The 278,078-nt window shown below is 37.5% G+C and overlaps 1 protein-coding gene and 1 non-coding gene across 12 annotated transcripts; both read left to right on the top strand.

Moving 5' to 3' along the window:
• The first annotated feature begins 100,774 nt into the window (after positions 1 to 100,774).
• On the top strand, positions 100,775 to 248,631 carry Ikzf2 (IKAROS family zinc finger 2). Of its 11 annotated transcripts, none has more exons than XM_063237452.1 (8): positions 100,775 to 100,904; positions 104,556 to 104,604; positions 105,381 to 105,485; positions 193,307 to 193,495; positions 200,525 to 200,692; positions 227,483 to 227,620; positions 235,792 to 235,935; positions 240,289 to 248,631. In XM_063237452.1, the coding sequence occupies exons 2-8, from the start codon at positions 104,571 to 104,573 to the stop codon at positions 241,008 to 241,010; spliced, it is 1,500 nt and encodes a 499-aa protein (XP_063093522.1). In that variant the 5' UTR covers positions 100,775 to 100,904; positions 104,556 to 104,570; the 3' UTR covers positions 241,011 to 248,631. The 11 variants fall into 11 exon arrangements, with proteins under 11 accessions (XP_063093522.1, XP_023422761.1, XP_063093521.1 ...); XM_023566993.2 differs by having other exon boundaries at positions 193,307 to 193,573; XM_063237451.1 differs by having other exon boundaries at positions 105,378 to 105,485.
• On the top strand, positions 210,834 to 210,952 carry LOC111758184 (5S ribosomal RNA). The gene has a single exon (XR_002792408.1). It is a non-coding gene; the product is annotated as a 5S ribosomal RNA (ribosomal RNA).
• Positions 248,632 to 278,078: the final 29,447 nt, after the last annotated feature.

Here is a 278,078-nt window from a genome sequence, read left to right as displayed (position 1 = left end):
GAATCTTCATATGATATCTTTGTGACTTCATGGCAAATCTAAAACTATCCTAAAATTTATTAGTAAAAAATTACTTGACCCTTGACTCTACCATGCCTTAAGCAACCTCATCTTTTATTTGAAACAATAAATTCATTTTGCATGAGTCATTTTATGTTGGGCTTTCTGTCACCTGCAATTGAACAATACCTAGCTGATAAATGGACTCCATAGAGAATTTTTGTTCCTTCCATACTATTTGAAGAGACATTTTCCACTAAGAGGTTTTTTTTTCCTAAAAATATGTGATCTATAACAATACAGTCTGTTCACTTAAAATATGTTGAGAGGGTAGATCTCATGTTAAGTGCACTTACTGTACCAAAAAAAAAGGATAAAAGTCTGATATTTTCTTTTGTGCATTTAGACTTCTGAGTACTTTTTGCCTTGTACAGATGGAAGAAATTCTGTTTGCTTTCTTTTTCACACATAGGAGAAAACCATGTCCGCTCCTCCTTTAAAGTCCAGTGCACTTTCCTGCATCTTATCCACTAAGCACTCCTTCGTCTACAGCCTGAAACAAAAAAGATAAAGACAAATGATAAATCGATCGGCAACAGCAGTAGGTGAAAGAAGGGAAGCACTGGGCAGACAACAGAGACAGGTTGGAATAGCAGTTAGAAACCATGTCGTACTAAATGAAGTCTAACTTGGGAGAGCATCATGACAGTTCTGGCAGTGAACATCTGATGTCTAATAACCACTTCAAGCAATGGAACATTGCCTATTGATTTTCAATAGTTTAACATGCGGAAAACTGTCCTTTAATTTCCAAGACAGCCTTCTTAGATGGAGCCTTCTTCTAGTTGTCATAGGTATGTGTTTTCCCATATAGGAAGCAAGAGAGCAGAGCACCTGAAGTGCTTTATAATTTTTAAGTAACTGTAAAATTTCTTAGCATGTGCATCATTGTCCATGCCACCAGAAAGAATGGAGGTAAGGAGAACTCTTACTCTAAAACATATGAGGCAGTGTTCAATTCATTTGAGGTGATGAGAAACAGAGTTTGAATTTTTTTTCTTTTTAAAACATAAATCTTTTGTTGCATCCCTTCTCCCTGTTGGGAAAATATTTCTGGTAGTGGAAAGGCCAGTGCATACATTAAATCTAGGATGTTTAGTTCCTGGAACTGTTGGCCTAGAGTTGTATCTCAAAGGAGTTATAAAGGAAAAAACCCATAAATTGGAGTATCTAGTGACAAAGCACAGAACCACAGAAGTCACATATTCATGGAAAATGAAAGTAATGCATGAAATAGTAGGTAACAGGGAAGAATCTAAGACCCATCTGTGAAATACAAAAGGACTAGACTGTAACAACTATAATGAAAAAGGTTGCAATTTTTCCTTTAATCTATTTCCTTAGTTCAGGATCAGCACTTTCATTAAACCCTGCTTTAAATCTCAGTTACCACTCTGGTGCTAAGTATGCTTTCCTCTCATGTTTTAGATATCCCTGGATTTCTAGAATTTAGACTTTGGGTAAATCCGTACTGATTAGTGTTGTAAATTAATCAAGCACAAGCAGAAATTTCTACGCTTTGAGTAAAATCTCCAGGAGAAAAATAATATTCAGCAGATCTGGGGTGCCCTCACTGGCCTCTCTGCGTGTCTGGAGGACTCTGGATTTCTGCGCCCAGACTGCTGGAGTTCCCTCAGGCTTCCAGGTGCAGTGAAGGAGAGAGGTGGGTTTGAGGCTTCCACATCAGCCTCCCCACTCCCGGCTTCATTTGGAGACCTGCTGAGCTCCTGATAGGTGGGCTGGCCCACACTACCAGCCTAGCCCAGCCTGTTTAGCTGCCGTGCCTGGCCATAGGTCTGCAGAGGAGGAGCTGGGCAGATCTGGGGTGCCCTCACTGGCCTCTCTGCGTGTCTGGAGGACTCTGGATATCTGCGCCCAGACTGCTGGAGTTCCCTCAGGCTTCCAGGTGCAGTGAAAGGGAGAGGTGGGTTTGAGGCTTCCACATCAGCCTCCCCATTCCCGGCTTCATTTGGAGACCTGCTGAGCTCCCGATTGGTGGGCTGGCCCACACTACCAGCCTAGCCCAGCCTGTTTAGCTGCCGTGCCTGGCCATAGGTCTGCAGAGGAGGAGCTGGGCAGATCTGGGGTGCCCTCACTGGCCTCTCTGCGTGTCTGGAGGGCTGTGGATATCTCTGCAACCAGGGAGGGTCCACAGGTTCCTGAAGCACTGCGGCCTGTGGTGAGTACCCTAACCCGGCTGCGATTGAAGAACTGTGGAGCTTCCAAGGGGCAGGTGGGCGCACAGTGTCCCTGAGGCCCAGCTTGTCTGGAACTGCGGAGTTCTGAGCAGGCAGAGGAGGGCCACTGGTTCTGTAGGCCTAATGGCTTGGAGTAGCGCGGCGCCAGAGTCCCAGTAGCTCCAAACATAGAAGGGGATTTTCAACAGATCCTGAGGAAGCTTTCAAATAACACTTGAAACACAGAAATATAGGAAAATGACAAAACGAAAGACCAAATTACAACCTCAAACCTCCAGCCCATCTCAAGAAACCCTAGGAGCGATGTATATAGAAGAAAATATATCCCATCCACCTCATATATCGGACACAATAGCCACTGAAATTGACAAGCAACTCCAGGAAGCTTTAAAGAAATTCAAACTCGAAATAATCTCCCAGATAAAAGAAGAAATGTTAAAAGAAATGAAAGAGATTCTAAATATATCTAAAGAAAACACAGATAAAAAATTGGAGGAACTAAACAAAAAGATAGAATCCCTAGACGAGCAATATAAGAAACAAACAGAATACATAATGCAGATGCACAGAGATATACAGGAAATAAAAAACTCCACTGAAAGTTGTAAAAACCGCCTTAATGAAAGTGAAGATAGAATTTCAGACCTTGAAGACAGGATTGCAGCTAGTGAACAGGAAAGGAAAGATCTTTTGAAAATAACAAGGAACCAGGAAACAACAATTCAACAACTGCAAGACGATGCAAAGAAGAATAACATAAGAATGATAGGGATTAATGAAAGAGAGGGAGACAACATGAAGGATGTCAGGAGGATATTTAGAGAAGTAATAGCTGAAAATTTCCCAAGCATGAGATCAGAAACTGACATCATGATCAGTGAAGCATATAGAACTCCAAACAGTCATAACCAAAATAAAACTACACCCAGACATATAATAGTCACCATCCCAGAAATCCAACACAAGAATAGATTATTAAAAGCTGTCAGAGAGAAAAGACAAATCACTTATAAAGGAAAACCTATCAGAATCACAGCAGACTTCTCAGCACAAACGATAAAGTCAAGAAGAGCATGGAGTGAAGTATTCCAGATCCTAAAGCAAAATGATTTCCAACCAAGACTGATATATCCTGCAAAACTATCATTCAAAATAGATGGTGCAATACGATACTTCCATGACAAAGAACAGCTGAAGAACTTCATGAACACCAAACCAACCCTGCAAAAAATATTGAAAGACAGTTTAGATACACAAAGGAAAAAACCACTAAGCAAAGCAAATAATTAAACAGAACCGAAAGATAAAGATGCAACAGCAGAGAGATAACATTCCTACAATTAACCAGCATTTAACAGTAATAACCATTAATGTAAATGGTCTCAATGCACCAATCAAAAGAAACAGACTAGCAGAATGGATCAAGAAACAAAATCCAACCATATGCTGTTTACAGGAAACCCATCTAACCCAGAAAGATACTCACAGACTGAAAGTCAAAGGATGGAAAACAATTCTTCATGCAGCAGGAATCCAAAAAAAGGCAGGAGTAGCCATTCTGTTTGCAGACAACGTGAACTTTAAACCAACAATGACCATAAAGGACAAAGAAGGTCACTACATACTCGTAAGGGGAAAACTCCAAGAGGAAGAGATAACTATCTTAAATATATACGCACCAAACTCCAGAGCACCCAGTTATATAAAACAATTATTAACAGAAATGAAAACTCAAATTATCAGTAACACAATTGTAACAGGAGACCTTAATACACCACTGACACCAAGGGACAGATCAACCAGACAGAAACTGAGCAAAGAAATAACAGAACTGAATCACACCTGTGAACAAATGGGTTTGATAGACATATACAGAATGTTCCACCCAACAACATCAGAATACACATTCTTCTCAGCAGTACATGGATCATTTTCTAAAATAGACCATATATTAGCTCACAGAACATATTTAAGCAAATGCAAAAGAGTTGAAATCATCCCTTGCATATTATCGGATCATAGCGCTCTGAAATTAGAAATTAATGACAAAGGATACTGCAAAAATTCCGCAAACACATGGAAACTAAATAACACACTCTTGAGTAATCAGTGGGTCACAGAAGAAATTAAAGAAGAAATTAAACAATACCTAAAAGAAAATGAAAATGCAGATACAACTTACCAGAATCTGTGGGATGCAATGAAAGCCGTTCTGAGAGGAAAATTTATTGCACTGAGTTCCCACATCAGGAAAACAGAACGAATACAAATAAATAACTTGATGCTACACCTCAAACAGCTAGAAAAAGAAGAGCAAGTCAAGCCCAAAGCCAAAAGAAGAGAGGAAATTATAAAAATCAGAGCAGAAATCAATGCAATAGAGACTAAGAAAACAATCCAAAGAATCAACGAATCAAAGAGTTGGTTCTTTGAAAGAATAAATAAAATCGATAAGCCCCTAGCCAACCTTATTAAAAAAAGGAAAGAAAAAGCTCAAATTCATGCAATAAGAAATGAAAAAGGAGAAATCACTACAGACCCAATAGAAATACAGAGGATCATCAACACCTATTTCGAAAACCTCTACTCTCAAAAGTTTGATAACACAGAAGAAATAGACAGATTCTTAGAAGCATATGAAGTACCAAAGCTAGATCAAGAGGATATAAAACTGTTGAATAACCCAATCTCTGCTAATGAAATTGAGAATGTAATTGGGTCCTTGCCCACCAAGAAGAGCCCAGGCCCAGATGGATTCACTGCAGAATTCTACAAGAAATATAAAGAAGACCTAATGCCGACACTCCTCAAACTATTCAATGAAATTGAAAGGGAAGCAATCCTTCCTAAGTCATTCCTGGAATCAAATATTACTCTAGTACCAAAACCTGAGAAAGACCCAACTATAAAAGAGAACTATAGACCGATCTCCCTAATGAACACAGATGCAAAAATCCTCAATAAAATATTGGCAAATAGGATCCAGCAAATCATCAAGAAGATTATACACCATGACCAGGTGGGATTCATCCCAGGAATGCAAGGATGGTTCAACATACGCAAATCAATAAATGTAATCCACCATATCAATAAAGCCAAAAATAAGAATCACATGATCATCTCTATAGATGCAGAAAAAGCCTTCGATAAGGTCCAACACTTATTCATGATAAGAACTTTACAGAAAATTGGAATAAATGGTCTTTACCTCAATATAATAAAGGCCATTTATGACAAACCAACAGCCAGCATCATACTAAATGGCCAAAAATTGAAAGCCTTTACTTTAAAATCGGGTACAAGACAAGGATGTCCTTTATCACCACTCCTATTCAATATAGTACTGGAAGTACTAGCCAGAGCAATTAGGCAAGAAAGAGAAATAAAAGGGGTAAAGATAGGAAAAGAAGAAGTTAAATTATCACTGTTTGCAGATGACATGATACTCTACATAGAAGACCCCCTAAACTCCATTGAAATACTCTTAGATACAATAAATAAATTCAGTAATGTGGCTGGATACAAAATCAATACTCAGAAATCAATAGCATTCCTATACACGAACAACAAAATTACAGAGAGGGAAATAAGAGAAACTGGACTATTCACATTAGCAAGCAAAAAAATGAAATATTTAGGAATTACTCTTACGAAAGAAGTGAAAGACTTATACAGTGAAAATTATAATACACTGAAAAAGGAAATTGAAGATGATCTCAGAAAATGGAAAGACATCCCTTGCTCATGGAGAGGAAGAACAAACATTGTGAAAATGGCCATTCTCCCAAAACTGTTATACAGATTCAATGCAATCCCAATAGAAATACCATCAACATACCTTATAGATCTAGAGAAATCACTCCTAAATTTCATCTGGAACCAGAAGAGACCTAGAATCGCAAAGGCAATTCTAAGCAGCAAAGACAAAGCAGGAGGCATCACAATCCCTGACTTGAAGTTATACTACAAAGCAACAGTAGTAAAATCAACATGGTATTGGAATCAAAACAGAGCTGAAGATCAGTGGAATAGATTAGAAGATACAACCACAACTACGAACACACTCAACCACCTTATTTTTGATAAAGGAGCCAAGCAGGTTCACTGGAAGAATGACAGTCTCTTTAATAAATGGTGCTGGAAAAACTGGCTCTCCATTTGCCGAAAACTAAAGCTAGACCCATGTCTATCACCATGTACTAAATTAAAATCTAAATGGGTCAAAGATCTGAATATTAAAACAGAAACATTAAATCTATTGGAAGACAAAATAGGTAGAAACCTTGGAGACATAGGAGTAGGTAAAGAATTCATGAACAGGACTCAAACCGCACGGGAAATACTTCCCAGAATCAATAACTGGGACCACTTCTTATTAAAAAGTTTCTGCATGTCAAAAGAAATCTCCAGCATAGTGAAAAGAAAACCCACAAACTGGGAAAAGATTTTAGTGAACTCTCTCTCAGACAAGGGCCTCTTGTCTAAAACATACAAAGAATTAAAGAAACTTAGACCTCCGAAATTCAAAGATCCAATCCAAAAATGGGCATCTGAGATGAATATGCAATTCTCAGATGAAGAAATGCAAATGGCAAATAAATACATGAAAAAATGCTCATCATCATTGGTCATTAGAGAAATGCAAATTAAAACCACACTGAGATACCATCTCACTCCTGAAAGAATGGCCAGGATCAAGAAAACCGACAACAAATGCTGGAGAGGCTGTGGAGAAAAAGGAACTCTCCTGCACTGCTGGTGGGAGTGTAGACTGGTACAGCCTTTGTGGAGATCTGTCTGGAGATTTCTCAAAAAGTTGGGACTGGAAATCCCATTTATTCCAGCTATTCCACTTCTAGGCATATTCCCAGAAGAACTGAAAGCATCATACCACAGTGATATATGTGCACCTATGTTTATAGCAGCACAATTTGTAATTGCCAGATCTTGGAAACAACCCAAGTGCCCATCAACTGAGGAATGGATAAAAAAGTTGTGGTATTTCTATACAATGGAGTATTATTCAGCTATAAAGAAGGATCACATTGAGATATTTATCAATAAATGGGTGCAGCTTGAGACCATACTCATAAGTGAAATAAATCAATCTCGCATGTGTGAATACCGAATAGTTTCCCTAATGTAAGTAATGATTCAAATATATAAAAATATGTGGTAATCATGATTCCCCATTAGGTGGCCTTGAAGCCTTATAAAGTTTTCACTCATTAATTAGAAAGGCTTTATTCTGGGCTTCTTGATATGAAAATATTTGAAGCTAGAGTATATGAAGTTTTACCCAAATATTTCAAGGAAAAAGACACTATGGTAACTACTATTAAGTCAGGTTATAAGGTGGTGAAGTACTAGGTTATTGAAACAGTCATGCTGTAACCTCTATTGTTATATTGTTATGTCCTGTTTTATCTCAATCTCCCCCTTATTGTTTCAAAAAAAATTATTTAGTCATTTCTTATGTTTGTCTTAATTAAAGAAAAAATTCAAAAAATTAGGATATATAAATAGTAACTCTTTTCGATTTCCTATTAACTTGTTTTGAAGTCCTGTAGTACTCCCACGATCTTGTTTTGACTGATTAGACTCTGTTCCATTCTATATGATAGTATCAAGTTTGAAGACATAGGCAACTACTTTGAAGACAATAAGATTCACTAAGATACCCATTCTGGTTTGACTATTGTCTTCTTTGGAAGTCCTGTAATGTTTACAATGCCTAAGTTTTATTGGTCTTGTTCTCTACTGTTTTGTCCAACTTTATAATATCTAATAAGATAGACAATTCTTTTTAAGGAAACAAGGGACAACATTGATAACCATTGTTGATAAACTTGTACTCTGTTCTACACCATGTGCTACGTCTATCCTTGGTATTGACTGACAGCTTTGTTTTGCCATATTTGACTGTATTCTTCCCCCCCCCCAAAGAAAGTAATAAGCACTAAGGAGTAATAAAATCCAAGATGTGTAAATTTTGTTGTAAAAAAGAGAGGGAAAAAAAAAAAAGAAAAAGAGCTCTAACGGATATAACAGCAAGTGTGTTTGGGGGTGTTAAATAGCTGACTTTATCAATGTTTTTGGAACATTGAACACAGCTGTTTGCAGTCTCCCTGTTTGAATGTCCACCTTGTGTTCTTTGATACTGTGATTTGAGGAACTATTTTCAAGAAAATAGTGTGTAATCTACTAGCAGGTAATTTCTTACTGTTATGGTTTTTTGTTTTGTTTTGTTTTGTTTTGTTTTGTAGTTCTGTATTGTGTGTACCCTTATGCCGCTTTGGTTTGTTTTGTGTTTCTCTCTTTTTCCTCTTAAATAAAAAAAAAAAAAGAAAGAAAAATAATATTCAATTTACAAGAGCATCACAGGGATTTCAAAGTGAAGCATGCTGATGACAAATAAAGTAAAAGTTTCTGGGGATGAAGATGGTTCAACTATTCCAACCAGTATAGAGGCTCCAATTTCCCACTATTAACATTTTGAAAATTTTGAAAAATGACATTGTGTCAATATTCTCTAGCATTACTCTTGCATTTAGAACAGAATATTATCTTTAAATTCTTTAGTAATTCTAATATCCAGGCAAAGTTCACTTACATAAATCTCATTCATTCATATTTTTATATTTGCATATTTTAAGTGTTAATGCCTAAATCCTCTTCCTGTGGCTAAGTGTAGTATATTATTGGTTGTTATGATATGTCAATATATAGTTTATCTTAGATATTATTCTTATTGATTTGTTTGCTACTGACAGGGTGGCACAGTTATTGCTATTGATGGGTTTTCTCTGTAGGTCACTATCTGGATTATATTAGTATAATTAACAATACTGTGATGTATTCCCAGAGAAGTAGGGGCTGGGCCAATTACACAGTGCCCTCTCCTCCTGAATCAATGGACATGGTTGGATATTAGGACAATAGTTAGCCATGCCCAGAGTGCATCTCTGAAAAATAGACACTAAGGAAACCTCCATACTAGCAAACAAAGTCTTTCTACTATATGCACCAGAGAAGCATAGCATAAAGCAAAACAAAATAAAAACATTAATGTGAGAAAACAAGGCAGCAAAATGTCTCCCAAAATTCCCAGCTCCTCAAAGGAAATACAGAGGAAGGAAAGCAAATTATTCAAAAGGATAAGAGAGATTAAAAAACAGATCAACATACTTGTCAACAAACTCAGAAAGGATATAATGAAACAGATGGTGGGTATAACAAAATGATCAGGGAGTTTAATAAGCTAATTGTAAACTAATAAAAGTGCTAATAAAACGCTAGCTGAGCTAAACAAAATGATACAAACCACGAGTAACTCATTTAGTAAAAATTAGAGTCCATAAAAAGGTTCCAAAAAGAAATCCAGGAGACTAAAAATTCTACTGAAAGAATGAGCAGAAGAAATGACCATGTGAGGACAGAAGGCAGAACTAGAAGACAAGACTGCTATCAGACATTAATTATTCAGAGACACCTAAAAACAACAAGAAAAAAATTGACCCAACAGCTGCTACATGACACAAAACAAGACTAAGATTAATTGACGTTGGTGAAAAATCAGAAGACAGCACAAATAGAATTTTTTTAAAAACCAATTACAGAAATAATAGCAGAAAAAAACATACAGATAATTGAGGCAAATGGAACCTCAAATACACAATCAGTAAATAATCACTTAGTGACCAACCATATTCAAAATCCCGCAGTTACAACATAGGAACATAGTCTTAAACTCTTAAAGAAATGAATCACTTATGCAGGTAAATACATGAGAACTATAACAGAATTTTCAACACAAGCATCTAAATCTAGGAGAGCTTGAAGTGAAGTGTTTCAAGCTCCATAAAAAAAAAATCCAGGTTTATATATGCTGCAAAACTATCTTTCAAAACTGATGGAGAAATAGGGTATTTCCATGACATAAAGCACAAGAAACTCCAGCTCATCAAACTAGCATTGCAGAAATGTCTCAAGGATATCCTAGAAAGAGACAATGAAGCAAAAGTGCAAAAAAATTCTAATAGAATGAATACACCAGGGAAAGTGAGAGATTAAGCAGAAGGGAAATCAACAAGAAAAATTCCTGTGATAGGAATAAGTCAATACCTTTCAAGAAAAACTCAATGAGAATGGTTTCAGGACTTCAAATCAAGTTAACAGGAAATCAAAAAAGTTACTATAATATATCCTGCTAGCTTTTTTGATTTTTTCCCCTTAGTTTAAAAAAGTAATAAGAAAATAATTAAATAATTTTTTAATGAATAAGGGAGAGATTGAGATGAAAGAGTGCATAACAACATAACAATACAGGTTAAAGCATGACAGTTTCAGCAACCTAGTGCTTCACCACCAAATAACCCGACTTAATAGTAGTTACCATAGTGTCTTTTACCTTGAAATATTTGAATATAACTTCGTATACTATAGCATCAAACATATCAAGACAGTGTAAAACCATTCAAGTGGATGAAAGCATTGTATAGTATTTAGAACCAGCTAACATAAAAATGAACAATGGTTTCTATATTATCTCTTTGCCTATAACAATTTTTGTTTATACTATCACATATAATAAAATCCAGCAAGATACAACATGATAAAATCAATGGGGACAGAAGAGCCATAGTTTGGTGGGGCTTCAAAACAAGATGGTATTAAATCAGCACTAGAAATCTGCAGTGAATCCGTCTGGGCCTGGGCTCTTCTTTGTAGGTAAGGAATTTATTACATGTTCAATTTCATTGATAGAGATTGGGTTATTCAGCAGTTTTACATCCTCAGAAGTGCAAATGGTTAGTAAATACATGAAAAAGTATTCAACATTTCTCCTCATTAGAAAAATATTAAAACACTAAAAGTTCACCATTTTCCAGAAAGAATGTCTATCTCCAAAAAAACATGCAATGCATAAGATGCAGGGCAAAAGTAATCCTTTTACATTGTTGATTGAAATGTAAACTAGTACAACCATTATGGAAATCAGTATGGAGACTCATTTATTTCATTTGGATCATTCTGTTTGGCCATATCTTCTTTGAATTTGTCACGCACCTTATTGAACCTGGTTTGTTTGTTTGTTTGTTTGTTTTCCTACATTGATACCCTTTTAGACTTTTCTGCTGTGTGGCTCATGACTTCGTCCCCTGTGTCCCCTGGATTGGCTTTGGGGGATTGTGGGTTTCTGGAGGCATTTTGCTGCCCTGTTCTCGTGTTTCTATTGCTTGTTTTCTGTGCTGTGCAGTTTTTTTGGCTTATTGCTCAATTCTTCCAAAATGAGCCACAGTATTGTTTATGACCACCAGGCAGTCCAGATGTTGGCATACAGAGAAATCCAATGCCAGCACCATGTCACCGTGGCTATAATAGTAAAGTCAGTGACAACAGTGGCATCAAATATAAGTTTGATATTGAAAAATCTTAACCACTCATGAACCACACTTAACCAAGCAAAGGGGTCTACGATTTCATCATAAACACTTAGGGAACCCAGATCATGACCACCAGGTAAAACACACCATTACTTCTGCTGGATGTTGGCAGCAAAACAAAAGCTCAAGGAGCCCATTGGACTAAAGGCCATCTCCTTCAAATCCTTCACATCTATCTCCACTGACGGGCTGAAGATTATATCTACAAATCCAGTCCTCCTGCCATAGAATACAGGCCCTGTGATCCTTGGGACCTGTGTGTGAGCTTCCAGGGGAATCTCAGAAGATCTCTACCTCTCTCTCCCCATCTCTAAACCAGTCAGTCCCCTTAGGCCATCCCTCACCCAGACTCGAGGTAGGGTAACACTTCCTCCTAGGTGTTGGTCTTATCTTTACTCAGCTGAGGTTTTTGGCTGTAACATCTACCCCCCAGTGCCGAGGAGAGCCCAAGTGCAGAGCTGGCTGGCATCTGTTGGTTTGGTCACTCTTCTCCCCTCCCACACAGGGTGCACCAGGCAGCCAGTGTTGGAGAGGGAGGAGCTCATACTCCTCCTGATGCCTGCAGAGGGGTTGGGGGCTTCTGCACTGGGTGTGGCCTGGACCTCCTGCCTCTAGGAGGAGGCATGCACTGCACCCCGTATGGGTGACATGGGCTTTCTCTCTTTCTCTCACATGAAAAACCACAATATAGAGAAAGAACAAAGTAAAACATAGATAATAAGAAATAGGAAGATAGATTTTTCTCAAACGGGAAGGCGATCAAGAGATGGAGGGAGAGAGATGGAGGGGGAACAAAGGGGAGAGGAAGGTGATAGGAAAAAAGAATTAAGGTGTGTGATTTATGTGTGTCACTCTCCATGAGAAATGTGACCGTCATGTACTAAAATATTACTAATAAAGAAGGGAAATTAAGTGAGAAACCCTTCAGTTGTCTACCTTTAGCCAAGTCCTCCTTTTAGCCATTATTTTTCCTTGTGATTGGTGTGTATTAGGGTATTGAATGAAATATCAAAATACAGTTGTGTATGATAAAGCACTTGTAACTTGCACTTTAAAAAATAATTACAAATAAACGTATTGCATCAATATGTGTATATGGAATCAGCTGTATGTTTATTAATTGTAGTCTGACCCATTTCTCTCTCATCTGCCTCTCTTTTCCTCATCTTTGCACTCTTTGGCCCATAGCCACTTAATCCCCCAGGGTTATGGATGTTGAAAAGATGATAGGGGTTCTTTTGTGTTTCTGTCCAGGCTCCTCTTCAGCCCCGGAGGTCCCTGTGCATCATTTCATGGCTTGCAGAACGTGCCAAACTATAAGACTTTACCCTCCTGATACTGAGAAGTTTCTCTATTCACAAATGTAATTAAATAGACTGAGGAGACCCCAGCTTGACTACCTACAATAGATTGGCCTCATGCTGAGTAACTCTGCTTCCAGGAAGGGGACTCTGTTTTGCTGTATACTACACCACAGTGCTTTCTACCTGCTCAATATTGGGGCTTATATCCAGATGTCCCCCCGAAGCTTTCTGCAGTTATAAGTGGGGAGTTTCGAGGATGAGCGGATTAGGGTGTGACACAGGGTTTAAGGGTGTGGATAATGGTAGCACCACCCTGGTGTGGGTGACGCCAATCCGCAGATTTACAGTTTGTACGGAGTATAAGGGAGAAGAGGAAAGCAGGCTGCCTGCTTCTCACCGCTTTGGCTGTTTGCTGTCGGCCTGCCCTGCTGGGACGTATCCCCTTTACTCTGCCATGACAGCTTGCTTTGGAACTGAAGCTGACTATGAAGAGAAACCTCTGCAAGCCATGAGCTGAAATAAACCTTTCCTCCTTTAACTTTGTGTATCATGTATTTTGTCTCAGCAGTGTAAAAATTAACAGAAATACTCAAGAAGTGAAAAGCTCTTGGCTCTATCTAGGTTTAAATCCTACATTGTATTCAACTATAAATATAGACAGCTTGCGAATGTTTATATTTTACAAAAAAAAAGAACAGCATTTAACTTTCTTCTCCTGTTCTCTTTTTTCTCAAAAATACCATAAGGGAAATCATTTCATTCAATTTATACATTACTAAAGTTTATTTAGCTGGATTTTATTCTTTGATGCACATATAATGGAATGTATAAACCTTCCCTGTATAATGTTTCCATAAGCACTGTTGGGATAAAACTCATGTACAAAAACTTTAATTAACAGTGTTTGGTTTCTATGGTGTAGAATCTATGTACTTGTCAACTGAATCAAAAGATATACTGTATTTACTTTTGATTTTAATAGCTGCTATTGCTAGATGGATTTCCAAAAGTAACTATGAAATCTCACATTTATTCCTGCAAGGTATAGGAGTATAGCTTTAAGTATAATTTTTACATTCTTTTGAAAGCTTCTGACCTTTAATCTAACATCTCAGTATTACTTTAATTTTCATTTCTCAACAAATAATGGTGTCATTTTTATGGTTCTAACTGTTTCAAGTTAAAATGTGGTGAAAGGAGTTTTAACCTTTTTATTTCCTAGCCTTTTGTGTTAAATTGTAAGTGACTGCTGTTAGGCTCTGGCCTGTTCAGCTCTCTTATAAACGTTTGTTACATTTATCATCCTGCACTCGCTTCAGTAGCCCGTATACCCATTTATCATCTTGCTATCAACTTCATTGATAACATTTTGAAATGAAAAATTTTCCATTTTCCTGTGATCAATTTTGACTATCATTCTTTTATGCCTCCTGAGTTTACAGTCTTGATTAAGACTATTTTGCCAAATCTTAAATAATAAAAAATTTCTCTTTGATGAACAAATTTGTTTCTCACTTTTTATTTTACATATTTAAGTCTTTAGTTCATCTGTCTGTTTTTATATAAGAAATAAAACATTCTAAATTAATTTCTTCCCGGTGAATAGTCAATCATAGCAGAATTTTTAAAAATAATTTCTTCTCAAGCCTCTGCCATGGAGATTGGGAACAAAAAGACAAACCAGCCTTCCTGCAGGCCAGCTGATGCCAGGCTAGGAAACCAGAAGAACACACACACCACCACGACCCCCAGCAACTGGCTGAGTTGGAGGACTCCAGGTGAGGTGATAGCAACTGAGGTAAAAGAGTAACTTGATGCTTGTGTTGTTTGACTGACTTTGCAGGCCTGGGGCTGGTGGTCTGGGCATCTACCTAGAGGGTGGCAGTGTGTGCTGTGGCAACTGTGGGGCGTTTCCTTCTGTCCTGTTTTTGAAATCCAACGTTTTGTTCCGTTTTACTGTTTTGTTTTATTCCTGTAGCTGGTAACCTGAGCAACTATTTTGAAGATAACCATATGCAGTATCTCAACCACTGTTAAATTCCCACCACCTAGTTTTGAAATCCTGTGTATCTGTTCTTGTTTGGTTGTTGTTGTTGTATCCTTCTGCTTTTGTTGTTGGTTTTCAGGTTTGTTTACATATTGATTTTTCTGTTTTTTCTTTTTATCTTTAAAATTAAAAAGGTAAGTAGATATTGTGAATTGGGAAGAAATTGTTCAAAAGAAAAGAGAAACTGTGGTGAGAAAAGGAAGAGAAGGTAAAAGAAAAAAAATATGTACAAGATAGTTAAGGCTGGTATACAGCTAGCTTCTGCTTGTTCCTTGAAAAGAATGTTTTGTGCTAATATTGTTTAGACGTGATATCATGCCCCTGTCCTGCACCCTGAATAACTACTGTGAGACACCAATATACAAGGAATAAAGTATTGTAACTGTCCTGCTCTCTGTTCTGAAACTTGTTTTCACTGTTTGTTTACCTGTTTTTGTCTTTAAAATAAAATTCAAAAAAATAATTTCCTTTCTTATTTCATCATTATTTCATACACTAAATTATCATTTTAGCCAAGATTTACTCATGAAATATGTGTTCTATTCTTGTAATGTTTGTTTCTTTTAATGCCATATTGTTTTGTGTGTAATTTTTTTTTATTTGGATATTCTAGTATCTAGAAAGTCAAGTTTCTTTTCCTAACCCTTTTGCAAACTATCTTAGTGTTTTTCAAGGAATAAATTGCAATATTACTTCATAAATGCTCCTCCTGTACCAAACAATGCTACAGGATGCTGATGGGAACAGCATTAAATTTACATTCTACTTTTGTAATAATTAACTTTCTAATGATAGGAATCTTCCTGTTTATAGACATAAAAGGCCTTCTCATTCAGTGAGTCTTATTTCATGTCTTTCAATAGAATTTTACATTTTGATATTGTGAAATAGTTCTATTTCAGACATACGTAAAAATTATGAAAATCACTTACTATGGACTGTTTACAGAAGTTATACAAAGAATCTCTTAACTGAAAAAATATTTTGTACGTCACTTCCACAAGTTATAAAGATTTCTTTTATTTTAATCACTTTATATTAGCTTGTGAAGCATTCTCTACTAGTTCATTTATTTAATAGTGGTTGAATTTAGCTGGTGTTCTCTCAAAACTGTCTTCAGGTAGAAAAACATTCCACTTAGTTTTTTATTCTGTTCTAATTCACTTCTAATCAATACATTTGCATTGATTTCTTCTTGATATATTATACTATAAAACACCAAATTTAAAAAAAATAAAGAAACATGGAACATTCAAATAGAAGTTTTAATAAATTAAGATTTTAATTGATTCAGATTAATCGTTCCTTTTTTTTCCTACAGAAATTCTCTTCTTTCCTTCCTCCTTTTCCTTCCTTATATTTAAATTTCAGCCTAATCAAAACTCTCTATATGACTGGCCTTTGGGAGAAAAAAAAAAAACAGGTTAAAAATCTAATAGTATTTAATATAGTGCATATCTACTGATTTCTTCTGGGAATATTTTTCAGTGTTATGTCTTGGTGATAGGAGAATAGCAAAAACTCAAAGATAAACAGTATGTAGTTCCTTGTACCTGGGAGCTTAAAATTCTGTAGTTGACTCTAATGTGAAAAATTATACATGAAAGAATTACCCTTCCATAATGTAAACGTAAAAATCAGAACAAGTTACCAAAATAAAAGAGAAAAAAGCCACAGGTTCATTTAAGAATAAAATGAACTCTAATAAGAAAAAAAATTCAAAATATTCAGAGAGGAAAAGTAGGTTCTATAACATGATAGTATATAATTGCGCAAAATACATTTTGAAAACTCACAATTGTCCTTCTTTCAAGTAGCTCTCTAATTGCAGAGCTCAGACCTGCAGCAGCAGCAGCAATTGCAAACTTGTTAGAAATGCAAATTCTGGGGCCCACCTGAACTTACTGATTCAGAATCCCCACATGGAGCGCTGTAACCTGTGTTTTCACAAGTTTTCCAGGTGATTCTGATGGTTACTAAAGTTGGAGAACCCCCAACCTGTCACATTTTTTTCCTAGTACAGTTACCCTTAGAATGCGCATAGGTAAAGGATACCAAACAGTGCTTGTAAACAGGTGTCAGGATAATGTATTCTCCTAGCGGTTAACAGATATTTGAGTTTTGTCTGACCAATCCTGATGTAGTTTGATGGAATGTTCAAATTATGCGTAATAGCTAGTTAATGAATTTGGGTCTCAAAACAATCCTGTTCATTTCTTTCTTCTAATGGCAAAAGCTTGTCCCAAAACATAACCATGCCTATGTCACTCTACCACCCAAAGGAGGTGAGTGGAATTGTTGCAGTGACGTGGAGACGTTAATTCCACCTTCAAAATGGCCATTATATACTTCCCTGAAGAATATTTGCAGAACACAAGAATAGCAATGAGAGTCTTTAAAAACAAAAGAAGAGCATGAAATCTTGTCGCACGTTTCTAAATAACTGGGAACGTAAGACAACTAAACGATCAACCCTACTTTTCCTGCTGAAATGATATGCATAACTGAATTGGAAATATTTACACGAACTTTACCTTAAATGTATGTGCATTAGGCAAAAGGATACATCCATAAAGTTCACAAAATACGTACATATCAGGATGTCAGAAGCGCCAGTTTGATTGCTCCCTCTTAACTCATGCTGATATTTAATGGCAGAAATGAGGGCTTCAAGCAGTAACCAGGTCGGGAGGGTTGGACACTCGCAAATGGGTTAATGCTATACCTGAAGGAGACACGGCCCCATGCTCTTGGAATTCCTTGCCTCCATGAGCCAAATGATCTTCTGTTTACCCAGTATGCGTGTCCTACTATAGCAACAGAAAATGAACCAAGACCCAAGGTTTTATTTATGGATGCTACAGATTTTTAGATAAAAGTACCATAGGCAAACATGCTTTTTAAAGAAACCATCACTCCAGCATCATTGATGCCTGGCTGGTGTGGTCAGACAAAGTCAAATAAAGACCTAAAAATGACCTTTTGAACTGGTGTTTAATGCTTGTTGCAGTATCACATAGTCATCAGTAGAGTGAACTCCCTGCAATGATTTACATGCAGGCTGACCTTGGAAAACTTAATTGTAAGTCTTGAGGGCCTCAATTATTCATCTGTAAAATGGGATTATAAAACACTTTGTATGAGTTGTGACAAAGTTTCTGGAATGCAGTAAAGGCTCATAAATTCTTATGTTTTATTAATTATTTTTATAGACCCAGGATACTTTGCCAGACTTAGAAATCTGCCAAATGTTGGCAACTCACATAATAATAAAGCTGAACAGTTTCTTTCACATCACTCCCGATGGGTTTTTGTTGCCTCAGAGTCTCTCTAAACTTTTTAAGGAATCGAGCAAGCAAAAATATTAAGCCCGAGGCTGGTAATTTTCTAAATGTGCTCCAGTTATGGCAAATTTCACAAAAAGCATTCATCTATTACCTATCTATTTTAAAATGAAGATAATTATCCCCAATTGAGCTGAATCCTAGTGAAAAAAGAGTTCAGTGATGGTTCTCCAGAGAAATCTTACAAGCTCTCAAAGAAGCGTCTCCAAGTTGAGTGAAATTGACAGTGAACTGCCAAATTCACTGAGCTTAAACTGGATTTAATCACGCTCAGTGTTCAAGGTACTTGAGAGTGCTCTGTCATCTACTCATTAAATTGGAATTGCAAATTTCAGGTTGCTGCTAATCAACTCACAGTGTTGGATTTCTGAGACCTCAGAAAGCATCCATTTATTTTGCTGATAATCTCTTTCTAAAAACAGCATTTTTCTACATGATTTCAACTTGATGTTTACATAAATGTGTGAATCTAAATGATATTAGTTTTAAAAGAATAAGGGAGCAGAAAGGAAGCAAAAAGGAATGAAAAAGGAATTAAGATTTGTTAAATACATGTACCCACTTCTGACAAGGAGTGTGTGTAAACAATATGTACTCTACTCACGTACTGATAAACTACAATAAAAAATAATAAATAAAAAAGTAAACATGAAAAAAGTTTAAAATACGGAAAAAGTCATATGACACCATTGAAATAAGGGAAATAGTGCTTGATTTTGTCGGCATTAGTACGTGGTTTCACTTTAAGGTATATTTGCTGTCAAATTCATTCAACAATGCAGCTATAAAGCTGCTGTAAAGATGCTTATAAGGAAGTTTTATTATTCAGCCTGTTAGAAAATATTTAACAATCAGTAAGTCCCAAAAGTATATCAATTGTCCAAACCATTGTTAACTGGAAAAAAAATTCAAGGAATAAGTCAACTTTGTCAGAAATATGTCCAAAATCTCTCTGATAGATGCATTTTCCTGTTGAACACAATCATCATTACTGCAATAAGAAATTTCCTTATTACATTTTACTTGCAAATTTTTTTATTTAAAGGAAAAAAAACAGTATAAGGGTACAAGTAATACAGAATTTCAAAAAAACAGTAAGAAATCACTAGTTAATAGATTACATATTGTCATCTTAGAAATAGTTGTTCAAGTTACAGGATTAAAGCATACAAAGTGGACATTCAAACAGTGAGACTGCAAACAGTTGTGTTCAATGATCCAACAAAAACGTAGTAATATGGTCATCTATCTTACACACTTAAACACATTTGCACTTGTGTCCTTTAGAGCACTTTCTTTTCCTCTCTTTTTTACAATAACAATTACACATTTTGGGTTTTATTACTCCCACAGTTCCTATTACTTTTTTTTTGGAAGAGAATAAAACCAAATATCACAAAACAAAGCAGTCAGTCAAAACAAAGGATGGACATAGTACAAGATGTAAAAACAGAATGCAAGGTAGTCAACAATGGTTACCATAATGCCTCTTGCTATGTTAAAAAGAATTTCCTATATCATCCGATATAATAAAATTGAACAAAACAGTACAGAACAAAACCAATAAAACCTAAACATTGGAGACATTACAAGACTTCAAAAGAAGATAATAGTCAAACCAGAGTGGGTATCATAGTGAATCTTATTGCATTCAAGGCAGTTGCCTATACCCTCAAACTTGATACTATCAAACAGAACGGAATAGAGTCTAATCAGTCAAAACAAGATGACGGGAGCAATACAGGGCTTCAAATCAAGTTAATAGGAAATCAAAAAAGTTACTATAATATATCCTGCTAATTTAAAGTATAACTTCTTTCTTCATTCATGTAATCCACCATCTGTTTGTATGTATAGGTTTTTTCTTTACTTCATTTTTCCATCCACTTCTATATTTAACTTCACAATGCTAAGTTGAGCACCAAAAGGTTTGAATTTCATACTATGTGAAAGCTTTTTATAAGTGAACACCCTAGTTATTTCACATATGGAAGATTTTTCACTTACGCTGCCAAAAATACTAAAAGAAGGCAACACCTGACTTCAAAGTGACTTTCTAATGTGACCTTCTTCCAAAGAAACTAGATGTGTTTTCTCTCAGGCATTGGGGTCATTACAACGAGAGCCCAAGGTGTAATCAATCTATATCTTATTTACAAGAAATGAAAGTTTTCAACTTAGAAGGAAAAAAATCTCTCGAAATTGAATTTACTTCCACAGCAAAAATAGAATAAATCAAAACTGTAACATTTTCCTAGAGTTGACCTTTGCTAAGTAAATCACATACGCTCATTCAAGTACACAGGAAATAATGAGTTTTGAAAAGAAATAGGTAAGTAGACATAAAAGTATAACTGAAAATAAAAGTCAAAATTTAGTTCTTGCCATTGTGAAAATGTTGCTTATAAAATGTAAATGTGTGATAAAAACTAGAATAAAATAATTGGTATAAAACAAAAAGAAAGCACAATCAAGAAACAAAGACTATTTCTAAGCAATCATAAAACACTCACCAAACATTCTGAATAATGTCTTTTTTTGGTGCCAGGGATTAATTTCACAACCTCGTGCTTGCCAGGCAGGTTCTTACATCATCAAGCTAAGTCCCCAGCCCCCTTTTTTTTGTCTTTTTGAGACAGTGTCTCACTATGCAATTCAGGCTGGCCACGAGCTCACTTTGTAGCCCAGGCTGGTCTCGAACTCACAACAATCCTCCTGCCTCAGCCTGCTAAGTGCTGAGATTACAGGCATGTACCACCATGCCTGGTTTAGTAATGTATTATTTTGGATAGTCAGATTTTACAGCCATGTAGTATATTACCTATATATTAAAAAGAAACATAACATTGGCATATAAATGTTTCTAAAAAGTATTACATATTTCTCCACTATAAAGAATTCTGAAAAAAAGGAATTCTGCTGAGATTTTAAATGTTCACATCCTTATTATGAATATCTGCTATTGCACTGTCTGTATCAGGTATATAAGACACTCCAGCCTATTTTTACTTTTTCAAAATGATAACTACTCTCTCTTCTATGCTTATCAATGTGCCTGTGTACAGAATCACCTTTAGAATTTATTTTATTTTAATTTGTAGAGGATATGGTAGAATTATGTGCAAAATAATTAGCAATATCTTCTGGAAAATGATCAAATGAAACATTGTGTGATTAAGCTAAGCAGTATTTCTTTGGAGGAATTTTTTTTGCATTGTACAGTTGAGTCAAACTTCTACTTGTGATAGGCAATATTGCTTGCCGGTGGATTCTGAATAGGTGAAATGTTATCATTTCAAGAGAAAACAGCTAGCATTAAAAAAAAATATTTAGTCTTGGAATCTTAATATAAACCAAATTATAAATTAAAAACAAAAATTTTAAAGAGTAAGTTATGCCAACATTTTAAAAATTTCTTAGATTAATAATCAATAATAAAATAATCATATTTTAATAATTAAAATACCGTACTAAAATATCAAAACAAACAGCAATAAAATTATACCTGTTTCAGTCATTGATGTATTTGAAAACCTCAGAAACTTAGCTTCATAAGTGTTTAAGACACCTTGAAGGTGATTTTATGATCCTTTTCCTTTGTAGATGACAGCCTGATGAACAGATCAATGTGTAAAATCTTGTTAGAGCTTAGAGAACTGGAAGCCAATAAACTCCTACCTAGGCCTTTTGTATTGCTGTTCTTACTAATACATGTACTTAATGTTGAACAGAATAATTCTAATGTAAGTCACCTGTCAAATCTTACACAAAGACCATCAAAAAGCTGTTGATCAAGCAAAGCTGAATGCATTAATTGTACTTCAGCAAGAGATAATCTCACCTGGAGAGTCTTAGTAATATTTCAAAGGTAGATCTTAAGGAAGAGTATTTGAGAATTTTAGAGGCTGTGCTTAAAAGGGATTAACAGGGCTTTCCAAACTAGTTAAGAGTTAGCAAAGTTAACACCTTGAACCCAGAGTAATCTGGAACTAAACTTAAAAAAAAAAAAAAAAAAAAAAAAAACTAAATGCCATGAGACTGTAGCTCAGACTGAAGAATGGGACCCAGTCATCAATCCACCAAATCCTCTGAAAGAAATGCTTTTAAATATAACTTTCAAAGATATAAGAATATGGACTAATGCAATACTATATGACAAATTAGAAAGTTTCTATGTAGGCATGGAGAGGTTTTTAAATTAGACTCACTCACCTGGATAGTATCTACCCACGTCATCCATTGTAATTCCCACAAATCAGCTTATAGCTCAGTAGAGTTAGAATGTGGTTTTTAAAAATGGTATTGATTTAACCAAGTAAAACACAAAATACTGAAATTCTGATTTTTTATGAGGTTATTCTATGTTTAATCATTTAAATGCACCACCTTAAAATGCAAATATAACACCATCTTATCTATTAGACCACAGTACAACAAGCTGTGAGGCTGAAATCAACTTTTCTGAAATATCAGTAACAGCAAACAATTCCACTTCATCATCACAGAGAAAACCTAAATTACCCATTCCTTTTATAAAAGTAATGTTAAGGACGCATCATGAAATGAGGTCATTGAAGAATAGGCAGCCAGAAATGTGGGCCAAAATGAGGGTCATAACAGCTAACTAATGAAAATGTGGTGGAGGTTTTTCTAGGTGGTGTTATATTTGCATTTGTCTGCTTTTCAAAATTTGTGATTTATTATCACTCTTCTTTTATCATCCAAAACCATTCTTAACTGTTGCACTTAATTTTATTTTCATGGTTTTGTATTCTTTTCCTTAAAGGAGGAGCCCAAAATGGTAGAAATTTTAAGTGCTATAAAGCTCAACTTTCAAGTGAAAACTGAACTAATATGGAGAGAACTTAATTTCGGATGAGAAGGCTATGTGCTTGCTGTCACTGGGGGATGGATAGTTTTGTCCTGAGGGCCCATTTGGTGCTGTCTAGGGACATGTTAGGTGGGCAGGATCACAGGGAGTAATACTGGCCCCCAGGAAGAAGAGGTCAGCTCTGCAGCCAGACACCCAAGATGGTCCTGCATGATGAAGGATTACCTGGTTTGTTGCAGTGCCTGTAGAGAATGAACCCCCAAGGCCTCATATGCCCACAGGAGTTGCTTTTGGAGGAGGACTGAACGCCTCCCCCCCCCCCACACACACACACTCAGGCTGACTTGCTGTTAGGAGTGGGGCGTGGTCAGGAGAGGAAGGTGCCCAACAGTGGGACCCGGAATGGCGCTGCATGTCCCTCCCTGGCTCCCCCCTTCCTTGGCTCTTTGCTTCCTAGATGCTCTGATGTGAGCGCCTTCTCTCTGCTTCATATCTCCGTTCAGCTGTTGCCCAACAACAACTCAAACCCACCAACTATTTCCTGTAACTGTGAGACAAATAAATCTCTCCTCCTTTAAACTGTGGTTATCAGGTACTTTGGCTCAGCGATGAGAACCTGACTGACACCTGGCCTAACCATCAAAAGTACCAGGTCAAAAGTTCTGGCTTATGCTAAGAATGCCAGGCAGAAAAGGCCAATGCAATTCTCTCAGTGCTGGTACACAGAAACAGACATTGTATCGTGGACCAGTGTGAACCAAATGAGAGGCAGATCATCCCAGGCTGTAGAAGCTAATACCAAAGAACTAGAATGCTTAGCAGAGACAATAGACAAGAATTAGGAAACCTACTTCTCTGGCACGCATGCCTCATAAAACTTTCACCATCTTGATGAGGAAACACTGACAGATGACACTGAATTCACACTGCTATCAAGCCAGTCTGCAGCTGGTGATTGCCACACCTTTATCTTTCTCAATCTCGGGATTCTTAGCTGCAAAGAGGGACAGAAATATTCTTCGCAGCATTATGATACAGCTTCCTTATGGAGTTCCTTCTCTGGGTTAGAAATGGAGTAGCACCAGCAGCATGAGCCGCTGTATCACCGTCCCGTTTCCTGCTCTCTCCACCCAGAACTTCCCTGAGGCTCAGCCTTCCCAGAAAGAGAGAAGCCAATGGAAAAAGCAGAAAACACAGAGTAAACGCTTAGGTTCCACATTTCAAAAAACCCATCCAGGCATCCAGTATTTAGAAGAGTGCCTGGAGAAGAAGGCGTTTGCTTGGCTTTGCACTGATCTTCACCTTCCTTGCACATCAGATAAGAACTTCTGCACTGGGGGTAAGAAGAGAATCAAAAGGGATCAAAATGATACAGTGGCACCCTGGTCTAGAAAGTCCTAATTTTTGCTCTCCTTTAGATCAAGCATGTAGGGATGCAGTAAAGGAAGGTAGAAGACTGCTAAATAAACCTAGTGATTATAAAACGAAATAAAACAAGACCCACGGCCCATGTAGAATTCCTGTAGGCAGGAGCCTGTCGTGGTACCATGATGCCATAGATCAGAAGAGTACAGATGACAGCATGAGATGCAGGATACAGTTGGATAACCTGCGGCAGCCTCCACAACTCTTTCCTGGCCCAAGGATTTAAAATCAAATTTAGATAGAAGAAAGGAAGAGAGATGAGGTCCTAAATATAATGAGTTAGTATTATTCCTCATTCAGATACTATGATTAAACACTTGAGACTGGATACCTTATAAAGAAAGGAGGTTTATTTAGCACTTAATAAAAGAAATCTTAGGTCCAAGACTGGGAAGCCACATTGACTCAGTTTCTGGTAGAGGTTCCATGCCTAGGTCACACGACAGCAGGTGGGATTGTGGGGGAAGTACCTATAAAGGGGAGAGATCATCTGGTGAGACAGGAAGCTGGAGAGGGGCATGGAGGTCTCCTGATTTACCTTGCACCAGCCCCATCTCTTATATGTCTCACCGTCTCCCACGTTGCACCCAGGGGCACAAGCTGACAACACATGAGCCCTCTGGGGCCACACTTAAAGAATATCCAGACCATTGCACAGCCAAACCCACAAGTGTCTGAAAGAAATCTCAGAAATGACTAAACTTGCCTGCATGTAACTCGATCTAGCTTTAAAAGCTTAGTCGTGGAACTGTCCACGTGAATTTATAGCATGTGTGAGTTGCGTAGTACCTACACTTTAAGTACTTCCCAACTCACCTTATCACTTTATGAAGTCTCCAGTTAAAAAATAAATGCGACCCAGTAACAAGAGCCTGCAAGTGCTTTTTAAGTAAAGGCACGTGAACCAAGTAGGACACGCGGATGTTTTTAGAGTACTTCTTGGTTCCCAGAGAGAACAGAAGACACGATCAATTCACTGCTTAAAAGACAGGTGGGTTGGGTAGCCCTTGACAGATTAAACCCTAAAGAGAAAATCGGCAAACTTATCAGACAGCCAGCTGTCCTGTTTAAAGCTCCAACCAAAAATTTACTGAGCAGTATCCTAGCCTGTATCATGGGACGTAAAAAGGCCTAACAATATGCTTTGGCTTTAAGCAATACACATGGACTTTTCCTATCTAACTGACAGCACAGAACCTAAAACATCTACAGAGTTTAAAGATCATGTTTTACAGGAAATACATTGAAATCAAAGAGGTCAGGACTTGAACTTGATTGACTTGAACAAAATGAAATAGAAATTAGAGATAATTTTGTCTTGATAGCTCTAATTAGCAGTAAGGCTGAATCATTCAGTACCAGCTACAGGCTATTTGGTCTCTTTGTAAATAAAAAGAATAGTGGTTATTTGGTCCTAATTTACCAACATCAATAACAGAGTATAGTCAAATGGCAGGCATCTAAATGAAACACAAAGTTGGACCTCTTTGAATATTATTAAATATTTAACCTCTCTTCATATAATTTTTGTTTAAGTGTGAAATGATCAAATCAGACTTTTGACTTTAATGGTATTTTGACTTTAACGGTATATGAGATATATTAAGCAAAGAAAAGTTAAAATCCCATTACTTGGAATAAAAATAACAAATGAAAGCCAAGTATTTTGAAGAAAGTTGCATGCATCTTCTCAGGACCAAATGTAACAGATATTTGTAAATTTTCTGACCTGGAAGGAAGCAATTGGAAAATAGCAAACAAAACGAAAACAGATAATATCTCTTGTGTTGTTTCTAAATTGTTTTCCACATAGTAGGTCACACTCTCAGTTAACTCTAAGAACTCTACCTAGACAAACTAGGTCCCCAGGAAGGAAGCAAAATGAAAACCCTAGGATGGAAAACCCCATCTTGTTTGATTGGGCCGAAGCCAAAACCAGCAAGAAGGGACCCACATGCTTCACTGCCCTGTGAAAGGAGCATTAGAAAGAACCTTTGGACAAACGCTCAGAAATCCATTTGAGCTGTCGATAGCACCTACCTTTTCAAGCTACTAATCCATTGTGACTAATGGCTGACTCAGAATTAAGGTGGACAATAGAAACAGCACATTCATCGCAGGGAAAAAACACAGTGAAGTAAGTTTGTACCGCTGTTGCCAATAGTGTTTGGATTTGCAAGGAAGCGCAAAACACGTAATCTTTCCAATGAAACCCGAGAGGACCCTAACCTTCAGAATCACTGCCATGCTATCCATGCAGTGTATACATGCAGAAGAAGGATAATAAATTGCAAAGATGAGAAAAGAGATGGATTTTCCCGAGCATCATTCATGTTAGGCTTTGCTCTGTTGTGCCAGCAAAACCACAGAAATCGTTGAAAAGAAAATCATTACACATGAAAAGGTCTTAGGCTGCCCCAAGGGAACAAAATGTGTGACAGGGAAGAGAGGAGCAAAGGGATGAGACCATGACATCCTCTCAAACCCCTACCGAGGTTTAAAGATTGAGTCTTGGATTGCAGTCTTTCTCTGTCCTTAGCTGAAAAAGTCTGCATCATGTGAACTCAGCCCTGACTCAGCACATTAGTAGAAAATGACAACAGTGACATCTACAGTCCTAGTACGGTAGTACACATTTAAAACTGGCTTCTTAAATAGGGTTTTCCACACTACCACCAAAATCATAAAAATACGTAATGATCAATGTAACTCCTCTAAAATACCTAATAAAAGAAGAGATTCTTTAACCATACTGGAGTTCGCTCAATATTTTCTAACACCATTTATATATTATTAACCATTAGATGTTATTAAAATAAGTTTTTACCAACATTATGAAAAAACTGAAATATACCTCATATGGCAGCAGTAGACTTTATGGATAATCTTGAACTAATCCCTTTCTTAAATTTATTTTCCATTAGTCTCCAGATTGTTTTCTAAGTCTAATTAGCAGTGAAATTTTCTTAGTTAAATTTGGAGAATTTGTTTTTGGAGACAACTACACAAAGTATGATAATAAAAGAAAAAGATAGATGTGTTTATAACTTTACCATATTGCTACTAAGCATTGCCAATAAGACTTCAAATGGTAATTGTAAACTCCTTGATGTACTTTATATATTAACTATGCTATAGAAAAGATAAAGTTTATAGTTCCTGAGTAAACAAACCATGCACAGCATTCTAATTAAAAGGCATACAGATTAATTGCATTTGTTATGCAAGTGAGAAAGTCCTCACAGACTTAGACAAGGCAATAATTAAATATGCCCAGAAGAAAATAGGCTTTTGTCAAGTCATGCTTCTTTTAAAAATATACCATAAGACCTAAAGTAGTGCATATGCTGACTAAAGCAATTAATACCATAAGTTTTAAAATCACACAATTGTTAACAAAACTCATTGGTAAGCCTTAAACATATTTTAATGAATTTAGAGTCAATTATGCTGTGCCATATCTTTAAATATAGGAGTGTGTGTGTGTGTGTGTGTGTGTGTGTATGTGTGTGGTGTGTATAGGATCGAACTCACAACCTTACATTTACCAAGCAGGCACTTATACTGCTGAGCTAAATCCCCAGCCCCAGTATAGGATATTTTTTAAGGACCCCAAGCTATCAAGTGATGCTGTTGGGATTAGAACCTCAAGAATCAGCTGCAAACAACTGGCTTCTCCTCTGGGATTGGAGAAGTTGCAGAGTGTGGGCCCCAGTCTTCATCTGTCCCGCAGAACATCTTTGGCTAACAATGACTCTTGTGACCCCAGACACTGAACTAAACCCTTTGTGTGGACTTTGCTGCTCCTCACATCCTATAAATTAGATGCTGCTATCTCCATTTCATGGATTTGGAAATAAAACTATCAAAAATCCAAAGCAATTAGCATGGTATTCCCTTATGCTTGTCATACGATCCAACGGTACTGACCATAGTGAAATACGATCATATATTCAGGTGAGCTGGAATCCCCCCGCTGAGCTCCTAGTAACCTCAGTAATACGCCAATACAAACACTGTAAGAATCAATTATTATAAAAGTTAAGGACTTTCTTACTCCAGAACATCAAATGTGGAGGTAGAATCGTGGAGAGGTGCAACCACACAAGGATGATGACGGCATCAAACAGAAAGTCCCACTTTCGCTGCCTGAAGATATGTATTACTTGGCTACCTTAAAAGTTGTACCATCTCTCCCTCCACTTTCTCATGGGTTCTTAAAGGCCGTTCTCTTACGTTATTTCATTCTGCTGTCTCCAACCATAAGCAAATTATTACTCAGGATTGCTAGATTGTTGAAATTAAAATTGGTACACCCTCGCAATCCCAGAACTCTCAGAACATGAGGCAGGAGGATCACAAGTTCAGACTCAGCCTGTGCAGATTAGCAGCTTAGTGAGACCCCAGCTCAAAATACAAAATAAAGAAGGGCGGGATGTAGTTCATTGTGAAGCCCCGGGGCTCAGTCCTCCTCTCCACAAAGAAATTAAAATTGACTTTTGAGGCTCCTCTTAAAACTCTCCCCTGGCTCCCCTGTTGCACAGATCAATGAAAGAGACATGCTACATCTCATTTCTTCTTATCTCATTTTCTGCCCACATTTTTGCTCCTTTGGATTATCTCCTGTGGTCAGGTATATCTGTTCGGGACTAGAGTAAAAACTGCCATTGCCCTCCTAGATTTTGTGTCTTGTCCAGTGAGGTTTTGCACTAGAAAGTTAAGTGCAGTATCTTATTCTTGGAGCATTCTTTCATTTGGGAATATGAATGCAGCTGCTGACTTATTTAAAATGAGTACCAAGCCCATAAAATCAAAAGCAGGCAGCAGACTTAATTCTCAGAGCAAATCATAACTGGCACTCGTTCATAACCTCGACTGATATGAAGATGAGACTCTGCGCTCCAGAAAACAAACAAACAAACAAACAAAAAAAGATCTGCTTCAAAAACGGACAGTACAGTGGTGGGGTGTTTGCCGCGAGGCCCGGTTCAGTCCCCAGTACCAGGAAAAGACAAAACAAAGCACACTGGGCAACAAAGAAACAGCCAAGATACCAAGAGATAATAATGATTCATAAACAGGTCACTAGAAAATTCTACTTACAAAGAAAGATCCTAGAGAAAGTGGAAATGGAGATTCCTGTGTTAGGGTTTCCATAGCTAACATGGGGTACAGCACCATCAGGAATAAGAGCAGCCCACCGCACTGAACACAGAATGGCCTGGCTCAGCAGGCAGAGCGACCTCACAGGGGGCAAGCAGCGGCCAGGTGGTGAGTCCTGTGCACGGTGCACGTCCCCTTTCCCAGCAAGACTTAGTATCCAATGTCTGCTGGAGGAGAAGTGGCTGGGAAATGTCTGCAGCCCTGCGATGATTCGTGCAAAGTCATGTGAGTATCAGAACCCAGGACCTTTGAACAGGTAGTGAAACAGGTTAATGAAGTCCGAACAAGAGCATAGGACTCAGAGTGTGGGGAAATCCATCTGGAGATCCAGCCATCCCACTGATCCTGTAACACACCTGGCACACCTGGGAAGGGTGACAGCAGGTGAGACCAGGTGTCTCGGCTGCAGAGCAGAGCGACGGAGACCCGTGCACCTGTGCCTGCTGCTTTTAGACTTTTATGTTCATCGCAGGAAGTAGAGATCAATGTTGCTGTGTTCGAAGTAATGCTACAGCGAGTTCTGAAATCTGATGGAGAAGCTCTTCCAAGGTCTTTAGGGAAGCAGTGTGTGAGGGGCCCGGTCTCATACTCGCGTTACTAACACAGGAGCGCTGAAACGTCCCACCAGCACCAGCATAGACTGGCGGTGCATCACTAAAAATCGTGGCATCCTGGCTCAGCTCATAGCTGTCTTTTACAAAAGAGCCAGATATCCCTTAAGAAGGAATATGGGGAGATGCAGCTCTCGTTGGGTGCTCACAATGTCTGCAAATTTCAGGGCTCCAGAGGGAGGATGCTCTGATCCTTATCACTTGTAGAAACCTGTAACCCCGAGACCTAACTGTGCAGCCTGGGCACAGGGATGAGACGTAATAACAAACCAGGGATCAGCACCACGGCAACATCCTTACCTTTGTTAAACGGTACATTTCTTGAGCATGAAGAACATGACTTTACAAAATCTCTGCACTTTTCATCCAAAGAGGAAAGGCTCTCATGGTGTTTCCTGGATGACATTTCACAGATGGCTTCTCTGTTTTATATTAGAAGGCTTTTTCATTACAACGTTAAATTTTGGAAAATAATTATTTAAAAACAAAACGAAGCACTGTAAAATATTTTATCGCCTCAAATTCTGAAAACTGCTAGAAAATTATTTTTACATTTGTCACCTTTAAGCCCAGTCTGACTCATCAATTTATAAATTAAGGAAAAATTAGGAATTAAATCTGTTCAAAGTCATTAATGGTCATTAAATAAAATGCTATTTTTGTTCTGATAAAACTGTAATATTTTATGGAACATAATTAGACATTACAAATATATTAAATCAGACACTAGATACATTTATGCATCCATTTAAACTGTTTATGATTTGTACTGTAAGGATTGCCAGTTAAATTGGGAAATGTAAGCAATGTCTCTACAAGAAAATGTTTTCCAAATTGTGGGAATTTTGAAATTATTTACATGGCATAGAAAGAACTTTGTGAAATTGTCACTTTAAATCATAACATTTATTTCTGAGAAAAATTTGCTAATAGCAAATGATTTTAACGTGAATATATTAACTGAGGAGTTGCTGCTCCATTTACATTCACAGATCACTTGCGCCGCCTTGTGGTCATGTATGAAAATTTCTCTTTCAAGGGGCTTGCATACTTGAGAATACTTTTAAGGTTTGAAGTACCTTGTTATGAGCAGATAATTTAAAATTCAGTTCAAATATAGCATTTATTTATATGTAAATATGAGGTTTGTGTGTATTCACATGAACAAATATGTAAATATTATACCACATACATATGTAAATAGATCTCCAAAAGTCATGAGGCTCATAAATGTCCGTGGAATTTATGATAAGACTCATTCACATTTCTTCCCTTTTCCCAGTCTTGCAAAACTCTACAGGGGATTTTCAGCTCTCACCAACCTTGGTCTACAAGTAGTTCTCTATCCCAACTGCATATTAAGATTACCAGATTATTCCTAATAACAATAATATTAACATCCTATCTGAGTGTCACCATCGAGACTACATCAGAATTCCTTAGTGTAGGTCTGGTTTTATGGCCAGTGTTTTAAATCTCTGATCTCAAAGTTGTGTATATGGATTTGTCATTTGGAAGGAGGATATATACAATGGAGAGAAAAGGTGAGCCCACGTTACCTGAAAGTGTGAAAATGGGGAATCGTTGAATCATTCCACGTTACCTGGTTCTACACAGGGCCCAGCATGGTGGACTTGCCAGAATGAGGCAGGTGTTTTGTCTCTTAGAGACTTCCAAATTATTCTGCGAATGCATCAGGTCCATCAACACAAAAACGCTATCATGCAAAATAAACGGACCACACAGAAAGAGGACTGGAGGGGCTGCATTTTGTTGGGAAAAATCACTGCCTGATTTGGGCAAGATCTGTCCTGATGTTTTAAGGAGATCCTGAGCGTGTGAACGGGTTTATTTTTAAGGTAATCCATGTGCAGTTTGAAACATTTCAAAATAATCAGTATTTGTATCTTGAATCTTTAAAAGTGTTATATGAACTTTTAGACCATGCGTGAAAGCCAAGTTTTTCTAATGAACAGAATAGTTTTACTGCCAGGAGACACCTAAAAATACTCTGCAATTCGTATTAATAAGACTGACTGTAATTGAGTGTCAGCAGATATGGTGATTTATAAGGCACTTCGTACCCGTGTGTAATGAAAACTGTTGGCACCAACTCCCAGTATTTGATGAAACATGATAGTGGCTTTATTTCCAACAGCCAACTTGACCTAGAACCTTCTATCATTTTTACAGTGACTTAGTTCATCTTCTTTCTACCTGGACCTCGGGCTTTCATTTTAAATGCAGGGAAAGAGCGATAAAATTTGAATTTTAGCTGTCTTCTTTCCTTCCTTCAGTTCTTTGGTACATTTTCAAGGCAATTAAATATTGTAGCAAATGTCTTGGAATTGTATATCTCTAAATTAAGGGTGAACTTTCTCAGAGCAGCACCTAAGAAAAATCAAACATTCACCTCACTGACACTTCCCTTACCCAAAATATGTTTGGGACTCATATTTGGAAATGGCTTTCTGTGCATATATTTTTAATATCTATTTCTATGCCAACACTGCTCTTGGTGAGAGTTTTGAGTATAGGGACAATATTAAAAGGCATTTCCAGCCGAGACTAACTGGTAATTGTGTTAACACTAAGGGCTAAAGATTAGAATAAAACGGAATGTGGCAAAATTAAGTTAAAAAGTATGTGGGGCTGTCATGTACTAAGCATGACACAGAGAATGTGGGGGTAAATTAGCTCTACGTCAGTTAGAAATAATCCTTAAGCCACCAAAGAGATGTTTCCCAATGACTTCAGCTATTTCAGCTGTTAGGGGTTGTGCAGAAAGCATCACAAGAGCCCTGCTTCAAGGGCTCCACTGGTATAGGCTTTTTTCTGTAATTGCAATGTTTATTGAAGCATTTATTAAGTATTTATTAAACTGAAATGTTTATTGAATTGAAAAGCAATATAATTGAAACTTTTACACACACTGCAGAACTAAATATATGTCCTGAACATGTAACACAATTAATTTTCACAAACTGAACACACTCATGAAGCTGGTCCCCACGTGAAAGAAATGCAAACATATTAGTTGAGTTTTTAAAGATTTCAATGCCGTGCATTTTCATGTTCACCCAGAATAATGTGAAAGAAAATGCATCCCACAACAAAATCTGTAGCACAATTTAAAAGGCAAATTCAGAGTTCATTGCAAAACATCGGAAATTTAAGTGTGTTCATGTTATGATAAAACACTGAAGGGTATTTGATCTACAGTTCACGATCATGTTTTCTGAAAAATAAATACTTCATGAAGAAATATTTTATGATGCATACTTCACAAGAATGTTGACAAATATTTTATTAAAACAAATTTGAGAGGAAATGGGTGAGAAAACTTCATTTTGATGAGATCTTTAACATTTTCCACCTTTTAAAAGATAAGAATTGAGGTTGAAAGAAATTTCATGAGTAATTTTGATGACATTTGGATGCACGTTTTTAACCTTTCAGTGTCAAAAACAGACTCTGCAACATTAATAACAATCCTGGTTCAGTTTTTCTAGCCGAGAGGGCATTTCTAAGTGTCTGGTTGGCACTGATGTTGCCAGTTCTTGAAAATCTTCAAAATCAAGGGCACAGATGTCAACTTGAATATAGATATCCCTACATAATACTTTGTCTTTCTAGTTCATTAAATATTGTCACAACATCTGGATGTGTCATTCATTTTCACCTTTTATATTCCTTCCCTGGATGGCAAAAACTAAAAATGACCATCATTACCAATTGCCTGATCCTAAATTATCAGCAGCAGAAAATCTTTCAGAAACATCTTTGTTTCCTGCCCTGGCCCACTCTCCTTCCTCTCCCCTCCCCGCAGCTTCCCTAGACCCATTCATCCCTCCAGAGCCCGCCTGCATTCTTCAGGGCGGCCTGGGTGCAAAAAGCTGGGGTCCAGAGAGGTCAGAAAGCTCAATGATCCTTCAATTTTAGAAATCAGCTCTGCTTAAAAACAAGCAAAACCCAGATATATCCCAGGCAGTTATGCAGCAATTCTACAATTCGTGATTAAATATTGTTTTCTGATAAATTTTGTACAAGCTTGAAATGATTTTGTACAAGCTTGATTGTATGATTTGGTCAATTTAAAAAATCAGTTCTCTTTATATCAGCTGTGCAATGGAAACAAATTCATGAATGGAAAAAATCAAGAGAAGGGCCTATGATTTTTAGTGTAAAAAACGAAATGTTTTAACTTTTGAGGTTTTAAGGCAAAAACGGCACATACAATGATAAATACAATTCTGACGCGAGTATAAATAGGCTTGAATAAATGGCTGACTTTTCACATAGTATATACTTATTCTTAAAATAAAGCTACAATGCTCGCTACAGGCATCATTTTTGGTATTAAAAACAAGCCTTCAGCAGAGTATGGGAGAGCATATGTGTAATCTTAGTACTCAAGGAGGCTGAGGCAGGAAAATTCCAGTCCAGCCTGGGAGATCTAGCAATATAGCAAAAGCCCTGAATTCAATCCCCATAACAGGCAAGGTGAGAGGGGGCTTTATCTAAATCTTTCATACAGAGCCTTACAGGAGGCTTTGTACAAGAGTTTCCAACATACACAATAGGAAATCTACCTTGTTTTTGCAACTTTATGAAGAATTGGCATTTACAGCTATTTCTTTCATTTATTTGTCAACTAAAGCAACCACCTCTCCTATCATCAGGATAGTTCATTATAATTTGAGAAATAAAAATTACCATCACATTCCATAGCATTCCAGAATCCAGTATTATCAAGCAGTCCCTGGTTTTGTATGAGAATTGTGATTGTTCTTGTACCAGGAGAGCACAAGACCTCTTAGTTTTAGAAAAACTGAGATTTCCAATGTAAAGTTATCCCAGGAGAAGAAGCTGTATATTTTTGCAGTTTGTGGGCACTGACTCTGCATGAGTCTGATATTCTGGTTCTTTAATATTATGGCACTTACTGTTCAGCTCTCAAAACTGCTCTGGCAACTCTCCCAGCCTAGTGGAAAGCGTATCACACATTTATCTGGTCAATCCCAGGTTGAGCAACAGAACTACTTTTGTTCAAAGAATAACTAACAGATGAGTAATGAAGTCGCTTCCCCAAAGCCAAATTCCATTGTCAAGAAGGGGTGACTGAGATCCCACAGTTTCACTTAATAGCTATGTTGAAATTTAGCTTTTCTAGCAGAAGTCTGAAGGTAATTGTTCTTTCAATGAGACACATTTTTTTCTCAAGAACACACTAGAAACCCATGTCAAGAATACCCTGGCAACCCAAGTAATATTTTCACCTGTGCATTTTGTTTTAAAGGGCATCTTGGACTTCGGTTATATCACAAGCTTAAGCCCTGAAAGAAACTGGGGTTTCTCCTGTTTGTCACCATCCAAAAGCTCATGTCCTATTATTTCAGTAGACATTTTGCAAACCGCAAGAACTTCTCCGATTTTTGTTTTGTTTTTGTAGCTTTCTGGCGAGTTTCGATGCTTATTTAACAAGAGTCAGCGTGGAAGTAGGAAGGTAATTCTTTAAGAAAATTTATGCAAACTGAAAATTCCTGTGACTGCTTTGTTGTGTAATAATTTTGCTCATAAAGCATGATGCAAATTTAGTTAGAACACATGCTCAGAGCGTAGAAACTCAGCCTCTGTGAGAAATGAACTTCAGTGGAGGATTGCAGCTCAGGATCTAAACTTATTTATCAATTTGTTGGTTTGCTCTTGCGATACTGGGGATTGAATTTAAGGCTTTCATGCTAAGCTATATTGCCAGCACTGTGTGTGTGTGTGTGTGTGTGTGTGTGTGTGTGTGTGTGTTCTTTTTTTTCTTTTTCGAGACAAGGTCTCACTAAACCACTAAATTGCCCTGGTTGAGTCTGAACTTTCTACACTCCTGCCTTAGCTCCCCAGAATGCCAGCGTGTGCCGAAGTGCCCTCTCCTCTCCCCCACCCTCTCCTCTCCCTCCCTCTCCTCCCCTTTCTCAGTTTATCTTTACTCATGGAAATGCCTGCTGCTTAGAGGGGGCTACCTTAACATTGACTTCAGTGCAGCTCCCTTGACGAACTCCTCCCAGTTCCACAGATGTAATTTTTCTAGTCACAAGGATACATTTTCAAATAGATAATAATATATGCTTGCTGGTGATATAGCTCAGCGGCAGAGTGCCTCCCTGGCAAGCACAAGGTCCTGAGTTCGATTTCCAGTATCAAATGTATATATACATCTCTATATTGTGAGTGTTTCTATGATAGAAGGATGGATATATATCATAGAAACATACAATATTGCTCATAAAAAAGATAATTATACACATATTTTAGTAGATTTCTATTTGCCCATTATTAACTCAAAAAAAAAAAAAAAAAAAAAAAAACAGCATCCCAGCCTCAAACTTAATTCCTTATTTCCTTTGCCGGTTTCAAAACACTTTGTCACACATTTTCTATTATCGTTCTCATATTTTCCTTTTCTCCCAGCAACCGCTCTTACTGTTTTTTGGTTTGTTTTTTTTCTGTTTTTTGGTTTTTACGTATGTTTGTTTGTTTGTTTGTTTGTTTTGTACCAGGGATTGAACTCACAACTTCACACTTGCCAGGCAGACATTCATGCTACTGAGCTAAATCCCCGGCCCTCTACTGTTTTTTGACTTTCTCATAATTAGGTTAATTTTAAGCAACATGTTTCGGTAAGCGCCCTTTCTTTTTAAAAAAATTTTATAATATTTGTTTGTAATACATAATACGTATATTGCAGGGTATTGGTACATATATATGGAGTCCACCAAACAATGCAGTCATACTTCAAGGAAAGAAAAACTTACATAAATATTTTAATACTACATATATTAAGAAATCGTGAGGTTAATACAAGTTACCTTTGGCCTCTACAATTACAAGAGGTGTTCACAGTGGTGGCCATTAGCTCCTAGATATTTATTAGTACTGCGAACTGCAGCTTGGGTAACCTTGGCCATTGAGATCACTGTGGCCACTGCACACGCATTTTCAGTGTCTTCTCTAAGGACAGCAGTGTAGTGGGTTTTCTGTGATATGCGACATCCTCTAGGGTCCCCAATATGAAGGTAACACCACCTGTTGAAAAGACATTACACTATGTTGCTTTTGCTGAAGTGTGTATACCTTTTTTGATGGAGTCTGTATATACTGCATCTTGATCCTTTTTAATGCCACTTCTCCCTCCTTCCGGTCTGCCCTGTCCTCCTTCCCTTTCTAGCTCCACGAAATCTGAGGTTCTTTTCTTGTGACTGCCAACACCCAATAATATATTAATATTTCTTAATTTTGAACTTTTTCCCATAAAGGATTATTCCTAGTTTCTGGTAAAAGGAATGCTACTTGCTTCCATATTACACAAGACATTTTAACACCTGTGTGAAATATGAAAATAATCTTGTCTTAAACCTATAAACTTTTCCAAGACCATCACAAAAGAATAGTGACTAGTAAAATTTATATCGAGAGCCATAAAAGGTGGATCAATGTATGAGTAAAAACATCTGCCTTTCTTTTGTGCCCCATAACCACAGCAGTTAATCTAATAGTGTTTCACTGTGCTTTGAACCCTCAGGTGATGACTCTAGCTAAAGACAGGATATTAGGTCATCCAATTATCTGATTTACTGTTAGATATTCTACTTGTTTATATGTTCAGATTTTTCACTCTGATGACAGAAAATCTAGGCCCAGAGGAAGCTGTGCTATACCGTTTCTTAACATTCAGTAAATGTATGTGTAAGGACTCTAACAGGTACTTTCCATGTGGTCTCTCCTAAGTTTATTGAAATTCAAACCAATTAATTGAAGCGGAGCTGTGTGTGTGTGCATGCATTCTGAGTAATTAACTGAAGTGAAACACATGTACTGCTAATCTTGCATGCTGTGATTAAGACAGAAATGAAGGCATCCATCAAACTAGATTACTTCTTCATCAACCAGGCTCAGAAATATCTCTACAGCTGTTTGGCTCATTTTAATTGTATCAAAGCCTCTCATTTCAAGGGTTTAAGTTAGCCACTATTTCACCCTATTAAAAAAGAGAGTATTAAAAATGAGCTTGTGTTAGCATGGAAAAGGATCAAAATGCACTTAAAGGTTTCTTCAGTAGTAAAATTAATCTCACTTAAAAAAAAGAGGTATGTTTATGTTTCTGGATCTATTTTGACACGTAGCTGCACAGAGACTAGGGAGGGCCAGCTGTACCCTGGTCTCCATGATTAGAGATGCCCACATGATGCCTCTGCCCACACTTATCCTATATTTGAATAAAAAAGCAGAGCATGTTACCATTTTCCCTGCTCAAAAAATAAATAGAATGGATGGCCCACAAGACATGTTACCTGGTATTTTCCCCTTGAATTAGCATTCTTTGTTCCAGTAGGAAGATAGGGTTTTAAAGCAGTTAATTATTCTAAAAAGAAAACTCACTGTATGAATTTTGGGGGGTTCATTGTTCAGAATTGCCCCATAGTAATACAAACATAGAGTTTGGGTCACTCAAAAGGCCTAGAGCGTAGCAGAATTTGACCAGGAGTTGCTTCAGAGCATTGAATGATTTGACACAGTGATTTTTTAAAAGCCAGAGTTACCACTGTGGGGAATTCATTCAGTGAGCCTGAGGGAAGAGGCCTCACCCAAAGGAGAATAAATCGGGTTGGGACAGTTCGTGGACCTCGAGGCCTTTTCCTGGATACATCAAAACGCTGAGAAGCACCAATTCTTGCCTCCTTCCTGTGCTTTCTCTACTGCGTTTCATCTTAAAACTAAGTAAGTGAAAAACTGAACTTAGTGATTTAAAACTGAAGTTTTATATCTTCATAATCATAAAAGCTTCAACCAACCAAAATGCTTTCCAATTTAACTATAATCACTGTAGCAATTAGCTATACCAAAGAAAATTTAGTTTTAATCAACATTTATTTTTTTCCTACTTTGTTTTTTATTTAAGGATTCATATTTTATTTGAGGATTCAAATTGAACAGAAAACAAACATGACTCTAGACTTTCAGACTTTAGGAGTCAAAGTGGCTCAACTGAGAATTCAGAGACATTCGCAGATTCATGGTGACAAAATAGCTAAACCCCACACTTTGCTAAAACTGGTGACGCGAGTGCTTACACCTCTACCAACACTCGCAGCTGGACAACGCACTCATAGTGATACTGAAAATCACATGCACAGCTTGAATAGAACTTGTATACTGAAAAAAATATCTGTATGCACTACAACTTATTACAATTGCTGGATCACATTACAGTATTAATGACAAACAAATAGAAAAATACATGGTAAAGTGGGAAAAGCAAAACAGTGGCACATTGGAATATTCTATAATAACTAAAATTACAGGGGCCAGGGATTTAGTTCAGTGGCATAGGTGCCTGTGTGGTAAGCATGAAGTCATGAGTTCAATCCCTGGTACTGGAAAAAAAAACTAAAATTACTATTAGAAAGATTTTATAACTAAACTTGCAGTTATTAAAATGAATTGATTGCCATAGATGTTTATGGTATGTTAAATTTTAAAATCAGCAGTGTCTATATTATATATTATAGCATGTGATATATAAGTAATATATGATAATATCAATAGGTAAAGTTATCCAAAATCCTATAAAGTATATATTGTAAAAGAATATACATTAAAATTTTACATACAGCTATGTAAGACGGTAAGAGTGTATTCATGAAGCCTTTTAATGGCTTCTATGTCCTCTCATTTTGCTATACAAGCATGTACTATTTTGTATTAAAATGGTTTTCCTTCAATTCTAGAGCCTTGGGTTCATTCTGGCATTTAGTTATCCACATGTGACTGTCTATCCTGCCTTTCCAATGAAATGTTTCCCAATGAAATATCCATGGAAACAAGACAAATAAAGTGCTTCACAGCCAAGAATATAAAGAAGTTCTGCTACCTGGGGTTTCCTGGAGGGTCTGGGTGCCCAGGAGTCACTCCTAAGTGGAGGTTTAATGAAATAAACTGAGAAGTAGCAGCAGTACCATGATGACTTCTTCCCTTGTCTCCAAGACTACAATGACCCCGAGGGGCAGGGGCTGTGGGTGGACCAAAGACACCTAAATACAAAAATACTCATGAACGGCCTGCTAGGAGGGTCAGGGTCGCCTCCCATTCTTGGGTCAGGCCTCCCCTTGTACAGAATTTAGAAGTTTGTGGTCAGGATTCAGCAGTGCCCAAAGCACTTGGCAAACCACTGAGAGGAAGAAAGCAAGAAACAGGAAAGCGCCCCGGGAGCCTAAAAATAGGGAATCTCCACCCGGAGTTTAAGGAAGAGAAATCCAGACCAGTCTGTGTCTCCTCCTCCTTGGACAGAACCAGACTGGACCTGGAAGCTGTCACCCTTTCAGATGGGAAAGAAACACAAGAGCCCTCCTCCCCTACCCAAAAGTCTTTGTGGATGTTTGCTGTGTTGTTGTTTTAATTTTAGTTATTAGTCTATGTTTACATTTGTTGCATGAAGTTGGGACCTGTACACAGCACATCTTAATTCCTTTTCGTATTTTCTTTCCTTCTCCGCCCTCCCTTTTTCCCTTCACTTCTTTTTTCACACATATTCACAGTTCCTTATTCTTAAGCAAATCCAATGAGGTACAAATCACTTTTCCCTTTTAGAAGATTTACAAACCCCACATATATATTTGGCTCAAAATCATAAAAAAGCATGAAATTTTGAAACTTCAACTTTATTAGCACTGTAAATAATAAGGTCAGTGTGTTCCTGACAAATGCCAAAGATAAAACTCATCAAATGGAAAGCCATTGGTGACTGCTAAGTTGGGGGAAAAAACTATGCTTTGATACACTTTGTTCTTAAACCTATGGTTTGTTTTAATTTGTGGTAAAAGTGGTAAAATTATCATGATTAGTACTTTTCTAATTTCATTTTTTCATGGAGTATGGTTTATAATGCTACTATGATTTATTAATAGAAAGACAGCTAGACAAAGCCAACAGCCTATACTAGCAGTGGCTCACGGTCTTCATAATCTTTGATGGTGGAATTTTATTTGTCTCTATCAGTTTGTCAACTTCTTCACAAGAGAAAGGAAACCTATAAGTGTACAAATTTTTCAATATTGTGTTTTCCATACAACCACAATTTAAAGTATTTCTAGTAGAAAATTAATTAGTCCTAGTTTAGAGACAAGGGTTTCAGGATCACTGTTTCTTGTATGACTCTCGCAGTCCTCTTGACATTTTGACTGTAAATAAAAATTTTACCTAAACTCTACTTGATAGAAAAAGTAATGGTTTCAACCAAGAAAACATTCTTTTAATTCATACCAAATGGGATTTTAGTGCTTGCAATATCTAACTCATCTTAGAGCAAATATAGAAAAAAATACTCACTACTGAGTATTTTTATCTGAAACAGGATAATCTTTCACTGACAATCTAATATACAACTTCAGAAGACAATTTATGCAATTATATCATTTTATAATCGCTTGTGTCTTCTATAGATTAGTAAATAGGTATCCTTATACGGCAATCAGCAACCTGTAAAGAAGATATGTTTTTTCCGTAAGAGAGGTAGAAAAACTCATTGATTTCGTTTCTACACCAAATAACCTTTGATTATCTACTTGATATTAATTGTTTTTAACTGTGTGACTGTTATGTTATTTAGCGTGTCTAAACCACAAATGGCTCCTGCCAAGCCCTCATACCATTACAACGAGATTAGCAGAGGAAAATTCAAAAATACTCATGGGGATTGTTTGCACTGGTTTTTTTGGGGGGGCGGGTAGGGGTATGTTTTTGCTCTGTGGAATGGAAGACAGTTTAAAACAGCATTGGATGAAAAAAGAAGTGACTGACCGCAGGGTGTAAGCACGCTTCAGTGAAGCAGAGGTTTCAGCAGCTCCTTCTCAGCAAAGGGCAGGTTTCTAACGGTTCCCTGCTAACTTCAAATGCACTCACAGCCCGCACACAGCAGCCACAGTGGAAACTTACCGGTGTGATAATAATCACTTCGAGGAGACTGTGGTGCAGACCCTCTTCCCCCAACCAGAAATCCCCTGGGTGAAAGCTTCCCCGCCTGGGGAGACACAGAAGTGCAGAGACGTGAAAACAGGTGTACCTTGCCCTGGCACTCAGAGAGACTGGGTGTGAACAGCGTCCTACCCTTGACATTGTCAGACTCCAAAAATTAGTACAAGAACTGCTACCTGCTCTTTAGGCATCCCGTCTAAAGGGGCCTTGAGACATTTGCTGAGACTATTTTTAATATATAAAAAGGGCAAGTTTTGGTAAAACAAAATAAGTTTCAAGTGAGACAGAAACAGACTCTGTGTTCATATATATATATATCTATATATATATAATCTTGGAATAATACACTACTGTATGTTCATAGTTCATGCCTCTGAAACAGTGCAGGTTAGAGTAGAAATCAATCTTTTTTATGTTTCATATTTCCACATTGTTTGAATTCATTCCAATCACCATATAGTACTTTTGAAATTATTTTTAAAGTCTCTGTTTATATATTAATTTGGATAATATTCTCTGATGAAGGTGAACTATGTCCTCTTAGAAAGGTGCCTTAATTTTTCAGAAAAGATGTGCTAGAGGTAAATACATGTAAAAAGATATTTTTCAGGGGTCAACATCTTTTTTTTTTTTTTTAAACCGGTACCAGGGATCAAACTCACGTGCATTTGCAGGGCAGGGGCTTATGCCACTGAGCTAAATCCCCAGCCCCTAGGGCTCACCATCTTAAAGGTCACCAAATTCATTAAAGTAACTTTTCATTAAAATTGAGCATTTATTTGTGTTGCTTTCCAGATTACAAAGTTCTTTCCCCATGTTATGCAATGACAGCCCTGTAGGTAATGTCACTAGAGATTATGACACTAAACACTTACATTCAGATATTATAATAACACTTACATTGAAGGAGCAATATTATAAAAGCAAACCCCAGAATATCAGAGTCCAAGAAAATGCTCCACGCAATAAACATATTTTTGCTACCTCGACCTGAGATATTATGGAAAGCTAACAAGAACCTTCATTTCTTGCACTTCATAGTATTAAAAACTCAGAAGTTGGAAAGATCTCATAAGAAACAACAACAGAATAGCACAAAGTACTCTACTTCACACCTAGTTGAAGGTGGTGATGCCCCTCATGAATCTAGATGTTTTATTAATTCTCTCACACTTCTGTAATTTCCACTCTAACCGAGAGACAAAATATTGGAGAACAAAATTTATAAGGAATCAGTCGAATGTTCTCTCTGCAGCGCTGGGGGACAAATGCTCAGGAAAGCTAACCTTACCCTTAGATGGTAAAGGGCAAAGAGACAGCACAGTTAAAATCACCTGGGGACCATTTTACGAGGCTTCTCCCAGGGCAAGCTGAACCAAACAGAATCTCTCAGCTTTGGAGAAAATTTCACATCATGCACCTTTAAATGTATGCTCTTATTTAATCTTCCACAGCAATTAGAATGCCCTGATTATGGTGCATTTGCAAAGGAACACAGAATAATAAGATTTTTAAAAATCTAGTGGCAAAACAACTTAAGAATGCACACTGTTTAATTATAAATTTGAGAATTAAGATTATTTACCCACATTTAATAAATTGGAGGTAACAATATCATTTGTGCCCTTAAATAATGTTAACATGTGTCTGCCTTAGTATTAGACCACCACAGTGAAGTAAAGTGGATTTTTGCTAAATGCCTTTTACTAGTGTGCAATAATTTTGAGTATTATAAAAGTTAATTTTATTTTTTTAGAAAGCTTGAAAAACTCATCAAGAAAGTAAATTCTAATTTAATAAACACCGTTTCTTGATTTTATACATATAGAACCCACTCCTTTTCTATCACCAAAACATTGTCTAATCAAAGCAAACATCACCTACTATTATAAACTTAGGTTATACACATCGCTTACTTGCAAAGAACTCAGAGTTCAGGGGTTATGTGTGTTCATTCATCCCTGCAAAATTTTTGTAAGTAGAAGAGAGTTAATTCTCTCTCTGTGTCTCTTTGTCTCTCTCTGTCTCTCTCTCTCTCTGTCTCTGTCTCTCTCTCTGTCTCTCTCTCTCTCTCTCTCTCTCTCTCTCTCTCTCTCTCTTCATGTATGTATCTATTTATATTTGGAATTGAGGCATACACATATTAATAAGTTAACAGAAATCTGTAGCTAGGCCAGAAATAGAATCCAGGTTATATATTTTTAGACCAGTGCCTCTTTGATTTTCACACACAATATGATACTTACCCATATGCTTTAAAGGGACACAGCTTTCACCAAGGAGAGTAGCAAGAAAGAGAATATGAAAAACCCCAGAATTGAATTAAAATCTGCGAGTCTGAGTGTGTTTGAAGTCTTCCCTTTCAAACACGCCTACATTTCTGCAAATCTTTTTTCTCTCTCTCTTTCTTAAAATCTACTCTCTACTTTTCCTGACTCTAAAGCAACATAAAACTTTTAGAGATATAACAATGATAACTACTATCATACTTAAAGTGCCACATCAGGTACTTGACAAATAATATTTCACGACATGGTCACAATACCATCGCTGGACAAGCATCATTCCCAGTTTACAGATAAGGCTCCATAGTTTACCAAATGAAAACCTGATTTTTTAAAACATATTCTTGGGGATCCTGAAAATTCATTTCTCAGCCTTTTCTGTTTGAATTTGAGTTTACTTCATAAAGAGCAGAAGGCAATCTCAGGGGTGACCAACTATGATATTCAGTTGCAGTCCTGATGCACATGTCAAAGAAGAAAATGTTAAGGGCTTCATCATCCAGAAGGAAAAGAACATGAAAGAAGCTCCTCTGGGATTGATGGACAGGTGTAAAAACTAGCTACAATTTATTACCTCTCTTATCTTGGGCAAATTACTTAAGTCTCTGTTAACATTTACTTTTCTTTAAAAATGAAATCAATTTTTCCCATTGCAGAAGATTGTTGTGAGAATAAAGAGACTGCAATGCACAAAAATTTTGTTTTTCCCCTAGCACATCACCAGTGCCGAAGAAGGAGCAGTCACTACTGTGTCAGAGAGCCTGACACTGTTTGCAGTTCTGGGCCAATCACTTCCGTGATGAAAAATAATAAGCAGCCAATCACAGGGTCATCTCTCCTCCATCACACGCCCCCAACTAATAGCGTTTAGCATGACACAGGAAAGGTGGGCTGCGTATTTTATTTATGTCTAAACTAGCTTTACCTAATATCCATCAACACTATCATCCAGCCACTAAGTGCATTAGTTTGATTCTAAAATAACACTATGAAAAAATACTGTCATTAGATTAGAAACAGAAGCACAAGAAGGTTAAATCAGTCGACTATTCAATAGACGAAAGATAGTAAGCGATGAAGCCAGGACTCAAAAGGAGGCATTTAGGCCACACAGTGCACACGCTCACGCGTGTTACTGCCGTGCTCCCCCCCCCCGTGCTATGGTTTGATTTTCTTATTCCCAGCGGCATCTATAAACCTGTATTATTGCTCCCAGTTCCCAGTATTTTAAAGCCTTTATAATACCAGATAGGAATCACCCAGGCTGAGTCATGGAAGGAGATAAAAGGAGATCTGATTTCTTATTACCTGACATAACCTTTGCTTTCGGATTACAGCACTCCTGAATTCGGCCCCTGATCACACCATGGCTGGCTCTGTGTGTCTTACGTCAAGTCAGCACATTCCAATGTCCTCTGAGTAGTAAAAATTGAAAAATAGAGACTATAAAACTTGATATTGCTCATTAAATTAAATGTAAAATGAAAATCTTACATAAATAAAATTTAGCGCTAACTTTAACACAAAGGATCATATATTAACAATGGTGTGCTTAAATAGGTTGAAAGAGTTTCCACATTATAAGTTGGATTCTTTGGGGGGATTTATGTTGGTATCTTGGTAATATTATCATATAGATCCTTCATGGAGAGCTCTTTCCGTATTTCCAAAGTTAAGCCAAGTTTCCTGCCATTTGCACTATATGGAACAAGGTGTATTCAAATCTTGCAGTATTACCTGCTAATAATCAGAGTATGTGCTTTCTGTGAATAAGGATTCAGTATAGTGAACTTTCTTGTGAAGCATGTGCACATGCATGGGCGGAGAGAGATGGGGAGAGACAGAGAGAGAGAGACAGAGACAGAGACAGAGACAGAGAGAGACAGAGAACCTTTCTTTCAATATAGTCATTACATGACTGCATGGACTCAGTCTAATTTCTTGCCTCAAACTAAGAAGTAGGTGCATCTCAGTCCTGAGACAGCCACAAATTCAAGGTGGCCTAAGAAATCTCCTCTATTTCCTCCACAACACTGTGCATATTTTGTCATTCTCAATATCAAACATGTCCTGAGGCTGGAAAGCACCTTGTAATATACCATTCCGTGCTCTAGGTCAGCATGGAACTAGGATTCACACCAGTCACTTGAGCAACCTGGAAAATTTGTAGTTACAGATTATATGTGTGGGTGTGCGTGTGTGTGTGGGAGTCTGGATTTGTTGTTCTTTAATTGGATGATTTAAATAATTTATTCTTACTGTTTTGTGAAGTTATCTATCCATAGTGAACCATTCAGGGGTAATGGTCCTTCTACGTAGCTGGAGAAGGACGCACTCTAGACTGCACCTAATTTCTATTTGAAAGGAAATTGAGACTCTTCGCCCTCCTTCCCTGCTGGATTCCCCTGAAGTGTTTACTAAAGTTTGAAGGGTCCCATTTGATTTGACCCTCTCAACATTCAAGCACCTGCCCCAGAAAAGCTGGAGGAGTCATCACCACTTTTTGACACAGCTGCTGGAGAGCTTACTGCCGTGATCCTGAGAGGGTGACCAAACTCAAAGACCTGCTGTCCTGAGAACACCTTTAGAAGCTAGCATTTGGTGATAGAGCACTTTTCCTTTCTGCTCATTAGAGCTTTCTGAAATCTTGACTGTCCAAAGCCTTTTGTCAAAATCTTGACTGTCAAAGCCTTTTGTCAAAGCCATTCCTTGCCACCTAAAATGCCACTGCTGGAGCTTGTTGGAAGACTTAATGTAGGTCAATAGGGACTCCTTGTGTTCACAGTTCCTAATGGAGCCTGCCTGGTGCAGAATCTCCGCTATAACTCACTATCCTGACCGGGTATAGAGTTCAGCCCAACACCGCATTTCTCTGACAATGACTTTATCTAAACACAAACTGCCTTTAAGTGCTGCAAGAAATAGGATAAGGTTACTCTAGCTCCCCTCCTAAAACTTTAACAAGTTTGCACCTCGTTGTGGAAGGAGCTGTTTTCTATTAACAACCAGCCCTGACCCTCTTCTTCATTAGCAAGCTTCCAACTTTTCTTATTAGGAGCCCTGGCCCAAAAACGCACTATTCTGTTTCTCTAGAATCCTCTTTAGTGTTTTAAAATTTTTGTTAACCTTAACATTTTTCATACATCACAGTTCATTTTAGACTTCAGCACCGCTAACATTATCCTATTTTGAAAGCTATCATAATGTCAATCACTTCACTAGAAGTGTTTAGTGTCTTATTCAGGATAAGCCAGGTGCTACAGATGAAGAATTCGAAGTGAGAGAGACTAGCAGACTCTCCAGGGTCCCAAGCTTTAAGTAACAGATTTAGGATAGAAGCTCGGGCAATCTGACTAAACCATTGAGCTTGGTAAACGTAGCACAGACTGATTAATTTTATCTCTGGTTTCCTTTCAGTTTCACAGAGACACTGTCTATAACTCTGCAGATTTTCATGAAGGAATATATCATTTTAGCACCAACTTCACCCTACCTTAATAAATGAGCTTTCACAATGTCAGTGTTAGAGACCAGGTACATGGCAACTGTTGGGATCTTTTACACTGAGAAAGTATGTTTGTTATAACAGTACAAAGAAACTTACAGTAACATTGTCTTTTGCTGCTGGTAGGAGAAACAGGCGTGCTGCAAAGATCTTGAGTTTGTTCCTTAAGAACTCTCCTAGGTCAATTAACTTGTATTATTTTGTAATTAGACTGATGTCTTTTCCAAGCATGATTTCAGCCTGAATAAGACACTAAACACTTCTAGTGAAGTGATTGACATTATGATAGCTTTCAAAATTTTTTTTAAAAATTAGGAAAATTTTGCCACTATATTGTATAATGTCCTTTCTTACATATATGATAATTTTATTCCTCTAAGAAACTCTGCTGAGTTCATAAGGAAGACATTTTCCACTACAGGTATTAAAAAATCCGTCACCCTTTCAGTTCATAGAAAGAAAATCAAATTCTATTTTAGTGAAGTTTTCATAACAGCCTTTTGGTAATGATGTTCAAGAATCATGATATATTTAAGAGATATTAATTCTAGTAATAGTCATTTATCTTAAATGTTACAGAGAGACAAAGGCTTGGGAAATAGAAGATTTATGATGACATATTATAGACTCACTTGGTAGATGTTAGATTTTTTACTCTTCCTCCGAAATGACAGATAATGAAGCTTTATCAACTTCCTTTTATTAAGGCTAAAAATACATCCTCTAATAGGATCATAAACATTTAATGAAACTCACAGCTGTACTGAATTTTAAAATCAGGTGTGATGGGTAAGTAATTCATAGAAAAGTAAATCAGCATAACTCACACATTGTGAGTTTACAACCTGCTTGCCTGCTCTAACTCAGTATTCCTCTGGGTCTGATTGTCCCCATAAGTCTGGTATATATGGCCAACTTCCTAATTCAACCCGCATGTCTAATGTGGTTAACTTTTCCCCCAAGCACACCAGAGACATGTCAGTTGGGGAAAACTCAAATCCAAGAAGACAGAAGAGGCTAATCTCACCTTTCTTCCATGGACTATTTTCTGGGAAGAAGATGATCATACTTGCTATCTCTCTCTGTCTTAAGTTGGGTTCTCCAGAAATAGACTGAGATGATTATGCAGGTGAGCATGGCTAATAGGAAGTACTGCTCAGAACAAGGAGGGTAAGGAGACTAAACACAGGTATTTCACAAGTACTAGTTGTATCCCACAGTGGCCATCTGAAGACAGCTTTATCTAATCAAGTCAAGGTGGTGGAATATTTAAATCTCTGCACCTGTCAGTGACTTGTTAAAAGCTGACTCTGGAAAGCTAGAAGTACCCAGGTTCTTCTAATAGAACGGATCCAAAAAGGTTCAGGCAGGCAGAGGTCAAGCTTCCAACACAAGATACAGGCAGGTGACTTAAGAGAAAAAATTGTAGGAAGCCAGAAGGTCTCAGAATATAAAAAGCTGCAGGCAGTGTACTGAGTGTGTCTACGGCAGTCTTCACACAACCCAGTATTTAAATTTAAAGCCCATGCCCATCTTACTTCTCCTACATATTTACTCAGATATTTTTCTTCTCCTCTATCCTCTACATTTCCTAGGGGGAATCAGTTGCTGACAGTAGAGTGCTAATTTATGGGTCAGTGTTCCAGTTTTCTCCCATTTTGTTTTGTAGATCTGTGAGCCAGTGAAGGTATATATTTTTGGCCCACTCAGAATTTTTAGAACTCAAATATGTATCTTTCTTTAGTTCAGCACAATCTTCTGTCATCATCAGTTAGGATTTTATTTATCTACATATAACTATCTGATGTTTTCAAAGTACAGTTCTGCAAACCATTGATATCCACATTATCCAGCTGTCACCAGGTAATGCATTCCCCTGCCAACACATGGAGGACACAGCCTCCTCCCCACTCTACAGGATAAGAGGGGGGCTTGAGCAGCAGCACCTCCCCGCTAGTCAGCAGCAGGTCTAGAGGAAAAAGCAAAGGAGAAGATGATTTAGGCAAGGTGATCTTTTTTTTTTTTTTTTTTTTTTTTTTTTAAGGAAAGTCATGCAGCTTACTGCCAACTCCTTGTCAAGAACCCGTAATAAGCTAGGAAATGTTTGACCAACAGCGCTCCCATCTTCACGGTTCAGATAAGCCTGCTGTGGCTGACTTCAAGCTAGCAACTTGATCTCACTGGAAAGCCACAGAGAGAGATGCAGACACCTGGCTCTTCCAAGCCTCGCCAGCCAGCTCGAAGGAACTAGTGGCCGTAACTCCCTCCGCTGCCCCTAGCTAGACAGAGGCTGTAGCATGCAACCATTATCATGCCTTCTCGCTGTCATGTTCCTGTTTGCCCACACCCTGCTCACTTACATGCATTACCTTCATCCTTCATCCCTGCCCAAGTAAGTCTGCCTGAGACGTGCCGAATTCTAGCAGGTGGCTTGCAGCAAGCAGCGGTTCATGAAGAAAGTATAAGCAAATGTATTATACATGTCAACACAGCTCAACATGCACGAAGAACAGCACACATCTGTAACAGACAAAGCTCATTTAGTGACTAAAAAAATTTATTAAATTGTCCATTTTTGTGACACTACAAGGAGCCACGTGGTGACTGAGAGAAGCATGACTACTCACAGACCTGGCTTCAGACCACAACTCTTCTTCAGCTTTGTGAAGCTTTATTCATATTGCCTGAATTTTATTTTGCTTTTTTAGTACATGTTTGTAGCTCATAAGGATTATGTTCATTGTGGGGGGCTGGCGCATGTATGTAACATATCTTAACATTTCTCTCCCCTTTTCCTTTCTGCACTCCACCTGCCTCAATCTCTTGGTCTCCCTCCCTTTCACAAACGTTCAAACTGTATCGTCATCTGTAAGTGTGCATGCAGTGCAGGGGCGTTCTCACTTCAGTCCTGTCACGCGCAACTCGTGAAATGTTGGATGGTTTTGCAACTGTGCAAGTCACTCCATACTTTGTCATACTCCTCTTCACCTCCAGAGTACACAAAACAGTCGGCTATGGAGCCTGTCCGAACGAACAAACAGCCTTTTCAAGAGACAGCACTGTTTTCGTCATGTGAAATGTAAACAGAGAAGATAATCTTAAAACAATTTCTTGTCAGGAAATAGCAGTTGGTTTAATATATGCATCAATCCTCTGACATGAAGATAAAATGTTCTACAAGAGGTAGTTCCATCTTGCTTCTTGGAATGCTGAAACTTTGTTTGACCCTGAAACAAACCTAACTAAAAAACAATCAGTATTTAAAGAAAAAAAAAAAAAAAAAAAAAGATTAGTTCTGTGGCTTTCCATGACTCACTTAGCAGTTAAACTTGCCCAAACTGGTTCTGGTTATTCTATTCTCTGTACAGCCAGTCAAATCCAAGCAAGCTGGTCTTCACTTCCATTGCAGTCTAAAGTTGTTATATTTTTAGTTCTATTAATGCATTTGTATTCTTTCATCTACAGTTTCTCCCAAGAAATAACATATATATATGTTTGTGAGTCATATACCCTGACCTGGAAAAAAACATCCCATTAAAATTTTATTAAGCCATTTTGGAAGGCCAGCCTCAAAACAATTTCATGTTTTTGAGAAAATCCATTAAAAATCTTTCATTTACCTTGCTATGTTTAAAGCCTATAATTCTTTGTAAAACATAATTTATGTTAGTTAAGCAATTACCTTTCTTTGAAGCAAATAATTTGAAGTTACTGTATTAAACTGTGATAACGTATGAACAATTTAGCTGATTACATTTTCACCATTGTGTAATTTATTGATGTATGTGTTTGTCAGTGGAGACAATGTCTAAGTACAAACTGAAAATGAAAGGCAGTGGACTAGCCTTTCAATACTAGAAGAAAGGCATCATGTGTTGGGGTCTATGCCTAGGCCCCCAGCCCCCAAACAGGTGCAAGGTGAAGGCTTAAGGGAATGAGACATGCCGCATGGTCTTTGGGGCTGCAGGAGGAGTGACACCCTCGGCAGAGCTCCCAACTGCTAGCTGGCTGGCCAACTGATGCTGGAGAGCTCTGTTTAATCAGGACAAGCAAGGAGTTGAGTGGACAATGGAGGAAACCACAGCAGGAGCTGGGGAGGGGTTCAAAGACCCCTCAGAGCAACAGAAGATGCTAATTAAGGAAAACTACCCAGAAAGTCTCCAGGTGGCCTCAACTGTGGCCTATCTTGCCCCCTGAGGTGTCTCCTCGTTCTCAGTTCACGCCACAGCCATGCATGTGTATTCAGCTTCAGCACTCTCCAACAATCATGAAAGATTATGTAAATTGCAAAGGACTTAAAGAAGCTCGTGCACCAGAAGAGAAGGGGGAAACCCTTTAACAACTGTCTTAATCAGTTAGGGTTGCTATAACAATACCAGTGGTTGGGTGAGGTAGAAAATACACATTTATTTCTCATAGTTTAAAAGCTGGAAAAGATCATTTTACAGAGGGCAATTTTCTCCTTTACACTGACCTGAAAGGAAGTATGTCTCTTAGCTCTTTTGATAAAGGCACTAATCCCATTCATAAGGGCTTCACCCTGAAAACCCCACCTCCTAACATCATCTCATTGGAGGTTAGGATTTCAGTGTATGAATTTAGTGCAATGTGTACAAACATTTAGCCCATAGCAGCATTTGTTCCTGTGTCAGTATAGACCCTCAACTGTACAATACCATACTTTTGAAATACATACAGTTTTTGAAGGTATATCACAATACAGTGCTAATTTGTGTATTCAGAGGGCCTCTATGGTGTCTTATCAGGAACATTGATTCAGTTCTTTGTAGTTTCAAAACAAGCATTGATCCAGCAGAAATAGCATAGAAAAATCTAGTAAAAACATATTATTTTTAAATTCTATCTTCATATACCTCCTATATTTGTTCTAGTTATGTCCCTGTTCTCAACATTAACACTGGTTACTTGTACCTTCTGTTTTTGTTCATAACAAATTTTGCTAGCCTCAACTAGCTTCCAGATTTTTTGTGTGTGTGTTAATCATCACTTTTTGCTTAATTCATTAAATTGTATGTTTACTCTGTTTTCTACTTTAACTCATTTTCTTCAATCTTATTATCTCCTAATCATATACAGAATACTGTATATAAGGAGTTAACTATGCCTCACTAAAAACATAATATAACAGAGTCCTACAAATTTATCCTATAATACTTTTATTGAAATCCAGTTCTAATTTTCATATTTTACATTATTTCTTCCCACAAATGGTTTAGTATTTAGGATCTTGGGTTTTGTTTTTTTTGGGGGGGGGTGTTTTGTTTTAGTTTATTAAGACTGAGAACTTTTTCTACTTATAAATGAATTGCAATTTGGTCTAAAAATGGAATTCTATAAGCTTTCAGTTTCTCACTATATAAAGGGTTTTCTTGTAAGCATAATACATAGGTTAGTTCTATAAGTCATCTGTGTGCTGTTGAAAGAACATAGCTTCCAGTGTTTTTGAAGGCTACACTGACAAATAGGTCAGGATTTGAAATGTTTATTCAAATTCTCTTTACCATTACTTTTGCTTACGTTAGAGGATTGTGTTCAGTTGTCCAGTTCTGATTTATGTCCACTTTTACCTCATATATTTTGAGACAATATTGTTTCATGCTTACAAACTGAGAAATGTTTTAACTTTCTGTTGAGTTGAAAGTTATAATTGCATACAGTATTACTTACAATACTTTTTCTTAATATTGGGCTTCTCTGGTATTACTATACCTTTGCCAGATTTCTTTTGATAATTATTTTGTGATATCTTTTTTATTCCTATATACAATCATTTTTAAAGTAAAGCTTTATTTTTTTTTTTTGTCTTTTTCATTTTTATCGGTACCAGGGATCGAACTCATGACTGCCTGCTTACAAAGCAGGCGTTCATGCCGCTGAGCTAAATCCCCAGCCCCTTAAAGTAAAGCTTTAATAAGCACCATTTATAAGTATTTATATGTGTGTGCACGTCCAAAAACTATAATTTGAAAATATTAATCTTTTAGCTGGAAAATATTACCAAAATACCTTACTGAGATAATACTCAATATATTTGGATTTTTCTACCATATTATTTGAATTTCTTATTTACCATACATTTTCTTTGTCCCTTCTTCTACCATTTTGTCTTCTAATGATAGGCTGATGATTTATCTGTCTTCTTTTACTGGTTTAAAAGCGTTTTTCTATACTTGTAATTTACTTGGTTAATAATATTTAAAGGTAATCATTATACTATGTAAGCACGCTCTAATTAAATAATTCTTAATATTTCAAGCAACATGTTAGCAGGTAGTCCTATGTGAACGAAAATTAGGCAGTCTGTAAGGACTGATGCAGAACAATCTTCAGTTACGCAGTTTAGTACCCAAGGAACATTTATGAGTATGTGTAATATGTTGCTATTATTGCATATATATTGCATATACTTGCACATAATCATGTCTGCAAATAACAGAAATATGCAAAATATCTCTGAGAGTGAATGTATAAAACTAGTAACAATAGTTTCTCCTGAAGAAAACAAATAGGCACATGTAAAACAAGTACAAGACAAAATACTTCCCACTGAGTACCCTTTGTATGCTTGAAATTCTGTGCTATGTACATATATTACATTTACCAAAAAGGTAATAATTTTTAAAAAGTTAATACCTCTCCTCCAAAACAATCCACAGAACTTGCAATGTTTTAAACTCTATTTCCCTTTATTTATTATTTCCCTTAATTAATATCTACTATATCAGGTTTTGCTTCTTAACTGATACCAAAAAAATCCCCGGGGCATTCAGTAACAGACATTTCTCAGTTTTGTATTGTTGGATCAGCTGGATATGCATAGGGTAGGCTGGGTGTGGCTACACTAAACATTCAGTCCAAAATGTGCTTTGGGTTCAGATCTGCTTTTGCTATCTCCTCTTCCTTGAATAGTAGCTTCCTGACGAATACACTTCTCACTGGGAAAAAAAGAAAAGAAAAAAATCCAGGAGAACAAGAACAAACACAGCAAGTATGCACATTTCAAACATCTCTTATTACATCTGTTAAAACAACATTGGCCAAAAGCAGGTCTGACTCTAAGGTGTGGAGGAGAAGTACACTGCTTGACTGATGTGCAGAGTGTGAATGAGTACTTACTGAATAATTAGCATATCTACCATTTTAATTCTCCTTTTCCTTGAAATGTTCCCCAAATTAGGCTCTTTTAAACATTCAGTATATACATGGATTTGGTTAAGATCTCATGAGTTTCTTTGACAAACACTGCTACTTGCATTACAGCTCTATTTGGTTCAACTTTCCTCTTAGTAAAAGAAATATTTTAGTACATAGTTCTTGCTGAGAGTCCTCGGTATTAAACATTCACTCTTTGGCTATAAGTGTGGGGTGAATGATAACTTGGCCAGCTACACAGCAGAAATGGCTCAAACTGAAACAATAGGTCAGCGGGTAATTCGCAGTATTAAAACATAACTTGAATCACCTCTGCCAAGTCTTTTGTGCAACAATTAAAAATAGGAAATGAGTGGGCCCTACAACATGAGGACATCTAGGTGTCCTCAGACAAACCTGAGAACTGGAGCTGCAAAATCCTCAGCCTCCCTTAGGAGCAGAATCATTTACCTGCCTGACCCTATAATACCCTCAGAAAGGCAGGTACTTTGCAAGATAAATCCTGTTCTCAACCCTAACCCCCCAGTACTCTTTTTTGCCTCTGTACCTTAATACTTTATCTTACTTTATCTAATTAATAGTAATACTTTGCTAATTTGCACCACCAAATTTCTGAGGAATACAAATTCTAACAATTTCAAACAAGTGAAATGGAATACAACAATGAACCATGCCAAACTGAGCAGTGTAATATATTTATCAGAAACTCTGGGCTTTTGCTTAAGATCCAATAGCTGAATCTAAAATGTAGGGTTTTTGCTTCACTGAAATCTAAATTCAGTGGTGGATGATGCTTAATGAGGGGTGATATTCCAGAACATCACTTGCAAAATGCAGGGGAAAAAAAAAATCGTGAAGGTGAGGGAAATAGGAAAGTCAAGGCATGGTTACCCCCTTCCCCTCCACGGCTGATAGGAGGCCCCAAGTATTCTCCCTTTCTAAGACACTGAGAGGTGCAGGAGAGGAAAGCATAAGCATCTGTAAATTAAACTCCAACTCCTGATCTTTGTAGGTCAGGGGACATGGTGAGAAATACCATCACCAAAATGTACTTTCTCATTTCAGGGGATATGGTTTGGATCTCGAAGTGTCACTGATGAGATGTTTAACGTTCTAGTAACTGCCTTACCTAATAGCAAATGTATAAATTGGCTGGCCAGTAGTCGACCTTTGCATCTTATGTTCTAGGCCAGGACGCGTGAAAGATTTTCTTAGTCAAGACAGGGTCTCCCTAAGCCCTCAACCCACTGGTGTGCACAGTCTTCAGACACTCTTCAAATAACCCCTTGCTCCTATTGTGGATGTGGAAAATACGTTGCAAGAAATATCAAAACAATGTAGCAACTCTTAATAGGTTCTTACATGGGAACCTCTCTGCTAGTTACTGAGTGCCAGTAACTAAACCACAAAGTTCAGGAAAAAGAAGCCTTAAGTAACCTCATTTTCTAAATATGGTAGCAAGTAATTGAGTAAATCATAGAAACTAGATACCCATTTTGGAGATAAAGAGGCAGCTGGACTGGCAATCTTCTCCTCAGCTATCCCGCCAGCTGCACCCTGCCTCACTGTCTATAAAAACAGAAAAAACAGAAGTAAAGTACTGTGGTCAGTAGGCCAGGCTTGGTGCTTCCCTCCCCAAATACCAGGAAGAGAATAACTTCATTGTTGGGATCTGTGCCTAGATCCCCAATCCCCCAAATGAGTGCACGGCGAAGGCCCAAAGGCATGAGACATGTGGCGTGGTCTTTAGGGCTCCGGGCTGCCTCAAATCCTCTGCAGAGTTCATAAGTCTCATAGCTGGCCGACAGACTGTCCCTGGGAAGCCTATATTTATTCAAAACAAGGAAGGAGTTGAGTGGAAAATGCAGGAAACCTGAGCAGGATCTTGGGAGGACTTCAAGGACTCCTCTGAGCAACAGACGATGCTAATTAAGGGAAATGATCCAGAAAGTCTCCAGGTGGCCTCAGCTGTGGCCTGTGTTGCCCCTGAGGTGTCTGCTCATTCTCAGTTCATCCAGACCGGTGCACGCCACAGCCTTGTACATGGATTCAGCTTCAATGACTCCAACACTTCATCACTCATTAAAAATTGGAAATACCTGCCAGAAGTAGAGAGTGACAGAGAGCCAGTTTAACCAGTGGATTGTTTTTTGTGTCTAAACCTCCCAGAGCCAAGAAAAATGTAACTGAAAAATGATAACTAGACAAAGACAGAGACACAATGTGTCAGCCAGTGCTGTGGCCACTTATCATGGCAAGAATGTCCAAATGCTTTCTACCTCAAGGAACACCAGTAGAAAGTAGCCAGATTTTAGCATTCAGCTGGTCTGTAAGCTTGCCAGGTAAAGCAAAGAGGTCCAGAGAAGCAAACTTCTGCACATGCCTCTATGGAACAACAAAGTTTTGACTGTTAGCTGAAAGTTATGATTCAATGAAAAGAAAAGCATTTTTCTGTTTTATACTGAAAGTCTCAACAAATGGACTGTAATTCCATAGAAAGTAGGAAATAGGTGCCAAAGAAGAAATAAGGAAGATTCTGGAGTCAGCGTTGGATGGCTTGGAATGATGACTCCCTTGATCAAAAGAAAGGGAGGAAAAGGAAGGGGCTGGGAATAGTGGAAGCTTGGGCCTCCGACTTTTAAATTCCGTGGATTCTGGGATTTCCAAATGGAAATAAGCAGTCGGTAGTTAGAAATGCATGAAAGAAGGTACAAAGCGGGGGCAAAATGAACAGATATAATTGTCATGCAGAGAACGTTAGCCAAACACTGCGGAAGAAACATCCCCTATGGCAGGGTGCTCATTAAGGGCACTCAGACATCTCACTAAGTCCTCTTTAAGATGCAACAGCAAATTAAAATATTTATATATTGCATTAAAATAATCATGAGTATATCAGAGCAGACTGGCCAGTCTTTCAGCTCTTCTGATTACTTCATTAATGAAACACTAAACTCTTACTTTTGATGATAGCATTGTGTGTAAAATAAAATCTCTTCTACTTTTTTATGAAAAAGACATGCCTTTCATTTCAAGAAAGCCAAACTTTGTTGAAAGATCCTGTCACTTCCTAAGTCCAGCTTTGCTATTTAAACAGCCAGGATTTGTCCTTAATGACCAGACAAGCTTCTGTCATCGGAAAATTAGCCAAGTCAAACTTTTTTTAACTTTCGCAAAGTTCTAGTTAACTTTCTGAGGACCGTGCTTCATGGGTCTAAGGACACAAAAATCTGTCACACAAAAATAAATGTTATATTTATTTTCTTCTGGAAGCTTTATATCACTTGGTCTTCATTCACAAAAACTGAAAAAGATTAGACTGTTCATTTTGCATAGAACGAGTGTGTGTATCTAGATGCTCCTGCTGTTTAATAAAGCATACCCTAATACGAATAAAGAAGAAAAAAACACGTTTTGTCTGAAAGGCAAGGGAGTTTCCCTTCCGTGGCACTTTGTGACACTTGGCAGCTCATTATCACACTTCACAGAATCTCGTGTCAGCATGTCAGATTTCTCTAAATTTTGACAGAATTAAAGTAGTGCCATTTGATATAATTGATATTGTACAGTTAATCAGGCAGTGGCTCCATCACAGTGTAACATTCTCAAAAGGCTTAATTACTGAACCGTGAAGATCTACTGCCATCTGGAAGCTCCTTCCCAAAGTTCTGTCCCTGAATTTTATGTAGGGTTTCACAAAAATAACTTGGTCCATTTAGAAATCATGCCCTCGATTTGGAAATTAAAATCGTTATTTTTGGAATCTCATCAGGCCTGGAGATCACAGAAGCCTTATGAAAACTAAAGGAGCAATGGCAAATGAGGGGAAAAAGCCAACAGAAGTGAAAGGTTTCAAACTTATTTTCTTTCTCTAATGTCTAAGTATGCCCATTCTGGATCTAGAAGGCTAGGTGTCACACCCCAGTTCTGCCACTTGCTAATCGGGTCACTTGGAGCCAGTTGTGTGAATTCTTCAGGCCCAATTTCTTCTTTTGTAAAATGAAGATATGAAGATTCTCACCTGAGTGAGAATGAAAATTAAATGTGAGGATTAAAAATTGAAAAGTACTTAGAACCATGTCTGACACATTATCAGAGCAACATAAGTGCTTCTTATTATTGAGATTTTAAAATAATTCTGTCCTCGAGATTGGTCTCATTTAAAAAGACAAATACAGTGCGCCTCTTAAAAAGCTCCTTCCGGGTAGCCAAATCCTAATGCTAAACATTAATAACTAAAATATAAAGCAGCATCTACATTTTTCAAGATGTCTGTGACTGCGACCCCTTTAGAGTCAAAAAGTTTGAATTGGATTCCCTCTAAATTCTGTCCTATTCTACATCTGTATCAGGTTTCATGGGTGGTGTCACTGATAAGAAATTTCGGAAGTGGAGGCCTTGATCCAGAAGAAACAAATTCATCGCTTCTCTCCTGCTAATAAAATACTGAGGAAAAAGGAGGACAGGGGAAAAGGAAGAAGGAAAAAAAAGAAAGGGGAAGGAGAATGTGAGAGGAGCAGAAGCAATAATATAATGGGCGTTCTTTCCTGGAAAGGACTGAGAAATGATTCCTAGAGTAAGTAAAGGCTTTGATGGTTTGAGTGAAGCCCCTCAGGAGAATATAAGAACATGAGTAGGAAAATAAGAAAATACAAAATAAGTATATTCTCAAGAGTGAGAATATTATTGACAAATAAAAAATGATGGATCTTTATAAAGTCAGCTTATGTATTGCCAATATAACCAGATTTTCCTGTCTAAAATTTATTGTGAACAAGTGACCTCATTATATATTTTTACTATTGTATTTTTGTTACAGATACACAATGTTTCGCTAAACAAACAGCATCAATAACTTAACAATCCCGAATGAATGGAAATTTACATTGTTTTCTCTAGTTTCAGGATATGCTGTTCTTGTGACTATAATATTGGACACCTTTTAAGAAGTCCTTTAGATCCCCTTGTCATATATATAATATACATATTATTTATAAATATATGATATATAAACATTCAATATACATATTAGTAATTATGTGTTAAGTATGAAAATATAAGTATAAATTATATACACACATATCTTTATAAACAAATACATCTTTATTTCAGACAGACATGCCCTATGGCAGTCAGGACTGCACTAGCCCTAACCAGCTTCACATAGATGCAACCAGACGGCATGTTGGCTTGGGTACCTGTGATGAACCTCTCATCTTTCGTCCCAGGAATTCCTCATTGATTCCAAGAACCACTTGGCATTTACACCCTGGGTGGAATTTTAACCAATAAAATTGAAGTCTGTTGGCTTACCGCTTTTCACCTTTCTCTTCTTGGATGAATATGCTCTACATGTGTCTTAGTTTCTCAAGTTTTCACACAGGACTTAGTGACCAGGTGTCTACAGAGTTCTCTGTTTCTTTGTTTTGCTTCCAAATGGTCTAAATACTGAGGAATTATGATTTAGAAATCATATATATTAGCACGATCCAGGAGAACATGCAGTAATGGATCACAGGTGTAGATAAGCAAAGATGTTGAAATAAAAATCTGAACGGGGAGAGGTTTTTTGCTGGGGCAGGATTCAATGCCCTGTCAGGAAGATGTGGCTAATGCTTAATACTCTACCTGTATGGATTCCTTAAAACTTGATCTAGGAAAAGTGAGATTTCTGTGAGTCCCGGAACTTCATTGGACTAGAACGGTCATTCAGTTGAAGTACTATTTTCGTTTGGCGTGGGGACCAAGCATCGGACAAAGGTATGAGAAATCTTGAATTGGCAGTACACTAGGGAAATTAATAATAAATAATGATTACAAGCGCAGGACAAGCTTTATCAAGGGATATTGCAGGGTTTTTTATTTTGTTTTGCAGTCCATTTCTCACTCATACGGTCTTTTTAGAGACCATCTGTGGCTTCCACCTTGAAGAAGTTGCTGTCCTCTCCTTTGTACCTTTCTTTTTCAGGAAAGAGTCAGTGATTCTCATGAAAGAAAATGAAAAGAGAAGGAAGGTGCAGGGAAAGGGAAGGTCCCAGGAAGGGAAATGCATGTGAGTGAAGACAGGTAGACTGAAATGTTTTCAGAGGTAGACTTTATGGATATCTCCTAGGCGTTGCTTCAATTTTTCCCAGTTTCGTATTTCAGGCCCTTCAAGGGCACTGATGGGTTTCAGACAAGGCTAGACAGCACCTCATGTCAGACCAGACAGAATGGGGTGCCTCAAGGATCAGAGACAGGTAGGAGCTGCTCAGGGATAGCCTGGGGACATGGTAGACTTAACTCTTCGGGGCCAAATGTGGCTTGATCAGAGACTACACCACTTCCACCTCAGTGGAAAACCTGTGATGATTTCACAGGGCTTCCTAGACAGCCCACAAGAGTGGCTGCGCAAAGAATGTCCTTTTCCTGGCCTCCCCACTTCTCACCCCCCGTCCTCACCCTTGCTCTCTGCGATGGTGCTCCAATACCGGCCTCACGCAGAAGCCTTGGTTTCAGAGTCCGCTTTGGAGGGACCCAGTCTAAGATACACAATTCTTCATAGATGTATGTTTCCTTATAATAAATTCCTGGAGTTGAAATTGGGGTATTAAAAGCACATTTTTAAATCTTGGCAACATTTTCTCCAGCAAGATATCACAGTTCCTCACTGCTGAGGAATGTAGCCCCTTCCCTACTCTTTAACAAGTGGTGTTATCTTTTTTATCATTCTGTACTTCAAAATGTATTCTTTTCTATAAAGTTTATGCGTATTGCTCAATTATTTACATATAAGTTTATATGATTTATCATTCTTATAGCTACTTTTATGAAATTTCAAGTAACCATTAGTTATGGTTATCAATAAACATATCATCCTTCTTACATGTTAAACATACCAATCCAATTTGTCATTTGCATTTTAATTGTGTTTATGATGTTTTTTGAGCATTCAAAAGCTTATCATTATGTTTTAGAGCCAATTAAACTGGTTTTTCCTTGTTAGATTAAAATTGTTTACTATGATAGTTTTGAATGCAGTGCAAGCTTTTTTATTTTCTTCAACTTAAGGAAATATTCTTAATTATTGTTATACAGTCATTCATTCCAAAATCCTGTGGGTATGCTGAGTTCGAACAAATGATTCTGGATACCTGATGTAGTTATTCACGTGTCTTTTTACAAAGTCTTTCGTGACCCAATTTCTAATTTTTTTCTTTGATATATTTTCTCCACATATCCCCAAAATACTGCTCTTTTTATAATGCTCATATTGTATGGTGATTGTTAATGAATCTTTGGAGTTAAAAATAATTCCCACTTTTGTATTCCTATAACTTAATATACTGTTTGGCTTATAAAAATTGGTTAATACGTAGTGGTAGATAGAATGAACTGTCCTCCCCCCCCACCAAAAGAAAATAGTATTTCAAATGAATGACATTGTATAATGGCAGAGTTTAGTAAATACATGAGATTTGGCTACTGTGAATTGATATAAAAACATAAGGCAAGAATCAAAGATATAACATTATATCCTCAAATATTTAAGCTGAAAATATTAAATTTGGTTACTGTTTTCATTAGCTACATCCTACACTTTTATATACAATTTTGCTCCCCTATTGGACTATTTACTAAACAGTCTAAGAAAAGTACATTCTTTTAATATGTGACAAATAGGCACATTCCTTTGTGCAGAGTCCATGTTTATGTACTCTACTGTCCTTCCAACAGTGAGATTCATCAATTGTTTTAAAAAATAAATGACATTTTCATTATTTTATTTATTTGAATTCCTTTAATGCCCAGTGAAATTAATGACTTTTGTAGCTTTGAAATAATGCTTAGAAAATGTTTCCTAAGACTGAATTGTATTCTTATCTTGAAGACTTACTGCCAGTGAGGCTCGGTGCTAAGGCCCTGGATTCAACCCAACTTACTGAATAAAGTCAAAAGGCTGTGGAAAAGATTCATAAAATAAGGGAAAGCATTTCTTAGTACAATGCACTTCCTTTGCTTGTACACTGGAGGAATGATTAGGCAGTGGTTGTTCTAGGAAGCTTCTAAATATTGAATTTTCCTTGCACTTGTCCATTCTCACCCTTAAAACTTTTTATCTGTTGTTTTCATATCTGTTTCTTGCTTCCAAAGTTTGATGTGCACCTTTTGCAGGGCAGGTATCCCTTTTCAAACTTCATTTCTTCTTCAGATGCCCCCAGCTCTTATTTGCTGCACCCTTCCTAAGATGCTTCATTTAAGAAATCTGAAAGCAAACTTCGAGATGTGTCTGCATCTCTCACAGGCTTTCATGTGCGAGATCAAGGTGCTAACCAATTTTGAAGCCTGCGGTGTCTTCCTGTGGCCCATGCATGAGCATTCCTCCCTCAGAAGACATCAGTCATACCCCACTCACAACTCATTTAACATTAATCACCTCCTAAGCGTCTCTATCTCCAAATATAGCCACATTTTTTGGTAAAGAAAGTGAGGTAGGACAGTGAAGTATATAATAGCTAAGCAAAACCCCAAATTATTTCTTTCTTGTTGATACTCTTTTCAGCACTGAATGAAACCATAGGAGGCAAATGGATTCATGATAAATAAAAAAATATATTTTTCATCATTTGGCACAACCTTGTTGAAAATATTTCAGTACACTGCTTCATCTCCATTTGAAATGCAGCAAGGAAATTTCAGAATCCATGGGTAGGACGGACTGTGAATCCAGTGCTGCACACTGAGTAGAAAGAAAACTTTAAAGTGTACTTTTTACTTGTTGAAAGAAAAAAGGAAAAATTGTTAAAAATAATATTGGTAAAAGTTGTATAATATCAGTTATAGTGTAGATTGCACTATATAAGAACTTATGCCATATGTAGTATGAACATGTTTGATCTTTTAAAATGAAGCCATTAAAAAATACATCCATGTAAAAAGAGTAAGTCAAAAAAATTCTTTATGCTGTAAGCAACCAACGCTTCATGATTATGAAAGAGAAAAATTGCATTTTTCTTCATTAAGAGATGAGCTATCAGTATTGAAAATCTGATGCACCCTTTAGCATTTGAGGGGTGGATTTATACTTTGAGAGACACATTTGGGACACAAACTTTCAGCTGTTAGCAGGGTACCTCACTTCTACTACCAAACTCTGTTTCTGAATCATTATGTGTAGGGCCCTACCACATTTTCAGGCACCATAAAATTTTCATGGCAAAGGCGTAGTCTGTACATACCAAAACTTTAAATTCCTAGAGATTATAAGGCTTGTTCTCCCGCATCAAGCAAAAATATTTTACCTATTTTCATTTTTTGCTGTTTTAAAATATTGCTTCTCTGTATGTGGAATTTTTTTTTATTTCTGCAAATGCTTGTTTTTCAAAATGAAAACAGCTTGCTTTTCTAATTAGCAAAATATTGCATTTTCCATTAAATAACTCAGGCCACATATAACCACTATTTCAGCATATGTACTTCTATTTATATTTTGTATATAAATGGGAATTCACTATAACCTACTTTGCTCACTTAGCATTACATTGTAGAGATTCTATGTCCACACCCAATAAGTTTTGTATTTTTGTAATGACTAAAAAGTATTCCATTGTATGACTAGTATCTTAATGACTCATTCAATCTCCTATTTGTAAATATTAAAATCCGGTTACTGTTTTCATTATCTGGAATAATCCTATACTTTTACTTACAATCTTGCTACCTATTGGACTATTTATGATAAAGTCTAAGAAACGTACATTCTTTTAATATGTGACAAGCACAATACCCTGTGTACAATCTGTATTTATGTACTGCACTTTCTTACCAATGGTGGGATCTATCAATGTTTTAAAAAATAAAATTAATGGAAAAATGACATTTCCATTATTTTATCTATTTGAATTCCTTTAATTTCCACAAAACTAATGACTTTTGTGGCTTTGAAATAATGTTTAGGAAATATTTTGTAAAACTAATTGTATTCTCCATTATTCATATTTTGGGGCCTACTTGCCAATGAGACTATATTTGGAGACAGAGACACTTAAGAGGTGTTATTAATCTAAATATTCTGCTCTCATTTTACTTTGTTTGTTTGTTGAGATAGGGCCTACTATATATTCCAGGCTGTGTTTGAACTTGTAATGATCCTCCTGCCTCAGCCTCCAGGGTGCTAGGATTATAGGTGTATGCCACCATATGGAGCTCTCATATTTTATGATCTCATTTTTTCCTCTTACAGCTCTTATTTTAAATTTCAGAATATATTCAAATGAGAGGTAGTGTTCCAACAATATTTTTGTAAACACTACTCATTTCTTTTTCAATGTAAGTTTTGGAAAAATCCATCAATGCACTGATCTGAAATGTCACCTATAGTGTTTGCCGAATTCCCATGATGACTGTCTGTGGGTTTACTCCTGGATTCTTTCATCACATCCACTGTACTGTGTGTTTATCCTATGGCTGGAGTAACATCCTATCACAGTTTGTACTGTCACATTTTTAACACGATTTAATGTGTCACAGGTAAACTATCCTGACTCATGTTTCTCAAAATGTCTCTAGATATTCCTACATATTTAACTTTCCAAATAAAGATTGTGTTGCCACATCCAAAATCCAGGTATTCTGTGTTATATGGGCAGATGACTTTGTAGGTAGCGCACACCTCTGTAGCATCATCCTCCCAATGAGTCCGTCCATTCATTTTAAAATTCTTTTATGGCCTCCATGGGGTTGATTGGTTTGTGTTTTCCTTTATGCAAATTCTATATATTTCTTGGGAAATTTATTCTTAGCATGCTTTGTAGTGGACCTGGGCCTTCTTAGGAAAAAGATAAGATGCCCTGGTCTGGTGGTTTGGGCTTGAAATTTATCCCTCTTTCTCCAGTTTGGCTTATTTATAAAACACATCATCTTTATAGAACTTTGATGGGGTTCCTCTGTGTTTTGAATTACATAACCAGAAATCTTGGCATGAGAGGCATCAGCCTGCCTTGCTACATCCACCTTGTCACTGATGCTCAGTAGCAGCAAAGTGACCTGGGAAAGCTTTGGTTGCTTGGCAACAAATGGGACTGGCTCCTCCCCTCCTCATTCTTCTAGAAATAAAGGCTTAAGCTTCAGGACCTTGAAGGGAAGCATCAGTTTGAACTCACAGTAAAGAACCTTTTTTCCTTAATCTGCCTTTGCTTATTTCCAAAACTCCGGGCTGCATTCCAAGGTCTGGTCCCAGGCAGGATTTATAAAAGCAGGTCCTCACACAGGAGAAGAGGTTTGCTCTAGAAAGTACTTCGAGAGGCCAGGGTGCCAAGAATTCCCAGCTGCCCCATCCTCTAGGATAACCCCATTCCCTACTCCACCCTCACCATAGAAACACAGTGGAGAAGTCTGCAGCCCCTCTGGGTGCTCCCACAGGGGCCTGCAGCAGCGGGTGTTTCCAAGTATACAGTTCCCAGGGGCAGGGAAGAGAAGAGGGGGGACAGGAGAATCAAAAATTATATATATAAATTTTCCCACGCGAATGCAATTATTATGCACTGTTAGCGTACACAAAAACACATTTTTCAGATACAGTTCCTTGCCATATCCCTCTGTCCACCCCCATTCCCGGTCACCTAGGGCAGATGTGAACCTCTGTGTCCACGTTCCTGCTGTATTTCAGTTAAGACTGCAAGAAGTTAGTGGTTCAATTCATGACCACCCTGCCATTCAGCTCCTTTGTTTTGCTTCCCAAATATAAGAAATAAATTCATCCTCTTCCAAACCCCTCCAAAGCCAGACACAAAGCCGAGGCCTCTATGGTGTTCCGAGGCTATCCCTGAACAAGTCAGCGTGGTCAAGGGTGGACTGGAGTCAGCAACGTGAGATGTGGCCTTTATCCTGAGGTTGAGGAGTCTTACAGGCAGCAGATGTCATAGCGATCAGGTCTTCTTGTTTCTGCCCTTGGCCTTTAACTTGTGAGTCTTTTGCTCTGTCCATCCCACTTACACACCATGCAGGCCGCTTTTTGGTCAAATTTGAGGGCTTATCTATTAAATAAGTGAGTTATGTGGTCTCATTTCATTTAGATTTAATATTTAATATTTAAGTTAATAAAAACAATCAACATTAACGGAATACTTGACATATGCTGAGTACTGTGATAATCCCTTTGTGCATAAATGGCGTACTGTCATTTAATCCCCAAATAAGGTTGTTCATTATCCTGGTTTTACAAAGGAGGAAACTGAGGCACAAAGAAAGAAATTTGTCTTGTAGCACACAAGTAGCGATGGAGAACTGGAGCTCAGGCTGACACACTGCAGAAGGCAGGCTCTTTTCTTTCCTCATGGTTTCAAGTTTCCATGCTTTCCGGGGCTTTCTCAGTTGTAAAAGGCTTTCTTCCTGTGTGGCACTCTCCTCTGGCCTTCGAGTTCCTATTCCCCTCTGCTCCAGACCTTTGCTCTTCCTAGGAGGGGGAATTCCCGCCTTCCCCTGAGGAAACTGGTAACTATCCGAAAGGCACAGTGAACCGGGCTGGGCGCTCACTTTGCATTCCCGAGATGCCAGCGTGGCCTTGGAATGTGGAACTCGGGTGGGAAAGAGGCTCCCGGGTCCTCTGAGCTAGTCTGCAACTCAGGCAGCTTAGGACTGTATTCCTCCAACTAGCAGGCTTTACCAGAGTTTCTGCTATTTCTCTTAAGACCTCGCATTCTCCAAAAATTAGGCTTCTTTCTTTAATTTGGTTCTGACCCCGACTCTGTTTGGAAGGAATTCTTTCATGTTTGTGGTGTGCTTTTGGTATCATTCCCAAAATCAGCATTTCTGCAGTTTCCACTTTATCATACCTGGCCCAGGCTGTTTTACTTTGATCAAAGAGACATTTTCTTGGTTGGGGTAGATTTGTGCCGTAAAGTTGCCATCATTACAAAACTGTTGACTTCTTGTGATTCACTCCATTTTAGGTAATCTTTAATTCATTCCATCTACAAGAGAAAAAAAATGCAGTTATCCATCATCAGCATTAAAACTATGCCTAAGTATTTTAGAAATAAATAACCAGCAAAACTTTATTGTTTCTGTATCTAGACTTTATTTAACCAGCGTACCTAAAAAGTAAATTTGAAGAAAAATAATAAATGTCAATGATAATTTTTGATACAATAAAATCATTTCATATATGTACATAAGTTCATATTTATCTACCAGGAACCCGTCATTATAAATGTAAATGTTTATCCAAAAAAATCCCACTGAGACCTGAAAAAAACACTAACAAACATTACCGGACTCTGCTAGATGGCACAAAGTTTGCCGATTTCTCTTTCATAGTTTTGTATTCTGGGATGTAGCAAAAAATTTGATTCTGGGTGGCTGATGGGATTTCACCCACTCCAGTAAAAGTCAATGGAAGTTTTGCATAAGTCACATCATGTTCCTTAAGTTACTTAAACACAAAGTAGGAATTTGGATCGCTACAAAGAAGAGAAATTGATCAAAGTCAAGCAACTTACTATTAATATGTAGGTCAATTACCCTTGCAGAAAGTCTAATTCCAGAAGTTATGCCAAAGTAGAACAAAGTAATTTAAAAGTTAACTGAAATCTTCTTGAAGCTTACATTTCATTGGACAAAGTAAACATAGGAGTGCAATGATGTCTTCTTTTAAAAGATTTACTTGTTGTTGTTGTTGTTGTTGTTGTTGTTGTTGTTGGTACCGGAAATCAAACTCAGGACCTTGCACTTGCCAGGCAGGTGCTTGTGCTGCTGAGCTATTCTCAAAAGTATTTTAATTCTTAGCTGAAAAATGCTCATATTCCATGTGAAATCATCTGCCACATCCCTCTGGGAATTCTACTAGTAAAAGCAGAAATATATGTTTGGCTTATTAATGTTTCAAAAACTGGTGTAAAAAATCCTTTTTGTTTTACCTCTGTTCCAGAAATACAGCAATGAAAAAGACTGAATATATTATTTACTAAATCTCATAACTACAGAATCCTTTCTCACCACTACAGTCCCATAAAAAAGATGCAACGTGGTCAGATCTATTTCTGGTTTTGCAAACATCAATTATGAAAACCATTAGGGTTATGTTTTATTTTACCAGTAACTGGTTACCACATATTTGCGAACTTGGTAAAATTTTCATAAAGGAGTCAGGTAATGTAGTTTTGTGCAGTAACTTGATTCACAATAGTACTGAACCTTTGAGGGCGTTTCCCAGGTCCTGGGCATGCTGAGTGCCACCTAGAAAGTCGGATCTGTGCTCTAGGGGAAATAGGAAAACATCACTAGACTTGTACAGTGGTGGAAAGGAAAGGAAATAGAGTCAAAAGGAAGAACAAAGAGAATGGAGAAAGGGAAAATATTTTAAAGGAAAGTTATGACTCCTATGTAGGTGGAAGGCAGCTTTTTGGGTTTTAATGTAAAACAGTTTTCATCACTTTTAGATATCATCATGTATCTTTCAGAGGAAAAAAAATCACTAATTTTTATTATGACATATGGTTGAAAGCTTACCTATGCCCTCAGTGAGAAGACAATTAACTCTAGACAGGGTTTCAGACCCAAACAGATCCCGCAGTCCTTCTCTTAACCATCTAGTGTGTGGCTACTGACACATATAATTCACATATATAATTTTTATACACAAAATAATTTGCATAATAAATTATTTTTGTAGCTCTTCTTATTACATCTGAAATTACTGCTTTACTTTCAACATTAATGAGTTTTCTTTAATGTATTTTAAAAATGACTTTTAAAATCTCTTTTGACCAGTGACTCTCAACATAAGGCCTTTTCGAATCTAAAATGTTGATATTCCCTACATACCTATAATGCTTTTTATACAGAAGATAGCCAAAAGACGGCTTTTGTTATTCAAGGTAATCAGATAATTTCCCTTGAAAGCCCAGATCCTGAGACACTCATATCCCAGCAGCAGCATATGGATTTCTCAGTTCAACAAGAAGAAATTAAAAATTTCAAATGGATGAAGAATCTACATAAGCACTAAGAAAAAAAAATTTAGAAATAGAGTATTTTTAACTTGTCCTTTTGCTGCCATGACTGACACTGGCCTGGATCTAAAGAAACCAGGACTAGTAGTACATGATTTCCAGTACCAGTACCCAGTACCAGTACCAGTACCATTACCAGTAATGTGGCATTTGAATAAACAAATATCATGCGATACAGTGTGGAGTAAATAAGCTACATGGAAAGGAGTCAGATAAAAGGCTACTGCTGGTTAACAAACTCCAGCGTTAAAATGGCCAGGTATGTTGTAACACAGATAAGTGAATAGGGCTTTTGTAAGTGTAGATACAGCAGGACGGGTAGAGGGAAAATGTGGCAAATTAGAGACAGCATGTCTTGTCCAAAAAAAAGTAGACTAAGTGCTGGTCTATATATGTGCATATTTTTTAACAGAGAGTCATTCATTAGCATGTCTCCGATCTACACTTGTACTCGAGTATCTTCATTCAACCCTGTGGCTTAGGCTGGTGATATAGCTCAATGACATAAGTGCCTGCCTAGCAAGTGCAAGGTCTTGAGTTTGATTCCTGGTACAAAAAAGAAAAAACTATATACACAAATGATAGATAATGTTATTTCCCAGCCCAAACCATCCAATTAAACTCTATACTGTCATAGCCAGCTTCCCATTCAGCAATTCCCCTTGGGTATGTACTAGATTCTTGAGTCTTTCCTCTGAAATCTAAATACAGGTTTTTTTCAACCCTTTGAGAGTCAGAACCTTGAGGCAATTCCTTCTTCTTCTTCTTCTTCTTCTTCTTCTTCTTCTTCTTCTTCTTCTTCTTCTTCTTCTTCTTCTTCTTCTTCTTTTTCTTCTTCTTCTTCTCATCCTTCTCCTCTTCTTCCTCCTCTTCCTAGTCCTCCTTTTCTTTTTCCTTTCCTCCTTCTTTTCTTCCTCCTCCTCCTTTTCCTCCTCCTCTTCTTCCACCTTCTTCTCCTTCTTGTTTTTGATACAGGGTTTCACTCTGCAGTTCAGACTGCCCTTGAGATTCACTTCCTAACACAATAGCCCAGGCTGGCCTCAAACTCACAGCAATCCTTCTACCTCAGCTTCCTGAGTGCTGGAATTACAGGCGTGCACCACTATGGCAGTAATTCTTGACCCTTCTCATGCTCTTGTCCTTAAATCCATCGGGAAGATCTACAGGCTCTACTACACTCAAATATGCTCAGAGTGAGAACACTCCTCGCCATGCCCACCAGTGCCACTCTGGTTTTGTCTCTACCGGGGATATTGGCTAGTGACCTCTTAGCTGTCTCCATACTGACACCCTCGTCTCTTCATAGTATCTGCGTACCACCTAGAGATCCTTTGTGGTAATAAGATAAATAAAATTTGTGAAGATAAAACTCTCCCAGGAATTTTCAGTGCCAAGATGATCCTAGTAAAAAGAAAATGTTCTTTGATACTCTTGCACATTGGAAACTTATTGTCTTCTTTCCATTTCTTAAATACCACTAAATATGCATATTAATCTCATCACAGCCACTACTCTAAAGAACACAATTGTCATCTGACATATTATATACCTGCTCTCTTGCTGTTTATGTTGTCCTTGTAGAATGAAAGTTCCAACAGGACAAGTTTTATTATTCATTGATGTATCCACAGGCAAAAACTGCTGGGCACACAATTCAAAATGCATGTTTTGCATTGTGAGTATGCATGCGTGAGTGAATCATGGATAAATGGGTGCATGGCTAGATGGATAGTTAGGACTGAATTCTAAGTACATAGTTTCAAAAGTTGTCTTTTTGCCACGAAACAGGTTGATTTCTGGAATGATGCTATGTCAAGAAGACTCAGGAGTCACAGCCATGCGTCTCAATTCTATTTTCAGGGTAAGAGACTTTTGAAGGGTTCTTCAAAATCTTCTCATAAGGAAGATTGTTTTGACAGCATCCTTTGATAGAGGGGTACTACTTAAGATTGGCAATATCTAAGCAGTGCTGGTGGCTGAGAATAGACATGAAAAGAAAAGACAGATTCTTCAGGAATGGTAACTGATTAAGAGGGAAGGAAGAAGCAAATGGGGAGGAATTAAGGATGACTCACAGGTGTCATGCTTTGCAGTACGAGCAGGTTTGGAGGGATGATTACTTCAGTGTGGACAAAATGAGTTTAGATGTGAGTAGAACATGCATATGGAGATATCACCAGGCCAGTTAGACATATTCCATGTAGAGAGGTAGCCTGGGTTTTTAGACTTTGGAATAATTTAATAAATAGCTTATAATTGGAGCTACTGAAGAAGGCATTAAGCAAGCTACAGGGATTAGTGATCAAATAAAAACTAAGTTAGCATCATAAAGAAAAATGCAAGATACAGGCAAAGTAAGAAAAGTTTGCAAAGGAAAGTAAGAAGGAGTAGTTTAGGGTCATGTGCAAAATTTAGTATTGTTTACCCAGAAAGAAGCAAAGCAACTTACTGAAGTGCCTAATATATTCTTAGGAACCAGTGTGTACCAGGAGACTGAATCAAATTACTGCATCATTCAAAAGCGCTAATGTGTAAAGCCATCAGAACAGGAGAAAGACAAGCTGGAAAGACATAATGGGTTGATCGATACGATGTCATGCTTTGTATTAAAAATGGTATGTGATAAATAAACAATAACTGATGGCAAGGTGCTGGGAAATGTCAAATAGAGAAATGATGACAGAAGAAATAAAAGAAAAGGAAATGAAATATCATTCAAGCTAACAGCCTGCATAGGCATTTTGCCTCAATCTTGCCTATACTCTCAATGTACTTGTGAAGTTTTGCAGCATATTGAAACCTCTAGTGACTGTGTTTTCTCAATAGATATGAAAAGAAGATGCTCATTTTAGTCAGCAAACTTTTGTGTGTTTCACCATAATTGTACACAGTCAGTCATACTTCTGCTGTCTTGATAAAGAAGCAGTGTTCCTAAAGGCATAAAATTTGAGATTATATTGAAAATATATTGTTTGGGAGTAATTCACATTTATTGAACAGTTACTGTATCTTTGGCAATTTTTAAAACATATATGTATAAAGTAATTTAACCTCACAACAATTCTAGAAGCCTAGGTCCTAGATTCTGCTATTAATGCCTTTTTGCAAATGGCAAAGCTGAGGTCCAGAGAATTTCAACATTTTACTTGTCTAGTGCTAGAGCTAGAAGTTTCTGCAGTCTGATTCTAGCACCCACAATCATCTCCAATTCCATTATTTTGCCTCTAATATTTCATCATGTTGGCCGTTCACTTCCAACATTTACTTTTGTCATTGGGACTAACTCTGAATCAGAAAGTCATCTCCGTCATCTTCTATGGTACAGCATTCATTTTTCTCTATTTGTAGTAGAAGAAAATTCTATGCCAGCATTGTCTGACCTGCACAATCGTATAGAAATTAAACTCAGTAATGAAGCACTTACATATAGATTTTAATATGAAATAAATATAAAATTGTGATCAATATGTAATCTCTTACAAATGATGGGCTCATTTCCATTTCCTGGTGAGAAGATCTCCAGAGACCTGGGCAGCTGATAGAGCCAACGACCGGGAAGGGAACACAGCTAAGTCAACACCGCCAAAGCAATTCCTGAATGCCTATGCACTTGGCACCAAGCTTATTTAAAGGATATGCTGTGCACCTTCTGAGTTCATCTTGCTGTATTTCCCATTTGCTGTCACAAATTTTAACTCTTCTGTCATTACTCACATCTTAGTCAACATAGTGGCTGACAGCAGTGTTTCTGACCATAATTTTCCCTTTTGAGGGTAATAAGAATGCAGACACCATATTTATTTTAAACATTATTGTTTTATTTTTAAGCATTGTATATTTGAAACGACATTTAAGTCTTATATTTAAAACTAAAATAAAATCCAATGTGTATGACTATTTTAATATTTTTCACAAACAGATTTTAAAATCACATGTATCTGATAAGCCTGGGCTAAACGTTTTATATAAAAGGTGAAATTAGACCATGGTGTGCCTACGCCAGATGGCAAATGATTTTAATAATAATGAATAGATCCCTTGTAATTCAAATAAATGACAATTGAATGTGAAATAAATGCATGAATTGGACCTTATATTGTCACTTCTATATTAGACAGGTAAATACATGTAGAGGTGCCAGAAATGTATGTAAATCATAAATACAGCTCAATGTATCCGGGCTGCCCAGAAAACACCATGTCAGAGGTACATGGCCATTATTAGCAAGGACACCTGGTTCTTTATATATTCCTAGTGAAAATAGCATGTGGTTTGGGGGTGACTGATTCATGGGGTTCTTTATGTGGTTCTTTTTTAAACTAATTTTTAGTTGAGAAATTCAGTGTAGGCTGGAGATGCATGTGGTGTTGGAGCTGTTCAGTATCTTGACTACAGCGATAGACACAGGGATGAACACAATGATAAAATTGTAACGAACCTTACACGCATGCATGTACATCCCCCCATACATATGCCATGCTCTGATAAAGCCGAGATGCCTGAGCAAAATTATTGGGATTATGTCAATGTCAGTATCCTGGTTGGAATAGTATGTCATGGTGTTACATAATGTTACCTTTGGGAGAACTAAACAAGGTAAACAAAAGATCTTTCTATATCCCTTCCCCCAATGGCATGTGGTATACAATCATCTCCATGAAATTAATAAAAAGTAGCTATGTAAATGAAAGTAACTTTGCTAAAGAATGAATTAAAATAAAAATCAAATTGATTTTTTAAAGAAAACATTTACTTATTAAGTGCATTTTAAGGGCTGATGCGTCCACTTATTTTAAAAGCATTTTATATATACAATTAGTTTATTTACCCTAATTTTTTAACATAATCAGTTCTACAGCAGGTCACTTTTTAGCTTACTACATGTACATATATATATATATATATTTATTACACAAGCATGTGACCAAAAAAAAAAAAGAGACCAGGTAGACTGCATTCATACCAGGTACATGAAAAGATTTGTTTTTATTATGAATCAGAAAATGTTTTATTATACCTCAAAATAGGGCCGGAGATATAGCTCAGTGGCATCGCACCTGCCTAGCAAGCATAAGGTCATGAGTTAAAATAACAATAATGGTAATAATAAGTAAATACTATACCTCAAAATATAAAAATAAAAGTACACTTTTATACACAAATAAAAGTAAGTTACATAAAAGTAACTCACATAAAATATATCAATACTTCCCAATTTGAGTGGTCATACAGAACAATATTGTAAGTATTTGTTTTATCTGGAATTAATTTAAATGCTTTGATTTCATTAACACATTTAAACCTTACACCAATATTAAAAGATTGATATATTTTCCTATGTTATGAAAAAACTGAGACCAAGAGAAGTGAAACATTCTACCAAAATCAAGAAGCAAATACAGAAAATCGGTATTTATGATATGTAAGATATAGTCAGACATATCAAGAGTAAATATACTGTGTCCAGAATTGAAATAAAAGCAAGGTAGATTTCTTTTAGCTGTTGGCTAGCTTCAGTGTAGCCAAATCCTATTGCAAATACCTCTTCTACCAAGATAAGACTCCATTAGCTAAATAAAATATCAAAATCCTCAGCTTTGACTACAAAGCTGATAACACTGAATATTTTCTGCTCATCTTTAGAACTTTAAATGACCTGTCATAACATCATAGGAATTTCTGTGGTTCATGATGAAACAAAAAATGTAAAACAAAATTCACTGTTTCAGTATTTTCTATAACCAGGAAAAGAAAGAAGCATGTAAACAAACAAAATAAGGGGCTGGGAATTTAGCTCAGCGGCATAAGCACCTGCCTTGCAAGTGTATGGTCGTGAATTCGATCCCCAGTACCGATAAAAAAGAAGACCAAAAATAAATAAATAAATAAAATGAAATTATAAAATGGTGATGCCTGCATATTCAATTTATCCAACAGCTGTATAATCATTAATGTGTGTTAACTACCTTATAGTGCTAATGAGATTGAATGCACAAGTTCGCAAATTTGATTAATTCATTGTAAAAATGTTTGTTAAGCTTTGCAGTACAGGAAAAGAAGAATTTTGAAATTAGGATGAAACATGGAAATATGTAAAAGGCAAGTATGTAAATTCCTTGCTTTTAGGGAGCTCAAAATCTGCAAGGAAAGATAAATTCAGTGCAAGGCAGCATGCATTAAGATGAAAATAAGAGGGAAAAATAAAATATTTAGTAGATAAGAATAAACATAACTCAGAAAGGTATCGCAGTTATGATGCAGTATTAACCATTTAAAGCTAATAAAGGGTAATCGTTGATTTATGAACTCAAAACTTTCCTAGTTGTGGAACTGAAAGCAAACTTTATAGTGTTCACCAGGGAGAAATTTTGTTTCTCTGATTTTTTACTATTATAGCAAATTTATTCCAGGGTTGATTGACCTTGGGATTACAGAACATCTATCAGTAACCATGACAAGAGGGTGGGTTGATGGAAGTCTGCAAGTCTGAGGCTTCCCTCTCAGTGGGCTGCTCACACCTGCTACTGCTGGCCAGTTCCCTGCAGTAAAGTAGCTGGCTCCTCGACTCAGTAAGCACATCTCCGCTGTGACTGTGAATATAGGGACCTCTGACTGTGTCACTCCTCCCACTGACATCGCTAAGCAGGACCCAATTGCAGGGAAGCTGGACTGGCTTACTCTCCCCCAAACACGTGGTTGATAGACAGTGAAACAGAGCAGGAAGACTACTCCCGGTCATCAGCTTTGTCATCTCTGTGTAGCAGGTCGCAGTTGAGCTGGTCACTGAAAAACAGGAAACAAATATCCAACAATTCACTTCGTGATGTTCTTCAGAGGCCTCTGAACCAACTTCTTCCTCTAAATCCTGTTAGTCACACTAGCTATTTAAGGTCTAAGCCCCTGCCCCCGGCTACTACTTCTCACTTCTCAGATTTGATTCTATTCCTCTAGGTTCCCACCTCCACGGTCAGTCCATTTTTACCTACCATATCTTCTAAAACTTCTACTTTACTTTTATAAACTCCTCTGGCACAGTTCCTTATTTATAAGGGCCACAAAACAAATGTTAAACAGATTCCTCATTTTCTGGCATTACTTCAGTTTTCACTTCTCTTAAGTGAGGCTGTATTTCTTGAAAAAATAGCCCAGCATATTTAAGCTTTACTAAAGACCAAAAGGGGCAAAGGGGCTGTGCATCCCTATATATCCCCTTCCCACTATAAAAGCTTAAAGAGAGAGTGTCTCAGGTGGCCACTGAAGAACAGGAAATAAATACAGTCTTTAGTGAAGACCAAGTCTTTGATTGCCTTTCTCATATCTACTTAATGGAGAAAAGAGAAAATGATTGATTTTTCGGTCTCCAGATTCTTAACTCACCATTAGTATTCCACTTTCTTTTCTTTGATATTTGGACATTTAGATACACCATTACTTCTTTTTCCTTTTTTGCATTTCTGTTTTTATCAGCCTCTTCAGAAAGACTGGCCTTTTCTTTTTATTCTCAGAATTTCAGAATCTGAGCCAGTTGTGGTGACGCACTGTGAGAAGCTGAGACCAGAGAACTGAAAATCCAATCCCAGTCTTGACAATTCAGCAGCTTAGCATGACTCAACCTCAAAATAAAGATTAAAAAGCCTGGAGATGTAGCTCAGTACAAAGGCCCCAGGTTCAATACCTAGTCTTGAAAAAAAACATTTTTTCCCGCAGTATATGCATCTCATATTTTTTCCTAGTTTTTAAGATTTGGGTGCTATCCTTCAAAACCTTTGTTGAATGCTCCTGAGACATAATTAATTTAACATTATGAACTTCATTCAAAATCCACCAGACTGTCTTCTCCAACATCGCTTTCCATCATGACCAGCTTTGCAAATGGTATCCTTACAATGTTCAGACTCTGTAAGGTCTCAGCTTCATTCTTACCCTCTTAGAGTGTAAACTTGCTTCTCATTTGTCCTGTCAGTATATTTGCTGTCCCCCTCCATTCAGAATTTCCATCATTTGATCACGGTCACTTCAACCAGCCCGGTTGATGCTGCTTGCTACCATCTTCCGATGCTTAAATCTATCACCCTTCCTCAATGCTTAGCGGTCTAAGGAACTAGACAGTGTCAATATTTATTCACTGCTGTCACACTCCTTCCCACCTTATTTTTCTTGACCCATATCTGATACACTCAAAGCTGTTTCATGGGTAGCCCTATTTGATGCAGTGCTTTACTCACAAAACATGTATTCTCCATTTCCTAAAATCACACAAGATACCAATTTGAACCAATTAACTCAGTGAGAGGCATAGTATCCAAGTATCACTGATGATACAGTATTCACAAAATTGTGGCAAAATTGTAAGTATCTTGCAATGATAGCATTAGTAGTATTCCACATCTAGTGAATGCAGGACAAAATCAGCCCCGGGGTCTTTTCCCTGCTCCATACAAGAACAGCTTTGATTGGTCCTAAAGGATTCCCTTCATTTGTCTTGAATCTTCAGTTTTTCTGTCACTGTGCTCCCTTAAAGATTGCACGTTATAATTAAACTGGTTTAATTGCTACCCCGTGAACCCATCAGCGATTACCTTCATCTTATAATCTTTGTTTGCCCTTTCCCTATAGGAGGAGGCAAGTATAAAGGAAGATTATTCCTATTGCTAAATTTACCCAAATCCTTCTTGATTTCTAAGGAGTCACTCCATTTCCACTTCCACTAGACTCTCCCTGCCCATCAGGCAACGGTGGTTTCTCTGTCTTCTCCAGTCTCATGGCATTTGCCTGTACAGCTCATTTAGTGAGTACTCAAGAAATACTAAATATTAATGTTGTCAGACATTCATTACATAAAGAGAAGCTATTATTTTAAGGAATTTCTTTAAGGCTAGATGGCTACTCAGAAACTGAAAAATACTCTGTAGTATTTTTCAGACCCCGAAGAATATTTTTATTACACAAAATGTCAGTACACATGTTTTGCAAAAAGTAGTTTGCAAAGACCTAAAGGTCCAGGATCCTCAGATGAGAAGCATATTTCTACACCAAAGTGCATCCCTTATTACATTACAAGCTATCTAAGGTAATGAAAATCCTTTATATAAGATCATGGCTCACTATGGTCTCCACTGCCCTCACAGGCAAGTCTTTCTGTCTCAAATCCCCCTGGCCAGGGTCCAATCTCAGCTTCATAGTGTGTTCAGCATTTGAATGCTCTAAATTCCAATCAGAAATGGTTTCTCGTGTTCTGCGGAGAAGCTGCTGACCTTATTTTCTTTACCAACCATGCATGGATTTTCCTTGAAGAACCCACAAGTTTAAAAATAGGCTGTTTATGATGGTAAAGTTTACAGTTCAGTCTGACTAGGCTAAGGGATACCCAGATACCAGGTAAAACATGATTTCTGAGTGTAAGGGTGGTTCCAGAAGAAATTAGCATTTGAACCAGTAGACCAGTAAAGACCACCACCCTCACTAATAATCCTTTGATGATTTCAATAGAGCAAAAATGCGAAGATGAATTTTCTCTAATCTCTCTCTTCTTGGACTGGAACATAGATCCTCTGTAACCCTAGGACATCGGAGCCTCCTGGTTGTTATGCCTTTGAACTTTGAAACTTGTGCCCCCCCCCAGCCTAGTTCCCATGCCTCCGTGCCCCCACCTCCTCCCCTCCCAAAGACCTCCCCATTTTCAGGCCTTCAGACTCAAATTCAGCTGCATCACGGGTTTTCCTGGTTCTCCAGCTTGCAGACAACAGATGGAAGAACTTCTCAGCCCCCTTAACTGCATGAGCCAATTCCCATACTAAATGCATTCCCAGACATATGTATGTATACATATATATTATATGTGTGTTTATATACGTAAAAATAAATCATGTTTCCTACTTGTTCTGTTTCTCTGGAGAACCTTGACTAGAACCAATCACGAATTTCCACATCCTAATATTTCCCTCTTCTGTTGCCAACTCAGTAGCCTCTTCTTACTCTCCATGAAGACTATCAAGCACCATGTTTTTTCAGAATCAATTGGTCACTAAATTTTGGAGCCCTAGCTATGCGCCAAGCCTTTGTAAAACTAAGGCTTTGTAAAACTAAGCCTTCTGCTCTTAAGCAGCTTTATATACTCAAGGGATCAGGTTGAAGATGCAGAGGTGCTGGCACTGGCTCACCTTCAGTTCACTCATTCACTTCTTTGGGCTCTTGGGCAATAAGCTTCTAATCCACTACAGCTCGTCAGCAGACCAGCGCCCTACCTGGCCTTTCTAATAGTGGTCTGCTTCACAAGACACGTCTGTTTTCTTTTCCTAGATTTGACAATGAACTTAGCAGGCTCCAGGTTCACCGCCATTAAACAGTAGACAAAATTGCCACTCACTTGGGTATATTAATGCCACACGGTGTCTTAAATGAAGCTGCACGTTCATCAGCCCCTGCAATATTTGCCCAACAGGCAGCTTTAAACCCTGTGATATTGACATAAGGGGGCCAGAAGTCATGGCTCTGAATTCCTCTTATTCTAACTAAACACAGTTTTTAGTCTCCTAAATCACTGGATATGGCAGTAGTATCTCTTTGTACAAACCTTGGAATTATTTCCTTGACCTAGTGAAGTAACATTAAATGTGCACGATTGCAAAAAAGCAAAAAGATCCAATCCTACCAGCCAACCACACAAGCAAATGAAAACTAAAAGTGATTTTCTAACTGATTTTGAATTAGTTTGAAATTTTTAAGAACTTTGCCAACTTTTCCCTATAAATCGAAGAGTATTTTAAAATTAAAAGTTTATTTTTAAAATGATTCCTGACAAAAGAAGGATAAAAAAAGAACATGGTGGCCATTTGTCTTCCACTTTAGTCTTCTGATTACTTCCTATTCCCTGCTGACTATGAAGCTATGAGGTACTGGGCATAAAATCCTGTTCAGTGTATGAACTGAATTTAAAATATGTATCTCTTTCTTGCTTTTTAAAATATCTTGCTTTATTTGCTGAGTCAACCAGATTAAGAAATAAAAGGGATTCTAAACTTCACACCAGATACAGAAAAGACTCAGTGCATTGACATCCTGTGTTGTCCTTCATGTCTGATCTGAAAGCTGACAGGGTATCAGCTTTGAACTGAGCGGTGATGGCAGGTTGATTCGAGCACATTCAGCAGAAAATGGGGCTGAAGCTCCCCGGAAGTGGGGCTAGGGCTAATTCTGATTGGGGTGCACATGGATAAGAGTCAGAACAGTGTTACATGCAAATTTTGTTCCAAGCATGAAATTCTCCCCTCCTTTGGTCATGATTGTTGAGGACTTATACGATTATTGGAAACTTGTCAATGGTGGTCCAATATCATATGCTTTACTCCAATGTCTTCATCGGAGGGACATCTTATGAAGAAGTCTGAAAACTGTTTCACCTTGTTAAGAACAAAATCTTAGATCTCTTACTTGTAATTATTTTTATCTAAAAAAGAATAAATTAAACTTTGTTGAAATTGAAATGGAATTAACCCTAGCACTGACTTCAATGGCTACAGTCAAGGGCTCCACTGACTATGAGCTTCGGGTTGTGACATTTCTTTAACTATGGCCACTCTGCCTAACAGGAATCTGCAGAGACAAATCCTCAGTACTAAATCTAGCATTGGTAATACCTTAACAATGTATCACATTTTAAAATAATCTCATGCTATTTGGAAAATATAATGCTTTCTATTGTACTTTTTGTTTGTTTGTTTTGTCTTCTTCAGACAGGGTTTCACTATACAGCGAACTTGAGCTCACTTTGCAGCCCATGCTGGCCTCAAACTCACAGTAATCTTCTTGCCTCAGCCTCCTGAGTACTAGGACTAGGCATGCACCACCACACCCAGCTATTGTAGTGTATTTTTGTACTTAAACAGTATAAGTAAATGTGCCATTTTTAAAAATACCTTTCATATCTTGATAGCTAGAAAATTTTAAATCAGAATTTTCTGATGTGATTAGAGATAGTTCAGTGACTTTAAAGAGCATTTCTGGAAAACAAAATAATTTTTTGATTACTGTTGAGAATTACTAATTGCCATCAGGAAGGATGGAACTTTAAATTAACAATGTTTCATCAAGATCTATGTATAATTTTACAGACAGGATTGAAAACTGAATAAAAATTTTCCAGTGCCAATTTGTATTTCTTTAATTTACCTTTACCTCTGATTTTAGGAGGTTATTTTAAAGCTATGACAAGCATCAAATCAGGTGTTACAATAAATAGGATTTCCATACAGATCTTCTGAATGCTTCAAAAGAAAGTTTTAAACCAAGATTTTCAAAACTATGTTTTGATAATATAGCATAAAATAATTTAAAATAGAAGGAGCCTTTTGTCTTAATCATTGAGTAGAATATTCTTCATCATAAAAGTAAAGATAGGGCTGGGGATTTAGCTCAGCGCCATATGCACCTGCCTTGCAAGCAGGCAGTTGTGAGTTCGATCCCCGGTACTGATAAAAAGTTAAAAAAAGAGAAAAGAAAGTAAAGATAAGCTTTTAGTACATGGAGACATTGAGGTTGTAGCGTTATTTCTAACAGTTCTACCACCTAGATCAATAGGAAAATCGGTAATTTGCATTAGTATTATAACAAAACCCCCAAACAGGGACTGGTCAGCAAAAAGTGAGAACAAACTAAAGTGGCTTGGGTGGGATGGTTAAGCCAGTTTTCAACTAGACTGAAGAGAGTCCCAGAAGGGTGATTAAATTTTGAGGGTACTGTACCTATAGGTAGATGAATCAACTGGTGTTCATTCTAAATATGCTATTAGGGAGAGGGACCCAGTTCGGGATAACGTGCCTTCGGAAGGTGTGTTTCCTTGTTGCTCTTTCTCTGCTCAGCTTGCCTGCAGCCATTAAGGGAGCAGTTCTGCTCTATCGTGCCCTTCCTCCATGCTGTGCCCTTCCTCCATGCTGTGTCCACTGTGGATCCAGTCCGCCATGGCGGAAACTGTGTGTTAACAGACCTCTCCTTTAAATTATAGGTATTGAGCTGACCAATACTCTGGGTGTCTGGAAAGTTCCACTGTGCATACCTTAGCACATTTTCAGTAAAGCTATCCAAGGAGAGTGTGGAAGTCAAACTATGTATCTGCCAACTCTGTGGCTCTAGGAGAAGCAGCTGGAATTCTCAGAGCGATGGTGTGTCCACCACAACTTTATTAATTAGGAGGCAATCAGATGAGTTTGGATTAATTTCTAAGCAGAGGACAAGAGAAAGAAAGTTCTGGAATTGAGGGATGTGTGTGATTTAGAAGTTGATAGCTTTTGGGCCCAGAATAAAAAGTTGGCTCAAAGCAACAAAGGACCAGTGAAATTCTTAGACAACTCAGTCCTTCTATAAACACTGGATTAGGAGGGGACTTTTCTGTTGCAGCACATTGTTTCAAACAGCCTCAAGGCTCCTGCTATTAAACTGAAGGAAAAACATGGGAGCCTAGGAAACAAAGAGAAAGACAAGATTAATAACTATGCCTCGCAAAAACCCTGGCACATGGAACTAACTGGAATCAAATGAATCAAAAGCTTCCTAAGACATTGTTTAGGAACTGGTGCTATGAAAACCATGAGCTAGAATTTAAAGCAACCCTTAGGAAGGAAGATAAATGTGAAAGCTGATCAACACAGAGGAGAGGATATTCCTCAACAACCAGTTCAGATATTCCCATGGAGGGTAATAGTTAAGGAAAGAGTAACCAGGTAGTTAAGGAAAGACGCATTGAGAACAAGTAAGAAAACTCTTCCTAATTTTGGGTAGTCAAAGCACCCACCCAGAAGGATTTAATGATTTCTATGGGTCATTCACTGCTCTGTCTTATCTTTTCTTCCCTTTTCTGAGTGGAGTCTTTTATAACAGTTACACTGGATAGACAACATTTAGCTCACCATACCTAGGGCTGGCTATATAATTTACTTGGCCCAATACAAAAGTGAGAGTGAGACCACTTGTTCAAAACACGAATAAGATGTGTCACTGTTAACTATAAAGATTTTTCTTTCATTCTATGTATGTTTACATTTAATGTGTTTTGGGGCTGGGAGTTTAGCTCAGTGGCACAAGCACCTGCCTGGCAAGCTCGAGATAGTGAGTTTCATCCCCGGAACAACAACAACAAAAAAAAATTATTGTTTTTTATATTTGCTACTAAATGCTCCTCTAAATAACAAAAAATGTAATTTTACTATTTATATCAAGCAATAGCAACTTTAAATGCAAATATAATAGTGTTTAACTTACATGCAGAATTATCAAAATGACATAATCCATGGCATATGTCATACATATATATATTCTCCCAGCAATATGGAAGTGCTGAACACAACGAATTCACTTGCTTTTATTTTTCCTCTCCATGTGTGTACATCCTAGCAATACTCTCTTACTAATGAGTAAGGAAGATTTGAAAGGAAGAATTATGACTGTTCTAGCATTCTTTCTTTCCATAGCTTACTTTTAGTGCAAGCCAAAGGACCAACACAGGGAAAGATAGCACAACAAAAGAAGGATACAATAGGTTCCTTTGGTATTTCCTGCACCTTACATCATGTATCCAAAATAGTCAGCAGGGTACTTAGCCTGAGGAATAACTTTGTTCTTTTGTGCTAACTCCCAGCATAGATGTACAGGAATGCTTTGCTCATGGGATATCACATGTGCTGTATGTGACTGCAGCAGCAATAAACAGAGGCCACATATGCTGCACGTGTCTGCACTAACACACATGCGTGCACTATTATTATCTTGTCAGACTGAACATTTAAAGCACAAATTCAAAGGTAAAATTATTAGTAATTTTAAGATAGTAATAAGAGACCACTAAAGCAATCCCCAGGGGTTGTGTAAGCACGAGGCTTCACACAACTCTACAGATAATGAAATCTGTATCGACTGGAACCAAGAGACACATGGGAAACGTGACCCAGAGATCCTAGAGTTTGAGTTAGGCTCAGAGACTGAATGAGGTATGGAATGCCCTCACTTGGTTTGAGGATGAGTAAACTTACTGCATGTGAAAAGAATAAAATTATTGGATTTTTTGGTGAATAAGACTTATTGGTTTACCAAAGCCTGTTTCTTTTTTCCTTCAGAGCACACTTTTAGACTATATTCCCTGTGCACTCATAGTAACTGAGTTCTACCTAATGGAATTTGCAAAAAAGTGATGGACATTGTAATATATATCTCATAGCATTTGGAAAGATTCAGGACTTTCCTGGACTGTTGCTCAATGATTCCGTTGGACAAATTAAATCCTCTGCTGTATTTTTTGTACCTACCTGAGAGACACGAGGAGGAAGAGACCATGTTATGGCTTGTATCTAGATGTTCCCCGCAAAGCCTCATGTAGAAATGGCTAGAGCTTTTCAGAGGTAGAGGGATCTCGTGTGTAGTGCTGGAATTAAGGGTGCCTTGCCCTGAGTGTGAGTGCTCCCCACCCTAAGTGCTGACAGCTTGGATGGAATGTAAGGGACAGAAAAAGACTTCTACTTTTTACAGCTTTGCTGCCTTCTGCCTGCTTTCCATCAACTGTTGCTTTTCCATCAAATGTTTTTCCTCTGCCATGACCCTCTGCCATTCGACCCTGCTTTGGAGCCAGTTCACTATGGACTGAAACCTCTACAAACTGTAAGCCAAAAGAAACCCTTCCGATTTAAACCTTCGGTGTTGGTTATTTTGTCTCAGAAATGAGAAAACTAATTAAAACAGAGCAGATGATCATGAGGGAAGTTTCTACGGATCATGCTCAGTATTCAACACAGAGCAGCTTCCTTAGCTCAGCTCATCCACACCCCTGACCTAACCGTGATTCCTATCAAACATGTACCTTTTTAAAATAAAATGGACCTGCTGAGTAAAAGGGATAAGGATTTAATTAAAAATATTTTAGTAAGGCTAAAAAATGATAACCAATGATTAGGTACCAATCCTTGAGAGGTCAAGGATTTTACCTTTACGACGTTATCTCATTCATGATTGCCAACAGAGTACAATACCTACAACAAGCACTCAATATTTATTTGTGGATTACCTTGTTATTATGTATAAAAGTTCTTAATTTTGACAAAAATCCGTGTACCAAAATGTGTCACAAAGTCTGTCCCTGCTTTCAGTCTTCTTCTGCAGCCTTGGCTTGCTACCCAAATGTTTATGTTCTGAGGTCCCTTTCAGCCACATTTCACCAGGGCAATGACAGCAGTGAGGTGACTGAGAGGAGGTGCTGCCTGTTCATAGAATCGCTTCAAGTAAAGATCTTCAACATCCTTCCAGATGTTATTCAAATCTATACCGGGATAGGATATAAAACACCAGGACTTTAAGGAAATGAAATGCAATAGGGTGAAGCTTTAGTGCTTTTAAAGGTAAGGGCCACATGCAGTGGGTACCGATCACGGAGAAGATGACCTGAAATAAACACTGCACTGCTGCTAACATTCTGTGACTTTGTACTACATTTTCAAAAAAAGCAAGCTGAACTGGTTGCCAGGGAAATGATTATGATGTCACAGAGGATGATGACTTCTCGTAATCTATAAGCAGCAAGAGCAGATGTGCTTGTAAGAAACAAAGCTCTTGTTTCCATACAAATGTTCTCGAAATAAAACACAAAGGAAGAAAAATACCCGGAGGATATAATGCAAAGTAAAAGAATTGCTTCTAAATAGAATGTTTTATGAAGTTTTCCATAAAGCCTCAGCTGCTTCTCAAAAACAACCAGCTTGAACGTGGATGGATAGCAGACGTGAAATTACAGTATTCACAAAATTAGTATTCAGCTTGCAGAATCTGTTCAAAGACTTCATGCATACTTTATGCATGCACAATTATAGAAGCAGGTAATGAAAGATTCTGATTTTTCCCCTATTGTTGTTATTGTACTTAGCTAGATAAGTCAATAAAAATTTTCTTGTTACAAATCTAAGAATTTATTAGTTCTATTAAAAAGATCTTTTGGCTGTTATTATAAAATATATGGAATGCTTTCTCTAAAACACACATTCTGTCTGTAGAGATAAGTAGTAACACATCTACTTATACTAAAAAATCAAAGTTCAGTAACAAGTACTAATCTACAAGCCAGAATAAGTTTCTACAGTTTTATTATTTCATATCATAATTAATTTTACTTCAATTATAAGAGATTTTTATAAAAGATATTTAAAGTTTATGACTATGACCGCCTGAAATATAATAGATATGATAAGCACTATATCAAATGAATGGGCAGTGTCAAATACATTATAATATTTTCATTACATCATTTTTGAATTTAATCCTATATACTTTGCTGGTAATTGATAGCCTCCTAAGTTAATTCTTCAGATTCTCAAATATCTCTCTCAGTAACCTCAAATATTTCTTAGAGTTAATCAAAGTTTATGTAATAAAAATGAGTTAATTGTAATAAAGTCCGCACTGCCTGCAATAAAAAAGCCTGTAGATCCAACTGGTAACATGAATGTGCCAATAAAAATGTTAAGTTCATGTATAACCAGATGAACAATATGAGCAGTAGAAAGGAAATAAATTAACTATTTTGACAATTCCTTAAATGTTCTGCTCATAAAGAAATCTATCGTAGATTTTTTTATACAAAAGCATAAAAGATTTAAGGCATATTGGGTCAGAATTCTATATTACTATGAAATATATTTTTCCTTTCAATTTAATGCCCAAGTTAACTTTTTATTTTTCATTGCAAAATGCTAAACAAATTACAGAAAAACAAGTAAAAATTGGCAAAGAATAAAAAGTAAAAGTTCACTATGCTTTGTAGCCTGAGTGAAAGGAAATGGAGAATAAGTTAACAGGTGTTTCTGAAAGCTTGACTTTAATCCTAGTTTTTGTCCTGTCATCATATTGAAGTCATATGCTATTTTAAAACATAGCTCACTTTTTACAAGTACATAATACAAATACAGTACTCTAAATGGACACCAATGTTTGAAGTGTATATTGAAAACTGAAAGACTAAGATAATATAATTTCCAAAAGAGAGCTAAACTATGGAGGAAGATTTTTATAAACACCAAAGAAATGTTTGTTTAAGAGCTGCAGAAGACAAGAATAGTTAAGTTGATTTAGACAGAAATTATAGGCCTAAGTAAAAACATAAGCATTTGAATATATAAAAAGGGAAAAAAATTGCATTGTATACTTTGAATGCAATGACTAGGCAGCTTTAGGCTTCTCCAAAATAATTTATTGACAAATAATTTAATTTCTGTGATAATTTTTAACAGTACCAAATCTGTATAAAGCACTATATTAAGAAAAAAGAACATGATCAAAATATCTCTCTCTCAAATTGTTTCAGCCTTTCTCTAAAATTTTTTTAACATAGTAAAGTAGAAAAATCACAATTACACAAAAATCTACATTTTATTGTAAGCTTAATGATAGCATAATTGGCATGAGATAGCATTACGAGGTGCTAAGTAAGTTAAATGAAATAACAAAGCATGTATCCATAATACATGATATCAGCACTACTGAAGGGAAGAAAAATTGTGCTCAGCAATCCAGCAGAATAAAAACTGCAGGGTGAGGTGTGAGGGAGTTTGTTGGCTTTTCATATGGAGAGTTTTTGTCTATAAATAATTTTTGGTATCTTTGATTTGAATAAATTAAAAATGTTTAAGCCACAATTTCCCATTGTAAAGAGTTTCAGCAAAAGCAAATAAATGAAAACCCAAAAAGTCTTCAGCCTTTGAGGGACACAGTTTATTTGGTTCCTACATGAGCATGGATTAATTTAGCCAACTGTCGCCACGTGAAGTCTTGTAGACAAGGTTACAGACAGTGTAATTTACAGCTAGCTGAGATCTGGATAGAAGAAGCTTGAATGGGACGTATTTTATTAGGAGTACTGCTTTTTGAAGTGTAAGCATGAGAAATGGATACTCTTGCCTGTGTGGCAGAAGATAATTTTTATGTTTGAATTTTATTTTTTATTAATGGCATTGTATATTTGGGAAAAGATTAAAAACAAAAAATGGAAAAGAAGTCAATAAAAACCTTACATCCAAAGCAATGGTCAGCTTTCATGTCACTGCCACAATTAACTGCAATAACTTCAGTCACACTGTGATTTATAAAGAATGTCCTTCTTAAAAGTACTATTCAGAATATTTGCTTGTTTACTTTGTTAAAGAAACACAAGATTGGGGCTGGGGATTTAGCTCAGGGGCATAAGCGTTTGCCTTGCAAGCAGGCAGGCAGTCGTGAGTTCGATCCCTGGTACAGATAAAAAATGAAAAAGACCAAAAAAAAAAAAAAAAAAAAAAGAAAGAAATACAAGATAGCCCTTACCAGAGAGCAGACATTATTCTCCATCTTGATAATTTAAGAATATTAATTTATCTAATCCTTTTTAAAAACGGATGGGGTATGTTCTTTATTTCTATCTACTTTTGACAGTTGAGGAAGCAGAGATTGAGAATTTGTCCAACTGTAGAGCAGCATAGTAAGTGATAGAACTGCATTGAACCCCAGGCTTTCTGACTTGAAAGTTCTTGATCCAGATGCCACCAAGAATAGTTTTGTCAGTATTTCCTGGGTCAGAGTTCTCTTGGAGCACAGAGCTGGGTGGGGGGCACACAAATACATACACTCACATACACACAAACACACATTTCCAAGCATGCATATTTAAAATATACATATACATATGTAGTTATCATTAGTTAGGTTAATAATTTCATAGGTTTCCTATACAATTAGATCAATGTAACCCACAGGGTATTTCCCCTTTGGCATGGCTGATATGATTTCCAAAGCATTGTGTTTACTTGTAGTTTGTTTCATTACCAGAATTTCTTGACATTTTTCTTTCTCCTTTGTTTCTTTCTTTTCTAAATATACAGATAAATTAATCAGTTATAAATCAGCTCTTTGAAAAACATGACTCTAGAGGGATATTTTTCAAACTACTACAGCACTTCAAATATCTATAATCCTAACGATGGAGAGGGAGGCTAAGAGAGGGTGAGTCCAGCTTAGAATTTTCTAGCCATAAAAATACAATGTGCTAAATGCATACAGCTAACATATTAATAGAAATATATTAGGCATGTGAATATTTTAGGTACAGAAAACAAAACTGTGAACCAGTTTCCTGACTGATTTCTTGTCAAAGTAATTCTGAACAACTGCATTTATAAGTACATGATTCATAAAATGAATTTCATATATAAAATAGATTTTTAAATATGCCTCCTATTTTGAATTGATACTGTGACCATGCTACTTTTAAGAATATCCATGACAGTCCATTTGTAGATTTTAATAAATATTTTTAGAAAAGGAATGCAAATCACTCATTTTAACTTAATATATTTATTTGCCATGGCAACTGAAGGATATTGATAGCTTATGGAAAGGACTTTAGCTACTTTCTTTTACAGGTCACATCCACGAGCGCTATTTGTAGACTTATACAAATGACTTTATTATTTAAATGGTATTGTAATGGGGGATTTCTATGTCTTGTGGGAATCATTCCTATCTTCTTTTAAAAAACAAAAGAATCTTCAATTCCAATATGGGCACATTACAGTGATTTTGGAGTTGAATTTCAGCCTGTACTGTGACTAGATACATACAGATCTTATTTTTAAACAAAATAGTAATTTCTACTTGCTTTTTACATTTCCATGTGACTTAAGCATGATGTCCTTTATCATCAGATTTCAGTACACAATGCTTGGCAAAACTAGTGACTGGTGAATAAATCAAAGTAGTCATGAGATCCACCAGGCTTTCCCTAAACTGCCTTGTTTGCTTACCCTGATTTTGAAGTCACAGAGTTGAGTTGGCAGAGCAGCTTAATATGCCGAAGCTCATGTTAAAGAGTACTCAGTAGGTCAGCGCAGGGAAAGGAAGATGACAGGAAGCTATCACCTCAATTTGGAGCCATTGGGTAGTCAGTCACCTGCAGGAACATTTATAAAGGTTTCCTGTGTGAACCGTTCATCTCCTAATACAGGAGCTGCTGCAATCTACTACAGTGTGAAGTTATAAATGAGAACGGGCATGTTAACTTCTGAAGGCTTGACTGTCCTGCTCTAGTTGAGAGTGAAAAAGTTGGTGTGGAGGTAAAAATGTCATATGGGAACCCCAGCCGAGGTCACTCATTCTCAGGTCCAGCGCTGCTTGTTACCTCCTTTTCCCTAACCCGAGTAGATACTGTGGGACACCTTCAGACTGTGGCAGTGAGAGCCTCATCTCCAGCAAAATAAACACACACACAAATCCACCCTATGTCCTTCTGCTTCCTTAAAAATACATTTATTTTCTAAATAAAATGATTCTTCCTTGAGACTACTACTTCATCCTAAGCTATGGCAAATGTGTAATTTGATATAGAAACTGGGAAACTTTTCAAGAGCAGAAGAGAGTGCTAGTACTAATTGTGTTAGGACCACTCGTGTAATTTGTGACTGTTCTTGGCAAGCCAGCTCTTTAGGTCACCCTTCATAGGACCCTCTGAGATGGAGGCTGTTTATTTTCCTGTGACTCACCTTGCTCACCACTGGAAGACCACGTCGGCTGCCCCTAAACCATCTAAAGACATGTGCTTCCATATAACACCCAGTTCCTCTAAAGTTCATTCTTCTTGGCTACCTCCTTTTCCCCCCCTTGCTGTTAGCCATCTGCCTTCCAGGAACTCATTCTTCCTAGACTTCTGTATTTAGTTCCATATTTCCCTCTATTCTCCTTCTAAGAATCACATCTTCTGATCATCCTATCACTTTTTTGGTAATCCACTCCTTACTGCCCATGACTTTCTTGGCTTCTATTCTGCATCTTGGCGTTTTGCCCTCCATCAATCTTCATACTTTCCAATCTCCTAATCAATATTCACTCATACACAATTTCTTCAACCTACTGGGACCCAAGGCCTTCATATCTTCCTATTTCTTCCTATCTGTCAGCTTCTATTTGTATAGTTTATATAGTTTAACCCATGGTATGTTACTCCAATATTAGTTCTTTTAATTAAACTCAACTTTGATTCAATGTCTTGTGGCTTCTCATCTGGCAAATTTTTTACACTGAATCAATGCTGTAGTTCATTTTTTTCCACATAATATCTGGGCTGTGATTCACTTATCACTATAGTCTTGAGCATATTGATGGCTTACTTGTCACCAGCTTCTATTGAGTCTCCTCTGCTCCCAATTTTTCTGTTGCTTAAGTTAGCCTCTCTCACATCCTTTGTAGCAACTAATTCAAATTAGTAATTTGAATTCAAATTAGTAATTACTAATTCAAATTAGTAAAGTGGCTCTTCCCCCATCCTTAGTAAATAACGCTGGTATCTTTCCTCAAGTTCTCATCATAAGAACTGACAAATTTTCTTAAATCTGTACTCATCCTTTCTTACTCCTCAAATCCAGGTGAATGTTTTCTCCTGTCTAAGGCTAATCAAGCGATCCATACAATAGATCCTTTTCCCCACACCCCTCATGGAGTTCCATCACCAATTTTCTTCTATCTTCAATTTCTTAATTGTTGTTATTGACATTTTCATGTCAGCATTAGGATATACTGAAGTCTTAATTCAAAGACAAAAGAAATATCTTCTCTCAACTCTGTATTATCCTCTGGCTACTATTTGATTCTCATGACAGTGTCTATCTTTTTTCTTATAGCTAATCATTTTAAAAGCACTGCCCTGTATTCATGATCTCTATTCCCTTATTCTTTTTTCCTCAACGAGTCTTCTGCTGTCATCATTACAGGTAGCATTTAATATTCTTAATCTCTCCTTCCTCATTCTTAGATCTCCTGGTTTTCCTCTCAGAAGAACCTCTCCGAGGAACCCCATTTAGATATCCTAGTTCAAAACTATTGCTGTGCCTTATGAGTTTTAAGTAGGTAGGCTTGACTGAGTCTGAACCATCCATCAAAGTCTAAAGCAGCCAAGGAGTTTATTCGAGTTTCATGACAGAAGGACACAGTTAGTGAGCTTTAAGGTCCAGGGCTTGGTTATCAGTTTTAGGGGTTGCAGAAATCCAAGTTTATAGTCATACTACTGTACTGTTCTTAGAAAGCACAACTATCAATTTCTAAACTCATAAGAAATAGGTGTGAAAAGTCCAGAAACTTAATTTACAAAAAGCAGTATAAACATGAAATATATTCTTTCATCTAGGTGAATCATATGGAAAGTAAAATTAACAGAAAAGTGCTAATGTTGGGGTTAGAGCTGGCCCAAGGGTTTTAGGTATGATAAACTCTCTAATGGCAACAGACCATACTGCGTGCAGTGCCCAGTTCCACATTTGGAATGACCTCTGAAAGAAGTATTTCCAAAGACTTGCAAAGGGTGTATCCCATTGTCATCCATACTGTATTGTGAAGAAATATGATTCCTGTCTAAATAGTCACCTAGATGATGTTAAGCATCTAATTCTTTAAGCCAAATACTGGGAAATTAAACTCTGAAAAAGAATGTATTATGAACACACCAGATACTATGTTTTCTTGTTTCCCTTAGTTACTTCATGAGTCTGAAGCTTTTCTGGATAATAATAGGTAATTCAAAATGTCTTAAAGTTACCCCAACAACTTTGATATGTTTCCTTCCCAAATTGGGTCTATTATCAACCAAAAGCATTATTTCTTTTTGTTTTTAGGGGAAAATGTGCCATAAGAGAGCAAAAATGCAACTTCTACTGTTAACAAACTAGGGAAACCTAATTAAAATAGTATAGTTATATTTCTCCATTGTATTGACTGTACTTGTATACTGAACATGAGACAAAAATCTCAATCTTAGAGGCTTCACTGCTTACACCCTTATAGATGTTCAAATTGACCTTTCCTGAAAACCAAGTGCTGCTCTTCATTAGGAAAAAATATGTTTCATGAGAGAACCGAAGTATCTTTTAATAATGTCAAAACCATTTGAAATTACAGTTGTGGGAGACAACTCTAGTGACTCCCCTTGAGTGCAAAACAATTACTGCACCTCTGATTATTTGGAGACTTATGTTATTATACTGATATGTAGAGAACTGGCTATGGTATTTGTTTTTCTCTTTAATTGGCTCTCAGCATTGCAAATAAGGCAGGCTGAGGTGCTGGTATGTAATCTCTAAAGCCAACAGACAGTCCTGTTTCCTCACATAGTGTTCTCCCTGTAAAGGATACAGCACAGTGGGATTTTAGAGCAAATGTAACTGGGTAGGAGTCTCAAAGTCAATAGGCTAGGAATCCCCAGGGCACAAGAGTTTACATATCAAAAACCAAAGCATAGCCTTCCAAAACAATTCAGTTGCTACCTTAGATTATGTAAATTGAGCTTCTGCATATCTTTATCTCTGTGGTTTATAGAGATGCCTTTCTCTCACCTGGCCAGCCAGCTCAAGTTACTCACACAATCCCCACCATCCTTACTGTTACTCATCCCTGAGCCATCCCTCTTCCTTACAAGATAATAAATTCTGGGAGAGGCCTAAAATCAGGCCCTTTGCCTGCACATCCTCATGGGGATTGGACTTAAGACCCCTTGGCTGTCCTTCACTTGGAAAATGTCTTGGTGTCTCTACTCTCACTCTGGGTTGCATTGGAGGTGTTAGATTGAAATTAACTTACTGGGATTCCAATGACATCTCAAAGGGATTACAAATATAACCTTTTAGATTGTGAGGAAAACTAAAACTAAAACTAAAGCTAAAAAAGAGGATTACACTACTTAGATGACTGTACACAGTATTTGGGATTACAATATTTGGTGCCCAGTATTTACTAAGAAGGTCTTTCATTTGTTTTTGCACACATAGGTGAAGTAAGTCTACAAAAGGGAGCAGTGTGGTTGCTGTTTCTGGAAGCAATGGATCAGAAAGGATTTCCTTTGATTTTTTTTTTTTTTTTTTTTTTGTCTTCTTCATTTTTATCGGTACCAGGGATCGAACTCACAACCGCCTGCTTGCAAGGCAGGCACTTATGCCGCTGAGCTAAATCCCCAGCCCCAGGATTTCCTTTGAAATAAGATGTGTAAATATACTTGATGATGTGAACTTTGTTACATTCATGACTGTGTCTCTTTTCCATCATTGATTTTTACTCAGTTCTTTATGGGAAGGTTAATTTACTCTCAGCAGTTATTCTCATGTTATTCATATTTTCAGAAGAATTCAAGAAAAGTATAAACGACTATCTGATATTTAAATACTAAATAGCAGATAGGCTTTTCATGTATCTGTTTGCATTGGATTTCCTACTGATTCCACATTGGATGGACCACCTAAGAACACACTTTCTCTCAATAGATTTGACATTACCCATTATGTGACCCAAAGTATAGTATTTAAACTATAGCAACAGGTTTGTATGACTGATGATATTTGGTTACATAAGAGACTGTACAGTATGATGGTTTTGAACATGAATTTTCTAAAATGTTCTAAAATGTGCTCAACAGTGTCTAGTTCTGCCAATATGGCATTCAGGATATTAAAGTCCCTAAACTTCAATGCCTTCATTGAAAAATCAGCATATTATCTTCTTTAAAGTGTGTTGAGATAAGGAATGTAACATGCTTGCCCTGGTGTCTGGCAAAAAATAAGTGTCTATAATGACAGTGACAGTACATACAGCTTTCCTGGTCCACAGATACTTGTTTCACTGAAACCAGATCTAGCATCAATCTAATATACTATAGATTCTATAGATGGATTATTTCTCGATAATCATATACTTTAAAAATAGTCACCCAAGTGTGGCAATTTCTGGGATACAGTTTACAAGACTTTTTGTGATATTCTTGGTCTACTGAGTGGGACTTTCCCAGGGGTCTAGTCTCACAGCATGATGTCATTTTAAGTTTTGATTTTGGAGTGTAGCTGGCAGGGGAAAGATACTGATGGTGTTACTCTTTTTCTCATGTCTTGAGATAGTTCAGAATGCCACCCTAACTTTTATATTAAGCTAACCTTTTTTTCTAAACCACAGGTCTTAAGACGTGGGGGAGATGACATTTGACATTACTATCTGTAAATGACCTTTCTTTGATTCTAATCCTTTTTTTTATCACATACACCATCTTTCTGAAGTATCAAACAGCAAACAGCACCCCCATTTTATCCCTCTAGGGCTCTTAATCGTCAGGTTGTCAACTATCTGGTCATAAGTGGAGGAAGGTAACATCTTGGATTCTTTCCTTTAATTTTGCTTGGCAATACTTTCCTACTTTAGCATAGTAAGAATGTTGGTTTACAGAGTGGAATCATGTCACCAACAGAGGACATGCACTTCCATGAACTTTTAATGGAGTTATAAAGGGTCATAGCAGTCTTGGCACTGGTTTAGAGATTAAACGTTAGCTTGTGAGCAGCTTGTCCTCACTCTGCAGAGCATGGATCCATTTATAGAATCCAACCTTTCTGGTTATACCTTGACTGTATCCTTTTTCACTGTTGGTTTTTACTCAGTGATATTAAGATGGTATAAGCATCTTAATATGCCCTGTTTCATCCTACTATTCCAAAGTCAAAGGATCACTTTGGTTTTCCTTTTCTCCAGCAAAATAAGTTTCTTAATCTCTTGCCTTTAGTTGCTAACAATATCTGGGTCATAAAGGGTGGTTTTAATCCTTATCAACACTCACTGAACGATGGCTCATTTATTATTATCCTCTGTCCATAAACTATGCTTTCACAAATTTGAACACCTGTTTCTTTTGTTGAAGTAAAACATTACTGGAGATTCTAATAATTTCAGTATTTTTTTGTGTGTGTGTGTTTAAATTTTAGTTTCCTAGTACTTTCTTCATAATTGATTTTTAGACAGGGCTTTTGAACATCACAACTTGATCCAGCTAAAGTTCCATTTCTGTTGGAATGGAACTAGTTTCCTCAAACGTTATACACATTTTCATTTTAAAAGCAACTATGTCGAACTTCAATGCCACAGTCAAAAAGTATGTGCTGACACTTTTATTCTGAAACCTTTGTGGTCCTCAACCCTTTTGACCTCCTCCTTCTCCTCTGATTAATTCTCATCTGGATATAGTCAGTTTATTATCTGCTCTACACCAAAACATGTTCTCTAAAAGAAATATGGTATTATCCTATCAAAGTGTGAATGTAGGTCATAATGTTAAATTTATAGGTTCATGAATATTTGGAGAGCCATACCTCTATTTGGAAAGGGAAACTAAGAGATTGTTAAAAGAAGGTATTGTTCATTATCAGTAGAATCAGAAAATTTTCACCATGTAGGATTCACTTGCCAGCCAGAAAGACATCATGGAGTATCAGTGTACTCAGGGAGGCCAAGCTGGGACATACTCATATACTCACTTATGAAATGGATTTGGATCTTCAGAATGTTTTATTTTGAAACTATGGTTCTATTTTCGGCTTCCTCGATTCTTTAGTACCAATCTAAGTTGATAGCAGAAAATAAAAGCATAGTTTCCTTTTCTACTTAAAAAGATAACGCTACTTCAAAGACAAGAACACCACCACCTGACAAAAATTAAGTTATTAAAACACTGTGTGTACAAATGCTTGTTAATGGTGACTGTTTCAGACATTCCAGTTGTTGTAGGGCACCTACTCGGTGTAAGTATGCTCTATAGCTAGCACTAAAAAGCCATCCAAATGAAACAAAATACACAACTAGCTTCCAAAAATTTGTTCTTTGATATTAGGAGAGAATTGCAATTTTCTAAATCTCTCCACAACCAAAACTCAAAAACATGGAGTTAACTGCTTGAGCAAACAAAAATGAGATTTTACCCAGATTCCTTTAAAGGGAATTGCTTTCAAATCTAAAAGAGTTAATGCAAACCATCCAAAGAAAACAAAACCAATAATCCATCAAGTACCTTTTAGCTACACTGCCTGGTACATTTTTCTCTTGCTGGTTACATTTCATGATTATAAAATTAAACGTTGCATTCCTTGATCATCACTCTGGCTCTTAAAATGTCAGGAAGTGAGATGAAATGATTTGCTTATGAAACAAGTCATAAGTATTCTAATCAAAATTTCATTTTCTCTATAATTTTACCCACTTTTGCAACTTATGTTTGTGTATTTTACTTCATAGCTACAAAGAAGTTCACATTCTTTATGTGGACCGTAAGCCAGAGTTGACTTGTCAGGAATACACGTAACATAACTTACAAGCCAAGATCTGTTCATGTTTGTGGAATCAGAACATATCACCGACAGATTTCCTGAATAGGAAAAGTGGGCATGTAATTCCCTCCATATTCACTCCTTCAAGAAATATTCACTACCAACTTACAGCAAACACTGTGTTAGCACTGAGACAATGATTAACAGATCAGACATAGTCCTTGCCCTTAAAAAGCTCATATTCTAGTGGGGAAGACAGATTTTTAAAACTCAGTCCATCAAGCATTTATAAATTGTGCTGAAGGAAACAGTTGAAGGAGCTAAGGAGGTGGTGATTCGCAGGAGGTGGTGGTTGGAAGGAGCGATTTCTGTAGGCTGGGATGGCATGAAGGATGGCAAGGTGGGGTATGTTTTCTTCCCACCTGTCACCTACTTTCTAAAGTGATATTTTAACTCTCCACCTGGATACAGCAGCCGATAGAGTACTGCGCTTCTCTGGCCGTATAGTTCTACGTACAGTGTATCTATGTTAACAAAATGTGAGCAGTGTAGTTACAGCACAGGACACAAATGCATCTTCCAGATACTATCAAACATAGTCGAGTGAAATTCTGAACACAGTAAACTACTAGTTTACTTTTCTTCCCATGAATCAATTTCATTGTGAGTCTCAGGGCCAAGACGAGACTCCAGAGGCATGAAACAGAACTCCAATTTTAGTATATGACCACAATCTTTGACTTCACCAGATGAGCTGGGAAATCAGAAAGTAACATGCAAGGAAATGTGTCCCACAATGCCTAACTCTCATAGTGTGTCATGAGCTCTGGGTTACTTTAAAATCCAGGACCCATCACTTCTGGGCCCCAATGTTTCACTCCGGGTGAGACAGGGTGACCAAACATAAACCGTCTGAAGGTTTAACCACTAGAGGGAGAAAGTGTGCCTCTAGTGATTGGAGAACCAATGGATTGGATTCTAGGGAACTAAATTAAATTCTTGTCAGCCCGGGTCAAGGTCTGTGTCAGCTATGGTAGCCTTTGAGTTTGAGGATCAGTTCTTAAAATTGCACAGCGGCTCCTCTTGTACCAAATAACTCAGTGTTTAAAGCTTGACGATATTTCATCTTGAGTATGCTGCACTTCCTATTTTCTAAGGACCTCCATAAACTTGCAAAGACTGTAACACATAAACTTAGTTCTTAGGAAGTTTTGGGACATTGTTATTCTTTATATATTGGCAATTTACGTATTATGAACAACATACCACTGTTTTCAGGTAATTTAAGTTATAAAGCTTTGCTGCCTGTTGGGATGATTTGTAGGTTGTCTCTAAAATATTACGTCAGGAAAATTAACTTATTCAGATAACCAGCAAGTTAAGAAATTCGTCTTACCAATATATCACTTACAGAAACTCTAACTTAAAAAAAAAAAAAAAAAAAAAAAAAAAAAAAAAGCATCACAATTGTTACAAGCTTTGGCCCAAATGATTTCTGTCCAGTCAAACTGGGTTAAGTTCCTTTGCTGTCTAGCACTGTCATTTTCCGTAGTTAAAAAATAAAACCGAGCCAGCAGGTATACAAGTGTTTAATAAATATAACGCATGGCATTCACTTTTAAAAACTCAGTTTAAACTTACAGCATAGTAGTATACACGTTATATCACATCCCTTATTGGTGTATATCACGATGATTGCTTTCCTCACACCAAAAGCTAAAGAAATTACCCCAAAGCACCCGGACGTACAGAGTTGTGCTTAAAAATATAGTTGATAATTCGGTTTTCAAGATGTCATTCCACTTTCCTCAGTAGGAAAAAAAAAAAAACAGAAACAAAACAAAACAAAAGCCCTCTGGAACCCTTTCTAGGGTCCGTGAAGAGCAGAGGAACACAGTGCCCCTCCGAGCCCGATTCTCTTCCCGACCCAGGGACCGCTTCCTGGGCAGCGCCGGTCCCGATCACTCCCGAGCTTCCCAAGTTCAAGCCGCCCAGACAGTGCGGTGCGGTATCTGCAGCTCCCTCCGTCTTTCTTCCCTTTGACCAGACACGTTCTCGACTCCTCGCTTCCCAGCGCCGCCCGCACCCACGGGAGCCCGGGCCCCGCGCCCCTGCCCTGGGGGCGGCTCCAGCCCAGCCGGGTCCGGGAGGCGGCCCGGCGAGCACGCACTCTAATTTTAAACTTGCACGGGAAAGCATTTTCCGCACAGCCCCCGCACACCTACACCTCGCAGCGTCGGACGCGGCCCTGTGGGCTCCGCGCGGCCAGGGGCGGTGCGGCCGCCAGCGGGTGGTTGCGCGGCCCGGCCCGGCTGGAAAGAAAACTTCCCGCGGCCGAAATGCAGCTCCCTTCACCGTGCGGAGTCCTCCTTCTCAGCCGGCGGAAAACGTGAGCCGGGCTCTGACTCGGGAGCGCGGGCCGGGGCGGCCGAGAGCGCTGGAGGGGAGCGGGAGCCCGAGCGGGAGCCCGAGCGGGAGCCGGCCGCTGCCCCCCCTCCCCCGCGCTGGGGCGGGGTCGCCGTCCGGGGCGGCGCGCGGGGAGAGGAGGGGGCGCCAAAGAGCGCGCGGGGGGCGCCAAAGTGTGCGCGCGTCGCGGAGCCGCCGGGGCAGCACTTGTCCTGTAATCGATTGCCGAGCGCGCCGAGCGAGCGGCTGAGCGCGCAGACACGCGCACCCGGCGAGGGCACACACACACACATACACACACACACACACACACACACACACACACACACACACACACACAAACACGCACGCACTCACACGCTCACACTCGCACCAGCGCTCGGGCCCCGCACGCACGCACGCACCACCGCCCGCGCGCACGCACGCACGCACGGCCGCACGCCCGCGCCCCGGGCCCGCCGCCGCCGCCGCCGCCGCCACTGCCGCCGCCGCCGCCAGCCCTCCGCCCTCCGCCCTCCGCCCTCCGCCCTCCGCCCTCCGCCCGCGGGCGTCTGCGCGAGCCCGGCCGGCGGGGAGATGTGCTCGGGCTCCGCCGGATCGGTTTCTCGGGGTTTGACCAGCTGTCCCGGGCTAACCCTGCTCCTCGCTGAAGATGGAGGAAGTAAAAACAGGATTACCCTTAGCTCCAGATCCACTGCCTTAGTTTCCACCACCAACTGCAGTGCACAAACACACGTTAGGCACAGGAAAGAAAGAGAGAGGACACACTAACAGTAAACACAAACAAAAGGGTGATGGGATTGTTTTACTGCACGCACTGCTGAGGTAAATCTCCGCTTGGCTTTGGCGTGGGGAAGAACAGCTCTTGTTGTATTTGTCTTCTGATTCATAGATGATCTATAAAAATGTGTACGGCTTGCAAAGGGGGGAGTGTTTGCAAAGTTAAGGGTGATTATATAGCATCTCGTGGGGGCACTGTGATGTGATCGGATGACTTGTTGCTGTTAACCAGGAATAATGACGATAGAGGGGTTTTTCTTTGGGAGGGGGGATTGTGGTCATGATTAGAGGAACGATTTCTGTAAAGGACGCTTAGGGAATAGGGTCGGAGATGATGTCCTCTGCCTTAATTTATGGTCCCCTCCTCGCAATCTGTTTCTGGGATGTTAATCGATTAATCAGTTCTCATCTGTATAGCTGTCATGGATTTGGACTTGTTTTGCTTTGTTTTAACCTGAATTCCAAGAAGAAAGATTGGATAGCCTGGAATAAATTGCAGCTGTCCAGATAGAAGGTAATATACAAGAGCCTGTTGGGATTGAAAAAGCGAAAAAACAAAGACAAAAAAAAAAAAAAAACCTGGTATGACACACGTAAAACAGGCAGCAGTTAAATCACTTTGACAGGTTCTAGTATGGGTGAGGGAGATGGAACTAGGATTTAATTTTTTTCCTTTTTTAAATTTCTTTTTCTTTCTTTTTTTTTCCGCCAAAGGCTAAAAACAGTTCTGTGAAGTTGGCCTAGGTTCCTTGCTGGGTTCTGCCTGAGTGTCCCTCCCCTCTTATGCCCCCTCTTTCTTCTTTCAGTTTTCTTGTCTTAGCTTTTGGTCGATTCTTAAGGAACCGGTGGATCAAGTTTTTCTCTCCTTGTTAATCGCATTGCTGTAGCACTGACTGACCTCTCTCCCTCTCTCTCCCTCCCTCGCTCTCTTTTTTCCTCTTTCCTGAAAGTACGTGGTGCCATTCCTGAGTGACTTTTCCTACTAGACCATCCCAAAGGAGCGAGGGGGAGGGGAGGAAGGAGGAGGAGGAGGAGGAGGAGGAGAAGGGGGGTGTTCCTTCTCTCTCATTTCTTGGTTTTGTTTATCAGCCGATCTGTTTGCTGGATTTGGGAGCTTGGAATGACCCACCTGTAAAGTGCTTTTCCTTCCTCCTCGCCTTGAACTCTGCAGGGGGCTTGGCTTGAAGAGAGCCAGGGAGGGAAAGAGAGAAGGGGACACAAAAAACTTCTTTCTTTCTCTCTCCGTTTATCTTCAGCCCGACATTGTCACCCCCTCTTTGAGGGGTTAGAAGAAGCTGAGATCTCCCGACAGAGCTGGAAATGGTGATGAATCTTTTTTAATCAAAGGACAATTTCTTTTGTATGTACATTTCGTTTCTCTTTCTCTTTTTTCTTCCTTTCCTTCTCCGAGGGTTAATAACCATTTCATTGATGGAGCTGGCTACTTTCGCTTCTCCCTGACGGTTCTTTTCCTTTTTAATATGTATATGTTGAATGTGTACATTTTTAAAGAGATAAACTCATTTGTAAAATACCCCAGGAAACTGCTCTCCTTTGAAACTTTATGGATCCCTTTCTTTAAAGCCTTATGTAATCATAATTCGAAAGAATTTGATAACAGTGCAGCAGGTTGAAATATAAGTGCTGTGTAGTGACTGAGGTGGGAATTTGATCTGATTATTCCATAAAGAAAGAAAGAAAAGTTTTTTGGGGGGGTGGGAGCTAGGGAGGATGGTGGTGAAAGGGGAGGGGAGGGCGAAGGGAAGTGGTTTTGGAGACAAGAAGTGAGCTGCCTGTTTTCCAGTAAGTAATGGAGAAATTCCAGGAGCCCAGGCTAAATATACTTGGCGATCAATACAGAAATGGCTCATTGTGAATAATTTAGCTGCTGGTGCTGTGAGAGTTTTGAAACTAAAGGCAAAAAGGACCAGGGCCAAAGGGGAAAAAAAATAAGCAAAAAAATCTCTTCAGCACTTGTCAGTTCTTAAACTTTTTCCTTCAAAGCATACAGTTAGGCTATTGATCTTTTCATTATGTGAATCAAAGCTAGGGGGTGTCATCTCCTCCCGCTCTGCTTTTATTTCTGTGTGCTAAGTTTCTGGTTTGTGGCATTGGTGCCTAAGAAAAATGCCCCAAACTTTAAAAAAAGTGATTCCTCCCTGCACAGCTGAACCTAGTTGAAATTTTCAGAATCGGACTGTATTAAGTAGGCTTGGCATTTGTATCCAACCATGGGGCTGGCAGGAAATTAAGGTTACACTGAACAGGTGCTTACCCAGAACCTTGGGGTAGGCTAAAATGTCAATACAAGTTGGAGAGTTGGCTAACCGTGCTGCACAAGTCCTCTAAATGCAGTTGGGCGAGAAGTTGTTTTGTTTGCTTGTGTTTGTTTGTGTCCCCCCCCCCCAACATGATGAACCAACTTGCAACAATTGTGAATAGAGCTGTCTGTATACTGGGGAAACCTTCAGACTGCAGTGTGATTGTGGGAAGTAGTGAATGGTAAAATACTTGAGTCCCTTGAAAAGTGACAAATTGGAGGTATAATTTCCCCCCACTTTTCCCCCCAGTAAAACAAGTCAATTTTGATTAAGACAAGCCATTCCTTTCTCGCTGGAGCCCATCTCACAGTACACTTATCTTTCCTATCCTATCTCCAGCAGGAATCAGATCATTTGCAGAAAGAGTTCAGTGGCTTGCAAATGAGCACATGCAGTACACAGTAGTGTGTTTCTTGGGCACAGGTTGCAGCAACAACGTGGACTAACTGCTTGGAGCTTCCAATAAGCTAAGAATTTAATGGCAGAGACCAAAAGGAATCGTTGTGTTAAGGGTCTAACGTTTTGTTTTGCAGCATTGCACTTTGACTATGGAAACAGAGGCTATTGATGGCTATATAACATGTGAGTATTCATTTCCAGTAATTTGTTCCTGGCAATAAAGTTACCTTTGTAGTCCCCGTATTTTAATGTCTGAATTATAGATCGTGTTAAGAATTCTATGTTATTACTTTCTGCTCTAGTTTTATCTTTAAATTGGAGAAAATAATAGCACAAAAGTGAAGTAAAAAACCAGTATTTACTTGCTGCTTATTAAATTAAGGATATTTAAATCAGTCATATCTTAGCAACACTTCTACTTGATTGTTTTCTATTTCTTTTAAGTTTTGAGTAGGTCAGATTAAATATATCTGTTAGTATGGTGTGTACTGAACGTTTTCTACTCTGTAATCCAATTCTTGCCGGACACATAATGTGAAAGAATTAGATTCTTTAAGTTGATATTTTTTAAAGCAATCTCTCTTTTCAAGCATCTTTCTGATAGCCTGCATTTTCAGAACTGCTCATGATAAATACTTTATGTTTAATAATTAAATTAATGTGGAACAAAACTTACTCTTTCAACTAAAAGATTCTTTAGACCTAAGCTGCTGCTTTTCCTCTTATTTTGCTTGTAGTCATGTTGTAAAAAACTTTTGTTAATTTATTTATTGTGAGCTGACTATGTTTTTTGTCATTTTATACATTCAGTATCTGTTTTTTGGAAGACGTTTCCTACAGCTTCTTTTATAGTGAAAAAATGCACTGAAAAACTCCAGACTATGTAAGGAAGAATCTTAGTGGTTAAGAGTTCTTGTCACAATGAATGGACACTGAAAGGTTTTATTTTGTCAAAGCAGGTGACAATGAGCTTTCACCTGAGAGGGAGCACTCCAACATGGCCATTGACCTCACCTCAAGCACACCCAATGGGCAGCATGCCTCCCCAAGTCACATGACAAGCAGTAAGTCTTCTTTTTATGATATTTTTTTTTCTGGGTCTCTAGCGACAGATTTGAATTTGTTAGGTCTGTGGGGTCTGCTCATGTTGTGGTGTAGCTATTGCTATAGATTTTGCTAAAGAAAGAACGACACAGATTTATTCCTGTTCATTTTAGTGTCATAAAACATGAGCCTGATTTCTAGTCTGAACTATCCCAGGGTGGCCTTTGGGAGCTGGTGCTTACCTGTATCAGGTAAGAAATGGTAGGGTTTGCTGGTTATTGTTTGGACTTGCCAGGTTTATGATGGGATTTGTTGTTGTTGTTGTTGTGGTTGTTGTTGTTGGATAAAAAATACAAAAATATGTCACTTCCAAAGGACTCTTCATCGTGAAAAAAGAAATGAAGTAATTTTATATTGCTTTGGAACAAAGCTAAGCCATCAGGGGTGGAATTGTCATGTTACTGGCATTAAAAAAAATGTGACAGTTTCTTCTTCAGACCATTGGAGTGAAGTGTAATTGAAAAATTATGGAACTCATTTACATCCATTTCTCTGACAAAGTTGGAAGCATTTTATTTTAGAATGCACAGAGAAGAACTGGGGAAATTTGGAAGGATTTTTTTGGCTATAGGAATAGACCATTTTGCTTGTGTTTTTAATAAAGAGTTGTTCATTGGTATAGTCAATGAGTTTGATCAGAAAGCAACTTACATGCTGTCAGTGACAGAAGACAAAATACTTTTATTAAGAATACAATGTGTCTTTTCTTAATTATATGTCAGGTTAGTTATCAAATGCAAATGTTCTCTTATTTCTACTCAAAAATATTTGTAATCTTGTTTCCATATATTTTTGTTATATGTTTTTTCCTTATACAAGAAAGATATGTGATTTATATGTAAATATAATTTTACAATTTTTGGTGACATGAAGGAAAGTCACAGTTTTCTTTTATGAAGATTTAATAAAGATACAGAATCATCTACTTAATTATAAGCATATTCTTAAGTGAATTCTGATCATCGAGGGAACTTTTTCTTTCCACTTCCTCTTAGAGCTTTCAAAACTTAAGTTATTGTAAAGCTGTCAGCTTTGTAATTAGACTGGTGAATTATAGCAGAAGTATAGATTACACTTCAGTGTATTTGTGATTCGTTAATTTTAAAGAACTTTAGCTATTTGTTTAAATTATGATTGAACTGTTTGAACTGACTTTATTAAAAGATTTCCCTCCTTTTTATTAAAGGAGAGAACAGAATTTCATCCCAGAAGCAGTTTTTAAAATTACTTTATCATGCAGAAAGGCAAAACTAATAGTTACTGACTGAATATCTACTACCTTATTGTGCTAAACTCTTATCATGATCTTGTAGCATTCATTTTTTTTTTGCTTGTTGATTTGTTAAAAGTTATGCTATTATAACAATGTAGGCAGTAGAATTTTTATATTTTAATATTTAATGGTACTAGTTCTTTGATGACCTCTTTTTATTTCTCATAAAGTTTTTCATGTGATTTCCTAAGGAGTTGAGATAGATTTATGTATTGTTTCTATGTGTTAAATAATTCATGATTGGGTTTAGAAACAGTAGATATAGGGAGTAGAAAATACCTAATAATTAGTGACTTGATTGTCATCCCCTGGTCACCAGCAGAATATCAGCAGGAACCAATTAACTAATTAATTGGCTCTTTATTTGTTAAATGGATTCTACTTTTGTAAACACTTAGTTTTTTGTAAGGCAGCTCACTCATCTTTTAAAATAAATAGTGCAAAGTGTAGGCATGATTAATTTATACAAAGAAGAACTGTGCTTTTCACGTTCGAACTTTTCTCACCCAACAACCATAAACTTCGGTTTGGTAAAGAGTTTCTGTGTGTGTTTTAACTTTCTAGCCTTTGGCAATTCCATGTTAGTACGGTTTTTGGCTAAGCTGCACATGTTTTCAGGTTCTTTTCCAAAGAGTTGCAGGTTAAATATTTTGGCTCTCACTTCAGAGCTGTCTGTTGCATCCTTTATGTAGCCTCTATTTACAGTATCTAGGTTACCCACTTAGGTGTCAGATGGAGAAGATACCCATTTTTCCTCTGCTAGATCTAGGAGAATATCAGCATTTTAGATTGCCAGCGCAAGTGGAGGTAGAGAGGAACTCTTGTCTGTTAATTAGAACAGAGATCTAGAATCAGTCGCTCAGATGTTTTTCTGTGATTTGGCATAATTTTGGTGGGCAGGAGACCTGTTAAATCATTTGTGTCTGAGAGCACTGGTTTTCTTATCCCTTTACACACATGTTTGACTTCGTTAAGTGAAAATAATTTATTCTTGGAATATTTTTCAATGCTCAAATTTATTTCCTAGAGGGCTGATGCTTCCAAACACAGAATTACACTTTTTGGTTCAAAGTAGCAAAGCCAAAAGTAAATGTGAAAACCTTCATGAGAAAATAAAAGTCTGAGTAGCAGGAAAGAGGTATCTATGTATAAGGGGGGGGGTGTTATTGTTAAATAGTGTATAATAAATAAAACAAAGCTTTGAATTTCATGTAATATTCTGGCCATAAAATATCAGTCAAATGAAATAAGCGTGCTTATTTTGGCTTTAGGAAGGTGGTCAGTCATACTACAAGGTCCCAGTCATTTGTTTAGGGTTTTTGGTAACTGTTCTGAGATGAAGGGTATCTGTACAATTTGCTGCCAGCTATTGTATAAAAAATAATGACAGCAGCTATCATTATTTGACAGTGCTAGACGGGAGCACTGGCGACTTGGGAGAGAACTAAAAATCTTATAATGCCTGACAGTTTTTGGTTTTACAGGTTAGTATACCAGATAACTTAAAAGGAAGTAAGAAATATTAGCAGCGTTAATATTTTAGAGCGGCTCCTTTGCGATGTTTTAGAGTGAATTTCCATAGAGAAAACTTGGACTTTTTCTTTTGGAATAAAGATCGCTTTGATAAGAGCACAGGCATTGTTGCCCGAGATCATTAGTGTACAGACCGAGGCTGCTGACAATCTTGGGTGTCAGGAATGACAGCATCTGCCTTGATGGCTACTGGAAATACACAGTGTTAAGTGATTTTAAAAATAGAATCTGGAAGTTAAGAATCTGAGATAGACAACTCAGACAGAACCATATAAAAATAATCCGTATTGTGTTTTGGCCCGTCAGGTGAAACTGACTTTGCAATGATTCCTCCAGTTTCGGGGTTCACTCATTTTCAATTCTTGCATCATTGCTTCAGTATTGGTTTCTATACCTGCAGCTGACTATTTCAAGAAGTTTTAAGGTTCCAAAAGTTGTAATTGCTCATTTTTTATATCTACTTTTATAATGCCCGGAAGCAGATTTTCTTAAGTAGTTACTCAAACGGTATGAAAATACACTGTGACCCGAAATGTGCTTCTACTTTAAAACCTTTAGGTGGATCAGCTGTGCTGTCACTACTGTTTATCAGTCAGCTCCATGGCCAGGTGGCATGTATGGAATTAGCAAGGTAGTAATTCTAGTTTTACAAGATTCTGACCAAAAAGCAGGTCAAGGTATCTAATATATTCTTCTCATGGTGCTTTGCATTCAGTTTTTCTTAGCTACTTGCCATTTTTAGGATCCAGTAAAGCAGAGTAGAGTATGATTTCTGTTTCTCATGTGTGGATATTGAGGCTCAAGGAAATCAGTTCAACTTTTAGGCAGAACTGGCAGAAAGATACGGTTCTTAGAGTTGGACGTGAAACTGGCATTACTTTTTGGCTTAGTTAGGTTACTGGCGTCTCTATGGTGTCATCTTGTCAGGGTGGCTGTCATGTCCAATACTGACCCATGTTTTTGTGACAAAAAGAAACAGAAGAGGGTTTAGAGGTGAAGTGATACCGGATAATCCTGTTGACTGGGCAGTCCGATGTGCTTTTTCTAAACTGTGACTTCTGTCATGGCACCCAGCAGCTCTGTGACTGTCCTCCCATAGCTTAGTTTGGCAGTCACCCTTGGTTGGCTTTCCATGGGGCACACCTTAATATAACACTTGATGGACTCCATACAAAATCCAGCCCTGTTTAGAATCACAGCACTTATTATCTCCGTGTACTTTACATTTAGTTTTTATTTGTTAGAAAATTTAAAACAAACAGAGAGGTCTGATTGGATTTCTTCACATTTATTGGAGATAAGCATTATGTCTGTGTAGCCAAAGAAAAAGAAACTAAAGAAAATATATATTTGCAGGTAATTAACAGGAAAAGGATTACATTTTTTTTTTCTTTTGCGTTATTTTCCACCTCTCCACTTCCTTTTTTAAGGCAGCACTGTATAGTGGTGAGAACTAAGGTCTCTCTTTGGAAAACAGAACAACTTCCTGAAAAAGACTTATCCTTGTTGCCTGTGTCTTTGCCCGAATCTGTCTTCCCTAATAGAAATATGTGTTTTTTAATACACAGTGATTGATTTGGTTTTGCTGGGACTCTTCTAGGAAGCCAGAATGAATTAAGATCTCAGGGATCCGTGTTCTTCTTGCCTAGCTTTTTGATACATGGTATCTTTTAAATATTGATGTATTTTGATCTTCTGATGTTCTGATTGGTCAATAGTAGGGTCACAGTTCAAAAATGTAGTAAATGTTGTTTTTCTGTATTTCTTTAAATCAAATACACATTCATCCGCTAATAATTTCCTTTTGTGAATACACTGAGGCTTGGAGTATCTGTGGTTTGAAATACATCAGGAGTATTTAGGAATCCTTTTCCATGTTATAAATACATTGTGATCGACACAGGACTGACCGAAAGTACAGAGGCATGATTCATTGAGGGTATAATAAAATCAGGCCTTTTCTTTTGGGTAAAAATCATTTTGATAGGAGGGTGGAGATCATTGGTGTCCATAGTGATGCTAACGATCAGCTGGGACTTCAGCTTTTCAGCTGATCAGAATCACGCTAGCTGCAGGGTGAGGTCTCACCATGTTAGATGCTTTCTATGCTGCTTACCACTCTCCCAACAACTCCCCGAGGTAGATAAGCGATGTTTCTAATTTATGACATAACATTGAGCATCAGCAGGGGCTTGGAAGTTATGCCAGCCTGTTTTAGAGGTCCTGCTTTGCCAGTGAGTAACTGTGTAAACTCAGGCATTTTATGTATAATCTCTGAGCTGCAGGTTCTTTCTCTGTAATATGAAGATGAGGATTGGTGGGATGTGAGACTCAAATTAACACATGAGAAATGCTTATCCAACTTCTGGCCTAAGTCCCGATCATTACTGCTGGTGTTTCTCACAGCAGTCCAGTTATTTATTTATTTATTTATTTATTATATATCCATGACTTACAAGAAAAAGGATTTGTTTTCAAATTCAGATCTGTTTGAAATCTGAGTCTTGTGCCAGTATACAGTATGGGTCCCTGGACCAGGGACAGACTTTTTGATGATCTAGAGTAAAAATTGGGAACAAAAATAAATCTTCTCATTTAAAATATGCATGGATATTTTGGTTAAGAAAGAATTAGAATGATCAAAATACATTGTACACATTTAAATACCTCACCTCACCCCCTCCAAGGGAAAAAAAAAACATGTGAAACTTGGTGGGGAGGATGGGGAAGTGATTAAAGTACGTTATAACATGTACAGATTTGCCAAAATGAAACCCACTGATCTGTAGAACCAGAGTACACTAATAAAATGTAGGGAAAAGTAGAAGTAGAGTTTGCCTCTGTATCAGGAACTTTTTTTTTTAATTGGGTTTCAGTGTTCCTGAATAAAGTTTTGTGGTTTTGGTTCCATGGAAAGAAAATCTTTTCTTATCTTTGGTGCTCCGAAGATATCAGCCATTAGGACTGGGAAGGAACATGTTCTCTGAGTGGAGTAATCTGTCCATGTTGAGAGTCAGTTCTTTCCTAGAGAGATCTCCTCTAAAATAGAACCTCACTGTGATGCTTCTGAAACTACCATAAATTGTCAAGAAGGACACCTTAGCAAGTTGTGGGCATCATGGTTGCTGCTTGGTGTGTGCTGGGATAATAGTTCTGGTGTTTTAAATTTGAAGTACGCGTAAGGTGTGATTGTTAGTTGTAGGCATTTGACATTTTGCTCTGTCATTCTACCTGATTAATTCAACAGTGTATCAGCTGTCACCTGTGTGCCAGGCATTGTAGGGTAAGTCGTAGGGTATGTGCACCATCTTTGGGGACTCCTACTCTGGTGGATCGGAGAGACATCTAAGCAGGAAATTATGCTGTAGTAAGCTCAGTGTCTTGATTATTTTAGAGAGTGAAAGGTAGTACTAGTTTGGTAACATTTCCAAAAGGGAGAGCCTGCTTGAATGGAGATGTGTTACATATAAAAGATTTAGGAGAAAAGTAGAAGGCTTTTTCAGTAAGTAATAGACCTACAATGAGAAATGAGAAATAACGAGCAGTATTCCGGGAAATACAAGCAGGTTGGTATTTCTAGAATGTAAAGTTCGCCTCTAGGAATTTGAAGTTAGAGATGACTTTGGAGAGTAAATTGGACAAGCAGGGTGATAGAATAGCTTGTGTAAGAGGAACTTGGCTTTTATTTTCCAGGCACGCTAAGGGCATTAACCAGCAGGTGACTTCAGATTTTCAGCTGACAAGAATCCCAGTGGCTACAGTGTGAGGAACACAGATTGTGGATATTGGCTCTTCTGTAGGCAAGGGCATCTTTTGCACGCTGTTGAGTGTGATTATGGTGGAGCAGTGAGAGGTGGTGGTCAAGAGGATAGAAAGGAAGGGAAGGGTTTGGGTCATGTCTTAAAGCGGACAGGATTTGGATAGTAGGGTTAAGGAGAGGAGGGGGTTGGGCGAATTAGTGGTTAGAAGGGGTAGGGAGCATCAGTGAAAACTGGAAATACTGTAGCAGATTCAGTCTAGTTTAAGTCAGTGTAGAGTGGGAAGCACCTGTAAGGTACAGCGGGGGGCGGAGGGCAGCAGTCAGGTAGTTGGGGAAATTAAATTGAAGTGTGAATTTAACAGGGTTGTGAAAACTGTTCTGTAGCTTGTGGTCCTGTATTTTGCTCCTGTATTACTTCTACAGAAGTTGAGTATTTCTTAAAAATTCATCCCTTGAGCCAGGCTCACGCTTGTAACCCCAGCACTTGGGAGACTGAGGCAGGAATATCACCCACAAGTTCAAGGCCAACCTGTGCTCCATGTGAGACCTTGTCTTGTAAAACAAACAAACAAAATTAAATTTAAAAATTCCTCAGTAATTCTCAGCATTTAATCAGTGTTCTTCTTGTCTCATTAAGTCAAAATTCTATATAGAAGTGGATAAACACATGCTTTAATAAATTGTTTAATGAATTCTGTATGTTAGTCTTAGAAGTTGAATTGATTAATGAGGTTGACCAATTTATTCTGAGTAAAACATGTTCGTGTTTTTATAGTTTTATGGTATGTCTCATATAATATAACTCACGGTTATAATTTTTGAAAAGTTGCAAGGCTAATATATGCCATATATTCCAATGCTCTAATGATTTTTCTTTATGCTGTAGCTTATTTCTTTATAAATAAATGTGGTTTACAGTATAAGAATGCACAATATTTGTGAGCTAAATGTCAGTTGGTTCAGTTGCATTACTACTCAAGGCATTTAGTAACCTAATTCAGTGCCTTTATAGTATTAAAAAGATTTGAAATGTCCTTAATTTAAAAAAAAAACTTGATAATATTGTACCTCAGGGTAAAATTAAACAAAGGGTTATATGACAAACATTTTAACTTAGCTCTTGTCTTAAAATATCTATTGTAGAATTACATTTTAAATATGTAATTTTTATGGTTACTGATTCTTGCCTGACACCTTTTAATTCAAAATGCGTTAATGATAGAAATACTTCGAGATTCCCAGTGTGTGGTGATTGAAGATTCTCTAGAGAGAGACCTTTCATCTTTGGATCATTAAATCAGCAAATACTTGTTGCACACTCACTTTGTGTGGTACACTGCTGGTACTCAGGTACAAAAAATGTTTAAGGTGTTTTGTACAGAAGGATGTTATCTTCATATGTTTGCATGCATCCCTCATTCCATTTAAAAGTAATTAGGTATGATGTGCACATTATGATTTATATCCATGATGGATGTATTTATTGCTTTTCAAATTTTACCTCCTAGAGTTTTTCAAACGTTCATAAATCTGAAAATGCACAAAGAAACAAAAATGAAAGCACAACCAACGGATAACAGAAGTTCCCATAGAATAATATTTGTCTAACAAATGGTTTATAACGTAGGACTTGGGCCTTTTTCTTGCAAGTTCCAAAACTTGATTTGTGGCACAGTTATAGTGGATGCCTGTGTCAGGGTTGACTCGCCTTTAATGAGTTTACAAATCTGATAGTTACGGTCAGAATGACAACCTGTGCTTATACTGTGATTAAAATGTGAAAAAAAAAAAAGGACCCCAAATATTTCTATAGGATGTGGATCATTCTCCTTGGCTTGACCAGATCATTTTGTTCTTGGGGGTAATCAGTGAAGGTCATTTGCTGAGCAGAATCTGAACAAAAGGAAACACATAATTCAAATATTTAATGGTCAAATATATTCAGCATCACAATGGAGATAATTGCCTTTGGGATTAAAAACCTTTGTCCAGTTCCCTGTTCTTTGAATGGACATGAATTTAGACTCCAAGGTTCAGCCAAAATACTTCTGAGATCAGTTTATTTTCCCCTTAATTTTTCTTGGCTAAATCCTCCAGATACAGTCTTTAACCTACATTAATAAATATAACCAGGTTACAACCAATTCTTCTGCCTGGGATCTATTAGTTTTCTTTATTGTGAATTATATTTTTCTTTTAAATTTGTCAAATGTAGATTTTATAGCTTAACTCTGAAGGCACTCTTATAATGCCTGTACAGGGTACCTCAACTAGCATTATCAAGAATTCAAGCTTTCGTTCACAGGATAGTTGATGGTTGATGTGGGCAGTAGTTTACGTGAAGATGGAAAGCAGCGCTGAGAGAGACCCTTCCGTTAGCTGGCGATTAAGAGGCGCCTCCGCTGTATAGGTTAGGAGAACTATCACATTGATGCCATGGAATAATTGAATTTGACCACAGTAAGTGGGATTCCCTAGCAAAAAACAGTATTTCACGTTAATAAGAAAGATATCTTAATTACTGTGCACTGCAGAATACTTACTAAAGCATATACGTACTTTGAGGCTACATATTGATTATTATAAGAATCTGAGATTTTGTAAATATGAGTATTTGAGTACAGTAAGCAAACTTTAGCTCTTTACCCATAGAGTACAGAATTCATTATAGAAGTATAGGAAATGGGGCTGGTGATTTAGCTCAGCGGCATAAGCACCTGCCTTGTAAAGCAGGCAGTTGTGAGTTCGAGCCCCGGTACCAATAAAAAGGAAAAAGACAAAAAAAAAAAAAAAAAAAAGAAAGAAAGAAATAATAAGAAGTATAGGAAATATTTATTGTATGAAGGAACTATTTATAATTAGCTATGGCATTTGTGTGTTTAAATAATGTGCTTCTGACTTATTTGAAGAAATTTTGCAAGTTGATTTCTTAGATGTTGAAATAATCCTGAAATTTTAATTTACTTGTGATTTTTCTTTGTTTGGGTATGTGTTTGCTATTCATAATAGCTCATTCTTTTGTTTGTTTTTGGGTTTTTTGGGGCACTGGGGGATCAAACTCATAACCTCACGTTTGCCTGGCAGGCACTTATATTGCTGAACTAAATCCCCTCATTCTGTACAAGATATTTTTTTTTTCTTCAAATCTGTCCTCCCGAAAGAGATCTGAAAGAGTTTAGGGAGCTCTTGTGTTTTCTGCTTCTATTCAGTGTGTTTGGTGGAGTCCACGTTCATATTAATGTAAAAGCTTCCATGCAACCTCATCCTCATCTTTATTTCTACTTCTGCTATTTTAGTATGGTAGACTTAAGAATTTATAGATTGAATTCCATATACTTGTAATTTTAAAGTCAGTTCTCTATCACTTACTTTAAAACTGTTCTTAGTAGCATGTACAAGATGAAATGCTTCAATTAACTTTTCTTAGGCACTCCAGATATTTTCAGGAGCATATAATTAATCAGTGTAAAGTCACGTTCTAATAAATTAACATTCTGGGTGTCTACACCTTTGACATTAATGTCATTGCTTTTTTATTATCGTCGAGGCTGTAGTTCTCCTTACACTTGACTATATCAATTCTATCTACTTCTTAATGTGGGGCTTGGTCATATTTTGAGATACTTGGATACTACATTGCTCTCTTTCAGGTGAATAACATTAAGTATTTTTGGTTGCATTCTAAAGAGGCATTATTGCTTCTACAGCTATAGAAAACATTTTCTATTGTGGCGATTCTCATAAAGATCTGGTTTTGTTTATGTTGTTGTTTAAAACATGGATTTTAACGAGTCGTATTTATGTAGAGATGTATATGTCTTTTATAAAAGTTGTCTTATGAGATCTATTAGACCAGTAGTGGTGAGCCTATGGCATGGCGGCCGCGGCTGGCTGGCTGGCTGTTACTGAACGCTCCGAAAGGTTGGCTATCACTGTTTGATGCTATGTCAGTATCTTTATTAAGCAGATAGTCTGATGTAGATTTCTTTATTTCAACACATTTGTTATCATTTAGACTGAAAGGTGGCATTTCTATAATGTTGATGGCTGAAGACTTATGTTAAATCCTGATTGTGTAAGGTTCATCTATTAGAAATGATTGCCCAGGTCACTCATACAGCATCTAATACTTGGAAATTGGATTGTTTAATAAGAATTTTTTGCTACCAGAGATAGATAGGTTGTACTTCATCATATTTGGGTTCTCCTTCAAAATACTGACTAAATAGTATCTTCAAATATAAACTGAATCCAATTGCAATTTTTTACAAAGTTACTTAAAAGCAGCAATTGATTTTTTTGTTTGGACATAACTAAGAACTAGAAAAACAAATGTGATATATCTTCTAGGTGTCTGCTCTTTTGATACTCTCAAACCATGACTTACATCCTCTCATCTTTTCTGGACTATGACAAACTAATGATCTAATGACATTTCTTGAATTTAGGATTTTGGAAACAAAAGCCAAACAAAATCTCCTGTGTCCCAGCAAAATGAAATTTAAAAGAATTTATTTTTACAAAAGTGATCACTGTGAAGTTGGTTCCATGAAGTTTTGTTAAATTGGAGTGGTTTTAGTGATCCCAAGGTTTGAATACAATAGATGATTTAGAAAAGTTTTTCTTTTAACCAATTAGAGAAGCTATATTAACTAGACATTTGATTGTAAACAACTGTGTACAAGACAATACTGGTTTTAGAAGCACATGTGCATCTCTGTCTCTATCTCTCTTTCTCTACCTCTTTCTCCGTGTATGTGTTTATATGCAAAGAATAAGGACAGGGGGAAAACAAACTTTGGAAAAAGCTTTGTGACTTCGATGGCAAATAAATCTTTTATTCTAAATAAGTCTGCATTCTTTGGCACTCTTCCAAAAAAGAGTTTATACACTACTTGAGCAATTAAGAAATGGATTCAGACAGCTGTTTTTTCAAAGAGATAAAATATGGAACTACTCTGTAAGACAGCTGATGATGCCTCTACTCCTGGGTTTAACCTTGAATTTCAGTAATACCATAGACTCATTGAGATGGACAGCTGCCATTGATAATGAATACTGAAGACTGCGATGTTTTCATACACACAGCCATTCTCATATGTATCGAGTAATATTTTAGATTTAGAACATAAGGTATCTTCTTAGTTGCTGTGATACGGTGGAATTTCAGATATTCCTTTGAATTGTTTTATGAGTGATATTCATAGCTTGAGATACTATAAAGTAAGTTATGCACATATATGTGTTAAATAACTTTTGACAGTATTAAAGGAGACATATATGTGCATAACTTACTTTAAATATGATAGAAGGTGGATGGCAAACACTGGGAGTGAGTAGAAAGAAGCATATTCCTTGAGATGCCTGGGAACTGGAGAGTGGGAGACCAGAATGGGTGGACTGGGAGAACTGGGGTCCTAAAGCTTTGAGCCTAGAGATGGGCAGTAGAAAGCAGGATGCAAGCCGCGCTTAACTGGAGTAGATTGTTGTTACAAAAAACGGACAACACAGTGCTGTTACCAGTGAACCCATCTACTGCATTTGTCCTTTGGACAAACGACGTATAGTACGCTCTGCATGGAGATAGCCTCCTGGTTCTCGTCCAGAATTATCAGGGCTGCCTTTCTGATCTTGCCCCGCAGCTGACATTTTATTTCTCTTCTGTGTTGCAGAGTTGAACAGTTAGGAAGACAGACTGTTAGTCAGACTGGATGAGAAAGAGCTTTCTGTGTTTGTATTTCTTCTTTCTTTTCTTTCGTTTTCTTTTTTCTTTTCCCCTTTCCCTCTTCGGGAGGTGGCAATGAAGAAGGAACTTGATATTGAGCAGATGAGATGGGGATTGCGTACTGGTTTTGTTCTCTGATCTGTTTTTCTATTTTCTTCCAGAAGTATCTAAGATACAGGCACTGAGTGTCTGAAAAGAATTTCTTGAGATCATATTCTGAGATTTAGAATCTCCAGGTTGACTTCTACCCATTACAACACTTTGAGAATTTAGAATTTTAGAATTAACCTTGTGATAATACTTCAGTAACAATTTATCAGACATAAGATGAAGTTTATGTGTGCATTATTATGAAAAGTTTATTTAGCCTATTTATAATAAAAACAAGATCCAGATGTGTTTAACTTGCTTACAAAAACAAGCTGTTTTTTAAAGCTTATTAAAAGTGATATTTTATTTCTAGCATGCGTTATAGTATGCAAGCTTATTTCACATCTTAACATAGAACATGCAGATAAAACTTGGTCTTAACATTTATTTAGGTAGTCTCAAAAGAATCTGTTCTCTGTGTGTGTTATATTTTATTTCTTACTAGAAAATAAACATAGTATAAAAAATTAGAGAATTGAATGAATTCACCTCTTTTTCTCTCTTGGTTGTTTTTGTTTTGTTTTGTTTTGTTTTGTGTTTTTGAGACAGGATCTCTCTGTGCAGTTCAGGCTGGCCTTGAGCTCACTTTGTAGCCCAGGCTGGTCTCGAACTCAAAACGATCCTCCTGCCTCAGCCTCCCAAGTGCTGGCATTACAGGTGTGAGCCACCATGCCTGGCTCTCTTGTGCATAAGGAAGTAATCACTGAAGCTTCCCAAATATGAGTCCCAAGTCAGTTAGTTCTATCTCTTGGAATCTCAGTTTTACTTGTGAAATGACAACGTTATGGTTTGCCTTGTCAGAGAAGACAGGGTATGTAAAGATTCCACAATGGCGACTGGCACTTAGTAAGTTAACTAGAAATGAGAGAGAAACTCATTCTAAAATAACTAAAAAATACCTCACAAACATGTTAAATTCCTACCAAACAGTCTTCTAGGAAGGACGGGGTTTCAATCTACTTTTCATCAACAAACAAGGACAACAAAAAGGTGTCTAAAAATACCACCTACCTGGATCCTTTACTATTTTTGATTTTCATCTCTCTGGTTATCAGGTAGACAAATTCATCACCCCTGTTTGGAAAGAAATGTGTGTGCGGATACCAGGGAATGATTAGGCTGTTGTAGTCACATCAATTACTGAAGAAACGAAAGTAAGATTACCTAATTAAGATGCATCACAAATAAACCTGCTGTTTGTGTGTGTGTGTGTGTGTGTGTGTGTGTGTGTGTGTGTGTAGTTGAAATAATAATTTTGCAGCAGTAATGCAGCTCCTCTGAGGGTGACATTGAGAGTCTTGCCGTTGCCCGGTCTGCATGACTCCCTGCCTGACCCGTCACAGTGACCGTTTGTAGCACACACTCCTTTTGTGGAGCCTCGATGTGCCGGTGAAGTGGGTTCTCAGGCGGCCCCGCAGTTTCACCCATTTCCATCCCGGGGGTTGCCTGTGTGGCCTCTGTCCTAACTTATCTCCCTGTCTGGAATTCTCAGAATTTCAGATAAGACATCAGTTGTGTCCTTTATGGATGTATGCATGTAAATGTCTATTTATTTTTACTCTTATCACATAAGGAATCAAGAAGAAAATACTATCTTTTCAAAGGCTTTCACAGCGGAGTGCATGCCGACAGACACCTCTCCTTCTGGACTTGCCGTTTTCTTCCGGTTCAGTTTCTACACACATGGTCAGAAAGCGGTCGCTCCTGTCCCCACACAGTCCTGTCTGTCCAGGAGGAGTCCTTCTCTAACATTTTAGGAGCTTTTATCACATTCTCCCTTGTTTTCCCATTACTTAATTACTTAAGTGCAGTTTATCTCATCTCTGTCTGGAAGCTGCCTGAGGGCAGGGGAAAGGACTGTGGACTCTGTAGCCCGAGGGTAGCAGACTGAGAACAGGGCTTAGAGCTGCACTGAGCAGCCGTGGTGTATCTTGTTTGTTTTCTGTTTGAGACAGTCTCAGTTGGTAATTCCAGTTGGCCTTGAACTTTTTTTTTTTCTTTTATTTAAAAGGAAAAAGAGGGAAAAAAAAAAAAAAACAAATCAGTGTAAAGGTACAATTAATACAGAGCTACAAAAAAAAAACAGTAAGAAATCACCAGTTAATAGATTACAGTTATCATCTTAGAGATAGTTGCTCAAGTCACAGTATCAAAACATACAAAGTAGACATTCAAACAGTGAGACTGCAAACAGTTGTGTTCAATGATCCAACCAAAAACATTAATATGGTCAGCTATTTAACACCCCTAAACACACTTGCAGTTGTATACTTTAAAGCACTGTTTTTTCGTCTCTTTTTTACAACAAAATTTACACATTTTGGGTTTTATTACTCCTTAGTTCTTAGTACTTTTTTTTTGAAAGAGAATAAAGTCAAATATGGCAAAACAAAGCTGTCAGTCAAAACCAAGGATAGATATAGCACATGATGTAAAAACAGAGTACAAGGTTATCAACAATGGTTACCATAATGCCTCTTGCTTCCTTAAAAAGAATTGTCTATCTCATAAGGTATTATAAAGTTGAACAAAACAGTAGAGAACAAGACCAATAAAACCTAAACCTTGTAAACACTACAGGACTTCCAAAGAAGATAATAGTCAAACCAGAATGGGCATCATAGTGAATCTTATTGCCTTCAAAGTAGTTGCCTATACCCTCAAACTTGATACTGTCATACAGAACGGAACAGCGTCTAATCAGTCAAAACAAGATAGTGGGAGTTGACTTTGACTGTGGCTTCCAATTTGAGCCATCATCTTGCCTCAGTCTCCCTAGTGCTGCTATGACTGGTGTGGTGGTGGTGATACGATGGTGTGACCATCGTATCTGGCTTGTGCTGTCTTAATCTTCATTTCTTCCTTTGTAAAACAAGAAAAGTTAGTTCTCTCATAAGAAATGAAAGTAAAATTGCCTAATTAAAACACATCACAAATAGTCCTGTTCTGTTTGGGAGGGGGTCCGGGTCCTTGAAATACTTACATAGCAGTAGCGTAGTTCACTGATAATGGCATTGAGCGTCTTGCTGCCTGGTCTGTGTAACTCCCTGCCTGGCCTGGTGTTGTGAAGATCAATAAAGCTTTTCTTACACTTAGTATGTTTCAAGAAATAATTAAGAAAATACTGTTTTCTCATTTACATAGAAGTCTGCTAATGCAATGCCTTATCCTGAGTCTGGGAAGATGTTAATATGTATTGGGTTACCTGAGTGGTTTAGAGCCCTAAATCAGTTATTCTGGGTCGTTCTTCTGTCAGATTACCGACAGATTTGGTCACTTCAATTGTACTTTGTTGAATACACCGGAGGCCAAATCATCTAGTTAGTGTTATCCACAAGACAGCTGTAAAATAAATCCTCTGAGGTTAGCTCTGCCTTCGACTTCTAGCCGACTTCTCAGCATTCAGTCAAGCACAATGTTATGTTGGACTAAAGCTTCAGGTACCTGGAAGCTTCGTATGGCTTCAAAAAATACCTTTCTCAGCCAGGATCACTCTCATATTTAAGGATGGAGTTTACAGAAGACTCTAAAGGGTATGTAGAGTGTTGATGTATTATTTCAAGCTATTCACATCCTAATTAAGAGTTGCAGTTCTCCTCCAGACAGTTTTGTTACTTTGGGGTCAGAAGTATGAGTTGAGAGGTAGAAAAGCTTAAGAGTAAAGGTAGTCTTCACAGTATTAACATTTTATAAATATTTCTAATCTGTGACCCAAGATCCTTCACATCTCCAGTTAACCGTTTAGTGGACAGCCGTGAAATAGCAGCTGGTACTGCTGTTGTTTTTAGTCACCTCTTTCTTATCCAGCAGCCAGATCTGAAAGATCATTCAGAAGCCTGCCCATCAAGTGACTCCTCCTTAACCGTTAGACAGCTGTGTTTATGCCAGGCTGTGAGGCCAGACCTCAAGTTTTGTTAGGGCAATTGTGGTCATTATCACATCTGTCCACAATGCAATCGTCCTAACAGTACCTGAGATCGGATACCCTGTCTTTACAAAAACACATCCACCCCGCTGTTTCATTCCTTTCTTGAAGTATTGTTTTCTAAATGTGTCCAAACAATGTCCAAACATTTTGTGAGATGAGCAGTCATCTATCTCATTTTGAAAACATTTGTTTATAATCATTCCTATAGTTGCAAGAAATAAGGCAATGTATTTAATAGCTTGGAGAATACCATGTTCTTTTATTGTTTGCATTAACAGATCATTTTCTTAACAAGTAATGTTTTCATTGATTTTGTACCTTTTTTTTAACTTTACAACAAAATTGTGTTGTATGGAAGCTCGTGAGATATTTGCTTTGCATAGGGTTCTATGAATGAAGCCCCTAGTATTTAACTGCAAATATTATATAGGAAAGCCACGTGTTTAATCCTAAGTGAACTGAAGATAGCTTGCATCTGTCTGTTAAGTATAGTAGCAGCTTAATGACAATAGACTGTATGCATTTTATGCTGAAAAGAAAGCATTGTGGTAATCAATTTGCAGTTTTCTGTTTGACTTTTTCTTGCATGGGTGGTTGGATTTGAATCAGTGTAAAATCCAGCTGCTGGCAAAATTTCTTTTAAATCACAACTGCACTGCGTTTTTACATACTTGGTGGCTCTTAAGGATGATGGGTACTAGCACTCCTCCAGATGCTTCATGTGTGAGTTTATAGAGATTTGGAATCGAACCTCTTTTCAGAATCCTGTGTATGGTCGCCGCTCTGGTGGCTGCTGCTTATTTGCGTGCTTACCGCTTTCTGACAAAGTATCTATTGTTTAAATTGCTCGCAGGCTTTGAATTTTGGTATTCCTTGCTTCTTTGCTGTTTATGAGCCACTGTGAGCTTGGTGATGAGTAGTTAAGTTTCTATTTTTACGTGGGTTTGATTTTCTGGATTGCTATTGAATTCAAGGAAATGATCCAGTTCGTTAACATCAGGAAACTAGGAAGTTTTTGATAGAAAAGTGAGCTCTGTTGCTCCTAGCTAAGGGAAAGACAGGAAGGAGTGGCTGCATTAGAAGTGGTGTAATCAATGGATGCCAATCTCCTCAGGCCTAGAAAACCTCAGGTACTCACCTTCATTTTTTGGCAGCCCCTGTGTCTACACTGCAAGTCCTCTGCATTCTTTCTCAGTTCTTTTCAAGAGATACCATTTGGTGACTTTAAATGCTGAGTAGTACCATTCCTCTTCTCCAGCCGCCATCTATCAGAAACCATCCGCATGTCTAAAGCACAGCCTGTCTTTAAACAGTCTGCACCACGTCCATGCCTGTAACTTACATCTGTAATCATTTCCTAGTGCTGGCCATGTCTAGTAAAATGTTACGACAGTGTCTACCTGATCTTTCTGCCTCTTTTCCTTGCTCCTCTGTGCCTCCCCGTCTACAACCAGCTATCCTGGATCTTAAAATTTAAGTCAGGTCGCAGCAATCCATTGCTTTAAGCACAAAAGCTTTCCAACTTTATTGAAACTGGAATAAGGTTTCTTTGCAGAGTTTGGAAGCTCCTAAAGGATGTGGCTCCTGCCTGTATCAGTAACCTCCTCTTCTTCTATTCTACCCTAACTCACTTCCCCATTTCCTTTCCTTTACATGGCAAGTTCATTCCTGTACCTGCTGTTCCTTCTGTTTGCAACACCCTTTCTTCAGAGCTTTGCACGAAAAAGTGCTTCTCTCTTACCTGGATTCAACTCTCGCCTCCTTGGATAGGTTTGCCTGAGAACCATGGGTGAATAAATATACCCCTCCTGAGTTTGTCATCTTCAGATTCTACTATCTCATAAATCTCTTGTGTTTTATAAATCTGTTTTATTTATTTTATAATAGCAACTTTATTTAGCTTTTCTATTTGATTTTATATTATACTTAATAGTATTCTAATTATTTTGGTTGATTATCATGGTAATTTAATAGTCTATTACTTAAGAAAAGGAATGTTTCATAAAAATAATCAAATCTTATTTCTTTACTGGCTAGCATGTTTGGAAATACGTACTGTTTATGTTAGTTAATTGAGCAGAAAAATGGTATAATTCTTTGGGAAAGACAATTGATAAATCTGACTTAAAATTTTGGTGATAGGTTAGGACCAAAAGATAAAATGGGAACAAGTATGCTATTGGTTCCAAATTACCTTTATTTGGGTTGGATTAACTGTCTTTATTCTATGAGTGTGGGTAACATAGGTCAAATAAGGTGTCTTGAAGGGGATTAACTATCTGGAAGGAAGTGGTGTTATCTAACTGAACAGCTGGAAAATATGAGAGTGAAAAACTTAATTGATTAATACTGTTTCACATCATTATCCTGTGATTAAGGACTGCTAGGTGGAACTGACATAATAGGGTTTTCTTTTTGGCAAAGGGTAACTTAATTGTAATGGCACTCCACTGAGCCGTTAGTGAAAACTTATTCTCTTAGGGTTTAGGAAGACACCTAATGGGAGCTCGGCCATTACAAACCTTCGAAGGGCTGTGGATTCAGGTTGAAAATAGAACCTGTTGTTGGTACAGCATGCCGTCAGCTACTGTGCTTTTGGCCCCTTTTCCACAGTCTGCCAGGAATGAAAGGTCTTTGATAACTGTAACTGTCTCGTGTCCATTTTATTTACAATTTCTACGACTAATGAATAATAAGAAAAAGTCCAGCAGGGCCTGATTGTTCTCCCCACTAATAGCAATTCACAGGTGCGTGATGTGGCTGTGACAAACCATGTGCCCTAATAGCATCTGATGTAAGTTGTCGTCCACCATTCTCTATGTGGTCGGAGCTGGAGAAACAGAAAGTTGGTCATTTCCCGGCACATAGCAGTAAGTTTCAAGTCAGCCAGAGTGCTGTATATACTGTGATAGGTTTGTAATTATTACCCAAAGATTGATGGTTTTTTGGTGAGTGTAAATTTGTCCAACAGTAATCCATTAAGAAATCAATAATCATTCCATTCTGATGTGTAGCTCCTATTCACTGTTACACAGTGTGTACCAGACGCCGCAGCCCGTGTTTGTTGTGTGTGTGTGTGATTGAAATTATAGTGGACAGTAGTAGAAATAAAAGAATTCTTAATAATACTTTTTTTCTTCAGTCAGATTCCTTTTTCTGTGCCTTTTCTTCTTTGCTCCTCACTGCTTACCCTCTGAACCTTTCATAATCTCTTAGAAAATTTAGACGCATTTTTAACATTTCTGTCTACCTTTCTTTGTCATTTATAAACTTGGCTCAGTGTTTCTTTTCTATAATTCAAACCAATTTTATTGCCAAGTCTGTATGGTCAGGACGGTGGAAGACTCTTCCTTTTTGAAAGCTAGCGTTAGCCCTTAAAAGCTGTGATCTCAGAACGAACAAGTATAGCTTTTCTTCCCCTAGCATCTTCAAGCCCTGTGCTGGATACAGTGGAGGAGACCAGGCTCTGAAGAAACCTGTATTTGATGGAGGAGGGAAGGTGAAGACGGGGAGAGAGGTGGACATCAACATGGATAATATAAGGATGTAAAGGAAAGGGAAAAGCATGGGGAGATGTCAGCGCTGAAACTGCCCACTACGAACAGCCCAAAGTGGGACAGGCTGTGCTGGCGCGGTGGCACTCGGGGTGGTCCTGAGATGGCAGTGCGAGGAGGATGGGGTTGTGGGTGGTAAGCTTCATCCCACAAGGGATGTGGCCAGCCTTACAAAATTCTACGTGGTCTGGGGCTAAAGAGAAGTCTAAATAAAGATTCTGAGTAAAAGTAATACAGGAGTCTGGTATAAAGTTGTATCAGGGGAGCAAGATACATAATGAAAAGTCAAAACCCTCAGTCTCTAGTTTTGCCAATTCTTTAATTATCCTGTCACATTTTTATTGTATTATACTGGCATGTTGAGGCATCTTACATATATTTTTCAGGTTGATAGCACAGGTAGGATTACACTATGAATCCTGACCTGTGAGTTGTTTTTTTTTTTCCACTTAGGATTTTAAAAAGTCGTATCTATACTTTATTGTTTGGTGCATGCTAATTTAGTTATCCACAGAGGATACACAGTGATTTACTTAACCAGTAAATTTATTCTTTTAAAAAAATTTTATTAGTATTCATCTTAATTTTTTTTTTTTAACGTTCCCTTCTCTCCCTCCTTTCTCCCTTTCTCCATCTCTTGGTCTCCTTCCTATTTGTAAAGTATCTATGTCCCTGTTTCCTGTTACCTATTTTTAATTTTGCTCTTAATACTTTGGGTCTCTCATAAGAGAAATCATGTGAGATCTAAGCTTCACTGAAGAACATTTTGGTTATTGCTTTTACATAAATAGTGTTATAATGAATGTTCTTGTCCATTCATTTATCCTTGCCATATATCATTAGGATAACATAGTTTAGCTATAAATTTACCATGTCAGGAAGTCTATTCAGTGACCATTTTGGTAAAGTATAGCTAAATTGTCCTTTGAAAAGGTTACCAATTTACACTATTAGTAGTATATAACACTCTACTTGACAGCAGTACATTTTACCTCTTTTGGTTAATCAGAAGAGGGAAATCAGAATCTGAGTGATTTTAGTCTTACATAGTTATGGGCACTTAAATGTCATTTTGTGCATGTGTTGGCTGAAAATATCTGTATAATTTCTGTCCCTAATGATTGTTTTTGCTTCATTGTCTAGGAGCAATTATAATTTAAAACACTGTTAAGAACAAGGGGAAAGGTGAAAAAAGATTTTATTTGAGTGCCATGTGATGGTAAATAAAAACTTCCAAACGTTACACATGCTAGAAAATAAGATGTAGCTCTTATTTCTAGTATCTACTTTTATTTCACTGGCTCATGTGGATAAATCACCTACGAAACCTTTCCGAAGTGTTTAGCGTAGCACTTCATTGAAGTTCACAAGTTAATGAGATCTTAATTGTTACCCTAAGAAATCCAGCTATATACACAGTAATTCTTTTAGGAGAAATATGCGTCTATCTAAGTAATAGAGTCAGTGAAGAATTTGGGAACAGAAATGATCCTTTTCTAAAAACTTTGTCAGTTAACATTGAAGTTACTAGGTGAGCTATAAGGGAGTTGACCACCTTATATAAGTGTAAGGAATAAAGAACTGATTGAGTTATGTACTTTTTTATTTCAAGAGTGCTATAGTTCTCTGAATCTGAAGGGTGAAGTCTGGTACCCCTTCACCTCCCATACACTTGTTCCGGAAGCTACCAGGTCTGTACTTGCCCGGTGTCTTCGTCACGTGAAAAACTGAAATATGGTTGAGAGTAGAGAAGGTTCATACATGACATGTTTTTACAGGACCAGCTCTGCATTCAAGTCTGTTGTGGGCCTTTGTAGCTTCTAATCTATCCCAAGAACTAGATTGTTGGTGGCCTGTTAAAGAATATGCTAGAGGTCATCAGAGACCTGGATTAGTTCTTTGACCCAAAGAGAATCCCGAAGTAGGAAAAACCCATGTCTGCTTTGCTTTCCCCAGACTGGCAGTTTGAACGAATAGCTGATTGATTCCTCTTTGCCTATTCTGTTCGCAAAATCACATTTAGAAATGTCAGGGTTCTGAGTTCTGTTCTGGAATAAAATTGTGTAGGTCAGCAGAATACGCGTGCGTGTGTATGTGTGTGTGTCTGAGGGGGTGTTTGTCCTTGTGTTATTCATCAGACAACTGGAAATAACCTTTGAATCAAGCACTTACTTGGAAACGACCCCAAAGGTCATTTAGAACAACTTCCTAAACAGAGCAGGAGTATCCTTGGCATGTGTGACAGGTGGTCTCTGGGATTTTGCTGCCTGGTTCCACTGCTAGGAGAAGGAAGTTCACTTTTGTATTGCAATTCTTAGGGCAGCTCTGGTTCTTAGAAAGTTCCTCCTTACATGGAGCCCTCTTCTGTCTCTCAGGAATGTCACTGCATTTTTACTGTGACACAAGCTGAATATCTACAGGGAACTGCACATGCTTTGCTCTGTGTTGGTGCTTGTGGATTTGGTTTTCATGTAGGTTTTTAGGGGGGCTTTACGCCGTTTCTTGTGTTTGAAAGACTGTCGTGTCTTCCCCTGAGGAATACCAGCACAGGGGTGACGTTCAGTGTGTATGTTCAGTGTCTTTCCTTCTTTGTTCAAATTATGGTAAAGAACAGAAAGAAGTTGAAATCCTGAATTTATTTTCTGATGTTACTCTTAGGTATTATTTTCCTTAAAACTTTTAATTTTGTATTTGACAATTCAGAGTAAACTAAATGTAATTGATATTTTGCCTGAAAACTGTGTGGTTTGAAAACAGATCATACTATGTTTCTATCTCAAGTACAACACGAAATTTGACTTGTGCATAGAAGTTTGAGCAGTGGTTATGTTAGTCTACAGCTCTACTTTGAAATTTAGAAATGGGACCTAAAACTGAAGAGATGTCTAGAGAAATGTTGCAAATTTGAAGGACAGGGAATCATCTTTCCAGGTTCCCTTTAGCTTTAGGGTGTGGAAATTTACCACAGCTCTCCAGTCCACACTCCTTAAGAAAGATTCCTCAGTGAAAAACACAGCATGGAGTCTCAGAAGTGGTTGTGGACACCCACATTTTTGCCTCTGAGGGTGTTGGTGGTGTCTGCCTCCACACTTGACTTTGCATTCTCCCTGCCTGAGTGGCAGTTTTACTGTGCCTTTATTGGATTTACTGTTGTAATTAGATATGGAATTGTGCCGGGAAGCATATATTTCAGTATGAACACCTTGGCAATCTAAATGGTTAGGCTGGTGACTCACTCACATTTAACAGGGAAATTAGCTGGCTTGTCTCTGTGAGCATTTGGGGAGGAGCTGACCCTGGCTGCAGAGATACCAAACAGGGTTCCAGGTCACCTGTGGAAAACCTAGCTAGCTGTGTGTAGGGTTGAAGTTGCTCTTGATTAACTGGGCTACATTTTGTCAGGCATGTCTTTGCTTTAGTTTAGAGAATTATCTTCTTAGCAGATTCACTGGCTGACAAAGACGGGATGTTAAGTTTAAGAGATATGTTAGCCCATTTAATTATGTCACTGCAGACTGGCTAAGAGAGCATTAGCAAGGTCACATACTACCCTGAAGCTTTCCCATCATGAAGAAATTATGACTCTTGGGAAAGAATCCTCCTTAAAACTAAGCTATTTTCAAAGTAGTTACGTGAGAGAACCTCGTCTGCCCAAATGGCTTGATTGTGAGAATCATCTGGGATGTTGGTGCAATAAAGGCTCCCAGCCTCGCCCCAGTATACTTGATCAGAATCCTCCAGGGAGAGGCTGTGTCTGTGTAATCCTGATGATCAGGCCAATTCACCAGCCACTATCAAATAGTGCTGTATGCCGGGAGTGGGAAGGGAAAGAAGATAGCACAAGGATTATAGAACATAACTTCCAAACACTAAAATATTCTCTGCTTTGTAGCAGATCGTATAGGAGTATGACTGAACTGTATCTTGAGGCGTGACAACTCTTCAGGAAAAGAACAAAGATCCATAGAATTTAACTGTAGCTTGCAAAAGGTGTTTTAAATTTTCTCTCCTTCTCTCTCTTCATCTATCTGCTTTACACATTTTCCCTTCTTTCCTTCCAAGTCATTTGATGTGGGACATTTTTATAAAATCATGTGTAAGGTCTTCCCATGACATTTTATGAGACTTTTCTCTCTCCACTTCTCTCTGGGTTGTATCCCCTCAGCCTGCTGACATGAAGTAGACACATGTTCCTGTTTCAGCCAGGGAGCTTGTGCATCTGTTGACACTTCAGAAATAATCAGTTTAGATTTCAACAGCTGATTAGTGCTCTGTTTTAACGAAGCTGAGAAGGAACTCTTAGAGAATGCTAACAGATATTATTCTATTTAATTTTCTGAAGAAAAATGTGATAATGACCAATCAGTTCTGCAGTTATAAAAGGCCCTTGACACATGTATGCTTTTCTTTATTTTCTTGTTTACCTCAGAGAAACTGTCAAAATATTTAGTGACCTGTATCCTACAATTCATATCCCGTGAGTAATCACAAGCATTTAGTTGGGATCCTTTCACTTACAGTGATCCTAAGAAAGTTAGAATGAACACTGGTAGAATTCCAGGAATATCCTACATGACCTGCTAGATAGTTCAGAACTCCACCTTCCACATTGAATTACTACCGAATGTAAGAAATATAGCTAGTGGTATCAGTTGTGGCACCCAAGGACTGATTTGCCTAAGATAGGAAGCCGTATCCCCGTGACCTACAGCCAAAAGGAAAGAAGAGCTGTGTGATTTAAGTATCCTTGCACAAGCACTTACCTGGTTGACCTTATATTTCTCCAAGAGTCTGTTAAAGTAGACGAAAAATTCCATCAGACCCCATAATAAAATTGAGAGAATAAGACTATGTTGAGAAACTAAGAGTGGTATCTAAGATTCCAGAGAGTAATTAATATGCATCTTAATTAGCAAGCATTTTAAAAATATTTTATGAAAATACTATGTTTAGTATAGAGGAGAAAAATACATTTTAAAGAGAAGGGGAATTTAGCAGAGTGATACAAGTTTTAATAGTTAAATATCAGTTGAATATTTTAGATGTCAGTTTGAAATATTCAGGGAAACACAACAGTTTCCAAATTATAGTCATATAATTAAAGCACAAGATACAGTGATTTTTTTTAGGGAGAATTGTAGGTCGTCTGCCTTTTGATTAGAATCATAGAATTAATCATTTTCTTTCTGTAATCTTGTCACCCTTTTCTATAATAAAATCTGTTTGTCATTCCCCTTCCTGAAAACTTTAATGACTCCCTTTACTATGAAATGAAATCTAATAAGCTCTTCAGTATTTTATGCTCCCCCCTTTATTACATAGCCCAATCTTTTTGTCTTCATCTCCTAAAATTCCCTTACCCTGTATTTCTAGGTACAGATACTTGCTCTGTCTTGAACATAATATGTTCTTTCATTCTGTCTTATAGCTGCATAAACTTCTCCCTTTTCCTGGAATTTCTGCTGCTTTTTCTCTGTGCAACAAACTCCCAGTCCTCCTTACGGAAGAGAAGTTACAGCTTCTCTGAAACCTTAGTCACTCCCATGCTCCTGTAGCACCAAGTCCGTGCATCTCTCTATGATAGCATTCATGAATCGTATCGTTACTGTTTTATGGCTTTGTCTCGCATATCAGACTTTGAGATCCTCTGGGCAGGGACTACTTACTTCTTGGTCATCTTTATACCTGTAATCTTATTGCTCGTGTACCTAGCACAGAATATGAACAAGTAACTAAGGGAGAGGGAGTGAGTTATCCTGCTGTGGATGAGATGAGATGAGCTGGAGGTGGTTTCTTCAACTAGGGGGTGGGGAAGAGATTCAGCATAGCATAACACGTAGTCTGCCTTCCCCAGTAAATCCTTCTCCAGATAGCTGCTATCTCCCTAAGGTGGACAAGGGAGACTTCCTTTATTTTGTACTTTCCTCTAAGTACAAAGTGCTTATTAAAGATCATTTTTCTTCTTAAGGATTGCTAGGGTAGGAGACCTCTGATCTGATTTCACCTGTTGTATCCAAATTGGATGCATGAGGATCCATAGAAGATGGTGACTTCCATCCAAATCCAGGTCTGTAGAGATAGCCTTTTACTCAGTGGTCACAGCCAGCCAGGCCCCCATGTCCTGCTTGTTCCGATAACTAGGAGCTGACCAAGGTGGATACATATGTATCTGTGCCTAGGAGTAGGGCAAGGTGTTGATATGCAGAATTCCTGTGGACTTCCTTATGTGTATCACCTATGACAGAGTAATAACAGAGGTTCATCCTTTATTCTGTGCCCTTCTCATATTTCTTCTCTCTTATACTTTCATCTCTCCTATTTGTGCTGGCTCATGGCTTTCAACTTCTAATGAAACTTCTGGCTAAATTTAGGGAAATTTGTTTCGGCTTAGTCATTCACCCTTTGTCAGGCTGACCTATTTCATTAAAAAAAAAAAAAAAAAACAAGAACAAGGTTGTGGTGGGATGAATACTTAGAAAGCAGGAAGAGCAAGCCACCATGCTTTAGCAAAGGTTATGTAGATAGTGCTGATTTAGAGAAGTGTCTGAATGCCTCTGCGTCCCTCTCACTGTTCTTTCCTAGCACTCTCCTCTACAAAGCCACTTCCTCTGCGGTGCTCACTAGTTGCTTCACGCCCTGTTCAGTCCTGCCTTTCTCTCAGGATTGCACAACGCTGATAAGCGTCTTCACAGTCCTTCAAACCAAAACCTGTCTGAAGGCATCAGGAACCCTTTTTCCCAGCTTTGCATCTGGCATGGAACAATTTAGTCCAAACTGGGGGCTTTGAGAGAGTGACAGTTTAACTGATTCCTGCTGTCTTGCAGTGAAGTTTGTGCTTCCGTAGAGATGTCTCTAGACATGAACCCCAGGTCTTAATAATGAATCTCCAAGAATGGGCGTTTCTTTCCTTAGGTCACCACTCTGAAGGGCTTGAAAGAGAAATTTGTGGCAGTGGGTACTGTACTACTTTATATGGTAATGGTAACATTAAGTAACTCTTCACAGCCCAAAGGTAGTACCAGACCTGAGTTGAAGCCTTCTTTTACCCCCATGAATCTAGAATACCACCACTAAGGGCTAACTTTATGATTGCAGTAGTACTAAATATTAAGATCTGAAAGTGACTCTGGCCATTTGCAAACCCTGTGCCAAGTAACTTTTTTTTTTTTTTTTTTTTTTTGAGGTGGTTGGATTGGGGGAAAGATCCCAGGTGTCATTTAAAGTCAAACAGGAATTTAAGCCAATCATTAGCTTAACAACTGCCTTTATCAGTTTGTTGGAGTTAGTGCTTTTTACTTTTGCTTTGGTTTAATATAAGGATCTTCCAGTAATTGTTTTATAACTGCATGACAGATTTCTTCAAGCACTCTGAGTGTGTCTTGAAATGCTGCATGAATATGTCTTTGAGAATCTCAGTCCGGAGCCCTTCTCCGGCCACGTCCAGTTGTGCATAACTGGATGAAAATACGCACAGAAACAGTACGTATTCTGCAAAAGTATGTGTTGTGTACTCTTCTGGGTTCGTATCCCGTGTATTTGTTCTCGGCAGGAGGGTTAGTGCTGCTTAGATGTCATAGAGTACAAAGTCCTTAAAGAGCTGAAACTGTCTTCAGTCTGGTTATAAGCCCCTTTGCTATTTTAGTAGGAATGCGTTTTTTCTTAACTTTAGGGCAGGTATATGAATCTAAGTGTTGCAGAACTGTGCTGTGTTATCAGTGTGTTTCTGGAAATTCATTTCTAGGGAACTCAATGCCTGTGTTCATATTGAACTGCCCAGCTCCCAGAACTGTGCGAAGTAAATTTCCTTTTTAGATAACCCAGTCTCGGTTACTATGTTTCAGCTACATAAAGTAGACTAAGTCAATATTTGCTGTAAGAGAAAAATAGAAGCTGAATTTCTCTGTATAATAATTTAAAAATAAAATGACAAAATTAATTCCTTATTTGAAACAATGTAAAATTAGTGATTAAATTCCAAGAATAAATCAATCAAATGGCCTAATGTGATTGTTATCTGATTCATATTTTTAATAACATGCAAACTAACAGTACTTGTAAGGAAGTTTATTTCAGATCATAAATTCAGACTTGAGAAATGCATTTTTCCTCATTCACAATCTTAAGTGGGAAACAGAACTGTGGCCATTAGAATCATGGTAGTAGTGGTGACAGATTGCAGTTACAGTGACTGTCTGGTAGATGTAGGGTCCAGAATCTGAACTGGAGGATGATAGATGATTGGATGGGGATGATTGGAAGGGATGGAGGGCATGGGGAGAGGTTGATTAAGAGGTCCTGAGTTAGTTAGGTGGGATCAAGAAGTTGTGGACAGTACGATGACTAAATAACAAAGATGTATTGTTCATTTCAACCAGCTACATCAAAGAATTTTCAAAATTTTCACCATAAAGAAATGATACGTTTCAGTATATAGACATGTTTAACCTGATGTAAATATGCAGTCTATACATGTATTGAAAAATTATTATCCCACTAACATGTTCAATTTTTATGTTTTATATATCATTTAAAATTTTAATAATAAAAGACAAGTGTTTAGACAGAGCAATTCTTAGCGACCCTAGACTTTAGCAGGACAGAGGTCATGATTGTCATGTATTTCTATTAATTTGCTTTCCATTGCTGTGATGAAATACCTGAGGCTTGGTAATATTAGAAAACAAGGGGTTTGTTCAGCTCACGGTTTTGGAGGTTTATGTAGTAGCTTTGAGAGCAGCGCTCTATATCCCTGGACTGCACTCACAGTGGACCTCTGGCTGCATCTCATGGAGAATGATGTCATGGTGGGAATGTGGTGAGAAGAAACCGCAGGGAGAGATTACATGGTGAGATAGGAAGCTGGAGAGACCAGGAGGGGCCTGGCTTGCTCTTTTATAAAACTGCCTCATGGGAACTAAGCAGGGTCCTGTGAGAATTACTTTAATTCTTTCTGAGGGCCGCACCCCCAGTGTCTTAGTTCCTTTCCATAGGTCCTTGGTATTAAAGGTTCCACTGCCTTGCACATTGGCCACATTGGGGACTGGCTTTCCACACGTGAGCACTTCGCAGGGGGATAAACCACACCTAAACAATGCAATGGTTCTGAGTTCTTTGATACATCTAGCATGTTGTCCCCAGTGGGTTCCCCATAATTAGCGACTAGGAGCACGGACTTAGGTTCTATGTTTAAATCCTGGCTCTTCGTAAGCAGCTCTGTGACCCTAGATAAGTTGCTCAATTTCTCTATGCCTTTTACTCAGCTCTATAAAGAATTTGAAACCCATCTCTCTAACAAAGCTGGTGTGAGGAACAAAGGAAAGGAAGCATCTACAGCTGTTAGCAGAGTAGGGGGCACTCAGGAGTGTCACATAGTGCTTCACTGAATGTCAGAGGTGACGATTCAGTAGCTGTTGCATGCATGGCAGCTTCTTTGATGGATCACTGTGTGAGGAGACCACGTTGAATGGCAGTGGCTGGTGTATAATTTGTCTTGTTTATTGGGGTCAACAGTTTTAATTTTTTTCATAGTATAACATAAAACACCAGATGGCTAAAATCTTTGCATTGATTTCTTCTCTCATGTATACGTTCAATTCTGTGCCTTTTTCCTTTGGAATTTTACCTCAAATGCTTTCAAATAAAAATTATTAGATATATCTCTCCTTTGTGGGACTTATACTATGGATTAATTTTCCTGGGTCATGATTATTAGGTATGAAAATTGTGATTTTTGTATACTGTATTTTAATGATACAAATTTTATTATAAATATTTTTAATAGCATGAATTCAGGTTAAGTAAGGGGACCAGATAATATTTTTTAAAACATCAGGAGTAAGACATTCATAGTACACAGAATCAGTTACTGTTGAAAATGATAACAGCAGAAATTTGCATATAACATGTAAAGTATTGGCATTGCTTTATGTGTTCTACATATAATTCATTAAACTACTCAATGTATGTGACTTATTTTCTATTCTATGCAAAAACAGAAATGGGCAAACGTAATAGAAACCATTTACAATATGACCAATGAATGTTTCCTTAATGTTAGACATCCCAAACACTGTTTTCAATTATAAATCATATACATAACATGATTTTAGCAGCTACAGAGTTTTCCATTTTGTGCTAAGTTACTGGTATCATATTTGTGCTTCTGTAATGAAAGGAGAGTTTAGCATTTAAGATGTTAATAACAATATTTTGTTTCTCTACAAATAGTGGTATTAACCAGAAAATCAGTAAAATACAGCTATTATTCCTTCATGTTAAATGAAATTCAGGCAGTTCCTTGGTATTTCTAAGAGATTTACCTTATTTTATATATAGTACAAGAAAAGTTCTGATTCACGCAGCTATGTTCTGTCTCATATACACACAAAAATATGAGAGTAAGAAAGCGATATCTTTGCTAAGATGCTTTGCAATAAAATAGACTTTAAATATTTTTTAAGCCTTGTAATGATTGGACTGTTACGAGTTTACTGGTGCTGGTATCTTGGTATGTAGCATTTCTGTTGTCTTTTTGTTTTCATAGGAAAAACATGGTCTAATACCAACTGTGACTGTTCCATGACAGTAAATGGGACAGCTTTGTTGAGATCCACATAGTTTGAGTCACCTTGTTCCTTTACTTCTAACTTTAACTTATTTTTAAGACAGGAGATCATAGTGATGGATTGGTTTCAGGGCGTGAACTCCCATCTCTGATTATAATTCAGGAGATATGTGGATCTGAAGTTGATGGGCAGGCTGCCTGGTTCAGCCAGGCAAGCTTCTATTATCTCAGGAACCTGAGCTGATGAGTCTGCTATCATTTGAAGAGACCTCCCTGTGAAAATAGGTGTTTTCCCAGGGTGGCAGAGAAATAAAAGGAAATATCCAGTTTGAAGTTTAATTCATTTGTTGTTTCAAGCTGATAGAATTTTGTCTAGAATTGGAATCCCTATGTTTAGGAGAGAACTAGGGGTCTTTATTTTCCTTCCAAGCCACCATTTGCCTTCCTCCTACCACAAGTTTAGTACCATTTCACATTTAAGGCATTAAAGTAAAAAAAAAAAAAAAATTTCCCTTAGATCAGTACATAGTGTTGGCTTAGAGTATAGTAAACTTAATGAATAGTGAAACAATGAAATTAGGTTAAGACCTATACAGCAACATGAAATACTGCTAATCATCATGTACATGTTTATTCCACTTTTTGTTAACTGTTATTCCCCAGCATTACCTAAGTTACCTGGAATTTTGTCTTTCTTGAGGTAGATGTAAAACTGCTCTTTTCAAACTTTTAAGAGTTATCAGGCATTTGCTTTAATTCTAGAAAACTTAGTTTATGGTTTTTGTTTCTTAAGAGGTCTGTGTATTGATCAACCAGATTAGATGCTTTGGAGGATAACATCGTTACACTTTTCAGGGGACTTTTGGGAGATCTATTAATTAACCTCAAATTTCACCTCCTCTTTTTATTCACTTTGTTTTTTGAAGGCGTTTGGTTCATAGAGTGTCTGTCATACATCACTTAATATGATCACTGTTAATGGCATTTCCAAGTTCATTCATCAGAAAATAAATGGTAAAAACAGGACAAAAAGCCTATCTGCTGTTTCTTAATATTTTGTTTAATTTCCTTTGGTAACAATTTCCATCTCTTAAAGACTACAGGTGTGCATGTCAAAATTAAAATAAAAAGACCAAAAACCTTCACCTACAAAATGTACACACACACATACACACACTCTACATTTTTAGTTTAGAGAAAGATAAAATTTCTCTGTGATGGGGCGGGGCCGGGGGAGAGGGCACATTATCTTCAAGAAACATTATATCATTTGTAAATTTAAACTCTGAACATATTGGCAGTTATTTGAACCTAAAATTTAGAGTTGGATTATCATTTTTGGAGGAATTCAAGAGAACAGCTAAGGGTGGAGAACAAGAATCTGGCAGACGTTTTAGGCAAGACTGATTGTTACAGGTGTATCAGGAGGAAGGTGTATCAGGAGTAAATTCCAGTTGCAGAAGAAGATATGTATTCTGCCAGCTTGCTGGCACTTGCTGTCGTTGGAGGAGGATAAAAATATCCGTTTAGCTTTATTTCTGTCAAACTTGTCTCCTTGCTGACTACATGCTAACATCAAGAATATAATCCCAGTCAGGTTCAGGAACATACGAAAAGAAAAACCAAAGCAAAACAGAACTCTCTGTCCACTTTACCCTTACCAGGGCCCCCTTATTAGGGGACAAAGAGCTTAAGTGTCAGTGGTGTAATTAGGAAAAAGGGAATAAAAGTTTTCTCATTTCTAAATTAAGTTTATTTTCAAAACATGAGTCGTGTTTTAGAGAAATAGACATTTGCATAATTTGAGGTTTTCCTTTTTAATATATTTTTAAATTCTAGTTTATTACATGTGAGTAGTAAATAATATTTACAGTGCATATGGGAAGTTGGTTTATGTACATAACTCATCTTTATTACTTTTTTCATCCCTGTTCCTTGTACCTGACCTTTACCAGACATTTAATATAGACGTGAGATATATATTGTGTGTATAGTTGGTAAATTTGAGCGAGTTGTTGCAATAGTATATCTAATACCATTCTGTTCTATATTGGCTGTAAACTTTATAGTGGATATGGAATACTGGAAGGTAAGGAGGAAATAAAGCTGCTTCCGCCACTACTAGCACTTAAAAGGTTTCTCCCCCTGACTGTTGGAAAGAACGGGATGCCCTCCTTCTGCCATTTCACCTGCACTGCATTTCACCGTGCACTGCCACAGAGTTTCTGGAGTGTTTACTGAGCCACGCTTGTATGTTCATTAGTATTGGTGGATATAATGGGAACACTGACTTTTCTGTTATTGTGAGGTTGATCATCCAGCATTTGTAGCCCTTTACAGGAACATTTACCACAGTGTGTCTGCCTTCCTTTTTAGTTATCTGAACACTCTGTTAGCTCATAAATCTGGAGAAGGAAAGCATGCTTGTGATCCCACAGGGGTGTTCATCCACACTGATCTTCTTGGTGTCACCAACTTCTCCAGCAGGTCCGGTAAGGGACTTGGAGTTCCAGGAGCTGAATGTTGAGTTACTGAGGCATACCTTGTGGTTACGGTGATGGCACCAGGCCTTCCATCACTACTCAGTCAAAGCAGTAAGTAGTACATAGGCACCAAACTTGGAGGTTTTCCTAAGATGTCTTCAAGATGCATAGTGTAGGAGTGTTTACAAGTTCACAGATTTGAAGTCCAGAGTGCGTGACCAGTAATTTATGTTATATGTTAATGTGGAGTAGTGATCAAGTACATAATTTAGAATCATTTTATATGGTAATGTCTTCAGAATATATTGACACTTAATAATTTCTAAGTGTATTTAGAGGTTGCATGAAGAACTTAAGAGGAGGTAAATGTAACTGTGTATAAAGAAAGAAAAGACAAGGAAAACCCGGCCATAATTGTTGGTTATCTGCAAAGGCATTGAAGAGGAAAGTATAGTTCAGGGGTAGATTTAAAAACAACCGCCATTTAGATCATGCTGGCATACTTATTTTTATTAGGTGATTTCCCCTCTTTGGGTTTACATTTTAGCAACTGAAAGACAAGAGAAATGTTTGATCAAGTTAGTTAAATATATTTTTAAACATGTATTTATGAATTAACTCATTTAATCACTATAAAATTGTCTGAATTGAGAGAAGAGTGTTGCCTTCATTTTAGAGATGAGAGACTGAGGTACAATTAAAAGTCACTAAGAGATACAGATGTCGTTCAACCCTAGGTTTCCATCACATTCCAGCATCCTTGTTCTTTCCTAATGTGACAGGATTTCTCAAACTCCAAATCAGCACGGGTTGCACAGTTAATGTAGTAGACAGCAACCAGCACAACGCTTTTCAGCCTTCCTGTGCCTTGAAAATGGTAGGTGTTCAGTAAACATCGAGTTGAAGGAATGTATTGTGAAATGAAAAACAAGACCAAAAAACCTCGTACACACTTTTAGTACTTCTGAGTGTCTAATTTTCCTGTGGAACAACAACTAAAATGTTAATTCTGTAATATTTCTAACCAGTGGGACTGCGTCAGCTAAACATGATTTGTATCTGCTCTCCAACCTGAATTGATGACTTAATTGATGACTTTTTTCTAAATCTTTCTGATAGATCGCTTTTAAAAATTATTCTAAGGCTTGGCTTCTTTCAATGTTATCAAATAACATAGTCTGAAAATAAGGAGTAATTTAAAAAAATAATATTAAATTGACCATACAAATTTCCTTAAAGTAGCATTACAATAGCTACAGATAAGGTTACTTCAGGAATGTGAAGATAGTTCAGTCATAGGCATTTTACTAATATTTATTAAACTAAAAAGAACAATCATATGATTGTCGCTGTAGACACTGAAAAGATGCATGACAAAAATTAATCCTTCATAATCAACACATAAGGGAGACTTCTTCAGTGTTATAAAATGTGTTATATCTGTCTAAAGACCAATATGATTTAGAGGAAAACATCCAATATGCACAGTCATATCAGAAACAGGAGACATTTTAGTTTTTGGCGGTACTGAGGATTAAATTCAGAAAAAGTATTCAAGACAAGATCTTGCTAAATCACCAACTTGTCCAAATTGAGCTTGAATGTGCAGTCCTCACATACCCAGATAACTGTTATTTAATGTAATTGTTAATACAGTTAGGTGGAAGAATAAAAATGAGATATAAAAGTTTGAAAGGCAGAGATAAAAAAAATCACTATAATGATAGGGCTTTGTACTCATAAACGAGAAAATCAGTTGAAAGCCAAATTATTCCTAAACAGTGAAATAATGAACTAATAGGAAAATTCAGAATTAAAGCACAGAATTCACTTAATTGTACAACAGTCATATTAAAGAGTATGCAAAAGATTCCTAAGCATGAGAAGACATACTTCATTAGTGAGTGTAATTCAATCCGTAGCTCACTCCACATTTCAGGACAACCTCTGAATTGGAATAAAGATGTTTATGAAATAACTTCAATTCATTTTGTGAATGAAGAACTAATCTGCCTAATATATAACAGCTCCTAATAACTTACAACAGGAGTAACTAATAAAATTTTGTCATACAATTGAAAGAAAAATTCAAAGAAAAACACAGTTGATTCTTACGCATGTAATGTTACTCAGCTTCACTCAGAATTCGAATAATATAAAACTACACTGCACAGAACTTTTAATCCATCTTATTACCAAAAACCCAAAGGTTTATAGCATACTCTGATAGTAAGGCTGCAAGGAAATACTGACTTTCATACATTGTTGATTTGAGTGTAAATCAATGTAAATATGCATGCAAGCTTTCATTATTCCTGTTTCTCCAAATTTACCTTAACGTGTATTTTGAGATGTTTACTGTAAAAATTTATTCATTGCAGCCTTTTTTTCAAAAGATGGGAAATACTTTTCAGACAACGTTCCTCAAGAAGGGAGTGGTTAGGTTAGATAATCCTATAGTAGAACAGTGCCAATGTATACAGAAAGAGATCTTGTGAAGATGGAAAGATTTCCAAACTGTATTGCTAAGTGAAAAATAAAACAAAAAGGAAGGAGTAGAATAGGTTACATTTATGCAAAAAAAAAAAAAAAAAAAAAAGCATTCATTGGTAATTATTATAAAACGTCTGAAAGGATGCGTAACAAAGTAATGTAGCGACTGCTTGGCCAGGGTGTATTGGTGACAGTGACGGATGAAGCAGAGCAGATGGGACTGGGATGGAACCAGACTCTTTCTTTGATATCTTTTAACCTTTTTTGATGATTCAGTCATGCAAATTTATCCTGATTTGATAACAACTGGAAAAAGATAACTAATGAACTACACCGCATGATAGTTTGTTGAGAACATAGTATTTTTATTGAGTAAAACAAGTTAAGGTAGGCCTCAGACCCTTGCCAGTGGATTTTTAAGAAGCTTGCATAAGCAGAGTGTAGGTGGTACACACCTGTAATTCTAGCATCGGGGAGGCTGAGGCAGGAAGATTGCCATGAGTTCCAGGCCAGCCTGGGCTACAGACAGAGAGATTTTCTCCCTCCCTTCCTCTCTCCCACTACCTGTCTCCTTCTCTCTCTCTCTCTCTCTCTCTCCCTCTCTCTTCCCTCTCTCCCTGTCTCTCTCTCAAAAAAGAAGCTAGCATAATCCATTGTTTTACTTTCTGCACACCAAACTTAGATGGAGGCTTTTTTATTCAAACTATAAATTGCTAGGCTTTTGAGGGGAGTGCTTTTAATAATTTTAATTGCATTTCATGCCTTATTTTCTTACCCTTTTAATGCTGTTAAACCATCATTATCTGTATATTAGTGGCAGTTTTAAAATATCAGTTATACAAAAATCAAGATGTGTTCATTTTCAAAATTACTGCATTTTTTTTACAGCAAGTAACTTTGGAAATGATAATGTTTAAAATATCTGTGTATATTTTACCTTATTTCTGTTTATCTACTTGAAAAATAATTTGTCAAATGGTTGCACTGTAACTGTAACAGAGGTTGTCTTAGAGGTTTTTTAAATTACAGTAATAGTACACGTAAATAATTCAAATATATGGTACACAAATGCAAATGAGCACATTAAATACCTGTTCAGATCTGAAATTCAAGAATTACAACATAAGATTTGACAAGAAACAGCCCTCAGTATGTGAATTATTTAATCTTTTATAAAATGGGTTTCTTAATTTATAAACAAAAAGGGATACTAATATTTTACACAGTTGTGATCAGAATCAAAGTGAATGTGTTTAAAATACCTACAGTGCTATACTGGGCATAATAGAATCTGAATACAAACGCTTTTATCCTGGTACTTGCATTATAATCATGATATGGAGCTAAAATTCCAAGATGAATATTAACAAGATAGTGTGTAAGGTTTTCCACTAGCTACTTTTGATTTATTTGAAAAAAATAGAGTATTAATTATAAAACTTTTACTGCTGTAATTTTGTGTCTGCTTACATTTTTCACTTGTTGAGAACTTGACAACTTCATTTGTTAAAATCACCTAAAAAATTTCCCTGGACTATTTGATATAGAGAATTAACTGTTACTTCAAAATACCTTAAAAATATGTTTTAAAAATTGCCTATCTGTTGGATACATTACAGTGCAGTTATTAGAGACCACATGCTGTAAGAAAATGATTATGGGATAGGAATTTTCAAAATACATAAAGTTAAGAGTTTGTACAGATTTACATAGGGGATCTCAAATTTGTAAATAAAAACTGCCGTGGATAAGTGTATCTGGAAAACTATGTGAAGAATAGATGTTACTATACGTTAGCACAGGACAGGTTTTTGGGGGGTGCTTGGTGATTTTGTTATGCACAGTCTTCTTCAGATCTGAAGTTCATTTTTACCCTGAACATGCATTGTTCAGGTGTCAGGAAGCATACGAGTGTGCTCTGTGAGACTGGGTTTCAGGGTGAATGGAATCTAAATATGTATGCTCCCCTTTAAGGAAAAACAGTTCAGAGCTATATTAACTAAGTGGGATCTTGTTCCAGAAGAGGAGAAGCTGGCACCTGGAACACTCCTGGAACGTTTTCCTATTGGGGAGGGGTTTATTTTGGTAAAGTAACACTACCACGATAGCCCAGTGGCTCCTGCAATGCAATCAGATCTCAGGTCACCTCAGTTCAGTAGCTCAGCACGTAGCTCAGCGCTCTGAAATCGTGGGGCACATGGAGAAGGGTTTTTAGAAGCTGATCTCTGTGTCTTTTCATGTAAATAAATCTCCTCACGACCACGGGACAACAGGGATGGCAAAAGTAGGCCTTGAAGCTAATGTACACAAGTTGTTTTATACTATGCAAGTACAGAAGCAATTTATAAAAAGCTGTTCTGCCATACTTCTGCTTAGTAAACATCACCTACTTTCTAAATAATTCTACATCTGTATTGCCCTTATCATTCCATTCTTTAGCAATTGATGCAATTCCAGTTGATAGCAAACACGGCATGCATTTTGAATACTTTGGGGAATGCTTTGTGGGTTGCCGTATAGTAATTTCAGTACATTTTTGCCAGTTTACTCTGTCCTACTGATAATACATTGTCCCTTTTTGTTACTTTTCCCCTAACTTTACCTTGTACTTCTGTTATTTACAGTTCACTTAATTATGATTTTTGAGATGTTTTACAATCCCCTTCATTTTAGACGTATGAAAATTAGAACCTAGAGAAGTTAATGAATTGCCAAAGGCTGCATAGTAAGTAACCAGATAAGCCTTAAATTTTTTAATTTCCAATTCATCCTGCATTGTACTCTACCACCTGTCAGTATTTTGATAAATTCTCTAGAATGTTATCCAGAAGACTTTTAGATTTTCATGATGTTTTCCGAGAAATTTGGATGTTTGTATTATATGTTCTTTTCTAAAGTCAAATTATCTAGATTATTGCTAAAAACTCTAATACAGGGACAGTAGATGGAGAGTTTTGGCAGTGACTGAACCCAAACCATCATTTACATACCTTACTTATTAACGTGTTAATGATGGGACTGAAATTTGTTTGTCTCGCTGCCAGATGGCTCTGAGCCACCTGTGGTCCATGCATGACTACCCCACTGATGGCATGGGTCAGTCCTGTCAGGTGGCTCATAACAACACATGGGACAGTCATACATGTGCCACACCAGTGGTTCAAGCTGGAGAGAAAGCATTAAGGTCCATTCATGTCCTCACTGCAGATGAGCGAGTCTACTCTTCCCATAGTGAGAGAAGTATTTAGAGATGATTCTGCAGTTAGAATTTTGAGATTATACCGGAAAGTGAAAAAATATATGGGGTCACACAATTTGTTGAGGTTTTAGAGATGATGGCTGCTTTCCAAAACTACAACTGTGAACCCATGAGACCTGAAAATTATTTCGTTCTTGGCATAAATGTGACAAGCAAAAAATAAATCTCTGTTTGCCTTCCTGAAGCTGAGTATTCTCATGGGCAAAAGATCGGAAAACCTCGTCTGAGCACCGTGACTAGGTTGTCTTTTATTAACAGTTCAGGTGCTTTGCAATGCCCTTCTTTTGGTGCAGGTCTGAGCCCCAGAACCCAAAATGTGGTATCCAGATGAGGCAGAGCAACAGACAGAAGAAAAATGGGCACATCTTTTTACCCCTGGCTCCTATATGCAATATAACTAATTCTAAATGTATTATTTTCTCCATTATAATTAATTAACAGTGTGATATACCTGTTTTTTCCAACATAATGGTTTCCTTGGCAGGTAAAACAAGGACAGTGCCAGGAAAATCACAATTTTTTTGGTCAGTGTGCTCTGAATTGGAGAGGCAGTTTTTAGTTCCTGTGTCCAGGTGTTACATATTGACCACATCTGTACCCTACCTAGTGAGTTCATCGTAGTACTAAATAGGACCAACAAAGAGTGAGACTTGAGATACTTTAATTTTACATTTTCAGCATGATAAAAAGATTTCAGATATTTGCTCTGAGAAATGGAAAATGTACTGAAAACAAATATTTTTTCTTCAAAAATAATCAGAGCATATTTTCATTAAAAAAAGTAAGCATCACCTAAATTGAATAGAAAGTTTGTTCTCCTTTCCACTTGCTTTTTTTCAAACATAGAAGAAATCAACACACAGGATTAATTTTTAACATATCACAATACTGATTATTTGGTTCATTATTTTAGTCATTATCATAGGGCCTTTTTAAAAAGGTAAGTAGCCAATTGTGAAGTTTAACAATTTAAAGATAACTTAGATAAATTTTGTATTTTACAAGGAAAAGGAATCTTTTAATTCTTGTCACTGTCTTGTCTAGTTATAAAGATGTATTGATTGGAAAAGATGTTTTCAATAGAGTATATATTTATATTTTATACCAGAAATCTTATTAATACGTAAAGTAAACAAAATATTAAAGCAGTGTAGAAGTTGTGTGGAACTTAAATCATTGCAAATACTACAGCTAAACAGCCTGGGGTATTCAGAAAGGGCTTGGTTAAGGAGTGAGCAGAGAGTTTAGTTTTCTCAAGAAATGTTTGATGCCAATCTAATGAGAGTTTTGTTCAGTTTTTTTTTTTAAACTTTTTCCCTCAAACTTCTGATTTCCACTGTTTAATGGGAAATATAAAAGAATCTTTGTACATGTCTTTTGATTTTGGCCACCATTTTTTATAAGTTAGTAAGTTTTGTAGTTTTTGTTAGCAAAAAATAAATATACACACACAGAGGTTCTGTGGTTCTTTGGATGTTTAATCAAAGAATGCTGGGAATGTATGCGTGTGTCCAGGCTGATTCGTGTACTGTACAGAGACCAGAGTGAGAGAAGCCAGCGTAGCTCAGGAACTGCAGTGTGGCTCCTTCGTCGGACACCTGTGTGCTGTTTTTCCTTTGCTCTAACGGCATTCCTCCCTCCCTTCAAAACCTCGTGTGTATTTTCACTCGGGGTGATGTCAGATTAGGTTCTTTGGGGAGCAGCTGGAAAGGCAAACAGCGAGGGAGAGGAGGATTGGATCTTGGGAGGAAAGCAGTCTGGGAATTGGTTTCTATGGGGAGCTTATGGGAGAGATTCTGCAGTAGCCAAATCTTTTGGGAGGCTCAAGAGAATCAAAAGTAAGGAATTGCATATTTCAGGGAATGACTGGAACTGTAGAAACAGCCAGAGCAATAAAAGAGATCTTTTGGATGCTTCTTAAAGAAGCCAGCAGGGCAAAGCAGTGGGTTCCTCTGAGAAAATTCCAGCGCAGGAGCAGGGCAGAGGGCCTGTTTCCCACCTGCCTTTGATGTAACTCCATTCAGCTGCTGCTTTGTGAAAGGCTCTAGATGGTGCAGTTACAAGTCTGAAGCTAGCAGTGTTTGTGAATGTGGTTCTGATTTCCTCTTCTTTTTGCTCTCTTATCTGAATATGGGAAAGGCTGAAGGCTTTATTGCTATCTGTGTGTTGCACACTCTGTGGATATTTGAAGGCGTGACCTTATCAAAATTGGCATCTAAATTCGAAGGAAAATGCAGGGCAAGCTTGTTCTAGTTGAGGTTCCTGTCACCAGACCATAGCAGGGGTGAACAGTGGATGCGTTCCCTGAATTCATTGGGTACCAGTGGAGTTCCTGCCTCCATGCTTACCCTGTCAGTGTCTAAAATACCGTAGGGCCCAGAGCTTATTATTGGGAGGCTGAAGCAGGGAGATCCCAAGTTTAAGGACAGCCTAGACAACATAGTGAGACCCGCCCCCTGAAAAAAATGAGATTAAAATAGTGCCCAGTAACATGAGTTCTGTCCATCAGGAGAACACTCTCATCTCATTTTCTTCCCTTTTCATCTTGTATGATTATTTTTGGTGGGGAAGACGACTTTCATTTCAATAGTTAAAAATATGGAAAAACATTACAAGATTGGAGTGAAAGTATTACAAGATTGGAAGTTATACAAAACTCCTTTTCTTCGCTTAGTAAAATGATACTTTGGACTGAAGGCCAGAGGGACACTGGAGAATTAGGATAGTGCAGACAGGACTAGCAGTAAGTTTGTTAAAAACGCTTGTTAGATGCCCTTTGAGAAGGTTAGCAGAACCTTCTCAAAGAACAGAAGGTATCTTCTTTTTTAACTCAGAAAGAGAAGGTATCTTCTTTTTTAACTGCACTGTTGATGTGTTTGTGAGGGTTTGCAGTGTCTCTTAAGCATGAAATAATTAATTGTTTTCCCACTTCCATTTTATCTGCATTATAAATAAAATCTGAGTTGTATAAGTGTAAAACAAAGGGGAAAAACCCACAGTGTTATCCAGAAAATACATACTTTTGAATACTAAAAATCTCCTGAGTGTGTTGTTTATATAACATAATTAGCTTCACTCTCAGTGCAATTCAAAATAAACTGTTATTTGCAATTCAAAGTAATTTTAGCACTTCTTTATAAATCTAACCACTGTATTTATAGCTAATAAGGAACTTCGTAATGAAATCATTTGAACTTTAGGTGTTTTTCTAGTTATTGTTCCAGGTTACAGTAATTAACATCTTCAGCACATCTATCTGTATACATCTTAAAATAGCTCACACATACTGTAAACCATCATCAAATATTGTAGCATATTCTTATTTCTTCTAACTAATGACAGTTTACAGAATAAACCTTTATTGAAGGTCAAATACAGTCCATACTTTTATCATAAGAAGACATTTTCCTTTTAGGGACTGAAGGTAGGGATAAGAATGATTAAAGAAGTTTCTTATTTTTCACTTTAAAAAAAAGGCTGTTCATTGATGATCGTCATGTACTCCTTTAGGTGTTTCATTCAGGGTATATTTCTTTAGTGTCCAATAAACTTTCACTAATTCTTTTTTTCAAGTTTGCTGGTTTGATAATCAATTTTTTGGTAAATATTAATAAAATATCTTATTATTAGTCCATCAGTGGAAACACTGATTTTTTTTTTTTGAATGTTGGAAACATTCAGTCCTAAATTCAAGTCCACATGGTACCAGTAGCTGTGGTACTCTACCTGTGCCTGTCTGTCTGTCTGTCATTGTCCACAGTCCTTCATTGCTAATCCAAGGGAACAGCTAGTGAGTGGCTTAGTAACCATGCATGAATACATTAATATCTTTTGAGTCTTAGACCTGTAAAAAGTGAGAATATTTACATTTGCTAAGATCATTAGAATTAGGTTATTACATGTGTAAGCCCCCAGTATTAGTATTTGTCACTTACTTATTACTGTCTATATTTTCATTATCCTGATGACTGTATAGACTTGAGCCTCCAGTTGAGATCTGGGACTCTTTGCCACCTTCCGTTGTTTTTCTAGTTACAGGACTGTTTTTATCCGACAGCACTCTACAGTTAAAAACAACCTTTATTGGAGGCCTCGTTTCTCACCCCTATTTCCATCTCAGTGCTTTTGGGTGTCTGGTTTTGGTTGCGGTCGCAGGGCAGCAGAGCAGACCCCAGGAAGCTCTCCTTAATAATGTCTTTCCTTTCTCTGAAGTAGCTGGGAATACGAGAGGAAGAGTAGAATATTTGATTCTTAATGAAATCAACAAGACTTTGTATTTTCTGTAGATTTTATAGAATTGAGATCCCTTTGTTTTAAAATGATTTAGTTTTGTTCAAAAAAGATTATAGTTGTATTAAACTTATTTTGCTGTATGCTATGGGTTTTAATGCACTTTTATACTTCTGACAATGAGTTATTGAGATGTTCTGAGGTTGCTATCTTCTTTTAAAAATTTCATATTGCTTGTGCACTGGGAACAAAGAGAAATGTAGCATCACCTTCAGAGTTGGCTTGGTGAGTTGAGAACTGGTTTATTTTTGTTTGTACTGCTTATTATTTTTGCATTTATTTTGTTTGTACTGCATACTATTGTCAGATGCTGTGTTGTACTGTGCTTTTAACTCATTATCAAAAGTTCAATCTACATTTTTTTACTTCCTCTGCTTTTCTTCTTATGCTTGAAGAGCATACCTTTGCTCCACCTGGATAAAAGCTGGACAAACAATACCTTGACAACTGCTAACAGCACCACACCTTGATTTTCCTCGGCACAGAAAGCAGTCAGTATTTGTGGGAATACATATCTGTACCACAGAAAAAATGCCCTCATAGATTTCAGTTTAAAACAGTATGACTGAACAAAATTATGATAACTGCTATTTTAAAAATATGTGTTGTATGTACTGTTTTCTGGCTTCGCCTAAAAGTGAAAAAAAAATCTTCATTGCGAATTTAGGTCTGTGCCTTACAAATTGCTTCCTCTTGGCTTCTATAGTTATACTGTGTAGTGCTAGTTTTCAATACTAGTCACTGGTCATGGATCAGTTATCTGAAATGGCAGACTTGTTTGTTAAGGGAGGAATGACATTATTTCTTATCCTTTAGACAGAACTCCAGTGAGAATAAAGTGGTAAGAAAGAATGTTCCTTTGCACTTTAAGTGTGAATGTATTATCGTTTGTGCTACTGATTTGATTCCCACAGCTACTATCATTAGCATCTTGGACGAAGCATGGAACAGGCTGTACTGTATTTCATGTATGATGGAATCCAGAGACTGATAAAAAAAATCTTTTGAAAAAAGCTGGATTATTTGTTTCATAATTGATTATGGCCTTCTACCATTAGGGGTTTAAAAAGTTATTTTCATTTGTGGTCATTGGACATTTTTAATCATTGCTTTTACTGATTACATATAAACTTAATTTGGAACCTAACAAAGAGTTTCTCTACTTGAATTAATTTGTTTTTGCAATCTCAGAATCGTCTGAACAGTAGGCAATATCAGTTTCCAGAAAACCCTCAATATGAAATGAATTTGTACATCATGATTCTTTTTCCTGGGGCAGATTGGAGTCGAGGCATCTATTCCATTTAAATGCTGATGTCCTGTCTGCAGTACCTTAGTAAAGATAATTTTAGTTTGTCATCTGAAATAAAAACAAAGTTTCCAAGCTGGAGCATTAACAAGTATTGCTGGTTGAAAGCCCACCTTTTACCTTCTTTCCAATCTCACTCACTATGTTGTATTTTAAGGAACAATTGACAACATTTTCATGGTTTCAGATATTATTTTTTAAGATAAGCTTGGAGGTATGAATTAACTTACTGATAAACCAAACCATCATTTGAGGTAGAATATTTGGCATATGTTGTTTTGTTTCCCTGTATTTTTCTCTTAGAGACAAGAGAATATAGTTTTTTGTGTTATCACCAAAGTCATCTTTTCAGTCTTTAGAAGGCATGATCAAAAATGCGGTGAATGCAGCTTCACATGCTATCCAGTGGCAAGACGGGCTCATAAATCCATTCTTGTGCGTCCTCATCCACCTTATCCAGTGCGTGCAGCACTGCGTGATTTCTGGCTCTTGCCCAAAGTCAAAATGACCACGAAAGGTGAAAGTTGTGAATCAGCTCACACCACTGAGGCAGCCACAACAATGTAACTAAAGGATGCCCAGAACTGTGCAGGAAGTGGCGAGAGAAGGCTGGAGTGAGCTGTGTGAAGGGAGGGGGTGTTTTGAAGAGGATTAATGGCACCGTGGCTGCCACTGTAATCAATTTATGTTCAAATTGAAACATTCACCATAATTTCCAATCTCACTTCATATAAATTTATATATATACACACACACACACTAATACGGTTCATTTGTGCAGGTAGGGTCTGTATTATTAATTTACACTAATGAGTTTGTTTAGAAAATATCACAAGGAAAAATACTTAACAATTATCTTTTTTTATTACAAAAATGAAAAGAAAGAAGGAGATTAAGATAAAAGAGGACATAATAACACAGGTCAGAACAGAACAATTTAAGCATCATAATGTTTCACCACAAGGTAACTCGACATAACAGTAGCGACCATAGTGTCTCTGTTCTTGAAATAATATCTTATGTTTCATAAGAAGCACATTACCTTTACATTACTGACGTATTTGGCTTTATACTATTGAACACTGTCTAACTGTACAATTTCTTCCTCCCCAGTTTTAATACTACCTACATTTGCAGCAGATTCGGTTGAAGTTGCTAAGTATTCCTAAGTTTATTGTAATTCCTATGTTTATTAATATGAGGAACATCATTTAAAAATTTAAATGTGAACCTGTGAGGCTATTTTTATTAATTTGTGTTTTATAGTTTTCATAGTGATTATTCTATATGGAAGTTCTTTTCTCTACAATTCTGTATTAAATTAATATTAAGTTATGATACAGTTACTTTGTTAAGTAGCCTTAAATATGTGTGGTTTTTTGAAGAGTCCAACATGGAATTTTAACTGCTTTGTGATTTTTTCTTGATACGTAGTTTGAATTGAGATCTGTGTAAGTGGAAGCTTACTAGTATTTTTAGTTTGTTTCTAAGATTATTATTTCAAGTGTCTATAATATAGAAATGTTCCAGTCTGCCTTGAGATACAGAAGATGAATATATGCATAAAACTTCTATAAAATTTGATATATTAATAAACATTGGAAGTTTGTAGTTTTTATTTGTCAGATTTCACATATTGCTTTATACAAAAGTATTTGTGATGAATTGGAAAATTTTCCCCCACAGATCATTGAGGAGCTTTTAAGACATAAGGAATTACCTGTGTGCTTGTGTCTGTTAGCTTAACTGCTATATGTGAAAACATAAACCTATCCTAAGCCAGTTTGTGTTACTGACTTGTATAGATAACAGTATCATCTTATAAAGATTACTGACATGTAAATGTCTTTTATGGAATCTAAAGCAGCAGAGCTTTTACTCACTGCCCCAAAATAAGTATCATTTATTAAGTGCTCACAGTGTGCAATGAGTTTTTGTTTTTTAATCGCAGTTAATCCTATAAAAGCACTTTAGGGTAGACTCCCTATTAAGATATTGAAGATGTGGAACCGGGGTCAGAGAGATTAAGAAAACATGCCGATGGTCATTCTGCTAACTAAAAAAGCTGATATTGTTAGCATATGCTTTTGTTAATAAAATTGAGCCTTATGTACTTGACATTTTTTTTTCCTCAAAGAGAAAATAATAACACATACAGGGTAAAGATTGTTATTTTGTGTTTATGGGTAAACCTTTGCTTTTAATTAAAAGAAAAAAAATTTGCTTAGCTTTTAATATGCAGTGTTGCCATTTAAGTACCTGCATAAATTAGAAGACCTTTTAACCTATTTAACACAGGTAGGTGTAAGTAGGCTAAATTTGTAAATTGTCACTCAGTCAGTAGTAACAAATCCTAACATTTTACAGATTTACCTCAACAGTTCCAAATGATCATTTCATTTGCTCAGAAGATAACATAGAGTTTCTTAGCGAAAGTATAAAAATTATTGCAGATCTTTTCAAAACAATTTTTTGTTGACTGAAACAGCTACTCATTAAAAACAATCCGTGAGACAGAGACAGAGACAGAGACAGAGAGAGAGAGAGAGAGAGAGAGAGAGAGAGAGAGAGAACAGAGTACCCATACTTCACTGTTCAGAGGTAACTGCTATTTGCCATTTATATGTAACATTTACATGTAGGTTTTTACAAAATGGGATAAAACATCCCGAAATTCTATAAAATGCTTCTACTTCATAGTTTTCTAGTCCATGTGGCTCTGTAGCCTTAATATGATGGCCACACATTACTAATCCTAGCCAACATTGTGTGCGTAGTGTGAGTCAGCCTCTTAGTAACTCCTCTGCATTCATTATCTGCATTTTCTCATTATAATCTGGAAGGTAATTACTCTTAACATTGTTTTTGAATGAGATACAGGTTCAAAAGATGAATACCCACAGTTATTTAACTATTAACTGATAAAGCCAAAATATAAATACCGGCAGTTTGATATTTGGCCTTGTTCTTAACTACTGTTCTGTGTATATCATTCTTGTGAATATCAGTTGTGTAACAGTTTTTCCTGATATGTACTTAGGTGATTTTTAGCTATTTACCATTATAAATATTTTTGCTTCTAACATCTTTGTATCCCAAATTACTTCCTCATAATAAATTTTGGTAAAGTATAAATGATTCATTAAATAATTTTGAAGCTTTTGATTAATATTTCTAAATTTCCCTTCAGAGTGTTTGTACCAATTTATAGTCTCTGAGGAATATGTATGAGAAAGCCTATTTCCACACTCATACTAATCTTTCGTATTCTTTTTCATCACACTACAATATCATAGATATTTTGTCATTTTAAAGTCATCTGTGGTGGTTTGTAGTTTTATACAAATTTATCTTTGAAATAGAGAACAACTGGTTAGTTTGTTTCCTTTTTCGGTTTTGTAAAGAAGCCAACTAGGTGCCTGGTGGTTTATGTAATTCTTTGATTGTTATTCTGTGATAGGTAACATCTCTAACTTCTAGAAGGGAAAATGAGGTAACTTGTTCTAGCTGATGGCACACCAGTATCCAGACATCTCCCAGGATTCTGTAAATCACATGGAACTGTGTATGTTTGCTTCTCTCTCTAACTGAGGAGGATGGAGGTAGTTAATTTTGTGTGTTAGGTAATAGTGCTTTTAAATTGAAACACTTGCTTTGGTAATAGTAGGAAAGGGATTGTGCTTTAGTGTTTATGTAGAATTTTAACTTTTATATGCATGAAGAACTACTTACAGGCAAAGGAGAAAAACTTCAGTATTTGCAGATCTACAGTGTTAAATTGGTACAAGAGCATAAGATGAGTTTTCATCACCCATGTTGATCTTGACCTAATTATTGATAAATGCAAAATCTTAAGGATTACATGTTCAAGCTGATACAGCATACAAGATCAAATACATTTTTCCACAAAGCAGATGAAATGTGACCTGAGTTGGCATCCCATGCTTTATTTTGTAGCCTTTGCTCAGTTTTCAAGAAGATGATATAATACTTGCATCTTACAGTAATACTTAAGATTTCTCTTTCAGCTTCTTCAGTTGTCTTTACAGATGGGAGGAGGGAAGGGAGAGAAAGAAGGCAGAAGGGAAGCAAAGAAAGATGGACAAGAGGCAGACAGGCTGACTTTCTTCCAACTAAATAAGCCTTTCTAGTCTTCATCAGTGTTTGGGTAAAATCAGTTGGTTTACCAAATAATTCCCTTTTGTGACATTCTGTAACTTAGCCAATATTTGACTGAAATTATGTGCTCTGTCTTCATTTTGGTCAATTCAGCTGCTAATCGTATCTTTCTGCCTGGTTACCTTCGGGCCGCGTTTAAGGATTGAGAGTAAGAGCTTCAAGGACAGAGAAGTAACTGGCTCATGCTTCCCTGCGGCCCTTGGAAGGCGCTGGATAATGGAGAGACAAGTGCCTGCATGTGTTGGATTTTGTTCCTGGGATCCAGCTCCAGCAAATAGACGACCGAGGTCACGTCAGCACCTCACAAGGCTGGGAAGCTGGAACTAGATCAGCTGAGCCAATCCCCAGACAAACAGGTTTTATCCAGGACAAGAGTAGGAGAGTGCTTTCCTTGGGAAACTCTTTGCCCATCACCCAAGGCAGTGATTCGATTCATCCTTGTCTTCCTTCTGTCCGGTTTCATATGGAACAGACTAGTTGTGAAGACTTTCTCCTTCTATATGGCACCGATAACTGCTAAGTGTTAACATCATCTTTCTTCCTTCAGATTAAGAAACAGAATGTTAGCTCTGAAATCCAGGTAGCTTCATGGAAGGCCCATGCGTGGCTCTAGGAGGGGACCATTTCTTGACTCTCAGGAGATTGTATGAGGTTACATGCAAATTAAATGGATTGCTGCCTGAAAAATGTACTTCATTTTTCTAGCTCATGTAATATCAGTTATTCAAATTTTTGATATGAGAGTGATATTTTCTTATTTTTATATCTTAAAATAGAGACTTGGGTACTAGTATCGGCTTCTGTAAATTTTTATAAGAACCTGTGTTTTGGGGCTGGGGATTTAGCTCAGTGGCATAAGCGCCTGCCTTGCAAGCATGTGGTCGTGAGTTCGATCCCTGGTACCAGTAAAAAAAAAAAAAAAAAAAAAGAACCTGTGTTTTTTCTTAATAGAGTAGTGATTTTCATCTGTGGTTGCAGGTTAGAATCATCGAAGATATTTTTTAAAACACTGATGCTTCAGTCCTCTCCTGTACCAATTTAAGAAAATATTTTTTGTGTGGGGTTTGAGCATCTGTAATGATTTTGGAATTCCACCAGATAACGCTGATGTACACAGATGGACATAGAATGATATAACAGGATTAATGACTGTGACTTTGCAGGTTTACTAGTACACAATAACTATTTTTGTTGGCACAGAATGGACATAGGGGAAAAACAGTCCATAAAAAGAAATTTCCTAATACACAGGTTCAGTAGTTCATTTGCTTAACCATGCAGAGTTTCAGTTCTACTGTACTAGGTAATTATGGCAGAGGTGAAGTTGTACTTAAGTCTTTTGGATATGATTATGCGATAGTTAAAATGCATTGAAATATGGTATAGGAGTCCCCATTACCCCAGTGTATACCTACAACATGGATAGCACTGAATCCTACTTTTAGAGTTTTTTCCCTGTATTCATCTGTCTGTGATAGTTTAACTTATAAATTAGAGACAGCTATATGAATGTGTTCTTTCCATAAAACACAGTGCACCTTCACCTGTTTTACCTACAGGAAATACTTTACAGTTTCTGTTTGGCACATCTAAATTGCTCTTGTGCTTTAGGAATTATTAAGAAAAGTAAAGGTTACTTGAACAAAAACAGTTGATCTGATGATCAAGATGACTGATGGACTACTGGGCAGGTAATACGTGAAGTGTGGGTACAGTGGACGGAAGGGTGATTCATATCCTGTGTGGGACAGGGCAGGATGGCATGTGATTTCATCATGTTACTCACAACAGTATGCACATTAAAACTTATGAATTGTTCTGGAATTTAGTATTTTCAGACTATGGTTGCCTGACTATGGTAACTGCAACCATGGAAATCAAAATGTCAGCTTAGGGGCTACTGTATGTCAGTGAGCAATATAAGTCTGATTATTTGCAATTCCTGCATATTTTAGAACCATCATAGTTAACTTGAAGATCTATAATAATTCCTCAGTTGTGAGAATTTGCATGTTAATTTGTACCTGATTTTATCAGTTTTTAAATACAAAGACAATCATTTAGTCTTTCAGTGACTAATTATAAATTAGCATATTAAATGATCATTTTAACCTCAAGAATTAATGGCTTTCACAACAAACTCATCTGTATAGTGCTTTAAGAAAAAAGAAATGCTTGTCTCTAATTGTGATCAGTGAAATAAATATTAAAATACAGTGTTTCACCTATGATATTTAAAAAATTACAACTACTGAGATTATTTTGAATCAGTGTCATTTTACTGGGTTTTATTGATAGCTTCATTGATTACCTTCATGCCTTCACATATTATGGAATAAATTGGTTCCTCATTTAAAAATTTTGTATAATAAGACCCATGTGGTATGCATACTCTGACCTAATAACGGCTCTTTTAAGACTCTAATCTTAAGAAGCTAGTCAGAAATGTAGAGACACTTATGCATAAATATGGTCACTGAAGCTGTATCAGTGCAGATTATTTTTGGACATAATGCATAAGTAAATCATGATTATTCCATAAAGCGAAGTACTATGTAGTGTTAAATTATGATAATGAAGAGTTTCTTTGATATGGAAAAAGCTGTAGGTTATTAAGATTAGTAAATAGATGTAGTCGCTACAATACATACACATATGTCCATAATTTATTAATATGGTTGGAAAAGACTCAGAAAAAACAACAAAGATGTATTAAAATGTTAGAGGTAAAGTTATCCTAAAGTTCTGGTTTAGATTATCTCTGTGCAAACCAGTTTTAAAAAGAGGAAAAAGTAAAACCTCGTAGAGTATGTAATCAGCACCTTTATTTTTAGGAACCACGTTTGACTTACAATTCTTACACATCTTTTAATTTATTTTATCCTAAAAGCAATTTACCTGTTCATGCATTTATTTTAATGTTCACAGACTAAAAAAGAGCTTATCTACAACTGTCAAAGTTAAAATACTTGCTTTGTTTTTCTCAAAGTCTACAACTTTGAGTTCAGTACTGAACTTACAGTTGTGTTTAAAGGTATTCAAGTTTTTTTTTTTTGTCTTTTTCGTTTTTATCGGTACCAGGGATCGAACTCATGACTGCCTGCTTGCAAGGCAGGCGCTTTTGCTGCTGAGCTAAATCCCCAGCCCTTAGTTTTTGGTTCTTTAAAATAACTATTACTGACTTGTAAGGAGAATTTACAAATAACTAACACAGGAAACTCTACAACTTAAAATTCTTACCTATTGAGAACTCATGAAAATTTATTCTCTTCCCAAAATGCCTTATCTCTGTTCATACAAGTTTCTCTCCTATATAGCTCTTCAGACTCAAAATTTTGGAATCATTAATTACTTAATGTGCTTTGTCTCTCATAGTTTGTCCAACCTCTACTGTCTTATTTTTTCCCTTTAAGATTTTTTTTCTCTGTAAGATTTCTTTTTAAGATTTTTTTCCCTTTAATAAGATTTGTCTTTAAGATTTCTCTTGGTTTGATCCTGTGTTCTTTTTTCCTCTTTATGTCATTTAGCTTTCTTTACCTGGGGCTGATATTCACTCACCACTTCACCCTCTTGGTTGCTAAATGCTTTCATACAGCTTTGAGATCTAGTCATTTTCCCATGTCCATTGAATATCAGTACTCCGTCCACCCCAGCAGCCTTCTGGGTACTGTCCTGACTAATTCGCCATCAACTGGCTAGGTGCCCTGCCTCAGTCACTCATCTTAGCCCCTGCCCTCCCAGGGATGTTCACTCTTAGGCCAGTGGGGCTCATATGCTCTCAGAAAAGATGGTACCTTGGTGGCATCCAGCAAATGTGGGGCTCATCTGTGCCACTGAATATCAGTAATCCCTTGCTAGCTCTCCCACGATTAGTTCTGGGAACTGCAGCCTTTCTGCAGTGGGCCAGTTTTTGTAATTGCTAAATATGGAGAATATCACCCTTGGTGTACTTCACCTTCATAATTGTTGTGGGAGGTTGGAAGCCCTTTATTGTCCCTGAACTTCTAGTTACTTTTCTCTCCAACACATTCAGCAAACATACCATGGTGAATTTCCCTAATTTTATTAATCCTGTGACTAAGTGATGGAAATCAGAATTCAGTTTAACCATTTCTCAATTCACCTTACAAACTCTGCTTAACCTAGTAATCCATACCTGTCTCACGGAAATCAGGCTGATCTTCCTGTGTCTGAGCTCACTCACTTTTTTGTGTTTCTCTTTGTTCACTTTCCTATCTCCGGAGTTCTCTGTCTTGTGCTATTTCAAGTCAAACATTTACTTTGACTTCTACCTCAATTCCATTTCAGGTAATTTCTCCTTTCAACTTTTACTAGCATATAATGATTGTAATAGCCTTTTCTTCTTAGAATCCATTTAGCATGTGTTATAAAGTATTAGGTCTAGAACTAGAAGTTCAAGTTCATTTACTCAAGGTTTCTCCCAAACCTGGAAATCTTTTTAGCAGAACACATGATGTACAATGAAGATTTCTCCCAAGTGTGTGAACTTGGTGATTCTGTTGTGGGACATTCCTAGTTATTCCTTCAGTTACTTATTAAGCTAGTTCTTGAGGGTAATTAAGTGTCTGATGATTAATTGTTATACAACAGTGAGCAAAACAGACGTAGCTCTGTCTTTACAGAACATGCAACCTGGTGGGTGAGAACACATTCAAAATGTAAGCATGTATGTAATTATTTACATTTGGTACCAGAAAAGAAAAAGAATAGAGCGTTATAAAAATATCAGCACCATCATTTTTATTAAATGTTTAAAGGAGGTGAAATTTAAGCTGAAGAGTAGGTAAGGAAGGACTGCTTAGGTGGGACATGAAGGTAAGGATGCATGTGAGCAGGCACTAAACAGGGGTAGGCTTGGACTTTATTACCTGATCATCAGAGACTTTACAGAGGGCAGATGGACCTGTGAGGAGCTGTACGTGTGAGGGAGATGATGGCGTGTCACATGGCTGGAAAGGTAGGAAGAAGCCATCTACTATCCATTTTCTTCTATCTCGTGGGATTTTTATTCTAACTGCATTGAAGAACTATTGGTAGATTTTTGAACAGTCACTTGGGTAAAGTTTGACTTGGGGATGGTAGTGGGAAGAGAGGAGATTTTAAATCTAGAAAGGCCGACTGTCTACATGATGTCAGTAACGTTCTTAGCTAAGCATGTTCAGCAAATACAGAGCCATTGTCTTGGAGCAGAAAGTTTCCTGACCTGATTAATAAAGTCTGCCCCTCCCTGGGAATGGACTTGTATTCTGCATTGTAAATCTGGTTCCTAGGGAGGAGATCAGCTTATATCACCTGCCCAGAGCCTTCTGGGAGAGAAAGGAATGACACCAGGTCTCTATCAGGAGAGAGCTCTGTGGTAGAGGGGATCCCAGCCCCAGGAAAGGGCAGTGAGGTTTCTGTACCAAAGCCGGATTAGGAGTGAGCACTGAAGAGAAAGTGTCTTGAACGCCTGGGTTCTGTACTGGAAAACTGGTACATATCCTCGGAGAATTGTACCCTAAGGAAGAGTATCTGATAATGGTAATATAAACCAAGAGGTAGAGGGATCTCGACTGAACTGGACACAAAGGAAACTGGATCATCAGACTTCTCTAGCTTGAACAAAGCGTTCGGAAGGTGCCATCCCAGAGGGGACCAGCCTTGCTGGGTGATAAAAGACCAGAAGCCTTGGGAGTGGCAGACTCTTCTTCGGTGCTCACCACCCCTTCTCATGGTATAGTTGATTTGCACTTCTAGGACAAGTGAGGGCACTGGCCAGCTATTTAAAGTAAAAATTTAAATATGACCATAATTATACATGAAATAGAGGAGAGGGTCATTGTGATTATAATTGGCTTATGCTATTATGTTATTTGTCTGTCTGGCTGGCTGGCTTTTTCTGGGAATTGAACACAGGGCCATTCCACTGAATTTTATTCCTAGCCCATTTTTAAAGTTTTGAGACAAAGTCTTGATCAGTCACTTAGTCACTCTAGATAGGCTCAAACTTGCCATCTTCCTGCGTTAGCTGTTTATGCTCCTTTTGAGAAGAATGGTTTGGAAAGTAAGAAGAAGAAATTGGGAATCTAGTGGACCTGAAGAGGCGAGCAGTAGTTAAATTTAGTAGCAGTAGAGTGATAGTTGTGGAAGGAACACAAATATTCCATTTTTTAAAAATTTCAGATTTTTTTTGTACAAGCTACTGTTACTCTGTGTTTCCATTTATTTGTTTGATCTTTCGTTTCTACTGTTCATTGTTCTTTTTGTCCTATTTACACATCTCTGATTTCTTCTGTGATTCCTCACATAGATGATTTCTAGAGTCCAAACCCAGACATTCAGAAAATCCGGTGTTCCTTGTCAGCTATTTTTCACCCCCAGGTTGGCTACACGTGCCTTGCGTGTTTCTCTCCAGTCTCATAAAAGAAGCTCTGTGGCTTACAACTGGAGACCTCTTCCCAAGTTAACATCTTTTCATTAATTAGCATTCTTAGGGTGTGCTTGTTCAACCTGTTACGAATGTCCCTTCCTATTATTTCCTGCATATTTCTCCATTTTGACCTTAAGAATATTATGAGAGTGTTTTTCAAATGTTTAATTAAGTTTCAGACGGACAAATTTAACATTTTTAACAACTGGCCTAATAATTCCATCAACAATAAAAATAATAGTGAATATGCACTGAATCAGAGAATTGTTAAACAAATTCTTGGCTACCAGTTCTAGTGGCTTCATTGCAAGCTTTATTATCTAAAATTTGCAGAATTCATATACTTTTCCTTTTAAATTTATAGAATTAGTCCATCTCTGGGGTTCTGGCCCCTTTCCTCTGCTTGATTACCCCTGCATCTCAGGGGTTTCTGAAGTATGTCTCATCTGAGCCTGTATTAATTTCTTGGGGTTGCTGAAAGAAGTACAGAGTGAGTGGTTTAACCAGCAGAAATACCTTCCTCACAATTCTGGAGGCTGCAAGTCTGAGATTAAGGCTTCAGCATCTGGGAGAATCCGTTCTATGCGTCTCCTCTGTGGTCTCCTGGCAATCTTTGAATCTTCCTCACCAGTACTTGGCGTTCACCCTGTGTATTTCTCTTTGTCCACATTTCCCCTTCTATAATAATATTAATTTAATAAATTAAGCATCTACCTTGCTACAATAAGGACTCATCATCACTACTTATAATTGTTTTTAAACTCTGATTTTTAAATTGGCTTACTTCTTGATGAAAATGGACATGATAGAAAACCATTTCATTGGGTAATTCTTTTCTGTGTATGGCCAGAGCATCAAATAAAATAAGTAAGTCTGGGGCTTATGACACACAAGACCATGTTTGTTTAGTTTTTACTAGAAAACTTCCATAACAGAATAAAAAGCAAATGGATATACCTATAGCCAGAACCTAGACATTACAGATCTCAGGAATTGGTGGTTTCTGCATACGACACAGGTCCTTCAGCGAGTGAAGTGTGGTAGATCTTGTTCTTCCCGTTGGCTCCATTCATGGACATTGGCCTGATTCATGGACATTGGCTTCCTCACAGTGTTAGTGCTTACTCCTGGGAAGCCACTATCACCTTATATGTGTCCTGAAGCCATCATGTTACCCATCACAACCATGTGTGATCAGCTTTGCTTCCCTGGCTCCCAAGTGTTTTGCATCTACGGATCAGGAAATCCATTGGCAAAGACCCCTTTCAGCCATTAATGATCAAGAGAACACCAGTTTGGGTCAAGGGTGCAGCGTGTGACTTCTGGATTGTTCTGAAGAAGCCCTCTCCCTGCCTCTTGGTTATATATTGTCCTTTGGGCCTTGAAGAAGCTCTGCCAGTTCTTGGAATACCAGGAAGTACCTCTTGACCAGTTTCTGACTATGGTCAGAATCCAATGCTGTTTTTTTCTTTTTCTTTTTTTGGCCCTCATTTCTCTACTATAAACATTTAATATTAAGTGAGAAGGCCCCAACAGAGCAGGTGACAAGCTTTACAGCACTTTCTTCTCTATACGTATGTTAGTAACCCTGAGATTTTTTTTTCTTTTTTTTTTTTTCTACACAAAATCAGGATTACCATGCACATAAATGGTCACAAACAGAATTGGGGCTACAAAGTGAAGATGCATTTGGGGGCTTCAGATCTGTCAGCCAGAAGTGATCTATTACATAAAGCATTAGATTGTTGAATTACAGTCACACCTTGAAACTTACTGAATTTAGTAGTTGGTCATTTTGATGTAAAAACTTTGCCCTGGTACTCATCAAGCTTGCCAACACCGATTACCTCCTGTCTCCCTAGTCTTTCTAGCTAAAACAGTTTGTTAGTGGTGGTTATTCTTGGTATTTGTTGTGCATCCTAGAACCAGTTAGCAAGTACTGAGGTACTACCATAGAGTCATTCCTGGGAATTATGACCCCGTGTGCAGTAGGCATGTTAAACTACAACGTGATCAGTTATATGACTATAATGGTACAAGAGATAGTGTGAAGGAAGGGTAGTGGGGTGCTGCGTATTTCACAGAGCCCATCCTGGGTCCTCAGAAGCATGGGCACCCGAAGCAGAAGTGCAGGCAAGACGTTTGGCAAGGACACCTCCATGCATTCAGTCTCGGTGGTCCCAGTGGAGCAGGAGTTGCAGGAGGGTGAGGTGCCATGTAGCTTCTGGTGGACTTGCTGATACACTGCAGGTGGCGTGTGAGGGGACAAACAGATACAAGGAATGATTGCTACTTTCGGGCCTAAGCCCCGTGAACAGCAGTATCATTCACTGCGATGACAGTGAGTGGACATCAGCTTTGACGTGCAGAGGGCTGTTCTGCTTGGAAACTCTAGCAGGGGAGCGCAGCTCTCGTGCACCCTTGACCAAGGAAGGGACCTTCTCTAGCGGGGGTGTCTCCTCTTCGTGCTAGAGCGCAGCTTCGGGAAGGACACACATGGAGCCCTGAGGAAGGAAAGGCCACCGGCCTAGCCAGTCAGATGAGCTCTGTTAGAGCAGATGAGCTTTGACGTTCATTTCTAGAAGTCACACAGATGAATGAATCTCATGGAAGTGTGTTAACCCAGGGTTTAGGGAGATGCTTCTGCCAGGCGTGGGCAGTGACACTGCGTGGCCTCCTACAGGGCAGCAAAAGACAAAACTGGAACCTCACCAAAAGGAGGGACTTAGCCCTCACTGCACCGAGTGTTCTGAAGGTGGTGTCAGATAAAGTTTGTAGAACACTACAGAGACCGGGCATGTAATGAGCACGTAATAAAGATCTTGAATTACTGTGGCTGTTTTTTTGGGTTTTTTTGGACAAAAATGAACATTATTTTAATAGTTGATTTTAAGTGTTTTAGAATGAGGTCAGTTATAAATCAATAAATAATAATGAATAATCCTTGACTTACATATGTATATAATCACACATATGTGTGACTTTCTTATTTAGACACATTGCATTTTTGTACCTCATAAAACTAGAAAGTATTAAAATCATTAATTTTAATGCTATATGTCTATTAGGGGGCCTTCTACATCATAAATACGATTATGATGTGTTTGCTGCCTCAGAAGATCTGCTGTGGGTCATATAAATCAGAGTTCCCATAGAAATAATGAGTCAAAATGCAGAAGCAGGCAGTATTTAGATCTCTGCTTTACTTATCATACTTTACATATCAAGACCTTTGATTCTCTCAGGTTTTCCGTTGATTTGACTTTCCCCTTTTTATCTTAAAATTTAATCCCCTTTTTACCTAGTGTTTTATTTTTGGAACAGCACACAACAATGGAACATAATAAAAAAAATTTTTTTTTCTCTCCAAATTCTTGTTCCTCGCATTTTTCTAGGTAATATACATGAATTTCATGCAAAATTTCAAAACCTTGGCAACCTTTGGCATAAATGGGTTAAGATTACTACCTTAAATATACTGCTGTTACAGAAGTTTTTGGATTTTTTTTTAAGAGTCACTGTATACTTGAGAACATTGTGTTGAAATTCTTCTTACTGTATTAACAGAGAGATCTTAAAGAGCAGAGGCCAGATCACTTAAGAAAACCAGAGTCTCTTCTTCAGCAATCGTGTTGAACCTGGAGGAAAGTCATATGTAGCCAGGATAAAGTTAGATTCCATTCCATGAGCATGATAGTTAATAATAGTTGATGGACAGGGTTGTGAAAAGCGCCCTCTTTCCTCCCCCTCCACTCCCATTCCCCACTAACCTCTCTAGGGAATAAGCCATTCCTTTCCCCATTCCTAAAATTCTTTGCTTGAGCACCTCCAGGGGCAGCTGGACCAGTGCCCAGCTGTATAAGGGGGGTCAGGGGATCTGGCTGAAAGGGCTGCAAGTGCCTGCCTTTACTCCCGAGGAGGCTCTGCGACCTGCAGACGACTGCAGGGTGTGTACAAGCAATGCAAGCTTCCCCACTGGTGAAAAATAACCTCGTTCCTGTCAGTCCCTTAAACCTACCTTAATACCAGGTAATCAGGGTCACTGCTATTTCCCTTCAGCTGTGTGTGACTTTCTCATTGACAGAAATTTAGTTATTTTAGCCTGTTTTTTTGTAAAGCATACCTCAAGTCATGCATTATTTTGAGCTGTTAAAGTTACATTTTGAGAGTGGTTAGTACAAGAAAATTAGTAACGTTTGCAGTACCCCCTTTGGAAACAGGTATTTTCAGGATAGGAACTATTGAAATAGTTACAGCATTCCAGAGATTCTTTCCCTGTATTCTCTGCTTGCTTGCGTTTGGAGTTGTATTTAAGTACCAAGAAGTATTGCTGAATACTGCTGAACATCACATTCTCCAGTATAGTGTTTAGGTAAAAATGCAAATGGATTTTCCTGTGGCCAAGGAATTCCCGGTATTAGTGCTATAATGATTCTCATATGGAGCGATCCAGTGGTGCACATTTGGTGGTGTCTGCAGTCTTCTTTACCCTACATCTCACCAGTACAGAGCCACTTGCTAACTTTTAATTACCCCATCTTCTCAAGTTTAAGAACTTGGCCAGAGTGATCCCGGAAAGTCGCAACATTTTCCAGTGAGCAAAGTCCATCTGTTTTGGAGATCTTGACACCTATCATTAACAGGGCTGCAGCCCTCTGAAGAGTAATCAAGATGAAAAACTGTTCCTCCATATGTGTAGCAAAGCATAAGAAGGTTATGCATTGGGATAAGATAATTCTTAGAGTGCATTGTACTGTCTGGCAGGCTGACCCAACCTCGTGTTGCCTGCTTCATTCTACAGATTATGTTGTGGGTTTCAGGTGTTTTTCTCAGGTCAGTTTCCCTATCATTAATGCTGCAACACCTTTGCTGAGTAGATATCCACTCTCTCATTCTTTTATTACACCATGGTGTAACTAGCTCTGCTGACTCCCAGGGGTGGACAAGTGAACTCCAGTTTTAATGCTTTTATAAATAGAGCTTTAAAAATAGTTTCTGGAATAAGAATATGGTAAGTAGAGTCCTAAATTAGATTTTTCACATGTCTCCTTTAAGTGTAGTCATATTGAAATGTGTTAATATTTAATAAGATACGTTTATATAGTTTTCATATTCTTAAGATACTTACTGACAAATCCCAGTGTATACCCCATGTATTTAATAACATAGAAAATCTGAAAGCTACGTAGTTTCTGACTGTAGCATCTTTTTATAAAAGGTGCTCACCTTTCAATTTCCAAAATGTTTATCAAAAATTGCCATCTGTTTCTAAGTGTTTGGATGACAAAAAGAAAGATGACTTGGAACAGGATTCAGTTTGATTCAGTAAACATTCTCTGGCATTAGCATGTGCCAGCCGCTGTGGGGACGTGGGGAAGCCGGAGCCGAAGACACTGTTCCTGGGTCACTGCGTGCAGTGGGACGGGAGACAGCGAGGTCCGATGGCTCCCCTTAGCACAGTGGCTCCGTGTCACTCTTCTGTTGGGAGCTGGTCAGAATTCCTGAACTTGCTCCTAGGAAATCACGTAGCAACTGCACTTTACATGATGAAAACTGAGGAAAGAAGGCCAAAGGAGAGCACGGAGGGACCGGGAAACCGAGCCAAAGCGAAGTGTCCCAGTGTGCGGCGATGGAATGGGAGTGACATGGAGGAGGTCAGACAGGACCTCAGCTGAGGGCAGTGTTCTTCCATTCTCAGGTCAGAGAAAGCCTGGTGATATTTTTTTCCATGTATGCCAGGCCTTCTGCAGATTATACCCAGCACATCATGATCTTGGAACTTTGTGCCATTGTAGAAATTTTCTTTTTATTTACTTACCTTTTTTGTTTGTTTGTTTGTTTGTTTGTTTTGTTTTTTGAGGCGCTGAGTGTGGAACCCAAGACCTTCACACTGGGCTGTATCCCTACCCATTTTACAGTCTTTTACTTTGAGTCTTGCCAGGGCCTGTGCTGAGCTCAGACTTGATCTCCCGTCTCCTAAAGTGAGAAAATTCTTAAGGAAGATACGGTGGAGGCAGTCTGCTTGTTTTGAGTGATAGGAGCTGCAGAGGTCTTCAAATGAGTAACAAGGACGCTTTCTGAGATCGAAGCCCCTTAAACTTTGAACAGCTGAGTTTATGTGCACACTCATCTACATGTACAGCAATATAAATGACATCTTTACTGAGGAAGTCATGAAGTGACCAAGGCTGACATGGTATCTGCCATTAACAGAACTCTGTGGCTAGGGTAAAGCTACGACTTTTCCATTCTCCAGTATTCCCCCATTTTAGAGTGGCACGATGCTTTTTACCTTATGTGTTTTATCATTTTGTGGTTGCTCAAAAATATGTGATGTGGGCTTAACTGCTTCTATACCACGTATGTTCGTTTCCTTATCCCAAACTATAACAAAATAATCTACTACACAATCTTTCAGCACAGACGTTAGGAACTAAATTAAAATTAAGACCACACTGTAGCTTTTGAGACTTCTTTGGGAAAGGAACAAGGAAGGGGCCAGAGTTTAGTGAGTATCCCTGTGTGCTAAGCTTTGTGAACCGAGAGTATGTATGTTTTATACTGTTTACTCCTTAAGGAATCTCTGGAAAGGAGGAGTTATTCACAACATTTTTAAAGCAGGAAACATTCTAGGAGAGAGAAACTGAGGCTAGTACGCTCTACGTTACACAGCGAGTAACTGCAGCTTTGGGATTGAAATCAAGAGGGTTGGATTCCATTGCATGTGCTCACTTTACTGTTGCTTTGATAGGTGTACTTGAATAATTGGTAAGTGACGTGTCAGGTTAGGTGCTTAAAACAAGGCCTGACTTACTCCAGAATCTGGGTTTTTTCATGCAGTGCTTATATAGATTTATTTAAACTTCAAATCTTTTAAAAGCAGTGTTTTCATTACTTAAGGTAGTGTAAAGTTTGAAAATGTTTTACCTTCTCACTATAATTTAAAATTGTTTTCACTGCTTTGGCATGGTTTATCCATAAAGATTTGCAGATGTCATTTTCTGCTATCAGAACGACAAAATTGCCATCATATAAGCAGACAGAGGAAGAAAAATAAATACAAAACGCTTTCTCTGGAACTCTAAATGAGTTGCTGATAAAGCTGCACAGCAGAGCAAAACCTGTGCTTTGCAATTGTATTTTGTAAGCATATTTCAGAACAAAAAAAGGAACACTGAAACGTACCTAGTCATTTAGTTCTAATAAGCTAATAGCGGAAAATCCTGTGCAAAACTGCTATGACTAAAACCTGTGAGTTTTTTTAGCATTTGCATAGAGTTGACAGCAGGTTTTCATATTTTCACACTCATCACACTTTGAGAAAGGATATTTGTAACTGTTGCTTCATAACAGGCAAGTTCAGGTGGTCTACGTATCTCTTCACATCTCACTTACTGAAGGGGCTGGGATCATTTGAATGACAGAGGATACCTAGCTGTGTGGGTGTGTGTTTTAAGATCCGGCCCTAGAGAGTTCTAGAATGCTCTTGGTCAGATTTTTGCTTCATTTTTGTCACTAGCACTGCTTCCGTAATACACTTCTCTTCTTTTAGCACCGTTTTCTTACTATTAAAAACATCATCCCTTCTGGTGTGAGTGTCACATCACAGGATAATGTGGCACGCAGTGCATTGATGACACAAGACCGCAGTCATCTGACATGCACTTTGCTTTGTGTAAATGTTTATTTTTTTAGGTAACTGCTTAATCTGGCAGTAAACTATCACTACTAGACTTCATGATCAACTGTTTCAGTATATAGTACATAACAGAGTAGACAAATGGAAGTAAACAGAGTCCCATTTTACATGCTGCCAAAAACCTAAATTTCTCGTAACTGTTTTGTAATTTATAACCAGCTTCACTTAGGTTTGTCGTATCTGTGTTAGTTGTTTGTTTGTTTGTTTGTTTGTTTTTGGCTTGACCCAGGGTCCTGAGCAAGTGTTCCATCATTGAGCTACATTCCCAGTCCCCGCCCCTGCCTTGTTAAACATTTTCTTTAGAGACAGTGTCTAGCTGAGTTGCCCACGTTGGCTCCAAGGTGGCTGTCTTCTTGCCCAATTCTTGAAGCTGCTGTCTTCATGAGTAACTGGGATTACAGATATGCACTGCCTCGCCCAGCTTTACTAGTTTTTTACTGACCTTTATTAGGTTGATAAAGTTCTTATTAAAATATATTAATGACCCACCTGACTGCAGGCAGACCTCTGACCTGTCTTTAATGGACTTAGATTCAGGATCCTGACCCGGGCAGAGAGCAGGGGCTGTGTGGTGGCTCCCCAGTTTAGTACCAAGTTGCCCAGGGTGTTAGGCCTGTCTGATCTTGGTCTTCACTTCCTCGCAGCCTGAATTTCAGGTTTGCTCCCGTGGTTGATGTTGGTCCTTTAAAGACAGTCACAGAGTATATATCATGTATTGCTTTCCTTTTATGCTTTTTGGTCACTTATTTTCCTATGCCAAATATTTTTAGAGTAATTGTAACTCTAATTACTATATTTTCATAACTGTTGCCCTTGACTAATAGACTGATAACGTAATTGGTTTGCTATCCTTTGTTTTTTCTCTTTGCTTTTAATGTTGAAAATTTGATGATTTGGAAAAATACGTGCTTAATGAATCTTAATGCATGTATAACTTAGCTTCAATAGTTACCACTTAATAGATAATTTTTTTGTTTTATTTTACTATATCCCAAGCCTCTCTGCTATCCTCTGGAGTAGTATAAGGTAAATCCCCAACCTTTTTAGGAATTCACTAATAAAATGTTTATAAATTACTAAGCAAAAATCTCCCCACATTTCTTATTAGCACGTAAAAATAGAACACTGCAAGATATCAATAACTATGTATCTGTGTTCTGTGCAGTTTTTATAATTACTCAGGGGTACAGAGAAACTCAAGCAAAGTGCTTAAATCCTTTACTAAAAGAGTATGTTCTTTTTTTTCTGTTGAACTTTCTAGTTGCAAGTCATAGGAAATGATACTGGTGTAAACAATTCTTAAGTGTTAATTGAGTTCTTTGCCAGAAATTCTCATTTCATCAAATTAGGTCTTTAGTTTCTTTCCCTTTTTTTATTATTATTAGACAGGGCCTCACTGTATAATTCAGGTTTTCAGCCTGGTCTTCCTGCCTCAGCCTGCCAAGTGCTAGGATTGATGATAGATGTGTGCCACGGCAGGATCCCATGCAATAGGAGAAATGATAGGGGAGTTTGTTTGGAACAGTTGATAGGAAATATTCATGTAGGTTCTATTACAAAAGACGCCAAAGTGTTGGACAAAGGAACACAGTCCCAAATTAAAAGATTTCAGGGGCTAGGACTTTGGGAAAAATGGAAATGAATTCCACGGGGGAGAAAACAACAACAACAAGAAGAAAACAGAGGACAGAAAACGTAGTTTCCTAGTTTTATTCATATTATTACTTGGACAAGGTCACAATTATTTGGAAATAATTCTCTCTCTCTCTCTCTCTCTCTCTCTCTCTCTCTCTCCCCCCCCCCTCCCTCCCTCCCTTCCTCCCTTCTTCCCTCCCTCCTCCCCTCCTTCCCTCTCCTATTGTCTCTCTCTCTCCTACTCTCCCACTCTGTTGTCGTGGCTTAAGAATGGAAACTGTCCATTCTTAAGAGAAGATAAACTATCCTTCTCTTCCCTCAAAAGAAAGAAAATTGGAAAAACCAAAACCAAAATTATAATGGTGCCCTTTTATCTGTGCTTACTTTCTGTGATTTCAGTAACCTGCCATCAATGCTGGACTGAAAAAAATGATTCCATAAATAAACAATTCATGTTTTAAATGATGTGCCATTCCGAGTAGCTTGATAAGATCTTTCTCTACCTGTCCATCCCATTTCAGGGCGTGAATCATCCCTCTGTCCATGTAGCCTCAGCCTCCTAACCATGTCTCAGTTATCAGATGGACTGTCGCAGTATCACAGTGCTCATGTTCAAGTTTTACCTAATAATGGTCCCAAAACTCAGAGTAGTGGTGCAGAGGAGCATCAGGGCATCAAATAGATACGGGCGAATTAGCTCTTTCTATGTGGCAGTGCTGCGAGGCATACAGGGAGAAATCATCGCACACACATGATTTGGTGCTATTTTGGTTCAGGCATCCACTGGAAGCCTTATAACACATGCCCGTGGACCGAGGGAGACTCTGGATTCAAAGCGTTTTAATAGAACCAACTTTAAGATGCTAGGCTAGTCCTGTCATGGTCCTCACACATTTGAAGTTTGCATCACCACATGGCCCTTCAGGGTTCTGGAAACAGAGAACTCAGAGAACATCGTGAGTTGTGAACATGGTTGGTTGAAATAGAAGAGAAGAAAGACACGAGTGTGATGTGAAATGCCAGCAGATTTCCATTCTTTACCGTAGTAGGTTGTCCGTCTGTCCCATGCATAGGAGACAGGTGATTGAGAACTGAGCAGTTAAAATTACGTAAACATTCACTTGATTTCAATAAAATGTAAAGTCATTTCTCAGTACTCACTTTTCAAAGGGATGAAAAACAGTGTTTGTCTCAAGAAAGCAGTCTAAGCGCTTGGCTATGTGGTTTTATTCAGGTTAATGGGGCTTCCTGGGATTCGGTTTCCTTATCTGTCTATTGGAGATAATAATCCCATCTACCTCATACTGTAAAGATCCAATTTAATGGAAGATTTGGGAATCCTAATAGAAGTAAATCATATTGTAAAATAAATTTACAAACAAAATTGAGTGTTCCTTGTTACTTTGGTAAAATACAGACTTTGTATTTAGGAAGAATAATTATTTGATCCACGGCAGTAACTAGTACAACATGAAGTAAAAGGAGAAAGATACATTTTGATTACTATCTATTTGTGTTAACACATTATAGTACTAGTGGGTTCACAGTGGTGTTTCTGTCCACGCACACAGCATGCATGGATCACATCCACTCACCGTGCCTCTAGCTTTGCCCTCTTCCCTCACTAAAAGTAACCTGTTTGTTTTTAAAAAGTGTTCTCCCGATGTTTTCAACAGAAAGTAAAATATTAGTTGTAACTTTTCTTAACAATTTCAGCCAAGTTTTCTGCCCTTCTGAAACATACCTACCTAAACATAAACCCTTATATACGTGAATGGCTTTTTTAAAAGGACATGAGTAATATGTTTACAGTTAAAGATTTGAGGATACGAAAATATATAGATTTACCAGGGAGATCCCTAGTGAAATCATAAAGCTTAAAGCTAGATTGGAGTAGAAGAAAATTAGATTCCAGTGTTTGCTTCAGTGGCCCAAAATGCTAACAGAAGATTACTTGGCCCCTGTGTAAGGGTGACATGCAAATGCATTGTGTTTCATATTTTCTTTTTTAAAAAGTCTGGTTTTTAAATATATACTAATATTTCATAACATAAACTAAAATAAACATGACTTTTTAATATATGGAATAAAATCACAATGAGAGGTCTAAGATCAGTTTTTTAAAAATTTCAAACTGACAAAGATGCTCAGCTGGTTTTTTTTTTTTTGGTAAATCATAGTTTTGCCAATTTCATTCATTAGTTTTGTTTTGTTGTTACGTTTTGTTTTTGTCAGTATTCACTATAAACAGTGTAATTAATGATGAGAAAAATTTAAATTTAGAAAATTTTTGTTAAATAAATAAAAATTTTTAAAAACAGAAAATTGTAGTTAATATTTCTGTGATAAGAAAAGGCTTGTGTTACTTTACTCTGTAGAACAATTGTGGTTTTCAGGTTTATATTTTTAAGAAATAATATAAATAAATAACAAATTAGTGCACATTTGTTCTCTGTTGTAGTATTCATTTGTTGTTGGAATTGTGAAAGCAGAGGATTAAATCATTAGAGAATTATTAAAATAGCCTCTCTGTACCAAATTTGGTATCTCTCCCATATGTAAGATACATATTTTTATTATTATTAAGAAGCCTACCTAAAAATGTTCCACAATCCCTTTGATAACTTTGTGCTGCATGTAATATTCTTTTGTTCTAAAAAACGAAAATTGTCTTTGAACTAAGTTTTATATTATTATATGACTACTGTTTTCTTGTGTTAGATACCTCAGTTTCTCAAAGTGTAAAACTGGGATATAGAGGGCCAGGGATTTAGCTCAAGAGGCATAAGCACCTGCCTAGTAAGTGTGAGATCGTGAGTTCGACCTCTGGTACCAAAAAAAAAAAAAAAAAAAAAAAAGAAAGACAATTTGGATATAGAAGTGGGATATCTGTAAAGCTTCTAATTTAACATATATGATTTTTCCTAAAAAATTTAACATAGCATTAAATATAAGGATATGATAGTATCATATTTATTCCCATTTATATATTAAATTCAAAACCAGTGTAACTTTATTACATGCATTTGACTTCAGTGTTAAAACACATCACATACATGAACTTACTTAACTTAAAGAATACCCAGTGTTAAAGATAGATGAGAAGTAAAAAAGGCAGATGGAAAGATGCCATGTCAGTATAATCATATTACAAACCACTATATTTAATTTTCATATTAGGATTATATGTCTGATGCACAGTATTTGTCTGCAGACACTCCTCACTCATATTTGCTCATATGTTTAGGAATTGTGTTATGTTAGAAAATGAGACTGGATAGTGCAGTGTTTTGAAATATATGGGACAGCTATAAATGGACTTTTCCATAAAAATGAAAAACTATGTGATCTCCCACGTGACACTTTCATTCATGGGAAACTTAGAAATATTTTAATGGAATTAACAGGGCCCAACTCAGGTTTCTTTCCCTTCTGCTTATTTAATAAATCTAGTTTATTTTAAATGGTTTTATGTATAGAACAGCTAGAAAAATCTATCACTGCTTATAAATAGTAAACCAGTAGTTGCTAGTGTATCTGTGTGTTTTAAAACATGTGTACTTGTGGCACCGTGTGGGTCATGGACTCTGTCGTGCACCTGGACCAAGGTCGGTGAAGTCCCATGTTTGAGGGGTACTGTAGTCTTTATTATTTATGTTGGTAACAGGGTCTTATTACTTGCTTCTGACGATTTTTTGCTTGTGAATCCTTGACAGTGTTTTTCCCTGGTGAAGATAGATCTTGAATTTTCTTCCCATATTCTTCAGATTGGATGTTTTATCTGCATTTTTCACCCAAAGGTGATTAAAACATACCATTTGTAATATAAATCGCTTCATAGCTATTATGTTGGTATATACATATCCTTGGAGGATACTAGTTATTTATTTATTTAGTCTTTTTGGGACAGGGTCTCACTATGCAGTTCAGGCTGGCGTTGAGCTCACTTTGTAGCCCTGGCTGGTCTTGAATTCACAATGATCCTCCTGCCTTGACCTCCTGAGTGCTGGGATTATAGGAGTGTGCCACCACACCCAGCTAGTTTTTATCCTTAAAGAAAATTTGTAAACTACCTCAAAAAGTCATGTTTGTACCACTTTCAAATGAGAATTTATAAGTAACTATTTGTGTTTAATATTTGGAATAATCATGCTGCTTTAAAAGCAAACCAGCTGACTTTGTGGTAATGTCTGCATCTGAACTCAGACACAGAGTTAGATATGTGTTTTTTTGCTGAGTGAAATCTAAAACTTCTTGGCATTTTCACCTATTTATTGTTGATTTAAATTATTTCTGCTGATACCCCAGTTTCATGTATTTAAATGATTAATGCACCAGTGTACATAAACATATGCAACATGTATATAAAAGAACTGTTAGAGAACTTCTCCCATTGTATTTTATAATTACATAAATGAATGGGCATGGGAGATATGTTAGAACACTGATTAAGCCATATTAAGCCAGCAAAACAAAATAAAACTTTAATTGAACAAAATAAATCAGTAAAAATTTCAGCATTTCTTTTTAAGTGAGATATTAGACTAAACCATGTTAATAATGTTGTTATGATATTTGAGTAAGCCAGTTTACAATTGTTTTCAAAAAAAGCACATACATAAAATAAATCTAAAAATCACTAAAAATTAATCATAAGAAAACAAACTGATTAACATTAGGACCCACACTGCTGTCTTTCTGTCCTGAATTTTAAAAGCATATATTAAACAAGCATTTAAATAAAATTGTGACAGATTTCTATATCACCATATTAACATGTTAAAAATTTGATGAGTGAAATTTTTCAAGAAGTATAAGGAAGAGCTGTTTTCCCCCAAATGAAACAGCTTTAGAAGACTTGGCATTCTGTGACTCTACCAAATCTGGCAAATACTGACGAACATAAACTAGGTTCTATGTTAAGTTTAGGTCTTCGCCTCTGTGTTCTGTGTGGTAAGTAACGCCGTGTTAGCCCATATACACACATATGTGCACATCTGATTGAATAGTTGCATTGAGCTTTGGTTCACGGTAATGTTCAACCTGAGTTTCAGTCTTTGACATACGTATTTGTATATGATAATTATAAACATGTCAAAATAACTTACATTGACAGTTTTATATTGGGTTACTAATGAAAGGCAAAAATATAAACACTAGTGTTGTGTTTCTGTTTTCAATTAGATGTTTCTCTTCAAAGTTGTTTTTTTCCTACTTTGGTGTTCATTAGAGTGATCTTTAGATAAATGCTGTGGGTGTTTGAGCAAAATAATGAAGAACATTGTAACTTTCCTGAGAGGAAGTTAATATACATTCATAGGACTAGGGAAATGACTTTAGAAAATGGGCCAAATATTGGCAGTTTTTGGACCTTAGATTATGAAATTAAGATTAAGTTTTTCTCAAGTTCTCAGTTTTGTTTAAGAGATAATTTCTCATTTCAGTCTGAATTTCTTTAATGTGTGTTATTTATAAACTCTTGTAGACCTGGTTCTTTAGAAAGTAACACTTTCCCTTTCCTGATTTGCATGCATACACGTAACATGAGCATCACATTTTGGAAACATAAAGTGTGCATTGATTTTCTGCTGCTTTTCTTGTGTTATAAAATGTAAATCATTCAAGACTGTAACAAGCTATCAGTTTCTCATTATGCATTTAATAATTACTGGTCTTACTGTGGAGCATTTGCACAATTATGAGAAAATGGATGATGTCAATAATAAATAGTGATCATTTGCATCAAACTTCCCTGGAAGTTTTATTTTAACTGCTTTAATTTTTCTGTGGAAATAGAAATTTAGTTTGTTTCCATTGATTCAGTGGAAAATTGAGACAACATTTCCCTCCATTTTTTTCCATTGATTCAGTGGAAAATTGAGACAACATTTCCCTCCATTTTTACTCACTGAATTCCATCACTAACCAGCAGTAGGTTTAGGAATCTTAGATCTGGTTCCATGCTTGGTTCACTGTTTCTGGTACCACTTTAATTATACTAGTTTCCTTTATTAACTTTTATGGATGAAGTTTCTCAATCAGTGGGAAAAGTTACTGCTAATTCCCCTCAGTCAGGAAGAGTATGGCTCGGTGACACCTTACTGCTACAGTAGGAGACGGAAGTATCTCCCTCTCTTCCTCTACACCTCCTGTCTTCCTTTGCCTGGGATAACACTGTACTACTGTAGTAGAGGGTGAGTAAGTGTTCTGTCTTAGTACGTACTGAATTATGCATTACAGGAATTTTAAAAAGGAAAAATGGTACAATTTGAGAGCATAGAATAAGGTTAAATACAAAAAGTTTACAGAACAGAGCATGAATTGAGGGCTTCAAATGAACGTTTCACACCTTTGACTCTGTGTTCATATGCATCATTTGAGCTGGGTTTCATGTCTTCTAAAATTTAAACCATATTCAATTTTTAGATGTGCTGTTTTGTTTTTGTTTTTTTGTTTTTTTATTGGTACCAGGGATCGAACTCATGACCACACGCTTGCAAGGCAGGCGCTTATACCACTGAGTTAAATCCCCAGCCCCTTAGAGGTGCTGTTTTTAATAGCTTTATGTGAAAATTTTGAGGAAGGCCACTAGTAGATACAAAATCTGACACATATATCACAGCTTACAAAGGTGCTTTATCAATGAAAAAAAATAAATATGGTTCCTCCTTTGAAAGGCTTACTTCAAAGAGTGTTGAAATTTAGTAAGGCTTATCGATGCTCATAATTAAAGGCAAAATGGGTAGACGGGCCTTTGCCTTCTCTGTTTTAAAATGAGCTGCTTGGTGACATATTCAAGTAGAGGACAGGTCCAATACCCAGTGGACAGTAATGATAACTTTTGGGAACTCTGGACCGACCGGCCACTGCATTATTCCCTACTGTCATATCGTACCACATATTTTTGGCTAGTTAGACTCGATGCAGCTGCTGGTGACATGGTGAGTTTAAAAGAAAAGAAGTAGCTGACTGGTATCATTTGGGAAGATCACCAGTGGAAAAAGGAAAAAAGCAACAGAAAGAAATCTGAAAATGAATCTTTTCTTAACCAATTAGTGACAGAAATTTCCAAGTTACCCCTTTCTTATTTTTCATCATTAGCTGACTTGATTGGGAAAAAGAAAAGTGATTGTAATTCTATCCTTGTCATGCAGTGCAAGATTTTACTGTTTCAAAATGGTACTGACAAGTGAATTTCATTAAGACTGATAATATGGCAGCCTAGTGAAAGCTTGAAACTATTATCAGCATGTAGAAATTTTAACCAAGCTATTACTTTTTGACCGAGGTTCCATTAGTTCTATTACTTGTCATAGCAATCTTGTATCTAATGATGGTGGCTATAATGGGTTGAAGTGATTTCATTTTAGGTTTTCATTGTAACTTTGTAGGTGTGTCTTTCATTTGAGGTTTTTTTTTTTTTTTTTAAATGATTTGGTCACATTGAGGGGCTACCTTTATGGTGAAAAAAGACAGATCATTTTATTTATATTCATGATGGAGATAGTCTTGGAATTGGTGAGAGCTGCCAGGTGATACACATATTTTAAGTAGTAAATATCCTGCTTCGATTGCTTACATGATAAAAGCAAAACTCTACATCAGATTTTTGTAGTTAGTACTTTTAAGATATGTGCTGCCGATTTTTGCTTTTAGAAAGCAGAAATGAATTTATTTCTGATTTGTGGTAGGCCTGCATATCCTTACTTCCCAGCATCCAAGCGCATTGTTCTGAGTTCTTGTTCTGTGTGTCTGTGCACTCGTTCTCAATCCTAATCTCTGCCTCTGTGCAGACAGAGCCTCACAGGATGGAGGCCTCCATGCATCTTTATCAGATAGCATCAGATCCAAAGGAAGGGCCATCTGCTTTGGTTGTCACTGTGTCTTTGCTGGTGGCCAGTGTCCACTGCAGCAGTTGTGCTCTGTCACTAATAGTGGTGTCAACCAGCACACTTTGCCAGCTTGAAACTGTGGAAAGTCCCATTCTTCAACTCACTCTTTACACATTCTTTGCTCTGCAAATTCTTTGCACCTTTTGCATGCAGCTACGTTGGGAAGGGGGCATTCTGAGAGCCAATGAATTCCCTGATCCTGGAGTACTACCTTTCCACCCACATGTTCAGTATATAGTCAACATAAGCGGTAGTAAGAATTTTAATACACTAACAAAGAAGCTAAGTCTTCTGTGTGTAAAAGCTGTTCTTCAGGACCTGTGCCTTAGATTTTCTTCTGTGGTTGTAGATATGCCATTTAAACCTTCCTTGATCTCTTTAATAACACACCCTTCTTTTCCCATTATTGAGCATAGTTAAAAATATAAGTCTCAGGCTTTCCATGTTATTTGAAAAACTGCGTAAGGATTTCGCTGTATCCTGATTAACCTTGTTAATCTAGATTTCTCATGTTACCTGGAACTGTAAAGCTTTGTGAGTGTAAGGAAGTTAGTTCAAAATTTGGAGAGGTAATTTTTTCCTGTCTAAGGTTGAACCATACATTTAAAACTGAGTCTAATCCTGAAATACATGAAAATGGTAGTCTACCAGGTATTTTTTTCAAAAATAGTATTGCTCAATTGACGAAAGGCTACCTGGCCAATAGAGGTAAATTAGTCATGCAGCAGGTTTAAACTCCTTACCACGATGGGGAAAAAAATTAATTCAAATGATAGTGTCAGATCAAGGAAAGAAAAAAAAAAAAAAAAACAAACAGCTTACTCTTGCAAGGCAGGCATTGTTAACTTTGTTCCATGGAGGCTTCTGTGGTTTGTTTAGGTTTCAACCTGTCCCAGAAGGTGTTGCTATCCTGTGAAAGTGTGAGGCTCAGTGCCTTAATAGAACAGGGGAGAAAATGGAAGGCTCGTAAAGTGTCTTATCATTTGGATCTTCCTGGACAAACTTAGCTTGAATTTCTGAGTGGTCAGCTTGACATTTGAAAGCAGCGAGAAGTTGTGTCATTATTTCTAGACTACGGCAGTAGTTAGAGGAAAAAGACTTAAAGTTCATTGCAGTAATTGCTGACAGTTTCCACAGAACAAGAGGTGCTTTTTAGTAAGCATGTGCTGAGAATAGGCAGCCTCCCAGGAAGGTGAAAGCGAAGAGTGGGTTTTGTAAGCTGAGAGTGACAAAAATGTAGATTTGGTCATTTAATGCTCCTGAAATAATTGCATTTACTTAGAAGGTGGAAAAGAAACAAAGTGACTTTTAATGGTCATTTGTGTGGCTGTAGTCTTCAAGCTAAGAAAGATTTCAGGCTTCTGAAACCAACACCCTTTGTGTTTTCAGAAACTAAAAATTTAAAAATAATAATAACAAAAAAAAAAAACATAAAACCTGGCAGCCAGGTTGTCACTGGGAACAAGGCATCTAGAGTCCATGTCACCGGGCTTGGCACAGTCCAGGGAAGTGCTGAGCTGGTGATCCCTGCTGTCACTGTGTGTGTTCCCCTCCCTGGATACCTGCTTGTCCCAGGTGGGGAGGCAGCTCACAAACAGCCCTGAGCCATGCATAGTGGCTGGGTTCACGTCCTGACTTGGGTGAAGCAGAAGGCAAATTCGAAAGCATCTTCATAACATTATTTGAGCCCAGAATTCTCTGACTACGGTAGCACCTTTTATTTCATTAAGTCTTGAGTACATTCTGTTTGTTTGCTTTTCTCCCCCTTCCTAGATACCAGCCAGTTATCAACACAAGGAAACACACGGGAAGGCTCCCTAACCACACTGTCTTCTGCTGAAGTTGTGAACATTTATTGCTTACTAAAGAACATTCTGTACACATGCAAGCCAGGTTCCCAGCATGTATACTACTCACATACATAAATGTATATTCACAGGTCAAATGTGCTCTCACCCATGACCATCAGAAATAGAGGTCAACACAGAGTTAGGAATGTTGTTATAAGCCAGAGGTTTTAAATCTCCCTTTAAAAGGGAGATCTTTATCCAAATCCCAAATGTAGGGACAGGTTTTGTAAAAGTAAGTTTACGTTGTGATAGTAAATGACAGTAATAAGTACCAGTCACAGCAATTATTATTTACATAAAATTTCAAGCATAGTGTGGTTGAATCCTAGAATTGTGTATACCGTAGAGTGGTGATGGCGAACCTTTTAGGGCTTTCAGTGGAATGAGCAGCCTACTACAGCACGCGTGTCATAGGTTTGCCACCACTCTCATATCCTGAAAGGGGCTCCAGAGTTTTGGTCTCTGGCAAGCTTTTTATCTCCATTTCACAGATAAGGAAGCTGAGCTTCTGAGAAAGTAATTTGTTAAGTTATAGGTGACATAAAGGAGAGTCTCAGTGCTAAAGCAGAAAATAATTGAAGAAATAGTAAAAACTCCATTCGTGTAAAATGACCAGAAGACATCCATTGATTTAAAAGGTATTTTTTAATGGACAAGATACTCATTTACATCTGATAAATGTAATGCCTTACCTTTACAAGTTTAAAAAGCCCTGACTGTGCTTTAATCTTGTCAGGCCTGCTTTGCATTCTCTGATATGTAGAACTATGCCATGATTTTCTCGTTTTTAAAATTGTATTTTAAAGATAATAAAACCCAAACAAAATAAAACCAATCAAAACAAAGCAGCGAAATTGGTACAGAACTTCAAAGCAAGATAATAGGAAATCAATTATGGCTACCATAATATATCTTGTAATCTTCATAGTTGTTATCCATTCCATCAGATGTAATAAAATAAAATAAAACAAAACAGAATAAAACTAATCAAAACAGAACTTTGAATAAAGCAAAACAATAAATCGGAACAAAACAAAACAGTGACAACGATACTGGATTTTAAAAACAAGAGAGAAGAAAATCTCCCATAGTTGCCATATGGCATACTGTTACCCTCCCAATAGATGCTCAAACTTCTGGCCCCAGGCTTGCAAAATCAATCAAACAATATGAGCATTCAGTTGTTTTTGTATCTCAGTTGCTATCAACTGCCTGTCCTCTGAACTAGCTGGTTGCTTATGGGGAAGAGGGAGAGTATGTGATTCTTAGCCTGCGTACCAGTCGGCTCACGGGAGGGGCAGTCTGGCTTCTCTCTTCCCACCTGGCTTGCGTGGCCTACTGGAAAGTCAGATCGGCTCCTTCATGGTTTTGAGGCGCTCCTCCCAGACTCTGCATGGCTTCTGTAGATTTATAGGAGGGACAGTCTATGCCATCATTTTAATGTTTCAGGTACTTCAGTTATAAGCTTAGAACGTGGAATAATTTAAAAATGGAGATGATTTACTGAATAATCAAAACTTCAGTTGACAAATAGGAGAGTGACATGCTTTAACTAAATAGAGTTCAGACAAGTTATCTTTTTAAATTAGCATATGGGAATATTTAGTCATGCTCTACATTTTACACTGAGGGTTTATAGTATCCTGCGGAAAGGAGGGTTCTAAATCATATTTTTTAATCACAGTATTCTAACGTGCACAGTTGACTGTACATAAAAAGGTAGTATATATGAATATATAGACTCCATTTCTCCAGTGCCACAATGTATACCATGTCTGTTTTGTTTGCAGTTGTATTACTCCTAGGTGTAGAGCAAGTGCTCACTGAATAATTTTTCTTTGAGACAAGGTCTTGCTATAGAATTCAGGCTGGCCTTGAACTCATTATGTAACTGATGCTGGCCTTGAACTTACAGCAGTCTGCCTTCGGAGACTGGGAGTGCAGGGATCACAGCCAGCACTGAATAACTTAAAATGAATGATTTTAAGGCATTCCTTCCTTCAGACTTTGGTTGTTGAAACACAAGTTGACTGTACTCGTATTTTTAAATTACTGTCATTCACTCAGTTGTCTTATGTTTTACTCTATTTAAAAACACTATTTTATCATATATGCTATTTACATTATTCATTGTAGGTATGCATTCCAGAAAAAAATAGTGTTCCTCAAACTCAACACACACTCTTTCCTTTTTCCTCTTCATGCTTGTTCCCTACGTTGAGTTTATCTATCCTCTCCTGTTGTATAAATCTTACCCAACCTGTCACTACTTTGCTTCTTAAAAATTTGACTGATACATAAAAGCATAAAATTTGTATGCATTTATGGGCTGCCATATGATGTTTTGATACATTGTATCATGTTTACATCAGCATGAACATTCCTGACTCCTCCTTTATGACTTTTCATGGTGAAAACAGTCCAAATTCTTTCTTCTAGATTTTTGAAACAGTACTTAGTATTTTATGTCACACTCCTGTGCAGTAGCACACCAGAACTTCTCAGCTGCTATGGAAGCAGCAGCTCAACACCCGTGATCAACCACTCCCCGTCCTCCCTTGCCGTACTCTCCCAGAACTGGTACCCATCATTCTACTCTCAATTTCTGTCAGGTCCTTTAGGTTCCATACCTGCAGTTCCATACCTCATCTTTCTATTCCTAGCTTACTTAACGTAATGATCCCCAGTTATATCCATGTTGTCACACATGACAGGGTTGTCTTTCTTTCAGCTAAGTAATGTTCCATGGTGTATATGTACCAAGTAGTCTTTATCCAGCTATCTGTTGAAGGACACTTAGGTTATTATCTATTGCCTATTGTAAATAGTGCTGCAGTTCTTACAGGAGTGAAAATGGCACTGGCATACCGATTTCATTTGGAATTATAGCCAGGAGTGGGGTGGCTAGACGCTATAGGACTGGTTTGTTTTTGTTTTGTTTTGTTTCCATTTTTTGAGGACAGTCCCATACTATTTCATAATGGTTGCACTAATTTACATTTCCACAAACAGTGCCCAAAAGGTCCCCCTTTCTCCACATGCTCATCAGTATTTGTTATCTTTTTGGTAATAGTCATTCTTAAGCTGGGTTTGTTGTTCCCTTGTGGTTAGTCAGGGGGAGCATTGTTCCTTTACTTGTTGGCAATTTGTGCATCTTCTTTTGAGAAACATCAGTTTAAGACTGTTGACTTTGTTTTTTTTTTTTTAAATGATGTGTGCTTTTCTTGTTGAGTTCTTTGAATTCTTTATATGTTCTAGATGTTAACCCTTTATCAGATACGTGGTGGATTACTCAGCTTTTTGTGGCTGCAACAGAATACCTGACAGAAACTGTATAACTGAGGAAGAGTTTGTTTTGGTTCAGAGGTTGCAGCCCATGTTTGGCCAATGCTATTGATTTAGGGCTGTGAGGTGGCTGATAGATGTAGAAGTGGGTGCTAGAGAAAAACTGCTCAACTCATGACTGCCAGAAGCAGAGCAAGAAGGAGAGAACCAGAGAAGGGGCCAGGCCCAAGATACACTCTCCAAAGCACCCCCATTGATAAGGTTAGTACCCTCATGAGCAGCTCACGTCCCAGGAGCCCATCTGCTGGCTCTGGGGGATATTTTAAATCCAAATCATAAGTGAGGTTTGAAAATGTTTTCTTTCATTCTGTAGGTTGTTCCCTTTACTGTGTTGGTTTCCTTTGCTGTGCTTATTAGTTTGATTTGCTTCTTTTGCTTTTAGATCTTGCCCCAGAAAAGGTTATTCCATTTCCTAAAGCACTTACCAAGGTAGTTTAAGTCTTACATTTGAGTCTGTTTTGGTTTTAAGTTTTACATTTCAGTCTTCCATCCATTTTGAGTTAATTTTTTGACTGGTGATTCATTATTCTGCACAAAGATACCCAGTTTTACGAGCTGTATTTGTTAAGGCTGTCCATTTTCTACTGTGCAGTCTTTCCAACTGTGTTAAACTCAATTCACTGTGGATGTGTGAATTTACTTCTGCACTTTCTGTTCTGCTGCGTTGGTCTCTGTGTCTGTTTTTATACCAGTACCTTACTATATTAATTACCACAGCTTTGTAGTATATTTTGAAGTCAGATAATATAATCTACTTTCTTCTTTTTACTCAAGATTGCTGTAGCAACTTAGGTTTTTTTTTTTGGGGGGGGGGCTTGTTTTTTTAAATGTCTCTGTGCAAATTATTAATGTTAGCACTCTGGGAGACCGAGACAGGAGGATCACAAATTAAAGCCCGGCCTAGGCAATTTAAGGACTTAGCCTTTTGGGAACAATTTCAGGGAAGAACCTCTGCTCTCGGTATGCGTGACCCAAGGGTATTTGCAGCCAGGGTATGGGGAGCCATTGGGTTTCTTGTCAGCTCACATCAGAGTCGGTAGAGCTGCTGCGACACATGGCTTGAGTTTGTCCCTTCTCTGTTGGGGTTGCCCGCTAGTGGAAGCCGTGCTCCTTTCTTTCTCGCTTTTTCCGTAGTGTGCTGTGCTGCCTTTGCCCAGGTTTAAGCTTCCTTGGTGACCTCCGGCATTCTGCATTGTAGCTCCCTTCAGGATTTTTTAAGTGATGATTTTACTTCTAGCAGGAGTTACTTACACATTTTACACTTCCCTTATTAAAGAGATAATTTCACAATGTAATTTGCTTCACAGGCCTCCCACAGTTATGTTAAGCAGATGGTTGCCAAACACCAGTTCAAAGTTTATTGCTCTTATAGGAGATAAAAATCCTGCTCAGAAAATTTGGCAGTGTAAGCCGGTCTTCTTCCAAAACGGACTCTCAGACAAATTTTTCTTTACCCAAACTCACTCTACCTGTATTAAAGGTAACATTTAAAAAATACATTAGATGATACACATTGTTGTTATCATTCGTTAATATATCGTCATCCCTTTTATTCTTTACTAGCAACTATTAACAAACTAAGAATAATAGGAATTTGGTTGTCAGTTTGTAGTTTGTCGGCTGAGCCTGAATAGCTATGTGACTTAGACATACTGATTCATTTTTTCTGATTTTTAGTTTCCTCACCTGTAAATGGAAGATAAAATTGCATATGTCATGATGGAGTTACTTGATATATTACCTAAAGTGTTTCCTGTTGTACAGTAGTCTTTCAGCATTATGTTGATGTTTTGTGTTTAAACTACATCTGTATTGTTACATTTGTCACTGGTAGTTAATTTGTGCAAAATCTCAGTAATTTAAAAAGAGAAGTAAATTTGTAAATCAGCAGCAACAGTTCAACAACCATCTACTAGGTGCTTACTCTGTGTAAGTTCAGGATGGTTTTTATAGCTGAATAAAGACCTTGCTATAAAGGCAGTGTAGAGGCAAAGCAAATACTCTAATGAAATCTCTGTAATTCTGTAGGAAGTGATACGAGTTCCATAGGAAAAGAATTTTGGCATCCAAAAACATTTATAGAAAAAGGTACCAGATAAGTGAGCTTTGAGGACTGCTTATTTTGATAGAAATACAGAAGAATTCCAGAGACTAATAATAGGATCTAAAATAAAACAACACAGATGCTTAGGATGTATTCTAGGAAGACTAAGGAAAACAGTTTGACTGAAAAAGACATAGGTAATTAAAGGACTAATAGCTGGCTGAAGGATATGATTAGACAGTGCTGTGGTCTCTAGATTCCACATCAGTACCTGTATATTTAGTTTTTAGGCATTGGATGGTCATTGAGAATGTTGAGAATACTATTATGAGCCTGCTTTAAAAGATCATATCTATCAACTAAATATACAGTGAATTGGGAACATAGAATGTGGGGGAAAAGAGAGAAACAGAGAGAAAGAAAGAGCAAGAGGGAGAGAGAGGTTAGAAAGCTGTTGAAATTCTTTTAAGTGAAAATTCACGTGAACTTCTATGTAGTTCTGTTGCCCACAATAAAAAAATGGAGTTTGATGTGCAACTTGTATTGAATCTTTAGGATTTGGCAAATGAAATCATTCATGTAAATTCTGGGTAAAGGGATATATTGTTGTTTACCTTTGGCATTTCTCTTCAAACCAAGCTTATTTTTCAACATTATACAGTTTTTATCAAACTCATCGGCTATAAAATACAGGATTCATCCTTGGGCCACAGTGATGCCTCTATGCGGGGTCACCAGAGTATGTGTGGAGATGTTGTAGAGGGTCGTGCAAAGGGATGTTTAACTGTAAAATGAAATGTGTGAGCTGTCACAGGTCTAGATTGTTTCTACACCAATAATGGGCAGAAGAGTATCAAACTTGGCGACAAGTGACGTCCTGAAATGTACCCTCCATAAACTTGGTTCAGAGATTAAAATTGGTAATATTGATTTATCCACAAAGTGTTGTTTTTACTGACCACTGATAAGTCATGGCATGTAGAAATTAATGGAAAAATTGGAAAAGGGAAGGAAAAATATTGAACATTGAGAGGTTCTGCAGCAACTGTGTATCTTACTTGGACCTCCTCTTGCCTTGAGGGAAAACAAGTTTAAAAATTAGAGGTGAATTTTTTTGAATGAGACATATATCCAGTTTGGGTAGAAAGTATTAATTCAGTTCATGAGCACAATGTGTATTTATTTTATCAGGGTATTCTGAGCTTGAATTCTTCATATCTGTTTCAAATGATAGACATGGTTTTATAGTAACTAGAAGTAATTTACCCATCACTGAGTTTTTCTAAATATAACATTTATGTCTGTTATTTAATTGGAGACCCCGTCTCATGGAAGGACGTGTGAGCTAGGAAGTAGAAGATCTTGAGTTGATATCAAACTGACATTTACTGAGTTTATATCCTTTGGAAAGTCATCTTTCCCTGTGTGTAACCTGTGGCTGCTTTACCTACCAATTCAGTCATTCCAAGTGCCAAAGAAGATAGAATATGTATTTTATGAATCATAAAACCTCTAGTTATTTTTCTCTTATCATTGCCATTATTATTATCATCAAAAGGACCCTAAATCCTTAAACTACAAGAGATCATCCTGTCCAGCCTGCAGCCTTAGGGCATCTGTGTTACTGACCCGCACGCTTTGGGTGATGCAGATCAACAGCTCCCAGGGTCTCAGCACTAGTCAGGTGGAAGGGAGAGGTGGGGGCCCTGGCTTCCTGCTTTTAAGGGACCATGTAAGTTTTATTGCTATTTTTGGACTAATAGCAGTATTTTGCAATCAGTACTCCCTGGGTCTAGAGTTACTCTAGTGCGTGTGAGAAATACATAATCTAGCTATCTTGGAGGGAGAAGGGAAAAAAACAGGGAGAAACCAGCACGTTACCCAGAGCGGTTCAGCGGCAGGTCAGTGGTACTAGTGTCTGGACTTGTCTGTCTCCTGCTTCATAAGACAAATGCTCAGAGGATCTTTGGTGGGAGCTGTTTTGCAAGACTTATGCATTTATTTATCCATAATTAAAAGGAGCGAAGGTTTGATATTGTGTGAGGGTTTTTTTTTTTGAGGAGTGTTTAAAAAGAGATTTGTATGTACCTTGAAATAATTTTGGTTGTGATGCTTTTGTTTTTACAAAAATTGATTCTTAGTGAATGATTATACTTCACTTCACAGTTAGAAAGGCAGTTAGTTCTCTAACACAATATTTAAACAGCTGCTGGGCTAGTAAGACAGACTTAATCATGTTTGGTGTTTCTGTTTGTGATGCTTAAATGACAGAGGGTTGTATTAGTGAAGAAGCAACTCCGACAGATTATTAGATAGAAGTATTGATTCAATTAGTGCATATAACACCATTTCAGCTATCTGGCCTAGGCTGGGAAAAACTGATGCTTGTAAGTTATAAAGTCCCTCAAGTGCCCATTTGGATCCTCACACAGCAGAAACCAAGCACACAAAGTCCGCTAACACAACCCACCTGAGGATCTCTCCCCGACTCCCGCCAGCTGTTGGGGAAGGTGCCCTTTCAGTCCTCTTCAGTTGTATGAAGTAGATACTTCATTAACTCCTTTAGCATTTATTCTATTAAAATTAAACACTAAACCTATAATTGAGAAACTAAATAGGGGCACATAATCTAAAACATTCCCTATATGATAATCTATGATAACTCCCTATATAATAATCTAAAACATTCCCTATATGATCAATAGCATATCCTTTTAAATAGAGAAATTATAATTATTTTCCTAACTAGAAAACTTGACTATTCTATGTGTGGGTTAGTAGAATCAGGTTATACTGATTAAGTTTTAGAGAGTTTAGATACTCAAAGAATCTTTTAATAATTATATTCAGTTGTGGTTACTATGCTATTTTTTTCAGAACATGACAGCTGAAAATTAATAGAATTATTTGTGAGAACTGAATTCTGATGTTGAGGATAAAATTTATTCTTTTTGGTAATTTAAAATTAACTGAATAAATTTCACCATATATATGAAAATCTTTTTATCAAAAATTTAAATATTTCACATTATTTGAAGAAATCCTGTCTGACCTTGCAAAATCAAAGGCTATCTTACATAAATGGGAAAATACATGAAATTAATCAAAAATAGTAAAATAGTGGACCCAATTGCTAAGGAAAAGCCTCTGTAAACATTTAAGTACTGTCAAGCTCAATAAATTAATTATGTGACTAAATTATTCTTTGTGTTGGTAGTTAGGGCCTATTTCTGTCTGTATACTATTCTGTTATTAGGGATTCCTTATTTATTAAAGTCAAGAATGTTTATTGCTTTTAGACTTAAATCTTCAGTATAAATTTTAGGCAGAGCATTGGGCAGGCAGCAAGAATGTCATAAATATTTGCTGGTTCTGTGACTTGTTTTGTCCTGGGGATGGACCCCAGGCCATGTGTGTGCTAGTGAGCACACGCTCCTACTGAGCTCCACCACAGCTCACGCCCTGGCACCACTGTGGCAAAGAGATGCCTCTGCTTCTTAGTGGATGGGGAGAATGAGTTCGATGAAAGATTGCGTGTGTGTCACAATAGTGGGCATTTTTCATATATGTCTCTTCACTTCTTGTCATTGGTGTGATCATTTGTGAATGAAGATGATACATGGATTTTTATAGAATTTGTAAATTTAAATTCTTATGCTCATGAATAGTATTTTGAAAGCATAAGGAGTAGGGGAGGATCTTGCCTTCATAAGCATGTTTGCTTCATGCTATTTTTTAAATCAAAATACATGTGAAACTTTTTATCCTGAAATATATTCAAAGCATTTTCTATATAAACTCGATTGTGGAAGTCTTTTCTGTTAACTGTTACTTTATCTGTGTGTTCAAACTTTATAGTCCAATAAATAATGACTACAAATAGTTATAAATTCTAAATAGAAATGCCACTACAATGAATCATTGTTGCCCTCTCTAATTGACCATTGATCCTCACAGTAACATTTTCTTGATTACTGGTGCCTTAAACTTTGACATCTTTGTATTAAAATTTGCACATCATTTTCCTTACAGCAAAAGATAACTATATTAAAGACTTTTATTTTATTCACCAAAAATATTCAGATATTACAATTACTGGTAGCTATAATATAGGATGATGAAGAACAAATTGATGAATTGACTGAAATCTTAGTTACAGCCCTTTTTTCATTACTAATGATTTGTTCTGACAAAATACTATTTTGGTAAAGTCACTATTGCTGGTCAGTATATATTTATGTGTATGAATCCCACAAATATGCTTGATTTTCCATCTTTCAGCTACTAGTAGAGAAACAGTCTTCACTTGATCTTAGGCAAAAGGCCAAGAAGTAATAGAAAAATAATCCTGAAAATTTATTCTTGACGTACAGATTTGTCACAAGATTTCACTTCAAAATGGAAAATGGCATTAGCCCACCTCTAAGAATGTCTTCCTATAACTAATTGTAAAAGTATTCCTCTGAGATTAAAAATCCAATTTTAAAGGTTTGAAAACTAAAGTAGTGTATAATGTTTAATAATTATAACAGCTTTATATATTACACCTACAAACAGTTGTACTACAGCGCTTTAGTATATAAATTATGATTTAGAGTCTACTTAACATATACAAAACAATGCTAATTGTTAAAGAGTTAAAATATTAGGCCTGCATTAATTAAAAAAAACTTATAATAAAATTAAATTATGGAATTTCCTTTCCTTTGAGTAGAAAATTTTCTAGTTAATAATTGAGATTCAAAGACATTTATTCCATGAATTAATTAAATTTACTGCTTTTCATCCTAGAAATTTCAACCCAATTTTAGTGACTGCATTAGAAATTAATTGTTGTGAAATTTTGTCTGTACATGGGATACCACTTTTTACAAAATTTAAAATGATATGCATAGTAAATTGTGTTGTATTTTTTGGACAGGAGAGCAATACACTGTATATTCATACCTGATAAACATTCCTTATTGTATTGCTAGAGAAAACATTGCTTTTATAGTCTTGTTGGGATTTTTTTTTGTGCTTTAGTTCTTTGGGTTTTTTTGTTTGTTTGTTTGTTTTTTGTCTATTTGTACCCAACATATTCTTCTAGGGGTAGAGACCTAACTACATTTGTAATATGTTTCAATTTTTTAAATGACACATTTATTTATGTCTGATGTTACGTATTAGATGCCTCATTATATAGCACTTGCACTAAGGAAAAAGTGTAATGTTTTAATTTCAAATAATATTTTTTATAATTCTGTGATCCTTTGACGTTGATAGGTCTATAGTTTTAGTGTGTACTCCTTAGCAAGGCATAGTGATGCATTCCTGTAATTCCAGGACCTGGGAGGCTGAGGCAGAAAGGTCACCATGAGTATCAGGTCAGCCTGCACAAAGTAGTGAGTGTCTGTCACAAAAAACCAAACAAATAAAAATTTAACTAGATTTCACATTCATTAAGTGTAGCTTATTAGACATTGGCTAATTGATAACAAGAATTATGGCATTTGTCTGAAGCTTCAAGTCTTTAGTATTTCACTTGATATAAATGTGTGAGATAGTTTGACTATAGTTTGGTTTAAAGCCATGCTGTATAAAGTAACATTTTCACCTTTTCTTAATTTTTCTTTTAAATTACAATTATGGATGAAATATGGGACTGCATAGAGTAATCAGTAGCATTTTGCATTGATTAGAAAAAGTTCTTTCCAGAAAAGGTCTAAAAAACAAACATTTGGAACCAGTTTTATTTTAAACTTTTCAGACTTGGGCATACTTGCACATACATCAGGATGTATTCGGGAGCTGGAACCCAGGTCTAAACAGGAAATTCATTTTTATTTCCTACATAATTTATACATATCTAGAAGTTAACTTTATATACAGTGTTTTTAGTTTACATGCATTTTGGTGACATACATCCTGTCACATGACATCAGTTACGGGACTGCACCATCAAGTCAGTGCAGAAAGGGTTTTGGATTTTGGGGCATTTCAGACATTGGATTTTCAGTTTAAGGGATGGATGCTAAACTGTACATAAACTACCTTTACATGCAATAAGTAAAGATTGATAACCTAGTAGAAAAATAGACAAATTGGTAAGTTGATAAACAGTTGCATAAAAAAGTACATTTAAGCATAAGAAAGATGGCCAAGGAGCTGGGGATTTAGCTCAGTGGCATAAGCGCCTGCCTTGCAAGAGGCAGTTGTGAGTTCGATCCCTGGTACCGATAAAAAGGAAAAAGAAAAAAAAAAAAAAAAAGATGGCCAAATTCACTCATAATCTTTAAGTGTACATTGAAAAGAATGGTAAAATGTGTTTTCACACTGACAGTTCTATATGATATTCCCAGGGAATGTCCAAAATAATAAGAAATAAAATATTTAATGATAATTTGCACGAATCAATTATATTTAAAATAGATTACAGACAAACTACTGAGTATGAAAATTATGATTGTATTTTCTTTGAGACCATGATTGAGGAATTTTGAGCTCTCAGTAGAAAACGTCTTAATTTATATTTGTTTTTCTTTTGTCTTTTTGAAACAGGGTTTCACTGTGCAGTTCAGGCTGGCCTTGAGCTCACTTTGTAGCCCAGGCTGATCTCAAACTTGTTAATGATCCTCTTGCCTCAGCCTCCTGAGTGCTGGGATTACAGACATGTACCACCAAACCCAGCACATTTGTTTTTCTTTAAATATATAAGAAAAGTTTAAAACAATACAGTTCCTAATACACTTAGTAAAACAAGTCAATGAATAGAGCTTGAACATTTCCCATATGTCACGAAGCCCATGAGTAGGCTGAGCAGTTGGATGAAATATCGTGCCTACTCATCTCAAAAGCCAGTTAAGTCATGATGATTTCTAAGTAAAGTCCACATAGTAAATATTCTATTTGAGATAGATCCAGCAAGGATTTATAGCCTTCTGTAGGTTATAATTTACATGCTATAATCTTGACCAAAAAATCTTAAGTATAGCACTCTGAGTTGAGAGAAAAATAAGTGTGTTTATTTTATGTATTCATTTAGCTCTAGCATTGAGCCTAGGAAGTGGGTACCATTGGCATCCCCATTTTACAGAGGGCGTGGGGAATGTGAGTTCCTTAGGATGCTTAAGGATTTACTTACTACTTCAGCTTAAACTGTCTGATATTATGTATTCATCTCTATTTTGCAAATGAAAGACCTATAGCGTAAATAATTGCTTCAAGACTATGGCTGGTACTCTTGTACTACATGGCCTCAACAGAGGCTCACAGAGGAGAAGAACAGTGAAAGAACAATTTGCTAGTACTTTTTGTCCAGATAAGAACCAACTGCAAATCACAGAATGTGTAGTTTCTCCAAGAAATCAATTGCAGTAAAAAGAATGGGTGGGTTTTTTTTTTTTTTTTTTTGGTATGAACATATTTTCTTATTCAAGTGGAGCCAATGAATCTTGCTCATTGACACTGATATGAAAAGAAATTTTCAAAATCACTGGATCAAAGCCAGTATTAATTTGAAACTTGCTTCTGTCTTGTGAAAGGACTCTGTAAGCAACCCAGAATGAAAGCTGTGCTAACAGAATTCCAGCTTTCCTGTGGGATGATCCAAAATCAGCAAAGAAAAGGCATTAAATTTCTTAACACTCGCAAGTGTGTACATGCATGTTATGCCATTCCTGTCATTAGCTACCTTTCGGTGTGCATAGATTACAGTTAGAGTACTTTGATTTGCAGGCTGATGTCGTCAGTAGAGTTTTTTTTCATACAGGAATAAAAGGCAAAGTAATTTAGGAGCTTATAAGGCCTCTACACTTTGCCTTGTATTTGCCCAGCTCTTCACTATTTATGTTTAGTCTGATTTTAGGACATTTACCTTAACATTAGGCTTTCATGTGTGAAAGACATTGGCTGGATTAAGATCTTGAGTTGTTTCTCTTGCTCTGCTCCGAAGCAGGTTTACACAAGTACTCTGGTCTGAAGCAGAGAATGTGAAGTAAATACAATGATCTCTAGGAGAAGGCAAGGCTCAGTAGGTTAAGTAATATTTAATCTTGCATCTTCATAAATAGATCTCACTCCTAGTAGCCTTAATGACAAACTCAAAAGTGAATACTAGCACTATTTAATGACGAGCTTAAGAACTAAACAACTGAGTGAAAGAAATGAGACAGAAATAAAGGGTTAGACTGTGTATGGAGCACGTTCCTGAGCCGTCTTGTTTTCAGGTCAGAGCACTGCTTTTAAATACCATAGAGCTCCGAAGGTATTGACAGAGTCTTGGTGATGGACAGAATTCTACTTAAATGTGGCGTGTGCTTCCTTCCGTATAGAAGGGCCGTGGGTGGAAAAGAGGTAGGCGATACCGCTGACCATGTATTTAAAAATCTCTCCTTTTTAATTGCAGCAAACTCAGTAAAGCTAGAAATGCAAAGTGATGAAGAGTGTGACAGGAAACCCCTGAGCCGTGACGATGAGATCAGGGGCCATGATGAGGGCAGCAGCCTAGAAGAGCCCCTGATTGAGAGCAGCGAGCTGGCCGACAACAGGAAAGCCCAGGAGCTTCAAGGCGAGGGAGGAATCCGGCTTCCGAATGGTAAACTGAAATGTGACGTCTGTGGCATGGTTTGCATTGGGCCCAATGTGCTTATGGTACATAAAAGGAGTCACACTGGTAAGCAGCTGCAAGCATAACTGATGACTGCCTGTGACGTCTGATGTTGATATTACCTGACATCTATTCTCTTTCCTCTTCATTCAGGGGTGACAGTGGTGAAACTGCCTTTTCAGAATTCTGCTAGTATTGGATTGCTGGAAAGCAGGGAGTAGCCTGGGTCTTGACTTCCAGCCTTCAGATCTGAATAGCATATCAGGAGAGGAGTTTGGGATTCAGTTTCCACAGTTCTTAATATAGCAATAATGTGATAAGGGTTCAAAAGGTATAGGAGACTTTCATTGGGTAACTGAATCTTTTTGTATTTCCATACATATTACCATACCCCTGGGCAGCTAATAGAGTTTGCTAGCTAAGATTTTATACTACAGAATGGCACTCACACATTTATAGAGGGGTGAATCACTTTCACTTTACCCAGTTAACTTCTTGAAATCTGATTTACAGTCAGGCTTTGCCTGCCAAGGCCTCGGCATCAGGCAGGTACTTTTCCTAGTTCAAGAATGTTACCATCTTCCTGCGACTTGAGGTTCTAACTCCTGCAAGGAGGTTTGTAGCACAAAGCTGCCAACGGGCAGCAAAATGTGTAGGCATAGAATGGTCATTCCAGATGAGAAGTCTGGATAAATCTTTTCAAATCTTTTACCAAAATTTAGAAATGAAGACTACCGAGATGAGATTGGAGTAAGAAAGGAAGATGGTTGACATTTTTTAAAGTTTCACAATTACCTAAAAATTGCCTAGAAGGTGACGTAGCTTTCACTATAATGCTTAGTAGTATTCTACAGCAAGATATTAGTAACAGTCCTAGAATTTTAGTATGTGATACTCTTGGAAGAGTGGTAAATCACTCTGAAGAACTTTATTTACAGACAGCTTTAAATAATTTAATAACTAGGATTTTAAAACATGAGATATAAGTCAGGCATGATGATGCAGGCCTGTAACCCCAGCACTCGGCTGAGGCAGGAGCGTCACCGTGAGTTCAAGACCAACGTGAAGTACGTGGACGCTGTCTCAAAAAAAAAAAAAAAAGAGAGAGAGAGAGAGTTGTAAAATGACTTTAGTTCAGCCTTCTCAGATCATGTATGAAGAAACAGTCAAGTGATTTGTAGACAGGGACATTGCTGAAACTAGAAGAAGATATCCTGACACCCAGGCTGGTTTTGTTTAAATGTACCATGCTTGATATATTAATATACCCATCATTTATTATAAAATGTGACTATAAACTAAGGGTGATGCTTTTTAATTATTATGTGAAATCACACATTAGAATCATGTTATCTTACACATTAGCTTTAGTTATATACATTTTTCCAGCCAACATCCAGTTTCAATTTTGCTTCTGTTTTACTTTGAATTTCTGTTTTAAACATCACCGTGCTTTTAAGATATTTGTATTACTAATACAAAGCTATTTCCTTTACTTTTCTAAAATGTCTTAAGAGAAGTTAAAAGGATCAAGCTCATATCTATCTAATAATAAAAAAGGGTAAAGATTACAAAATAATCTACTTTTTATCTAGGCCCATGAAGCTATTTTGTGATTCATGAAATGAGTTCCACAAAGTTACAGTGTATCCACTATGTCAGAGTGAGAATATTGAGGAAGAAAACATTCATTCAGATGTGAAACGTCTCCCATTCAGAATTCTCCCATTTCAGACAAGCTGAAACAGTCTAAGCACTTTGCAGTTGAATTGCATAGTGTTAGTTTTCAGGCTGAAGTTCATATTAAAAACTATTCTCAGGAGATGTTTTAGTAAATGTCTTAAATGCTTAGTTAAGGAAATTTAAAGAACTATAATATGCTTTCTTGAAAATATAGGTTAATCAATTTTTTACTGTATCTGTAATAATATCCATAAGGGTTATTTACAGATGAAATAATTACATACCTGCTGTACTGTTCACTTGATATTTACTACAGTAGTACAATCACCTTATTTAAAACTGAAAATTACATAGTTGGCATGGAAAATGCTTATAAATAGTTGCGTGGATTTCTATAAGTGAATTTAGGAATATGAGACACAACTAGTAAAAGCAAGGATAATGAGCTAAATAACCATTTAAAGTGTATCACAGAGCTGTGTACTTTTTTGGCAAATGTATATTAGAGCACTGAGAAAATTATTATACTTCCTTATGATCTAGGAGGTTTTTGTTAATGTTAATAGTCATTCGTGAAGGACCTTGGAATAGCCACCAGGCTTTGTCGACTTGGAAATTTTGGATGTGATATCTTAAATTAGCTCTCCTAATACGTGTTTCTGATGACCCAGTTTGTATACTGGCGTGGATCCTCACATTTCACCTCCATTTTATTGCTCTTTGACAATAGAACTTGTTTGTTTTAACTTGATTGAGAAAGATATAGTCAGAAGCTAGTGATTAACCAAGTATTTTGTCCATAACATCAACCACGTTCTTCATTTTACAAGTTTCCACTCAATTATTTATAGCTATTATAAAAGCCGCTATAATTATTTATAGCTATTATGAAAGCCGCTATCTTCAACTGCATACAGCCTTTGAGAAACGTATTTTTAGTCTACGGCCATACCACCCCGAACGTGCCCGATCTCGTCTGATCTCGGAAGCTAAGCAGGGTCGGGCCTGGTTAGTACTTGGATGGGAGAAACGTATTTTTGAATGTCTTAACTAAGGTGCACAGCCACCCAGTTATCACAGCGACGTGGAGTATCAGATATAGTTTACTTCTTCTTTCTCTTTCACATTCAGCTAAAGTGCCAATTTCAGTATCTTATTAAAGGCTTGGTGTTACTTCTTTGGCAATGCTGCTTTAGTGAGTAGTCAGGTAATATTGTCATCCGATACTCCAGGCACTCTTCTTTGGGAATATAGGGAGAAGAAACTAAGTAGGAGTATTAATTCAGGCATGAACATGCGTCTACAGCCACCTTATAAATTCACAAGATCCTTAATTTTGCCTCCTTTTGGGACACATTACTCCCTTTTTTAAAATAATTTTCAGCATCCTATTTTTGTGCATGGCAGTGCTGTAGAGCCATTGTCTTGTTTGAAGAGCCTCTTGTCAGGTGCTAATGATGTGTATTTGTAGGTAACAGAGGAATTCTCCCTCTCTGATTCACCAGGGCAAACTGATGCATGTATATTTGTATTTCAGTTGAATATTTAAATTCAGATTTAAAAATATGTAATTATGGAAGTGCATAAACTATTGAAATGTAATTATTGCATAATAAAATCACCTGTAAATTCATCATGTGAATAGCTAAAAATGAACAAGTAGATGAATAGACTGAACTTTAAAAACCAGACAGACTAAGGGTGGCCATGAAGGATACCATGACCACATCGTAACTGTTTCATGATCCACAGTTGTTGACCACGAGTGGGAAGATCAGCTGTCACACAGCAAACAACCAATTGGAATACTCTCTAACATCTTTAATGTGATACTGAATTGGTAGGGTTTTCTTAGATTTACATATAAAGAAAATTACTTGTTTTTTGAAAGTCTAAAGTTACTCAAAAAAAGGTCAGTTGATTCATTTCATGTAAAGGACAAATTTTGAGAGAAAAGATGTGTTATGTGAAGGTCTATAGATAGTACATTTACGTGTGTACCTTTTGCATAGACAAAAGGAAGTTAAACTTTTTAACTCAGTATCAGGTAAATTTACATACATCTTTGTAATGTGTAGGCTAGGAAATATCCCAGAACATTTTTAAAAAGGACTGCAAATGTTTTCTAGGTGATTTTTTTCCAAAAAGTGATTTAATTACATAGAGTGTATATGCCTATGTTTGAAGTACTCCTGAAATATGACTAAATATACTTAAAAAATCATTTGTTTTCTGCTTTCATTTTTAGTTCCTATAGTAGTGTTATTGAGAGATTCACCATAATTTCAATTCAGTGTTATATATGATCAAACTGTACTATTGAAATACCATTTTATATAATCAAGATATTGAGAAAGTCAAGCAGAGTTCAAACTAAAGATGAGGAAACCCATTTTAAAATTAATATCTAAAATCTACTGAGTTGAAATCAAAGTGTAGGGCGGGGGGATACAGCTCAGTGGCATAGCACCTGCCTGGCAAGCGCATGGTCCTCAGTTCAATTCCAGAAATATAACAAAACGAAAAATTAATGTTGTCAATATCTTTTCTCATATCAAAAAAAAAAAGTTACTTTCAGCTGGCACGGTGGCACACACCTGTAGTGCCAGAACTTTGGGAGGCTAAGGCAAGAGAATTTCAAATTCAAGCCCAGTGTTCTGAGTAGCTGTGTGAGAACCTGTCCCCAAATTAAATATTTTTAAAAAGAGTGGGATGTGATTCAGTGTGGAGGCCCTGGGTTCAGTCTCCAATACTGACAACAACAAAAAGTTATGTTCGTTATGCCTTATGCATTTCATGGCACTGGGAATTTACCAAGGACCTGCACCATAGTATTATCAGATATATCTAGAGTCCCTTTCATTTTCCTATCCTTTTTGCAGATGATTATATAAATTCAGAAGTAGTTTCTTAATAAAAAAAAATAAAGATATCTGGAGTAATTTGTAAGTATAAAAGCTGACTTAATCCTATCATTAGCCTCAATAAGTTCAACTAGCTGAAATTTAAAATTATTTTTTAAAAATATTTGCCCTTATTATTTCTTTAGCTTATTATTTTAAATGAATTAACTATTCTAAATTAGAGATTTTTAAGTCAATTCAAATGTTATAGATGGTTGGAGAAAATCTAAATTAACATGCTACTGCCTATTTTCCAAAGGAAAATACAATTTTTTTGTTCTGCTATAATTCTTTTTAAAAGTTTTTTGCTTGTAACAGCTCCCCATCAGGAATGTAATCGTTATGTACTACAAATATATACTAATAAGTATTTTAAAATTTTTAAAAAGTTACTGCATACCAATTTATTATTTGCCTAGGAGACCTTACATAGAGGAATTCTAAAAGTGAATGAAATAATTGAATGAAAAATACAACTTATATTTGGTATTTTCTTCTTTTTAAAAAAGTTAATTTAAAAAAGTTAATTTGTGAAAAAAAGTTAATTTGTGAAAGTAAATGACCCCTGTCATTTACTACTGCTTTGATGGCAGAGGTGAGAAGTAGATAATTATGACTTTTAAAAGTATGCTCTGCTGTTAGAAAAAGATAAAATCTTTTAAGTTAAGCTGCGAGTGTTGAATTTTTAGAAAGATCTTCAGAAATTAGGTTTAAAAATTATTTTTTACAATTTCATATGATAGCTTTTATATTTTTATCAAATGAATTAAACTCATTAAATAAGATATAATTTAAGGTAGTCAATATTTTGAGTATTTTTTAACACATTACATCATTTATAGGATGAATCTATTATGTTTAGTTCTAAGAGCTCTAGATTTTTTTAAGAAATAGAACCTCACCTCACACACCGATTTGTTTTTGACATATTGTTCCTTTTTAACTTCCTAAAAGAGCAAGTGGAATAGAACTTAAGATGTACCTGATGAACCAATTTAATTTCTTTAGCATTGTAACAAAACTGTTTTACAGAATTTGTAGTGGCTCCTGGCAGGTAGTGACTTCAGTATCTACTAGTTTTCACTAATAAAAGTATCACTAGGTTTACATACATCAGGGGTCAAAAAATATAGAGAGATTTTATTATTCACTATTCTGATGAGCATTTCAATTTAAGATATTTGAAACGAGTACTCAATGAGAAATTTTTGAAAAACTAAGAATTTATAACCATCCTCTGACTTCCCATACAAAATAGTTTAGTTCCATGTGAACTACTTTTTAAAATTTCTCTTTATTCTAAACTTTGAACTTGAAGTATTTATTGATGTATTAGTTTCTAATTTATCCATGTCTGTCTGTAGAAATAGGCAAATTTACACTAACCTTATTTATTTCATCATTTGGTAATAATATCAGTTTGATCCCAGTTGCCCAGGTTTCTACTTCCTACCTACCTGTTGTTTTGTTTTGTTTTTGTTACTGGGGATCGAACTCATGACCATGCACTTGCAAGGCAGGGACTTATGCCACTGAGCTAAATCCCCCGCCCCTCGCTACCTGTTTTTATATTTGAGGATATTGGTGACACCCAGCATGTGGTAGGAGACTAAACTGATAATTCAGGTTTAGTCAATTCTATAGTAATATCAGTAACAGGAGAAAAAGGAAAGAAGAGTCCTGTCAAACATGATTTTATAAAATAATGAGAATATATAAGAAATGCATACATGAATACTCTTCTTGGGATTTTTGTCTAGTAATCAGGAAGTTTTGCCAGCGGTTTCACTGTTAGTGACCAGAACAATCACAAGATGTGGGCTGTCGTGGAAATCTTGTGGTATTGAGCTTCGTAAGCTGGCTCCTTCATTATCCCTTTCTTGGGCCCCTTTTCAGCTAAATAAAGGCGTTAGTCTACCAGTCTCTTACAACTCAAAATGTCCGTGAGTTTTAAAGCAATAGCACGGTAAAATATATAGAAAAAGATTTTGGATTCAAACTGACCCAGATCAGTTCTCTACTGCTAACTCTTTGACTCAGTCAGCTACTTTGAATGTGAACTTCAATTTCATTTGTAAATTGAAAATAATAATACCTAATTATTAATGTCATTGTGAGGATTGAGACATTGTATATAAAGCAAGTAGTGAGACAGTTAAAGTAATGGCATCTAGTTGCCAATCACTGGTAAATACTATCATTGATATTATTCTGAGCCAGTAGCGGGAGTCTTGTCAGGTTTATATGAAAAGAGGAAACGACCAGTTGATCAAAGCTTCAGACTTGTTTGTTAGTGAAACCAGTTCAAGGCAGAGGTGTTTAGAAGACTTATGAGGAGATGAATGTCTAAAACAGAATTGTCTCTGGTTAAGAGTGGATGATAGTGCTTTGCACTTAACCTACTTGATCTTTTCCCTTCTCCTTCCTACAGGGGAGCGCCCCTTCCACTGTAACCAGTGTGGAGCTTCTTTTACTCAAAAGGGTAACCTTCTGAGACACATAAAGTTACACTCTGGAGAGAAGCCCTTCAAATGTCCTTTCTGTAGCTACGCTTGTAGACGAAGGGACGCCCTCACAGGACACCTCAGGACCCACTCTGGTAAGTGTCACCTTTGAAAAGAAAGCTGAAGTTGAGAATTCAAGAGAGTGCCATGGGATAATGCTGTGTAACATGTAGCACTGACACTCATGGCGTTGTCATTTGTGTATGTCAAGTGATAATGCTTGTGAGATGCATGTGACCCTTTCTTTTTTAGATGTATAGAGCTAGCAAAAAGGAGTATAGTAAACTAAAGAGTCTCTTAAGGATATTAGACTAAAAAAAGTAGCTTTTAGTAAATGTCATGATTTAATTTTACAGTTATTAGTATAGTAATATGGTTAACTCAGGATAATCGAACACCTAGTGAAGTAGCACAGTTACATCCAGAAGTTACTGTCGAAGAGAGTCATGTGGTTTCTTTGGTTGATTGGTTTGGTTTTTGGTGACTGATGACAGTCTTCAGGCTGGGATCTTGCTGGGAAATCATCACTTTGTTTTTTAAACTTGGAAACCCACTGTGTTTGTTAGAAAATGGACATTTAGAGTAATTGGTATTTCATTTTAGCTCTCCTTGTCTAGTTAGCTCTGAAACCATAGTCACTGAATGCTGTGTGACACTTTTTGCACTTTATTTAAAAATCTAGAATTTTTTAATAAAATGCCAGAATCAAAATATATAAAAGAGAAAGAAATCAAAAGTCTCATTTGATTTTTAGCATGAATAGCCATAACTAAGAAATTAAAGGTATAAAATTAATATGAAATAATCTCAAGCCAATTTTATGTGCTCCTTCTGTCTATAATGACATTTAATTTTAATATGAAGATGTAAAGGAAGTGATATTTTCATTTACACTGACAAATTGTGTTAGAAAATTGTGAGGTAATGCTTGTATTATCTTTACATTTTTTCTGTTACCTTTAAGACTATACTTAATTTTAAACATGAATATGAATTATGTAAAGCTACTTTAAACATTAACTCTTAAGTTTAGAACAGTTACAAAAATGAAATTAATGTAACAATTTTTTTTTTTTTTTTGTACTGGTACTCAAACTCAGGACCTTGCACTTGCTAGGCAGGTGCTGTGTGACTGAGCTATATTCTCAGCCCCATTAAAAATATTTTAAGTACGTATTTTACTTTTCTTCCTGACACAAAAGTAGTCCACTTATTTTCATTTTAAAATTATGCTCTGGACAGCCCACTTACAACCCCCTATGTGTCTTTCTCTCTCAGACAGAAACTTTCTTTCCCTAAATAAATATATTCTGCTCTTAAAAATAAATAAGTAAATAAATAAATTCTATTCCGAATATGATCTCAAAGTGATATCAGTTTATTATGAAACTTACTCTGTTAAATGTCTTCCAAAAAATATTCTCAAGACATGACAGATACTTTCTTTAGCTAGGTAAGTACTTCGGTTTGTTAAAGTATTACTGAGTTGCCTGAGGATTATATAGTATAGGTTTTCTCTAACATATTATTGCTTCAACTTTGTTCAATAGATAACTTCAAACATCTACTTCATTCTTTACAAAACTGTGTTGCTTTTAACATCATAGCTATTGTACGCATGCTATTATTTCCCTCTTCATAAGTAAAGACATGGTTCTTATGACTGCAGTTTTGCTAATTTTGTAGCTTATAATAGGCTAAATGATACTTCTGCAGAACTATAAGCAGCATACACTAGGTGATTAATGACAGTTTAACAGAGTAACTGAATATGAATTCAGTTGTACTTCCAACTGGACCCTGAAATACTTCATCACCAATGTTCTTCATGGATATTGGAATGTAAGACATAGATGCCGGAACCTGTGACTTTCTGATTGGTCAGAGCTCAGAAGTGATCATTATGACTTTCTCCTTTCACCCACCTCCATCTCTCCTGACTCTCACTGTCCTCTAACACTTGGCCTAGACTAGATTTACTATCTAATTGGATAACCCTCTGCTTAATTCCTGTAAATCTTGAGTCTTTGGTGACATCTTTGTTTACTGCAATTTTTTCAATAATCTAAATTTTTTTTTTTTTTTGGTACCAGGGATCGAACTCGTGACCTCGCACTTGCCAGGCAGGCGTTTATGCCACTGAGCTAAATCCCCAGCCCCAAGGTTTTTTTTTTTTTTTTTTTTAAAGAGATGTCCCAGTCAACCCACTGAGTTCCAAACATAATTCTCCTTTATCGCATTGTATAACAACCTAAAATCAATTCAGTAATCTTCAACTATTACCTAGGGTGGCCAGATTCTCTCCCTGTTAGTTCAGCACTCTGAGAAACCCAAAATATCCAACTTCCCTCCATTCAAATCCTGCAGTATGAGAAACTTGAATCCTGGCAAAAACATGCTTTTCTCGGGGACTGAAATACCCCAAAGCCCCAAAGTTTCAGGACAGAGCAAAATCTCCTTTAGAAGCATCATTTGAAGAAGTATCCTAGTGGCCACTTCTACCTTAACCTCGTTGTTCCCAGACACAGTCTGGCCGCATGGGTTTCCCAGCTGGCAGCCGTGTGGGAAGCGCTCCCTTGGAAGGTCTCTTCATCTTTCGGTCTAAGCAGCTGATTCTCGGTGACGGGGCATGATATACGACAGGCGTACGCTATGGTGTTGAGCCTGTTGTATTGCTGCTAAAATGGGTTTCCTGGCTGAAGGTAGTGTTGCGGGTGAAAGCAGTCTAATTGGAAAGACAGTCTGTTAAATCCATATGTGAAGGGGCTCTCACAGTGTTGAAGGGAAAGACAAACCTGTGTCCTAAATGCCTGTCATTTCCCATGAGATACTCTTTGTCCCCTCCCTGACGGAGGAAGTCCAGTGCCACCTTCCTGCACCATGAGTGTCTCTCCCTGGGGAACCATGTCTCCTCGGGGTGTTGGCACTGGAAAACGGAGAGCTCCACAGTGGTGGAGTTAATTCGGTGACAGAGGTGGAAACCCATGTGGCTAAACTCACAGTTTCCACCTTACCCCCTGGTACATGGGCCCTCTGAGGGAGCACTGGAGTCCTAATGTAAACATTTTGACTGAGGTCATAAAATAGGTTGCTCTGCTCAGATGACTACCAAGAGCTGTCTCCACCAGAAGGTATTAATAGGACATCGTGTTGTCACATCCTGTACCAGTTCTGAGAGTTACATCCACATGCCCCTAGTCAAGTAGTCTTTTTGGTATTTTTAAGAGATCTAATTTAGTATAGAGATCAAATTTTGGACTAGGTCTTTGACCTTGTTTGCTCTGAAGCTTAGGTAAAGAAAGGATTTTTAAACTGACAGACGCTTTCTGAAATTTCACTGCATTCCGACTTGAGCATTGGAGGCCATTCATTTGTCTTTTCACTTTTGTGTGTCCCCTTTGGGCCCTTTGAACCAGCCTTGTCACACCCTAAGCTTCATACTGCTGCTACTGCTGCTTTAGGGCATCACTGCTGTCGCCTCCCAGGCCTTGCTCTGTGCCTCGCTTCAGCACATGCTAACGACAGTGACGTGAGAGTAATCTTCCTGGTAGCACATAACTGGGCTTCCTGGCATTTCACTTACCCCACCCCCCCAAGGGGGCATCCCGTGCTTGGAACAGGAGCAACCCAACCCGAGAGCTTCATTTTGACTCCCGGGGACCCTGGGCACTCGTGCCACCAGTCATTCTTGTTAGGTTCCTGACGGTAAAGAGTGCCACACTCAAATAGGGAAAATTTGGGAACATCCACGAAGGGACCGATGTCCACGAGAGAATGGTTAAGCACGAGGGAAACCAATGAAGGGAGGCTGAGCCGTTCTGAGGCAGGAAGCCACTGTCAGACTGAGGCTGAAGAGGAAAGGGACCAGTGGTCGCTGAAATTGATCAGATAGGAAATAGTCTCGGCCACCCGACCTTCAGGAGGGACAAGGGTGGTCTCTACTGACACGTGACGTGGGCCACACATCCCACGCTTGTTCTTTCTGTCTGCAGTCTCTTCCTCTGGGCTCACCTTAACGAGATGTCAGGAGACAAGGGGGCCAGACAGGCCTACAGAACAGGGCTTTCTTCAGGACCAGGAAGGCACAAAGTGCTATGAAAACCTGCCAGACAGTTGCCTCGGGCTTACTAAAATGTGAGAACTAGTGCTTACAGTTATTAGTACGGGCTAGTAAATATAACTTCTGTTTCTGTGAATATTGATAGACTGTATTTTGCTTCCCCTTTACCCCCCTAGGTAATGACTGTCCATTGTATTTCATTTTGATTATGGATATTAATAGCACATTTCTGTTTTCTGTGTAGACTTTCTATATAGACTTAAAATGAAAAACACTTCGAAAAATGTCAAGAATACAGCATTATTCAATATATATCTAAATTATATAATCTATATATATTAATTCAGAACATGTATACTATATATATATATATTTTTTTTTTTTTGACACAGGCCTTTGCTATGTAGTTCAGGCTGGTCCTGAACTTAATGTTAAGCTGAGGGTGGCCTCAAACTCACTGTGAAAAAATATGTATGTATTTATATTTGAGAGTTCACTTGTATCCCCTAGAGGACTTGAGGTAGCGTCTTGGCTTTGATTGTACAGACCCAGTAGTTAGGTCACTTACAGACAATATCTGGTGTTCTTGAGATCTCTCTAGACAGCAGGAAGTATATTAAGCACTTTCCATGGATTAGTTAATTAAATCCCTTTTATCTGACATAAGCAAATGGAAGTATTTATAGATTAATAGCAATAAGTCTAGTAACAAGGAAAATGCTTTTAATACAAAAGTTCTTAGCATTAAAATTTATAAATATAATGTATTAGTCAGCTTTCCTCTCACTGAAACAAAACACTCAACATCCACAACTTTAAGGCGGATTTAATTTGAGGATTCAGCCAATGCTTGGCTGTTCCAGAAGAGAAGCAGTGTGTTAGGAGAGTACAGTGGGCTGAAAGCTACCAAGAACAGAGTGAAGAGAGGAACTTGGGAGGGCACTGTACCTGGGAAGCCACAGCCTCTGTGATGCACTCTTCCCATCAGGTCCCACTTTCTAGGAGCATATTTAGCTATGAATTCATCAGTTTATCAGTGAATCAGTCCACTGATCAGTGTACCATCTCTATAATCTGGTCATCTTCCAAAAGCGCTACCTCTATACACCTGAGGCTTTTTGCAGAATATCCTAGATCTAACCCATAGCTTTCAGCCTCTGGCCCCTAAAAGGCATATCTATCTCATTGCCTTCTATAGAAGGCATTTGCTCGATCTCTAAGATTGGAGTAAATCAATTTCAACAAATCAACAATTTCAGCACTGCTGAAAAATTCAAGTCTAAAGTCTCCCCTGAGACTCAAACCAAACTCTTAGCTATGGAAAATGTGATATTTATACTCAGTGGAGTGCTACTCTGGAATAAAGGAGGCATTTGGAGGTAAACGGATACCGTTCGAGGACATAACGTTAAGTGAAAAAGTTGGACACGCAAGATTAAATACTGCATGGTTTCTTTTATATGAAAACCTCAAAATACAGTAAAATCTTGGTTGTGAGAATAATGTGCTTGTTCTGCTTATAATTTAGTCCACTTGTATGTCACAGTACTGCATGTGCAGTAGCATATGCACAAGAAAGAGAGCAAACAGTTGTGACCACATGACTTTCAGTATGTTGTACTATCTGTATTGCAAGACATCGTTCGTTTATGAAGTTAGAATTTCTTAGAAATATTTGCTCATTTTATGGAATACTCACAGATCAAGTTACTCACAATCCAAGATTTGACTCTTCCTCCCTCTCTGTCTCTCTGTCTCTCTCATCGGAAGATAGATCGGATGTTCAAAAATTCCCCAAATTCCCTATTTTGTTATTTCAGCACTGTTTTAATATATATGCTGAGTTGTCTCATTTATACTCCTAGTCTCTCAGTTCATTCAAAAGAAAGTTTTGTGGTAATATTTCTTTTTCATAAGGATTTTTTTTTGTCTATTCTTATACTCTGAGTAACTACTTTGAAGATGATATACAGTAAATTATCTCATTATTCTCTTAATTTGTCATGAAATCTTGCTTTATTTCATAAAACTGTGAAAATTACAAAATTATAAACTTACGAAAAAGTATGTTAAATGCTTCCAACATACAATGGTGCAGATGAACTTTTGAGTTCAAGAGCAGAATAGGAATAGAAAGGGACTGCATCAAAGCAGGACCAAACCTGGCAGGGCAGATATTGAATGCTGCACCTCTGTGACTAGCACCCAGGGCAGGTTGTGGCCAGCTGTGAAATCCAGAAGGCTTGGCCCCTTTGGCCTCTCCTGGGCCAACTCTGGTTCACTCCCTCCAGCTTTCCTCAGCAGATGATCCATGTTCCTTCTATCTCCAACTTCTTTGTGTGTCTCTACTGCACCTTCTGCTTCATTCCCACAGCTTTGTACAGTGCCCTTTTAGGGGCTTCTTGCTGGCCTTTTAAAATCTGGGTGGAAGCCTCCATGACACCCCAGCTCTTACATTCTGCATGCCAGCAAAACCAGCATCACATAGATGATGCTGAAGTCACTGACCAGCTCAGGCAGTAGCTGGGCTGTCTCGGATCCTGGCTGCAGTGGCCTCTGAACACTCTAAGCACAGTGAGGTGAATCCAGGATCCAGTCCTCTTAGGAGACCTTCTTAACCAGGCATTTAAGGGATTCTCCTCTAAATAAAGATTTCTGATTTTGTGCCCTTGCACCTGGACTGGGTGGGCTCTTACTGATTGCTGAGCTGCCTCCAAGATGTCTTTCTCCTTTTCCTTACACAAAGTGCTTGGTCGCATCTTAATGGCACTAATCTCTTCCGCAGCTGCACCTTCTTTTTGGCCCCAGCTTTATACATGGTTTTATTTGGGCCAGAATTTAAGTTTTTCACATGTTTTCTGTTCTCCCTTTTGCCGCTGACTCTCAGTATATTAAGTGTGATCAAATGCTATAGTGAATAATTACAAAATATTACAGGAAAAGACACTTGGTTATTAACCCCTCAAATTTCTCCCCCTCTGTTCAAATGCACTTATCCCATCATTCTTGATACTTTATGAAACGGTTCTAGAAGTCCTCTTCTTGAGTATCTTTTAGCTGTACTGTCATGGATGCCTCAGTGGCCTGAATCAGTTCAAAACATTTACCTTTTGAGCTCATTTTGACTTTGGGAAAGAGCCACAAGTTATGTGATGTCAGATCTGGTAAATAAGGTAGGTGAAGATGCAGTGTACTGTTTTTATGAGCCTACCTTTCTGCAAGATGGTGCTTGATAGCAACAAGTAATGTATTTTTTAGCACATCTTCTAAGACATTTAGAAGGGGTCACTTAAGCAATCTGTGTACCTCTATTATTCCTGCTGAATTGATTTGCTCTTTAAATTTCCCCATGCTGCTAATTTTGTGTGGTGATAAACACCGTGTGCTATCTGTTATCATTTTCTACCTGGACTTTAATGCTGATCAGTCACTACTACAAAAATTTAAAGAAGTGGTTCTCTCCAGATTACTACTGGTACTGTTAATATTACCACTTCCTCTTCTGTTGCCACTTTTTCTGCTTTGACATTTTCCCCTTTTAGAATAAATTCAAAGCATGAAGCAGATTTAATATTGCAAGCATATTGTTCAGTTTCCACAGCATCAGTTTTTCTTCTGTCCTACTGTCTGCTAACCCACATCTAAGACACAGCTGTGTCTAAGGAAGTAAAACTTACTGTATAAAATTTACATGACATCTTAAGTGGCGGAAGAAAAGGGAAAGGGGAGAGAAATAACGAATTGAAATACGTCATCAACAGTGTATCAACTAAAGATCACAGTAAGCTTAAAAACATGCCCCAGATATAAAGCTGCGGGACAATAAATGGTGTTGGTCCATATTTAAACTTGCTATTCAGTTACCCTGAAATATGCTATACAATTCCTAATGTTACATAAATGTATAATATCACATGGTATTTATGTGAGCTTTTAGCTAAAAATCAGGAAAGCAGTGTTCTTGCTACAAAAATGATTTTTATTTGTTTTATAGTTTGATTTTCTGTTTAATAAGTGATTTGTTGTTCTTTCATCCTTGTATTTAGTGTATGGTTTTATTATACTTAATACTCTAGATAAATTATATTTTAATTGAGCCCTAGACCTTTATTAATCAACATAATATTTAGCATACTTGTAATTTTAAAAAGTATTAGAGGACCAAGAGATGGAGAGAAGGAAGATGGAGGGAAGGGAAGAGAGGGCAGAAGAGAAGAGAGAAGGAATCATAAAAAGAAATGAAAATAGAAAAAAAAGGTTGGAAGGACTAGAAATACATCATTTTATCTAATGAGCATTTCAGGTATATTTTTCACACATGCTAATGTACAAAATTAAAGACTTTAAACAGAAGAGTACACATTTTTAATGTATGAAAACGTATAACATATATAATGCCTTTTTAAAATTGTAAATGAAAAAATAAATACGAATTACTCTCACAGAGTCTCAGATACCTATATAGCATACCAGAAATTAAATTTTGGTCATGGAGTTGTGCTAGATTCAGATTATTTTGAAAACTTACTGTTCAAAACTTGAATTATTTACAAACAGTTGGAAAGAAAAATCGTAATGTCCCAGTGAAGTTTATTCATTGTCTCTTACTTCCTAAAAAAGCTATATATTCCTTGTCAGTATCATGTGCTTATTTATTTAAGTGCTTCTTAATTGTGAGTTTTCAAAACATAGAAAGAAATGTAAGAAGATCATTTCAGGAATTGTTCTCATTTTTGTTCGTCCTTGTTTTACACACAGAAATACATACATATATATGTATAGATACGTGTCTCTGTGTGTGTATTCCTGCAATATATATTTCTTCCTGGAATAGGATATTTGAGGAACTTTTCACTGTCAAAATTCTTTTGACTTAGGATCAATAAACCTAAATTATTCTGAACAGACATGCTGAATTCACTTCCAGTCATCTCAGGAATATTAATATTTTTTGCAGTACTTTGTAACCTGTACATGTTTGACAATTTTTAGCCTAAGAAGTGTGTTGTTTATGTCTAATTGTCAGTTTATAAAACTGTTTTGCCCTCTGAAAAGGAACTGGACCAGATGTACCACATAAATGCCCTCTGTTAAAGCAACAAGAGCGTCCTCACTATCGTATGGTTTTTCAGAACTGTCTTGATTCTTGCTTGTGTAATTCCTTGGACTATATTTTATCCACAGAAATAGCTTGGCATCATTGAATGCTTATATTAGTCCCTGATGCTGATTTTTTTTAAAGCAGAAAAATTAAGTACTACAATGAATACTGAAAGCACTCTTAAGCTTACCATTTTCTAAATCTCTAATATATGGCTTTTTCTTCAGTCTTTTTCTGGGGAACCGGAATCAAACTCAGGACCTCACACTTGCCAGGCAGCACGTAGGCCACTGAGCTAAATCCCCAGACCTGTCTTTACTTATCTTGAGAAAAAATTCTACATTTTACAAGTAAAATTCAGAAGTACTGTCTGACTTGGATTGAAAAGAAGCTAACTTTAGTCCATATTTTCATGTCAACTAGAAAACAGTGGTCCTCTAGTTTTAAAGTCTCATGTGAGACAGTCTATTGATTTGTCACAAGTGACATGCCCTCAAATATATTGTTATTTGTTACTGTAGAGTTCATTACCATAAACACATTCATCTTTTTTCTTTTTTCTTTTTTTAGTGGAAATCAAACTCGGACCTCACGCTTGCCTGCTCCCCACCCTTCAGTCATTTGTTTCAGTTTACTTTATATATTGTATTAATGGCCACAAAATCTAAGTCACATCCTTCAGTTTATATACCTTCAAAAAGTTCTGGGGAACACCAGTTGCTGCAGGTTATAGACTGTCGGATATCGATAAGACTGATTATTTTGTAAAAATTAATTCTGAAAATCTAAAAATTATACTTGATTAAAAGATTATAATCATTCATTTTCATATTTATGTTATCTTAAAACCAAACCACCATGACTTAGACCTTTGTTGTTGTTGTTGTTATTTTTTGGTACCAAGGGATTGAGCTCACGACCTCACGCTTGCCAGGCAGGCCTTATACCATATTTTTAAAAGAGATTTTAAAAGGACAAATCCATGGACTAATACAATGACAGGCACATTGGATTACATTATGCTCTCTCAGAAACTGAATCTAATGTAGTTCATTCATAATAGTAATGCTGCATTGTCTACGGCCATACCACCCTGAACGCGCCCGATCTCGTCTGATCTCGGAAGCTAAGCAGTGTCGGGCCTGGTTAGTACTTGGATGGGAGACCGCCTGGGAATACCGGGTGCTGTAGGCTTTAAAAAAAAAAAAAAAAAAAAAAAAGTAATGCTGCATTAAGTGTAGTGTAATTTGTCCTGTAAGCTTCAGCCAAGCAAGCTGTAAGATAATCCGTGTGATTTCTACTCAGTAGACAACCTCTTTCTGCCCCAGACCAATAGTCACTACATATCAACTCCATCTGGTATTTTCTCTGTAAAACAAATTAAAGAATCTTAACGGGATGTACAGTCTTATCTTTGCACAGATAGCCGTAGACTTGCTTCTTTAAATTCTGAAATCCTGTATAATTATGAATGAGAAGGTAATAGCCCTATTCATCTGATGTTGCTCTTCATGTGGGTGTAGACATTTATTAGATTGATTTAGGAACTTTCCTTTTTTTATCTTTCTCTATCAGAAATTCTAAAGAAATGGCCAAGAATCCACGGACTTTGTCCTCAGTGTTCTACAGCACTGTCTGGTCAGCGTGTTTGCTAGCAGTTCTGCTCCTTGCGTGGGCGCTGGCGTGTACAGTCCTCACTTGGTGTATTTCAGGCTTCCTCTCCGCGCTGTGGCTGGTGTGCTTGGAACCCCCAGGCAGAACTGGGTGGCTGCACAGCGGAATCTAGCAAGGGGAGCTTTTGCTGCTGTTACTGTTGTTACTTTTTTTTTTTTTTTTTTTTTTTGGCTTTTGGTGAGCTAATCTCCATCCTTTCTGTTTATTTTTCCTGATTAACCCATATGAATCAAAAAAACCTATCCAGCGCTAGGCTGTGCTATCTTACTAAAAATTTGTAAGACACTAAAATGTTAGAAAAACCAGACAAATGAGAAAAATACAAACCAAGTAGGATTCATTATCAGTGGGTAAAGTATATTTAGAAGATGATGAAAATTTTATTTAAGGTGCCATAAATCATCTATCAGTAGTGTTGCATCTTCTGTACAGACTCATGTAGATAAGAATGAAAGATTTTAAATCTGTCATCTCAAGGAAGACTTCATGTTCTATTTTTTATCTCTGTCCTTTTGTATTATATTGATTGAATACATGGATGAGTGGGTGTCTTCAGTTAAATAGTCTTAAATTAACTAGAAGACTTTAGGACTCAGTGGTTGATAAGTGTTTTACAGTAGATAGTAAATATTAGCCCATTATAAAAAATTTAAATTATGATTAATATTTAATGGGTTTTATATTGTAAGCATTATTTTAAGAGGCTTTTTGACATTATCTAACATACCCATAGTCTGTAATTTCACGTTTCCTTCCCTTATGAATATGCTTTTACTTTATTTCTCTTTTTTTTCATTGTTTATCAACAGTGTATTGGCTGGATAGATTTTAACCCCATACCATGCATCATAAAATATTCTGTCATGCTTATTTTTAAAAAATTTTGTGGAAGTTTAAAACATAACCAATCAAAGAATAGTACAAATTCTTTTTATGAAAGTGCTTTTAAGAAATTATGCTTTGACACAGTACCATATCTACCATTTTAAAGATGGATGTACTTTTCATGCAATCTAGCATCCTATGAAAGCCGGGCTATAAACTGACTCTTTCTCAGCCTGTGCCTCTACCGTGCTTTCCAGTCTGTGCTCTGTGTAATAGCCACAATGTTATTTTAAAACTCAATTAAATCCCATCAAAATCTTTTAATCATTTTCTATTGCCCTGAAATGAAACCAAGCCATCATGGCCGTTAGAACCTGTCAGACCCTCTTATCTGATCGTACAGCACTCCGTCCTTCATTGAGAGTTCTCCACCAACTTGGGCCCCTTTGTACTTCCCTCTCCATGGGATTTTTCCGTGACAGATGAGATAGAAATCACTGCCTTCCACTCTGTCCTCGGTTCTGGCACGGTTATGTTATTATCCTTCAGATACTAGCCTAAATGTCATTTCCTTAGAAGTAGTGGTTTCCACATGCACTCTATGTAAAGCATTTTCCTAGTTACTCTCTTGTTGGCTCTGTCCCATCCTTTTAAAAATTTGCATCAAAGTCTGTTGTCATCTTGGGGTTTTGGGTGTACGTGTTGCCTGTGTCTCCCTTCCCAGAGGTACACTGTATGAGACCGTGCCTGTCTTCTGTCCTACTGCTTACCGCCTTGGGAACCATGTTTGGAACAGGATATTAATCAAAACTATTTTTTGTGTATTGGATGGGGAGGACTTTAAGGTATAATCTACTTGTTCTAAAAATTACCCATAAAACAGGGGAGAAATAATAAACCATTCTGTTTTTTTAATTTTTCAACTTAACATATGTTCTTCAATGTTGTGAACCACATTAATGAATAGACTTTCACATATAGCTCAAAATACTCAGTCCTAGATAGTAGACATAGAAGACCTGCTGATGGCCTCTCCCTGTTGAAACCCTTTGGTACCGCGTGCAGAGGCATAAGAAAACTCTGGAAGGACAGTTGTTCATTAAACACATATTCCTTAACTATCTTGGTAGTGGGCATTTGAACTGCCTCAAGGAGGGAAAGAGATCTTGCCCTTAAGTTTGTATTCTAATGAGGGGAAATGGGCAATAATCAGTAGCATTGTAAACTATAGAGTAGAAGATTATTGTTACAATAGGGGAAAATACAAAAACAAAGTTCTCATTTATTGACCATTGACTGTGTCATATGCCTTAAATTTTCATGTGCACTTGGAAAATTTCTCACAGAAATGGAGTGTTCTCCCTCAATAACTTGATTCAGACACCGCTGGCATATTGTGGATATGCATGTACATATTCCTCACTTCATAAGAATACCTTATAAAATACAACTAGCTATCACTTCCAAATGGATTTGTGGACCTTTGTGCTATCTAATTGTCTTGCTTACTTCTTAGCCTGAGTTATTATAATGCAAAGTCAAATAAAGAAAAACTTTTTAAAGAAGTTGCATAAAAAATGAAATTGGATGAAATATTTATTTATTCTGTGTCTAAGAAGTTTTTACTTGACTATTTTTCATTCCCTCGGTAAATGTTTTTGCATATTTGTAACAGTGAAACATTATCAAAGTATTGTCTGTCTTGCTTTTTAGATTTTATCTTACTCCCTCTTTGCCCCATTATAGCTTTTTATATCTTTTTCTTGAATTCTATAATCAGTTAATTTATGTTATAGCTGAAAAAATGGGGCATCCCTCTAAAACTCAGCAGTTTGTGGGTATCATACTTACTGTTGTATGACTAGACAGTTGACGTGTGTAAACAGCTTCAAAATGCTTGAGATATTTAGGCATCTGTCTACCATGTAACTAATTATTTTATTAGCAATTATAAAAATAATAAAAGACAACATTTTATATGATAAAGTAGCGCCTCGGAAGCAGAGCTCTTACACTGCCAAACTACTTCACAGTGTGGGTTTTAATTCCATTTCGCTACCTTATTTTAGGTGTTGTGTTCAACAACTCTGGGGAACACTGTCCCTGAAAGTGATTGAAAAAGACCTGCCAGTGATTTACAGTGTCTTAACAGGAGACACTGTTAACTTATTTTTTTTAATTGTGCCTTTTTCCACAGTGAACTAAAATTAAAAAGTAGGTTCTTTTTAAAGTGTTGGATTTTTCTTTCAAGGGCCCCCCTACTGCTGTGTAGTCCCCTGGGGTCTGTCTACTTTATAAGCTTTTTAATTTACAAGTAAACGTCACTGTGCTGTAAAGCACGGGGGCCTGTTGGAGCGCTCCAGCGTTGGCTCTGAACATCAGGTTAGTAGCTGCGGGGTCCGCTGCTCCTGAAAGGCAGTGCAGGGCTCCCTGCTGACACTCACTAAGTCCACCTTGAAAACTGCAGCCCTTGGCAGTCCTATAAAAGAAAATAAAGTGCATATATGACCATATATACCTGAGTTATTATCAGAGGGCAGAGTGCCTTGTAGCATTTTCATAGAAAAATGACTTGAGAAATGGTTGTTGCAATAGAAAAATACTGCATTTAGAATAATTCAGAGAAAGGCTGGGTTAAACATGTTTCTGTGTCGTGGCTCCCCTCTGTCACAAGGACTCTAAACGTCTAACAGAATCGTTGATCCTGTGCTCGGGTCCTTACGGATCTCTAAAATACCTACATACATACTTCTTTTTCCAGAGTTGCTTAAACACCTGTCCCTCACCCCAAATGCATTGATAGACTCTTCCTAGGGAAATAGCAGCTATTTGTGATACAGTTTGACTGATACCTCATTACTGCTAAGATTTAAGGTAACAGGGATTCACTTTGAAAAATAGTTCACTTTTCAAGTACAGATTTTTTTTATAAAATGTTTTTTTCTGACTTCATAATTCTATTTTTCAAGTACAGATTTTTTTTTATAAAATGTTTTTTTCTGACTTCATAATTCTATTTTTGTAAATCATTTTTTTCAGAATCATTAAGACTTGAGAAGTTTTTTTGTTTTGTGGGGGTATTTTGTTTGTTTGTTTATTTTTTAGGCTTTTTGAGATATGGTCTCACTGTGCCTTTGAATTGGCCTTGAGCTCACTTTGTAGCCCAGGCTGGTCTTGAACTTGTGATGACCCTCCTGCCTTAGCCTCCCGACTGCTGGGATTATAGGCATGCACCACCACAGCCAGAAAATTTTTTAAAAAATGATATGGATATTTCTTAAAGATTCTGTTTCAGGCAGAATTTTAAAACTTCTAATAGCAAAATAAATCACAAAGTGAAAAATTCCAAGTTTTGACCACATAAAAATTAAAAACTTCTAAACCTCAAATGTTTAGAAATTTATTAGAAATCAGAGTGTTGTTAATATTAATATGAACAGAGATTGAACAAATTGATAAGACAATACTGTTAAGACCATAATTGATAAATAAGTGAAGGCATTAAATAGATAATTTGAAAGTACTGCTTACAATCAGTAGTACATTTCTTGTTTAATGTTCAGTTTCACTAATGCAAAGTAAAAGAAAATACCAATTATATTGTATCACAGAGTTTCCCAGAGTGTTTTGCTTTGCTGGGTCCTTGGTGTGTTAGGAATTTTTTTTTTTTTTTTTCGTTTTTTAGGTCTAAAAGAACCAACAGTTTTATTTATTAAGTTGTCACATCCAAAACCCTTAATAGATGTTTGTATTCTACCGTTTTAGCTATTTAAAAATGATGATACAGACACTGAGAAACAAAATAATGCTTTTCCCTTGTTCTTAACTAGCCGAGGGTGTATAAGTGGGACCGTATGCCATGTTGGGCACTGCACAACTTCCCACACCTTGAAATCAGGTCAGACAGTGCGACTCATCTGCTCGTTCCTTGTTGAGTTTGCACAGTACTCACTTGTCTTACAGGAGCAGCTGTAATTCAGCTGCACAAAACACAGCACTGATGGACGTTGTGTGATAGAACATTGAAGCTGAGCGGGTCGTTCTTCTGGAGTCTGATAGGTACTGATTTTAGTATTTCCATCAGAATCAGAAAGTGTCCTGCTGCCTCCCCGAGAGCTTGGTTTAGCACCCTGAAGTGGTTTTGTGACAACCTCGGGTCATGAGTTCAGCACATTCCCAAGGAATGTCTTATTTTAATATGCATATTCTTGGCTGATGACAGTACAGTGAAATAGCTCTGGCATAAGTTACTGTTGTGGATCTACAGAATAAAAACATGGATCAAGAATGTAAAAAGTGTTTATATACAGGACCCATACAATCAAGTAACCCACAAATTCAGACAGTAACTTACCGGTAAAAACAAACATTGAGTGCCAGTTGTGTCGTTATGTTGGTGCGTATTTTTCTTGAGATGACTTTATAATTTTATAAGAAATTACCAGATAAAATCAAATACTGAAATTCGGTCTTAGCCCCAAGGAATGTAAATGCATTTAATTTTATTAAAGAAAAATGAACACATGCTTAATGCTCTCTTATTCTGTGTCATGAGAAGTGGTAAATATTCTTTCTGTATATAGATGTACTTCTTTGTGTGTTTCTGTATGCATAAACATGTAACATCTATAGAAAGAATAAGACATTTACCAACTACATTGGGCTATTGTAATTTGTTTTATAGGTTCGTTCACTAAGAGAACTCTTGAAGTGACCCATTTCAAGAAAATATAAGTGAACAAGAGACTTGGTTGTGTTAGATATCTCCATAACACCTTAGGAACTTATGGTAAACATTCCTGTTTCAAAATTCTTTATGGCTATTTCAGTGTTTTAGGTAGCTATCTTGTAGAATCTAGAGGGTTGGCTGGTCTTGCTTGTAAGTCCTTCTTAGAGCAGAAGGTCGAACACTGGGAAATTCCAGCATTGTTTTTTTTTCCCCCCCCTAATTGAACAGCTGGCAGGATCATCCAGTGTTAGTGTTTTGTTTTCTAAATCTTCAATTTGAAATTTTATTTCCCGGGTCAGGGGTCTATGTCTATATCTGTGCCAGATTGTATCAATAATTCCTCACTTTTTGTTAATGGAGGGTTTTTATGAGAGTCAGCATATAAAAAAAGACTTAACTTTTAAGATAGTTGGAAACCTTGACATTGCTGTGTTCTGTGTCTTAGAATTTTTGGTATTATAACATATTTTCTTGGAATTATAGTTGTAAAATAATTTCATTTCAGGTATCTGAATTGTCAGTTAGTATGACTTACGGATATTTAAGTTAATTAAATCAAAACTTAACACATTGGGGCTGGGGATTTAGCTCAGCGGCATAAGCACCTGCCTTGCAAGCAGGCAGGCGTGAGTTCGATCCCTGGTACCGATAAAAACGAAAAAGACAAAAAAAAAAAAAAACTTACCACATTAGTTTAACTTATTGGTGCTTAACCTAACTGAAAAATGAAAGCTTCCAGCAAGGATGAGGTCCTGTCTCACCCTCCCACCTTAAACACCTTGAATATCAAACCAAATATATTAAATGGGATTTTAAACTGTAACAATAGGCAGTGCCGGACTTTGACCCCTGATGAAAGGAAAAACAAAGGTGATGAGTCTTGGGACTGCACCAGGTTACTTGCTGGAGACAGTTTTTAGGCCATAGTTCAGGGATAGCAAACCTAGACAGAGCCAGTCCGGCTGAACTGAGCAGACCAGGGCGACCAGCGTACCTAGGTAAGTACTGTATCAGAAGGAAACTGCGCAAAAAGCACTGGGTCTTGGAGCCAGCCCCTTGACTAACAGTGATATATTTATGTGTAGGAGAAAATTACCTAAGACTGGGGAAGAAAAACTAGAAAACAGAAGGCTGAATACTTCTTGACCCTAATACAAAAAAACACTAGGAAAATAGTTAATTCTCACCAATCAGAATGGAAAGCCATTACAGTATGCAGAGCATTGAGTGAAGACTTTGAAGGAGCTAAACTCCCACTTAAATTAAAATATTCCAGGGCCTGCCTCACAGCATGAACAGACCTGAAAAGGACCAAACTTGTTCCAAATGTGACTATATTCTGAAAGGTGTCAACCACCTTAGAGAAATACAACGAAATCTAAAACCTGCTTTTGCAAAATCCACAATATCTAGCATCTGTTAAAAAATAAGAAATATAAAAAGGTTTAAAAACTCTAAATGTGGAAGAATAATCATGCACTAGAAACAAATCCATAAATAACCAAAATGTTGATAAAGTAGCTGCTGTAAGTATACACTGTATATTAAAGAGTATAGACAAAAGCATTAAGATGCTATGAAGAGAAATGGGGTTTCTTGGGGAAAAAGTGCCTCTATTAAAAATGAAGTCTCCAGGGGCTGGGAATGTAGCTCAGCAGCATAAGCGCCTGCCCTGCAAGCACGTGGTCGTGAGTTTGATCCCTGGTACCGATTTAAAAAAAAAAAGGTCTAAAAATGAAGTCTCCATAATCATCTAAGCTTCCTTTCTTCAACTGTGTAAGAGGAAGAGCATGTTAAATCCAAACTAAGGAAAGGAAAAGATGGTAAAGAGAGAGGCCAATGAGATAATAAAAATAATAGAGAAAACTCAGACCAAAGGCTGGTTCAATGAAAACGTTGCTAATAAAATGGATAAACCTCTAGCCGAGGTTCAGGGAGTATTAAAAGAGAATGCACAGTTTACCAGGAATTTATCAGGAATGAAAATTAGGTCACTATAAATCCTATAGGCATTGGAAGCATCACATTGGAATGTTATGGTCAACCTTGTGTCAGTAAATTCACAAAATGAAATAAGTTCCTTGAAAACAGTAATCACTGAAGTTCACTCATAAAGAAATAGAAACTTTGAATAGCCTGATATTTATTTCCAGGAATTGAAATTAAAACTAAAAGTCTTTCCACACAGAAAGATTCTTGATTTTACTGGTGAATTCTTACAAACATGTAAGAAAAAAAAAAATAATTTAGGGAAAACAGTTCAGAAACAGGTTCTCCCTGAGACCAGAATAGGGAAGAATATTTCCAAATGAACTGCATGGGTTCAACATTTCCCCAATACTAAAATCAAAGACAGTTTTTAAAAAATGAAACTGTAGCAATAACCCTAAACAACATAGATGGACAAATCCTTAATAAAATTTTAACAAGTCTAAAAGTACATAAAATAAACCAAGTGGGTTTTATCCCAGGATTTTAAGTTGGCTTACCATTGGCAATAATCAACCAATGTAAATCTTCGTATTATCAGACAAAAAAGGAAGAAAGTCCACTCATCTTTAAAGCTGCAGAAAGAGCGCTTGAATGTGGTCAGGACTCATGCACAATAAAAATTTTCAGCAATAGAATAGAAAAGCATATCCTCAACATGACACAGTTCATGAGTGAAAAACTTCCATCTAATATCATACTAACAAAATGATGAAAATTTACCCTTGAGACCACACACAAAGAATGTCTCTCTACTGCTATTCAACATCAGATGAAAAGTCTTAGTCCATGAATGAATAAGAAAAATAAATCTTAAAAGACACACCTTGGAATAGAGTAAAGGGGTCTTTAATTTTAAATCATATGATTACTTATCTAGAACTATCATGGCATCTATCTATAAACTAAAACTAACTCTAATTAGTGATTTCATCAAGGAATCAAAATGCATGATCAACAAAGAAATCAAGTGTGTTTTTGAAAATTAGTTTTCATCAACAAAAAGTAGATACATTATTGTGGATAACTTGTTGTATTGATATACACGCATTGGATGGAATACCAAATCAGTCTCATTAACACACTGATTATTTCACATACTTAGCTTTTTATAATGGGTGTTTATCTCCTCATGGCTGATTTTCAGAATGCAGTGTATTTACCAACTGTAGTTACCTTGTGTGGCGGAGCTTTGAACGTATTACTCCCACATAACTGAAAGAACCATCTTACCTGACAGCTCTACACGTGACCGCCCTGGGCCGTGCGCTCACAATACTTACAGACATATGGGTATCTCTTACATCCTGAAAATACATCAAGTGTGTTTCTGTGTTGTAGACATAAACAGTTGGGAACTGAAATTTAGAAAGCAGTGCCATTTATTATAACATCCAAATATGTGAAAAACTCTTAAGGTAGATTAAAGCATGTATGTAGTAAAATTGCAATCTTAAAATTAACAAACACTACTGTGAGAAATTAAACAACACCATATCACATGGAGAAAGTATGATCAGCTGTTAAAAGTTCACCACCGTTAAGATGTTAAGACTTCGGAAGTTGAGCCCATGCCATCCCAGTCTGCATCACAGTTGGTTTGCAGAAATTGGTGGACTTATTCCAGAATTTGTTTGGAAATGCAAAGGACCTAAAATAACCAAAAACTTTTGAACACACAAAATGTGTTAATGTATAGTATTTTTTTTCAGTTTTCATTAGTATGCATTTTCAGTACATTATGATTACATTTATCTTCATTCTTTTTACCTCCCATTCTTCATCCCTCCACTTCCCATCTCATGGTCCCCTTCTCACTTGCAAACAATCTGTCTCCCAGTTTTTTGAGACAGGGTCTTGCTATGCAGTTCAGGCTGGCCTCGAACTTACACTGAATGATCCTCCTGCCTCAGCTTCCTGAGGCATGCACCACTTTACCTGACCTGCCTCCCTGTTTCTTTCCTATTTTTTATTCTGCTCTTTAATTTACTTATACTTCGGTTTCTCACATAACTATGTAATATTTAGGCTTGTGTGTCTAATTTCACTTAGCATTATGATCTCAAGGTGCATTGATTTTTTTTCTATAAGTTAATCAAATTTATCCTTTATAGCTGAGTAGTACACTGTTTACATTTTCTGTACCCATTCATTTTTGGATGGACCCATAGGCCACTTCCAAGGTTTATATATTGTGAGTTGTGGTGCTATAAACATGAATGTGCCACGACTATAATATGATTTCTTTAACTGTTTGCAGAAGATACCTAATAGGGGAATACAACAGCTGGGTCAAATGGGGTCTGGTTTTTTCAGAAATCTCCACACTGATTTCCACAGTGGTTGTACTAGTTTACATTTCCAGCAACAATGCAGAATGCCCTCTTACCTCTCTGCAGCCTGGCCAGCGTTGGTATTTAATTTCTTGGTGATAGCCATTCCTTCTGGAGTGACTACCGCTATTGTTAGGACTTGGTCTGTTGGTTTAAAACAGACATCCGGATTAATGGAAAGGAATGAAGTCCAAAGGTGCACCCCATTGTGCATGGTCAATTGATTTTCAACAAAGGTACTGAGATTATTTTAGACTGAAAAGATATTATTTTCAGCAAATGGCACAAGAATAATTGAATATCCTTTTTTAGGATACTAGGATAGTAGAAAGCTCTTGTTTATACCACATACAAAGACTGAGTTGAATTATTCACAGACCATCTGCAAGTGCAACGGTTACTCACATACATATACATACATATATATGTTTTATCTGTATATATGTATTTTATAAGGGAAATATTCTGTAAATGTATGTGTGACATACACATTTCTTGAGCACTAAAGTCATGTGTAAGATCAAAAAATGCGCAAATCATTTCAGAACATCCAAAATCAACAGAAGATAAGCACTTTTAGATAGATAGATAGATAGATGTGCATTTGCATCCAATTTTTAAAAATAAATTAGAGCTTTGGGAAGCTTTGTAGAACCATGCCTTCAAAATGATAAAGAACAATGCTTTCCAGCCTAGAACTTCTGCACCCTTGAAAGAAAAACTTGGGATTAGATAATCAAGGAAAACAGAAATGAGGTGACAGAAGACGGTCTCAGGACAGCAGTTATCTACCAAGTCCAAAGAACCATCAATTCTAATAGGAGTAAGACTACTGATTGCTGTGGAAAAGTAAGGTGGAAGTGAGGCAAAGACCTGAGAAGCCGACACTGAATATACACAAGAGTTAACATGAGGTCTGAAAATATTTAAAGAGTAACCCTACATTCAGAAACACAAGAGTAAAACCAGATAGTTATTAACTTAGAAAATTAAAAGTTGCACAAAAAAAGGAAATGTAACCTCTTGATTAATTAGCATATTATGATTAATATTTCTATTAATAATAGAAACTTCCATTTTTATACTATTAATCAGAAATTATTATATAGCTACCAAAAAGAAGAACTGAGAGGACGTTTGTAAGAGAACTGTGTCCTTAATTACCAGCACACAAAGACACAAAGCAAATACATTATGTTTAAACCTGGTGAAAAGAAAAATTTGAGTATTACTTAGGAATTCGGATGTATAAACTAGAAGGTATTGAAAATGGCTGCTTTAGGGGCTGGGGATTTAGCTCAGCGGCATAAGCACCTGCCTTGCAAGCAGGCAGTCGTGAGTTTGATCCCCGGTACCGATAAAAAGGAAAAAGACAAAAAAAAAAGGGGGGGGGGGCTGCTTTTCCATATTATAGTTAGATTTTTAGGTGCCAGCCTGGATGGAGAGTCTGCATTTCACTAAATTCTAAGTTCTCTTTAAGACTAGTTTTTCCTCAAGTATGAACATATGTATCAGTGGTTAAAAAAAAAAAAATCACTAAACAAAAAAAAAAAAAAAAAAAAAGAACTAAGAATGCCAGTCAGAGTAATTTAATATTAACTATAATTCTAGGATCTGACAGAAAATTGTTACCAAATAGTAGAAACAAAAGTATTTCTTGAGGGGGCCAGGGGTCTAGCTCAGCAGCACAAGTGCCTGCCTGGCAAACGCAAGGTCGTGAGTTCAATCCCCAGTACCAAAAAAAAAAATTTCATGACAGGGAACTATTCCGAATATATTTTTCAATAAAATACGATTGTAAAATACAGTGTATTATGACTTAATTTCGTAAGGATTAAGTTTTGTGCAGAGAAAAGAAGTTAGAGGATGAAACAGAAGTCAGCCATCACTGAAAGCTGTCAGCAGGGAGTTAAGTGATTGTGAGCAGGAAGAGAAGTCCTGCTTGATACCTGGAACGGCACGCTGTCCCGGGTTAGCGATGATGCTCATGGGAAATAGAACAACAACTGTAAAAATGAGATACAACTGAGAGAGGCTGAGTAGCTGAGTACCTAGCTACCTTTTTTGGGGGGGGCACCTAGAATTTAGCTGTTACTCGGATGCAAGAAAAAGGATGAGAGGCCACCATGACTGCTTTGCTGTAAGTCACGGTTGTTAGACTTACAGCAGTGGGAACCCAGCCTGGACGGGCATGCACAGCAAGAGGAAACTCTGTGTGGGAAGATACTTGTGAATACCTCGAACGTTAGATTGATTCTAGGGGAATATCCATCAGGTGGTACTTAACAGTGAGAAATACAAACTTGAAGTGCTGCCACTCGGTAGGTACATACAGAGTGTGTCCTATGTTTAGTGACTGCCACGAGCATTCTGGATTCAAAACTGAGTAAAACATGGTCTCAGTGTCTACAGTTCCTTATTTGGAATCAGGAAATGAATAGACATCAAATGAATAACTATAACACATCCATCTCAAGTGAAATATCAGCTGGACAGCACGGAGTAGAAAGCTGTTTTAATTACAGCTTGGAGGGAATTCTGGAATTGTAGACACGTGGTGGACAGGGTCAGTCGTAGTTGACAGATATGAAGGATTACTCGGCATGAGGTGGCATCTCATAGAAACAGTTACCCAGAGAGCAAAAGGGAAGAACGCTGAGCTGGGAACAGAACCTGTAGGAATGCGTTTATCTGCAAGGTGCAAAGAGGTTGTGAAGCCAGGGAGAGTGAACACAGACTCTGATCCCAGAAACTAAAACAGGAGTGGAAACCCGAGACAGTCTGGTGATGACGAAGGATTTAGGAAGGTTTAGGATTGCTAAAGTCCACTGGATTTAGAGACTGAGAGGCCACTGACTTTCAAACGTGTATCAGTAATATCAAAATGGTGGTGTTTCTGTTGTCGGGGCTGTGTAATAGTAATTATTTTAAAAATGAAATTAACAATATTTGTCCTCTTCTGATTAATACATGTTATACATGTTAAATTATGATATGTGTTTGTTTATAATCATAGACGTAACTGACATATAAGCATCATTTAGATAGAGTAAATACAGTCTGCCAAAAAAAAGCGTATACACTTCAGAAAAAGAAAAACCTGTTTAAATATCTTCATACTAAATTTATTGAGACACTGTAAGATTAATACAAGTTGCCTTTGGTCTCCACAGTTACCAGAGGTGCTCGCAGTGGTGACCATCAGCCTCCAGGCATTTACTGCTGCAGTCCACTGCTGCTTATGGCGATCACTGCACTGGCATGTTAAGTTCTTCTCTGAGGACCAGCAGTGTAGTGGGTCTTCTGTGATACATGACATCATCTAGAGCAACCGTCTATTTAAAACCATGACATTTTTCTTTTCCTGAACTGTGTATACATTTTCGGCAGACTCCTTATAAACAGTATCTGCATGAACTTGATTTTTAATTTCAAAGAAGTGATGGAAATGGTTTTGTGGGGAGAGTTGAGTCGTTGGAGTTGGCAAAGCTTGATTGTTGATGCTTGGAGGGGGAAAAAAAGTCTCCAAGGAGTAGTCAACGGCAAAATGGGACCTTTGAAGGAAAACAGGTGGCAGTTTTCAGAAGTTCTGATATACCGCATCTAGCACTCCACCAAGAACAGCCAAATTTTCTGACAAACTGCTTTTCGTTTATCACCTAAGTGAACCATCTCAACAGACCTTCCTGTGCAAACTTCTCCAAGTAAAATAGGTTCTCCATCCGAGGCTAGTACACCATTTGCTTTGTAGAACCCACCACAATCTGAAGTGTATCGCCTGTGTATTTATTGAGTACTCACTTCCTCAGCAGAGTGGTGGTTGCCTGACAACAGGCAGAGTGGAAATTTGCCCTCCAGATCCTGCACATTTGGGCTGTTGGAATTAGATGGGTTGATAGGTGGATGTGTTGGGTTGGGTTGGAGTAACATAAAGATGAAGAAGTGAGGAAATGAGGTTATACTTTCAAAGCAGTTATTCAGATCCTTCCCTGTTGGATTCGCTGAGAACAAGGATGGGATAAAGAGGAAGGAGTGATGTTTTAAAATAAATCAGTGACACAATGGGAAAAGCAGAAATAAAACAGATAGGGCGGCTTTCAAAACTGAGGCTGGCTGGAAGATGACTTGAGTACAGTAAAACATAAGTCATCTTGCCATCCTTTCCTCATCTGGTGAATTGAAACTCTATAGAAGGTTGGGAACCCAGAGGAGAGTGGACTAGGTTTCAGTTCAGTCGAGGAGAAACAAAAGTTGCTTACGGAGAAGTAAGGGGAACCGTGATGGTGAGCCTTTCAGAGATGAGTGCCAAACTCAAAACCCACTTATCGCAAAGTGCCAGCACTGCAATTAAACCTGATACTGGGGTTTTAGCTTAGAAAAAACAACTCATCCATTAACATCTTTTGTGTTAAAAGAAAAACCATCTATGGTGTGCCATAGGTTCGCCACCACTGGTATAGGAGAGCATATTCAGTGTAACAGAGGCACTGGAAGACTCCCTGACAGGCCTAAGACTAGGGAAGACCAGGAGACGACTGAGCTGTTCCACAGTAGAATACTAACTGCAGCGTAAGTGCTTAATAAGTATTAACTGGCTAATACAATTAGTGCAAATTCATCACTGTTTCTAAAAAATAATGCCAGAAGCAAACAGACTTTTTGTAATGTAACTCCATGCCTTGGAATATAATTACTTGTAAATAAAGTTATATTATGTCCACTTCTTAGGACAAAAAATATTTTTCTTACATTTCTAATGTTCTCAAGTAGTGATATAAATCATACACAATATTTACAGCTATGTCCCAGAAATCTTTAGTTCTAAATACAATAATTATTTGGTCTTTGTTTTTAAATGACTAATCATACTTCCAGTAACTTTTATTGTTAGATGTTTACAAAAATAAGATTGTGAAATAACTGATTTTAATTTGTTTTTCATCAGTACAGTGAAACTGTTAGGGAGCCTTGAATACTTTTCCTGTTACAGTATTAGGCTTCTCTTGTGACCAGTGTCACTCTGTGGTTTGTAAGGTGGCTGGAGTTAAGGATGCTATCTCCAGTCGTGAGAAAGAGCTGTTTATCCTCTGGGCAAAACTAGATGAGTCTGCTGGGAGTCAAATGAGAGCCACCGGCCTGCTTACACTGTGCTTTCTGACTCAGGGCTTTGGCACAGACTGCTTGGTGATTTCTGTTGCTCTATATCTGTTTAAAACCAGGAATCAAAGTGCTCGGTGAAATCTTCATGAACAATCATATATTAAAATATGCCTGTTTAAATAAGGACTTCTTTTTCTTCTTAATCAATTTTTTAAAGTTTCTACAGGACTATCTCAGTACCTATTTTAATAGATCTGAGATAATAGATCCATCACTATTAGGGAAAAATTAATTTCCTGAATGTGAGATGTTTTGGAAAACATCAATGTCATTGCAACCTAATATGTTAGGGCTTACTAACCCTGATTCCCAGCACCAAGTAGGCCAGTTCTTCATATTCAAAAAGTAGTGCTGATGTGGGAAAGCACATGTGGGCTCTAAAGTTTTGCATGTGTGAACAGCCACTGCCAGGACAGAAAGAAAAGGGAAACTGTCTGCTTTTATTTGCACCATTTCCTCACCACTTGAATTCTTTTTCTTTTCTTGGTACCCATGAATAATCTCTTTTTATTTAGACAGTGACATTTCAAGTTGTTGCACTTAGGTTTTTTTTTTTTTTTTTTTTTTTTTCAGAAAAATTCCCTGCCTTACCAAAAAACAGAACCAAAAAATTAAAAAAAAAAAAATCAACCCACAACTCATCATGTGTCTAGGATGCTCCTGATTTGCCTTTTGAATGAGTCAAAGCTGACATAATTGAGTAAGAGTAAGCATGGTGAGAGTCAGATAACTTAAAAATTGATCACCCGCCCTTCAGGGTCAGAATACAGTCAGAGCATGAGTTTGATTCAGTGTTTCCCCTGTCGCCGCAGGTCTGATCTGCCCCTTCGTTGTCTTGCTGCCTGTTCGTCTCTGTAGATATTTATTATCTTTGCTTGCCTAGACTGGAATGTGGAAGAGGAAGAGACTTAAGTCTGAAAAGCATACAGTGCTTCCTCCAACCTGTGAAAAGTTACCTGTTATCTTGAGGGTACAAGAGACCGACAACATCCTAACCTTGAGTTCTCTTCGCAGTGGGAAAACCTCACAAGTGCAACTACTGTGGACGGAGCTACAAGCAGCGCAGTTCCCTGGAGGAGCACAAAGAGCGCTGCCACAACTATCTGCAGAATGTCGGCATGGAGGCTGCCGGGCAGGTCATGAGTCACCATGGTGGGTAGCAGCAGCATTCGCGGCTTGCATTCCCTCGCTCCTGCTTTTGTAGTTTTCATAGGCTCAGTTGCCTTCCCCCTTTAAATGACGATAAAAATCTTGGTTTCAAACACTTTTAGATCATGTTAACTTCCTGTGACATTACCTTCTTAAAGCGCTTAAAAGGAGCCCAGTTTTAGGGAACATTGCAAACCAACTCATTGGAATTTTTATGATACAAATTCTTTCTGATAGCATGTGCCTGAATGGACATGATGGGGGCAGCTGGCCACTAATGTGCCAAAAGCAGGGAATATTTACCCTTCTCTTGTATTTCTTTAGTCAGATGCTATAGCCAGTCCCATGTAAGTCTGTAAGTTTCCTTAAAAATTGAGTTGGTTGTTTGCAGTGTTTCTTCTGTGTTACGAAAGTTCTCCAATCTATTCCATAAATTATCTGAGAAACTTATAATTTTGCATGTCAGTAAAAATCTAGACCTAAATTAGACCCTATCTCCCTCCATAAAAAATACTTTCAAAGCAAGACATCCTCATCTCCACAAAGCTGTACACTGTGGCAGGCAGGCAGGCATTACCCGAGGTTTATCAGCTGTAATAATTCTCAATTCCTGAAAAACTAACTGTAGTACCAGCCTACAAAGGAAAGTAATGAATTTCAGCTCATTTGTGGTGTCTGTTGTTTTACTAATTAGATTTCTTTCAGGACTGATTTTATTTTTCACCCAAATACCCATAAAATCTTAACTTGTTAATGTATTTATATTCCTCATGTAAGCAGTTTGACCAATATTAAATGATATAGTTTACTTATTTTTAAAATATAAGTATTCATTTATTAACATACATATCCAGCTCAAGAATAATTATTGATAGTTTTGTTTTGTGTAGTACATACTATGGAACTGTTTTTACCAGGGAGTTGCTGATTATTTGTAGTTGAGTTGGGCATTTTAAAAATTTAAAATATTTACTATTAATCCTAAATAAGCACTTTCTTGTATGGAGAACAGGTTCTCTTCCATTCATTTTTTGATTGAGTCCATCAATTGTTACATTATTGTTAGCTAACAACTTGTGTAAATCTGTGTTTCAACTGCTAGTAAATTTGGTACTGAAAACTCATACGACCTAGGCATATGAGGGTAGCTGGAGGTTATTAAATGGGGGCCTTGGAGTCCAGCAAACCTGGTCTGGCTGTGTGGTATCTAAGTGTGTTATTCAGGAGAAGGCAGTGAAGTTGGATGTGCGGTAAATAGCCCCAAAGTAGGGCTTATATTTCAGAGTATTAAGTGCTAAGAAACAGTAAATGTGCCATTCCCTGTAAAGTTGTAACGTATCAGTGTGCAGAGTGGAGTTTTCATTTGCCTACTTAGAATACCATTTGGGGGGCTAGGGATGCAGCTCAGCAGCCCAGCGCCTGCCTGGCAAGAGCAGGGTCCTGAGTTCAACTCACAGTATCAAAATCAAAACAAAACAAAAAAACCTTTTGAGGTAAATTATGGGTTTTGAGGGGGACTTGATGCAGGGAGCTGCTGGAGGCTCAGGAGCATGTGAAAGCATGTGATTTCATCACATTTTCCCATTGCGGTCCTGACATTTGATTGGAATACATTTACAAATTATGTTGATTCTTTCTTGAATTAGTTATTTATGGAATTCTACATAGCACACATACCTGAAAAAGAAATAGAGTCTCTCCTAAAGGACTTTAAATTGTCATGGGGAAGAAGGTACAAATAGATAATTAGAATCAACATTATCTCTGGCACATGGACCTTTCATAGAATTGGTGTTGACCAAAAACAACAAGAAGTGTGTTTTGGAGACAGAAAGCACATTCATCTTAAACAGCTGGGGCTTCTGCCTTGGCCCCAATTTTGCAGATGATGTCGCCCTTCCCAGACCTCAGCCCTTTACCGGTGGTGCTGAAGCTGGGCAGAGTAGGGACAAGTGAGAGGGAGTTGGGGGACACTGGAGAGGGCGCAAAGCAAAGCCCAGGAGTGAAGGATGGGGGGCGATTCTGGGGTCACTGCTAGACTTGAGTATTTGTTCTTAAATATTGCATATTGTGTTAACCACAGTAAGCAGAATATCGAGTCCATTTTATACCATCTGTCAAAAAAGTTGAGATTATCAGTCATCCTTATTAACACGTTTCATAGGGAACGTATGAGGGAGCAGTTGATGAGTGCCATGAGAGAGAAAGCTGGGGAAACACCCCCAGATTTCACCCCGATCGCATGTGCTATACACAGTGTGCAGTGTGCAGCCGGCCACGATGACAGCAGACGCCCCTCCCTCCTCTCTGCGCTGCTGCCTGCCCCGATGTTTGCTTCACCTTTAGTGCTAGGAGTGAGGGTTGCCATCAGTGTGGCTGGTGAACGCCTCTTCACAGCTGACGTGACTCTGTTTCCCAGCTTCTCTTCTCCAAAACATGCCTGCTTCCCCACACCGCCTTTCCTACTGAGGAAGGAGCTGTTGGGGAAAAGGGCACTGTTTCCCGCCACTCAGGCAACCGTTATCACCAGGCTTCCGTTTGCCAAACTCCAACGAACACTTTGGGGATGTAAAGATAAATAGACACAAATTTCTTGCACACACTTACATGGTGGTAGGAAATTCATTTTAAAAATAATAAAATGAAACTTAAGTTGTAATATAAAGATGTGTCCCCAATCCTCTAGGAGTACAGGCATAGGGCTCACCCAATGGAGAAATCAAGGAGGGCTTCCTGCATGCATCATCGATTGACTGAGCATAGGAAGTGAGTAAAAACTGAATATGTCTAACAGACTATGTTTTCCGTGCATAAAAGAGGCTTGAAGGTAGAAAAGACCTCGGCAGATTCCTTGACATCATTGCACATTGCTAGGGTTGAAAGAATGGTGGCATAGACTGAAGTGGGTTCTGATGCAGAAGCAGAGCATTTAATGCAAATCCAGTGGAGGAATTTCAGCTCCGGAATAATCAGATTTAACAGAGGAGGCTAGCGTGAGCAGAGCCTGGGAGTGCTAGCCAAGGAAAAGACGAGAGGACTGTAATAGAAGGGAGCAAGTAGAAACACTGAAGATGTATTTAGAGGAGGTAAAAAGTTGCTCAGTGTTGACTGAGTTTGAGGAAAAGGGAGGAATTTCGTGACTTTTGATTTCAGAAATAAAGGTAACAGTGCAATGATTTTATGGTAGATTACTTCTTATTTGAATGTTATCTTTATGCTCATTTTTCAAGTCTATTCAGCTTGAAGAAAAAAGCTTTAAAAACCAAACTGTCATTACCTTTTCTCCTCCTTGCCTGACGGTAGAAATGAAAGTGTGAACCAGAAAGGTAGCCAGCTTCAAAGCTATTGGGTATTCTTAGGTTTATGCTTTCAATTATTTGGGCAAAAGGGAGTTCTTTCTTTCAGCCTTCAAGGTATAATTGGGACCCTGCAAACTTTCTAGGTGGCTTTTCTCACTTGTTTCCATTGGATAGCATCATTTCCTTCATTAAGCCATATGATAGCCACCATCTATCCTGTTTTTCTCATGCTGAAAAAGAAAATAGAGACAGCAGATTGAATGCAGTGCAGTTCCTAAGGTTATTTGTGAGTACTCTTGAGGCTGAGAGGGCACATCCAACATGCTAAGTCAGCCTAGGTTTGAGCTGAGTTTTGAAAAGTAAAAATAAGAAGCTGCTAAGTGGAGAATAGTATTTTATTCAGAACAGTGTTTGTGAAAAAATAGAAGTCTAAACGAGGATGGAGGGTTAAGAACCTACATGTATGTGGCTGGGGATTCAGCGGCATAAGTGCCTGCCTTGCAAGCACATGGTCGTGAGTTCGATCCCCGGTACCAATTTAAAAAAAAAGAACCTGCATGTAGCTTTATACAATTGGAACCCACTTTGTAGGAAAAGGGTCTGGACAGAACATTGAGGGCCTTTATGTTAGACAGAGAATTTTTTAAGTAAGATTATTGTCTTGGTTACTTTTCTCTCATTGCTGAGACAAAATACCTGACACTCAAAATAAAGAGAAAAAGGTTCTTCTGTTCAGCTTGCAGATTGTAGAGGTTTCAGTCCATAATCAGCTGGGGCTGCAGCAGATACCAGAAGTAACCACGGCAAAAGGGGAGGAGCACAGAGAGAAGACCCTTGCTGTCCCTTATATTGTATGTAGGCCACAGTCACACCAAGAACCCCAGCATTGGATCATGAGTCATTCACAAACTAAAAATCCTCCTCCATGACAGCATGAGGCTTTGGGGGTAGGATATCCAGACTCAAACCATAACCATTGTATCTACATTGTATTAGTAACAGTATGGGAGACAGAGGAATTCAGAAACAAGTAGTCCAGTTAGGAGACTGTTACAGTGGTCACGGTGGGCATAGTAGCCTGGAATATATAGAAAGGTAACGATGTATTTACGCACACCGACTCTAAACCACAGGGTACCTCCATGTGTGCGTTTGTAAGGAGCTGTGGAGGGGGGACAGGTAGGAAATGGAATGGGGAGAAATCCAGGATTTGCCACAGGTATCTAGCGTGCATGGTAGAATACCAAGTAGGTGGGAATTATGAAAATATGAAAAAATTTGAGGAGGAAAAGGGAGATTTCCATTTTTGAACATATCTGTGATGTGCCTATGAGATAAACTAGTGAACAGGTAGAACTGAAGAGAAGAAAGTTGTATATACAGATCTTGAACTCCTAACCTCTGGATCAGAGTTGACTGTCACAGCCTTCATTTTATAGATGGTAGCCTGAAGTCATAGATTTTAATAAGGTGTCTTAGTCCATTTTGAGCTGCTATAACAAAATACCTTAGTCTGGGTACTTTATAAATAAAAGGTTTATTTTGGCTTCTGGTTTCAGAGGCACAACAGATCATGGAGCCCACACTGACTTTCAGTAAGGGCCGCATGCAGCTAGTGTAAGATCCTGCACAAGATGGGGGCGTCACAAGGAAACAGAATAAGCAAGAGAACAAAGAGGATATAGGTCTGCTTTACTTTTTTTATAATAGCCTGCACTACTGAGAAGAATGCACTGACCTGACCCACTCAGGGAGACCAGTGTTAATCCTTCAAGAGGGTTATGCTCCAGTGCCTGATCAAGGTCCCACTTCCCTCCAGTACTGTCACATTAGAGACCACACTGCCAGTGCCTGAATCTTTAGGGGAACGAGTCATCTCTAAACCACAGCATAAGCAGTTGGGTAGTACAGAGTGAGGCATCCAGAAATTCAGTAACAGCCAAGAGGGAAAACGAAAACCATGAAGACGAGATGAGAAAGAGCAAAGTAGGCCTGTGGAAGAGTGACTTCATAGAAGCCAAGCCACGTGTCAGTACTGTCAAGTGTTATCACAAAAAAACAACTCAGAATAACTGGAGTTCAGTGTTTTTGTTTTGTTTTGTTTTTTAACCTACATTTATCAACATGGAGAAAATTGGTGACAAGATAGAAGACAGCTACTTCTTGCCTGCCTGTCTTCTGTGACCCAGGCCCATCCTTCATTCTTTCTTTCTGGAATTTGTATTTTGAGTGGATTGTTTGTTAAGAAAACAAAGCTAAGTTGGGAATCCTCTTATGGTTTTTGCCTTTATGGTTTATCACTGTAAGGAAATAATGCAAGTGGAAGCATATTTTTACCCTGGTTATAACTTCAGTTAAGGTCAAAGAAGATGTTTGTTCATAACGCATGGTCAAAAATGTGAAGTTAGCATGTTAGAATATTTTTTTAAAACCTGAGTAAACATCTTATCATGTGATGAATGCAGTTGAGATAATGGTATCTATTGGTTTCACGTTTTAAGAAATATATATTCAGAAACATTTTGTTGAGTTGCTCCTGAATTCAAGAAAGCAAAAAATTCAGATTACATAATCAGGGGAAAATGCAATGACAAGACCTTACAGATGTTTCAAGCTAATCTATAAGGCACTGGTGTTCAAAACAAATCAAAAAATTTTTAAAAATAAAGAATATTTCAGAACTGTTAAGAGCCCAGACTGAAGAACCTCACTTTTTAGTAGTAACATCTCATACTAACCTGATACAACAGTGAGGAAATTACTTAAAATCTCTGAATCTTTGTTTCCCCATCTATAAAATGAAGATAGTACCCATTTCATGGGTTGTTCAAAGGAGGAAATAAATTACTAAATGCAAAGCCTTGAAACAGTACTTAGCATCAGCTATTTGTCAGTTATTGTGAGTATGGTAGAGAAAAAAAATCAGATTTTTATATAAATGACTGTAAAGTAGAATTTAGTGCAGTGCTCTGCCAAAGTCATTGTTTTTAGTTTACAGAAATTTCTTTGAACTTGGGACAGATCATCTGAACTGAGTGGATGTGGTATGGGACAGTTCCCACACTTGGGTTTCATTTTGAGTGTTAAATATGTCCAAATATGAAAATTCAGGGTGAGATTTAGAGCAGAACTGCTGAGGGTTGGACTACTCATTTCAGAACTAATTAGCATATTCAATTTAGGGGGCAAACCCTAGTAACTACTTTTGCTAAAAGCAAAATGTACAGTGACCAAATTTTTGTCTTTTTGGATATGTATTTTCATCTTTGGTTCACATATAAATTGCTTCATAGTTTTGTACTTATTTTAATAATATAGTAAGTACTGTGGATCTACTGCCCGAAACCTTAGTCTGTGTGTCATAACATCTATACGTCCCCCACATCACTGCTGCTGCTCTGTTCCTGACTGCCTTCATCTGAATTACTGTAGTCATTCTTAAATTTTCTAATTGAGCCATTTTATTTTATTTTAAGTAATTTTTTAGTTGCTAAAAAATTGCATAATATGTTGGTATATATCTTTTCCACTGGCTAATATGAATAATATCAGCAAAGAAAATGACACATTTCTTTGTTATTGAATCTCAACTCAGACTACGTATTTTTTTCCAAATTAACATCCAGTCATTGGCACATTCTTTGCTATTCATAGCCAAAGGTGTTCTCTTTGTCTTTTGAACCCTTGGCTTCCTACATGCTAGGCAGGTACTCTACCACTGGGCCACGTCTCCAGCTTCTGTGTCTCTTGTTAAGATCAACCTTTAGGTCACCTGCTGTGTACTCAGTTTTCTCCACGTTTGTCTTTGCTCTCTTATCTCTAGCGATAGCCAGCTGGAGCCCTCACAAGTGAGAATGCCTTGTGTGTCACACATTGGGACTGTTTTATAACAATGAATGAGTTGAAGTAAACTGTTTTGAAACACATGCTGACCAAGTGAAGAGAGACTTAAGATAGGAAACCTTTTCTGTGAACACTACTGTTCATCAACTGATCTGTCTGAAATGTCTTAAACATCCTCTGCACAGTATTTCTACTCAAAGCAATTTTTATAAGTTCCTTGTCTACACGGTAAATGTCAGTGTGTAGTGTTAGTGTCTAAGGACTAACGTGTTACGCCATAGAAACGTAGACAAATGGGAGGAAGAGACCGCAGCATGGGAGGGTGTGTGTCCAATGAATTAGAGCCGTAGTTTAGTCAGCCAGTGTGCCGATTTGGAGATGGATTCTTTTATCCTCCTGAAGAGCTCTTTATAAGATAAATTACTATCATAAAGCTGCCACAGTTCACTCTGCATAGACATGTTCAGAATTGGATCTCCCTCACAAAGCTTGCTCCGTGCAGGTATTTAAACTGTTGCCAATGAGGCTAAACAGTTCACTGAATAGAAAATCTACTGTACAAAATACAGCAGTGGAAAGGAAACAGAGAGAGGAAAATGGTTAAATATTGTGCTGTTATTTCGAGTGTCTGGATAAGTTTTTCTCTAAAAAGTGACTTAGATTTTTTTTTTTTAAAATGCAAACCCTTGAAAATAGTGCCATCTTAAAGTATTACTGGTTGTAAAAAAGAGAGAGGAATAAGATGACAAGCCAAATAAATGTGTTTGCTGTAGATAGTAGCAACAGTTTGTCACTGATCCTAGAAAGATTCAAAACCAGTCCCCAGAGAGAGGAGGAAAGAGGGGAGAAGGGATGTGTGTGCATAGAATTAGAGGATTTTTTCACCCTAGAAGTTTTCCTTGCTACTTGCTTTTCTTGAAGCTAACTAGCTTGTGTTTTTATAACACAAATAGAGAGATGGCAGATCTCTCTCTGTGTCTTTCAAAGTTTTGAAGAAATTATCAGAGTGCCTTTTTGTATGGTTTTATATAGTACCTCCTATGGAAGATTGTAAGGAACAAGAGCCTATTATGGACAACAATATTTCTCTGGTGCCTTTTGAGAGACCTGCTGTCATAGAGAAGCTCACGGGGAATATGGGAAAACGTAAAAGCTCCACTCCACAAAAGTTTGTAGGTAAGCAGCACGAACGCGTTTGTTTCTTTACAAAGTGATTTTAATTGAAAAAAATGCAACTTCCTGTATATTAGAAATATACGTATAGTGTACTTCAGAAAATGAAAAAATGTTCATCTCTCTTCTACTCTGACTTTCCTGTGCATCCTACGTAAGCACACAGACCCTTCAACAGAAGCGCAAGATAAAAAGGGGAGGCTAATTGTAGTAAGTCATCATCTCAGGATGTAAAGATATTTAGTAAAAATGTTAAAAATAATTGTCCTTAATAAGAGCAATGGTCCAGCCAAGAGGTGAACCTTCTAGAGCTTTCAGGAGCGAACAACCAGCTGCAGCGTGCACACCGCAAGTTCACCACCACTGGCCGAGCCTGTTGGCTGGTTTTATACTATATTTTATATTTGCACTCGCACCAGGCTTTTCACTGTTTCCTCTACATGATGTTAATTCTTCGGGTATTTGATTTAACACTGAGACATTAAAATTTTTCCCAAATTCTGCATTGGAAAAATGGAAGATGTTTCATACATGGATCTATATTTTCTACTTTCAGCTTCATGCTCCAAGGTATGATAGCAGAAAAGATTAAATACCAACTATTTAGACTCTGGTTTTTAATCTCCAAACTCTTCAATATTGCTTTATACACCCAGGGTTGGTATTCCTTCCAGTGTATTCTGTAAGTCATAGAATATCTCTGAGGATTCCAAAGTCATCCATTTTTAAAATGGATATGAATCATAAAAATTCAACAGAAAGAGTTGTTAAAGTAACTGTTCTTCACTGTATGTAGCATATCCATTCTGACAGATTTAATACAGTATAAAAATAAATGGCATAAAGCCATTATCTCACGTCAGTGCACTATAGGACATCTTGATTCCCTGAAAGAACGTTAACGGAAAGCTGTACTTTGAGGGACTGTTTCTGTCCTGTGTTACTAGAGAAGTCTGTCTGGTCACAGCGAGCACCGGGACACTAACGGTTACGGACTCTGAGGGTCACGGTGTGTGCTAGGACAGTAACAAGCCTGAGATGATGCTTAGAGGTCTGCCTGGGTAACTTCTGTACCATTCCTCTGTTTGTTTGTTCTTTCCACGAAAAGAGGAGGGGAGCCAGCTCATTCATTTTTAAAATTGATTATAGTTTGTTGGAAATTATGTGGAGATGCTTACATTTAACTAGTGTAGTTTGAAAAGCAGGAAATTTTTATTATTTTTATGTCTTCTGAATTTATATGGTCTGTTCTTTGAAACATTTCTGTCATGTTTCCTGTAACTTAAGAGAAGTTACTCTCAATTTGATTTGATTACATTGCCTGGAAAAAGACTTTTTTTTTTTTAGAAAATTACAGTAAGGTTCTAAAAGAGCAACATTTGATCTTTTATTAAGAATTGGAGCACTTTTCTTTATTTAGCCTCTCCTAGAAATGTGAGGCAAGTAATAGCTACAGTAACTGTTTCTCTGATTGCTCTTGCAGTGAAATTTCTAACCTCCACACTTGGCTACATTCCTTTCCCACGTGTCCCTCGGTTGACTCTGTGCTCTCTGGACGCTACGTGCACGTGCCTGTGTCCTCCCTTCTCTGTCCACTTAAGCTCCACACTTCATCGCTTGCACCGCTGTCCTGCCGACATTCTTGACTCACTTGCCTTGTTTTCCTGCCACTTTCTCTGGGTGAAACTTTCCACCTTTATGAAGCCGACTACACGTCTTTCGATATTTACATCTCGGCTACGAGTATTTTTGGAGAAAGTGCCAGAGTCTCATAAATGGCCCTCAGCTGGGCGTGGAGGCACATGCCTGTGACCCCAGGGCTCAGGAGGCTGAGTGAGTTCAAGGCCAGCCTGAACTATATAGTGTGAGACCTTTCCTCAGATAGATAGATAGATAGATAGATAGATAGATAGACAGATAGATAGATAGACAGATAGATAAATGTGTGATTCATTTTAACTGTCAGCTGGCCCATCCACACTGTGTGACAGCATTGCTGTCATGTAACCCTGAACGATCTTCTCTCTTACCAACATTATGGCCATTTTCAGCCTTTCTCAGCTCTCTGAAAACTTGGTATCTCACACCTTGAGATTTTATACCTATATTTATAGAGAATAAAGCCAGTTGAAATGATTTCAGCTTAATATTGTCAACCCTATAAAGTTATGTGCATCTACATAATGCTGTTCATTCCTTCGTTTCAGTGAAAGTAGCGTGTCTCTTTGTGATTAAGGTCAGTTCCTCCTTTTGTGCTCTGGAATCCAATCCTGGTCCCCCAAGTACCTCACACTGTGTTTTTCTCCTTGGCCTCATTTACCTGTCAGCATTAATGCGATAAAGTATCAGGATTGGGAAAAGAAAAAACCTGCTGAAACCCAAGCTTCTTTCATCTTCAACCTCCACCTTCTCTTGAAACGAGCAGTTTAATTTTCTGTACTGTCAGTGGTCTTCTTCCTTCCTGTTCACTCCCCAGTCCACACAACCTGGCACCCCACGTTACAATCCCGGGCTGCACTGAAAGTGTCCATGTGATGCCTCAGCCCGCGTCGGGAGTGCCGAATCCAGTGGGCCCTCTTCAGACTGTATCTCAGTCCATTTCAGTATGGCACGGCCACCGCTGGACATGAGCTCCTTCTGAAACACACCCTTTCCTTGGAACTCCTCTAAGTTTCCTCCAACTTCTGGGAGCCGCTTCTCATTCTTGTGGATCTATCATTTTCAGCTCTTAAGCTGACACCCATTCATATGCCTAAATATTTCAATAGTATAAATCAAGCCAAAAAACATACGTTCGACCCACCTAACTTTGCAGGCTAAGTTCAAATCCAGAATTCTCAGATTCCTCGGTGCTCCCCACCAGACCTCGGCCACACAAACAGAAGCAACCCTGGCCGAGAGCCAGGCCCGTCCAGGAACTATTGCTCTGCTCATTACTAAAAACATGCTTCATGCACATGCAGACACTCACGCCTGCACAGCTGGGTTCTTCCCGTGTTGCACTGCGCACACAGCACGTTGCCATGGCTGTTCATGTGGCTCCATGGACCCCACAAAGGGGATGTGGGCACAGGACGCATACTCAGAACTGTTGGATGGAATTCTGGGATCTGGTCACCCAGACTGATCTGTGCAGTGTGTGACATAGACACACTTCTTTGGCCTTACACATTCCTATTCCATAAGGAACAAGGCCCATGGCTTTCTAAACATGATGCGAGCACCAGCATCCCATTTGGCTGCTTCTCTTTGACTTAGCATAAAAGCTGTTTCCCAGGTTCTATTTTGATCCTCCTTTTACAGTTTACCTGCTGCTGCCCTATGCTTCACAGGCTGCCTTGTGTCAACTGGTGACTCGCCTAGCTGCGTCTCAAACCAGACTTCTCTCCAGCTTGATGCTGCGTCCTAGGAATCTGGACATGCCTGTTATAGCACTCCCCACACTGAATTTATCATCTCTTCCGTCCTCCACTGTGTTTCTTAGGCCTGAAAACTGGGCTTCGTGCATGTTTTGCATTCTCATTGTCTACGTCTAGATAAGAAACCAGCTCTCACCACTGTGTTTTCTATGGTTTTCTCCATTCCAATGACTTCTCCATTTCTCCTGACCAGTTCAGTCACCGCGAATGAGACAGCGACTTCCCAAATCCTCTAGTCTATCTCCTCAGGCCCCTTCCCTGTTAACCCCATTAATTCCTAAGGCCCTCAGGTTAAATCCCTTTTGCTGTTGGATGAGCCGCAGTGTGTTACCTAATTGTCAGGCCCCGCTGTTTCCATTCTCAGCTGACTGAGCTCTAGGCGACTCCTTCGCGCTGAGCCTTCCTGCCTGCAGCTCCGGGCTTCTTTATGTGGCAGTGCCACTTCCATCGAGGGTCTTCCTTTACCTACCTCCTATGAGACAAACTTCCCTGTTTGACCCCCTGGCCTACAGCAAATGATCCTTAAATTGCTGCAGTTCCCTCTAAACTGTGAGGTCTTTCGAGAATATGGGTCAGATTTCTCTGTCTAGACTTTGAAACTCTTGAACAGCATTTTAGCCAGAATCTCATGACATGATGTCTCATTTTTATTTTCAATTCTTTATTATTCTCTTGGTTACCCTGATCTGTCTTTGGGGCAATTCGAATTGAAATGATGCTAAGTACCAGTGTGTGCTTTGGTAGAGTTCACTTCTGTGGAGCCCACTTCCCAGTGACCAGAGGCTTACAGCCACCCCCATCGCAGAGTATCTGGGGACTGTCATGCATACCACATGATTCGGAAAACGGAAATGATGTTTTTCCTAGCTTTTTACATTTTTTATCAAGTCATAATTCTGTTGTAATTTTCTCTTTCTTTCCTCACCCTTCCTTTCAGGGGAAAAGCTCATGCGATTCAGCTACCCAGATATTCATTTCGACATGAACTTAACCTACGAGAAGGAGGCTGAGCTGATGCCGTCGCACATGATGGACCAAGCCATCAACAATGCAATCACCTACCTTGGAGCTGAGGCCCTTCACCCTCTGATGCAGCACCCTCCAAGCACAATCGCTGAGGTGGCCCCAGTTATAAGCTCAGCTTATTCTCAGGTCTATCATCCAAATAGGATAGAAAGACCCATCAGCAGGGAAACCGCTGATAGTCATGAGAACAACGTGGACGGCCCCATCTCTCTCATCAGACCAAAGAGTCGACCCCAGGAAAGAGAAGCCTCTCCCAGCAATAGCTGCCTGGATTCTACTGACTCAGAAAGCAGCCATGATGACCACCAGTCCTACCAAGGAAACCCTGCCTTAAATCCCAAGAGGAAACAAAGCCCAGCTTACATGAAGGAGGATGTCAAGGCCTTGGATACCAAGGCTCCCAAGGGCTCTCTGAAGGACATCTATAAGGTTTTCAATGGGGAAGGAGAACAGATAAGGGCCTTCAAGTGCGAGCACTGCCGAGTCCTTTTCCTAGACCATGTCATGTACACCATTCACATGGGTTGCCATGGCTACCGGGACCCACTGGAATGCAACATCTGTGGCTACAGAAGCCAGGACCGTTATGAGTTTTCATCACACATTGTTCGAGGGGAGCACACATTCCACTAGGCCTTTTCATTCCAAAGGGGACCCCTATGAAGTGAAGAACTGCACATGAAGAAATACTGCACTTACAATCCCACCTTCCCTCCCATCTTGGCATACCTTTTCTTTTTTAATATTACTGTCAATTCTTATTTTGTGGACACAGTATTGTTTGCTCTACCTAATTAGGGTAAGGAAGAAACAGAAGAGAGAAGGGATGGGGATATTGTTTCCTGACAACTTGGCTTGTTTATTTTGTGGAAATTTAAAGCAGTTTATTTCTACCACACACCGGTATAAAGCATATCGTGCTTTGCAAAATCACTTGATTCATATCAGTTCACCTGAAATATTCTAATTTGCCACTGATGTTCAGGATTACGATTGAAGGCAGGAATTTAGAGTTTTCTGGGTAGGACTTTGGCAATGTAAAATGGTATAAGTAATTTTACTCTTCAAAGAAGAACTTGCTTCAAAATGTAAACCAGTTTTTTTGTTCTTAGAGATCATGGAACACAAAACATATTGTTGTTTTCAACAGTAACTCCTAGGAAGAGTTGACTTGTGGGTTCTATGTTTACTTCCCCTATGGAATTAATAATTCAGTATGTTTTACACTGTACCATATAGCAAAACTTTTAAACTACAGGAAGTTAAGGACCACCATTTACATCTGAGGTCCTTGGATTTTATTTTTCTAAACTTAAGCACTGTTTTCCATAGTTTTGATGACTGGCATTTTATAGACACCCTGGCAGCCTTACTTTTAACACCTTTAACAAATAGTATTTTTATGTAGTTTTCAGAATAACATATGGTCTAAGAGGAGATACCAGGCAGGCATTTCCAGGAGGGACTTCTACTTTTCATAAATTCGTTTGAGATTTTTTTTTTTAAATTATAATGAGATGACGGCATAGTATACATATTTTTTTTCTAAAAGTATGCTTATGATTGTCACTTTATCAGCATTTAATCAGTGTTAACCAGTTAGCAAAAAAGAAAAGAAAAGAAATATATATATATATATATATATATATATGGAATTAGGCTAACAGTAAAACTCCACTCAGAAATCCCTTTTCTGGTATTTCTCTTTTCACTGTTTGTTTCAAACTGTGCCCACTCAGTGTTCTGTCCATGGTCCATTCCTCTTTTACTCTTGGAGTAGAAGGTCTTAAAGGTCTTTCTAGAAGCTACTTCTTTCACAGTATCCTCAGAGCAATTGCTAATTTGACCTGAATGTGAGAACTTAAACCCTGTAAGATCATTGAGCTAGGGCTATGTATTCTAGTATTCCTTGAGTAATATTTACTCCTTTTGCTGCAGAGAAAAGGGAACTTCTTTGTAACCTGTGCTGTGGACTACAGATCAAAGAAACAACTGAGTTCGTTCTTATCTTCTTGGAGTCTAAAATGTGACAAAAGCTTTTAAGCAAAGGTCCTGCGCAATTTCCTGCTTCAAAAACATTTGACTATATAAGTCCTTCTCATAAGTGAATTTTAGTATCTTAGGGTAGAATTTGCCATCTTTTAATTTAGACATGACATGTGTTTTCATATTTCAGGTATAGACTTTAATTCCCTTCATGTGGGTGCTCTCTCTATTCTTTGCAGTCCAGTAGCATTATGGGGAGGAACCAAGTGATGTATCATTGGTTTTTTTTTTTTTTTTTTTTTTTTTAGTTTTTTGGGGGGCACGGGGGTACATCTCTAAGGCAGAAGTTGCTACTTGTGTTTTGAAAAAACAGACCTAACCATGACTGGATTATTTGATAGCTACTTGTGAGTACTGAAATTCTATTAAGTAGTAATTAATAACTGCATTAAATAGGATCTGACGCTGTTTATTATAGATTGTGATGTGCAAAGTATCAAGACTAGAGACCTGCGGATAGAGACCTGTGGATAGATAGGAAGCCTAGCTCCAGTACTGCTCTTAACCCATTTTTCTGGTGTACCATTTGCTTATTTAAGCAGTTTCTAAGCACTAACACAGCTAGAACTAGGTAAATAAAAAAAAAAAAAAATAGTTATGAATCGGCTTTGTCTTACTAGTCCCTAACATAATTATTTTTGAAGAAATGTCCAAACTGTTTCTTTACATCCAAGACAACGCACCAAAACAGAGACACGTAAACGTCAGCCGTCGGGTCTTCCTGCATGCCTTAGTACATTACACACCAACAGTTTGTTCAAAGAAAAAGTATCTGAGACTTCCTCTCCTCTACCTACTTATTCTAACCCCTCCCAAACTGTAATTGAAATGGCTTGTCTTTTTTTTTTTTTTTTTCCTTTCCAATGAGGTAAATCATTTAAGCTCCTGAGCTAGTTTTGCTGCAATGTATGGAAGCATTTGGATGCTAATCAACATACTAATAATCTTGGCCATGGATGCATATACATGCATTTCCACTGGCATCATCAATAGATTTGTTCCTGTTTTTATTTTTTTTCTTGCCACTCCAGCATACAAATGATCACATGCCTGCTGTCCTGCAGTAAAACTGGGTTTAGGCGGACCTGAGGAGCTGTGTAGTCCTCTGGGAAGTACTGACACACACTCCTTTTCTGATTTCATCACGTTAAGCAACTTAGTTTATTGACGGGAGTTAACAGATTGTGAGAATGTATTTGCTACAAGCATGTGCCTGTATTTTCTTGGCTTCGTGATATGAGGAACAGAAAGGCTTGGTGGGATATGGTGTGTCAGGGACAAATGAGGACAAGGTCAGTTTCCATTTGTGGGTTAGAAAGAATTTTTGTGGACAGTGATTTCTGAAAAGCTGTGGATGGCTATATTTGCATGCTTCTTCTCAAAAGGACACATGCAACGTGGTAGCTCCTATAAATAAGTATGAGGGTCAGGCACCAAATAAATCAAAAGTTTTACATAACAATTGTATGCCCAATTTATTTAGATGAGCTTTCACAGTGGAGAGAGTATTTGAGGGGCATAAAAATGGGTTATCCTCTGTATTTTCCAGTTTGGCAAAAATTCAGAAATTCATCACATTGCTTTGCCCTAATTTTGCCAAGACTTTTTTGTCTCCAGTTCTTTTTGGAGAAGTGTGCTGCCTCTCTGTGATAATGAAGAATCACCTTTTAAAAGCCCTTCTAAACATGCTTTTTTAAATAGTGTAAGTGTCCAAGGAGGAGGCAGGTTGGAAGAAAGAGATTTGAAGTGTTGCAACATTCCATTGAGAATTTTCTGGAGAGAAACAAATGGGAGACAGAGCAGAGAGTTCTGATTTGGGACAAACTGGGAAGTGTCTATCCTGTGGTACACACAGGCAGCTGTGTGTACGAGTCATGGTGTATGTGTACATGTGTATTACAGTCCACTAAAGAAAATTCATGAAAAGAAGCAGTTAGAGTTATCGGATATGTTACTGAGACAGAGTTAATTTTATAGTTGATACCTGAGCAATTAGCTTTACTTTTTCACATTGCATTAAGAAATAGTAAGGAAGTTATTAGTGTATCATTAAGGCTGGTGGCAATTATTAAACTTAAATCTTGGCTCTTATTGTCTATTTCCAGAACAAAGTGAAACAATGAAAATCAAAGATTTTAAGCTAGTTGATAAAAACTTAATGCAAAATTCTTTTTTGAATAGGACAGAAATACAGAAATTCAGCAAACTGTTGGCAAAAAGAGAATATTTTCATGAGCTTTGTTTGTAGTTTTGTATCACAACTACACAGCTCATAAGAGCATGAAGTCTATATATTTTATAAAAGTTTACCAAAATTTACCTCAGAGAAGGCATTCAGATGAAAATTATGTTTTAAGTGTTTTCTAAACTTTATCCTATATCCAAAATTATTGATTGGGTAGAAAAGGAGCAGAAAAGGCTACAAAATTACAAACAAAAATTATATCCCCTCCACCCAGAGCATAAGACTAAAAGGTAGCAGCTATGATATTTTCAATTGTTCATTTTGAAAAAGTAGTGTTACATTTGTGGTTTTCTTCAGTTGTATTTTATATATTATTTAAATAAGAACTATTTGTATGATTATTCTACAGCAGAAAACTGAATCCAAAAGAAAAATAAAAAGTGAGGGATAAAATTGAAGTTTGTATATATACAAGTTATTTTAGAAATACTTTTAATCCAGTTGCTGCAAAATAATTAAAATATACAGTAACTGGTCTCTTAAAATCTTGAATTTAAGGTATTGAATCCTTTTTAAAATGTCTTAAATCAGTGCCTTTTAAAAATGCATTGAAGAGTGCTGATGAGCTGTGTTAGCTCTGCAACACTTATTCTGTATTTTTTAAAAATCATTTAAAATTGAGTACTACAAAATTCATCTTTGTGTATTTAGGGCACAACTGCAAAAGCAATTTCTAATACAGAAACTTTCAGCTCAGCTGTTAAAAGGAAATTTTAAAACCAGATTTTAGTATCTTTTCAGTTTAATGGTATTTCTTTAATACCATTACAAGATTAAACAGGTAAAATACAGTGTGAAATTTTAACTGTGAACTGAATTATGGTATATTGCTTTTGTTTTGTTTTTATGGAAGAATAAGGATTTATTAGCAGAATTTTTTGGAGAACCACATACAGTATTGCTTTCAATTTCTACCCCCAGACTAGTGTCATTCTAGTCTTGAAACTGTCTTCTAATCTTTTGTTGTTTTATGGAATAATGTTTAAAAAGCAAGTAATTTTCCTTAAAACAAAACTGAGCAGTCATATCACATGGCTCTTCTCCAAAGCATAATCTCAAATGGTTTAATACCGTAGCTGTGTATTACTTGCAGTGGATGTGCTAGGATATGACAGCTTTAAAAAAAAAAAAAAAAGCTGCTGATTATATAAAGCAAATATCATATGACCAAGAAGCTGTGATATGCTAGTGTTTCTTTTTCTCGTAGTGTATTGCTAGGCCAAATAATGACACCTTGAATATTTTTTACATTTTTTGCAGAGACCTAAATTTTTGGAACTTCTATAAGGTTTTTATGAAACATTCTGTTTGTAGCTTTTCAGGCTTGTTTTTGCTGTACTGTAAGTTTGTGGATATTTTCACAGGCACTCTTAAAAATCGGTTCGCAGTTATATTTATTGGGCTTTATCTCCCATAGCGTTGCATTTGTACATTTTCTGTATAAATTTGTTGTGAATTACCCTTTATCCCGTACAGAGTGGTACGTCAGTGACTACTTTTCTAAGGTGTCCTTTTTATTGTGAATAAAATATAAAATTTAGAGGCCCTGTGCTAAGTCACACAAGGTATAGCACACAACTCCACGTAGGTACAGATAAAACCAGTTTGCAGTGAACCGGGCCTCCACATTACCTCACGTGACACAGTAAGAAGCCCTTCCTGGACAGGTGAAGGTCACCAAACCCCCTCCTATACACTTAGCAGGACTTCACGCAATTTAATTTACTGGAAGTAGATCTTTAAAACAAAAACAGGTACACTGTAACCAGAGAAGGAATCCGGTTTTGTTTTTTGTTATTTTAAGTGACTCCATTTCTGAAACTGTGATTTAGAGCATTTGACTGTCTCCTGGATCTTAAATACACTCGGTCTCCTGGGGTGTGACTGCTGTCACCTCTCTTTCCTCTCTGAGCCCCTCCCTTCCATCAGCTCTGAAAGTCTTTGCCTCTCTTTCCTCAGCCTGGTTTGAGGATTAAGTAAGGTCAGCTCTAAACTTCCAATTCATTGATCTTCAGTCTTAATTTTGGGTGACTTTTGTTGCTGTATAATCTGCTGGCATATTTTTATACTCAAGTGTAGTTTTGTAGTAAAGAGAAAAGTGGTTGATGGAGAGGAAGAAGCTGTGTAACCCTTCTGTAATTTCCACTCAAAAGTGTTGGTACCTAAAACAGGACTCCATGTGTTTGCCTTCCTTTTTTTGATGAATCTTACCTTCTTGTTTGGCTTTCCTCTGAAACTGTAAATCATGAGAGACTAGACAGTTTTTGTAAGTATTTAGAAAGATGTTAAAAACATAAAATGAAGTCTTAACTTTCTCCCCATTGGGAGAAAAGTGCTTTAACGTTACTATAATAATATTCCAGGTTTGGAGGGGGTCCCAGGCCCCGTAATCGCTCTTAATAGCCAGACCTTTTAGACCATGTGTTATTTACAATCTCAAAATGATTGCTCCTGCTTTTTAGTTAAAAAAATACTCTCTTCTTTTTGTACAAGTGCAATACTCCCCTTGAAGTCTTAAAAACTATGGTGATTTTTGTTTTTCCTTTCCGACCTAATCTTTCTTCCATTAATGACCACACACACACACACACACACACACACACACGCACGCACACGCACGCGAAGTCGTAGCCTATTAAAGGACACAACAAGCCAAGGGAGAAACACTTCACAATCAAAAGATGAGAGCGCAGAAACCACCAGTCTGACCCCTGTTCTTTAGTTAGGCTACATTTCCACTGAAATTGGTGATCTTTTGCCTCAGAAGTGTATCCTAAAGGGGAAATTCTGGCAGACTGCATTTTCTTCTTAGACCTTTGTCTAATGCTGTAAGTGAAGAAACTGATATTTAGTATTCTTATTTCATTTCTCTCATTTTGGAAATGAATTTTTAAATGAAACAAAGCACCTAGGTCAATTTTAAACACATATCACCTACTGGAGATAAAAAATTTTTAAATATTTAGAGCAGCCCTGTTTTCATAACAAATTTGAGAGGTATTTTTCATATCATACATATTTATATGCAGTATGCTGGTTTTCTTTTTTTTTTTTTTAATACCTATGTTCCTGTAGTAAAACTGCTGTAATGTAAATATATGTTTTGTTTAAAAAATAATAATAACATTTCTTCGGCATTTCTTTGAAAGGCAGTTACTGCTTTGTACAGTATATGTCTTGGCCATTTAAAATATTTTTTCTTTAACAATACCAAAGGTGATTAGACTATTTTAAAGACTAATTGCTTGACAGTTTCTAGGATATTTTGAGTTTTAGAAGCAAAATGAAAAAAAAAAAAGGTCAAACCAGTAAACCTCATTTTTTTCAAACTAATAATTTGAGGAGATAAAAACTATTGTTTAAAAAAAGAAATATATATATATACATATATATATAAATGTATGTAAAATTAAAATTCCAGACCTTGTATGTCAGGTTTGCTCAGTGTAATGTAGTTTTTATTTTAGGCTCAAATACCATACCTCAGAAAATGGGGTTTACTATGGAAATGCTGAAACAGTCTTTGCAGGTTGGTGACAAGTCACTCTGCTATACACTGATTTGGAGACCTCCGCGAAACCATTTATCACTGCAGACTGAAATGTGGGACTTGTATTTTCTTTGTTTTTAATCTACACACATACATGCTGTGTGCATATATGTGGGTACTATGTATATGTGTATGAGTGTTGTACATGCATGTGTGAGTGTGTGTCTGTATGTGTGTACACTAAAGCTGCAGAAACTTTGTAATACTTTGTGAAAAGGATTATATTATAAAGGTTTGTACTGTCTTGAGTGCACAGCTACTGGAATAAATTTAGGGAATCTCAGGAACAAGCATATAATTTGTCCAAGATTTATTTCTTCTCAGAAGTGTAAGTGCAGTTTTTAATTCTGTATATTATTTAATATTTTACCAATAAAATAAACTTCTGACAAAACAAAAGTTTGCTATAAAAACTTTCTGGTGCAAATTCTGTACATGAACACACCTTCCAAATACCGAAGACCGAACCATGGGCTGGCCAGCCTCATTTAAACTATTTGCCATTGTGTATATGTCCCATTTCTTGTCCCAGAGCTTGGATACATGTGGTTGCAACAATTTTAATCTCAGTCATTGCTCAGCCTTCCTCATTCTGTGAAGTCCACCAGAAGAGTGTATATAGGATTCCAGGGCTTGCTAAGCATGACCTCTCAGTTCATCAGAGATTTCCATATTAAATTTTTTTTACTTTTGCAATAGATATGAGTGCTATCTATGTCAGAGACTAAACCCTTTTACAGAAGAGATGGGAACCAAGCAAACAGACTTGTGGCTTGTGCCAGGGTACACAGTGAATTGTACAAGGGGTCCATGAAGTGGGCAGGAAATATTAGAAACCAGCATTTCTTAAAAATCAAGATAAAATTAAGGATTTCGGTTTCAGAGGTGGTTCAATAACATAGAACAAATGGTGGAAACAGATGTGATAAAGTGATTCAGACATCTATAATTCCACATAAAAATGAAGAAGAGTAATAGGGGGGGATCCAAAGATAGAACGTGTCTGGAAAAAGTAAATACTAGTCCTGCTTTTTCTTCCTGACGCTGGTATTGCTTTATAATCCCAGATTATGTAAATCGTAAGAATCAAGTTAAATTTAGCATCCAGTTCCGCTTCCTGGTACACCGTCACTGTGTACATACAAACCTCATTTTTCAGCTTTTACAAATACAGTTTATGCTTTGCCAGGAGAGATCCTCTCTGTTACAGCTGCTTCAGGGCCAGCAATGGAAAAGGCGCATCCGAGCCCATTTTGCTTAGCTTCAGCTCTGTTGATCTCTCGTGCCAATGTGAAGTTTGCTATCACATTGAAGATGACTTCGGGCTTTCCTTTACTGATGCGTATTTGCAGAATTTCATCGTTATTTATCACATTCTCTAATAATTATTCTACATTTAAATGATACAAAGAGTAGAAAACATTACAAATTCGATTGGAATTTTACTTTTGGCTATACCCACCTAATTTTGGAGAACGGATTAAATTGAGGAAAATAACAGCAAAAGGGGAATGAATTTGCCAAATTACGATAGTACTAAATTTATGAAACCTCCCTTCATCATCGCCGAAAAACATCAAATTCTGTCATATGGTACCAACAAGAACCAGATGAAAAAATACTTTTAAAAAAGTCACCTGTTCTTGATTTTTTCATAGAAAGAGTCAGAGTTGAAATCTTGCTGTGTTTGTAAGACTATCAGTATGCTCAATCCAAAGGACTCTTCTGATATATGAACCACCTGCAGGAATTTAACTTTTCATAACTTGAACTCCTGTTACTGCTCATTAGCATTTTAGAGACCTACCTCCTGTTTCTGTACCTCCTGTTACTCAGGGGTCCTAAGTTCCAGTGGAAGCCTTTGTGTGTGTTTTTGTTAATAGTGCTGTTGAAAGTCCCCCGTATATTCTTTTAACTTCTCAGTAGTGTTCCCAGAAGACTAAGTTTGAATTTTGCTATCAATACCTAATGGGTGTGTTTTTATGAACTACCATCATGGATAAATGCGAGAAACTAACACAGTGATTCAGATGTCTACAATAACACATTAAAATGGATAAAAGTAAAGAGATCCAAAGATATGTGCAGTCTCAAAAAAAGTTGTTAGTCTTTTTCTTCCTCTATCATTCCTCTGCTTTATAATCCCAGATTATGTCTTGCCTCAGACCAACAGCCTCAAACTTGACATTGTCCAGCAACATAAGTCCGTTGGAACAGTATCCATAGATACTGTCTGTGTTGAGTTGTTTGTTCCAGAAGAAGAGCCAAATGCGCCTGATCCCCAGACTAATGGGAACACCTGTGAAGAAACAGGACTTTTAAATGTTCCAGGAAGAACCACCAAAGGTACAAAGGAAGCAAAATAAAGGTGTTTGTGCTGAGCTCCGCTACGCCTTAGGTAAGCCCATAACTGAAAAGGAGGAGTCATCTCCTGTTATCATTTTAATAAAGCTGAGATCAGAATTAGCTGGCTCCACCTGGAGTGCTTTATAAAACCTTCACTTGGAAATAGAAGAATTTAAGTGAGAGGGAATAGCAAGAGTTCATGTAGCAGTGCCCTGGGACAAGGATTGGTTCTGGCTTGGTGGACTCTGACTTAGGACAAAGCTTCCAAATGGTAAAGGAGTCTCCAACTCTAACGCACATGATTAAAAAATAGGATGGGGAGTTGGCTGTTAGAGCAGTGAAAGTGGGTACCTGAAATATCCCAGCTCTAGAAATGAAGTCATCGCGCCTGGCAAGCGTGAGGTCACGAGTTTGATCCCCAGTATAAAAATTTAAAAAAAGGAAATGAAGTCATCCTTTCTTTTTTCCTCTTTTCCACTTTTTCTTTGTTTCCCTGACTTTTCTCACTGTATCCTGTAATTCCTTTGTGTTTCATCTCCTTTCTCTGCATCCTGTTCTTAGCTTCTCCACGCCAACCCTTTTCTTCTGTCCTCCCTTCTCTACAGAACCTGTTTTACCTTTCACCGCTATGTGTTTTTGATCCTGTTGCAATTGTGATTACTCTAAAGTGCAGTTTCTCTCCTTTGAGAAAAACTGAGTAATTCAGTGAAGCCAGAATATGTATGAATTCTCACGGCCTTTTTTACAATAACACGCACAAATTATTAACTGACTTTATCCAATTCCCTCTCAAAATACTGTTGGAAATCTTACGACACCTTCATTTTATTGGTAAGTGAACACATTCAGCTAGGTTATAGGGTTTTTTTTTGTAAATATTCAAAATCAATGACAAAACTAAGACTAGATTCTAGTTCCAGATATACTTAGTCCAGCATTTTATTTTTCTAAACCACTTTATTCAGCATTTGACCGATACATCTTACTAATAAGGGGATAGAGCAAATATTGCAATGTAATAGATATCAAATTCCAGCACACATACTTTAATGTTTTTGCCTATTGTGATTTTTAAATAGAATGATTTCAAATGAACCCATTGACAGAGTCAGGAGAGCAGAGAAATAACAGGAGCAGGACAAAAATGACCAAAATTAAAATTTTGCTGCAGTGATGCTTGAAAATGAAAAATTTATAAATTGATCTAAATCCTTATGTTTATGCTTAATAAGCATAGGATTTTGATTGTTAATAAATTTTCCTTTACAACTGATAACTTCTTTACTCTTTTGTAAATTACTCTATCCATAACCCTGACTCTCTTTAGTTCATTATAAAATGCAATTGCCAGTGTTTTCTGACTTCCTAAAAAACCTTGAGATGACTCATAATCAGTATATGAATTTATCAGAACTGGAATCTCTGATCATTATATCCAAGTGTTTTCAGTGAGATAATTGTCATTTTTGTCTTCCAAATTTAATCAGCATCCTGGCATTGTGTGTATTCTTCAAAGGTTCTAAACTCTGTCTGCAAATTTATCTCCTTATTCTTAATTTTGTACCATAAAGCAATGCTAGGATTTTTCCCACACTGCACTGCGTGCCCTGTAGAGTGATAGAATTACCAAAAGCTGACCTCATGTTGTCCACTCTGAGGAATGAGACAGCTACTAGATCTTGGAATTTCTTGGCTTTCACCTGAAAATTTCTTCAGTCTTCAGGAATGATTGCTGTAGTTACACTTACTATCTTTTACTTCTTGTCTTCTACGATGTAAGTAAGTATCCTACTTCATTTTTTCTTTTTCTTTTGGCCTCCCAACAGTCTATTCTTTGTCTTCCACCCCACCTCCCTTTCACTATTTATATCAGATTGTACCATGCATACCTATTACTATCAAAGTGGGGGGTGGGGTAGAGATTGAGACAACAAATGACTCAATTTTTTCCAAACTCTCAGCCAAATTGTTTTTTACTCACCTAACAAATGACAGTTTGACTCTATCATGGCACCAGTACATTTTCCAAGCTACAAGGGTAAGCCCAATGTGTTCCGTTTTCAAGTCTGATTACAGTTAAGAAAGTGATCACTTGATCACACCACAAGCATGAAAAACACTCTGCTGTAGGCACTGCTAAAGGGGAAAAAAAGAGCACCTTATCTGCATAGAAGAATGCAAGCAGCTTTCCTGGCTCTTTAAGATAGAAAATAGGGCACTGTCTAATTCTCCTGAAGTAAAAATGAACTCTATAGAGTTGAAATTCTAAAATCTGCACACAGTATCATCCACAAACTGGATTATACTGACCTACCATCCATCTTGATGATAAAAATGCATTCTTGACTTTGTAAAAATTAAACATTTTGAGACTCTTGTGATGACCCTACCCTTCTGCAAAAGCTTTTATGCTCATATTTTGCACTGAGTAGTTTATCTTGGTTTGTAGTTTTTATGTATTAAAAACTTTTTTGAAGTTTAATACGATGTGTGGTTTGAGATATATAGAAATTTGCTAACATTACAGCGATGTAGATGATCTAAATGACAATTTCTTTTTTGTTTCTTTTTAAATGAGGAATGTGTCCCAAGTTAGGCTATCCTATATACAAGGATTAGTAATATTATATTCTTATATCTGACTGACAAAAGCATGGCATTCACTCAGCTCAAAAATAAAAGCATTTAACCACCAGAAATGGAAAAGGAATGAGAGATACATGTTTTAATGTGATCATGTAGTTTGTATTATTACCAGCAGGTCTTGTCAATCACATTTCCACAGTGTAAGTCACCACTAGAAGTTTGTAAGTAGCTTTGGGCAACATTAGTGTTCGTGGAGTTTGACACATGTCAGTGCAATGATCAGTGTCCATCCACTGCTACTGGACAATGAAGGTCACTCAGTAATACACCAGCACAGCACGAAGGTGAAACTAATACTCACCAGTCATTATATTTTAAATCTGTGGACTCTCTAGTGTGTGTTTACCTGCTGTTTATTCTTTGGTGGCTAGACTCTAAATAATCCTTGTATTTCTCAGAAGCAAAGCTGTTTTCTATTTTTCTTATTTTTAAGATTTTTTTAAAATTTTATTTAAGGAGAAAAAAAACAGAAAAAGGGTACAAGTTATACAGAATTTCAGAAAAAATAAACAGTAGGACATCACTAGTTAATAGATTACATATTGTCATCTTAGAAATAGTTGTTCAAGTTGCAAAATTAAAGCATATAGAATGGACATCAAACAGTGAGATTGTAAACAGTTCTGTTCAATGATCCAACAAAACTCAGTAATATGGTTATCTATCTTATACGCTTAAATATACATGCAGTTATGTCCTTTAGAGCACTTTCTTTTCTTCTTTTTTGTACAATGACAATTACACATTCTGGGTTTTATTACTCCCACAGTTCTAATCACTTTTTTTTGAAGAGAATAAAACCAAATGTGACATAACAGGACAGAGTCAGTCAAATCAAAAGGATGTACATAATACATAATGTAAAAACAAAATACAAGGTGATCAACAATGGTTACCATAATGCCTCTTGCTATCTTAAAAAGAATTGCCTATATCATCAGTTATAATAAAATTGAACAAAACAGTAAAGAACAAAACCAATAAAACCAAAACATTGGAGACATTAGAGAACTTCAAAAGAAGATAATAGTCAACCAGAATGGGTGTCATATTGAATCTTATTGTCTTCATAGTTGTTGCCTATACTTTCAAACTTGGTACTATCAAGCAAAACAGAATAGAGGAAAATCAGTCAAAACAAGATGGTAAGAGCAATACAGGGTTTCAAATCAAGTTAATAGGAAATCGAAGTGGGTTACTATAATATATCCTGCTATTATTTATTTTTCCCTTAATTAAAAGGATAAAGATGAAAAAGTAAATAATAAAAAAAGGAGATTGCGATAAATGGCATAACAACAAAACGGCACAGGTCAAAACATAACCATTTAAGCAAAATAGTGTTTCACCACAAGATACCCCCACATAAAAGTAGTTACCATAGTGTCTCTTTCCTTAAAATCTTTGAGTATAATTTAGTATACTATAGCATCAAACATAGCAAGACAATGTAAAACCATTCACGAAAATGATATTATTACAGGGTGTTTAGAATCAACTAACAGAAAATAAACAATGGTTTCTGTATAATCTCCTTGTCTATAAAAGTTTTTGTTTATATTATCACATATAATAAAATCCAATAAGATACAACATGTTAAGACCGATGGAGACAGAAGAAAAAAGCTTGATGGAACTTCAAACCAAGATGATATTAAATCAGCACTAGCTATTATGATGTCTTGTTTTCTCCAAAATAGCTATTCCTACCATCCAACCTTCTCTGCCTCATTTCTGTTGAGCTCTTTTTCTGTCATTAGTTGTCAGTTTGTCTTCTTCATTTTGCTTTCTGCTCCATTCACTGTGGCCTCTCTGCTACTGTTTCTGGAATCTTGGTATTTTTCTTTTTTAGAATATCCTGCAGTATTCTCTGTAGAGTTGAATTGGTGGTTGCAAATTCCCCTAGTTCCTCTTTATCCTGGAAGCACCTTGTTTTTCCATCAATTTCTAGGGACAGTTGTGCAGGATATGTCAATCTTGGCTGGAGGTTATTATCTTTCAAAGCTTGAATTATTTCCCCCCACGCTCTTCGTGATTTGATGGTTTGTGCCGAGAAGTCTGCTGTAATTCTGATGGGTGTTCCCTTGTAAGTGATCTGTTTCTTGTCTCTGATGGCTTTTAATATTCTGTTCTTATATTGTATTTCTGGAATTTGGATTATTATATGCCTGGGTATAGCTCTGTTTGGGTTGTAGGTGGCTGGGGTCCTGTATGCCTCATACATCTGAGTATCTTTACCTTTTGTTAAATTAGGGAAATTCTCCTAGATTATTTCTGTGAATAGCTTTTGTAGCTCATTTGTTTGTGTCCCTACTTGTTCTTTTATGTTCTTAATTCTCAAGTTATAGATCCTTTTATCATCTTCTAGCCTTTGTATTATTGCTGTTTGTTTTCTTGTTATTTTTAAGAAGTTTTTCATTTCATGCTCCCACCTTACAAATCTGTCCTCCAGTTCAGATAATCTATCCTTAGTTTCTTTCAAGCTGTTATGCCAGCTTTCGATAGAGCTTTTAGTTTCCTGGTAATCTCTTTGAACCTGCTTCACATACTCTATGTTTTCTCTATTTTCTCCATCAAACAATTCTCCCCTTTTTTTTCTGTTCTTCCATTCCACCATCTGTTTTTTCTTGGGCGGTGCTTAGCATTTCTCTAACTATTCTACTTATATCTTGCTTTATTTCATTAAATACTTCATTTTTGAACTTGTCTATGAGGCTCCGGAGATAACGCTTTATGTCTATTGGTGCCGTGTCTGATATTGCATGTTTTCTGTCCTCATTCTCCTTTGCATTTACCTTTCCTGGATCAGTGTTCTCAGGACTGGGGACTGAGGACCCTTTCTTATTGCTCCCTCTTCCCATACTTTTTGTTCATTCCATACAAGCGTATATAGGAGGCCCAGTTTTTTTTTTTTTCCTCTTTGTCTGTTACAGTTTGTTTGAATCCCCTGGCTAGGTGTTCCCACCCACTGCAGTGTACTAGGGAGACACAGACCTGGGCAGCCTCTGCTGGGCCCAACCCTCCAGGTCAACCTACTGAAGTCCTCACTGCTAGGGTGCACCGCCAGGCTCTGGGACCTGGTTTGGGCTAGCCTACTGGGTCTTAGCGGCATCACCCATGCCAAGTGCTCCCCACCAATCCTGCTTGAGAGGGGAATAGGTGACTAAAGTCATTGCAGCATCCGGCTAGTCTGCCCGGTCCCAGAATGTCCTCTGTTGGAGCCTCCTAGTCTGTGGAAGGGTCCCCGCTCCTCTCACTCACCGCAAGTCGATGCAGGGCTCCCCACCAGTCCTGCTCTCAACTCCATTTGGTTCCCCGATTCCCACTCTCAGAGCTTTCGCGTCTCTCTCCCTGCTGTGCCAATTGGGATGCAGCAGCGGCAGCAGGAAATTCAAATTGCGGCTTCCAGTGGTGCGGGTTCCAGCTTCCACACTGAGATTTTATCTGTTCCTGTTAAAGCATCAGGATTGCATTTCCAGTTGGTTTCTCTCAGCTTAGTTTGTTCTTGGGTTGGCAGGGTGTATCTTCCCTTGCTTAGGACTCCTCACACCATATCATTCCTGGATTCTAAGCTGGAAATCTCAGATAGCCTCCTTGGCTGCTGTTATCTGTCCACCACATTCTCCCGGAAGTTCTTAAGATTTATTTTCATTGTGTCATCACCATATAAATGTCATCACTATATAAATGACAAGTGCAACAGTTTGGGACAGTTGCTCCAGTATCTATTTTGCTCTTCTAAAATTGTTTTGGTCTGTAAGACTTGAATGCATTCCAGACTATAAGGTAGAATTGCATAACAAAACTAATTTGTAGAAACATGGACTACATCATTGATGTCTGAATGACAGTAAGAATGAATGATTTATCACCCCTCGTTTATCATTATGTGCAAAGCAAGCCTGATTTACTTGTAGTAACACCTAATTCATAACACAGCAAGGCCTTCTGATACATTTCATGATAAGTAATCTCATAATGCATCTAAGTGTAAAAAACATTCTTGATCACGGGATTACTGTTAAACACAGAGGATCTAAGAGTTATAAAGAATATGCACACTTAAAAACCTACATATAACCTAATTTTTATTTTTATGTCAATTTAAAATGAAGGGAATAAACTAATATCCTTTAAATAAGTGAGGTTTCTGCTTTTTTTTCTTAACATATTACTTGCTAAGTAGTTTCTAGGGCAATAAAAAAGGAGTAAGGAGTAACAACATATGTACATTTTCATTCCCGGATTTTGACCCTGGAATGTTATTTATTCTGAGATTCTAGGTAAGGTCACTTTGTGTCTTTGAAGAAGTTGAAGACAGTGAGTAAAGAATCAGTCTCTAAGATGAGAGTAACTTGGCAAGTTGAGAACATCAAAACTCTGTCCCTTTTCTTTCTGCACTATCTCTTCTTTTCTTCTTGACTGGATTCCTGTTCTAGTGTTCATTAGGAAATTTCATAAAACATGAAATTTAAAGGGTTAGAGTACCTATACAAGCCAACTAGCTAGGTACTGTGGGGTTGTTTATTCAGTACCTTTCAGGGTACCAGTCTAGGTACTTAGGACATAAAATTGAGTAAGACTCATTGCTGGATTCAAGGAAACTGAAATCTCACAGCAAGGAAGCAAGCAAGCATAATGAAACATGATAGTTATCACTATAAATGTAAAAGTAATATGCTGTGAATACAAATGAAAGGGAACCTAATTTAGCCTTGGAGTAAGAAAATATATCTTGGTCAAAATGACATATATGCCAAGTCTAAAAGATAAATGGAAGCTTGGCTCAGTGAGAATCGAGAGAAAGAGAAACAGAAAACAAAGGGGAAACCTCTGCAGTATCCTGGAGGGGAGAGAACGAAGATGAATGCAAGAAAGACGACACAGAGACAGAGTACACGGAACAGTTGCAGTTGGGGAACTGTGTGCTCCCTGCAGCTTGAAGATAGAATAAGGACAAAGACAAAAGACGAAGCTGGAGAGAGGAGTTAGGTGAGTCACAGATCACAGCTGAAGACTTGAATTTGAGTGTAAGACTCTGAATTTATGCAGATGCGATAATGGCCCAGGGACGTTTCTGTCTGGGAGTGATGTGTTTAGACTGAAAGCCTGCTGGAGTTTCCATGTGAGCTTAGTTTGGAGGGAACCCGGACTGGAAGTCAGAGCTGCCGCAGTAAATTCTGGAGCAGATAATATTGACTTGTACTCTGGTGTTGAAATGGAAGGACCTGACTGGGTTCTGGAGATATGTGAGAGATAGAATGTGCCAGACTGGTTTGTGAGGGATTGCACGTAGGGAGTGAGGAAATGGGGCTAAGAATTCTACCCTAGTTTCTGGATGGGAGGTTAGAGACTGGCATTACTGCCATCAAAAAACAAAAGAAGAGGAAGAGTTAAGAGGAGCCAAGATGCTGAACCTGTTGAATGTGTTGAGCGTGAAATGCCAGTATGACACCCAAATGGAAACGTGCGGTAGATACCAGATTAATATTGGAGATATAAGATTAATATCACAAGTGGGATTTGCCTTAAGTGATGCATGTTACAGCGTAACTAATACAATCATTAAAGCCACACTATGACAAGATTACCCAGGGAGGGTGTCAAGCAGAAACAGAAAAGGTTAATGTCAAATTCATGCCGTTAAAGGTATCAGAAGAGTTGTATTGAAGAATGCATAATACAGTTCAAGGAATAAAGTTTTGTTTTAAAAAAATCACTGTAAAGAAAAATTACTGCCAAAGGTTGAAACAGAGGTACAGATTACCTAGTGACTTGTAGTTGGAGAGGCCTTGTGAGGCAGGAATAGCCTCATGAAGTGTGAGAGAAAGATTTTGAAATGTTTGGGAAGCTTTCATGAAGACCAATAGAAAGTTGGGTTGAAATCATGTTACAAAAGAGCTTTTATAGGACTGTAACTCGATTTTCAGTTTCCTTGAATTTGAATGTGTTTGTGAAAGAAACGAAGAGCAGAATCTGAGAACCAAAGCCCCTACAAATACAGGACACAAATCAGAACCCTGTACCCTCAGCAGAGGCCTGGAGAGACTGCTCACATGTGTCTCCTCTTACTGGAGACCACTATGAAATGACTGAGCAGGATTTAAAATTAACTAATTGGCTTTCTATGTTTATTTGTCAGTCTGTCCTAGGCCTCGGCCCGTTGCTGAGTGCCTGGTGACGGGAGCTGATTCATAGTGAGGGAACCTCTATGAATCACTGGTCCTGGCTGAGGCCTGTAGTGGCCTGTGAGGCCAGAGATACCTCAAAGGGCAAGATAAGGCCACAGCTGCAGACACTTGGCTCAAACATCAATTAAGTAGATAGAGACTGCAGCTGCAGGAATTCCTCCTACTGTCTCACTTCTACCATGTCTTCATGATAAGACAGTGCTACTGAAATGACGGGATTCATTCCTTGGAGACGTCCTTGAAGTAACTCCCAAGGGCCTGCTCATTGCCTGGGCTTTCCTCAGTTTCCCTGCCCCTTGTTGTTGGACCTATTAGAAGTGGGTGGTCCAGAGAAGTCTTGGTCCTAGCCGTTGGAGTCTGGAGCTCAGCTAAAGGGCTTTGACCTTCCTGGAGCCCTAAAATCATACCACTTGTCCCATTTTATTTAAACCTCCGCTGTATACTCATTTGGGAGATTGGGGATCTAAGTCAGGACCCAATATCCTCTGTCATAAATATTTGAGCAGCTTCTTGGTTCTCTTTGTGAATTACAACCGGTATTCAAATGTGTTCCCTCTATACATGTGGCATATGTAATGTACACTGTGGGTGTATGTTTGTATTTATTTCAGTGAGTCATTTATGGTCATCTTGTTTGGAGCTGGAAGTTTTGAAAAACCACCTCAGTTTAAAGAGTTGGAAATGGAGGCCCTCATTATCAGTTGGTGAATTTACTTACAGAAGCCTTTTCTTCACAATTTATTGAACACTGAAGGTTGGACTTTCATCATAGGTGGTGGTCAAGGTTCTACCATGGAGCAGAACATACACAGAAAGACTGAGCCTCTGTCTTCGCACAGCTTTTTTTTTTTTTGGTCTTTTTTCCTTTTTATCGGTACTGGGGATCGAACTCACGACTACCTGCTTGCCAGGCAGACACTTATGCTGCTGAGCTAAACCCCCAGCCCCCTTTCACACAGCTTTTTAAACAATCTCATTTACTTATATAGGCATCTCTGGGACTAATTTTGATCCATAATCCAATACTGATTCTGAGAACCTAATGCTCTGTGGTAAAATTAACTAGGTTTGCCTGCTTGTTATCATATAAATCTTCACTTACCCATCCACATGTAAATTAACTGAATACATAATTACTTAAAGCTCAAGTAAATATTATTTTCACAGTCTAAACAAAGAGAGCATGTTGCAACTGTGAAATAAACGAATCCTTTAACATCAAATTATAATTATACACCTACATTGATAAATCATTTAAAATCTACACTCTTCCCCAACACAAAAAATATATACCCAAAGAAGAAACCATAAAATATTTTAAATTTAATATACAAGAATCAAAGTTCACTATAAATGAGTTTTTACAGGGGAAATTGGTTATGACAAGACTCCTAAGTAAAAGTGAATCCATTCCTGAATTGGTGATTATCATTTATCTACAGCTATGCTATGCAGTAGAAATGTAACATGTACCACAAATAGAAGCTACATATGCAACTAAAAATGTTACAATAACCATATTTAAAAATTTTAAATATGGGGGATGGAGATTTAGCTCAGTGGCATAAGCACCTGCCTTGCGAGCAGGCAGTCCTGAGTTCAATCCCTGGTGCCGATAAAAAAAATTTTTTTTTAAATATGAAATTTTCATATATCTTTATTCCAATGTATCTAAAGTATTTCATCACATGAATATACAAAAATTATCAGTGAAATTTTTTACTTCTTATTTTTCATACTGTTTTTGAAATACAGCATATATTTCATATTGACAGCACATCTCAATTTTAGCTACATTTCATGTATCTCATTAGCAGATACATGATCAATTAAACAACTATCTATGTACTCTTGTGTCACAGTAATGACCATGGCTACCTACTGAATTCTTAATTGTGTGCCAATCCCTATGGTGATTTCCATAGTGTTTTGTTTTGTTTTTTAACTTCAAAACAATCCTATAACAGAGGTATCATTGTCAGTTCTATTTTCAACTTTATACTTTTACAAGAAAAAAAAGAGAAGGATTAAGAGATGAATGGAGCAGGAGAAAGGGAAGGGAACTGGGATTTAAAAAGGAATTAAAATGTGTTACATACATGCACCAACTTCACACACGGAATGTAAACACTCAATGTACTAATAAACTAAAATTTTTTTTAAAATTTCTATGACTTGCTTAAAGCTACAAAGTTAACATGTGATGGGCCAGAGATTAAAATAAGATATATAAATATATTGAAACAAGATTAATAACTACTTTATGTTCTTATTTTGTATGTATAGTTTTCCATAAAGATAACCAGTTTCATTTTGGGGGAAAGCAAATTGGTGGTAATGTGATTGAAGTGATTTGAAAATTAGAAAACAGACATTATTGCCTTCTCTCACCTAGGAGATGAGGGTACAATATGGTATCTGGGGAATCTGGCTGAAATGTTAGGCAAGTCTGATTTGGATGAAATTAATGAACATGAGGGTCAAGGGTATGAAGCTGGAAGACCCAGGAAAATCACTAATAAAAGATATTCTGCTTTTCAGGGTTCTACAGAGTTTCTCTGCTGCTTACTGTAACACCACAGCAGCTCTTTCTTCTCAGTATTCAACATGGAAATTTGCCTATTTTTGATTTGCATCCATTTCTTCAATCTGTGCCCTTTTTGCCTAAAAATTAGATGTCTTTTTTCAAATGGCAAACCATATTTTCTCTACCATCCCAGATATAACTATCAATCTCCTCCAGGAAGCCTTCCCAAACCACATGTGGGAAATAGTGTGTCCTTTATGGGAGGAACGGGTAATTTACATGGGTAATTTACAGATGCTCAGCCCCTGAGTTAAGCAAGCCATAGGGTAAATCTATAGCCTGGGCTCTGGTTTACTTTCTAACCTCTCTCCCACCTCAACCTCCATGTGACTCTGGTTTAGACCACAAAATCTTTTTAATTGTTTAGGTTAATATCCTTTTTCCTAAGCAGCCTTTCTCTGCTCCTCTTGTTTGCTGCTTACTTAAGAAATCAAGCAAGGGATATATTAATATTCTCAAGCAGCTGGCAAGCCAAAGGAATTGATTGGGACCGGGAAGTGCTTCACTTCCATTCCTAGCAGAGGTTTTATTTTACCAGCTGACTGAGACAAGATATAATGTGTAGCTGAATACAGGCGCGAGCTTTGAAGTCCACAGGCCAAGGAGACCCCCAGAGTTCTTTGCTTCACAGTTGCTTCTATTATTTAATCTCTCTGGCCTCAATATCCTCATCGAACAGGATGGCAGGCATACTTCAGAGGCAGAGAGTACTTACCTCCTTATCAGTTTGGTTAGGCAGGAAACGGCCTGAGTCAGGTGTGTGTTAAACACAAAATATAAAAATAAAGATTTCTTGCCTTCAAGAGATACATAACAGATTAAAGGTGAACAGAAAGAAAACTAAATCTTAGTACGAGTAATTTAAAGTGCTCTGTTAGGAGTAAATATGGGGTAGAGGGGAGGCAGAAAGAGAGGGTCTACTGTACTTTAAGGATGAGGAAATCATTCAGGGAAGGTATGACACTGCTGTCACTTGAGCTACCATGGAAAAGGACAGAGCATGGCAGGTAGCATTCTAGATATTTATGAATATTTGCATCCACTTACTTCTTTTCCTAAGAAAGAATGCGTGTTTTTTCCTTCCCTCACAGTGCCTGCAGTCAACATGGAACAGAAACAACTATGTTAACAGAAGTGCTTTTAACAGAATTCTACATAACTGACTTGGCAAATTAACCACTACTATCAATTTACTTTGGAAAACGAACTGATTAATATTCAGGGCTCCGTGTCAGCTCGCAGCCATAGGCTATGCTCCAGTGAGCCTACACACTTTGCTCATTGGTTCCATTGCATGCCTGCCAAGAATTAGCTGTGTTTATTCCCAAATTTTTTATGCCAGTTGACTTCGTATTGTAACCACGTAGTTTAATTAAATACTGCTTACAGTATTTGGTGACGTACAGTATAAAATGAAAGTGTTGTGTCTTTTGCAAGTCCAGGGAACTATTTTGGCTCAAGACAGGACAACTGCTAAAACTTGTCAGTGAAATCATCAAATTAGGTGGACAAGATAAAAGAAGAAAGACAAATATTCGATGCTCAGACTGGTTTGCAAGTGTCTACCTTCATTTACTCTGCTTTAAAGAAAAGGAAGCTAAAAATCAAAATTGGATCATGGAAAGCCCAATGAATCACACTAGGTTGTTGAGCTTCATCTTAAAGGATTTTCTTTTTTTGAGAAAGGATTTCACTTCGTGGCCCAGGCTGGCCTCCCAGCTTGCAGCTGTCCTCCGACCTCAGCCTCCAGAGTGCCGGGATGATGGGTGTTTGCCACCATGCCCAGCTGAAGGATCTTTAATTAGGGGTCCTATTATTATTGCAAGTAACATGTATGTATGTGTGGAGAAGGGCAGGTTGATATCAGTGGAGCAAAAGCAGCAGGAGATTAATTACTCTGGAGAGATGTTGGCTGTGTGTGCTAAGATGGTAGCAATAAAAATTGAGATATACGATGGATTAGGGGGATATTTGTGAGGACTTTAGAAACAAATGTAATAAATAAGATACGGCTACAACTGAAATGTAGGGATCAAAAATAATGGCAGACAGGGGCTGGGGATTTAGCTCAGTGGCATAAGTGCCTGCCTTGCAAGTGTGTGGTCATAAGTTCGATCCCCAGTACTAATTAAAAAAAAAAAAAGAAAAAGAAAAAAAAATTAAAAAAAAAATAAATAATGGCAGACAGCAAGTGTGTCTCCTAGTCTCTTGCTTAAGACGTGAGAAGGATGGTGCTATTGGTACAAGCACCCATCTTTATAGAAAAAGGGATTCGTTGGGAAATATGGAAGGATGACCAATGCCTGCCTGGACACATTGTGCTTAAGTCATAAGACTGTTGAGGTCCGACTTTTTTTTCTTTTTGGTACCGGAGATCGAACTCATGACCTCACGCTTGCCAGGCAGGTGATTGTGCTGCTGAGCTAAATCCCACCTTGTAAGACTATTAAGCTACAAAATCCTTGAGTGTGAATATAGGATTCAAAACAGGGGGAAAGGCATAGAAATAGAAGATTGCATGTGCACATATAAAGTAACTAAAGCCATAAAGAGCAGAGCAGATCACCCAAAGAGAATTTGGACTGAACAAAGGAAACTATTTAGGAAAAGTCCTGGGAGCAGAATATCCAAGTGTGGGTAGAAAGGAAACAAAGCCAAACATGGGGTTCATAAAGAAGCAGCCGAAGAATTAGAAGAGGGATGCTCAAAATACTCGACTACTGCTGCACCAAACGCTCTCAGCATGCAGGATTTTCCAGGATGGAGGTTATATGCAGACAGGGTTAAGGTCACCTTCAGGGGAGTATCTGAAGCCTAAGATACTAAAGACCACAGAGCACGTTGGGGTGAGAAGGGAAAGGAGAAGAGATGGTGATGACACATGCCACGCCTTTGCTCTCCAAGAGTCACATGTAAGTGAAGTCCAGAACCAAGACAGCCTGTGAAAGCCGAAGAGGCCAGGCCTGCAAGGCCTTCTGTAGCTAGCTAGAGGGGATCAAATTTTGTCCCACAGAAAATGCAAGGCACTGCTGTGCACAGTATAGAAACTCAGCTATCAAAGAGCTCACCTTGACCATAGTGGAGGATGGCATTAGCGTGTGTGAGAAAATTAATAAACAAAACTAGGTAACACGAAGTTACTCAACCACAGCGCGATGGCGCATGGATATGTTGGGAGCACTTTGCTACCAAACATACAGCACCTGAATTTGCACAAGACTTAGAAAGCTGGAAGACATTCAGGTTTTCTTCTTTACTGTGTCACTGTCTTTTGATTGCAGTATGTCTTCTAGTGGAAGGGAAAGGAGGGGGAATCGTAGCCTAGAGTCGTACTCACCACAGAGTATTGAGTTAGAGGAAATAGAAACCACTGAGGCAGAAAGGGCAAAATCCTAGTGGGGCACGGTTAGGGATGGCAGAGACAGCAAACTTGGAAGTTCAAGGTGGAAACAGCTGGATTCAAAACCCATTGGATGTGAGTGAGATATCATCCCTGAAATATTAATATTCTTTGCAGAATGCTTTTGGTATATTAAACACTTCAAAAACAAACATCACCCTATATTTTTTTTCAACAACCGTGTAAGGGAGATGTTTCTAATTTCCATTTTACGATAATAAAACTGGAATTTTAAGAGTTAAATTTCCTGAATTCACCCAGATTTTAAATCACATAGGTCAAGTTCAAACTAAGATTCACCAGATTCAAAATCCATTCTGTTCATCATTCCCCAAATCTCAAATGACTCAAATGTCAGGTGTTTCCTCGTATCAAATTCAGATTGTAAATACAAGATGAAGATCAGGTTTTGCGGGAGAATGGCAAGTTCAGTCTTAAACACACTTTGTTTCCAAAGCCTAGAAAATGTCCCCAGTGAAGATGCCTAGTAGGCAGGCACACATGTAAGACTACAGTTGAGGAGAAATATTTGGGAGGAGATACAGACTTATGAGGTATTGGAATTTAGATTCTGGTCCAGGTCGTGGGAATGGAGGAGATTTCCCAGGGAGGCTACACTATGAGAAGGGAATCCAGTAGGGAGCTAAGAGACACCAAAATTAAAAAGGTGACAGGGACTTGGTTACAGAAGGAACAGACAAGTTAGAGCAAAGCAACAGAGGGTGAATTCACACGGGAGCAGGAGTCCAAGAGGAGAGAGTGATGATCATCTCATGGCGGACTGCTATGGACTGTTCAGGGTAGCTGAGGACTGAAAAAAACACGGTTAATTAAGAGAACTGGGAATAGGGAATTTTAAATTGTAATGCCAGTGTGGTCTAGTCTGCGAATAGTATAAGGCGTGTGGGAAACGGGGTTTAAACCTTTCGAAAGGCAATTTGCTGCTGCCTGGATAAGGCCAGCATTGACATGCTAGGTATTTTTGTAAGGAAATTTGCACATGCATGGCAGCATTGTTGGGATAGGAACCACACAAAGGTAACTAACAACCCCTGCTTTAAAGCCAAAGAGCTTCACGTGGCAGCTCAGGCCCATCACTACCTCGCTCTGTGACCACGAGCAAGTTACTGTACCTCTCTATTCCTGTTTATCTGTACATGAGAGACAATAAAATTAGTATTATCATTATTACTGGTTAATTTTATAACAATTAAGTGATTATAAAGGAATAATAGTGCATATTATAGTGTAAGAAAAAATTGAGTGTTAGTAAATTTTTTTTTTTTTTTTTATCAGTACCGGGGATCAAACTCACAATGGCGCACTTGCAGGGCAGGCGTTTATGCCGCTGAGCTAAAATCCCCAGCCTGAGTGTGAAATTCATACAGATGAAACTAATCAAAGTAAGGCTGATTTAAAAACTTACAGTGCTGTCATTGTTTGATTGTTCATTTTTTATGCTTTGATTTTATAACTTGAGCAACTACTTCTGAGATAACAATATGTAATATGTTAACTAGTGTTGATTTCTTGCTGGTTTTTTTTGAGATTCTGTATTACTTCTGCCCTTTTTTTCTGTTTTGCTTTTTAAAAATTAAATTTAAAAAAAATTTTAAAAAGAACTTACATATTTATGTATTGTGAAAGCTCATGTAATTAACTACAATTTTGAAAAATGAGTAGATTAAATTTGGAAAAAGTTATAAACCATATAAATAGAATGAAATGTGTCCCTAAATTTTGGGTGTGCTTGAAAATTTTTAGGAAAATACCAAGATGTTTATTCCTAAATTATATACACTAAAACCTTTATTCTATAAGATAAGCATTGTAAACTAGACGTAATACGTAATAGAAAGCAGCAATTATCCTTTGGTAAAACTTGCCAAAGGAAGTGAAGACGTTCCTAACCAAGAGAAAATGGCAAAAGCATTTGCTACCTGAAGGCATCCAATAAATGAAGGCATCTATTGTTATTTAAATTTCTTCAGGCCTCATAGACTTTGAGCAGTAGCATAAACCTGTTGAGTATCCAAGAGCAGGAAGTAAAGAACAAACTGAGAATCACTCCAGAAAGAGAAAGCTCCTTGTAGAGAATTCCGGACACTCTCCTGGTGGTCAGGGAAGTGTCTCAAACTAATTATCTATAGGTATTGCCCCAGGAACACAGGGAAGATAAGACCAAGACAATCTGTAAAGTAGCCAAGATAAGTAAGAACATAATGTTTTAAGATGCTTTCTTCTCACCTGTCATTCACTTATTCAGATTTGTTTTCATATCTAATCTAAAAATGCTCTTTATCTCTTGTATAGATTAGAAATACCCGCAGTCCTATTCATCCTACACTGCTCCTTCTGCTGTTCATCCTAAATGTTCCATAAACTCTGCTCCTGCAATCAATGTCACAAGTAAGCTTACCACAAAGAAAGAACATTTCCATTCTCACCACAGGTCATTTTAAAAGCCCATTTAAAAAGTACGTAATATTTTGAATTTCTAGTTTTTATGATTTGGTATGGACTGAAATTCTAAAACTAAAAGCAAATGAAATCCCCAAAAACATGTTCTTTTTGCAACATTCATGGCTCTTATCAGAGCAAAACATGGTGGTCTTAGAACTTGGTTAGTTTTCATGATTATATTTTTAAAATTTCTAAACAAGTTATAACACCAAGGCAGAACAGGATAAAAAGTGGACATTCCTATTTTTTAAAAAACTTGAAATTAAAGCATAGCTTTAAAGAGAGAGGATATGGTACATGTATGCTTCAGAATAATGCAATTACCACACTAATAGGATTCAAGTATCATTCCCAAGTTCTGAGTCCATGGACCAGCCAGTTAGCCATTGTCTTAAAATTTTAGACTGGGGTAATGATCCTTTCAAAGTCACCTAAACTTTTTGGATATTTATGTCTCCACGTTTGAAAGAAACGCACTCTGTTATCTAAATAGACAGTTCTAGCAATTTCAAAGTTCAAGTAGACTCAGAGTACATACAAAAGGAGGAATTACAGCTGCATTAGTGGTTGGCCACAATTCCATAGCTAAGCCCCCAACTTCCCGGTCCGCTTTCTTCAGCCCTTCCTCCCCTCCTCCCCATCCCAGCCTCTAGACAAACAAGCTCTCCAATCTAATTCTTATCAAGATGGAAACAAGGCCAGACCTGCTCTTCTAGATAAAATGCTTTGGCTTCTAACTGCCTGTCTGCTTATCTTTCATCTCGCAGTGTTAACCATAACCCCTTTCCTGACCTGCTCTACTGCTTGTTTTCAGATGAGCAGTAAGGACTGGGGGAAAACGTGCTTAAATGGACAAGTTCACCCTCTCACGGTTCCTCTCCATTCCTTTTAAAGTCTATTGAAACCTCTTCATGTTCAAAATAGCTTTCTGAAATTATAAAAAAAAAAATCACACTGCACGCACTACATGCAATTTGGTATATTTCTAATGCATTCTTTTCTCATCTTTACTCTTCCTGCTCTGTAAAACTACATATGTATTTTTAAATACCAAACTTTTTTGTGTTGATCTTCTTTCCAGGGCATATATGTCAGGAGTTTCCAATGAATAAAAGGTTTTATGTGGTTATTTTTTCTACTTTCCCCCACGTTGTGTGCTTACGACCTAATAAGCTGAATCATCTTCCCATCTAAACTGTTTGGTTTGGCTTACCTGAATGCTTGTGCTCTCATACAAACAAAGCATTGCACTTTCCTGAGCAGGTGAAAGTTAAGATCTCCAGCAGTCAGGCAGTGTGACTGCAGGGCCAGGGCTGGCTGGCTGTGTGAGGTTACATGGGACAGTACCTTTCCTTGACCCTTGTTACTTATACACAGAGTGGAAAATGAAAAATAAGCTAAGTTTCTTTCTCTTCTGGAGGATCCTAGGGAATCTGAATCTCCTATATTATGAAAACAACTACCAAGTTGAACTGAGTGAGAATGAACAGTCTCGGTGTTGTAAACACCGTGTTCTGGTTATGACACCTTTACCCCACACAAAATTATGTATCTGAACCTGCATATCCTTGAAAATAAGGGAATCTTTCCAAAAGAACTTTAGCTCCTTGGAAGAAAATCCTTCTGCTGATACAAGGTGTTTCTTTTGTTTTTGTTTTACTCTTTGGCATTGCAAACTAAATCTACACAAGACATCAGTAAAGTAGAAATACATTATAGGGGCGCTGCTCTGACTCGGGCGTTCTATTTCATTTTCTTAACATAGAAAACATGAATCTTAACATTGTGTTGCTTTATTTTTCTTTTGTATTTTGTTCTTGCAAATTGAGAGTCTGACCCTAGTCAACTCTCAACAATGTTGGGGAAATAATATCACTGAATTTAATTTATAAATATCCATTAGAGGCCTACCATGTATAAAGTGTTTTGGTATTCATGAGGAAAAAGGTAAATCCCTGCCTATAAAGAGTTTTATTCCAGGAAAATGAAGTATGATATTCCCCCCCAACTTTGGCTTTCTTATAGTGCTAATTATTCCATGTTCAGGATACTACATTCTTTGATAATAACACATTTCACTGCGCCACTGTATCTATAAGTGAGATTGTAAGGGTTTATTGGCCCAATTGATCTTTGTATATTACTTGTCTTAAAGGAGACTCACACTTATTATTAAGTGTTCTCTCTTAACGCTTCTACAAAATATCATAAGCAGCTAACTTGTGTGGGTGAGGGGTGGGTATGTGGCACCGGGGACTGAAACCAGCATCTTGAGTATGACAGGCAATGTTTTGCCACTGGACTAAACCCTCAGTCCATACTTAAATCTATCAAACCTTTTCATTTGTAATAAATATCATTTTCCATAACTCAATTGGGCTGAGAGCACTAAGGAATAATTGAGCTTATTACACTTTTAGTTGAATAGGGGAATCTTTAGCACCCTGCTACTCCAAAAATTCTGCTTCAGTTGTCGTGGTCATGAGAAGTTGTCCTTTTTTAAAAAAAAAAAAAAAAGATATAAGTTGAACTGATCTATTTCTTTTCCTGGAGAGAGAATTTTCACTAGACATTGTTCTTTGCTTTGGGTTTGGTTTGGCTTCTTTGTTGACTACAGGGCAAGGGATATGTTTAAAGAAAATAAAATTATTCACTGTCAAATGTCTTTGAAGTCTACTAAAAGTATAAAGATTTCACAGTCTTTCTACAAAAATCTTTAAACATTTCTTAAAACTCCTCTGTACAAAGAAAAATTATTTTTAAAAACTAGTCTAGGCTGGTGGCTTAATTCATAGGTACAGCACTTTCAGAACTAATGGAAGGTGCCAGGTCCCCCCCACAAAAAAATGAAACAAACAAAACCAAAATCAAAACTAGACAGATCCATTTGCAAGTGAGAGAGAAACAGGTTATCTGGAGCAAGTTACAGGAAGACAGTGAAGGGGAAACTACACAGGGGACCTTTGGGTCATGAGTTTTGACTTGAGCACGAATTTGCTTTAGAAAGATAAATGTGAGAGTGATTTGCAGCCAGGAAGAGTCTGAAAGAGGGATCATCAGATGGGCTTAAATCAGCCGCTCAAAGTATGAGAAAAGACTGACATGAATATACTAGGTGAGAAGTGGGAAAATCCTACTCGAAACACATTTGGAAGCCCATGTTGATGCGCTGTATCAGGAAAAGACCGACAGTTAAGTGAAATCTGGACAGCGGAGACAGTGGAGCTGGGGTTGACACTACAGAGTTGGGAGGGAAAGTTGATGGGAGATATCCCACAGGAGGCATTCCCAAATTCAGAGTTTAAAGAAATAAAAGTGGGCTGGGAATTCAGGTCAGGGGCATTGGCATCTGCCTTGCAAGCGCACAGTCATGAGTTCCATCCCTGGTACCAAAAATAAATAAATAAAATGTCCAAGTCCAGCTTTCTGGGAATTAGCAGAGCTGTAGGCTTGGAACTCAAAGGACAAGGTGGGTGTTATGGTTTGATAACTAGTGGTCAACTTAACGCCAGCTGGATTCCATCAGCATGCATTGAGAGAAGATGCTCCACCTGAGAAGGGTTGCCAGGATAAATAGGTGGAGAAGAAGAGAGGTGTTGAGGGGCTGAGGCGTTAAGGAGGCATTGATAGTTCGCCTACAAGTTGCTGTCTGAGCTGTTGGTTCTCCTGGAGAAGCTTTGGTCTTCACATCAAGCATTGCTTCCTGGCTCCGGAGGGGAAGACATGTGCTGCCTGGTCCCCAGGATGAACTCGCCACGCTGCTTCCTGGCATGCACCTTACTGTGCTTGTTGTCAGAGGAGCTCGGGGCCTCCGTGTCGCCGAGGACAGCTGTGGTTCCTTTCAGGACAGCCCCACTCTTTGTTGTGAGTGTGACTTCTCGGCTCCAGCGCAGAACCCTCATCCCACTAGCACAGCTCCTTCATCCTGCTGGCATAGACTTTCTGGCTTCCACCGCTGACCCTTGGGTCTTCCCGGCACGAATCCGTAAAAGAGACTGGCATGAGTCCTTGTGGGCCCTAGACTTCCAGTTGGACTCGTGGAGGCGTTGTCCTGAGCTCTGGGTTTTTATCTGGACTCATGTGGGACATTGCCGTGGGGTTTAGGCTCTTGACTTATATAATCTATGTCGTTGGTGTTGCGGATAGATTTCCTGCATTCTCCTGTGTTAACTTCCGGTGACCATTATAAAAATATTATGAACTCCATGTCCTGACCTGAATTGTTCTCTGTGTACAACCCCTGACTACAACAGTGGGGCTAATTGTTTTTGCTTATTTAGAGCCTAAGTTCCAAAAAATGTTATGGAAATTGTGAGAACGTTTCTAGAGTTCACTCACTGACCATCAAATAGAAAAAAAAAATCTCAAGTCAAAGCAATATCTAGAGGAAATACCACAAGTGCAGAATTTACAAAAGAAGAGGAAAAAAGAACAAAGCTGGAGGGTTTATAATACTTGATTTTAGGATTTAGTATAAGGCTATAGTCATGAAGACAGTTTGATAGTGATGTAATGACAGACAAATAAACCAACAGAACAGAACAGAAAGAAGTCCACACACACACAGACAATGGATTTTGAGCTAATTGCAAGGGCAATTCAATGGAGAAAGTATCTTCAATAAGTGGGATTAGAGCCATTGCCATTAAATGAATTTTGATTCATGCTTCATACCTTACACATAAATTAGCTAAAAATGGATCATGGACTTGATTAAGAAGAAAATCACCAATCTGTGGAAACTATTTGAAAATCATTTCTGACAATGGGTTTGTATCTAAAATTTTAAGTTTCAAATTCAATGTAAGAAAACATCCATCCCCCCAAAAATAATCCAGCAAAAGATTTGAAAATATTTAAGGCATAGATGTTAAATCAAATCACGATGCTCACCATCATTAGTCATGAGACAAATGCAAAATAAAAAAGCAGGGACACTATCTTTTTGACTGGCTAAAATTAGCATAGTGCTATACCAAGTGTTAGCGAGGAATTGGAGAAGTCAGCAGTAAGTCTATGCCTCAGCTGGTGGACATGTAAAATGTCCCTCACTCTGGAAATCAGCCCATTTATCAGGTAAATATACTGCTGTAGGATCTGTGCATTTTAAACAACAGAAATGAAAGTGTATATTCCTAGGAAAAATTTGTAAAGAAATGTTTGTTGAAACTTTATTTATAATATCCAGAATTTGGAAATAATCCAAATAGCCCAAGAGTATACAGAACTGAAAGCTTGGAAAATTTTTGGTTTATTTATATGATGACTTTATACACAACAATATATGAAAAGACATATATACCAAAAAAGCATTACTCAAAAATAGTCTCAAAATCATTGTGCTAACTGGAAAAAAAAAACCCAGGAAAAAAGAATAAATACTGTATCCTTCTGTTTATAGAATTGTAGAAAATGAAACTGATCAGTAGTGACAGAAGCTAGTGATTTTGCTCAGGGGTGAACACGAGTTTGGGGAGAGAAGGAAAGAGTGATTACCGAGGATCCTGCAGTGTGGGTGTATAAATCTCTCAAAACCTCAGATGGCACATTTTAAGTATGCTCAATTTGTTGTGCACAGTGGGATTACGTGTGCAAAGGGATGGTACAAAATCCCCATAGCATGAAGGAAACAAGGATTACTGGAAGGCTGGAAGACAAATCCAAGGCTTGCAAAGTAACGCAAAGGCTGTGAGCCTCAGGTTTGGGCACAATTGCAAACCCAGACTCTTTTTGCATATATGCCATGTTCTGTTTATCTCGCCACCTCGTCCTTGTAGCTGCTATAGAGCACTACCATGAATTAAACAATCGGAGGGAGTTAAGTCTGTCCTAGGAAATGGGCAAACAATGCAGGGCAGCTGTACTTACTCATGTGGAATAATGTATGCTCTTAACTCATTTTGTAAAAATCCCCAAAACCATCTTAATTCTGTTGTTTGCTTGCTATGGATGGTCCATTAATGCCTATAACATTTCAGTGACTAATAAAGCCTGCAGTGAGAAGAGAGTAACTGACAGAGGCCCTTTGACCCTGGAAGATGAATCCCGACAGAGAACGCCCTAATATTCGCAGTGCTGGATATTTTGTAAGGCCATGAAGCAGGGCCCAGCCTATGCTTATAAATTTAACTTTCTGAGTACAGCTCCTTATCCAGGAGCAAGACAAAATAACTCAATTCTTTTCTAGGATCATTGGGAGAGTGTCTTTAAGGTAAACCCTTTAAATACATATCACATAGTACCTTAAAACTCCTGTAATTGTAACATCAGGCTCACTGCTAAATTATGCCTTTTTTCTTTCAGCAGTGGTAATTAAACCCAGGACATGTGCACTGAGCTACAGTGCTAGCCCTACTTGTTTTTATTTTGAAGCAAGCTGGCCTCAAACTTGCAACCCTCCTGTCTCAACCAGCCAAAGAGCTGGGATTGTACAAGTGCACCCCCATGCCTGCCTTGAGTTATGACTTTGGATATCATTAAACTGAATGTCTCAAGACTAACTTGTATATTTCACATGTTTCCTGTCCAGCAATTCAAGGGATCAAGAGCTTGTAGATCTCTATTGGCCATTTTTTTTATGAAGATGCAGGAAAAATATTGTAATTCTCAGAAGGATGCAAGAGCTGAGTATTAAGATCCCTTGGCCATGAACTGAGAATTCAAGTATGTCGTATGGACATACCATGATCATCTCAGTCCTTGGTGGTGTCCTGGGAGATCAGCTTGTCTTAAGTTTTACACTACAATTAAGTGCAAAGCAGAACGTCATCTCAGTGATCAGGATACATTTGCTAAAGATAGCACACTCCGCCCCACCTGACCCCTCTGGTGGCAGGTCACTGCACGCCGGGTCCTATGACTTAAGAGCTATAAAGGGTCTGGCACAAGCTTTTCCCTGCTTTCTGTCGTGGCTGGAATCAGTTGACAACCCAAGCCTGGGCTTTGGTTTGGCTCTAAGCATTACTAAATGAAGTCATACATCCTTTCTGGAAGGTTCTCTACCAAAAACATTTTTGTGTTCATTTCCTGGGTTCTTGCAGAGTACAAGAGTATAAGAATATCATGGAAGCAAGTATTGTGAGTTAACAGAGAGCAGAACGTGTTCCGTGAGTCAAAACCTAATAAAACTGTCCGAACTGGAAGTGAGCTAATAGTTTAAAAGTTAACATCACAAAATTAGTACTGTAAAGTTAATCTGGCATAAGTTTAATGACACACATTATTGTGCTACGTGATAATTAGCCATAAATGGCAAGCAATTAATGTATATGGCTGAAATTAGAAGTTTTACACAGCCAAACCAATTTGAATGGGTCCTTTTCTTCTTGCTTCACTGATTTTCCATTTTCTATCAACAGTAGCAATGTTGACAGCTTTCCTGACACCTAGCCCTTTAGGAGCGTCAGTAGAGAATGATTATACTGTTTTAAAAGTATACTTGCTGTGGAGGAGAGGAGTGCTTAGCCTGATTTGAATATTGCCCATGTATCAAAATATCCATGGTACCCTGTAAGTGATACACTTTTTATGTGTCAACTCAGAACTAAACTTCAAATGTCCTTGAAATCCCTCCCCCCTCCTCATCCTGTGTTGTGCTCATCCAGTCCAGTCTCTGCACTGATATTTCCTAGAAAGTGTTCAAAGGATACTGAATAAAGTCACAAAGGAATCCTGGTCTTTACACCTCTTCCCCATGTCCCACTGCCTACCCCTTGGGGTTGCACAAGTTTCAGCTCTATCCCAGGAGCCCTTCAGTCTCCAGGTTCAATAACTGTGACCCTGGAGGGAGCACACAGCTCTGCTTCCACCCTGGGACACTGCGGGGAGCGAGGGGGGCAAGTTTTCTTTTATTCACCTCCAAAAAGGGGCATCAAGCCCTTGAGTTTTCCAGTTTCAACTCCCCATGTTTCCTGCTTGGACCCTGAATAATTCACAAGGCATGGCTTGACTGGTAAACATTTATTTTGTGATGTTTCACAAAAAACAAAGTTATCGTAGCAGCGTAGCATTTCTTGTTTTACTTGTGCAGTATTTTCTCAGATTTAGTATTTGGAATGCGGTAGGAGCAAGTATGTTTGTATTAACGAATCTGTGTAACATGTAATAGTTCTTGAGGTGCTTTTAAAAATCAGTAGTATTTCAGTGAAACAATCAATGATCAAATGTAAGTTGGAAAGAACGTTGATAAAGAATTATTAAGCCGGGGCTGGGGATTTAGCTCAGCGGCATAAGCGCCTGCCTTGCAAGCAGGCAGTCGTGAGTTCGATCCCTGGTACCTATAAAAAGGAAAAAGGCAAAAAAAAAACCACAAAGAATTATTAAGCCATGGCTGCCGACAAAGCACTGTCACCCTTATGAATTTGGAAAGCACTTTCCTGAATGGTGCAAAGCTTGGTTTTCTTGAGTTTCGTACCTTTAAATTGTTAGCGTTTTCACTCACAACACAGTCTGATGTAACTGTGAATCACCAGGTAAGTGCTCTTCCTTGTGTAGAATAATCCTTAATAAATTCAATTAAACAATTGACTGCTGAGTGCCTAACACATTAAGATTATTTGATCAGTTGTGCAGAGAAGATATTGGACAGGAGAAATTGGAGGCAAAAAGATTAGTTAGGAATCTACTGCAATAGTCCAAGACAAACTAAATATTTACTAAGCTTTGTTATGACTTTGCTTTGGCCATTTTATTCCTGCTTAGTTTTGGGTGGAGCTTTGCAATAAAGCTGGTTATTTAGTTCTTGCATACTCTTTTGAGATACAGTATTTACTTTCTTTTTCTGCATTACCTTTTTAATTTCATTCCTCGGTCAGCCAATTAATTAAAGAAAAAAAAGTGCCTTCTGAGCACACTAAGATACTTTCAGTCTAGTCAAGAAATAAAGCACTGTACAAAGGAAAAATAGCACAACAACAAAGCAGCTGAGCACTTAGAATGTGGCTTGAGACTAAAATCCAAATGAACAGTGGCAACCACAGGTGTCCAAAGTATGTGACACCTTGGGAGATTCCTGTGATGAGCTTAGCCTTAATGAATAAGCAGAGAGTTAGAAAGGAAGCCTCAGATTTGGGGTAACAGGTGTCCTAAGATAAGCTGAATAACAAGAAATGCACCTCCTTTTATCCCTGCAAGCTCCCCACTTTCCATGGAGCTGCAGAGCTGGGTGAATGGTGAGCAGGGTATGGAAGCGTTATCTCTGATTCGGGTAGAACTTTCTACTTTTTTCCCATTCTTCAAGGCTCACTGAGACCTGAAATGCCTGTCCAATGTGTGGACGTACTGCATGTTTTCAAGTTTGGTTTAAGATCAAACAAAAAATCTACTTGTAAGAAATAGAACTGAGCATACTTTAATATTACAATTCATAGGAATTTTGTTTTCCCCCAAGAATGATGTATAAATGAAAAATACTTGTTGCCGGGCATTACATATCCCTGTAATCCCAGCACTTGGGAGACTAAGGCAGGAGGATCACTCCAAGGGGCCAGCCTAGGCTGCATAGTGAGTTCAAGACCAACCTGAGCTACATATGGAGACCCTGTCTCAACAAACAAACAAACAAACGAACAAAGGCAGGAGTCATTAGGAAAAATTAAGTGTTAATATTTGAAATCAGATGAGCTACAAACACTGACTAGCATGGTTTATACATATGTGAGTAGATTCATTTGTTCTTTGCAATGAGCAAAGGAGTACTAAAAAGTCATTTTAGTTTCATAGATGAGGGAACTGATAAACAGAAAGAAAGCAATGTACGTAATACCCCACAGCTGGTAAATGCTGGACCAGTGATCAAACTAAAGTAGTTAAGACTGCCAAGCTTGGTCACTGACTGCCTTTAAAATATTGTAACTGGTCTGATTCTTTCTTTGTAAAACCAGGAGGAAGAGTCAGAAAACAACTAGAGTTTCGCACCTGCTATTTTGTGATGCACTCTCTTTCTCACATCTGCAGCTTGACATTTGCCCTCATGTTAAAAATTAAGTGTGGATTCACATCCTCGATTTCTCCTCTACTTACACGGCTCAAGTTCGAAGCTCTCTGTCCTTACTCCCAAAGGAATGATCCTTCACAGAAACTGACACCGGCAGTCCTGGGGCTTGAATAACTCAAAGAGGATAAGATTCCAGGTCAGTAATCAACAACCCCTGTCTCAGATTTGCAATCTTCCCAAATGTTCAAGGTGATAGAGAACCTATTTTCAGGTTGCAATTAGAGAATTTATCC

Source organism: Cavia porcellus, unplaced genomic scaffold, assembly GCF_034190915.1.
Source record: "Cavia porcellus strain 051 isolate PalLab524CR breed Dunkin Hartley unplaced genomic scaffold, mCavPor4.1 scaffold_26, whole genome shotgun sequence".
NCBI classification, from domain to species: domain Eukaryota; kingdom Metazoa; phylum Chordata; class Mammalia; order Rodentia; family Caviidae; genus Cavia; species Cavia porcellus.
Note: the sequence above shows the minus strand (reverse complement) of the source record. Positions and strands in the feature narration are given on the sequence as shown.

What these genes read in the sequence shown, in the direction of transcription:
- Ikzf2 (XM_063237445.1), top strand. An exon ending in TATTGATGGCTATATAACAT is followed by an intron (nt 104,605 to 105,377) that starts GTGAGTATTCAT and finishes ATTTTGTCAAAG; the next exon opens with CAGGTGACAATGAGCTTTCA. An exon ending in ACATAAAAGGAGTCACACTG is followed by an intron (nt 193,574 to 200,524) that starts GTAAGCAGCTGC and finishes TCCTTCCTACAG; the next exon opens with GGGAGCGCCCCTTCCACTGT.